Genomic DNA, 282,419 nt, shown 5'->3' on the forward strand with positions numbered 1-282,419 from the left:
ACCGGCTCCAAACCCAAAGCATTCCGACACTTTGGGAGTGAAGAAGGGTGCTTAGCCAGTCTTGGAGAACTCTCAGAGGAGTGTCCATTCCCAGGCACTGCCCTTCCTGACAGGAGACCCTTCCAAACTTTTCCCAAAGAGCAGAACTCTGTCTGTGTGTCACAAAGGCTCCAACTCTTCCACCCGACTGTGCTGCTCTCTTTTGAAATTATTTAATGGATGCACTTAAAAATTCACCCCTTTGTGTCTCCTTCCTCATTAAGTGCGTGAGGCTGAGCTTTTGTCTTGGCTCAGTGTGAATTCTTTGTGTGTGATCCCTGTGAGCTGGAGCCCGGCTGGCCCCGGATTCCTGATCCAATTATCCCACTGAGCTCCCTTCTGCTCCTCATGGGCCTCTTGTCTTTAGATGAGATTAGAAACACCCTTAGAGCCTGGCACAGATCAGTTCATGGACTGATATTGCCTCAGTCTGCCTGAATCCCTGTGCCTGAGGGGCTGGGAGGGCTGGGAATGTTCCCTGGAGAGGAGAAGGCTCCAGGGAGAGCTCAGAGCCCCTGGCAGGGCCTGAAGGGCTCCAGGAGAGCTGCAGAGGGACTGGGGACAAGGCATGGAGGGACAGGAGCCAGGGAATGGCTGCCAGTGCCAGAGGGCAGGGATGGGTGGGAGATTGGGAATTGGGAATTCCTGGCTGGGCTGGGATTGCCAGAGCAGCTGTGGCTGCCCCTGGATCCCTGGCAGTGCCCAAGGCCAGGCTGGGCACTGGGGCACCCTGGGACAGTGGGAGGTGTCCCTGCCATGGCAGGGGTGGCTCTGGGTGGGGTTTAAGGGATTGGGGTTTCCCACCAAACCATTCCAGTGTTCCTCACTCTTTCCCTGCTCCCTTCACACTCTGGGCTTTGATGAGGAGGAAAATAAAGCACAATTACAGCGAAGTGTGGGAACAAAAACTGAGCAGCAGGTTGGTAAGGTTGCTACCAGACATAGAATTCATTCTGGACCTGCAGAAGCAAGAATTGCCTGACTAATTCATTGATTAGAATAGAATTTATTGCAGCTTCCGTGCAATGCCACAATAAATCCCACAGAACAGCAGGAGCCATAAATGAACACCTGTTAATTGGAAATTAACCCCCCCACACCACTGGGGCTGATCCCAAGCTTGCAGGGACCACGGGAAAAAATATTTTTATTTCCTGAGGTAGGACAAGGTATCCATGACCTCAAAAACATCAGGATTTAAATCCAGCATTTCACTGCTCTTTGGAAAGGTTTTGTTCTTTTGGAACTCAGATACCAACAGTGTAAACAATGCTCATTAATCAGAGAAAAAATTATTTGCCAGGACTGCAGGGATTGCAGTGAATTTTAAATTTTCCAAGCCATATATCTTAGTCCCTGAGAATTACAGCAGCAAATCGATTTGCTGTGATTCGGGGATCCATGGATTTGGTTCCTCCTGATCAGAGGAGCTCCAGGTATTTATTTACTGTTCGTTTCCACAGCTTTTCTTACAGGTGTAAACAGACTGAAAGCAAACTCAGGGAAGGCTGTGGTGAGTCCCAGCAGGAATTTGGTGAGGCTGGGGCTCTTCCAGGAGGACAGGGAACCATTCCCTGGTTTTTGCAGGGTCAAAGGACTGGGATAGATAATTTTTAGGTTCCTTTGCAACTTAGGGATGCTGCTGGTAACGTCCATGACTCACTGAAAACTTCCAAAAGCTTTTCAAGGCCAGGTTGGACACTGAGGCTGGGAGCACCCTGGGACAGTGGGAGGTGTCCCTGCCATGGCAGGGGTGGCACTGGGTGGGATTTAAGGTCCCTTCTAATACAATCCAAATCTAAATCCATTCAGAGCCTGAAAAGATTCTTACTTTATAATTTCTGAGCCCTTCTCCCAGAGCCCTGAGCTGCTGAGCCTCAGCCATGCACATTAATCAAAGCTGTTTCTTTATCTCCAATCTGAGGTGCACAAATCAGATCTGCTGATTTATGTGTCAGTTACAGCCAGTCCCAGGACCTCACAGGGCAGAACAACACCAGGAATTGGGGATAAAACAGCTCAGGATGTGAACCTTAGCCTCCTGGGTTCCAGCTCCTTATCTGCACTTCCCTGTGCCTGGCAGGGCTGCCACTGACAGCAGCACTGCTGGTGTTTATCAGATTGAGCACAAATCTCCTCAGGGAGCCCAGAACCCTCTTCTTTCATAGAATTGCAGAATCCTGGAATGGTTTGAGTTGGAAGGGACCTTAAATCCCACCCAATCCCACCCCATTTCCATGGCAGGGACACCTCCCACTGTCCCAGGGTGCCCCAATGTCCAGCCTGGCCTTGGGCACTGCCAGGGATCCAGGGGCAGCCACAGCTGCTCTGGCAATCCCAGCCCAGCCAGGAATTCCCAGTTATCTCCCATCCATCCATCCCTGCCCTCCTCCAGCTCCAAGCCTTTGGTGGTGGCAGCAGACACCGCCTTCTGTCCTTCTGGCTGGGAGCACAGCCGGGAAAACTCTTCTGACCTGAGTGGGGTGGCAAAGGAACCCAACCCTGCTCTGCTCCCTGGACACAGAGCAGAGCACACAAACAGCTTTTACTCCTCCCTTCTGTCTCACAGAGGGGAGATTATTTCATTATTTCAGGCAATGCTGCCCTTAATCTGCACCCAGCCCAGCACATCTGTGTCCTCCTGGGGAGTGGAAAGTCCTGGAAAACCTGGAGGCAGTGGTGGGGTGATCCATTAAAAGCTGCCCGAAAAGAAAGAACCTCAACCAGTGCAGAGCATGAGATGATGAATCATGAGAGCATCTCTGGATCAGCTCTTTCCACATTTTGAAGCAATAAAAACCCCATTCCTAAAATAAGAATGGTTTTCTTATTAACCAAGCAGAGGAGAGAGTGGGGCTGATGGAGAGCAGCACCCAGAGGGGCTCCCCAGGTGCCTGGGATCAGGAGTGGCACTGGGGCTAAACTGGGAGGGAGGCTGGGGTTTGTCCCCAAAGCCCTCCCTGGCTGCAGGGCCAGAGCCTGAGCTCACGGTCCCTCCAGATCAGCGAGACCTGGGCTGGAGCTGCCGCAGCAGCCAGAGCTGCCCAGGGCCCTGCTTGGACACAGAATTCCCCTGGGAAGGTTCCTCAGCACCACAGAAACCTGGATGCAGCCATTCCAGAGCACTGCCCAGCACTGGGCCCCAGCAGGATCAGGCCCCGTCCTTCTCAATGAGTAATGGACCCCTGTCACCATCACATTTTCTAGAAAATCCTCTTTGCCCAGGATTCCCCTCCTGGGAAGCTGAGAAGCCTCAGAGAAGAATGAAAACAATAATTATCTGATTGCTTCTCCTGTGTTTTGCTGCTTTGGAATGTGTTTGGAGATTGTTTACCCACAGGTGATTGTTTGATTGGTTCCATGTGAATTGTTTTGACTTAATGACCAATCACAGTCAGGCTGTGTTGGGACTCTGGAAGCAGTCACGAGTTTTCATGATCATTCTTTGTAACCTTCTGTCTGTATCCTTTCTCTATTCTTTAGTATAGTTTAGTAGAGCATTCTTTAGTACAATATAAGTAAAGTATAGTATTTAGTATTATGTATATAGTATATTTAGTATTATGTATGTAGTATATTTAGTATTGCATTCTTTAATATAAATACAATAAAATAATTAGTATTATAGATAATTTATATACTTATATTTTTATCTATATAATATCTATAATATAATATTTATATATAATATTTAAAATATATAAAACATTATATATTATGTGTTATATTATTAATATTTATATATTTTATATAATATCTTTTATATTATATATTATTTATAATTTAGTGTTGCATTATTATAATTTAGTATTATATATATAGTATATTTATTATTAGTATATATAGTATTTAGTATAGCATTATTTAATATAAGTACAATTAAATAATTAGTATTATATGTATAATTTATATAATATATTTATATGTAGTACATATTTATATATAATATACAATATAATATAATATATTATTGGTATATCATATACATAATACATTATATATAATTATATACTAGATATAATAGTATTAATATATTATATATTGTTATATATTTATATTTTTGTATAATATTATATATATATTTTATAAATTTATAGTATATATTGTTTATAATTTAGTGTTGTATTATTATAATTTAGTATTATATATATAATATATTTAGTATTAGTATATATATATATTACACATATATATTATTTTGTATAGTATTCTTTAATATAATATAAATACAATTAAATAATAAATTAGCCTTCTGAGAACATGGAGTCAGATTCATCAGTTCCTCCTTCGTCCTGGGGACCCAGCAAATATCACAGACCCCCGGGGCCCAAACCCCACTGCTCCCTGAGGTTTGGGAACAAAGGAGTCTGGAGTCCTTCCCCAGCACCTCATTCATTGATTAAACTGCTCTGCCACCCTGCAGACACACCCAGGGACACAGGGACAATCACCCCACCCAGATCAACCTAACCACGGTATCTGTGCCCTGCTCCACTCACCTGCTCCCCTCATCACCTCAGCTGGTGCTTCAAACCCTGCAGGGTGGGAAATTGGAGCTGCTGGAGCCAGGCCAGAGGAGGCCACGGATGCTCCCAGGGCTGGAGCTGCTCTGGAGCCAGCCTGGGAGAGCTGGGAATGTTCCCTGGAGAGGAGACGGCTCCAGGGAGAGCTCAGAGCCCCTGGCAGGACTCTAAATGAGTCCTTTCCACAAGGCAAAATTTTCCTGGCTTTTTCTCAGGCCACTAGTTAAAGATCAGCTCTCCCCAGTTATCCACCAATTTCTATTCTTGGATAATTTAATTTTTCCTTCCTTGTGCTGGAGATTGCTGTAGTAAACCAAGTTTATCCCAGCCTGGACATCTCCCTGACCTCTCCAGCAGGAGGGGGATTAAACATGGAACTGTACTGATGACCTTCAGTGACCAGAAAAAATTCCCCTAATGTGCCCAAAGCACAAAGTGCAGGATTTAAATGCTCATTTTCCCTTCACCACATCCAGTAAAAAGGATTTACCTTGAGTCTGACAATTAGGAAAGTGATTTCTCAGATTTGCTCATGATTTAGTCACCGTTCATCCACTTCTCCCTCACCCCGTTGCCCCAGCAGATGAACCTTTCCTGGCTCAGGCACAGCATCAAAAATATTTGTGGCAGAAAGAGGAAATCCCCCCAAAATGTTTTCTGTGGGAGCTCGAGGGGCTGTTCTGTGCCCCTGTGGCTCTGGAGTTCATCATGGATCTCCCTGCCCTGGGGCTGTGGGACTTTGCAGGGCTGGATTGGGTTTTAATGCAGGCAGTCTCACCCATGGGGATAAATTTATCACCCATGTGGATAAATTCCTGATGGGAGGGAGTGGAGGTGGCAGAGCCAGGCTCCTCTCAGTGCTGCCCACTGCCAGGTCAGAGGCACAAATTAAATTATATAAAATTCAGTGTGAGCACAATAAAACACATTTTTCCTGTGAGAGTGGGGGGAAATGAGCACAGAACGACCAGAGGAGCCCTGGCTGCTCCTGCATCCCTGGAATGTCCGAGGCCAGGTTGGACATTGGAGCTGGGAGCAGCCTGTTCTCTGAATGTTGAACGAACACAATGAAACCTTAGAAATTTACTGTAATGATCTACCCTTGGAGTGTAAAACTTGCTTTGTGTGCAGTCACAGAATTCCAGAGGGACATTAAGGTCATCTCATCCCAGCCCTGGATGGGCAGGGACACCTCCCACTGTCCCAGGCTGCTCCAAGCCCCCATGTCCAACCCGGCCTTGGGCACTGCCAGGGATCCAGGGGCTGTTCTGGGCACCTGTGCCAGGATTTTTTCCATTTACAAGGAAAAGATGGAGCAGGAGTGGGAGAAAGAGACACCAGGAGCTCATGGAGTGGCTGAGTGGAATGTCTCTCCTCCCCAGGCAGAGCTGCCAGCAGGGCTGGGAGCTTTTTGCTCTTTTTGCTTTGAAAATAAACAAACTCCTTTCCCTCTGCCCTCAGGTCACAGATTCCATTAGAATTCTTCTCCTCCTCGATCCAGAGCAGGGAATAATTGCCTTGGAGCGAGTGGATGGACTGCAAAGCACGGAGGGTTGGTAATTTGGAGGTCATTATCTGGCTGCTGAACTCAGGAGCCAGCCAGAGCTGGCACTGGAGAGCGAATTCGGGAGGCAAACGCTTTTTAAAGTGAGCTCTTCAGTGGTGAACTTCCAAACATAAATTTAAGGCACTGATTACAAGAATGCAAAACTTTCAGCTGCTGCACAGAGAGGTCAAAATTGGCCTTCATTGAGTTCCAGAATGGTTTGGGTTAAAGGGACCTTAAACCCCACCCAGTGCCACCCCTGCCATGGCAGGGACACCTCCCACTGTCCCAGGGTGTCCCAGTGCCCAGCCTGGCCTTGGGCACTGCCAGGGACCCAGGGGCAGCCACAGCTGCTCTGGCAATTCCAGCCCAACCAGGAATTCCCAATTCCCAATATCCCTCTTAACCCAGTTCAAAGCCATTCCCACGTCCATGGCCTCTCAAAGCCCCCCAAAGCCTCTCAAAGCCCCCCAAACTCCCCTCAATCCCTTCCCAATCCCCTCTCTCTGGGTGCCTGGATCCCAAACCCTGGGACACAGCACAGTTATTTTAGCCAGACTGCATAAACCCATCCATCCCATCCTGTGATGAGGAAAACAATTATTATTTCTTGAAAATAAGCTGTAATCTACTCACTTATAATTTCTAGTTTGGCTGTCAAGGAGCTAATTTAATTTTAAACAAAGTTTGTAGCTCCTTAATTGAATTTGCTCAAAGGATTTCTCTTATCAGAAACACAAGGACCAGTGTGATTCTGGTTTGGCTTTTGTGGGGCTTTAACAACCTCCTGACAGATAAAGCCAAGCCTGGGAGCTGCACAGCATCACCCTCAGTGCTTCCCCAGTGTCCAGCCCACATCTTCTGCCCCTCCTTTCAGCACCTCTCACCTCATTTCCACCCAGGTTTATAATCTGAAAATATCAAATGTTCCCTCTCATCCTGTCCTGACCCCCCGGCTGTGCCCTCCTGGCAGGAGCTGTGCAGAGCCACAAGGGCCCCTGAGCCTCCTTTGCTCCAGGTGAGCCCCTGCCCAGCTCCTGTGTTGGAAAATACAACAAATTCAACATTTGTAAAAAATATTATTTTCTCTAGTCAAGCTTGGTTTGCCTTTGCCTTGGGGAAAGGAATTTTAAAGGGTTTTTATTTTAAAGGATGTTACAGCACTCAAAGGAGATGAACTGAACATCTCAGCAGACTGGGAATAGATACCCAAAAAATAACAGCCAAGAGATACCCAAAAAATAACAACGAAAAGATACCCAAAAAATAACAACCATCAGCAAAACAACAACGACCATGAGCAAACACCAACCAACAACACCGGACACTGCCCCTGGCACAGCTGGAGACACCGGATGTCTGGGTTTGAACAGCCAGGTGTCTGCTGAGGAAGGCAGGAGCCTCCCCTGAAATGGAAAATGTAAACCCTCTCCCTCTGAATTATTGTAATTTTGAAATTAAGGGGCTCTCAGGCAAAGATATGGGAGTAGGAATGACAGTTCTTTATTAGTAGGGAAAAAATAAGATAAAAATAAAATACAGTAATAGAAAACAAACCCCTGCCAGAGTGAGAGCAGTCCCTGCCCCCTGTGTGTCAGGGGGTGTCCCAGCCCCATGCCAGGGGGGCTCAGCCCTCCTGCAGTGCCAGCTGTGGCTCTGCTGCAGCAGGGATCCTGCACAAGGGGGGAGTTTTCCTCTGCAGCTCCAGGGCTGCTGCAGATGGGCCTGGGCTCCCTCTGGCCATGCAGGGCAGCAGAAAGCTGCTCCTCTGGCAGTGCAGGGGGCAAAGGCTGCCGTGCTGTGCCAGGCTCAGATTGTGCCCAGGTAGGAATGCTTGGCTCCTCCCCTGGGCGGAGCATCTCCCCATGGGATGCTGGCATTGGATCAGCCCTGCAGGGACACTCAGTGGCCATGGACAGCAGAGATCTCCTGCAGGGAGGGTTGGCTGGGGGAGAGACAAAGAAACAACTGCCCCAGGAACAGCAGAGAGCTGCCCCAGCTCTGACAGATGGGGATAGAACTCACACCCCCAGGTAAATCTTCCAACCTGAGACACCAGAAAAGGCTGATAAGGAAATCCAGGAGTGAGGACCTAATTAACACCAGAAGCAAAGAGATCTGTACCCAATACTAAGAATTCCCCAGCTTGAGAAAAAGGGACATTAAACCAACGGGTTCCCATGGGTTTGGAAAAGTTTAGGAAAAATCCAGTAAAACTCCAGTGTCGTGGAATGGTTTTCTCTGCACACCCAGGCTACGTGTGGATGAAATTATTTCTGTTGCACATCCTGGCCAGAATAAAGCAATGCCTTGATTCTCTAACATGAAAAATGCTGCAGAGTGATTTTATCCCACTGTTTTGGTGACTCTTGTGCTGCTTCTCACCCAGACATTGATGCCAAGGAGGATCCTGAGGGTGAGCCCTCAGTTCTCTCAGGATGTATTTCACACAGGAATGGTGTGGCGTTTGTTCTCGGCTCCTGATTAAAATCAAATGACAGCCTGGATTCTTTCTCACAACTTTTCTGTAGACCTTGATCTTCAGCCCCTTAGCAGAGCTCATCACTCATTATTAATTAATGAATTCCAGCTCCCTGTGCCCCTTTATTCGGCTGCTCAGCAGAGCCAGAGCTTCAAAGTCCACTCAAGAATGGAGAAGTGCTGGGTTATTGATACAGCTGTAAAAATCCTGCCATTAATTAGGGTTGAAAGGCAGGAATGTCCACCTGGATGCTTCCTCAGGCATAGCCAGGAGCAGTCCAGACCATGGCAACAGCATCTCTCATTAAGGGAGGAGATTGATGATTAATTAAGCTTATTTTATAAAGACAGAATTCCCACTTTTTGGTGAGCTTGCAGCTCCACCAGTTAGAGGAAGGGTGACATTCCCAGATTTCAGGATGTTCCAGCCCCAAACTCGCCCCAGGAGCAGCTGGGAAGGCAGGGAGTGGTGCCATCAGCCCCCAGGGCTGTCCCCTACCCCAGCAGGGATGGGAGGACCGAGGGGGTGGGAAACCCTTCCCTTGCAACTCCCTTTCCATCCCATCTCACAAAGGTTGAACTCCCAGGAAAACACCAGGACCTCGTGGGGTGGCTGGGGTGGGATGTCCCTGCTCCCCAGGCAGAGCTGCCAGCAGGGCTGGGAGCTTTTGCTTTGAACATTAAACAAACAAACTCCTTTCCATCTGCCCCTCAGATTCCACTGGAATTCTTCTCTTCCTGAGAGCAGATTCCACCATGGCATCCCAGAGGGAGCTGAGGCAGGAGGAGCTGAGGCTCCTCCTGATGTCCATATGTCCGTCTCAGCCACCACCACCCAGTTCCTGGGTCATTCCAAGGCCACCTCTCCCTGGAGCAGGATGCCCCAAGCCCTGTCCTGCTCCACATCTGCTCCACCTGTCCCAGGATCCAGGCCCGGCTCTCCCCACATCCCCAGGATCCCCCAGCAGGGCCCATCCTGACCCAGCCCCACTGCTGGAAAGTTCATTCTGCCCTGCCCCAGGCAGAGACCCGCGGATGCCCTCAAACATCCCAAATGCCACGTTTTTTCCCCTTAATTTCAGCACAACATTCCTGACATTTCAAATCCCTGTCAGCCAGGACTTGCCTTAAATGAGAGGTCACTCAGGGCTGCTCCTGAATCACTGCAAACTTCCCACCTGTTATCCCTACAAACCCCAGGAATGCTGCACAATAAAGGAGCTGCACTCCTGAGAAACCTGGGGCCACTGATCAAATTCCCATCCACCCCCATTCCATGAAAACCCTGAGATATCAACACAGGCTGCAGGTTAATTGCGTTTTGGGAGCAGCTCTGTGTGCTCTGCTCACAAAATGTGGGACTGATTGTGATCAAAACCTCGAGTTTTGCTGGTTTGCTCTAGTTCAGATTCTAAATCCAGCTGGTTTATTAAATGCTTGTTAAATTCACTCCTGCAGCCAGCACCTGACACCTGTTTAGTGTGCTCCAAATGTTGTGTTTTGTAATAAGGTTGTGGGTTTTATTGTGATTCTGGAGAAGGGTAAATCTGCCAGCAAGGAGCAGCAGGTTCACAGTTACAGGAAGGGTAGAACTGGTTGGATATCACTGGAACAGAGCAGAGCAGCTTCCCCCGGAGTACCCACAGGGGTGAGTCCAACATCCCATTTTCCAGCTGCTCCATCAGCTCAATGCCACTGGCCAGGGGCACCTGCACAAGCTGGTTCTGAGGAGTTGGATCAGCCAAAGAGACACCAATTTATTGAATCCAAACAGGGTCAGATTTGGGAAATCTTATTTTCCTTTGCAGCCCTGCTCAGTATTAACAGGATTTCTGTTGGTCTCAGTGACAGGAAGCAAACTGAGCAGGGGGAAAATAATCACAGAATTCCAGACTGGTTTGGGTGGGAAAAAACCTTAAATCCCATCCATTCCAGCCCATTCCATGGGCAGGGACACCTCCCAGTGTCCCAGGCTGCTCCCAGCCCCAATTGGGCACTGCCAGGGATCCAGGGCAGGCACGGCTGCTCTGGGAAACCCAAGGACTGATAAGAGAGAGACAAAACCCTTTGTATCCATGTCCTTGCAGAGACCCACAGGGCTTTTGATTCATTCCTAGATTAATTTCCTGATTCACTCCAAGCCCGACGTATGCAGATTAATTCATTACAGGTTTTGTGTTAATCTTCAAAACCACTGACGAAGAAAAGACTTTGAGGCCAATCCTTAATGTGCCATCCCCAAACCTTCCATTGAACTTCCAGGTTCCCTTTGAAGGTGAAAAGTATTTTTAAAAGTTTCCTAAGGCGACAGGAAACTTTCAGGTTTAGATCCTTTAAATAAGCCCTCTTTTTCTGCTGAACCCACGGCGAGATCTGAAACCATCAAGCAACAAGTCCAGCTGTTAAATCCTGGGGCTTTTGTTGGATATTTCCCTGGCACAAAGTAGGAAATTATGGAGCCTCATTGTCCAGGAGATCAATGTGTTCTGCCTGGAAAACCTTTGGAGATTTGAATAGCAGATTCCGCCTCATAGTTTCTTGCTCCTTTCCAGACACCCAGTGCTGGCAGCTCCTTTGAGGTTCTTTATCTTGTTTCGTCCTTTCTTCTCTAAGAAGCAACTTTTTGTTATTCCTTGCGCTGGGATGAGCGTTTCTGGCAGAAATCTGCAGGCACAAAGGATCAGAGTGTGCACAGCTGAGAGCAGGGGGTGACAGAGACCTCTGTGGGCTTCCCACAGCCCTCAGCCCACGGCTCTGCCTTCCAGGTCTCCCTGGATTGTTGGGAAGTGCAGCTTGGAATGACACCAGGGCTCTCCAAGCCTGCGGAGAGCTGAGGCCTCTCTGTGGGAAGCATCTGGAGCTGCAAATCCACCTGTGGAGCTGCTGGAGATGCTTATGAGGAAAGTAAAACCAGCTCTGTCCCCAAGGGAAGTGGAGAAGTTTTCTCCGGTAGGAAGTGTCCACAGAATCCACCACGCTCCTGCTTTGTGGTGGGAAGATGTGGATCCTGGTCCCTGCACCCTGCAGGAGCAGCAGCACCCACAGGACACGGGTGGCTCCTTCCCAAGCTGGGTTTTCCCCTGGGAGCATCACAGGGACACCATTGATCCACGAGGAGCAAGCCAGGCCACCAGGCCAAGCTCCACAGGGAAAAGGGGAATCCAACCCTTCCCACTTCCAGGAACTTCTCCAGGCACAGAAACCAGGGCACAGCCACAGGCTGGGTGTCGGGATCTCTGCTGCTCACAGTGACCCCCAGATGTGTCAGAAAGTCTCTTTTCCCAGCCTGGCACTCGAAGGATTCAGAGCTCTTCATTTCTTGGTCTCAAGGTTGTTCATTGTTCCTTATCAATAAAATTCTTTCTCCTGTCCTGCCCAGGTCCGTTCAGCAGGACAGACAGAGGCACTCTGCCTGCCCCAGGGTGGTGTTATCTTTTTATACTAAAAACTGCGTGTACAGTATTTACATTTACTTCCCAATACCAATCACCTATGTTAGGCAGTGAGCTTCTACTCTAAACCAATCCAGAAGTGCCACCATCACTGCAGAAGATGGAGGCCAAGAAGAAGAAGGAGAAAGGCTGGACATGCCCAGATTCCTCCATCTTGCCCTCTGAGTCCTCATTCTAAAAACCCCTAAAATCTATTTTTCACCCCATGATAAATTCACTGTCATTCTACTTAAACTTTCATGACTTGCAGATCCTCATACAAGGTTGGTAACTTGCTCCATGAGTCGTAACCAAACCCACAGGGGCATCCTGGGCTCTGTGCCAGGGTCTCTGAGCCCCCTGGCAGGGTCTGGGCAGTCCAGGACAGCCAGAGGGATGTCCTGAATTCCAACAGCTGGGTGGGACAAGATGGGAATTCCCAGGCCTGGGATCTTAGACAGCTTTGGGAAGCTCTCCAGCGACACCAGGCAGCAGCAAAAACCCCAAAGTCACCACCGCACCTCCAGGATGAACATTGCTCCCCACCAGCCCAGAGGGATCAACCCAGCTCCCAGGAGTTTCCCTGGGCATCTCCCACTTCCAAGGGCCATCCAAATCCAGGATTTCCCTGTTCTTCACTCAGGGATAACAGAGAGAGCTCCTCTGCGACACCTGGCTCTCTCCTGGCGCCCAGTGCCAACCACCTGAGGTGATCCAAGGTCCTGCCCAGTGGAATGAACACAGCAAATGGAGATTTCATCCCTGCTTTTCACCAGGAACACTGCACACCCCTCATTATTTGGGAAAAAGCAGAGACTTTGCTGGGTTATGACAATTCAGGGACCTACTTGGATCCTAAAAGATCCCTCCTCACAATCCCTCTCCAGTTTTCCCAGTTTCTCTGTGGGACTGGTTTTCCCCATCCCGTGGGAGCAGGGCTCCAGCACAGGCTGTCAGGAATTCCAGGAGCACAAAGCCCACCTGGGCTGGGGACCTGCTGTGCAACTAATGGAGCATTAAGGGAACAGAACTTCTTTTCCCATAAAATATTTAGGCTGGAACACATCCATATTTATCACTCTAATCAAACAGAATGAGAGAGTTCTTCTTGCTTCAGCTTTGGGAAAGCAAAACAAGCCTGGCCTGACAACTCCTTTTTTGGTTTTTTTTTTTTTTTTCTCAGCAAGAAAATAAAAAGTTTGAGGAAGAAGAAATGTTCAGAGCACTGAGTTTGGGAATCACTACCTGATCCAAGCTTGGAATGGTAGCAGGAATTACAGGCAGCAAATCCAGGCAAAAACTGCCATGGCCCTGGGCTGCCCCTCCAGCCAGGAAAGGGAGACCAGATCATGCCAAGAGCTCCTGACAAACCCCCAGGGATCTTCCATGAAGGATAATGAGGCTTCCCATCCCTGGAAGGGTCCTAGGCCAGGTTGGAAAGGATGTTGTTGGGAAGGATGAAAGTTTGACAAGAAAGTCTCACAGATATGTGTGTGCTTGGCAGAAAGATTTTTGAATGTAGAATCTGAAGAAGGGATAGAGATGGAAGCAAGTTTTGATATAGAAGAAAAGAATTGCTGAGCCAGTCCCACTGGATAACCAAGGAGGCAAAGGCTGTGTGAGTTAGAAGGGGTTTTATGGCTTAGAGCAAAGGATAAACCCACCCCAAACAAGAAGATGTTTTTACCAAGCACAAAGAGGGCACAGGCAAACAAGGCAGCAAATGTGGCGAGTAGAAAAAAGGTCTCAGAATTTTTCACTGCAAGAAAACTGAAAAACAACTTCTAGCTGAAACTGTAATGCACTGACTGTTAGTGACTGGAGAACAGTGACATGAATATGGTGATTACAGCAGTTATGATGGGCTACAGGTAACAGTTAAGGCATAGATTGGTTCTGCTGTATGAAGATGCTCAGCACAGAAAAGTCTATAATGCATTGTAACCTAAACTAAGGGTGTCCAGGGCTGCCTGCAGCTGGAGCTGACAGCTGTGGGCACAGCTCTGTCACCCACGGCCCTGGGCTGCTGTGACACCTTAGGTACAATAAACTGCATTTTGGAGAGCCCCTGGAGTCCCACATCCCTCATTCAGGCTCTTACAGTGGCGCCCAACGTGGGGCACCATTAGTAAGGGCCTGAATGAGAGATGGGGGACTCCAGGCCTGCCTGCAGCTGGAGCTGACAGCTGTGGGCACAGCTCTGTCACCCACAGCCCTGGGCTGCTGTGACACCTTGGGTACAATAAACTGCATTTGGAGAGCCCCTGGAGTGCCACATCCCTCATTCAGGCTCTTACAGGAAAGGGCTGGGAGCAGCCTGGGAGAGTGGAAGGTGCCCATGGGAATGGGTGGGATTTGACGTCCCTCCAAGCCAAACCATTCCAGGATTCTGTGATCCAATGGATGAATTTTACCTGGAGCTGTGGCATCAAAGGTGCTGCTGTGGCCACTGACATGCCTGAGGGACAAACAGAATTTATTCCCACTGGAATCAGGTCCTGCAATTTTATTCCCTGTTAGTAAAAAAAAAATCACTTCTTCTTAAAAAACCCAAAGATAACCCCAGACCTTTCAAATTGTGTGGAAGGCTGGACAGTGGATCCCTGTTCCCAGGGCATCAATCAAAGCCAGGCTCAGTTTCATTTTGTTACTCAGCTTTCCAAATCACTCCAAGAGCTTCTCCTGGAGCTGTTTGATCTCGAGCTTCTTGTTCAAGTCCTCAGCATTATTTTAGAGAGTCTGTAAAGCCTGAGAAGCTCCAGGTCCTGAAGAGGGAAGGAATTACAGCACTAATATTCCTATTTATTGCTTTTTTCCCCCTACTCAAGCCAAGTGGAATGACATGCACAGAGATCTGGGCTGATGAGAGGCACATAAATGCCAGTATTTAATATCTGGATTAGTCACAGAAGAAAGCAAATCATGAGCTTGTCTCTCCGAGCTGCCAAGCTGCTGACAAAGTCTTTCAGAAATAATGAAGCCGAGTTTATGAATGAAGTTTGTGTCAAGGTAAGCCAAGATTCCCTTCAGCATCACAAACAGGGCTTTGATGAAACTTTCATAAACAGTTTAATTTTTCTCTTTTATCTTCTCCTGCACTCCCCTCTCTGTTCTTCAGAGCAGCCTCCACCAGGAGCAGCAGCTTCAGGAGATGGGAGACCCTTCTGGAGGTTTCAGGCTGAGGTTTCTCAGTGCTTTGGTGCAGGGGAGAGCTCAGCTCAAGGGTTTGATGTGGGCAGAGAGACAAACTTGGCCTGGCACAGGGACAAACAGCACCTTGGGGATAGAACAAAGCTGGCAGAAGCTCTGGGTGTGTGCATGCTCCTGCCACCCCTCGGCTCCCTGGGGTCAAACCTCAAGGGAGGAGGAGCAAACCCCCCTCAGAAATGGGAATTATGGCCCTTAATTTCACAGAGAGGATGCTGAGTTCCAGCCCTTCCCCATTAATGTTTGTCCCTCAGAGCCTGCCTGGCCCAGGAAATCCACAGCTCACAGGGGCTCCCAGCAGAGCCTGTCCCTGCTGTCACCTGCTGGGGACCACAGAAACCTCAGCAGCCGGAAAAATTCCTCTTTCCTGCACAGAGCAGCCTCGGAGTGGGTCCCTCTGATCTTCAGCACCACCAATTCCTGCAGCCACAGCTTCTCTGGGCACCTGTGGGGTGCCTCCTCACCCTCCCAGCCAGGAACTCCCAACTCCCAATCTCCCATCCATCCCTGCCCTCTGGCACTGGGAAATCCTCTTTTTCCATCTCTGTCCATCTTTCCTGTAGGCTCAGAGCTGGGAATGTTCCCTGGAGAGGAGAAGGCTCCAGGCAGAGCTCAGAGCCCCTGGCAGGGCCTGAAGGGGCTCCAGGAGAGCTGCAGAGGGACTGGGGACAAGGCATGGAGGGACAGGACACAGGGAATGGCTCCCAGTGCCAGAGGGCAGGGATGGGTGGGAGATTGGGAATTGGGAATTCCTGGCTGGGCTGGAATTGCCAGAGCAGCTGTGGCTGCCCCTGGATCCCTGGCAGTGCCCAAGGCCAGGCTGGGCACTGGGGCACCCTGGGACAGTGGGAGGTGTCCCTGCCATGGCAGGGGTGGCTCTGGGTGGGGTTTTTAATGTCCCTTCCCACCCAAACCAGTCTGGGATTCCATGAAATCAAGAATCCAACAGCTCCTGGAGGAGCAGCAGGCAGAGGGGCACAGAAAGGGCTCTGCTTTGCAGGTTACCTCTGTGCAATGCTCATCCCTGATAAATCCTAGTATGGACTGCAGGAGTGATGGGCGTAGGACGGTGGGGATGGATGGAGAGCAGAGATCTCTGAAGCCAGGGCTGGGAATTTGTGTTTATTGCACAGGGCCTGGGTGCCTGATGGGAGCTGCCAGGCACAGCTGGAGCAGGCCCCAAAGAGGGAGAGAGGGGTAAAGAGGGTGAGAGAGAGAGGATGAGAGGATGAGAGGGTAAGAGAGTAAGAGAGTAAGAGGGCAAAGTTCCCATTACAATACCATAAATCTTCTTCTGTGCTGCATATTCTAATTCTCACTAACCAATCCAGTACAAGATACAAATCCTACAGCATTTCCATACAGCCTATAAGAATCATTACATTACCACACTGTGTTACATTTTAAACCCTAAAACTCCTCTTTGGGCCCTTCTGCCAAGCTGTAGGGTCTGCTCTGACCCTTGGGCCTGTCTGCAAGCAGAGGGTGTTGTTCCATCACAAGGGGATCACCTTCAGCTGGCCACACCATTGTTTTCCAGTTGTTCAGTAACTGAGGGATCTCAGAGCTTGCTTTCATTTCAATCTCGCTTATAGTTTCCATATTCTCAAAATCTTTTGCCAGGCAATCATATTTGTAAGGCTTTCCTGTTTCATCTTCCCCAACAATGGACTGCATAAAAACCACAGAACTGCTTCCTCAGCCATCCTCTCCTCCTTTCCTGGAGTGTTTGAAGGACTCCCCAGCCCTGGCAGGAGCAGCAGGGTCGGCTCTGCAGGGACTGAGCCTTGCAGGGAGCAGCTGCAGAGCCCGGTGTGGAAAATATGAAAATACGAAAATCTGCAAAGCCTGCAAAGCCTCCCCCTCCCCATCACAGCTTCACTTCCTTGCCCAGCTGAGGAGAAGAAGGAAACTGCACTTCAAGAGGAAGATTCCTTTGAAAGGAGGCAGAACACGGGCACAGAGAGATGAAGACGACGGCTCCCGAAAGGGGCACAGCCCGACAGGAGCAGCAGCTCTGGGAACAATGGGAATTTCACAGAAATGAGATCAGAACACCAGCCAGGCTGCTGGAAACTTCAGCACAGCCAGAAGGGTGAAAAGTGCCAGAGTTTGCTGGATTTTTATTTTTTTCTGTCATTTTACTGAGAAGGGGGAGGGGATTTCCACTGAGAGCCAGTGGAAATAATCAAGAATATTCCAGTCAAACAGGGAAACGACAGAAGTACAAAACAACTCTGTCATCCCTGTTTGCTCCCAGTCAGGCTGAACCTTCTGCTGAGCTGATTCTCAACAGGCATTTCACAACCCAGATGTGTTTGGAGGAGCAGGGGGTGACAGGTCATGGAGGATCAAACTGGGATTTTAAGAGGACACATTGGAATACAATGATGACTTTTTTTAGCTGAGATGTCTCTGCTCTGGAGCCAGGCTGGGAGAGCTGGGAATGTTCCCCTGGAGAGGAGAAGGCTCCAGGCAGAGCTCAGAGCCCCTGGCAGGGCCTGAAGGGCTCCAGGAGAGCTGCAGAGGGACTGGGGACAAGGGATGGAGGGACAGGAGCCAGGGAATGGCTTCACATTGGAAAAGAGGAGATTTGGGTGGGAGGTTGGGAAGGAATTCCTGGCTGGGAGGGTGGGGAGGGAGCTGGGATGGAATTCCCAGAGGAGCTGAGGCTGCTCCATCCCTGGGAGTGTCCAAGGCCAGGTTGGAGCCAGCTGGGATGCTGGAAGGTGTCCCTGGGCTGCACAGACAGAACCCAGCTGTGCACTGAGCAGTGCCACAGGCTCTCCAGTCCTTCTCCAGGTGGGAAACAGGGGGAGCAGCTTCCAGAGCAGTTAATTGCAGCCATTAATTAACCTGTTCAGAGGGGTGACTCTCCTGCAGCGGCTCGGATCTCAGTTTCCCTCCCCAGCCCATTCAGAGCTGTTTCAGCCTCTCCTGGAGCTGCAGGATCCCCCAGGGATGAGGATGCAGAGGTCAAGGACAAAGCACGCTCCCATTTCATTGTTTCCATGCTCCAACAACCCCAACCAGGCACCACTGCGAAGGGGAAGAGAGGGAAACCTCAAAATAGAAACAGTTTCTGCTTGGAATCGCTCCCCCTTCGTGCTGCAGGAACAGCATCTCTTTTTTCTTGTTGTTTTTATTGTTCTCCAGACACATTCTGGTCTTATTTAAAGACTCAGCAAAATAGGATAGCATCCATGTGGAAAGCAGGGAGAAAAAGGAGTGAAAACTTTTGGCGCTCTGGAAACTTCTGGATGTCTCTTCAACAATTATTTGGGAAGGTTTGCTGCTGCAGAATCTCCCACCCCACCATCTGAAGTGTAATTAAAATTAATTTCAGATAATTCCATTAGATTTAATTTCAGACAACTGTTCCCTTTCAGAAGAAAATGGCTGGGAAAGTTTGGCTGGACCACCTCCTCCTGCAGGAACTCCACTGGAAGCCAAGGTAGTGATGAAGTTGGTTTTATGGATCAAAAACAGGAATTAATTTACCTGCACATTCATTTTCCATGTTTCTTCAATTCTACCACGAGTTATTAGTACTGGGGCTGGCAGCAGCTCTGTAGGATTACTGTAGGATTTCTTAATTTTGTATCAAAATTCCCATGGAGTAAATTCCATCCTCGCTCTGGATGCTCCAAAGGCAACAGTTATATCCATTTATGCGAAATTAAAACAAACTCATCCCCACATCCATGATTTGTCCCGTGCCCAGAGCAGCTGTGGCTGCCCCTGGATCCCTGGCAGTGCCCAAGGCCAGGCTGGAGCTGGAGCAGCCTGGGACAGTGAGAGGTGTCCCTGTCTGTGGATAATCCCTAAAATCCCTCCCAGCCCAAACCGTTCTGGGCTTCTGTGAATGCTGGAAGGGAACTGAGGGGGCAAAAAGCATTATTTTATTGTTTTCTGGCAGTACAACCATTTCAGTCCATGCAAACTGAGCCCTGGTGACAGAATTCCAGCCTGGAATCCCTTTGCAGGTCGGGGGGGTTAACTCAAAATCGTGGACGCAAAAGAGGGGTTTCAGTAATAAAAGAAGAAAAAAATATCTCTGTTACTATAATACCCCAAAAAAGTGCAATTATGTCTTGATCACAGCTCAGGGATTACATGTTTTTAATGAAGTGAACATTGTCAGTGTGAGAAGCAATAAAAATTAAAAAAAAAAGAAGTTACAGGAGTGAAAATTTAATATATATGATAATACACATAAATCTATTAGGAAAAAAAAGTAAAGGAGAATTAATTATGTTTCGGTACCCAGAGGGGGAACAAAAAGTGTAAAGAATTAAGAAATAAAAAATTCATACTGTAATTAGAATTTTGCCTACTAAAATTAGAGAAGGTGTTTTCTGATAAAATCCAGAACCTTCTCCAACAAAAGCCCAGGATGGGAGCAGGGCATGGTAATTATGCACCAGAGCCTTAAGGTATGAAACCTGTACACAGGCCTGGGAAGAGGATTAAATATCCATTGAGGGTGCAAAACTTTTTAATTTTCCAACTTTTCATAGCCAAATTAACAGGAGAGAAAGGCTGTGGAGCAGCACAGCAGTGCATTATTTATTTAGACATTTAATGAATAACAAAAGAGTTGCTCTGTGGAAGCTGCAGGGGAGGCAGGGATGCAGCCTGAGGGATCCCAGCTTCAGTGACAGACAGGGACTGGAGCAGGGAATGGCTGAGGAGCTCTGGGATAGAAGGAGATGGGCCTGGCCATGGCAAAGGCTTGGAAATGGAAATGGAGGGGCTTTAAAGCCCCTTCCACCCCAAACCACACTGGGATTGTGGGAGGATTCCATGATTCCCCAAGAGTCACCTCTGAGGCAATCCTGGAATGGTTTGGGGTGCGTGGGGGGGGGGGGGTTGAAGGAGTTTTGAATGGGTTAGAGATGGGACCTCTGAGTCTGATGGTTGGTTTTGATAATGTGGTTTATTTTTGGTTTATTTTCTTATCTTCCACACAGGCAGGAAGGGTGAGTTCAGCTCACATCTTCACTGCATGGCTCAGAAGGTCACAGGACCCTCAGTCACAAGACCTTTAAAGGAGTTATTGACCAATAAAACACTGCCAACAAGGATATTTGTTTTTGACCCAATCCTTAAATATTTTGTCTTATGGACCCATGCTACAGTGTGAGCTTTCTTAGCCACTCGTGTTATGGCACACAAACCCACAGTGCTGCATTCTAAACTCCTTGTTTGCCTCTGGAACTTCTTTTATTTCTATATCTTAAACTCTAAACTTTCCTTCACTTAGCTCAACTTGTCTCTGCTTTAAACTATAAATCTGGCACCTCAGTTTGGGAGCCTTTCCCGAGGTCTCAGACCAAATCCTGGGTTTAATTCTTAGCTTTGGCTCACAGGCCTAAAGTTCTGAGAGTTCCCTGCATTTCAGATTCCAGCAGGGTTGGAAGGGACCTTAAATCCCACCCAGTGCCAGCCCTGCCATGGCAGGGACACCTCCCACTGTCCCAGGGTGCTCCAAGCCCCAATGTCCAGTCTGGCCTTGGACACTTCAGTGTTTAATTCTGGGAACAGAGATGTGTCCCATGGATTTCCCAACATCTGGATGATTTTCCCTCACACAGACACAAGGCAGGGCATGAGGGAAGCCAGGAGCCACTTCCAGGAAGCCTTGGAAGCAGCTCCAGTCAGGCTTCCAAAAATAAATCATAAATCTGCAGATTTCAGTGGGAAAGATGAGCCTTTAGCAACCCTTAGGAATCTCAACACCCTCCCATGAGACAGGGCTGTGCATTATTCCCAGGAATAACCCCTGCAGCACCAGGATTTGCAGAGCATTTCCCTCTCCGTGGATTAATGAAGGATTTGTTCAGTGGACAAAACTGGGAGCCTAAAAATAAGAGCAGCTGAAGCAATGATTCCCAAAATCTGCTTTGTTTATTTCACGGCAGTGGAGGTGTGCAGAAAATTAACACAAGATGAAACTTCAGGAGCTTACAGACAATAGAAAAGTGGGGAATGGAAACCAAGGGAGAGCCATCCATGGATCTGATGGAGCTGCTGTGCACAGGAGCCCTCAGTATTGCATTTGCAGGGAATGCCCCGACGAAGGCAGGAATGATGAATCTGACTCCATTGTTGGAGAATTTTGCTCAGAAATGGCTTATAGAGTTTTGTTCAGACACGCCATAATCAAATACAGCTGATGGAAAAGTAAAAGGCAGCTGTAAGGAGGAAATTCTCACAGCCTGTTTCTGTAAACAACAAAAATTCTCAGGCACATTTATGTAAACAGCAGAAGTTCTCAGGTTGTTTTTAATAACAAGTAAATATCTTGTCCTTGGATAAGTTTTGGGAAAGCAAAAGTTGACAAACATGGAGGCCTTGAGAACTTTCATAACAGGGTGAGAAAATAAATCTTGGATTCAATAACAAACCACAGGTATTGAAAACAAAAGGAGGGGTTAATGTGTAATCTGTGACCTATGATGAGCTCGGATTTTGCAATATGCATGAGCTTAATTAACACCACTACAAAAGTGTGTAAGTGAGATCAATAAATTGGAGTTCGATGCTGATCAACAAAGATGGGTCGTCTCCCTTCACTTTCAACACTCCATGTTCTCAGAAGGATAAGTTATTATTTTAGTATACTATGTTATATTAAAGAATACTATACTAAAGAATACAGACAGGATACTTACAGAGAATACAGAAAGGATATTTACAGAAGGCTAAAAAGATAATAATGAAAACTCCTGACTCTTTCCAGAGCCCTGACACAGCTTGGCCCTGATTGGCCATTGAGTGAAAACAACTCCCAGCAGAATCCAATGGAACAATCACCTGTGGGTGAACAATCCCCAAACACATTCCACATGAGCACAGGAGAAGCAAATGAGATAAGAATTGTTTTCCTTTTCTCTGAGGCTTCTCAGCTTCCCAGGAGAAAAATCCTGGGCAAAGAGATTTTTTCAGATAATGTGAATGCCACACCTCAGCACCTCCTGACTCCTGTACAAACCAACTTTGGATGATGCTTTTCCCAGTTCCTGACCCTGTTCCTGAAAAATGAGGTTGGTTGGATTCACTGCACAGCTTTGGCAGGAACTGTGCTCAGTGCAGATCCTGTCTGTATATCCAGGGTTCATTTCCCACCTCTCCATGATGGATGGCTCCTGATCTCACCAAAATCCTCCTGGATGAATCTTTGTATAACAGCTCATTCCCTCTGAAAGCAGATCCAGCCAAGCCATGCTTTGCCAGAGGGGATTCTATCCCACTTCCATATTTCCAGGTAGCCAACAGCAGACTACAGATGAGTACTGGATTCCCAAAAGTTCTTCCAGAAGCTCTCCAGGGCCCTTCACTTAACCATGACAGCAGTGACATCTGGATTTTAACTTCCTAATGAACCCCGAAATACACAGTTCCTGACAGAAAATATTGTAAATCCTTATAAATAGTCTCTGAGCAGAGTGTGCACAGTTTTTCTAGATGCGACTGCTCTCTTCAAAAAGGGAATTTGCTGCTTCAGCTCCATGGAAGGGAGCTCTGCCTGCTGCACCTGCACACTGACAGCAGATCAAACACAATCCCTCAGTCACCCCTGTGGCTGGGAAATGGAAATGTGGGAATGAAATTCCTAATTTAAATAAAACCCAGCCAAAGGTGGGGTGTTCCCACCAGGAATCCCAGAGAGGAGCGCTGTGTCTGTGCTCTGCACGCTCCTGACTTCTCACTTGTTTTTTTCCAAAGCAGCATTTTCAGCCTGTAAAAAAAGGATGTCCCATCAAACTGCTGCTCTGGCATGAAAGCACAGAATCGCAGATTTTCTGAGGTTGGGAAAGCCCTCCAAGATCAGAGTCCCAGCTGTGCCTGATGCCCACTCCTGTATTTGTGGGGTTCCAAGACGGAGGAAGGAGTGATAAATCTGACTCCATGTTCTCAGAAGGCTAATTTATTATTTTATGATACTATATTATATTAAAGAGTACTGTACTAACTATACTAAAGAATACAGAAAGGATACTTACAGAAGGCTAAAAAGATAATAATGAAAACTCCTGACTCTTTCCAGAGCCCAAACACAGCTTGGCCCTGATTGGTCATTGAGTGAAAAAAATTTACATGGAACCAATGGAACAATCACCTGTGGGTAAACAATCCCCAAACACATTCCACATGAGCACAACACAGGAGAAGCAAATGAGATAAGAATTGTTTTCCTTTTCTCTGAGGCTTCTCAGCTCCCCAGGAAAACAATCCTGGACAAGGGGATTTTTCAGAAAATATGACAGTGACAGCCTGCCTGGTCCCTAGCCCAGAGCTCTGAGTGCCACCTCCAGAATTTCCTTGGGCACCACCAGGGATGGGCACTCCAAACCTCCCTGGGCAGCCCCTTCAACAGCAGGACCATCCCAGAGAACCCCAGAATTGTGGAATGGTTTGGGTGGGAAGGGACCTTACAGCCCATCCAGTGCCACCCCTGCCAAGGGCAGGGACACCTCCCACTGTCCCAGGTGCTCCAGCCCAAACTGTTCTGTGATTCCATGATTGATTCCATGATTCTTCCCAGAGTTGGGGTCACCTGCATTTACTATAGGATGGGGCTGGGGTCCCTCACTGGTGCCATCATCCCACCAATGAGGACCTTGTGGCTCTGCACAGCTCCTGCCAGGAGGGCACAGCCGGGGGGTCGGGCTCTGCTCCAGGGAACAGGGACAGGAGCAGAGGGAACGGCCTCAGGCTGGGCCGGGGCAGCTCAGGGTGGGCACAGCAGGAATTTCCCCATGAAACCTGGAATGGTCTGGGAAAGGGCATTAAAGCCCATCTTGTTCCACTCCAGAAGTGTTCAAGTGGCACCTGGATGTGGCTCCTGGGGATGTGGCGCAGGGGTGGCTCTGGTGGTGCTGGTTTAATGGTTGGACCAAATGATCCTGGAGGTCTCTTCCAACCTTGATGATTCTGAGGGGTGAAGGGCTCCTGAACTCACCCTCTGCAAGAAACACGGAATCAGCCCTTGCTGGAGAAGGAAACATCTCAGCAGAAGCTGCAACACCACTGAGCTACTCCAACATCTTCAGCTCCTCAGTGCTCCTGCTGAACAGGAGGAAAACACTGAAACCCCAATTCCAGCAGCTTTGCCTTGACCCAGATGAATCCAAGCTCCCAAAAACAAGAAGTCACCACCCAGAAGGGCTAAGGGGCTCCTGGGCAAGCCAAGAAGGCTGGAATTTGTATCCCCATCCTGGGGAGGGAAGGAACATGGAGCTCACATGAGGGGAACACATCACCTTCACTCTCCAGCCCTCTGAGGAGCAGGATTTATTGCCAGCCATTTCCCAGGATCTCATCTGCTCCCTCCACTCCTCATGGCAGACCAGAAACCAATTAATGCTGAACAGTGTGGGGAAAGTTCTCTGAGGTTCTGCTTTGATGGTGAAGCCCTGAATGCAAGGACTAAAACAATGTGGCCCAGCTCCCTCGCCTCCCCTCGGGAGGGCAGGATGGAAGGGAATTATTAATTCCACCTCCTACTGTTCCCAGCCCTTCAGGAGGTTACTGCCAGCAAGAGAGCACAAGGGTTTGGTTTTGCTTCCAAAAAATCTTAAGCTGTCAGATTCCTCAGAAAAATGTGTGAAGAAGAAAAAACTTCCCAGGAAAGCAAGGGAAACGTTTGAGTGCAGAGACAGAATGTATTTATTTTTCAATTAAAAAGCCCTAAAACAGTGACAAAGCCGCAAGGGTCAGAATAAAGTGTTCCTCCACTAAAGAGAACAATGTTTCCTATTTGATGTCTCTGAAGTCAGGACTGCATCTTCCCAGGCAATCCTTTGCAAGGGATTTTTTTTAATCACTCATTGAAATCACAGGCAGAAGCCACAACTCACTGTTTGCATGTTCTATGACTGGAAAAAGCAAAATTCCAAAGCCACATGTGTCAGCATTAATTCATGTCACAGATCAAAAAAAAAAAAAAGAGTACTAAGTGCAGCAGTGACAGTTCCTCTGGTTTTGTGGAGCTCAAAGGGAAACAAGAGAGGCATTTTCAGGATCAGAGGAGGTTGATTTCTCCCACACAGGTTATTGCCCTCCCTTTAAAGTGTTTCCTTCCAGCAACACAGAGATTCATGGATTTGCTCTTTGGAGTCCAGCTGCTCCTCATCTCAACAGCCAAAGGATGGCCACAAAACCTTAAAAACCTTATAGAGCTAAAGCTGGATCCAAAAATCCCAGAATCCTGGAATGGTTTGGGTTGGAAAGCACCTTAAATCCCACCCAGTGCCACCCCTGCCATGGCAGGGACACCTCCCTCTGTCCCAGGGTGTCCCAATGTCCAGCCTGGCCTTGGGCACTGCCAGGGATCCAGGGGCAGCCACAGCTGCTCTGGCAATCCCAGCCCAGCCCCTTCCCACCCTCCCAGCCAGGAATTCCCAATTATTTGTGCCCAGCTGGAGCCGTGGGGACAATCTCATCACGGAGCTGCCAAGCAGGGAGAGGTTCCCGTGCCATGACTCCAAGGGGGTCCAGAAGCAGAAACCATCATCAAAAACCATCAGCAAAAGCCATCAGCAGCCACCCCAGCACAGGGCAGGGAGGAGGGAACCCTTCCCCTCTCCCAAAACACAAAGATTTATTTCCAAGGCTTTTGGGAGCCCGTGGAAGGAAGAGGAGCCCAGAGCTGTGGGTGCAGCTCTGCCCAGAGTCCCCCACCCTCAGCACCAGCTCTGGCCTCCAGTGGGATTTCGTGAGCATTCCCAGAGCTCTCAGGAGTGTAAAGCTGGTGGAACAAACCAAGCCTTGGCAGGGAATTTGCTGCAGAAGGGAAGTGCAGCCAAAAATGCCAGCAGGAGCTGGGCAGGGCAAAAGAGCTGCCCCAAGGAGGGATGGCACAGAAATGGGGAACAAATGAACTTCCCACCCAGAAATCCCCTAATAAAATAGGGAAACTGTGGCTGGAGAGGGACCTTTCACTGTCACTTGGATTATGGAAATTATTCTTGTGGCTCTGTTTGTGTTTGGGAACATCAAGGCCTGCTGCAGGAGCAGCTGCGGGGCTCAGACACTCAAATCCCACACTTTGATCCATCAGCACCAACAGTCTGGGCTATCAAATGCTTTTGGGGGATTGATTTAAAGGATTTGAAGCTGCTGAAGAGCAGTTGAAAAGTTACTCAGGGTTTGGAAATATTTTTGGACGCCAAAAACCAGATAAAGATGCTGAGCACAACATCTGAGCTCCTGTGCCCTTCCCAGGAATTCCTGGACAAAGGAGAAACCCCCAGAGGAAGGAGAGCCTTGTGCAGGTTTTAGGATATTCCACAACCCTTTGGGATTCCTCCACCCCAAACCCAGCAGACCAAGGAAGCCAGGAGGGCCTTGCAGTTCCAAGGATGTCACAGAAGGTACTTCAGTGTTTTGAGATTTGAATTGAACTAAAGAAAAAGGATTTGAGTTCTATTTAGAGAGGAACACCCCTCACCTGTTGGATGTGAGAAATCAGGAAGCTGAGTCCTCTGACACAGAATTTCTGCAGCAGCACCTGCAAGGATGGACACATCCAGTTCAGTCTGCACTCACAGCAACCCCAAAGAACTCCACATTTCCCAGGCTGGGCCACCACAGAGCAGTTTTATTGCTCACTGTTAGAACAAACCAAAAAGCCAATCACACAAAGTAAATGTTCCACAATCTGCACATCTTCACTTGCCCAAAGCCCACCTGAGGCCAGCCCCTCCCTGAGCTCACCAGCACTCATAAAAGACAGGGAAATATCCTTCAGAGAGACAAAGAGCAATAATGAGGAGTGCTGGCTAAATTAGCTCAATTAGCAACGCAGCCATTACGTGTGGGCTGCAATAACAGGGATGGCCCTGGGGGGACAGGGCACACATCAGAGACCCAGGGCTGCTCCAGGCTCCTTCCTGCTGCAATCTGAAATGCAGGGAACCCTCAGAACTTTGGGCCTATGAGACAAAGCTGAGAATTAAACCCAGGATTTGATCTGACACCTTGGAAAAAGCTCCCTAACTGAGGTGCCAGAAGTGAGAATGTGGATTTATGGTTTAAAGCACAGACACTTTAAACTAAGGAAAGTGTAGAGTTTTAGAGTTTAAGGTGACCAAGGAGTTTAGAATGCAGCACTGTGGGTCTGTGTGCCATAACATGAGTAGCTAAGAAAGCTCACACTGTAGCATGGGTCCATAAGACAAAATATTTAAGGATTAGGTCAAAACCATAAATATCCTTGCTGGCAGTGGTTTATTGGTCAATAACTCCTTAAAATGTCTTGTAACTGAAGGTCTGAGCCATGCAGTGAAGATGTGAGCTGAATTCACCCTTTCTGCCTGTGTAGAAGATAAGAAAATAAACCACATCATCAAAAACAGCTCAGAGGTCCCATCTCAAATTCCTCCAAAATTCCCTACAAGGGAATTACCACACTTCCCACCCTAACTATTCTGTGATTTGGTGAAATTCCAAGTGAGACACACTAAAGTATCTCCTCCAGCAGTGCAGGTAATTTTCTTAAGAAGCTCATAATATCCAACAGAAAAGTATAAATTATTTTCTGGTTTTGTGGAGTTGAACAGGGACAATTCAGAGCTGATGGAGCCATTTTACAACCCCAGACACCAACAGCAATGGATGCTTTGGAAATCCACTTGGATTTCCTCCCCTGAGTGAGGCAATCACGGAGTCCCAGAACGTCCTGAGCTGGAGTGACCCGTAGGGATGATCCCAAACCCCATCCCTGCCCAGATCCCCAACAACCCCACCCTGGGCATCCCTGGCAGCGCTGTCCAAACCCTCCTGGAGCTCTGGCAGGGGTCATTCGCATTCCCTGGGAGCTGTTCCAGTGCTGATTCCACCCTCTGGGGGAAGAACCCTCCCTGATCTCCCATCTCCTGCTCTCCTGCTGCATCCGCATTTATTCCTCGGTGCTCCTTGTCACAGACACATTTTATGAAAAATCCTTTCCTTAGGATTTTTCCTCCTGAGAAGCTGTGAGGCCTCAGGGACAAAATGTAAACAATGATTATCTGCTGCTGTGGGATGCAACAGGTGCATCTGGGATTGGTGTCATGCGGGTGTTTCTAATTAATGGCCAATCACAGCCAGCTGGCTCGGACAGAGAGTCCGAGACAGAAGCTTTTGTTATCATTCCTTCCTATTCTATTCTTAGCCAGCCTTCTGATGAAACCTTTTCTTCTATTATATTTTAGTATCGTTTTAATGTAATATATATCCTAAAATACTAAATCAAGCCTTCTGAAACATGGAGTCGGATCTTTGTCTCTTCCCTCATCCAAGAACCCCTGTGAACCCCAGCACAGCTCCCTGTGCCAGGACAAAGCTTTTTGTGCCCTCAGGAGCTGGGAACCCCCTGAGCTCCGCCTGCAGACAGCTCCAGCTCCGTGAGATGCCCAGGAAGGGCTGGGTGGCTCCAGGGGACATCCCTGCCCGAGGGAGGGCACAGACAGCCCCAGGGGTGCCCATCAGGCTCATCCCCCTGTCCCAGCTAAGCTGGAGGGGTGAATCCGCTGCTGGCAGGATGCTTTACACAAGTGACGGGGTTTGTAATCCTCGCTGATTTGTTATGGCACGGGAAGCATCAGAACAGCTGCCGTGGAGAAGGGGATTATTTCCCAAATCTCTCCTGCCCTTCATTCCAATCTCCTCCTGGACAAAAAAAAAAAAAAAAAAAAAAAAAACTCCAGCAAAATCATTCAGGCTTTTTCCTTAAAGAAACCTCTCAGCTCTCTTGCCCAGGCTGGTGTGGTTGACTCCTGCCTGGTGGGGCAGGAAGGTGACAGGGATCTGGCAGAGCAGCTGGAAAAAGGAAGCAGGCACTGGATGGCCCGTTCCAAAGCCTTGGCATCCCTCATGCCTCAGTTTCCCCAGCTGGAAACACATGGATGAGCTCTCCCAGCACCTGGGGATGATTCCCGACTCCCAGGAAGGAGTTTCCTGCTCTTATCCCAGGTAAATTTTTCCTCATCCATGCCCAGAGCAGCTGCTGATCCCTGGAAGTGTCCAAGGCCAGGCTGGAGCACCCGGGGACAGTGGGACCTGCCCATGGAACACCAGGTTGGTGTTTCTGAAGGAATCAACCTTTGATATTTAAGCCAATTTTAACTAACCTTATCAATTACCACTTCAAATAATAATCTGAGACAGCAAAGTTGATTTTAATGGCAAATCCTGAAGTCTCCTCAGAGCTCTCCAGCAGTATTTACCTGATTAGAAGAATATTGGTAATGATTATGGTAACAAAATCAATCTGTGGTAATTACTTACCTTCCACTGCTCTCCGAATTAGATTTTTATGTTATATTTTCTTCTAAATCAAGCCATTGATCCTGCCATGAATTAGAATTATACCAGCTCGCAAAACACCCAGACTAATTGAATAGTTAACCAAGCACTCAATAAACTTCGCACCTCAGTGTCCCACCCCATAAGTGCTTAATTAGATCCTGCTCCTTGCAAACGAGCTGCAAATGAGGCTCCTTGCTTTCCCTTTTTATTTAACTTTCCCTTCCAATCTGCTGACCGAACCGCGGAAGGGTTTGGCAGATTTCTTTACATTTTTCACAATATGGAGCTGATGGCAACGGCTGAAAGGATGTAAAATATTTTTAAGTGTTTATCAATCAGCTTTAGAGCAGTGAAATTCTGCACAAGGCAGTACCTGTGAGACCCAGCTCAGCAAAGCTTCAGCTGCTCAGCCCGGCTCAAAGTGCTCCAGGAGCTCTGCTGGATCCCGGCTTCCCCCATTTGCGCCCTCAGGAACTGCAGGGGGATTAATCCCAGAATCCCAGGATGGTTTGAGCTGGAAGGGACCTTAAATCCCACCCAGTGCCACCCCTGCTGCAAGAGCCTGAATGAGGGATGTGGGGCTCCAGGGGCTCTCCAAATGCAGTTTATTGTACCCAAGGTGTCACAGCAGCCCAGGGCCGTGGGTGACAGAGCTGTGCCCACAGCTGTCAGCTCCAGCTGCAGGCAGCCCTGGACACCCTTAGTTTAGGTCACAATGCATTATAGACTTTTCTGTGCTGAGCATCTTCATACAGCAGAACCAATCTATGCCTTAACTGTTACCTGTAGCCCATCATAACTGCTGTAACCACCATATTCATGTCACTGTTCTCCAGTCACTAACAGTCAGTGCATTACAGTTTCAGCTAGAAGTTGTTTTTCAGTGTTCTTGCAGTGGAAAATTCTGAGACCTTTTTTCTACTTGCCACATTTGCTGCCTTGTTTGCCTGTGCCCTCTTTGTGCTTGGTAAAAACATCTTCTTGTTTGGGGTGGGTTTGTCCTTTGCTCTAAGCCATAAAACCCCTTCTAACTCACACAGCCTTTGCCTCCTTGGTTATCCAGTGGGACTGGCTCAGCAATTCTTTTCTTCTATATCAAAACTTGCTTCCATCTCTATTTGTTCTTTAGATTCTACATTCAAAAATCTTTCTGCCAAGCACACACATATCTGTGAGACTTTCTTGTCAAACTTTCATCCTTCCCAACACCTCCCACTGTCCCAGGGTGCCCCAGTGCCCAGCCTGGCCTTGGGCACTGCCAGGGATCCAGGGGCAGCCACAGCTGCTCTGGCAATCCCAGCCCAGCCAGGAATTCCCAATTCCCAATCTCCCACCCATCCCTGCCCTCTGGCACTGGGAGCCATTCCCTGGCTCCTGTCCCTCCATCCCTTGGAAATCCCTTGGCTGCCCCAAAAGAGGCCAGAGACACCAACCAGGGCTCCTCACCCCAATTTCCTTATCCCAGGGCTGGGATCCCGGTCAGGGGCTGCTCCTGGAGCTCTGGAGCCCTGCATGGACTCGGCTCCTGCCTCTCCCAGGGGCAGGAGAGCCGGGGAAGGTTTGAGCTCCAAGGTTGGGTGAGTTCCATGATCAGTCACTCCCTGGAACTCTGAAGTGGTGACCAAGCCCAGCCTCAGGCTCCGGACAAAGTGTCTGACCTGGAGAGCGCCCCTGGGCTGGCGAAGTCCTTGTGCCACTCCCAGCTGGGTCACCTGGGCCAGGGCAGCCCTGGGCATGGCAGGGAGGGGGGCACAGCCGGGTGGCACAGGGGAAACGCAGCCTGGTGCTGGATTTGGGACAATTTGGGCTCGAGGGGTTTCTTTGGATCACACTGAGAATTGGAGAATCCCCACCCACGGCAGGAGGCTGGAATGAGATGGGATTTCAGGTCCTTTCCAACCCCAACCAGTCTGGGATCCCATAATGGAGGAGAATAATGCTGGGGATGGGCTGCACCTGGTCCAGGCTCCCCAGAGCCAGGTGTGAGGCTCTGCCGGGCCGGGCTGTCCCCTCCCAGCAGCCTGGGACACCCAAGGTCCAGCACTCTCCTCCTTTTCCCCTTCCCAAGGCAGCCCCAGCAGAACCGAGCAGCCTGTGCCCATTTAAAACAAAAAAGCAGCTGGGAAGGGACCCTAAACCCCCTCCCATCTGCTCCCAGATTCCCACACCAGCACAGCAGGGGGATCATCTCCAGGGAGAGCTTCCAGCACTCGGGACCTGCACCACTTAAAACTTTTCCTTGCAAAAGCGAGGGAGCTGCCAGCTGAAGCAGGAGGTATTTAACAGCATTAAGCACCCATTATCCCCTCCCATTATCCCCCTCCTCACTTCTCAGCTTTTCCTGTCTCCAATTTTATTGTGCTTTTGCTTCCAGCCCCATTAAATGCTGCAGGAATCACTGTCTGAGAGACGATGGAAAATACCAAGCTGCCGAGGCAGAGGCAGAAGGAACCCAGATGATATTTAACTCACTTACAAAAGTGTCATTCCAGCTGCTAAGGCCATTAATTGGGAGCCATGATATGCTCATCATTTTAATTTGGGTTCACTTAAGCTACGTGCACATAAAAGCAGCAATTCCCAGCTTTCCTCTCCTGCTCTCACACAAATCCATGGCAGAGCCAGTGCTGGAGGAGATGGGAGCACACACTCCTCAGCTTTGCTGCAATTTAGCAGGGTGATAATTAAACTCCATCTCGTGGCATTAGGTGGCTCCATGTGACACGGGATAAATCCTGAGAGCAGAATTTCTATTAAAGAAAATAATTGTAAAGGCCTGAGATGGGTTTTGTCAGCGCCACAGCCGCTCTGTGCTGATCCTCAGGTGGCATCCGCAGGGATCCAGCTTCTCTGGGAACCTGGGCCAGGCCTCACCTCCCTCCCAGCCAGGAACCCTTCCCAATATCCAATTTTAACCTCCTTTCTGGTAATGTGAAGCCATTCATGTCCTGTCCCTCCATCCCTTGTCCCCAGTCCCTCTGCAGCTCTCCTGGAGCCCTTCAGGCCCTGCCAGGGGCTCTGAGCTCTCCCTGGAGCCTTCTCCTCTCCAGGGGAACATTCCCAGCTCTCCCAGCCTTTCCTCCTGAATTCCAGGTCATGGAATCCCCCCTGACTTCCCAGCAATTCAGCTCTGGCTCCTGCTGGAGGCATCAATCCCTCCTCAGAGCACGGTGCCAGGAGCTTTTCCTGAAATGAATCCTGTGATCACATTCATAGTTTTTCTCCCTGTGTGGATCCTTTTTTACTTCAGTTTAAGATGCAGTAATTGCCCACTCCAGTTGTTGGGATCCTCCAGGGGCCCTGGCAGTGATAACAGTGATTATCAGCACAGGGACCTGTGTCACAATCCATGGGAGTGGTGATGGTTCATTAACTGATCCCTGAGTGCAAAACACAACACAGAAAGGGGATTGCAGCATCAATCAGAACAAATGCACCTTCATTGAAGGGCCACAGCAAATGTGATAGAGGATGAAAGGAAAGGAAAGGAGAGGAAAGGAGAGGAAAGGAGAGAGGAAAGGAAAGGAAAGGAAAGGAAAGGAAAGGAAAGGAAAGGAAAGGAAAGGAAAAGGAAAGGAAAGGAAAGGAAAGGAAAGGAAAGGAAAGGAAAGGAAAGGAAAGGAAAGGAAAGGAAAGGAAAGGAAAGGAAAGGAAAGGAAAGGAAAGGAAAGGAAAGGAAAGGAAAGGAAAGGAAAGGAAAGGAAAGGAAAGGAAAGGAAAGGAAAGGAAAGGAAAGGAAAGGAAAGGAAAGGAAAGGAAAGGAAAGGAAAGGAAAGGAAAGGAAAGGAAAGGAAAGGAAAGGAAAGAAAGGAAGGAAGGAAGGAAGGAAGGAAGGAAGGAAGGAAGGAAGGAAGGAAGGAAGGAAGGAAGGAAGGAAGGAAGGAAGGAAGGAAGGAAGGAAGGAAGGAAGGAAGGAAGGAAGGAAGGAAGGAAGGAAGGAAGGAAGGAAGGAAGGAAGGAAGGAAGGAAGAAGGAAGGATATAGCTACCAAATGTAGAGACAAAGCTCTCTGTAGTCTGACTGGAGGAATCCACCTGTAACATTGGGGAGATCTCGAAGTCCTGGTTAACTCAAGGTTCTTTACAGTCCATTGCTGAGGAGGGAAACAGATCTTGAAATGATTGAGGGGGAATGTGATGGTGTTCTCAGGGGTCCCAGGATGAGGGAATGGATGAGAATGTTGACTCCATGTTTCAGAAGGCTGGTTTATTATTTTATTATATATACTATATTAAAACTATACTAAAAGAATAGAGGAAAGGATTTCATCAGAAGGCTGGCTAAGGATAGAAAAAGAAGGAATGGTAACAAAGGTTTGTGACTGAGATAGTCCAGACAGCTGGACTGTGATTGACCATTAATCAGAAACAGCCAACATGAGACCAATCACAGATGCACCTGTTGCATTCCACAGCAGCAGATAATCATTGTTTGCATTTTGTTCCTGAGGCCTCTCAGGAGGAAAAATCCTAAGATTTTTTTCATAGAACATGTCTGTGACAGGGGAACAGATCCAGTAAAGAACAGATGTGACAGGCAGTCCGTGTTCTCAGCAGTGGGTGAGAATCATATTGTTCTTGGTCCGTTGTTCATACCTGCAAGCAAACATCTCACTTTGGTCAGGTTGGCTCCCCACGCACCTCCCCTGGGTTTCAGTCTCAGTCCTTGAGAGGGGCTTCGTCCATCTCAGTCCATCCATCACGGTGGCTGAAAAGCAGATGAGGGGTATTCCCTGGGGGCACCACCAAAGGTTACCCCAGAAAGTCCAACCAGGCCAAGAGGTGGGGGAATTCCAGCAGGATCAAGCATTCAGGGCAAAAAGCCCCCCTCCTTTACCAGGCTCAGTGTCCCACAGCAGCAAACACACCTGCAGACAAGAGCTTGGCAAACCAGCAGGTTCTCAGGATCCTGGTGAGCAACCATCTCCAGCAAGGCCAGGTTTCCCACCAGGGTCTTTTTGGTGGTCCCAGGTTCTGTCCTTTCACAACAATCGTGAGAGCAATTTCAGACAGAGCCTTACACCTGCAAAGGCAGAATTCCAGAGTGATCCACAATGGAGCACACTGAACACCGAAATCCGGGCAGAAATCAGCTCTCCTTGGGTGATTTCACACCCTGGAATGTCTCTTTGGGGGGTTCTAAAGGCAGAAGGAGACACATGAGTGTTGTGGCTGGTGAAGGGAAAACTCAGGGAAGTTGGATCACACTCCTGGCCAAGAGAGAGGCCAAGGGGTGACAAAGCCCTCCAAAGTCACCAAGCTCAATCTGTGCCTCCACCCTGTCCCCAGCCCGGAGCTCTCAGTGCCACCTCCAGGGGACACCTGCAGGGATGGGCACTGCAACCCTCCCTGGGCAGTGCCAAGGCCTGAGCCCCCTTTCCGTGGGGAAATTCCTGCTGTGCCCACCCTGAGCTGCCCCGGCCCAGCCTGAGGCCGTTCCCTCTGCTCCTGTCCCTGTTCCCTGGAGCAGAGCCCGACCCCCCGGCTGTGCCCTCCTGGCAGGAGCTGTGCAGAGCCACAAGGGCCCCTGAGCCTCCTTTGCTCCAGGTGAGCCCTGCCCAGCTCCTCAGGGATCCTGCAGCCCCTGCCCAGCTCCTCAGGGATTCTGCAGCCCCTGCCCGGCTCCTCAGGGATTCTGCAGCCCCTGCCCAGCTCCTCAGGGATTCTGCAGCCCCTGCCCAGCTCCTCAGGGATTCTGCAGCCCCTGCCCGGCTCCTCAGGGATTCTGCAGCCCCTGCCCGGCTCCTCAGGGATTCTGCAGCCCCTGCCCAGCTCTGTTCCCTTCCCTGGACACACTCCAGCCCCTCAACGTCTTGGCACTAAGAAATCCTTATTTTTCACAAATATTATCACAGAAATTGAGCCCTCACAGGCAGAAGAGAATCCAAAGGCCACGTGCTGGCTTCCAAAGTGGGAGAGATTCCCTGGAACATGCATCATGGGCACCTCCCCAGGGTTCATCCAGCCAGCATCGAGCTGTGGGGAAAGAACCTCGGAGACACTTAAGGAAGCAATTTCTCCTGCTCCTAATCCTGCCAACAGCAATTCCAGATAAAAACCACAACCCCAGCAGCTTTTATTGGACTGGATTTGGTGATTGGCAGCATGGAGGGAAAAGAAAAGCCCAAACCCCAGCCCTCAGTGGGAGCAGAGGGATCTGTGCTGGGTCTGTGACTCACGGGCTTTTCTGGGAATAAAGGGAATTATCCCTCCACAGCTCTCCAGGTGGGGTTTGATGCAGCAGAGGCTGGCACTGTGTGCAGGGAGAGCAGGAAAAGCTGGGCCTGCTCCAGGGAGCAATTAAACAAGGAGCTCACCCTGATTTACAGCAATGCAGCCAGCAAAGCTCAGGAGGGCTCCACTGCAGAATTCCTGCTCCCAGGAATGGCTGGCTGGCAGGCAGGAGGCTGTTCCTGCATCCCTAAAATCCTGGAGGCAGCAGACAACGGGGTGGAATCAGACCTAACGAGAATAAAGAAGCCAAAGGAGTACAAGGCAATGGAAAGCATGAGAAATAAAGGAATTTTACACCTATTTTGAAGGAATTTTACAGGTATTGTAAAAGAATTTTACCCAACCTTATGCATGGCTTTTGTTTCCAAAATAATTGAACTTTTTTGCTGTGCTTTTAGATTTTCACATTTCTTAAGTTTTCCTTTAGTAATGCCATGTTTGAAAATTAATCCCCCTGCAGCACCTGTGGCACTGCAGAGCCCAGAGCCAGGATTTGTCACCTCGTTCCCCAAAGCCTTCCCTGTCCTCCAGCACCACCCCAAAGCTGCCACAGAATCCCAGGATGGGTCAGGCTGGAAGGTGCCACAGAGGGTCACTGGTCCCTGCCCAGGGCACAGCAGTGTGTCCATGTGAATCACAGAATCACAGAAATATTTAGGTTGGAAAAAACCTCCAAGATCATCAATTCCAAACCATTCTGCCAGCCCTGCCAAGGCCACCACTGACCCATGTCCCCACGTGTCACATTTCTGAAGTCCCTCCAAGGATTTGGTGGTGACTCCAGCACTGTCCTGGGCAGTGCTTGACAAACCCTTCAGTGAATTGATTTTTCCCTGATTCCCAATCCAAACCTCCCCTGGCACAACTTAATCCCAGAATCCCAGAATCCCAGAATCCCAGAATCCCAGAATGATGAGGTTGGAAGAGCCCTCTGAGATCATCGAGTCCAACCTGTGCCCTCACACCTCACCCACACTATAGCACCCAGTGCCATGTCCAGTGTTTATTAAACACACCCAGAGATGGTGATTCCACCACCCCCATGGGAAGAGCGTTCCAGTGCTTTATTATTCTTTGGGTGAAACATTTCTTCCTGATATCCAACCTGTGCCTCCCTGCCGTAGCTGCAGACTGTGCGCTCTGGTTCTGCCAGAGACCGACCCCACCTGTCTGCACCTCCCTGCAGGAAGGTGTGGAGAGCAATGAGGGCACCCCTGAGCCTCCTCCTCTCCAGGCTGAGCACCCCCAGCTCCCTCAGGGCTTCCTCACAGTGTGACAGCATTCACAGGGGTCCCAGGATGAGGGAAGAGATGAGGATCTGACTCCATGTTTCAGAAGGCCGATTTATTATTTTATTATATATATTATATTAAAATTATATTAAAAGAACAGAAGAAAGGATTTCATCAGAAGGCTGGCTAAGAATAGCAAAAGAAGGAATGAATAACAAAGGTTTGTGGCTCGGACTCTCTGTCCGAGGCAGCTGACTGTGATTGGCCATTAATTAGAAACAACCACATGAGACCAATCCCAGATGCACCTGTTGCATCCCACAGCAGCAGATAACCATTGTTTGCATTTTGTCCCTGAGGCCTCACAGCTTCTCAGGAGGGAAAATCCTAAGGAAAGGATTTTTCATGAAAAGATGTCTGTGACACTCACAGGGTTTGTGTTCCCAGCCCCTCTCCAGCCTCGTTGCCTCCTCTGGATGTGCTCAAGCATCCCAACATCCTTCCCAAACTGAGGGGCCAGAACTGTGGCTCTGGAATATCCCAGGGAGGAGACTCCAGCCCCTCTCTGGGCTCTGCTCAGGCTGGGCCCTGCCCAGGGCAGGAGTTCTGCCTCCTGGAATCCCTGGGCTCAGTCCCTGCTCCATCCATTCAGCTTTATTCCTTGGCTTTATCCCATGGAAATCAGAGGCATTGCCAAGCATAGATATGAAATTAAAAGCCTGTGTTTGTCCTGTGAAGCCTGAGCACACAAACTCCTTGTGGCACCTGGAAGCTGAGCTCATCTGGAGATCTCAAGGGAGAGCACTTCCACTGGAGCCAGCATATGGGAAACATTTCATTACAGCAGACACAACACCGTCATTAACATCCAAACCATCAAATGCAAATTCCCTCCTGTGTCTGGAAACTCTGTAATTAAAATAGAAACTGAGAACATGAAGAATAAAAAGATGGCAAAAAAAAAAAAAAAAAAAAAAGTTGTTTTTTCTCCCTTTTGTTCTGCTGCAATCCAGGCAGCAGCTCCTCAAGCAGAGAAATCCTTGCTGTCAGGGGGGTAAAAACACAACCAAGGGAGCAGCAAACGTTACCTGGGAGGAGGAATTTCATTTTCCCAGCTCCAGATGTGCAAGAGGACAAATGCCCCATCCAAACTTAACTATGGGCATGGAAGTTTACCCTGGCAAGGACTTGATTGTTTTGGAATTAATTGTGGTCCCCCAGCACAGGAAGGATGTGGAGCTGCTGAGGAGGAGGCACCAGGATGATCCAAGGGATGGAGCAGCTCTGCTGGCAGAGCTGGGAACGTTCCCCTGGAGAGGAGAAGCTTTGGGTGAGCTCAGTGTGGCCTGAAGGAGCTGCAGGAAAGAGGGAGAGAGAGAATTCCCAAGGGATGGAGGGACAGGAGCCAGGGAATGGCTCCCAGTGCCAGAGGGCAGGGATGGGTGGGAGATTGGGAATTGGGAATTCCTGGCTGGGCTGGGATTGCCAGAGCAGCTGTGGCTGCCCCTGGATCCCTGGCAGTGCCCAGCTTGGAAACTGGGACATCCTGGGACAGTGGGAGGTGTCCCTGCCACGGCAGGGATGGGATGGGATGAGCTCTGAATCCCTTCCCACCCAAACCAGTCTGGATTTTATGACCATTTTTGCCTTCAGAGGCAGGGAAGGAGCAGCTCCCACCTGTGCTGGAGCTCTTTGCCAGGTGTGTCCCTGTCTGCCCAGGCAGACCCAGCTGGTGCTGGCACAGACCCTGCACTCACTTCAGGCCTCTCTTTAAAACTCAATTGGATATAAATCCCATTTCAGTGCTGCTCCTCTTGATTGTTGCTCGCAGAAAACCATAAATAATTAATTGCATTACAGAAATGTCACTCAAGCCCAGTTTTGCCTCACCTGATGTGAAAAACGATCACTTGAGAGACAAAAAATCATCAGGCTCTTCATCTTTACCCTGCCCTGCTGTCTGTTCCCTTGCTTTGTAAAAACCCCATGTCTCCATGTAACCAAGGAATGATGTCTGAGCCATCCTCAGGCTCGGTGATTTATCCATGGGAGAAGAATTTATCCCAGCCTGACCCTGCAGGGGAGGAGGAGGAGGAGGAGGAGGAGGAGGAGGAGGAAGGTCCCAGAGGGTCTTAAGAGCGATGTCAGGTCTCTGAAGATCCACAGAACTTTTGCCAAGATTCACCCAGTCCCAGAACAACTTCAGGACAGTTTTTGCAGGGCACAGAAAAGCTTCAAGCATCAAGAAAGCGCCAAGATGTGATCACAGGAGTTGATTTTTTGGTTAAACACAACCCCATCGCCGTCTCCAGGGGTTCCTTGGGATCATTCCTGGAGCAGCAGTGATGGCATCAAGTGGAGCTGCTTCCAACCCTTCTCAGCACAAGGGTGAAGAGCTCCCAGAATTGGGAGCTGTTTATTTATTTTTATTAGGTTTACCAAGCTATTTCACTATGAAATTCCTATTTTTAAGAGCTTTGGTGTGTCAGCCACCCCTGTGGGGGAACACGCTGGTGGGGTCTCCTACCTGAGAAAATTGAGTTTTACACCCAAAATTTGCAGATTTAAACTCAGAGAAACCCAGAGCTAAAGTGAAAAGCTGGAGATTGCTGTGCTGAGTTCAGCTCTTGTGGCTGTGATGCTCCAAGAGATTCTTGGAGCAGCAGGAGGAGGTTTCTCAGCTCAGGGCTGGACTTGCAGCTGCATTTTTGGGTGGAGGAAGAGCTCAAAAGGGAATAATTCTAATGAGGATGCTGTGCCAAGAGACACCCAAGTGCCAGGGATTTGCAGAGTCTGTAAACACAGCGTGGGCTGAGGCACAGCACATTAATTCCCATCACCCCTCCGTGCTTGTCCTGCAGGGAATTATTATTGATCAGCCAGGATGAAACCCAGCATTAAACTGCAGGAGGAGCTTGATCAGCCTCACAGGTGGAAAAGCAATACACTGCAGAAAGGCACTTGGGGCTGGAGACACTTCCAAACGAGGATCTTTATCCAGCTGTCCATTTCCAAAGGCAGCTCCAAGTTCAGTCCATGGAAAAACCGTTCCCTTCCGAGGGCCTGGGCACAGCAGGGGTGTCCCAGACTGTAAGGCAAGATGTGTTCTATCACCACCTGTATGGCAGCTGTCTTCTGTCAGTGGGCAGTTTGCCTTATCTCTTCCATAATCAGGGAGACATCTGCTGATAACAGCCATTGAATGTCCCTGCATGGCTGATAAGAACTACAGCATCCCATTGGGAGATGTGAGCCCAGAGGGAGGAGCCAAGCATTCCTACCTGGATATAATCTGGAGATTCTGGAACACCAGCACGGCTTCTCCACTGGATTCCCCAGAGGAACAGCAGCTGCCTCTCCTTCCCCTGGATCTTCAGAGGAAGAGACTGCACCCTTCTCCAGGATCCCTGCTCCAGCAGAGCCACCCTGACACTGCAGGAGGGCTGAGCCACAATTGCAATGGGACTGCTGCCACCAGCCTGACCCACAGGGTGTCAGGTTGGGTTCTGACTCTGGCAGTGTTGGTTTGGTTACTGCATTGTTTATTTTATCCTTTGATTTTCTTCCCTAGTAAAGAACTGTTATTTCCTGCTCCCATATTTTTGCCTGAGAGTCCCTTAATTTAAAATTTATGGCAATTGGGAGGGGAGGATTGACAATCTCCATTTCAGGGGAGGCTCCTGCCTTCCTTAGAAGGCACCTGGCTTTCCAAACCAAGACCAGGAGCCAGCAGCAGTTCCCTGGGAGCCACAAGCCCTGAACCAGCTGAGGATGATGCTCCAAGGATCTCCAGTCCAGCCTGGCATCACTTCTGCTGTCTGCCCTGACAAATGGGGCTCCTCGCATCTTCCATCTCCACAGAAATTAAACTCTTCAGACTCTGTGCGCTGCCACGAATAAATTACATGTTTGTTTGACTCGGAAATTTCCCTCTGACAAATTCTGAAGGTATAAATAACCCCTGATGCCTCGCAGGAAGATGAATAGCCCTGCTCTATCCATCATAACTCACTGAGCAAACGGTGCCCGGGTTTAAATCCCAGCCCAGAGGAGTGGGAGAAGCCTTGGCTTGGTGCTGTCCTAAGCAAGCCAGGCTCAGGAGGTGCAGCAGGACTCTGAGAGGTCTGGATCCATTAAAAATTCCCAAAGGAACATCCTCCAGCATGTCAAAGCTTTGTTTGCATCCCAGCTCAAGGGACAGAGCCCCACCAGGGATGGCTCAGCCTGGCAAAACCCAACTTCCCACCAGGATGGACTGAACCATCCCTGTGAATCTGGGGATCTGGGACTGGGAAACTGCTCCTGTCTCCTGGAAACACCCCAAAAATGGTGGTTCAGGATGGTTCAGGAAGGACTGAACCATCCCTGTGAGTCTGGAGTTCTGGGACTGGGAAACTGCTCCTATCTCCTGAAAACACCCCAAAAACAGTGACCAAAGCCTTTGCTCCCCTGCCTACCCTCCAAACAGCAGCTCCAGCCTCCCTTGGCTGTGGAAAAGGACAAATTGCTCTAACGGATTTGGGTTTTCTTGCCCTAGAAGCAAAGCAGGACACCTACTGCAACACTCCTGGGTTTTCTCCCTGTCCAGGATAAAACTCCAGGTTTTATCCCACGGACAAGGAATGAGGGCTGGGACCAGGAGCTGCAGAACTGAAACCTCAATAACCTGCAGGAGTCAGGGGCTGGGGGATCTAAGAGTTGTTTCTGGCAAAAACAGCAATTCCATCATCATTTTTCTTGTCCTGAGCCTCCCACCAGTCTCTTCTCTCCCTTCCATCCCTGAACAACTTGTAAGCAGCCAAAATCAACCTTTGGCTTCAGTGAGAACAGGTCAGTCTTGCTAACAAAGGCAGGCTCACATTCCACAGCAAATAAAAGCATTCATTTTTCAACTGGCAATAAATTCAATTTCCCTGAAGGACTGATTTTCACCAAGTTATGAGATTTGACACTTGTGGTATTAGATAACTCTGTTGCCTTTTATTTCTGGGTTTGAGACATCAAGTGGCAAAAGGGGAAATAAAAATGGCAGGAAAGACAAACTGTTCTGAGGACAGAACGGTCCATTAAGCAAAAATTTAAACCAACTCATCTTTGGCTCTCTCTTGCTCAAATGCAATCCTGCTCCTTCCCTTCAGGCTGCTATTAACACTGTTATAATGAGTAACTAAAATGAAACTCCAGTGAATAAATACGCTCAAAGGCATTTTGTTATTTCTGCAATTAGAGACAAACTCCCAGAGTAGAGCTAAAAGCTTTTGGGAAATCACATCCAAGGAAACTCTGCCAGGACTGCAATCCTTGGGCTGCTCTTAGCACACACAGTGACTGCTGGGAAGGAGCAGGAACCCCAACCCCAAACCAATTTATTCCTTGTGTGTGCTCAGGTGGGAAGTGGTGCTGAAACCCCAAACCTCTTTATTTCCTTGTGTGTGCTCAGGTGGGAAGTGATGCTGGAATCTCAAACCCGAAACTCTTTATTTATTGTGTGTGCTCAGGTGGGAAGTGGTGATGGAACCCCAAACCCAAACCTCTTTATTCCTCTTGATTGTGTGTATAAAGCTCTGTTGTGTGTGCTCAGGTGAAAAGTGGTGCTGGAACCCCAAACGTCTTTATTCCTTGTGTGTGCTCAGTGGAAGTGGAGCTGGAAGGGGAGACCCCAGTGGCCAGGTCACCTGTGTGTCCTGGGAAAATTCCCATTTTCCAGGGAAAGGAAAAGGGCTGGGAAGGGTCTGGAGAGGTTGAGGGAGCTGGGAAGGGTCTGGAGAATCCCTGAGGGACCTGGACAAGGGCTGCAGAATCCCTGAGGAGCCGGGCAGGGGCTGCAGAATCCCTGAGGAGCTGGGCAGGGGCTGCAGAATCCCTGAGGAGCCGGGCAGGGGCTGCAGAATCCCTGAGGAGCCGGGCAGGGGCTGCAGAATCCCTGAGGAGCTGGGCAGGGGCTGCAGAATCCCTGAGGAGCTGGGCAGGGGCTGCAGAATCCCTGAGGAGCTGGGCAGGGGCTCAGCTGGAGCAAAGGAGGCTCAGGGGCCCTTGTGGCTCTGCACAGCTCCTGCCAGGGAGGTTCAGGGTCTGGGAGAGGACAAGGAGAAATGGCCTCAGGCTGTGCCAGGGGAGGTTCAGGTTGGATATCGGGAAAATTCCTTCCTGGAAGGGCTGTCCAGCCCTGGCACAGCTGCCCAGGGAGGTTTGCAGTGCCCATTCCTGCAGGGATTTCAAGACCCTGTGGATGTGGCACTTGGGTACACGGTCAGAGTGGCCTTGGGGAGCAGCTGGGCTCAATCTTGCAGGGCTTTTCCAACCCAAACAATTTCATGATCCTAAGGAGAACAAAGGCTTGTGGAGCTGCCACTGGTGATGAGGACAGGGCTCTGCCTGGCCCTGAGCCCTCAGGGATCCCCTCCAGGACTCCGGGGGTGTCCGGACCCAGGACATCCCTCTGGCTGTCCTGAGCAGCCCAGACCCTGCCGGGGGGCTCAGAGACCCTGGCACACAGCCCAAAATGCCCCTGCGGGTTTGATTATGACCCATGGAGCAAATTACCAACCTTAGATGAAGATCTGCAAGCCACAACAGTTTAACTAGAATATTAGTGAAGTTATCACGGAGTGGAAATGTAGATTTTAGGGTTTTTGGTATGGGGGTTCAGGAGGCAAGATGGAGGGAACTGGGCATGTCCAGCCTTTCTCCTTCTTCTTCTTGGCCTCCATCTTGTGCTGTGATGGTGGCACTTTTGGATTGGTTTAGAGCAGAAGCTCACTGTCTAACATAGGTGATGGGCATTGGAAAGTAACTGTAAATATTGCACACGTAGTTTTTAGTATAAAGACATAACACTGCCCTGGGGGCAGAGTGCCTCTGTCTGTCCTGCTGAACGGACCTCGGCAGGGCAGGAGATAATTCTTTACAGATAAGATAAAACAAACAACCTTGAGACCGAGAAATGAAGAGCCCTGACTCCTTCTTTGAGCGCCGGGCTGGGAACAGAGACTTTCTAACACGTCTTGGGGTCACTGCGACCAGCAGAGACCCCGAAGGGGGAGGCTCCCCGTCCCCAGCAGCGCTGTGCTGCTCCCCCTTGGTGAGGAGGGTTTGTGTCAGAGAGCAGAGCTCACCCTGAGCCAGCAGCCCCTGCCTGCAGGCCCCGTGCCCAGCGCTGCAGACAACAATTACATTGACTTAGCGGTTATTTATCCCAGCAAAACTCAGAGGGGATTTATCCTTGGAAGAGACATGGAAATAAAAGGGAAAGGATCAGGCAGGCAGGGTTTAAAAACCCCTCATTTCCTCCTGTGACTGCCTAACAGGCTTTTGGAAAGCAGGAGACAGTAAATGTCATTTATTTTGACTTTAATAATGCTTCTGAGGCTCTTTGGCGTGACATTTCCGAGCGAGCCAGGGCAACAGGGATAAAACAAAGCAGAGGAAGGGAGCCAGAACATCCCAGGGAGAGAGCAGCTGCCCGTGACCAGGGGACAGCTGAGTGTGCCCCTGCATCTCCCTGGCCCTGGCACTGTCTGGCAAGGAAAAGCACCAGGGGCACAGCCCAGACTGACCCAGGCTGGTCTCTGAGCAGCTGGGGCAAGCCAGGCTGAGGATTCAAAGGGTTTCTGACAAGTGGAAAACAGATGGGGAAAAGTGATTGCAGTTTATAGTGGGAAGAGCCAAGTATTGCACAGAGCAGGACCTGCTGCACAAGCACAGCCTGGGGAGATGGGGGAGGCAAAAAGGGGCTGTGGCTGCCCCTGGATCCCTGGAATGTCCAAGGGCAGGTTGGGCATTGGGGCTTGGAGCAGCCTGGGACAGTGGGAGGTGTCCCTGCCATGGCAGCAGTGGATGGGATTTAAGGTCCTTCCAAAGCAAATCCACCTGGGATTCTGTGATTGAAACTGATGCAAACAGGTCTGAAGGCATCACAGCAGACCAGCAGGAAAAGACACATGGACAGGAATTGAGCTTCTCCTTCCCACTGAGCTTCCACAAATGACCAGAGTGATCCACCCCAGCTGGGAACAGGACAGGGTTAGAGCAGCTGTCATAAAAACATGGAATATTCTGAGCTAGGAGGGACCCACAGGGATCATCCCAGCCCCTGACCCTGCTCAGACCCCCAACAACCCCACCCTGGGCATCCCTGGCAGCTCCTGGAGCTCTGGCAGCCTCAGAGCCATGCCCATTCCCTGGGCAGCCTGGGCAGTGCCAGCATCCTCTGGGGAAAGAACATTTCCCTAATATCCAACCTAAACCTCCCCTGGCCCAGCCCCAGCATTAATTTCATTCTGTGCCATTAATTCCATCAATAAATCCAGGCCATGGTTGCTGGATGGATTTAGTGGCTCCTCTGGACCATGGGTTGGGTGGAACTGGTCCCAGCTTTGCAACCAGGCTGGGTTTGGGCTCTGCTGTGTGTGCCACAGGGACAGATCCATGCTGCTGCGTTCCCAGAGCAGGACAGGCTGCTCCAGGCCCCCTCCTCCCAGCTGGAGCTTGCCAGGAGTCACTGCAAGGTGTCTGTGAGTGCAGCACAGGCGGCTCTGCTCTGATGTGATGTGACACATCAGCTGACACCTCCTGCTTGGTGTGGCCTGCGGAGCCACAAATGAAATCCTGGCTGTCAGGCACCCAAATTAAAAATAAATCACTGCTGTGACCCCCGAACCCCGGCTGACAACTCCTCTCAGCTCAGCTCATCTCCCCCTCGGCACCGTGGGCCTCTCCCTCTCCATCCTCTGCCATCCCTCCTGCTTCAGGGATTGTCCAGGCCTGGCTTGGCAAAGCTCAGCCCAACTTCAACTGCTGGGGGTGGGCTGGGGGAGATTGGATGGATGGATGATGGATGGATGGATGGATGGATGGATGGATGGATGGATGGATGGATGATGGATGGATGGATGGATGGATGGATGGATGGATGGATGGATGGATGGATGATGGATGGATGGATGATGGAGGATGGATGGATGATGGATGGATGGATGGATGATGGATGGATGGATGGATGGATGGATGGATGGATGGATGGATGGATGGATGGATGATGGATGGATGATGGATGGATGGATGGATGGATGGATGGATGGATGGATGGATGATGGATGGATGATGGATGGATGGATGGATGGATGGATGGATGGATGGATGGATGATGGAGGGATGGATGGATGGATGGATGGATGGATGGATGGATGGATGATGGATGGATGATGGATGGATGAGGGATGGATGGATGGATGGATGGATGGATGGATGATGGATGGATGGATGGATGGATGGATGGATGATGGATGGATGATGGATGGATGGATGGATGGATGGATGGATGGTTGGATGGATGGATGGATGGATGGATGGATGGATGGATGGATGGATGATGGAGGATGGATCTGGCCTTGGGCACTGCCAGGGATCCATGGGCACCCAGTCTGGGCATGCTGTGCCAGGCTGGATGCAGGTGATCCAGGGGATCTCCGGGGTGTATAAAATGATTTCTTGCTGCACGTGATTGCTGAAATGAGCAGGGGAGACGCTGTGCTGGAGCTGTACTCAGAGCAGGAAGAAATCTCATGGATGATGCAGCCTTGGATACAGGACCTGGGAAAACGTGGAGTTCAAGACCCTCAGAGCAGAGAGCAAGATAAGCAGTGGAAATACAACTGTGGGCTCCAGAAGGAAATAATTTTAACCTTTTAGTGGGCTTAACTAATGACAATATGTCCCTGGGGGTGAAGGGGCCCAGGAGAGCTGGGAGACGCCAAGGAAGCTCCTGGGGTGCCATGTCCATCTCCAGGCTCTGTGCTCATGAGGCATGAGGATGTCCTTGCCAGCACTGCCCCAAGTTTATTTTCAGTTATCTCACTTTTTCTATGCCTGTCCTGCAGAATAGCGCCGATCTCTCCATAAATCCCGTGGCACAGATCTCCAGGCACAGATCTCTCCATAAATCCCGTGCTCAGATCCCCCCTAAATCAAGGCAGGGCTGTAGCAGAACCCTCTCAGCCCACTGAAGGTGGGATGGTGGCTGCAGCTGGGAGTCTGAATTGTGTTTTCCATTTCAGACACCTCCTCTGAGCAAGAAAAGCAACTCCTTTCTATAGATTAATAATGAAACTCATCAAGAACTCCTGTTTCCAGGTAAATTCTGTTAGGATGTTTGGCAGCATCAAAAGGACCTTCCAACAGACTATTTAGCAAATAGCCTTGTCCATGGGAGCTGAAAGATTTGGCAACGCTCGGTAATTTATGTCCCACTCTTCTTAAGAGGAGGTAATAAATCACAGAGGGTGTTTTACCTGGGAAGAGGGAGAGAGAGAGAGGGTGCTCTCTGCTCTGCACCTTCATTATTTGTCTGCAGCTTCAAAGCCCAGAGCTGGCTGAGAGGGACGGGTAATGATGCCCCGTAATCAGCAGAGTAATCACGAGATGGCTCTGTTACATTCCTCTCCCTGGAATATTAATGCAGTGGGGGCACTGCAGACTGATGTGCAACAGGGCTTTCAAACCCCTCCAAATGGCTCCTCAGGCCATTTCTGCTGCTGCTCTGTGCTCGGGGCTGGCACAGGGAGGTGCGGCACTGAGGAGCTGGGCAGCCTCACCTGTAGGAGCGACAGGGGTAGCATGGCTGGGATGGATGGAGAGCAGAGATCTCTGCAGCCAGGTCAGGAACTTGGGGTTTATTGCAGAGGGCCTGGGTGCAGGGCCCTGCTGGGATTTGGGGTTTATTGCAGAGGGCCTGGGTGCAGGGCCCTGCTGGGATTTGGGGTTTATTGCACAGGGCCTGGGTGCAGGGCCCTGCTGGGATTTGGGGTTTATTGCACAGGGCCTGGGTGCAGGGCCCTGCTGGGATTTGGGGTTTATTGCACAGGGCCTGGGTGCAGGGCCCTGCTGGGATTTGGGGTTTATTGCACAGGGCCTGGGTGCAGGGCCCTGCTGGGATTTGGGGTTTATTGCACAGGGCCTGGGTGCAGGGCCCTGCTGGGATTTGGGGTTCATTGCACAGGGCCTGGGTGCAGGGCCCTGCTGGGATTTGGGGTTTATTGCACAGGGCCTGGGTGCAGGGCCCTGCTGGGATTTGGGGTTCATTGCACAGGGCCTGGGTGCAGGGCCCTGCTGGGAGGTGCAGCCACAGCTCAGAGCAGGCCCGAGAGGAGAGAGGGGGAGAGAGGATGGGAGGGTGAGAGTGTAAAAGTGTGAGAGACTAAAAGGGGTAAGAGCATAAAAGGCAAGAGCTAAGAGACAAGAGCTAAGAGCTAAGCAAGCAAAGTTCCCGTTACAATACAATAAATCCTCTTCTGTGCTGAATATTCTAATTCTCACTAACCAATCCAGTACAAGATACAAATCCTACAGCATTTCCATACAGCCTATAAGAATCATTACATTACCATACTGTGTAACATTTTAAACCCTAAAAACTCCTCTTTGGGCCCTTCTGCCAAGCTGTAGGGTCTGCTCTGACCCTTGGGCCTGTCTGCAAGCAGAGGGTGTTGTTCCATCACAAGGGGATCACCTTCAGCTGGCCACACCATTGTTTTCCAGTTGTTCAGTAACTGAGGGATCTCAGAGCTTGCTTTCATTTCAATCTTGCTTATAGTTCCCATATTCTCCAAATCTTTTGCCAGGCAATCATATTGATAAGGCTTTCCTGTTTCATCTTCCCCAACACTCACCTCCCTTCCCCACGGAGCCACAGCAGGGAGAAGCAGCACTGTGTGCTGGAAACAAGGGGGGTTTAGCTCCAGGACCAATCCGGGCTCACTCAGGCTGCCCTCAGAGATAGCAAGCAGCCAGAAAATGCATTTCACCCAGGCGGAGCTACACCAGCCGTGTGCTCTCAGTGCTCTGCTGCTCTCTGGGCACCCCCTGCCCCCCTCAGCACCCCCAGAGGGTCCCAGAGCAGCAGGGCCGTGGTGTTGTCCCCTTGTCCCAGTGCCTTGTGTGTCACCCCTTTATGGAGCCTCCTTTGCTCCAGGTGAGCCCCTGCCCAGCTCCTCAGGGATTCTGCAGCCCCTGCCCAGCTCCTCAGGGATTCTGCAGCCCCTGCCCGGCTCCTCAGGGATTCTGCAGCCCCTGCCCGGCTCCTCAGGGATTCTGCAGCCCCTGCCCAGCTCCTCAGGGATTCTGCAGCCCCTGCCCGGCTCCTCAGGGATTCTGCAGCCCCTGCCCAGCTCCTCAGGGATTCTGCAGCCCCTGCCCGGCTCCTCAGGGATTCTGCAGCCCCTGCCCGGCTCCTCAGGGATTCTGCAGCCCCTGCCCAGCTCCTCAGGGATTCTGCAGCCCCTGCCCGGCTCCTCAGGGATTCTGCAGCCCCTGCCCAGCTCCCTCAGGAATCCTCCAGGCCCTGCCCAGCTCCCTCAGCTGCTCCTCACAGGATCTGTGCTCAGAGCAGGATGATTCTCTGGACCAAAGTCAGGGCATCTCTGTTTCTCTTGGGAAGCACCAGTGCTCTCCCAGAGGACCTCAGGTGTTTGGTGCATGGAGCAGAGATCTCCAGAGTTCTGCTGGGAGCACAGGGAGCATTCCCAGTGCCGGTCAGGAACAGAATTCCGTGGAAAGGCTCATTCCAGCCCTCCAGGACACATTCCATCATGGATGTCACTCTGGTGTCTTGGCACAGCCACCCAAATTCCTGCCAAGGTCTCCCCTCCTGTGTTCCATCCCCAGCCCACCCCAGTGCCTCTCACAGGAAGGGATCCCATGGAATCCCAACGAGGGGGATGCACAGAACTCCAGGGAGAGAATTCCAACCCAAATCCTGGAGTATCCTGAGGAGGATGCACAGAACACCAGGGAGAGAATTGCAACCCAAATCCTGGAATATCCTGGGTGGGATGCACAGAACACCAGGGAGAGAATTCCAACCCAAATCCTGGAATATCCTGGGTGGGAAGGGACCCCCAGGGATCCCCCAGCCCAGCTCCTGCTCCTGCACAGACACCCCCCAATCGCCCCTGTGCATCCCTGGGAGCATTAGCCAAACATGACCTAATTCCCTGGCAGCACTTCCAGCCTTATCCAAATGTCCCCATTGTTCAGGTTTTCCCAGGAAGTGTTGAGCTCATCCCTTGCCACGTTCTGCAAAAAAATATTTTCAATTTCCCCCCCAAAGTAACCACAGAAAAATACAAGTTATTCCTGCAACTTAATTCAAATTAATTTCTCCAAGAGAGGCTCCTTGTGCTGTGTGTGGTTATTTATCTCAGTTAAAGTGAGTAACTCCAATTTTATCCAGCTTCTTTCTTCCCTGAGGTCAAGGAGGGCTTTGAGCCAGAGACCTGAAGGGACAGTCCCCGACCTCTTTATCTTCCCTGTAGCCACATCTCCTACCTGAGCTAATTTATTCTCCACAGACTGATAAAAAATATGAAAAACAGCAAGTCATATCTTGGAGAGGTTTAATGCAGCTGAAAACTCCAAGGGCTCCCTGGAAATTCATCATTCCAGTGTCTGAAGGGGCCTGCAAAGAACCTGGAGAGGGATTTTGGACAAGGATGGAGGGACAGGACAAGGGGGGGTGGGTTCAAAGTGACAGAGGGGAAATTGAGGTGGGATATGGGGAAGGAATTGTTCCTGGGAGGGTGGGGAGGGCTGGGCTGGGATTGCCAGAGCAGCTGTGGCTGCCCCTGGATCCCTGGCAGTGCCCAAGGCCAGGCTGGACATTGGGGCACCCTGAGACAGGGGGAGGTGTCCCTGCCGTGGCAGGGGTGGCACTGGGGGGGCTCTGAGGTCCCTCCCAACCCAAACTCGTGGATTCTGTGAATTCTGCCCCAGACTTTGGGGCATGAGGTGAAACAGTTGGAGCAGAGCATCCACCGGGACCTCCCCACTCAGCGAGAGCATTCCCTGCCTGTGCTGACTTCAATGGACTTTAATCCCAGTCCTGGCAGGACCAGCTCTGGAATGTTCCCTGCCGAGGTGGGAAAGGCTGGGCAGCCTGTGCAGAGGAAAGATCTGGATGGGGAGCACAGGAGGAGCTGTCCCCTGCGTCCCATCAGACCAGGGACAGACACACCATTCCAATGGGATGCTGCTGCTCCCGGGGAATTCCTGCGGCTGGAGCAGGAACGAAAGCCAGGCTGGGCTCGCCACCTGCTGCTGCTGCTGGCAATGACAGGAGACACGGATGGGATCTGCCTCACCTGGGACCTGCACCTGGAACGGCGCTGCTGGCGCTGCCACAGCACAGCTGCGGGGGGAAAATGGTCCTGAGCCCTGATCCGCACGGGAATGAGGAGGGAATAACCCTGATCCTGGGACAGGACACACAACAGCTGCTCTTGGCTCCTTCGGGAAGGAGGGAATGGCAGGGACACCTCCCACTGTAGCTATGATGTTTTATGAAAAATCTCTTCTTTAGGATTTTTCCTCCTGAGAACCTGAGAGGCCTCAGGAACAAAATGCAAACAATGGTTATCTGCTGCTGTGGAATGCAACAGGTGCATCTGGGATTGGCCCATGTTGGATGTTTCTAATTAATGGCCAATCACAGCCCAGCTTGGGCAGACAGCTGAGCCACAAGCCTTTGTTATCATTCTTTCTTTTTCTAGTCTTAGCCAGCCTTCTGATGAAATCCTTTCTTCTATTCTTTTAGTATAGTTTTAATCTAATATATAGCATAAAATAATAAATCAGCCTTCTGAAACATGGAGTCAGATCCTCATCTCTTCCTTCAACATAAGACCCCTGTGAGCACCATCACATCCCACTGTCCCAGGGTGCCCCAATATCCTGGACGTGGGCACTGCCAGGGATCCAGGGGCAGCCACAGCTGCTCTGGCACTTCCAGCCCAGCCAGGAATTCCCAATTCCCAATCTCCCACCCATCCCTGCCCTCTGTCGCTATGAAGCCATCCCTGTGTCCATGGCCTCTCAAAGTCTCCAGTGCCCACCTCAAGTCCCATGTCCCTTCCCTGTGTCCCTGTCCCCAAGCTGCACTGCCCACAGTGCCCACAAACCCCAGGGATCTGCACGGGGAGCTCTCCACACCAGCCCTGTGTGCACAGGGTGACAGTGACATCCCGAGGAGCTCACCAGGTCCCTGTTTCCAGGAATGTCTTCATGTGCTGGGACTGCACAGCTGGGACACTGTGACCGTGCTCACAGGGGTCTCAGGATGAGGGAAGAGATGAGGATCTGACTCCTGACTGTTTCAGAAGGCTGATTTATTATTTTATGATATATATTACATTAAAACTATACTAAAAGAATAGAAGAAAGGATTTCATCAGAAGGCTGGCTAAGGATAGAATATAAAGGAATGAAAACAAAGGTTTGTGGCTCAGACAGAGAGTCCGAGCCAGCTGACTGTGAATGGCCATTAATTAGAAACAGCCACATGAGACCAATCCCAGATGCACCTGTTGCATTCCACAGCAGCAGATAACCATTGTTTGCATTTTGTTCCTGAGGCCTCCCAGCTTCTCAGGAGGAAAAATCCTAAGGAAAGGATTTTTCATAAAAGATGTCTGCGACAGGACACGGCCCCAGGCTCCTGTCCCTCACATCCCAGAGGGCTGGGAGCTGGGAATGCTGTGCCAGTGTGGCCTCAGGCCCCTCTCTGTCCATGTGGGATCTGCCCTGGATCATTCACCCCGCAGGGAGCAGCCCTGGGCTGGGGCACTGTCCCCTGGTTGGGTTTGACAGGAAGAGAGCAGGTGCCAGCCAGGAGGGCAGGATCAGCATCTGGAGCAATTCAACTTGAAATTAATTACATAAATTATGTAATGAGAAAAGATGAGCTGAATTAGTGTTCCAGCATGAACTGGGAGAGCAAGAGCAGAGCCCAAGCTTCGAGCTGCACATCCCTGCCCAGCTCATGGTGGATTCACTGGTGTCAGAACTCAGTGCATCCCACTGGGTGTCCAGAGTTGCCAGGACCCCGCAGGGGGGCTCAGAGACCCTGGCACACGGCCCAGAGCACCTGGGGATTTGATTGTGACCCTTGGAGCCAATTACCAGCTTTGTATGAGGACCTGAAAGTCACACAGGTTTGAATGGTGTAATAATAAAATATTCACAGGATGAAAATGTAGATTTTAGGATTTTTGGTGTGGGAGTTATGGGGACAAGATGGAGGAACTTGGGCGTGTCCAGCCTTTCTTCTTCTTCTTCTTCTTGGTCTCCATTTTCTGCAGTGATGTTGGCACTTTGGGATTGATTTAGAGTGGAAGTGCACTGTCTAACATGGGTGACAGGTTTTGGGAATTAAGTGTAAATGTGTTATACATAGTTTGTAGTATAAAAGGACAACAAAGAGTGCTCATGGCTGCCCTGCTGAGCAGATCTCGGCTGGGCAGAAAGAAAATTTTATAGATAAGAAACAATAAACAACCTCAAGACCGAAAAGTGAAGAGTCCAAACTCATTCTTCAGTTGTGCAGGCCAAAGCAGAGACACCCTGCACATCTCAGGGCACTGGGAAATACCTCAGCTTCCAGAGAGGGAACTGGTGTGTGCAGCACTGCTGGGGTCCCTCTGGCACTGGGGTGACCCCAGCATGGCAGTGCCAGCCCCAGCAGGGCTCTGGCTCAGCTGGGTCAGGGCTGACCTTGGGCTCTGCCCGCAGGGCAGCCGAGTGGAAAGCTGGAACCATCCTTTTCCAAAGAGACTGCAGGTAAAAGAGCCTCAGGGACAATCTTCTGTCAGCTCCTGAGACTTGATTAACTGCCTTAATTCCACATGATTAATGGCTCTCAGATCTCGGGAGGCCGAGTCTCCCTGCACATGCTGGGACTGGAGAGGCTCCTTCCCAAAGCTCCTGCGGCTGCTCCAGAGACAATTCCCTGTTTCTGTCATGGTCCTTCCTTCTGCCCCAGAGCCACATTCTCTGTCACTGCCATTCCCCTTCCTTCTGCTCCAGAGCCACATTCCCTGTCTCTGTCATTGTCCTCCTGCTCCAGGGCCACATTCCCTCTCTGTCCTTCCCATTCCTTCTGCTCCAGAGCCAATTCCCTGTCCACCACTGTCCTTCCTTCTGCTCCAGAGCCACATTCCCTATCTCTGTCATTGTCCTCCTGCTCCAGAGCCACATTCCCTGTCTGTCATTGTCCTTCCTTCTGCTCCCGAGCCAATTCCCTGTCCACCACTGTCCTTCCTTCTGTTCCAGAGCCACATTCCCTGTCTCTGTCATTGTCCTCCTGCTCCAGAGCCACATTCCCTGTCTGTCATTGTCCTTCCTTCTGCTCCAGAGCCAATTCCTTGTCTGCCATTCCTTCTGCTCCAGAGCCACACTCCCTGTCTCTGCCATTCTCATTCCTCCTGCTCTCCCGTGGGAATGAGTGCAGGCTGTGAGCACGGTGCTCAGAGCATGGCTGTGCTTCCATGTCCCTGTGTCCCTCAGCAGTGCTGGCAGGGCACTGTCCCTGCTCTGCTGCCACCCTGCCCCTGGTGCTCCTCAGAGCCACAAAGGAGCCTTGGGTGCCCCTGAGCTGGCACTGCTGGGGCACCTCGAGTTCCTGTCAGTTCTGGGCTCCTCACGGCAAAGAGAGACCTGGAGGGGCTGCAGAATCCCTGAGGAGCTGGGCAGGGGCTGCAGAATCCCTGAGGAGCTGGGCAGGGGCTGCAGAATCCCTGAGGAGCCGGGCAGGGGCTGCAGAATCCCTGAGGAGCTGGGCAGGGGGCTGCAGAATCCCTGAGGAGCTGGGCAGGGGCTGCAGAATCCCTGAGGAGCCGGGCAGGGGCTGCAGAATCCCTGAGGAGCCGGGCAGGGGCTGCAGAATCCCTGAGGAGCTGGGCAGGGGCTGCAGAATCCCTGAGGAGCCGGGCAGGGGCTGCAGAATCCCTGAGGAGCTGGGCAGGGGCTGCAGAATCCCTGAGGAGCTGGGCAGGGCTCACCTGGAGCAAAGGAGGCTCAGGGGCCCTTGTGGCTCTGCACAGCTCCTGCCAGGAGGGCACAGCCGGGGGGTCGGGCTCTGCTCCAGGGAACAGGGACAGGAGCAGAGGGAACGGCCTCAGGCTGGGCCGGGGCAGCTCAGGGTGGGCACAGCAGGAATTTCCCCACGGAAAGGGGGCTCAGGCCTTGGCACTGCCCAGGGAGGGTTGCAGTGCCCATCCCTGCAGGTGGCACTGAGAGCTCTGGGCTGGGGACAGGGTGGGCATTGGGCACAGCTGGGACTCTGATCTTGGAGCTCATTTCCAACCCCACGGATCCTGGGATTCTGTGACACTTGAGAGATCTGTGACACAGCAGAACTCAGCAGAACCCTGCTGCCCGCTGGGGCAAGAATCAAACCCATCCCACTGTCCAGGGATCATCACTCAGGGATGCTCCTGAGGGAAGCCCAGGCAGATCCTCCCAGCCCTGCAATGTAAAACTGTGCCCAAACCAGAGAGGGGAGGAGCACAGGAGAGGAAGGAAGCCTTGGCCTCGTGCCTCGCAGGACCGGCTGCTGCGGACATGGTCTCCAGATGAACAAGGCTGGTTCCACAGCTCTTGGCAAATGTGGGCATGCTGAACGTTTGAGCCAATTATCACAAACAAGGCTAAATTAATGTACTGGAGGAGCAGGAGGTGGTGGAGCACACGTGTTCCACACAGGCCCCACTGACAGCGATTGAGAGATGGGATTCCTGGTGCAAGCAAGAAGCCAATTTGTGATTTCCACAGCTCACCTTATATCCTCTCACAGCTTATGTTTCTCAGCAACATTGCTTAACCACAATCTTGAATGATCGCCTTAAAACAAAGCAAAAAGTCCCTTTCCTTTCCTTTCCTTTCCTTTCCTTTCCTTTCCTTTCCTTTCCTTTCCTTTCCTTTCCTTTCCTTTCCTTTCCTTTCCTTTCCTTTCCTTTCCTTTCCTTTCCTTTCCTTTCCTTTCCTTTCCTTTCCTTTCCTTTCCTTTCCTTTCCTTTCCTTTCCTTCCCTTCCCTTCCCTCCCCTCCCCTCCCCTCCCCTCCCCTTCCTTTTCCCGAAATTTCCTGAAATTTCCTGAAATTTCCTTTCCTTTTCTCTTCCTTTCTCTGTTTCTCCCAGGGCTTTTGGCCCACTAAGGTCAAGATGTCCAAATCATTCATTACCTCTGCAGAATTTTTTGCTGCCCCCCCCCCCCCCCCCCGATACCCTACAGCAGCCCTCAGAGACCCTCTGGTAGCTGAACCATTCATACTTAATCATTAATCATTTTAATCATTAATCATTAATATCACCTGGCACAGGTTAAACCAGTGGAGACTCCAGCAGAAACCCACAGCATTTTTCCCAGCACTGGACCAAGGATTCACCCCATTCCTGCCCTGCTTAATGGAATGCAAGATGCTGTGCATCTCCAGGATCTATAAATAAACTGCCAGGGCTGATTTGCTGCTCCTGTGCTCAATGGTGGGGAATTGCATCCTGGATTTTCTGGGGCAGGCAGTTGTGACGGTGTTCACAGGGGTCTGAGGGTGAGGGAAGAGACGAGGATCTGACTCCGTGTTTCAGAAGGCTGATTTATTATTTTGTGATATACATTAGATTAAAACTATACTAAAAGAATAGACAAAAGGATTTCATCAGAAGGCCACCTAAGAATAGAAAAGAAAGAATGATAACAAAGGCTTGTGGCTTGAACAGAGAGTCCGAGCCAGCTGAGTGTTATTGGCCATTAATTAGAAACATCCAACATGGGCCAATCCCAGATGCACCTGTTGCATTCCACAGCAGCAGATAACCATTGTTTACATTTTGTTCTTGAGGCCTCTCAGCTTCTCAGGAGGAAAAAATCCTAAAGAAAGGATTTTCATGAAAAGATGCCTGTGACAGGCAGCAACCTGGAGGGTGTGTAGGGAATACCCAGGGGTGGTTGTGCTGCCCTGGGGTGGAATAAGAGAGGTCAGACCCCAGCCCAGCTGAACCCTGAGGTGGGCTCTGGGAAGGCAGAAGGGAGCTGAGTTTCACACAAATCATTGTTTATATTTCTTTTTATATAAAATTAAAGTGCTGCTGGATCGATGGGGTTTGGATTCTGAGGGTGAAGCACAAAACCAGGCCCTGTGCAAACAACAACTGAACTGCACTGGGCACCCACTCCCACATCAGCTTCCACCATTTTCCATTCCATGTCTCCCAGGTTTTCCTGTGGGATGGATTCCTGCTGAGGCCAGGAGCCGCTGGGTCTGGGGCACACCAGGCTCATCTCTGGGCTGCTCCAGTGCTGTCCCTACACCCCGGGCTCAGGGCTGGATCCTGGGATGGAGTTTGGATTGGAATTTGGGATCCCTGCCTGGGCATTCCCACACAGCCTGCCCCTGCTTTCTGGCAGGGAGAATGACTGAAAAAAGGAGGATACTATTGCTGGCCAGGGGCTATTTACAGTCATGAATGGGGCAGAGCTGCTGTGGAACACGCTTTGAGCTGTTTGATTTTCCAGCATCAGCCCCATTCCATGGCTATGGCAATGGGAAGATGCCAGCAGCTCACATCGCAGCAGCAGACACAGAACTCAATGTCACAGCTCACTTTATGAGTTTTGTGACCAATCACACAAAGCAAAAGCACATTGACAGCAGTTCCATCCAACCACTGTAAGCACAGGTACCTTTGGTTAAACAATGCTTGCTTATTTCAAATACAACACCTGCTTGTGAGCCTTCAAACACAATGCACACAGCTCCATTGTTAAGCTTTAACCTTCCTAATATCTCACTGGATAAACTTTTCTGTAGCTTAGGGAGTTATTCTAGACAAGCGTTAATACACAGACCATTGTTCTATTTGTCCTTGCTTTCCTACAGTTTAATTCATTTTTCTGCTGACCAATCTCATGGCTGCTGCTGAGCTCTAATCACAGTTCTGCTGTCTCTGGGGCCTGCCTTTTGCAGCCTTCCCAAAACCCTCTGATTTTGTAGCTTCCCACAGATACTACCAGATTTAGGGAAGTTACCTGGTGCTCCTCACTGTAGGACCTTTTCAGTGCTATAAATTGGACAAGGTTTACATTTTCTGAGCCAGGTCAGTCCCAAGTTGATCCTTCTGGAACACTTTCCCCACAATAAGCAGGTTACTGCAGGATTCCCATTCCTGGCAGTGCCCAAGGCCAGGCTGGACAGGGCTGGGAGCAGCCTGGGACAGTGGGAGGTGTCCCTGCCATGGCAGGGGTGGCACTGGGTGGGATTTGAGATCCTTCCAACCCAAACCAGTCTGGGATTCTATTTCTAAAAACAATTGCAGAGAATAAATCCAGGGAAGGTGAAGGCAGGGTGGGTGTGGGAGCTGCAGGTGCTGGGTGCTGCCCACACTCAGGGTTTGCATCCAGGGCTCTTCCAGCAATAAACTGAGCATTACCTTGTGCCATTCCCAAACGCCCTCCTGTTTTCCAGGCAACGTGGAGCTCACAGAGACGCCTGGGAATGTCCATTCACAGCCTGGAGTGCTCACAGGCTTTTTATGATCCTTGTTTCATCATGGATTTTAGTGCCAGCCCAAATTAAATTCATGTTACAATATGTATTTATTTCTCAGCTTCTTAACAGAACAATTTGGAAACATCCCAGGGCCTTTAAACAACAAAAGTGTTTTTCCTTTATGGCAAAAAAATGGCTTTTTGCTTTCATTTTCCCAGGGAGAGCAGCCAGCAAGGGCCCCCCTCCAGCTTGCACAAGGATGGATTTTTCCAGACAAAACTTCAGCAGTTTAGCACTCCCAAGCTGTCATTGTCACACCACAGTCAGTTAATTACATTTATAATTCCAGAAACATGGGTGGTAGGAATTGAATCTCAAGCAAAAGACTCTGTCTCCCAGACAGTGGGCAAATAAAACTTTGCTTATCTCACTGTAATTTCATGATACACAGCATGGGGTGGTGAAAAATCCCTCAATAATGGAACTGATCACTAACAGCGAGTGCTGCACTTTTTCTTCCTTTCGTTTTTATCATATTTTCACAAGGTTGTGAAAGGCTCCAGCTGAGGGAAGCTCCCCATTCCCTCTCCCCACACCACAAACCAACCTGTGCCTCCTGTCACCATCACATTTCCTGAAAATTCCATTTGCCCAGGATTTTCTCCTGGGAAGCTGAGAAGCCTCAGAGCAAAAGGAAAACAATAATTATCTCGTTTGCTTCTCCTGTGTTTTGCTGCTTTGGAATGTGGTTTGGAGATTGTTCATCCAGCATGTGAATGTTTGATTGGTTTCATGTGAATTGTTTTTACTTAATGACCAATCACAGCCAGCTGTGTCAGACTCTGGAGAGTCACAAGTTTTTATTTAGTATCTTGTTAAGCCTTCCGTAAGTATCCTTTCTCTATTCTTTAGTATAGTTTTAGTACAGTAATAAAAAATAAAATACTTTAAAAATATAAAATATAATATAATATATGAAATATAAAATAATATAAAATAAAAAATAAAAATTAAATAAAATAAAAAATAAAATAAAATAAAAACTAAATAAAAAACAATAAAAAATAAAAAAATAAATATAAAAAATAAAATAAAAATAAAAATTAAATAAAAATTAAATTAAAAAAGAAATAAAATATAAATTAAAAAATAAAAATAAAAACAACATAAAAAATAAAATAAAAACAAAATAAAAATAAATTATAAAATAAAAATATAAAATAAAAATATAAAAATTAAAAATAAAAAATAAAATAGAAATAAAAATAAAATAAAAAATAAAATTAAAAAAAATTAAATAATGTAATGTAATATATAACAATAAATTAGTATTCTAAGAACATGGAGTCAGATTCATCATTCCCTTCCTGCCAGGTGTCACCCTGACAATGTCACAGCCTCCCCTTTCCTGAGCCCTCTTTTCCAGCTGCTTCCCAGTGCTGTGTGCTAAACCCAACTGGTGACACTCCAACGATCTCCTCCAGACATCCCGAATGATTTTGGAAGGGAAAATCCCCTGAGATGAGGGGAACACGAGGATGAACCGAGCTCCTTATCCTGCCAGGTGTCACCCTGAATGACGAGCTTGGAAGCGCCATTAACGCAGCCCAGGCGGGCACAGGTGTGCCAGGAGTGCCCCACGGGAAGGTTGGTTTTCCTTGCTGCTGGAAGGACCGGCAGGAGATCCTGTGGGAATTCCCACCCTCTTTGGTGTGGGAAAGGCTCAGTTCCCTCAGGAGCAGTGCGGGGCTGGCCTGGCTCTGACAGGTCACAACCCCAGAGCCCAAGTGGAGCCACAAAAGGCAGGGATTTGTCCCAGCATCATCATCCCAGCCCAAGGCACATTTCCTGTCACACAGTGATGGCACGAGCACGCAAACAAAGCCAGGCCCAAAGAATAAAAATAAAAAATGGGATTCTTGGCTTTGCTTTCTCTGTGTCAGAGAGGACTGACACAGAAAGGCAGCAATCATCCCAAAGCCACCTGGGCTCGTGCTCCAGGCTCCTGTCCCTGCCTCACAGGATGCACTGAGCAGATCCCAGCATATGTGCACTCCCACAGGAAGGGGGAATGGGCTCCAAGATCCCACAGCTGCCCTGGGAGCAGTCACAGACCCACAGGGATGGTGTGGATTGGAAGGGAAGTGCCAAGGCCAGGGCTGGGACACCCTGGGACAGTGGAGGTGTCCCTGCCACGGCACGGCTGGCACTGGGTGGCATTTGAGGTCCCTTCCCAGCCCAAACCATTCCAGGACTGTAAGGAGTGGAAGTTATCCATCTCACCCAGTGTCAAGCCCTGCCAGTGCTCTGTGACAGGAAATAAAAATCAAAATTCACCTGGCCAGCCCTGCCCAGCTGAAGCAGTGCCCAGACCCCACATTTTGGGGCTGGCAATGTTAAAAATGGCACATTTCTGCTTGCTCAGCCCTGCTCCTGCTGCTCTTTGTGCTCCAGAGGAACACTGCCAGGCAGGGCTGAGGTAAACACGTTCCAGGGGGTTCCAGAGCAATAATTCCAGCAGAAAGCACAGACCATGAAGCTGTAATGCTCTGAAACCCTTCACAGCTGCGGAGGAAAGGAGCTGTGCGCCCGGTTTCACCCATCAGCCCCGAGCAAAGAGACCTGGCCGGGGCAGCAGAGGGTGGATCTGGCAGAGCTGTGTCCATCAGGGGCTCGTGGCCAGCAGGGTTCACAGGAGGAGCTCAGAGGGCAGCTCCAGGTGAGGGGCAGGGGTCTGTGAGGAGAAAGGGTTTGGCTTTATTGCCCCTGACACCTGGAGAGAGCAAGAGCTCTTAGCAAGGAGCACCATCCATCACCTCCTAACACAGAAACCTCCCCTCTGCCGCTCCGGAAGGCCCAAATGCCACAGTGGCTTTTCAGACCTGTTGCTGATGCTTCAAAAAGGAGACAGAGTATTCCAGTTATTCTCTGCAGTTAGACTATAATCCAGATTCTGTTCCTTCCCTTTTTTTGATTATCTGCTCATTGGTAAAAGCTGATTTTCATCAAATCCCAGAGTGCACAACACACAGTGTAATGGTCAGCAGACCATTCTTTTTTTAAATTATTTTTTATATTAATTATTTTAACACTTGCTAGGAACTTACATTTAATCTCATTTTATGCATTCATTTTCTTTTTATTTTCACTTTTAAATTTTTTTTTGTTAAATAATTAAATTTAATTATTTTGTTAAATGATTAAATTTATTCCTAACATCCCAATATCTAAACTCCTATTTTGTCCAATCACTCCAGCTCCTGGGAGCATCTCTTCCCAAAACCATATCCCCCTAGATTGTCCAAACCATTTATCATTGATCCGTTTTCAATTAATCTTCCTCTATATTTCCTAGAATTAAAAACTAAACAATTAATCATCATCATTCCACAATCACCCCAAAACAAATACAGAACTAACCCTAAAACCAACCTCTTTGTTTTCTTTCCCCCCCCCCAAAAAAAAAAAACCAGACAAAAATATAAGCATGATCACAAATCATCAATCAACCATTCACTTTTGGGTTGGAAAGGATGTTGGTGCTCATCCAGTGCCACCCCTGGATGGACAGGGACATCTTCCCCTGTCCCAGGTGCTCCCAGCCCTGTCCAGCCTGGCCTTGGGCACTGCCAGGGATCCAGGGCAGCCCCAGCTGCTCTGGCAATTCCAGCCCAGCCCCTCATCACCCCCCCAGGCAGGAATTTACTCCTGATATCCCAATATCTACACTCCTATTTTGTCCAATCACCCCAGCTCCTGGGAGCATCTCTTCCCAAACCTCTTAGGATCAGACCCTCGTGGAGGCCCCAGGATTGTCCTCTGGAGCACAGGGATCCCAGCACGACCAGTGCCAGCCCCACTGCCCTCACAGACTGTACAAACCCTGCACAGGAATGCCCCAAGGGAACTTCATTCCCTGCAAACCGAGGTCTCCAGGGTCACTGCTCCTTCCCAGGGCAGTGTGTCGGCAGCCCTGACTCGGGGACCCTTCCCCATCCCACTGAGCTGCTCCTCATCCTCACGAGCGCCTCCAACCCCACCCTGCCCTCCCGCAGCCCCCCTGAGCGTGCCTGGAGCTGGGGGCTCCGTGCCAGCCGTGCCAGCCGTGCCAGCCGTGCCAGCTGTGGAATGGAGCCATCCAAAGGGACGGGGAGCCACAGGCTGGAGTAGCCATGGCCACCAGAGCGGCTCCCTGCTCCCCTTCCCGTTGCATCACTGCTTCTCCAGCCCCCCGGAGAACGCCCAGCCCCAGCTGGGACACCAGTGCTCTTGGAAGATCATTTTATCAACAGGTTTTTCTCTTTTTTTTTTGTCTTGAAAATTTTGTCTTGAGATTTTATCAAAACAGGAGAGAGGGGAAGGAAAAAGATGTCACCGGGGCTGTGGATGGAAAGCTGGGATAACCATAAAAGAGTGGAGTAAAAACCCCACACCTGACACTAAATTTCACCAGAAATGGACTGATGAATGTCAGCCCCACAAAAGAAGGGGCAGATTTGGCTGCCTCACACAGCCTTAATGGCTTATTTATTTGTTAATTACTATTTTTGCTGTATGTGAGGAAGAAAAGCGAGAAATGTGTTTGAAATCTATAACAACATGTACTCCCTGTAACCCTGCACGGAAGTTCTGCCAGGAGAAGACTGAGTTGGGAACGTTGGGATCCCTGAGGATGGAAAAGAGCTCCAAGATCAGAGTCCCAGCTGTGCCCAATGCCCTTCCCAGCTCCTCAGGGATTCTGCAGCCCCTGCCCAGCTCCTCATCTCATCTCCTGAACAGGGTCATGAATTCCCTTTTGTCAAACCTTCCCACTCTTTGTGACTTCAGAGAGGAGAAGCCTGAAATTTCCTTAAATTCTAACAAGAGGGGAAAGGTTCAGCTCTACAGCCCAGGCTGGTGTCCTTGATGGGTTGGAGACTGAAACCTACAGAATTTTAATTCCCTGGGATAATCCGTCACTGAGCTTCTCCTTGCAGTGCCAAGAGCAAACGCCACCCATGTGACTCTGGAACCCCATAAATCCAAAATGCAGACACACTCTGGAGCCCCATAAATCCAAAATGCAGACACATCTGGAACCCCATAAATCCAAAATGCAGACACATCTGGAACCCCATAAATCCAAAATGCAAACACACTCTGGAACCCCATAAATCCAAAATGCAGACACATCTGGAACCCCATAAATCCAAAATGCAAACACGCTCTGGAACCCCATAAATCCAAAATGCAGACACACTCTGGAACCCCATAAATCCAAAATGCAAACACATCCACGTGGCCTCCACGTCCCTGTTCATGCCCAGTACCTCGCCCAAGAATCCATCAATTTAAAACCTTGTTTGCAGGGACTCCTTGCAGGAATCTGAACGTGTTCCCTCTCCCTTCCCTTGGAATTAGTATGCCATTGTGAGGATCAAGGCCATTTTCAGGAATATAAAATATTCAATTAATAAGGCTCTGGAATTTTTAATCACGCCATTGAAATGCTAAGGAGTGCATTAACATTTCTTATTCCCCATAAAGGATGGATCTCCAGCTCTGTGCCTGTTCCAGAGCAGCCCTGTGAGCTCCAGGTGGGGTTTTGGGCTCCTTCCTGAACCAGTGCTAAAAGGCAGCATTAATGCAGATTAGGCTAAATCTCATCACACTGGAGGAACACTCCAGGAGAGAATGAAATTACCAACTGCTCTTGCTTTAAAGAGCTGAGGGAACATTTTTTTCCCCATTTCCAGCTAGCAGGGAGTTACACAGGGAGTCTTTCCAGCAGGGGCTTAGGCCTTGGTGAAGAAAAACAAACCAAGAAAAGCAGAGGGCTTTGCCTTAAGCACTGTCCTATTTTACACCATTTCAGCTCAGGGCTTGCTCAGATGCACAAGTTTGATCTGTTTGTTCTTTCTGAGGTGATTTCTCTTCCATGAATGGGAACACTGCAATTTCACTGCTGGAAAATGACCACCAGAGAAAAATCCTCTTCAAAACAGCCCTAATTATGAGCCACAAGAATTTTTTATTTCCTTTATTACTTCTGCATAACTTCTTGCCAAATCTTGGGGCAGGTCATGGCCCTGGGAGAACACCTCACCTTGCAGGGAGATAATTTCAGCCTCTGGTGGTTTAACCCCAGCTCATTACCCTCATTCTGAATTCAAATCACTCCCAGCTCCTGGGAGGGAACTGAGCTCTATCCCAGCCCAAACCAGGGCACTCCATCATCACAGTGTGCTGTGTATTAATAACAGGCACAACAATCTCTCTTTAAAGAAAATTCAGCCTTGCAACCAACGGAGATTACTCAAAGAGATCACTTAGCAAAAACATTCAAAAGATAAGGGAAGTTACAGAGATGAGTGAAAATAAAACTTTGCCAATAAGGGAAAAGACAACAAGGATGTTTTAAAAGAATTAACAGGTGAAATGATTGTAATAGCTTGGATCTTTTACTGGGAATCAATGCAGTAACTCTTAGAGAATACATAAAACAAATACTTATCTTTTGTGGTCATAAGGGAAATATTCATTTTTGATGATAGCAACTGATTATTTTGTATTCAATCACTGTTTAAATGAGATTATTAACTGACCACAACCTTAGCTTATCACACAGAACTTGTGAGCAGCCCCAAAAGCTCCAGAATGTTTACTGGGACTGACTAGCCAGGCAGCACCAGGCAGGCTGGCAGTGAGGGAGCAGATTAATTACCAGGATGCTGATTGCATTTCAGAAAAACCATACCTGGGTGCTGACAGCAATGGATGGCAGAGATGGGGTCTCCATGGCTGGCACACACCAAGCTGTTCAGAGCTTCCAAAAGCTCTGAGTTCATCCCTTTTCAGTACAGCTAAAAATAGCACTGCCCACAACACCGACGTTCCTTGGTAACATTGCTCCATCACAGCTTTGCACAAACCTGCACAGGTTTTGCATTTTCTGCATGCAAACACGCCTCGGTCCTCCCCAGGGTTCTGCCTGCAGAGCCTTGTGGCCTGCTGGGTTTGTGCTGGTGTTTGCAGGGTCCCAGGATGAGGGAAGAGACGAGGATCTGACTCCAGGCTTCAGAAGGCTGATTTATTATTTTATGATATATATTATATTAAAAGAAAATGATATATTAAAACTATACTAAAAGAACAGAAGAAAGGATTTCATGGGATGGGATAGGATGGGATGGGAAAGGAAAAGGAAAAGGAAAAGGAAAAGGAAAAGGAAAAGGAAAAGGAAAAGGAAAAGGAAGATAAAATCTTGTGACTGCTCACAGCCTCGACACAGGTGGCTGTCATTGGTCATGAAGTAAAACCAATTTCACATGCTGGGTAAACAATTCTCCAAATCACACCCCAAAGCAGCAGAACAGGGAGAAGCTGAAGTTTCCCAGCTTCTCAGGAAAAAAGATCCTAATGAAAGGATTTTTCATAAAATATGTCTGTGACATTTAACTACAAAAGTACATTTAGCACACTATTGAAATGTTCATACAGCACTACTAATCAATACAACAAAATACCTGCAGTAAATATCTGCGCAGAGCCACGCGATGTGCATTTTTCACAGTGTCCTGTAGCGACATCTGCCCACAGCTGCTCCAGCTCTGCCCCCGAGCAGCCCAGGCAGGACGGCACCAGGGACGGACGGACAGACGGACGGACGGAGGGACGGGTGTGGAAGGCGGCTGCTGCCACCTCGTGGGGACAGCGCTCCTCTCCCACCGCACCTCCTTCCCTCTGGATCAGCCTCAGCTTCCCCCGGCACGCAGAAACGTTCCCTCACGTGAAAAATATTTATTTTGTGAATGGCTCTTCGGAAATATTCAAATGAATATTATGTGTGTTATGTCAGAAAGTTATGCTGTGCTAATTTTTTTAGTAGTGTGTTAAATACAGTTTTAGGTTATAACAAAATGTTCAAATAGAAACCATGCTAGGTAAGATACTTTTTTTAAAGAAAGGACTCGCAGTGAGATGGCAGCCACAGGACACCTGAATCTCTCAGAGAAAGAGAATTTATTGCTCCATTATCAGCACAAACGAACTTCTTCCTGCCTGCTCAGCCCTGGAGACGCCGTCAGGATCCAGAGGAAGAAGCTGACACTGCCCAGCCAGAATCCTGTGTTTGAATGGAATTTATGCATCATGGATGGGCTGTATGAACATGCAACAGGCTGCTGCTTTTAAGGGTTAATCCTCTGTTAACGTGGGGCCTTTTTTGGGCTTGTTTTGCCCAGAAAGAGGTACTAGGACTGTCTGTAACTCTTTGTTTTTATTGTCTCATATTGTCCTAATCTCAATTGTCCAAAATTTTTATTACTCTAATTATATTACTATTTTTATAACCATTTTATTACTATTAAACTCTTAAAAGTTTCAAAAACAAGAGATTGGCATTTTTCACTCCTCACAAGGGGAACCCCATCCCGAGCACATCTGCTTGTAATAATTCTTTTTTTTTTATTCATTTTTTAAATTCATTATTTTTCTGCTATCCCTAAAGCACAACCTCCTTTCCCACTCTCTCCTTCCACCCCCTGAGCTGCTGGCTGAGAACATAAATAATCCTAACCCAGAGGAGGAAAAGCAGAAATAAGAATAAAACACTGTAAGCACAGTGTGGGGTGTTCTGTCAGCCTGAGATACAATGAAACCCAGCAGGAAAAGGTGTCCTCAGGTTTAATGAAGATTATTCTGTATTTCTGCATTTTAAAGTCACTAATAAACCTAACCTATACATGTATAAATGTATGAAATAGAAGTATTTTCTTCCAGCTGCCCCAAACAGAAGAAACATTTTGGGTATTGCTTCCAGACATGCAATGAATTGATTTAAGATCCCCAAATGCTGAATATACATTTATTCTTATACCTCTATATTTAATATATATAATTTACAGGATTGATTAATTGACAAGACTTGTCAAAGGAACATGCCAAAAAAACCAGGGAAAAACCTTAAATATTTCCATGCAAAACCACATAAAAACAGCACGCAAGGGGGGTTGGGGGTTTTTCCCCAGTTTTACCCCACACCACAGACCTCACTGAGGTGGCTGGGCTGTACAGTGCACACCACAGACTTTTGGGGTTGAATTTCTGCACCTCCACTGGGAGCTAAAGAGCAGAAGTCTGGAAGGGGGGCTTGGAAAACTCCTTACAATGCAATCGTCCTTGCCCCATAATTAATTCTTTTTTTTTCCATGAAGGTTTTGATTGGCATCAGCCACCTTCCCAAAGAGAAGCAGCAGGACTCACTCCCAGTTTTAGCCCCTTTCTGGGAACTGCTGAGCTCCACGTGGATAAATCCCAGGAAAATTCACTTTTCTCCTTTTAAACCCACAGCACGAGCAGCTGATGAGGCTGAGAAGTCACTCAGAGGCCTTGAGCTGAATTTGCATTTATTGTCTCCAGGTTTGCCTGCTCTGCCCCAGAACCACCACACTCAAAAATCAAATTAACTCTTTTATCCTCATACAGCTTTTCCTGCTTAGTCTGGATCAGTCTTTCTTCTCTGAACAATGGGCCTGATTCTCTTCCTTTGTGGAACAAACAGCAAACAAGCTTAAAAACGATTCAAAAATGCCATTTATGAAAAAAAAATAAAAATTGAGTATTTCTGTCAGAGGGGAAATTTAGATGGGATGTTGGGAATTGGGAATTCCTGGCTGGGCTGGGATTGCCAGAGCAGCTGTGGCTGCCCCTGGATCCCTGGCAGTGCCCGAGGCCAGGCTGGGCACTGGGAGGTGTCCCTGCCATGGCAGGGTGGCACTGGGGAGGGATTTCAGGTCCCTTCCAACCCCAGCAAATCTGGGATTCCATTGGGGAAGCTCCACTGGCATCAGGTAACACAAGCAAGAGGGGACCTGCTCAGCCACGCCGACCAGGCTTAGGAATTCTAACAAAACTTGTAGGAATTTCACAGCTACCCAAATCACCACAGATCTCTCACACCCATTTGTTCCTTGAAAGAAGGAATTTCTCCTCACTTGACTTCCTGCGGATTCTTTTGTTCCTGAAAGGGAGCACAATAATGGCTTCTGCAAGCAGCTGGGGCAAAACGAATTTTCTTTGCTTTTGATCATTTAGGCAAAAGCTGAGTAGGTAAGGAGATAAGAAACTATGGGAGCACTAAGATATCATTAAATATAAGGAGTAAATTAGGGATTGAATGGTGTTTTTTAGGCTTTTTAAGGACAAATGAAGCCATGCCACCTGTATGAAGTCAGTGCATCAGAGACCACAGACATTAACTGATGTAACACCTAAACGCAGCTCGTTATCCCTGCTGTAACTTTTCCATGGTCTCCTTCCCTATCCCACCCACAGATCTGCCAGCCCCATTCTTCCCTGGGAGGCTCCAGCAGGAAGCCAAGGCCACTGACAAACGGCAGGAGAGGAAATCAGAGATCCCTTCTGTGTTTTCATGAAGGGATCCTTATGAAATAGGTGGCACTCAGCTGCCTCTGATCCCAGCACTGCATCCCTGGGGGCTCATTCTCCTCAGCTCCGTGCCTGCTTTATTAACTGCCCCGCTAATTAGCACATGCACCTCCTGTAATGAACCCCAAGCCTTTCATTACTGTAACAAGCTCCGCGGTAGCAAACAGGACCCCAGAATGACACCTTGTTTTTTAACGCAGCTGTTTATTATCAACAGGCACACATTGAAGCAATTTCTTACCCCGAGCTGAGTTTCTCCCCCACCTGCTGGGAATAATTTAGGATCAGACACACCTGATCCCACTGCGGCTGCTTGCTAGCAGGGAGAGCCAGGTGCTGGGTGCACCTGGGATTATGATTTATCCTCTATTTTTTGTACATTACTCAAGTAACTTCCTCTGTGGTCCACTTGAACTACGAACCCCTAATACAGAATCTTCCAGCCGGGACACACCAGAGCGTGCCAGGCCTCCAGCGCGCTAATTAAATCTACTATTTATCAACTAATAGCGTGCACCGATGGGTTTTTTGACAACCCTGCACGCTCACTGGGGCCCGGACACCGCTCCGGCCCCTCACACCTCCCGTTGTTCACCCTGGAGCCCGCCCGGCCGCGCTCGGGGCTGGGGCCGCCGCCCGGCCCCGCTCTGTCCCTCCTGCGGCTCGGCCGGCTCCCGCACGCCGAAAAGGCTCCAGCCAACGCAAGCCACATCCCAGGCCGCTCCCGGAGCTTTTTGTGAGATGCGGCCTCTCCTCACCCCTCCCCGGGCCCGCCTCAGCCCCGCCCCGGCCCCGCCTCAGCCCCGCCCCGGCCTCGCCTCAGCCCGCCCCGGCCCCGCTCGCGTCAGCGCTAACGGCCGCAGAGCCCGCCCACGGGCGGACCGAACCACCGTGCGGAGGAGAGGGGAGCTCAGGCACAGCCCGGGCCTGCTGCCGCCTGCCTCAACGCCGTCCGGCAATGGCTTTATTTCCTAACACCCCCCGCACCCGCGCCACATGGTCTCGGCCCGCGGTTGCTCTCCGTTCCGCCAATCGGCGGGCGCGACGGCTGCGCTCGAATCTGCGCGCGGAGCGCCGTCAGGGGAGCGGGGCCGGCCCGGGAGCGCCGCCGGAACGGCGGGGCCGATCCGCAGCCATGAGGGGACTGCGATCCACCCGGCAGTGCCACGGGCGAGTCTGCGACATCATCGCCACCCCCAGCCGCCGCTCCGCCTGGGGAGAGCCGCCGCTCCGCTCGGTGTCCCTCAACAGCATCCCCGCCGGGACGCTCACCCCGCTGAAGCAGCTCCTGCCGGGCCAGGGCAGCGGCACGGCCGCGGACGGCCGCGCGTCGGGCCCGCAGATCGCGGGGATAGAGCTCCGGGCTGGCCCCGAGTGCCGGCCCGGCCCCGGCCCCGAGGGCAGAACCGGCCCCGGCCCCGAGGGCAGAACCGGCCCCGGCCCCGGCCCCGAGGGCAGAACCGGCCCCGGCCCCGAGTGCCGGCCCGGCCCCGGCCCCGGCCCCGAGCGGCCCCCGAAGCGCCGCGCTCCGGAGCCGCCCGAGCAGGAGTCGCCGGCCAAGATCTTCCAGCGGATGAAGGCGCGGGCGGAGCAGCGGCGCAGGATCGCCCCCGATGTGATCCTGAGCCCCGCGGCCCGGCAGCACTGGCCCGACACGGCCCGGGGGACGGGCAGCGCTCAGCCGGGACCAGGTGAGTTCCAGGAGCCCTCGGTGACTCCGTGAGAACGGCGTGTTTGCCTTCAGAACGCCTGGAATAAACAGCACAAAGGGGTAAACCTGAGTTTAGTTCCTAGAACTTGCAGGCATCTTGTGCTGCAGTAAGTGGCATCCCTGATTTTCACATTCTCCTAAACTTTTTAATTCTTTCTACCAGTCAGCAATCCCAAATGGCAGGAATTATTAATAGTTTTCCCAGACGGTTTTTATTATTTTGGAGCACACTAGAGTCATCTCTTGAAAGGAAAGAGCTCTCAGTGCTGCTGCCCATTGCCTCAATCCTTTCTCCTTGGAAGGCCCATGGAGAGACAAAGCCCCTTGACACCAACACCCATCACACCCGAGCCTGGGCACACTTGGGAAGCAATGATTGTTCCACAGCTTCTCCAGGAGAGCTGTCTCAGGTGTGAACGTTTTCCCTCTGTGTCCCGTTCATGGCTCTTTCAGGATCTGGGAAAAGCAGCCCCAGAGCCCCTTGGGGGGTGTAAAAACCACTGGTGGGTGTAAAAACCACTGGCACCAGCGCTGGTTGCACCCCAGGTGCTGAGATTAAAAAAAGTTGGGTGGTGAGGGGTTTTTAGTGCTGAAAGGTGTCTGTAGCAGCGCTGATGTCTCTTCCCTGCTCTGTACCATAGAGGATTCCCTCCCTTTTGGTTTCCTCCTCCTCTCCCTCACTCTGGCACTAATTGTCCCCTCTGCTGTGTTCATGAGTGAGCTTGACCCGTGCAACACCTTCAAAACCACCTTGTAACTAAAAAAACCAAACCAAATTGCTGTAACTGTTCCTGACAGTTTGTGCAGGGAAGGGAAGGGTTTGAAATCCCACTGGGGCATTCTCCTGGGCTCTCCCTGCTGGCTTTTATCTTTAATATGTTTATCCCTGCCATGGTGAGATCCAGGGCAGCCCCAGCAGGTTTGCAGCTGGCACCAAGCTGGGTGTGACCCTTTGTTACAATGAGGGTGGGCAGGCCCTGGCACAGCTGTGGCTGCCCCTGGATCCCTGGCAGTGCCCAAGGCCAGGTTGGACACTGGGGCTGGAGCCTGGGACAGTGGGAGGTGTCCCTGCCATGGCAGGGCTGGCATGGGATGGGATGGATTCCCATCCAAACCTTTCTGGGATTCTGTGGATTTTTTTTTTTAATAAACAGCATATTAAAAAAATCATATTTCTCCCCCCCATCCCCATGAAAATGTTTTTCTTCCCCCAATGGAAAGAGGGGTTTGGGGTTTGTTTGTGTGGTTATTTTCCAGAGCCAGCTTTGTCTCACACTCCCAGGATGGAGCCCCTGGCAGTGCCCCCAGCAGAGCCTCCTGTGCTGGAAACTCCCCAGAAGTTCTTCCTGCGGGTCAAGTGGCAGCAGCAGCAGCAGCACCAAGGTACTGGGGCTGCTCTGGGGAGCACAAACCCCTCCAGACAGAGAACCTTGGCATTGCTGGGCCTGGGAAACCTCTGAGGCCATCCAGTCCCCCCAGCACTGCCCCCTGTCCCCAAGTGCCACATCCACAGGGCTTTGAATCCCTCCTGGCATGGGTCCCCCCACCCCCTGGGCAGCCTGTTCCCATGCCTAAATATCCCTCATTTCTTTGTTGTTCCTTTATCTAAGCATGTTCTCATGCTTAAATATCCCTAATTTCTTTGGTTTTCCTTTTTTTTTCCCTTTAAATGAGCAGCTACACCACCTTCAACCCAAAGGCAGCAGAATGTTCCTCCTTGCAGAGGTGCAGAGGATCCCTCGGTGCAGGCTGCTTGTGCTGAGCAGGCAGGGAATGGGCCTGCAGGGGAGCTGGACTCTGATAAGGATGATGTGGATGTTTTCCTGGTGGAATCTGTCGAGGTGGATGCTGATGAAGAAATGTCTCAAAGGACAGTGGCTTCTCCTCTGCAAGTGAAATCCCCCCCTTGGGAAGATGGGGATGAGGCAAAAGGAAGGTGGAGAAATGCAGAAGCAAATCGTACAGAGTTTGATGAAGAGAGGAGAGAGCTGCAGCCCAGCAAAAAACCAGCTGCTCCAGCAGGGCAAAAGGCACCAGAGACTAATCCTGCAAACCCCTCGCAGCCCTTGTGTAGCATCTTGCTCTCCTCTCCGCTCCACATTCCAAGGAAGCAGAAGTGGGCAGAAGACCCCAAGGTCCCTTTGGATAAAGCTCCTGCTGACCAACCTGCTGGCAAAGCACACAAAGAGGTGGGAGGAAATAATCCTTGAGGGCAAATGAGCAATCCCTCTGGGCTGACAGCTCAAAGTTAATCTTTTTCTTGTCAAAAGGCAGGAACGCTGAGAGGAGGATAAACTGTTACTCCTTTAGATTTTAGCAGTATGTTTCCCCATGCAAAGGGTTCCTTTTTTCCATACTCCAAGATGACAAATGTTCAGGGTTTGGGGTTTGTTGTGTAAAAGAAGCACTTTTGGCTTAGTGTGTACAAGCCATGGTGTGATGATGGCCCCTGCCAGCTCCAGGGAGGAGAGACCTCTCCCAGCTGGGCATGAATCCATCCAGAATGTGCCCTGCTGATGGACAGGGGAAGGGCTTGGCTTTCCTATGGATCACCCAGGCTCCTGTTCAGTTTAACTGGAGCAAATCTTTTCCTAGGAGTGTGCAGCTTGCAGCCTTCCTTCCTTTCTGAGGATATCCTGGCAAAGTCCTTGGGGTTCCCTAGGAGCCTGGCACAAGCACTCCTGCCCAAGGCTTCCCTTCTTCCCTGGGGAAATCCCCTGGATTGCAGGGGACTTGTTCTGTTCTCCCTCACCACGGCCAAGACTGTTTGATGTTTCTCCTGAATTAAACCAAGTCACCTTCAGGATTGAGCTGAGGATCAGATATCCTCTAATATTCCAGATTTGTAGCTTAGAAAATGTTGAAAGAGTTATTTTTGTTATTGGATCTGATCACTAAGGAGTGCTGGCTAATAAATACTTCTAAATTATTTATATTCTTTTTTTTTCTGGGAAAGAAAAACATCTGCCTGAGCAGCTGGAGGATTAAAGTGCTGGCTGGAAACACGGCAATCTGTGTGGAAGGGAAAAGGAAGTAAGAACCAGTTTTTTATTTAAATGTAAAGTAAACCATGGACACCAAACATGAGGTAATGGTGCAGAGCTTAGACTGCTTTATCAGGGAAGACACAATTCCTTTGTGTGGGCAGGAGAGGGAGAGCACCCAGGGAACTGCTGGGGAGCTCATTCCAGAGTCCTGTGCTGAGGTAATCAGAAAGGTTCAGAGAAATCAATCAAATATCAAATATCTCTGGACAGTTTGGGTTGGGAGGGAGCTCAAAGCCCATGCAGCCCCACCCTGCCAAGGGCAGGGACACCTCCCACTGTCCCAGGCTGCTCCAAGCCCCCTCCAGGCTGGGCTGCTGTCCCATGAGTGCCACCTGCAGCAGTGACACGTTCAGACACACACAGTCCCCTGCCCCAGGTCAGAGCTGTGTCAGTTCCAGGCTGAGAGAGGAAACCTGAGCCCAGAGCACATCCTGCAGCGCCTGAATCCCTCAGAAAACAGGGATCCCCACCCCTGCATGGAGTGCCAGCATTCCAGACTGGAATCCTTGCTGGGAGCGATTTCTGTTGTCTCTTGGCAGGGACATGAGGCAGCAGCTGTGGCACAGCAGCGCCATCGTGGAGCGCGTCACTCACAGCCAGGTGCAGACCTCCTCGGGAGCTGTGTACCTGCTGCAGGGCAAGATCGACTCAGCTGCCATGAGGAGGGAAGGTGAGCTGCTGCTTCTGAATGCCTTACAAATTATAAACTGTTCCAGCTTGGCTTGGAGCAAGTGGGTTTGTAAGGAAATGGGGTTTCCATGCAGGTGCAAATACAGGATTTGTGCTCTGTGTGCTCCTCTGGCACACTGGCTGGGAATGAGCTGCTTGTCTGTGACTGTTCACAGGGGCCTCAGGGTAAGGGAAGAGACGAGGATCTGACTCCATGTTTCAGAAGGCTGATTTATTGTTTTATGGTACATATTACATTAAAACTATACTAAAAAATGGAAGAAAGGATTTCATCAGAAGGCTGGCTAAAGATAGAAAAAGAAGGAATGATCACAAAGGTTTGTGGCTCGGCTCTCTGTCTGAGCCAGCTGACTGTGATTGGCCATTAATTAGAAACAGCCACATGAGACCAATCCCAGATGCACCTGTTGCATCCCACAGCAGCAGATAACCATTGTTTGCATTTTGTTCCTGAGGCCTCCCAGCCTCTCAGGAGGAAAAATCCTAAGAAAGGATTTTCATGGAAAGATGTCTGTGACACTTGTGAGTGCTCTTAGGCAGCTCTGAGAACACAGAGGTACCCTGTGGCATGGGTGGAATGAATAGTTGGAGTCATGGGATATCCTGAGCTGGAAGGGACCCCCAAGATCATCATCCCAACCCCCTGTCCCTGCCCAGACCCCCAGCAACCCCAGCCTGGGCATCCCTGGCAGTGCTGCCCAAACCCCCCTGGAGCTCTGGCAGCCTCGGGCTGTGCCCATTCCCTGGGCAGCCTGGGCAGTGCCAGCACCCTCTGGGGAAGAACCTTTCCTGATCTCCAGCCTGACCCCACTCCACTTCCAGCCCCAGCCATTCCCTCAGCATTACTTCCCCTAACACAGGTGTGCCCCAGGTGTGTTGCACCATTTTTTACCCAGCACACCTTCACTGTTGGCTCTTTCAGGCCCAAGGAGGTGTGTGTGACTTCAGTGTTTCCTGCTTACTTGCAGCACTGGGGTCCCTGCTGATAAATACCTGCTCTGGCTGCTCTCTGACTGGAAGATTTTATTGCTTTCTTTGCTAAGAACTTATATTTATTTCTATTTTAATATTCTGAGAAGGAAAAGTAGCAGCAGAAGGCTTGTGAGCAGAGTGGCTCTAGGGCTGCAGAGGTTTCCTAGGGCTAAGAGTGACTGACTGGAGTGTGCTGGGAGGGATTGTGTGGGTCAGCCCCTCTGCTGTTTGGGTTTAGCAGGCTCTGAGGGTCCTTGTGCCCCCTGAGGGGTGCCAGCCCTGCTCTCTGGGCTCCTTGTGTCCCCTGAGGGGTGCCAGCCGTGCTCTCTGGGCTCCTTGTGCCCCCTGAGGGGTGCCAGCCCTGCTCTCTGGGCTCCTTGTGTCCCCTGAGGGGTGCCAGCCCTGCTCTTGGGGGCTCCTTGTGTCCCCTGAGGGGTGCCAGCCCTGCTCTCTGGGCTCCTTGTGTCCCCTGAGGGGTGCCAGCCCTGCTCTCTGGGCTCCTTGTGCCCCCTGAGGGGTGCCAGCCGTGCTCTCTGGGCTCCTTGTGCCCCCTGAGGGGTGCCAGCCCTGCTCTCTGGGCTCCTTGTGTCCCCTGAGGGGTGCCAGCCCTGCTCTTGGGGGCTCCTTGTGTCCCCTGAGGGGTGCCAGCCCTGCTCCCTGGGCTCCTTGTGTCCCCTGAGGGGTGCCAGCCCTGCTCCCTGGGCTCCTTGTGTCCCCTGAGGGGTGCCAGCCCTGCTCTTGGGGGCTCCTTGTGCCCCCTGAGGGGTGCCAGCCCTGCTCCCTGGGCTCCTTGTGTCCCCTGAGGGGTGCCAGCCCTGCTCTCTGGGCTCCTTGTGCCCCCTGAGGGGTGCCAGCCCTGCTGAGCTGCTTTCCTGTGCCCTGTGCTCCCCCAGGGTTCCCCTACCGCTTTATCAAGAAATTCACGTTTGGCTTCTCCAGAAGGTGGAAGGAGTACGTGGAGGAGTTCCTGGAGGAAAGGAGGAGGTAAGTTCATTGGAGATTCTCTATCCCTGCAATGTTCTAAGTGTTCATTGAGACTTTTTTGAGGGTATTACACCAGAGGGGTGTGAAATGTTTTAGATGTGGGCATGAAGCCACTCTGCTGTGCTGGCCCACCAGGGCCCAGATGTTGTTAAAGAGCAGCTTCCTCAGTGGCTGTTATTTCTTGTCTCAAACTCCAAACCCTCAGGAAAGAAGGAGCTCAAGAGAGTGGTGGGGAGGAGAATGAGGAGAATGACTCCGTGGGGGGAACTGATGTGTTGGAACCTGCAGGAGGCTCAGTGAGCAAAGCCAGGAAACCTGCACTGAGGAACTCCACCTATGAGGTATCACCAGAGAACCACGAGAACATCTGTGAGTATTTAACCATCCTTTCCTTTGGAAAAGACACCTGGGGGTGGCTGGAGTGGGCTGTGGAAAGGTTCTTTGTGCTGGCTGTTTGCAGGAATTGGCTGTAGAGCTGTAAAAGCCCCTGGTTTGGCTCAGCCTTCGAGTGCAGTCCCTGCCTTGCCACAGGCACTGACAGCTCTGGGGTTTAACTCAGATTTAACTTTTAACTTTTTCTGGGGTCTTCGTCCAATGGGCCTTTCCCTAACCCCACTGTGCTGTTTGTTACTGCTGCAATCAGGTTTTCTTGCTAGCACTGCAAAAGCTTTTATGCTTTTCTCTCATCACTCCCATTCATTTTTCACTCTCATTTGTCTCAGTGAGCAGCTGTTCCATGTGACAACTTTCCCTCCTCAAACAACTTTCACAGTATTTATAACCTTCTAAACAAAGTAAAAGTAAAAAGTTCACCACAGTAAAGTTCATAATTTGGGAAGCTTCTTACTTCAGTCCTGTCATTTATATCACAATGCTTTGAAAAGAACAACTTTGGGTACATTTTACATTTCCCTTGTAGTCCAGTTTAAACACAACATCGTTCCTCTGCTAAGCTGAATTTTCCATGCAATATTTGAGAATAAACTCTTCTTTCTTTGGGCATTTTTGCCTGCAGTTGTTACACCGAGTCACAGCTCCAGGAGCGACTCCAGCGCGGTCTACACCCGCAGCGGGCGCCTCGTCAAACCCCCCCTGAACTACTGGTGTGGCCAGAGGGAGTTTGTGGATCAGGGCCTCAATGTCACCATACAGAATGGATGGGTGGATTATCTGAACCTGGTAAGAGCCTCTTTAGTGTGACTTAAATAGAATTATTAAACTTGGCCAGGTGGGGAACAGAACAGGGGCAGCTCTTAGACACACCTGAAGGGAAAGGAAATCTTGGAAACATGATCAAAATATTAGAAAACACACCAAAAAATAGTCTTATGTCCATATTATGAGGTAATTGTGGTCTCTAAATCTGGCATAATGGGGAATTCTTTCTGGGGGAAAAAGTTGGGGGTGTTTTGAAAGATGATTGTATCAGACAGGAATTTGGTGAGGTCCCAGCTCAAGTCCTGGGGTCAGTTCTGGGCCTTTCACTGCAAGAGAGACTCTGAGGGTTTGGAGCATTTCCAGGGAAGGGAACAGAGCTGGGAAAGGGGCTCAGCCTGGAGAAAAGGAGATGAAATTAATTTTAGAGTCAATTGTTTTATTTTGAAGATCCCTAGTAGTGAAAAACCCAAAAGAAAGACCAGGTTCATCTCCAAGAATAAACAAAAGGAAGACATGAAGACAACAGAGGAAATGCCAAAAAGCCAAAGTAAAGGTAAAAACTAATTTTTTTTTCTATTTTCAAGTTATTGATGGAATCAGTCGACTTGTGAGTGGATGCTGGAGAAGTAGGGTTGGGTCTGTTAATGCAAAGAAATTATTCAAATATTTTAATGATCAACTGCTTTTTCTCTGAAGAATCAGCAGAGTAGCATTCATGTGGAGTTTCACAGCTCCAAACAAGAACTATGTGTGTAAATCACTTTTTTAATTACATAATAGGGACACAGAGATTTCATTCTGGAAATTGAAATGAAGGGATTTGGACTTTTTGGAGTTCACCAATCCAGTGACCTGGAGGCCTGGCTTTGCTTTTTAACGTGGATGGAAAAAATGAAATGTTGGCAAAAAAATCCATTAACAGAGTTTTTAATAAAAATTTGGTTTTAGTAGAATCTGGGTGGTGATAGAAGCCTGAGAAGAATGTGAATATAAAGCAGAAGTTTCTCTCTTAAGCAGCTGCAATGTTTCCTGCAGAAAAGCTCTCTGGAGCAGAGCAGAGCTTTGGGGATGTGCCTGCTCAGTCAGTAGAGTTTCGGAGAGCCCTTGAGAGCAGCTCTGAGTTTGTAGTGTGGCAGGTAAAGCTCTGGAGGGGGTGCAGATGCCTGTGCTGCCAGCACAGCAGGACCCACCCTCAGCCCTGACGGGCTCTGCCTCCCTCCCCTCTCTTGCAGGGAAAGGCAGCGAGAGAGGAGCCGCTCCCCGAGGGGAGCCCCGGCCTGCCAGCAGCAGGAAGGGCAGGCAGGTCCTGTCGGATGAGGAGGAGAATGATCCTGGAGTCAGGGGCACAAAAACCAAACCATCCCAGCTCCCTGCCAGGGGGGCTTCCTCAAAGCCCAAGGAGCTGAACAAACACGGCGGCAGAGCCCCGGGGGCAGCACAGAGAGCAGCAGCGTCTGCAGGGCCGAGCATGTACGAGCAGGGCTACAGGAACTCCCTCAGGTCAGCCAAGGAGAGGATTCTCCTCGCCCAGCAGCCCTCACAGGATGAGGAGGAGCAGTCCAGTGAGGACACCCCACTGCTGATCAGGAGGAAGAAGAAATCTATATTTAAACCAGAGTCTCAAAAGCGGAATCCTTGCCCTGGCTCCAGAGGCTCCCGGGATGATGCAAACAAGGCCTGTGGCCAAAGGACAGCAAAGCCCTCCCAGCATGTGCTGGTGAGGCTGAGTGGGCCCTGGTCCAGTGAGGAGTCTGAGCCCCCTTCTGAAGGGAGAACATCCTCTGAGTCCAGTGCTTCCCTCCTGCCGGCCCGGGCCAGGAGGGCACGGGGCAGTGCCAGCCCCGCCAGGTACAGGCTCCGTTCCGACACCGAGCCCGAGGAGACGCCCAGCGAGGACGCCGACACCAGAGCGCCCCCCGTAAAAACAAACCACGGCGGCCCCAGCACTGCCAGGCCTGCAGCAGCAAAGGCCAGAGACACGAGGGGGCAGAAATCTCTGGAACTCTTTGCGAGGGCGGGTGATGGCTGGTCCGAGAAGGAATTACAGAAGCTTCACAAGTAAGGGCTCATTCTGTGCTCAGAGGAAAAGTTTCCCTCAGGCATCAGGAGGGGTTGGATGGTCTGGATTGGGGGGTTTCAGATTCATGATTTCCCAGGTTTCCTTTGTGTTTTAATTCCCTATTAGAAATATTCCCATTCAATTCCCTTTTTTTTAATTCCCTAATAATAATTAGAATTATTATTCCCTATTACTTTTCTTCACAAGTGAAACATCAGTATAATATGGTGAGGGCCACAGGTGAGAGGAGCAGGTTCCCTCCCCAGACTGCAGTAAGAGGTTAAACATGATGTGGTTTGTGAGCAGGTTAACTGCAAGGGTGTTCAATTAATCCATCATCCAATTGCTTAAGCCACTGGGCAATATTTCATAGACACTGAGTGTAAAATGGCCAGGTTTGGGTTTAGCTCTTTTAGATGAGCAGGAGCTCAGGTCTGAGGGGACCTGCACAAGTGAGCAGGAAATTTATCTTGTGACACATCTGTCAGTTGAAGGTGTTTAAATAAATTTGCCTGTTGTGAATAAAAGACAGCACAGGATCACAGACTGGTATGGGTGGAGGAGCCTTAAATCCCACCCAGTGCCACCCCTGCCATGGCAGGGACACCTCCCACTGTCCCAGGGTGCCCCAGTGCCCAGCCTGGCCTTGGGCACTGCCAGGGATCCAGGGGGGGCAGCAAGAGGCAGGGCCTCAGTGCATGGCCTGGGTGGTTCCCAGGGCTGTGCCCAGGGCTGTGCCCTGCCTGGTGACACCGTGTCCCTGCTGTCCCCCCAGGGCTGTGCCCTGCCTGGTGACACCGTGTCCCTGCTGTCCCCCCAGGGCTGTGCCCTGCCTGGTGACACCGTGTCCCTGCTGTCCCCCCAGGGCCATCGCGGCGTTCCCCAAGCACAGGAGCGGCTTCTGGCAGGAGGTGGCCATGGCCGTGGGGTCCCGCTCTGCCCAGGAGTGCCAGGGGAAGTACCTGGAGGAGCAGCAGGAGAGAGCCAACAAACAGCAGCCCAGGAAAACCACAGTGGGAAAAGCTGAGAGGAAAGGTACCAGCACCTTCTGTCTGGGGGTTGGGTGGGGGGTAAATGATTCTCGTTCAGACACTGAGGGCTGGAGCGTGGCCAGGGAAGGGAACAGAGCTGGGCAGGGGCTGCAGAATCCCTGAGGAGCTGGGCAGGGGCTGCAGAATCCCTGAGGAGCTGGGCAGGGGCTGCAGAATCCCTGAGGAGCTGGGCAGGGCTCACCTGGAGCAAAGGAGGCTCAGGGGCCCTTGTGGCTCTGCACAGCTCCTGCCAGGAGGGCACAGCCGGGGGGTCGGGCTCTGCTCCAGGGAACAGGAACAGGAGCAGAGGGAACGGCCTCAGGCTGGGCCGGGGCAGCTCAGGGTGGGCACAGCAGGAATTTCCCCACGGAAAGGGGGCTCAGGCCTTGGCACTGCCCAGGGAGGGTTGCAGTGCCCATCCCTGAGGGATTTCAAGCCCTGTGCATGGGGCACTTGGGGACATGGGGCAGTGCTGAGGAAGGGTTGGACTGGATGGGCTGGGAGGGCTTTTCCAGCCTCACCAATTCTGCTCCCATGGGATAAATCCACAAGAGCACATCAGGATGTGGCAGCGAGCCAGGTCACCTTTTGCTGTGGAGGTTGGAGGATGTCATGAATGACTGAGGTGACAAGAAGAGAAAGGTTCTTTCCTTTCTCTTCTTGTAGAGTTTTCCAGTTGTTGGCATGAGGGGAAGACTCTCTGGCCTTCACCCCTCCGGGGAAGAGCTCTTGACATCCTGAGAGGCTCCTGGAGGCCCAGCAGGTCACGAGCTCCTTGCAGAGCTCTGTCCAGGTGGGGTTTGGGTCCCTGGATGCCCAAGGGCAGTCTGGTCCCTTTCTCTGGTGTTTGCCATCCCCACACTGCAGCTTCACTTGGGGCTGGGTTGGATTAAGGTTTGCCGTGGACACAGGGTGAGCTGAGCCCTCCTGAGCCTGGCTTCAGTGCAAGTGTCCCTGAGCAGCAGAGCTTTGGGCCCTGCTGCCTCCTGGCACGGGGACACTGCTGTGGGTTTGCTCTCTGCAAGGCACTCGTGAGCTCACTTCTGTCACAGTCACAATGAACCCTGTGGGTGACCCTGCAGTGGCTCCGGGGGGCTCTGCAGTGACCCTCCTCTGGAGATGGAGTGGGGAAACTGCTTTGAAAAGCAGAAACTGTGTGAGAACTCAAAGGGATCCTAAAGAAGCTGTAAGAGATTTCACCAGAGGACAGACTGGGCTGTGGGACTGCCTGTGGCAGTGAATTTTAACCCCATGGCTGCTGTCTGAGACAATTCCTGGTCAGATCCTGGAGATAAGAAGCAGCCAGTGATCACTGCCAAGGTGGGCACCCTCAAACGGAAGCAGCAGATGAGGGAGTTCCTGGAGCACCTGCCCAAGGACAACCACGACGACATCTTCAGTGCAACTCCCCTCCAGAAGAGGAGGGTCCAGGTAAGCCTGGGACAGCAGCTCCTGTGGGACTGCTCTCCTGCTGGGTGTGCCAGGGGGCTGCTCCAGTTCCACCAGCACAATCCTGGGGATCTGTGGGAAGGGGCTTCTTTCCTTCACGTGCTGTAGCAGCCCTTGGCTGGTGGCAGTGAGAAGGTTGGACAGGCTGGGAGGAGCCTCTGCATGGTGACAGCACCAACTGAGCAATCGTCCTTCTGAGCAGTCCTGGGCAGCCTGGAGCTTGGCACTGTAACCAGAAATGACTTTTTGAGGGTGTGGCAGCACCAAAAGCCCTCAGCCACGTGCTGGGCAGGATCTGCAGGGGCACTCAGACCAAGGTGGAGGTGCAGGGTCGTGTCCAGTTCTGGGCACGGGGCTGGGGCTGTGCCTCAGCAGGGACAGGGGACTCAGAGCCAGGGCAGGGAGGAGTGGAGGGAGTGCTGGGAGGGGGGAAAGGCACTCCAGGCTCAGGTGACCGACTGACAGCTCTGAGGTGGCCCTACAGCTGCCAGCACTGCGAGGGAGCCGCGACGGGGACACCGAGGATTTGGCCCTCTCGGAGCTCCCGCTCAGCCCCTCCTCGGGCCTCTTTCCCCCTGTGAAAACTCCACAGTGTGAGCACATCAGCCCGGGAATGCTGGTCCCCATCAACAGGTAGGAGCTCTTCCAGCAGCTCTCTGTGAGCCTTGGCATTGCCCAGGATCCCTTTTTGTCTCTGAGGAAGGTGGCTTTGGAGCTGGGACAGCAGCTCGCTTCCACCACTCCTGCAGCCTCGCTTAGCCTGGGAAAAGCTGTTCCTGCAGCCCGTGTGCTGCTGGAGCTGCTCAGCTCCCTGTGGGCAGCTCCTGCTCCCAGCCCTGGCAATGGCCCTGGCTTGGCCTTCAGCCTCAGCAGAGCCTTCAGTCCTGCCCTGTTCAGCCAGGGCTTCAGGCTCTGCTCAGATAACCAGAACCATCTGGGAGCCTGGAGCCAGTGGGGTTGTGTCACATGGGCTGGGCCTGGGAAGGGGATGGGGCTGGCTGTGATCCCTGCACTGGGATGGGGATGAGGCTCAGTGTGATCCCTGCACTGGGAAGGGGATGGGGCTGGCTGTGATCCCTGCACTGGGATGGGGATGGGGCTCAGTGTGATCCCTGCACTGGGATGGGGATGGGGCTCAGTGTGATCCCTGCACTGGGATGAGGCTCAGTGTGATCCCTGCACTGGGAAGGGGATGGGGCTGGCTGTGATCCCTGCACTGGGATGGGGATGGGGCTCAGTGTGATCCCTGCACTGGGATGGGGATGGGGCTCAGTGTGATCCCTGCACTGGGATGAGGCTCAGTGTGATCCCTGCACTGGGATGGGGATGGGGCTGGCTGTGATCCCTGCACTGGGAAGGGGATGGGGCTCAGTGTGATCCCTGCACTGGGATGGGGATGAGGCTCAGTGTGATCCCTGCACTGGGATGGGGATGGGGCTCAGTGTGATCCCTGCACTGGGATGGGGCTGGCTGTGATCCCTGCACTGGGATGGGGCTCAGTGTGATCCCTGCACTGGGATGTGCAGCCCATGGCCCAGCCCTGCTCGTTCCCTGTGGGAGCTGGAGCTCTGGGGCTCCCTGGCTGCCTGCAGAGGGTTCCAGGGAAGGGTCCCAGCCCTGCTGAGCCCTGCTGAGCCCTGCTGAGCCCTGCTCCCTTGTGCCCAGGAGTGACTACGACCGGCACGTGTTCCGCATGCAGAAGAACACCCGGGGCAGCAGAGGCACCTGGGACAAGGTCAAGAAGAAGTCGGTAATGCTGCTTTCCTTGGCTCTGCCACTGCCACCTGAGCCAGGCACAGCTTGGCCACAGGAGACAGTCCTGGGATCACAGCCCCCTGTGTGCTCTGGATGGAAAATGGGAACCCTCCCTGAGTTTGGTATCTGCTGCTGTGGAGAGAAGTTCCTTTCTGAGAGAGGAGCTCTTCGTTGTCAGGATTAACTCCATTGCTTTTAGTTAGGATCTGGAATTGCTTTGGAATTCCATGGTCTTTAGGTTCTTGTTAAATTCCTCTGAACAGGGGGAAAAGGAACAATAGCCATAGGATATCCTGAGGTACAATAAGGGCCCCACAAGGATCACCCAGCCCAGCTCCTAACAGTGACCATAAGTCAGCCTTGTATCCTTGAATTTAGGTATCAGTTCTTCCACTCTCCCAGGCTCTGCAGCTCCTTTGGCTTTTCCATAAAACCCTGTGCTCCTGGGAGCAGCTTGTGCCTGTGGCTCAGGGAAAGCAGTTGTGGAATTCTGGGAAGTGGGGACCCCGAGCTGGTGCCAGCCCTGGCTGAGCCTCTTCCTTTCCCTCCCTCCCTCCCTCAGGCCGGAGCTGTGCACGAGACACCGGCTTCCTGCAGAACCAAGAGTGAGTATTCCTGGCTCCTCATTGCCAGCTCCTTCCCTTCCTGCTCCATCACCGTGAGCTGTGTCCCATCAGCCTTTTGCTGCCCCGTTTCCCTTGGGACACCCCCTGATGATCCCTGGTTTTATTGCAGGGGTGACCCCGGCCCCCGTGGTGGGGAAGCTCTTCACGGCTGAGACTCCAAACTCGTCCTGCTCCAGTGAGGAGAAGGATTCCTACTTTTCCATGTGATGGACTCTGTGGATGTCTTCTTCAGCACCTCCTACTTTTCTATCTGATGGGATGTCTTGTTCAGCACTTGCTGTTCAGAGCACGAGGGTTCTGCTGCCCCTCTGGGAGGGAATACTGGAATGATTTCAGTTTGGAAAAGCTGTCCTGCTATGGTTTTATGTGTTTTAACTCCATTCCCACCCTGCTGCCAATGCTTGGCTTTTCCATGTGTACAAAGTGTCATTTCCTTGTCCAGGCTCCTCCCCTCTGTGTCCTGCTTCTCCTGGGAAGGAGAAATGTACATAGATACCAATGACTGCCAAGTTTTGATTCTTTTTAAGCTAAAATATCTTCTGGGGTATGCCTGTATAATAAATTTAGCAGCACTCCAGAAGGAACTGAAATTGCTTTTTAATTTACTCTAGGGACAGCTTGAATTTTTACATTTCCTTAATGTAATAAAGAGAAGCTTTTTTTACTCAGAGATTACTCCTAGTTGTTGTGGGGCAGCTGAATCCAGGAGCTGTCCAGCTTGGAATGGTGCCTGCAAGGCTTCATCCTCTTGGTTTGGAATCACGGAGTGCTTTGGGTGGGAACCTTTAAGTCCCACCCATCCCACCCCTGCCATGGCAGGGACACCTCCCACTGTCCCAGGGTGTCCCAGTGTCCAGCCTGGCCTTGGGCACTGCCAGGGATCCAGGGGCAGCCACAGCTGCTCTGGCAATCCCAGCCCAGCCAGGAATTCCCAATTCCCAATCTCCCACCCATCCCTGCCCTCTGGCACTGGGAGCCATTCCCTGGCTCCTGTCCCTCCATGCCTTGTCCCCAGTCCCTCTGCAGCTCTCCTGGAGCCCCTTCAGGCCCTGCCAGGGGCTCTGAGCTCTCCCTGGAGCCTTCTCCTCTCCAGGGGAACATTCCCAGCTCTCCCAGCCTGGCTCCAGAGGGGCTCCAGCCCTGGGGCAGCTCCATGGGTTCCTCTGGATCTCTCCAGGGCTGGCAGCTCTGCAGGCGGGGTCTCGGCTGCCCAGGACAGCTCCCGCTCCAGGGATGGATTTCTCCCCGTTCAGGAGCACCGATGGATCCCGCGCTGTTCCAGCCGGTGGCAGCAGAGGCTGCGGCGCCGGGGCTGGGGCAGGACCGGGCAGAGGCTCCAAGGGACGGGGGCGGCGCTCCCCGGGGCCCCCAAAGCCCAGCCCTGTCCCTGAACACGGAACAGCGGCAATTCCCGTTTTAACCTGGAAACGCGGGGCTCAGTGACGGCAGGAGCTGCTGCTGCGCTCCTAAATCTCTACTGAAGTACTCGAGCCATTATTGTGGTTTGTACAGGAATTGGGGATGGCCAATTCCTGTACAGAGCTGTGCGCTCCCCGGCCCAGGGACCCTGGGGACACACGGGGCGGTGCCAGCGCAGCTCCCACGCCCTGAGGTTTGACAAGTGTTTATTTACATCATTTACATCCAATCCCGAGGGGGTAAAGTGCAGTGCAGGGCCCGGAGCGCCGAGCTCAGCCCTTCCCCTTGGCGGGCAGGGGCTGCGGCAGCAGCTGCAGATCGAACTCGTGGCGCAGGAAGCGATGGAGCTCCTCGGCCTGGGGCCGGCTCAGCCGCGCCCCCGCCGCCAGCGCCGGCACCGAGCTGCAAGAGAGGGAACGGAACGGGAGGAGCCCCGGAGCCGGGATGGGGCCGCACCGAGAGCCGGGCATGCAGGGCCCGGGATGCGGCGGCACCGAGCGCCGGGCATGCAGGGCCCGGGATGGGGCCGCACCGAGAGCCGGGCATGCAGTGCCCGGGATGGGGCCGCACCGAGAGCCGGGCATGCAGTGCCCGGGATGGGGCCGCACCCGGAGCTGCTGCTGTCACCTCTGCACGGGTGCCCGAGGGTGAGCAGCACACCTGAGCAGTGAAAACAGGGAATGCCAGAGGAAAAGAGAGCGAGGGGCAGCAGGAGGGAGGGGGGAAGCAGAGCCCGTGTCAGGGCCCTGGGCTGCTCAGCGGGAGAGACAGGAATGTGTGAAGAGCTGAGATGGGACAGGAAAGCTCCTGGGAGAGGGTGGGAAAGGCTCTTCCTGAGCAGCTATCCCGGCAGGAAAGGAGCCAGAAAGCTCTCCCTGAGCAGTGATCCCAGCAGGAAGGGATGCCCTGAGCAGCTATCCCGGCAGGAAAGGTGCAGGAAGGGATGCCCTGAGCAATGATCCCGGCAGGAAAGGTGCAGGAAGGGATGCCCTGAGCAGTGATCCCGGCAGGAAAGGTGCAGGAAGGGATGCCCTGAGCAGTGATCCCGGCAGGAAAGGTGCAGGAAGGGATGCCCTGAGCAATGATCCTGGCAGGAAAGGTGCAGGAAGGGATGCCCTGAGCAATGATCCTGGCAGGAAAGGTGCAGGAAGGGATGCCCTGAGCAGCTATCCCGGCAGGAAAGGTGCAGGAAGGCTCTCCCTGCCTCCAGGGGAGGAGAAGGAGTGCAAGGCTGGGCCCGGGAGCCCCTGCCAGGCCCTGTGCTGCCCTTACCTGTTGGCCACGGCTGTGATGGAGCCGAAGGAGTGGCAGAGGTTGAGGGCAGCTCCGTAGCTGAGGTTGGGAATGCTCAGGTAGAAGTTGAGGAGGTCCCGGCCGTGCCCCTCCGGCTCCGTTGGCACCTGGATGGCAGCGTCCTTCCTGTGCTCCAGCAGAGCCAGCTCCTTCAGCAAAGCTGCAGTTTGCTCCTGGCAGGAGCTGAAGAGGATCCTTATTCCAGCCTGCACCAAGGCTGAGAGCGCTCCATCGTAGTGCTGAGTCCTCTGGAAACACCGGGACGTCTCTCCTGAGGAGTGGAAGCACAGGAAAGCAAGACCTGTTATTGTCCAGTGGAATCATTTCATTGCAGGGTTTGGATTTTTGGATTAAAACAAATGTCTGTGCATGGATAAAATTGTGCTTGCTCCTGACATGGAATCCCAGGATGGTTTGGGTTGGGGGGCACATTAAATCCCATCCCATCCCATCCCATCCCAGCACTGTCATGGCAGGGACACCTCCCACTGTCCCAGGCTGCTCCAATGTCCAACCTAGCCAGGGTTCCCGGGGCAGCCACAGCTTCCCTGGGAATTCCAGCCCAGCCCCTCCCCAGCCTCCCAGCCAGGAATTCCCAATTCCCAATCTCCCACTCATCCCTGCCCTCTGGCACTGGCAGCCATTCCCCGTGTCCCTCGGGGCAGGGCGTTCCGGCAGCACCCACCTGGCCTGACCCTGTCTGTCTCCACAATCACACAGATCCTCTCGAAGATGCCCTGCAGGCGCTGCAGCCTCTGGCTCAGTTTGTTCCTGTTCCCGGGGCTCTGCAGCTCCGACTGCAGCACCCTGTCCACGGCCAGGCGGTTGCTGACGATGTAATCGCTGCTGCCCAGGGAGCAAACCTGCACCCGGAGCCCGTGCCCGGCCCGCAGGCACGACAGCACCTCCGGCCCCGAGCACATCTCGCGGCTGTCGGCCAGGATGCACAGCGAGGGGCTGTGCTCCCCTGGAACACGGGGGATCCCGGCCAGCGAGGGGCTGTGCTCCCCTGGAACACGGGGGATCCCAGCCGGGGAGGGGCTGTGCTCCCCTGGAACACGGGGGATCCCGGCCAGCGAGGGGCTGTGCTCCCCTGGAACACGGGGGATCCCAGCCGGGGAGGGGCTGTGCTCCCCTGGAACACGGGATATCCCAGCCAGGGAGGGGCTGTGCTCACAGGGAACACGGGATATCCCAGCCAGGGAGGGGCTGTGCTCCCCTGGAACACGGGATATCCCGGCCGGGGAGGGGCTGTGCTCCCCTGGAACACGGGATATCCCAGCCAGGGAGGGGCTGTGCTCCCCTGGAACACGGGGGATCCCAGCCGGGGAGGGGCTGTGCTCCCCTGGAACACGGGATATCCCGGCCGGGGAGGGGCTGTGCTCACAGGGAACACGGGATATCCCGGCCGGGGAGGGGCTGTGCCCCGAGGGAACGCTGGAAATCCGAGCCCTGGCTGAGGAAGGGTTTGGGACAGCAGGACACGCCGAGCCTGAGCTGCTCCCGTTGGTCTTCAAAGAGCTGGACACCTGTGAGTGTTGAAAATCACAGATTGTGAGGGTTTTACATCAAATCAATGAAAGGATGTTTTGCAGTATCAACACTTTCAGATTATTGACACTTTAATCCCTGTATCTGTCTCCCCACTGAGCTGAGCTGATTATCCCAGAGTTTGGACGACAAAAGCAGCAGCTTTCACTGAGAAGTTCAACAAAACCTGGATCCTGTAAATCAGACATCAGGCTGGGAAGTGTGAGAGATCAGGAACTCAACCTCAGGGAGGTGCTGAAAGCCCTGAGTTCAGACAGTGAACCAGGATTTTCTATACAAACCCAAAGAATCAGTGCACACTGCTGTTCCACCATCCTCCATGACCAAGGGAGAATCTAAGCCCAGTTTTAATTTATTCACTCCTGAAATACTCCAGGTTACCCTGGGAGTACAAAGCTTCTAGCAGCAAGGAAAGGGAGATGGTGCTGGAAATGTGCAAGGCCAGGCTGGAACAACCTGCTCTATGGAAGGTGTCCCTGCCATGGCAGGGGTGCAATGGGAAGGGTTTTAGGTCCCTCCCAACCCAAACCATTCCATGATTCCTGAGTCCTGCTGCTGCGCAGGAATTCTCTCCCACAAGGAAGCTCCCTGCTTTCCTGGGCACTGACCTCAGCAGCAGCCTGCAGATCCGTGTTCCTGCAGCCAGAGCCAGCTGGGGGGATGGATGTGCTCCTGCCTGGCCGCTCTGGGGGTGGATCCAGCACCCCAGGCACGGAACCTTCCGGGCCCAGCAGCCTCTCAGTGTCCTGCCCCCCAGCCCCACTCCTGTGCTGCGCAGAGGGGGCTTTGGGCAGAGCCTTGGGGAGCTGCCCTGCTTCCAGGGGCCTCTCCCTGCTGGCTCCCGTCTCCTCCTCGCTGGAGTCACTCAGGACAATGATTCTGGAAGGTTTCTTCTTCTGCCCTGGGGCAGGAGCGTCCCCTGCCCGCCGGGCCTGGCTCAGCCTCCTCCTGCGGGTCAGGTACTGCTGCCTGCTGCTGCTGCTGCCCTCCCTGGTGAGCAGAGCAAAATCCACACACTCTTCCTCCTCACTGCAGCCGCTGGGAGCCTCCTCCTCCTCATCCCCCACGCAGAAACTGTCCTCAGCATAGGTCACGTCTTGCTCAGGGATCTGGGGGAAACAGAGCCAGGAAAGCTGCAGTGGTTCTGCTGCTCCTCAGCAGGAGGGCCCTTGGCTTATCCAGCCCTCCCCACACAAATACTGGGGCTGAGGGGCTTCAATCACATCCCATCCCACCCCTGCCATGGCAGGGACACCTCCCACTGTCCCAGGGTGCCCCAGTGCCCAGCCTGGCCTCGGGCACTGCCAGGGATCCAGGGGCAGCCACAGCTGCTCTGGCAATCCCAGCCCAGCCAGGAATTCCCAATTCCCAATCTCCCACCCATCCCTGCCCTCTGGCACTGGGAGCCATTCCCTGGCTCCTGTCCCTCCATGCCTTGTCCCCAGTCCCTCTGCAGCTCTCCTGGAGCCCCTTCAGGCCCTGCCAGGGGCTCTGAGGTTTTCTTGGATCCTTCCTTTCTCCAGCCTGAGTTCTGTGTAGGAACTTGTAATTTACCAAGAAAAGGCTGCAACTGCTCTGCAGAGCAGGCCAAGAACCTCCCTGTGGGTCCCACAAGGAGGTCCCCAAGGAGAGGAGCCCCTGACTTCCTGTAGGGGGACACAGTATGGGCAATGTAGAATGTGATCTTATCCCCCAACGAGCTGCAGCTGGGCCCTATTACTAAAGATTAGAAGCCAGCTGGATGATAACAAGCAACACCTGTAACCAATAAGAACAGTGATATAAAAGAGTGGACCGATGGAAACTGGACTCAGAGAAGTCAGAGGGCTGCTGCAAGAACCGTCAGTGCTTAGAGGAGCTGCCTATGAGAAAGCATCGAGGAGGTATGAAACTCTGAGGCTGTGGAATCCTTGCACTACAATGATAAGAGAACTCTTGATATATAGGACAACATATAATGAAAATAGAGCTGTTGTGATATAGAAGACAACAGCTCCCCACCTGGGAGAAGATGGCCGAGGGGTTGAAGGGCCTGTGCACCATCTTGTAGCGGCTGCCGAGGGCGGGGCTGCGCACGGAGCTCAGGTACACTGCCCTCATCTCGCTGTCTGCAGCGCACAGGGGACACAGGAACGCAGGGTTAGTGCTGAGACAATGCTCACTTCACACTGTGACACTGTGCTCTCCGTGTTCCTTCATGGTTTCCCAAAAGCCTGCATTTCCCAAAGCAACAATCTCCAGCCTTCTCTAGAAATCCCAAAGCCCAGGATTACGGATGAAGGAGGGCAGGGATTGGGAAGGAATTCCCAGATACTGGGATGGACTTCCCAGAGCAGCTGTGGCTGCCCCTGGGTCCCTGGCAGTGCCCAAGGCCAGGCTGGGCATTGGGGCACCCTGGGACAGTGGGAGGTGTCCCTGCCATGGCAGGGTGGCACTGGAAGGTTTTCAGTGTCCCTTCCCACCCAAACCATTATTGAATTCCAAGTGTACCCAGCCTGTGTCATGAAAGCTGCCATTCCATCCCAAAATATCCTGAGCTGGAGGGGCCCACAGGGATCATCCCAGCCCCATCCCTGCCCAGACCCCCAACAACCCCAGCCTGGGCATCCCTGGCAGCGCTGTCCAAACCCCCCTGGAGCTCTGGCAGCCTCAGGCTGTGCCCATTCCCTGGGCAGCCTGGGCAGTGCCAGCACCCTCTGGGGGAGAACCTTTCCCTGAAATCCATCCCAAACCTCCCCTGGCCCAGCCCAGCTGCTCCCTCAGGATGCAGGAGGTTTCCAGGCTGGCAGAGCCCCGGATGCTGTGGCAGCAGCAGCTCCTGAGCCCGGGTGAGGAGGTCACAGCTCCTGTGTCCCACGCCAGGGATGCTCTGGGAGCTCCCCACTCACCGTTGAGGGCCTGTGTGGGTTCCCCTTCATCATCGAGGAACTGGGCCAGGGACGGGCTGAGCTCCTCCGCGGCGCCGTCGCTCTCGTCCGAGGAGATCCCCTCAGCATCCAGCAGGGACAGCTCGGCCTCCTCCTCCAGGAACTGCCTGCCTGCAGCCTGCACACGCCAGCAGGGCAATGACAGCTGCCCCATCAGCCAGCACTGCCCCGGGAGCTCTGCCCGAGCCACCCCAGGGCTCCACCTCGGGAAGGGGACGCTGCTGGGGCAGGGAATGGCACGGGCACAGCGCCCAGCTCAGAGTGCCCAGCACACACAGTGGGTCACTCTGCAACTTAGAAATCCAGTTTTACTCATTTCCTGTGCTTTCAAAAATCCAGTTGGATTTGGGATTCCTCCAAACTCAAGTGCAGCAGGAATTTCAGACACAGACCCCACCCTGGTTTGCCCTTTTCTGCTCAGGATTTAGGACTCAACAAACAATGAATCCCTCAGATGGTGCAGCTCAGTCCAGGGAAGATGCGACACTTCCCTTGTGAGTGCAGTCCAGGAGACTTGATCCTAAATTCCATCAAAACCAGGCAACAAAACACTCCCAAGGTCGTACACAGAAACCAAAATTAATTCAGGAAGGTGTTTTGCCCGAGATATTTTACATTAAGTTCATTTTTCTCCTGTAATTTCAGCTATAAAGTACTAAAGTAAAACATCAAATTAGCCTCAAAAATATTATGTATCTCCATGGCTCCAAGAGCATGGTTTGTTTGCCATGTAACAGATACCATAAGAGAAGTCTTAATAATGAAGATTATTGTTAAAAAATTTTAAAGTGTCCAACATATTGTGCCCTGGAGCCCTGATTATGGCAATTTCTGCCCAGTGAAACCACAGTCATAAATATTTGAGAGCTTTTTAGTTTCAGTAAGTCTGGTGCTGCCTCCCCTCCTGCCTCCATTCCTGCTGAAGTGTTAAACATTGAGCTGAGATTTAACACTTGGGATTGAGGGACCATTGCTGCCTTAAACGTCCAGGGCTGAGGCCATTAGTGGGGATCATTCATGTGAGCAAGCAGCCCAATCCTGATGATGATGATAGCAACAAAATTTTATTGTAGTTATCGCTGTTATAAAATTATTATTATTATCATTATCATTATCATCAATAATAATTTGTTATTTTATTTTGTTAAAAATATTTAAATATTATATATTATTATAGTATAACATACAATCCCAGAATACCCTGATCTGGAAGGGGTTCACAGGGAATATAATAAAATATAATGAATACAATATAATAAAATATAAGAAATATAATATATATAATGAATATACCATAATAAATATACTATACTATACTAAATATACTATACTATAATATACTATAACAAATACACAAAATATAATATAATATAATATAATATAATATAATATAATATAATATAATATAATATAATATAATATAATATAATATAATATAATATTATATTATATTATATTATATTATATTATATTATATTATATTATATTATATTATTTTTACTGTAATTTGGAATATTATTACTTTTTTTTTTCCTTTCTGGACAGGACCCTGACTCCTCTCAGGGTATCCCTCGAGCTGCCCTCTGAGCTGTTCTCTGGTGTCACAGCTGTCACCCAGCCCTGCAGTCCCCTCTGCCCCCAGGCCCTCTCCCCAGCATTCCCAAATTCCAGCTGCTGCAAAGCTGAGCTCCGTGTCCCTGGGGGGACACAGTGCCACCCACCTTGGCTGTCCCACAGCTCCTGGCACGTTTGGCTCCTCCTGGCCGGGGCCTGGCCCTGGAGCTGCTCCTGCCCCTCTGGAAATCTCCACTGTCCTCACTGGAGGTGTCTGACTGCAAAGGGAACACACAGAGTGAGCAAGGGACCATCCCAGGAGTCACTGAACCCCAGCCTGGCTGGGTGGGAAGGGACATTAAAGCTGCTCCAGAGCCATGGGCAGGGACACCTCCAATAACAGGCCAGGAAAATGGGATTTGGATGAGAAATCAGCTCAAATGTGCCATGAATTTGCTTTTTTTTGGTTCAAAGCTCTGTGGCAGGCAGGTTATTTCACCCTTCCTGGCTGTCAAACAACAACTCCAGAGTCACCAAAGCCCCAATCCTGGCAGTGTCCCAGGCCAGGCTGGACACTGGCACAGTGGGAGGTGTCCCTGCCACGGCAGGGCTGGCACTGGGTGGGCTTTGAGGCCCCTCCGACCCAATCCACTGTGGGATCCTGTGAAGTGTGGAGACCCTGGGAGGGAACAGAAGGGAAGCAGGAGTGGGTTCCCATTATTTCTCCCCATTCTTTGCTGACCACGTTGGGAGGGCGCCGGCGTTTCCTGGTGACCCGAGCTGGAGACTCCAGGTCGCTCTCATCCATCCCCTGTGGGAACAACATCAACATCAGTGCACACAGAGTTTGTGTTTGGCTGCTTACATTGCCATTTTGCTTCTCTTGTCTATTTTTTCCTCTAAAACTCACATCAGGAGACTTCAAAATGTTATTTTTTATCCTTTTTTTCCTCTGGAAAACAATCTCTTCCTCGCTGTCACTGCTGGGTCCTGCAGAAAACAGAATAAACAACATTCACCAGAATTGCACAGTTCCCAACACAATTTTGTTAGAGCTGAGCAATCAAACCCTACCTCTCTCAGAAAAGCACCTCCAAAGGAGATTATTTATTGATCTACAGGGCAAATATTGTTCTCTTCAGCCTTGTTAATCAAAAGAGATAATCTCCAGCTGGGATGGACAATAAATCCTGCTTCCCTGGAGAGCCCTGGGGGGGAAGTGATTTCCCCAGGCAGCAGAGGCAGGAAAAGGGAAGAGAAAGCAGGACACCAAGAGAAGAAGCCATTAAAAGTTGAGCAAGAGCCAGAGTTGTGGCAGCACTTTGTGGCACAAATCCCTGTGACAGCAGTGACTGGGGCTGCAAATGTCCCTGCCACAGAGGGCACAGAGCTGCCCCAGGGCTGGAGCCAGCCTGGGAGAGCTGGGGGTGCTCACCTGGAGAGGAGAAGGCTCCAGGGAGAGCTCAGAGCCCCTGGCAGGGCCTGAAGGGGCTCCAGGAGAGCTGCAGAGGGACTGGGGACAAGGCATGGAGGGACAGGAGCCAGGGAATGTCCCCTCGTTGACCCAACTTCAGCATCTCAGCCATTACTCCTCTTCCTTCCAACCCTCCCACCTCAGCCATAAAACCAAAGTGAGGATCCAAAAGATCCTGGATCCTGTTTCCAAACCACGAAGGTCTGACTCCTGTCCCACCAAATTCCTACCTGCAGCATGGGATCCATGGAGTTTGGTGTTCTCCAGGCTTTCTGTCCTTCCTGGAGGGGAATCCAAGGCTGATCTCCCAAAGTTCTGCCTCCATGGGCTCTCTTTGACTTGATCTACAGGAGGCACCTCTGGAATTTGCTCCCTGGCAGTCGAGAAGACTTCCATAGAAATTCTTTTGACAGCTTTGATATTCACACCCTTCCTGCTCGTTGGGGTCAGAAGTGCTGAAGGCAAAGGTTCAGGGGGTTCCCTTCCCCTCCTGCTGCCTCCTGACTCGAGCACAGCCCCTGCAGCAGGAGCACCCTCGGCCCCTTCCCTGCCATTGCTGCCCCTGCTCTGGTGTGACAACGGTGTGGACATGTCCCTGCTCTCCAGCCTCCTGCAGTCCCACCCTGGGGAGGTTTCCAGCCTGCAGCCATCACTCAGGGGTGTTCTGGCACTCCCCAGGGCTCTGTTCAGTGTGGGGTCACCAGCAATCCTGCTCTCCTCAGGGCTCTCGTCCCCGCTGTCCTCGAGGGAGAAGCCCAGGTCGAAGGTGACAGAGAACAGGTCCTGGGAGCAGTCGTAGGGATCATCCTTCTCCAGGGCCACTGCTGATGTCCCCATGGGTTCCCTGCAGGGCTGGGTGGGGCTCACACGGGCCAATTCCCTGCCTGGCTCCCCCTCTGCCCCAGCTGGACCTGCCCTGGCTGCAGGCTCAGTGCTCACGGGGCTGCGCTCGCCCGTGTCCTCACCAGCCTCATCCTCAAACAAATGCAGACTCTGCTCCTCACCAGGAACTTCAAGGGCAGCCTCTGCTGTGTCCTTGGGAAGGAAAGGCTCCTTTGCAGGGCCGTTTGCCAGGGGCTGGCCCCTGCTGGGAGCGTTGTTTGGGATTTCAGGGATTTCCTCATTGTCAAACAGGCCATCAAAGCTGTCGTTCCAGAGCTGCTCCTCTTCAACAGCAGCAGCCTTGGCAGATGACACAGTTTTGGACGAATGGGGACTTCTTGAGGCACAGAGTTCCCTTGGAACTGTCGCTTTGGGATTCTCCAGGAGCAGCAGGGAAGGATCAGGTTTTGGGGATGTGGGGGAGACTCTGTCCTGCAGTGCCTCTGAGTGAGAATCAGGGAGAACTTCTGGGGAAGGAGATCTTGTTCCCTCCTCTCTCATCAGGCTCTCCAAACCCTCCAGTTCATCCCCAGAGGGAGGGGACTGTGACAAAAGCCTTTGCACCTGGGAAAATGTTTGTTCCAGCCCCGGGGGCTCCTGGGGTGGCCCTGGGAGGGTGAAGGAATCCCTGCAGGATTCAGGGAGATAAAACAGGTCTGAGGCCACAGGGGAGGTCTCGTACCCTGAGTCCCTGTGGAACCTCCCCAGGGCCCCACGGGCCTCACCTGCAGGGCTGTTCTCCTCTGCTGCTGGACTGGCAGGGCCTTCAGAGCTGTCACTGTTGTCACACAGGTCAATAAATGCCTTTAAATCAAATGTCACCTCCATCCCCTCGTCCTTGTCACTGCCGCGGTGAGAGGGGCCAGGCACAGCAAGCCTTGTTCCTGAGGGAGGGGCAGGAGGATCCTGAGGCACCACAGGCACTTCCTCACTGAGCCCAGGGGCTCTTCTGGGAGCCTTGGCTTTGGTTCTTTTAAAGGTGGCAAAGAAGTCACTCCCATCATCACCTGCATCAGGAGGGAATGGTTTGGGTTTGGATTTTGCCAGGTCTTTCCTGGAGCAGCGACCTCTCCTTTTGTTCCCTGGAATGTTCACATCTTCCATCCTGAGGTGAGGCTGGAGCTCCTGCTCATAGCTGCAGTCTCCCTGGGGACACAGGGCACAGGTTACCAGAGGCACACCCAGGGCTGCTCACAGCCTGTTCCCAACAGGGATGAGGGTTTTGTTCTCCTGCAGAACTTCCCACAGACTCTGAATCAACTTTTCATGATATAAATCTGCTGTTCAAAAGGCAACCAGCTCTGTTAAACATGCACAGTGGACCTGGACATGGAGGATCTGAACAATTATTTTTTGGCAGTTCAGGCAGATGAATCCCTGGATTCCTCAATCACTGAAATTACACGAGGTACCTTTAGAGAGGGTGAGAAAAATGACTTTATAATTAGAGATTGGCTTGTCTGAAGATATTTCTGGAAGCAAGATCCAAAGCCACCTTGCAGGAATTTGAAGACTGATCCCTGACAGGGTTGGGGATCCTGCAGCAGGCAAAGCAAACTGTGCACTATTAACAGATTGTGTCATTAATCATCATCATCATCATCATCATCATCATCATCATCATTTCAACACCAATTTCACACAGATGCTGATGCTTAAACCATCCATTCGTAAAGATATCAAAAAAAAAACTCCAAGTCTGGATATTTTAACTAAAGCTGCCTTAGGAGAAGGCTTAATAAAAACAGTGAGGAAAAGAATTGTCACAAGAAGGCTTTAGGATGATTTTGATCTGGCAGGTTGTAAATAATTTGTTTACCTCAAGCCTGGCCAGAACACAGACTCAAAACATGGAATTCTTTGTGTGAAAAGCAAGAGGAACAGCAGCCCTGGTTCCAGTTCAGTGCCCAGGTGTCACCTGAGCAGAGGAGCACTGCAGTGACAATAACGGGGCTGATAAGGGTCTGTTGGGGTTTATCTCAGGAGCAGCTGCCCCCTGCACAAGGGCTCAATTCAAGCATTTCAGTGTTACACAAACAAGACAGAAATTAAATGGATTAAGGATTAATTAGCTGCCAAACCACTGAACATGAGTGAAACAGGAGGAGGTGCTGTCCCTGTTCACCCCACACAGTTGTGAGAGTGCAGCACTGATCAGGCTTGGTCTAATATTGTCCTGCAACCCAAAATCAACCAAAGTACAACCCCAAAACCTACAAAACTCAAACTCAAACAACACCAAAACCTACAAACCCAAAATAAAACTACAACCCCTAAACCCTCCAAACCCAAGCCAAATCAAACTAAAACTCCCAAAACCTACAAACCTAAACACAATCAAACTACAAACTCTAAAACCTACAAACCCCAAACTCAAACTACAAGCCTCAAAACCTCCAAACTCCAACTCCCAAACCCAATCAAAATACAACCCCTAAATGCTAAAAACCCAAACCCAATCAAACTACAACCCCCAAAACCTCCAAACCCCAATGAAACTACAATCCCCAAGCCCAATCCAAGTACAACCCCCTAAACCTACAAATCCCAAACCCAAACTAAACCCCCAAAACCAATCCAAATCCAACCCTCAAAACCTACAAACTCAGAACTACTCTAATACAACCCCTAAAACCTACAAATGCAAACCCACTCAAATACAACCCCGAAAACCTACAAACCCCAAACTCAAACTAAACCCCCAAAACCAATCAAAATACAGCCCCCAAAACCTACAAACCCAAACCCACTCAAATACAAGCCCAAACCCTACAAATTCAAACCTACTCAAATACAACCTCAATACCTACAGATTCAAAACCATTCAAACACAACCCCTAAAACCCACAAATCCCAAACTAATGGAATTGCCAGAGCAGCTGTGGCTGCCCCTGGATCCCTGGCAGTGCCCAAGGCCAGGCTGGACATTGGGGCACCCGGGCACAGCGGGAGGAGTCCCTGCCATGGCAGGGCTGGATGGGATGGGATTTGAGGTCCTTTCCCACCCAACCTTTCTGGGACTGTGGGATCCCAGCACAGGCAGCAGGATCAGCGAGGAATTTCCCAGGAATGTCCCCCCAGACCCCAGAGTGCTGAGAGAGGAGCTCAGCCCTGCTGGAGCCTGGCAGCGCTGCTGGGGCCAGGGACAGCCCAGAGCCAAATTTAGCATCGAGGGCAGAGCTGGGTGACCTGCTTTGGGCTCAGGGCTTGTGTAACTGCCCCACTTCCACCCAAACACTTTCTCCTGCACAAAACACCCTGTCCCAGCCAGGCCACCCCGTGCTGGGACACTGAAAGGGCCCTTCTGGGATTGGCACGGGTTGGCCTGAACGTGCACAAATGGGGAACCTTAAATTACCTGCCCAGCTCCCCTCTAACCCAGAGCTGCAGGGTGTACCAGCTCCTGAGAAAATAGGTCAGGAGCAGGAAAACAGCTCTGGGATTATTGTACTCAATCAATGAGCCTGCCTGCACTCACTGATTCCCTTTAAAAAACAAAATATGCTATAGCAGAGGAAATAGGAAGAGAAAATGAAAATCCTAATACTAAATATTAAAAAAAATTAATAATAATAATAATAATAATAATAATAATAAATTAATATAATAATATTTTATATATTATATACCATATTATATTATTATATATAATATTATGATAATATAATATTATAATATAATACAATATAATATTATATTATAATATAATATAATATAATACTGTTTATAATATATTATATATAATATATATTACATTATATTATTATAACTAATGATAATATTATTATAAGAACTATAACTATAGAGTTATAAAGCTATATATATAGCTATATAACTATAACTATATAGTTATTATAATAACCATAATATCATTTTATATTATAGTTACAATACTATATAAGTTATCAAATTATTTATTTTACTGAATTGTAATAGTATAGATTATAATAACATGTAATTATATTAATATTATATAGTATTATATTAATATATATAATATTAATAGTATAAATTATAATATTATGTGGTTATATCAATATTATATATTTTAAAATTATTTTTTGATATGTAAATAGATGTGTAATTATACTCATTCTGGTTCCCCGTATATAAATTTAATGCATCAAGTACCAAAAATGCAATTACCTTCTCTCTCATCGTGAACTGCTTTGGATGCACATTTTCTAACAAGGTTCCTCTGCCTGATGAAAGCCTGGTTATGCTGCTGATTGAAAACTCAGGATAAACCCATAGACAGCTACAATGTGGATTTCTAACAGGTAAAGCCTGAGTGAAACCCTGCAGAATTCCCCTTTGTGTGCTCTGGCCAAGCAGAAGCTGCTCCTCACCCAAACCCTCGCAGCCCTCCCCATCCCCTCTTGAACAGCTTTAGGCTCCTCTCCAACCCAAACCTCCCTGTGATCCCAGGAGTTTGTTCTGGATGTTTCCATCATTTCCCAGCCCTGCTGCCCTGCTGCACTGACAGTCCCTGCCCACAGTCCTGGTGCCCTGTGCGTGCCCTGCTCCCTCCTGAGCTCTGCCTTCACTCACCAGCCCTTCCAGGAACTGCAATCCATCCCCGCCCCAGCACTGCTCCCTTTCCAGAACACGCTGCAGGGCAAGAAGCACTGTAAAAACTTGGTTTTGGAGGTTTAAGTGTATTACAGGAGATGATCTTTAACAATTTATTTAGTTGGGTCATGGAAGGAGCCTGAGGGACACAGAAACCCCAATTTCCTTCTACCAAACTGAGATAATTCTCTCCCTAATGGCATCACATTACTGATGGATCTGCTCGTTCTCTTGGGTTTTGCTTTCTGCTACCCAATAAAAACAGCCTTAGATCCCTAAAAAGAAAGATGGTTACAAAACTCAGGGTATGAGCCCTGGCAAATATGGGATCAGTAAAGAGGCTGAAGAGTGAATGTTCAAGAACATCAGGAAATAAATGAGGGTGCCCAGAGAAGCTGTGGAAGTGCCCAGGGCCAGGCTGGACAGGGCAGAGCAGCCTGGGACAGTGGGAGGTGTCCCTGCCACGGCACTGGGTGGGATTTAGGGTCCCTCCAACCCAAACCATTCCAGGATTCCATACTAACAATCGATTTAGTGAGAACATGCCCTGCCCCTCTCTCTTTGTGTTTATCACTGGCATGGCAGAGCTGGAAGCTGAGGGCAGGGATCCATGGAGTGGTTGGGGTTGGACCATCCCAAATCACTGTGACTCCTCTGCTCTCACTGGGAACACATCCCCAGTCCCAGGAAAAGCACCCAGCACCTGCAGTTCCTGGTCTAAACAACCCAGCCCTAGTCTCAGTTAATGCTTGAATTTAGAAAATTTGGCAACAAGGTCAGAAGAAGCAACTCAAAGGAACTACCTGAATTGGAGAGCTGAGATTTTGGGGCTCCCTGGCACCTCACCCTCCAAAACCAGTCCAAACCCTTCCACCTTCTCTGGAATCAGAGGTTTTGACACATCTCAGAAGAGGATTTTAATCAGAGAGAATTTATGGGCAATGAGGGCCTAAAAAACCCAGATAAAACCATTCACTGGCCTTATTTGAACCATTTTTAACTTTCCATTCAGGGTCTCCTGAGAAAAAAAGTCCAGCTGGCTGAAAACACTAAATTTTCCCCCAAGACACATCTGATTTAAAACTCCAAAGGCTTGGGAAGCCTTTTCAGGTTCACTGGGATTGCAGAGTGTCCTGGGAATGTTTTCCCTGCTGGCAGAGGATCCCCTGAGGCAGCCCCAGCCAGATGACAAATGATAGCTGAAATTAAATAAAATAAATTTCAATAAAATCTCAGAGCTGAAATTTGAATAAAATTTAATTAAATTTAAATAAAATTCCAGAGCCAGCAACTCCAGGGTCATCCCAGGGTTAGGAGACGTGTCCCTCCCAAGTTATCTGGGGTCAGAGGGTGAAAAACTGAGTCAGTCCCAAAGATTTGGGGATTTATTTTGCTTTCCTTGTGCAAACTCTGAGTTCCCACTGCCAGCTTGGAAATGGGAAAGCTCCAGAGTGACCCTCCCATCTGGACACTAAAATGAAGCATTCCTCCTTCTCTCCTAAGGAAAAACAAAGCACTGGCACTTCCCTCTCCCTGGGAAACCTGGACAAATATCATCCCCCTCCAAGGCTGCCCAGCCTTATTTCCAAATAGCACAATTTAATTTGCAAAAAATGCTTAAAATAGATGGAATAATTTTGCAGAAGGACAACTTGATTTGTTCCCATCCTGCACCAAAGATCCCCCTGGGAGTAAATCCCCCATCTGCCCCACAGGCGTTGCTGTAGCAATAAAGCCCCCAGGGCATTAAAGGCTTTGCTGGATGTGCCTTTTCCAGGGGTCACATCTGGGCCTTCTTTGACTTTTTCATTTTCTTTTGACTGGGCCAACTTCTTCTTTTAAAAGATTTTAAGAGCATGTAAAAACTTTTTTTTGTTTTTGCCAATCATTTTCACTTCATCTATTAAAAAAAAAGCGCCTTTAAATTGACTTTGTTAAGCTATTATACAAAATATAAATAATAATATAAAATACAAATTTTTTGAATCACTGAATGAGTACAAGGAAAGGAAAGCCACACATCAATGAATTTCTTCTCTAACAGAAAATACCCAAAAACCACACAAATGATTCTTATGCTGGCTTGTTTTGTCATGACAAATCTCTGAATGAAATTCTGCCCAAGAAATACTTGAGCAGAAATTTCCAGATTATTTCATTATTCACAGTAAAATAATGATTGGCCTGATTTTACGTTTCATCTCCCAGTAAGAAAATAATCAATAAAACTGTGCTTTGAGGTTGCCTCTCTCGGGTATTTAAGGAAAGAGATGTGACCTGTATTGGTGTTAAACCCTCTGTTAATTAAGCACCGTAAATGAACGTCACAGATCAGCTGGGTGTAATTAGCCGAGCAATATTTATAGCAGGAACCTGATGCACAGCACATCCATGCAAACCCTTCCACCAGAGCATCATGGAAGGGTTGGAAAGGATCTCAGATCCCACCCAGAGCCACCCCTGCCATGGCAGGGACACCTCCCACTGTCCCAGGGTGCCCCAGTGCCCAGCCTGGCCTTGGGCACTGCCAGGGATCCAGGGGCAGCCACAGCTGCTCTGGCAATCCCAGCCCAGCCAGGAATTCCCAGTTCCCAATCTCCCACCCATCCCTGCCCTCTGGCACTGGGAGCCATTCCCTGGCTCCTGTCCCTCCATGCCTTGTCCCCAGTCCCTCTGCAGCTCTCCTGGAGCCCCTTCAGGCCCTGCCAGGGGCTCTGAGGAGTCCCAGGACCTTTCTCTCCTCCAGGTGAACATTCTGAATTCCAGTGGGAACATCCCCAGCCTTGGGAGCACTGTCAGTGCCTCCCAGGAAGGCAAGGATGACTTCAGGGAACGTCACTGAACCTCTCAGACAAGAGCTCAGTGTCAGAGCAGCCTGATCACATCAGATCCCATCAGATCAGGACACTGCTGCCTCTTCCCCTTTTGTGGAACACTTTTGGTGTCCCTGGACTGGCACCAGCTGCTTCAGTGTAAGAAGGAGCCCAGGGAGCTCTGGAGTTAATTTCAAACCCCGGTGTCAGTGCTGACTCCAGCCCTGCCAGTGCTTTATTTCTCCCTGGGAGGCTCCAAAGGGTGAGTGTCACCTTGTGTCACCTCCTGTGCTCTGGGGCACCCTGGGCACACCAGGGACACCCTGGGAGGAAGGTGAGGAACGAGGAAGCTCCACACGTGCACCTCTGCCCGCTGGCACAAATGGAGCAGGCTGGAGGCCAAGCCAGCTGGGGCTCACCCCAGACAAAAGGAGGCTCAGGGGCACCTGCTGATTCTGGAACCATTTCCCTCCTCCTGACATCTCAAGCTGCACCAAGGGAAATACAGGTTGGATATCAGGAAAAGTTTTTCACAGACAGAGTGATGAAGTTCTGGAATGGCTGCGCAGGGAGGTGGTGCAGTCCCCATCCCTGGGTGTGTTTAACAAAGCCTGGATGTGGCACTGGGGGCCAGGGTTCAGTTGAGCTGCTGGGGCTGGGTTGGACTCCATGGTCTTGAAGGTCTCTCCCAACCCAGTGATTATTCTGTGATTCTGGGAGTTTGGGGGAATTCTGGGAATTCCCAGGAACTGGGGAGGTGCTGGAGTCACCATCCCTGGATGTGGCACTGGGTCCCAGGGTTCAGTTGAGCTGCTGGGGCTGGGTTGGATCTTGAAGGTCTCCATGGTCATGAAGGTCTCTCCCAACCTGGGCATTCTGTGAATTCTGTCCCATCCCTGCCCTCTCCCCCTGCAGGGTGTCCTTGGCCCCAGCTGGGGACAGGGACTGTCAGAGTGTGGGAAATGGATTTGTAAAAATTCTCCAAGCCCGACAGAAGGCTCACACAGTGTACATCTGTATATAAACCTTGAAATAAGAAATGCTAGCTTAAAAATACCAGAGAATAAAACAGAAACTGTTGAAAAAAATTAAACTAGAAACAAGTTTCAAAGTATGGCCTTACAAATAAGACTAAATACCTTAGAGAAATAGAACTATGAAAAATGCATTATAGTAAGACCTATAAAGAGTAATTTTAGACAATTAACTTTAAGGCATTTACAATATAGTGTAGCTACAGCTGATAGGCCAAGAAACACTTAGAGTGTATTGTAATTAAGAAATAGTTGACTTATAATTGTGATAGCATGAATTATAACATCTGTATTGTCTCACTCTTCTGATGAGACTGAAAATAAAATAAAAGTTTTTAAAACACCTCAGTTGCCCCATCTCTGGGTCAGAAAAAGGTAAAATCCAACATCAGAGGAGTCAGGAATGTCTCTGGTGGGATGGAGAAGCCTTTCTGAGCTGGCCAGGTCGGATCACAGCCTCCCTCTCACACCCCAGGAGCACAACCACAATGTCTCCATTCTCCTCCTTGATTAGCCCTGGTATTATTCAGCAAACACTGGCAGCTTAGCAACAGCTTCTGATGACCTAAAAAACCTCCACGTGCTGAAAGGCAACATTTGGGGAGCTCAGCTGGAGGGAAACATAAGGAGGTGAACCACTGAAGCCTCCATCCACCTCTGCACCCCCTTCCTTGTGCCTTCCAGAAGGATTTCTGTATCCATCCCTGTCAGAAAACAAAATTCCCGTCTCCCAAACAGTTCCCATCCATGTTTGTTTGGCTTAGCTCCTCTTATCCCTTAATTCTTAGGAACAATTGGCTTTTTAGTTCATAAAAACAAGTTCAAAAAGCCTAAAATAAATCCCCTAAAACAGGCCATGGGCTCCTGCATGACTTTTCTGTCAGCTTTTGATGTACACACAATGCCAAACTCTTCCCAAGTCTGGAATAGCTCTGATATCCCTCGTGGTGGCTTAGCTCCTTGGCATTTGGAGCTCCTGTATTTCATGTCATTCTGTCACAAACTGATACTGGAATCCATTCAGAAAAGACTGATTTAAGGGTGGTTTTTTTATCCTTTTTTTAAACACTTTATGTGGAAAAGATTGGGAATCACAGCACAGCAGTGAGAGACATTTTTAAACAAGATTAAATACACGTAATTAGTTTCACAATTACTGTTTTTTAAAAATTTTCATTATTTTTAAACTATTCTAGCTGTGCATTCAGCCCCTGGGCAGGTTTCTTACCTGCTGGTGCCTCATCAGCTCCATCATCTCCATGGCCCTGATGAAGAGGTGACAACGATCCGAGTGATCCACCAGGGATGTGGGCAGAGGCTGATTCTGCCAAACGCTCCACTCAGACAGGGAGAGCTCCCGAGCTGCCCCCTCCTTCTGCAGGGGAAATCGGGATGGGAAAGGACATTTTCAGCAGGGAATTCTTTGCTAAACCTCGCTGTCAGGGACAATTGTAGCAGACAACTTTTATGAAAGATCCTTTCCTTAAGATTTTTCCTCCTGAGGAGCTGAGAGGCCTCAGGAACAAACTGTAAACAATGGTTATCTGCTGCTGTGGAATGCAACAGGTGCATCTGGGATTGGTCTCATGGGGTTGTTTCTGATTCATGGCCAACCACACTCAGCTGGCTCGGGCTCTCTGTCTGAGCCACAAGCCTTTGTTATCATTCTTTCAGAATCCATGTTTAGCCAGCCTTCTGATGAAACCTTTTCTTCTATTCTTTTAGTATAGTTTTAATGTAATATATATCATAAAACAATAAATCAGCCTTCTGAAACATGGAGTCAGATGCTTGTCTCTTGCCCAAGCAAGAGAAGAACCCCTGTGAACACCCTCACAACAATAAATACAGAAATGCACAGAAGGATTTAAACATCTGGTCTGAAATAAAACCATCAGGAGCAACCTGGGCTAGGGGAAGGTGCCCAGCTGTCCCTGCCCAGGGCAGGGGGTGGAATGAGATGGGTTTAAGATCCCAAAACATCCTGGCACTCTGTGCATACAGCATCCTGCATGGAAATCTTAAAAACAGGAGCAGAACTTAATGGATACCAAGACTAACTAATATATTTTTAATTTATTGACCCAACTCTTAATTTACAGACCTAACTTTTTACTTACAGCCCCAACTTCAAAGACCCATTTCAAACATCCAATTTTTAAATTCTTTACCTCAAAAACCCACATATAAAACTCAAAAAGGCATTTTTATAACAGCCTTCCTTCAAATCCAGAGTTAAGTCTGGTAATTTCAGCATCCTTCAGGCCTCATTGCATGGAACTCACTGGTGTTTCCTCCAGGTTTTCCAAGGTTTCAAACTGAACTCGAGGCAATACTGGTTCCTTGATCCCATCACTTTCCTTAATCCTGTAGAGTCTGTCCCATATTTCAAACTCCTCAGGGGACAAGGACCAGCTCTCATGGGAGTTTGTTTGCTTTTGGCCTGTGGGGGGAAAAACAGCAACAGGAAAATGTTACCTGCTGTAGGAAAAGGGATGCACAGAATGAAAGCACTCGGTGTGGTACCAGACACAAAAAAATATCTTCTCTGAGCCACAACCAAGAGCAGATGCAGAGAATCTGAATCCAGAGACAAGTATCCAAAGAGTGCTAATGTTTTATATGGATAAATATCATTAAACAGCTGGTTTGGGGCAGGGCATCACATAAAAATACAGAGAGATATAAATCACTCTCCCAAATAATGCCAAAGCCCTTCAACAGCCCTGACTGGGAAGCGATTCCAAAGAATCAGAGTTGAGAATGGGATTGTGTTCAGGCCAGATGTGTGAAGCTGGGAGAAAAACAATGAAGGCATTTGCCAGGATCTGGGGTGGATCTGCAGTCCAGGCTCTTTTGGGAATTAATGCCACAGAGGAGGAATCAGGATCTCTCAGTCCTGTCAAGGTCCAGCTGTCAGGGGCTGTGTCTGCACAGAGCAAACCCTGAGTCCTGCCCACATCCTGTTCAGGAGAACCTGGAAAAATGAACCAATTCTGATGTTCCTAAGGCCATCACTAAAACATCCCAGAAGATCAACACTGCTGTGGAGTATTTCTCACTCAAGTGTGGAGCTCACTTTCCTGAAGAGGTAACACCCAGTCCAAGGAGCTGGCAGGGGAGGAAAAAGAGATCTGAAGGAAAAGGAAATAAGAACAATTCTCAGAGCAGGATTTGGAATCAGGGAACGTTGAGTGGGAAGGTGATGCCTCAGGTTCAGCTTTTCTATTTTCACATTCTGTGCTGCTTTAGTGTGAGGGTCTGGGCTCCATATCAGGGGATGGTTCTGATGAGGTGCAGTTCTGAGCTCTGTGCACAGAGCAGGGAGACAAAACAATTCCTGCTCCAGCTGGGCACCAAGGACAAATGACCCAAATCTCAGCCCCAGAGCACAAACCCCGTGGGCTGGAGAGAGAAAAACAAGCAGGGTGGGACTGCAGGGGCTAAAGCTGGAATGGGACAATGAACTGCAAGGTGCAAATGGAGCAGAGCTGATCCCAGGGACAGAGCCCGTGCCCGGCCGTGCATTCTGGGGCCATTTTGGTTGATCTTGGGTGCAGCCCTGGCTGGGCTCTGGTGCTGCCCAAGGTGGATCCATGGAGGAGATGCTTTGAATGAATCCCTGCTTTATTCTGGAGCTCCATCCAGCCTCTGCTCTGGGGCAGCCTCATCAGAGGGACCCACAGGGGTCACAGAATCAGGAATGACCTGAGTGGGAAGGGACCCACAAAGACCACCCAGCCCAAGCCCTGTCCCAGACCCCCAACAATCCCACCCTGGGCATCCCTGGCAGTGCTGGCCACAGGCTCCTGGAGCTCTGGCAGCCTCAGGCTGTGCCCATTCCCTGTTCCTGAGTCCCTGTTCCAGCCAGCCCCACCAGGGCACGTGGGAACAGCAATGACTTCAGTGCTGTTCCAGCTGCCTGGGACAGGGACAAGATGATCCCCTGATACCAGCCCAGGTGAGCCACGCTGCAACCCTGCCAGGCAAGGAGCCTGCAGCAGCTGCCAGGGCCTGGGAACAGAGCATTCCCAGAGCTCTGGGCAGGATTGTGGCTGCCCACAACATTTCCCAAACACAGAGAAAGAACCTGGACAAACATGAGCGCTGCCATCAGAGAATGGAGCACAGGGAGAACATTCCCGTCCTCAGGGAGGCTGATAAGGCTCAGGGATCAGGGCTGGCAATCAGCACGTCCTGCGGTCCCTGGCACAGCCTCTCCCCTCCATGGGAAGCAGCTGCTGCTGTCCCATGGGAGATTATGCTCCAGAACATTCCGAGTTAGGGATGCCAGGCCCTACCAGACACAAACACAGCACTCAAATCATCCACGTTATTTTCCTTGTTCTTCTCCAGAACTAATGCATTTTCACTGTTCTTGAAGTGGGAAGAGAGAAAGAATTAACCACAGGCAACTGGAAAGGCATGAAAACCCCACAGAGCAGGTGTTTAAACCCTAAAGCAGGTGTTGGCAATCTTAAAAAGTGAGTCCAAAACAATTATTATTAGCATAAAACCAGCAATTATAGAAAAAACATGAAATTGTAAAATCAAACAAAATCCACAGTTATTGACGAGTCAAAATTGATCCATCTGAAATGAGGGAGTAGAAGAATTGTGGAGAACCAGCAGAAGAATAAAGAAAATGAGATTTCATCTGGACAAAAGCAAAAAGAAAAAGGAATTACTGGTAGCTTGAAATGAGATTCAGCTCTGAGGAACAACAATATTAAAATGCTCCTCATTTTAGCAAACTCTTAAGAAAAACCCCAAAAAAAACAAAACCCAAAAATCAGAGAGAAAAAAGAATATTAAAATACAAGAAGTTATATAAGAGGCTTATGAAGTAAAGGGATTTTTGGCTGCACTTTTTCAAGGAGAGCTCTGAAAACTGCAGGACACACTTGGTTAATGGTGGGACAGCACAAGATATTGGATCCTTCTGGAGCTGACAGACAAAAGTTATGGAGGAGGTTTTGAAGTGAAAGAGGGGTGTAAAATGAATAGAAATTGGATCAAATTAAGAAGAATAGGAAATGTGTATTTTTTCAGGTAATGAGTACCAGGACAAGAGGAAACAGCCTCAAGCTGTGCCAGGGAAGGTTCAGGCTGGACATGGGGCAGAATTTCCTCATGGAAAGGGTGGTCAGGCCTTGGACCTGCCCAGGGCAGGGCTGGATTGCCCATCCCTGGAGGGATTAAAGCCCTGTGCATGTGGCACTTGGGACATGGGGCACTGGTGGCCTGGGCACTGCTGGGGAATGGTTGCACTCAATGGACTCAGAGTTTTCCAACCTAAATGATTCCATTACTGTATTGATTTTGACAAGAAAATAAGGAGAATGTTTGACATTGCTGTGATAACTCAGCCCATGACAGCTCAGTTTCTGTCATGGAGAAACCTGAGGATGAACTGGACCTCAACAACAAAGTGAGAGCAGAGATAAGAACACACCCAGCTCACCCACTGCTGCCAGCTTCACCCATTTTTATCGTGGAACAGCACTAAAATGAAAAGAAAATGCAAAAGAGTCATCTCCTTTCTCTGTCCTCTTTTGGGTCGCTAAAACCAGGAGCAGCCCCTGGTTCACCCAGTAAGTGGGGGATTCCACACAAGGGTGGTGCTCAGTGACCTGCACAGGGCAGCCCTGGCTGGCAGGAGCGGCACAGAGCCCTGGTCACCTTGGGCACAGAGCCCTGGTCACCTTGGGGACACAGCCCTGGCCACCCTGGGGACTGAGCCCTGGCCACCTTGGGGACTGAGCCCTGGCCACCTTGGGCACTGAGCCCTGGCCACCCTGGGGACTGAGCCCTGGTCACCTTGGGGACAGAGCCCTGGTCACCTTGGGGACACAGCCCTGGCCACTGAGCCCTGGTCACCTTGGGGACAGAGCCCTGGCCACCCTGGGCACTGAGCCCTGGCCACCTTGGGGACTGAGCCCTGGTCACCCTGGGGACACAGCCCTGGCCACCCTGGGGACACAGCCCTGGCCACCCTGGGGACAAAGCCTTGGCCACCTTGGGGACTGAGCCCTGGTCACCTTGGGCACTGAGCCCTGGTCACCCTGGGGACTCAGGCCTGGCCACCCTGGGGACAAAGCCTTGGCCACCTTGGGGACTGAGCCCTGGTCACCTTGGGGACTGAGCCCTGGTCACCTTGGGGACAGAGCTCTGGCCACCCTGGGGACTCAGGCCTGGCCAACTTCAGCAAATCAGCCCTGGTCACTCTGGGGACTCAGCCCTGGTCAATTTGGGGACTCAGCCCTGGTCACCCTCTGGCAACTCAGCCCTGGTCAATTTGGGGACTCCACCTTTGGGGATTCTACCCTGACCCCCTCTGGCTACTGAGCCCTGGTCCCTCTGGGGACCCAGAGCCCCAGCCCTGCCCAGGTAGCTCACACAGAAGGGCAATTCCAGCCCCTGTGCTGCTCCCACAGCAGGAGCATTCCCAGCATTAGCATTTCCTTTATGCCCTCCCTGCTCGTTTCTCTTTTCTAGGACAGACCAATAAATGCTCCAAAATGATTCTTTTCATCCCATGTTGGGCTCTGATTGTTTTCCAGCAGCTGTGTCTGTTTAATCAGAAATAGGAACTTCCCCAAGGCTCCGAGTTTCTTCTTTCAAGAAGCTGCTGTTGGTCCTTACAGAAAGCACTAACAAAGAGACAGAGCAGGAAAATTCCCAAATATTTATAAAATACTTTTTTCCTCTCTTATGATTGTGTTCAGTTTCCTGAGCATTCCCATGCCATTGAACTGCATCAGCTAGAAAGCCTCCAAGAGAATTTTCCTAATTTTCCTCCAAGAGGGTCTGCACAATTCCTAAATATCCTACCCTTGATTTCTCCTTTTCCTCACAGCAAAATCCTTCAGTTTTCAAGCACTTCTGGTTTATTGTCATTTACAAAGTCACAATGCCCAGAGCAGCTGTGGCTGCCCCATCCCTGGGAGCATCCCAGGCCAGGCTGGACAGGGCTGGAGCAGTCTGGGATAGGGAAGGTGTCCCTGCCCTAAATGGGAATTTAAAGTCCCCACAACCCAATCCAGTCTGGGATTCTGGGATTTTGGGATGAACCTTTGCCTCCTGTGTGTGCAGCTGGAGTTTCTGACTTGCAGGGAGTGACTCCATGGAGGAGGAGGATGAAGCAAGGCCTGGCTCAGGATGAGGAGGTGCCCAGGAGCAGCCCTGGCAGTGTCTGAGCTCACAGAGTGACCCCGAGAGCCCCAAGCTCCCGCGAGGGAGGGCTGCAAGTGCTGGAACACCATAATCCTCTTACCAGTGACACAGGCAGAGAGAGCACATTTGTGCTGCAGGGAACTGCATCTCCTCTCTTTGGAAAGCACCCTGGAGGTGCTCTGCTCCTGCTTTTCAGCAGTGATAAACATTTTGTGCACTTTGGGATTGATGCCTTCTGGAACCATCCGTGGGCTGTGCTGGTAGAAACGAAGGGTTTTGTTCCCTGAGATGGCTTTGTGGATGCTCCTTTTGTTACACTGGCTTTGGTTGTAGGTCTGAAAGAGAAGGTAAATAGATAAATCATCTGCTGATTGATTGGCTTTTTCACAGCATTTAATCAAAACTAAAAGAACACCTCAGTGGCTGTGGGGTTTCTCATTTCCTGTTCCCTCAGCAAGGACTTGTTTGGTTTGGGGTTTTCAATGGACCAGAAGCAGGCACAGCACTGGAGAGTGAGAAAGGAGCACAGCCCTTGCCTGGGGGAAGTTACAAGCTGTCACTGATACAGGGATGATGTAAATTAGATTACATCAGAAACAGGGAAAGGAGCTCAAGCAAAAAAAAAAAGCCTAAGATGATTTGTTGATGTCATGAGTGCTCTGAGTCCTTTTAATTACTCCCCATATTATTGTGCAATGGAGAAACCATGGCCAAGCTGGGGAATGTGAGGAGAGAAACTGGGGCCTCCCTCTGGAAGTGCCTCCCCCCAAGGAGTTTTGTGCTCTGCTCCTCCCTGAGCCCCTTGAAACCCTGAGAGTCCCAGGGGGCAGCTGCCACCTGACAGAGAGGATTCCAGGGAGCAAAAATAAAAAAAATAAAATAAATAATAATTTCCCTGAATAAAACTGGAAGAGGCCCACAGCCAGCATTGATGAACCCCTCAGGCATTCCAAAAAATAACTTTTTAATCCTAGAACAGTCAAACCCCAGTGTTCTTATGGCAGAAAAAAGCGGTGTTAACAAAATTAGCAGCATCACAGAGTTGTGACTTCACTGGCTTTTCCTTCCCCTGTGCTGAGCAGCTCCAGGGGACACCCCAGGGTCCATCCCAGCAGCTCCAGGGGACATCCCAAGCCTGGCCCTGGGGCTCACGGCAGCTGCCACGTGGAGAGGCTGCCCTGGGAGCACGTGGGAGCCACGGTATAAACACTGAGCTGACAGAAATTCCTGCAAACGTCACGCTGCCACACCTGCACTGACCCCTTTCTCCCAATAAAACATCTCCAAAAGCTTTGTGATTGATCTGAAGTGGTTTGATTAAAAACGACCTCAAAATTAAAGCAAGCAAAACAAACAACAAAAACCAAAAAAATCCCAAAACTAAAACAAAGGGAAAAAACCACACAAAACCCCTCAAAGAAATTCCCATAAATTAATACATAGACATTAATTATTTAGCTGCAAATTAAGTGATAGGGAAGAACCTCCACATTGAGTCTCTTTCCAGTTCTGCTGAACTTAAAAACCCCAACAACAACCCCAAAAGACACCCTTAAGAAAAACCAAACAAACCCACCAAGACAATACTGGTTTGCAATTAAGCTTATTTCCTGACCTCAAAATAAAAAAAAAAAAATATATACAATGACTGTTCTACCTGAGGGGAGGTTCTGTCTGAGAAAATCTGGACAGCACAGTAATCCAAGTACTTAAGTGAAGCCCCAAGGAATTTAAGGGACTGTTTTATATCCCATTACAGAGCAGAGCTTTCAATAGTAACCAGCCTCCGTAAGCAGCACCAGAAAATATCTATTTACAAGCTCCACTCAGGTTTATCATTTTTAACTCTCATCCCTTCAAAGAGGAAACTTATTTCCCCCCAGGGAGGATTCTCTGCAGTCTCATTCAGAATTAAATCCCTGCCATCCACAAATCCCAGCCAGAGCTACAGCACTGACTGGAATAAATGAAATAATACCAAAATGTGAAACTCTGGGTTTACAATTGATTCACACAGATCTGGAATGTGTTGGTTTGCATCCCCTCTCACTGGTGATGGCAGCAGGGAGCGCCCAGCCTGTCCTGCCCCAATCCTGCCCTGTCCCATCCAAGGTGAGCCTGGCCCTGCTGTGCTGGGATCGCCCAGCTCCCAGCACATCTCCAGGGAACATGGATGTCCCAAGGGACAGTCTGTACCCACAGACTGCCTGAGTGCTGGGCTGCAGGAGCCCAGCCAAAGTGGATTTGCACCTAAGCCGATCTCCTCATCCTCACACGCAAGAGCACGGCCACTAAAGCCAGCTCTGGGCGCCAGTGGCGTCACCAGCCCGGTAAGCACCAGCCTGCACAGCCACTGCCACCAGCAGCACCCCCAGGGTCCCCCCCAGCTCCAGCCCCCACCCCACACCTTCCCCTGCATCCTTGGAAAGCCCTGGAATCTCTGAGCTGCAGTTTAATACTTGGTGACATGGCAGGCTGGGAGGGCTGGGGGTGCTCCCCTGGAGAGGAGAAGGCTCCAGGCAGAGCTCAGAGCCCCTGGCAGGGCCTGAAGGGGCTCCAGGAGAGCTGCAGAGGGACTGGGGACAAGGCATGGAGGGACAGGAGCCAGGGAATGGCTCCCAGTGCCAGAGGGCAGGGATGGGTGGGAGATTGGGAATTGGGAATTCCTGGCTGGGCTGGGATTGCCAGAGCAGCTGTGGCTGCCCCTGGATCCCTGGCAGTGCCCAAGGCCAGGCTGGGCACTGGGGCACCCTGGGACAGTGGGAGGTGTCCCTGCCATGGCAGGAGGCAGAACTGGAGGATCTTTCAGGTCCCATCCAACCCAAACCACTCTGGGGTTCTGTGCTGGAGTTTCCTGTGACAGTGAATGAGGACACTGAACAGAAACTCCCTGGGGGCTGCAGCTTTGTCCCAAGGGACAGCTCTGAACTCTGCTCCCTGGAAGGGACAGGATCCAGGAAGGGGCTGGAGCTGTGTCAGGGCAGGCTCAGGTTGGATATCAGGAAAGGTTCTTCCCCAGAGGGTGCTGGCACTGCCCAGGCTGCCCAGGGAATGGGCACAGCCCGAGGCTGCCAGAGCTCCAGGGGATTTGGGCAGCACTGCCAGGGATGCCCAGGCTGGGGTTGTTGGGGTATTTGTGCTGGGATGCTCCCTGAGTGTGGAATCCTCTGAATCTTCTCCCTCAGGCAAATCCCCAGGGCATTGCCCTGGACAGACCTACCAGAGAGCTTTCCCCATCTGGGCAGACAGAAAGAACTTCCCCATGGAGTCATGCACAACACCATGATCCATCCCAGTTCCTTTCCCCTTATATCCCAAATTCTCATGATTTCTCCTTTCCCTGTTCCCTCATGGGTTGTGGAATCCCTGGTGGCCGGCCCCATCTTCCCCATAGGGCAGTGCCCTTTGCTTGCCCCTTGTGCCATCCTGTCACAGACATCTTTTATGAAAAATCCTTTCCTTAGGATTTTTCCTCTTGAGAAGCTGAGAAGCCTCAGGAACAAAATGTAAACAATGGTTATCTGCTGCTGTGGAATGCAACAGGTGCATCTGTGGTTGGTCTCATGTGGCTGTTTCGAATTAACGGCCAATCACAGTCAGCTGGCTTGGACTCTGTCTAAGCCACAAGCCTTTGTTATCATTCTTTCTTTTGCTATTCTTAGCCAGCCTTCTGATGAAATCCTTTCTTCTATTCTTTTAGTATAGTTTTAATGTAATATATATCATAAAATAATAAATCAGCCTTCTGAAACATGGAGTCAGATCTTCATCTCTTCCCTCATGCCCCCCTGTGAACACGGTCACACCACGCCATGCCCTCCCACCCCTAACCCCGCACACAGCCCGTGGCCAGCCGGGTGTTCTGCCCCTGCCTTCCCCGCTCACCCTCTCCTCACGGCCCTGGGCCAGGATGACGACGATGCGGCCGTGGCGGCGGCGGCCGGTGCGGCCCATGCGCTGCACCAGGCGCACGGGGCTGCGCTGCGCGTCGAAGCACACGATCAGATCCACCTCGCCGATGTCCAGCCCCTCCTCGCCCACGCACGTGGACACCAGCGTGTTGTAGCCGCCCTCCCGGAATCGCCTCACCACCTGCAGGGACAGCGGGAACGGGATTGAGCAGCTCAGCCAGGAAAACTGAGCTGTATCCTTGTCCTGGGCTGCAAGATCTGTGAGAGCCGGTGCAGTTATCTTCTGTTCGTGGGGCAGTTTTATCTCTGTCACAGCCAACCCTCCCTCCAGATCTCTGCTGTCCATGGGCCATTAATTATTAATTATCTTCTGTCCATGGCCACTGAGTGTCCCTGCAGGGCTGATCCAATGCCAGCATCCCATGGGGAGATGCTCCGCCCAGGGGAGGAGCCAAGCATTCCTACCTGGGCACAATCTGAGCCTGGCACAGCACGGCAGCCTTTGCCCCCTGCACTGCCAGAGGAGCAGCTTTCTGCTGCCCTGCATGGCCAGAGGGAGCCCAGGCCCATCTGCAGCAGCCCTGGAGCTGCAGAGGAAAACTCCCCCCTTGTGCAGGATCCCTGCTGCAGCAGAGCCACAGCTGGCACTGCAGGAGGGCTGAGCCCCCATGGCATGGGGCTGGGACACCCCCTGACACACAGGGGACAGGGACTGCTCTCACTCTGGCAGGGGGTTTTTTGTATTATGCTATTTTTTTTTACTCTTTTTTTTCCCTAATAAAGAACTGTTATTCCTACTCCCATATCTTTGCCTGAGAACCCTTTCATTTCAAAATTATAACAATTCAGAGGGAGGGGGTTTGCATTTTCCATTTCAGGGGAGGCTCCTGCCTTCCTTAGCAGACACCTGGCTTTTCAAACCAAGACAATCCTAAAACAACAAATTTTGGCTTTTTAAATTTCCCAGCTGCTGCCTTGCGATCAAACACCACCCCAGTGTGACCAGCATCAGCATTTCAGCTCTTTAACTCTAAAATAAAGGGAAAAAAGCACATCTTATTCTGTCTCCAACCATGTAAAACTGATCCTCCCAATTTAATAATTAAATATTTTAGGGGTTGTCTTTTTTTAGCTTTGCTAGATCAGAATTTAATGCTAGATCTTATCTGTCCTACCTGGAAGAAAAATAAAATTTCCACAGCACGTATTTGCATATTTCCCCAGATTTTTGGCATTTTAATTTAGCAGTCGTTAATATAATGAATATAAATTATAATAATTCTATTTATATATAATATAAATATATAAATTATTGGTCTATTTTGTTCAGTGAGCATAATTTTGGATCCTCTGGAAACCACTGGACTCTATAGGGATTTACCAACGGCACTCACAGCTCAGCCACTGCCACACAGTCCATACTCCTGGGGTTATTCACACAATTAATGTGTATCACTAATTATCACCAATTCCTCATCCCAGCCTCCCCTCTCCTCACCTCCAGCTGCTCCTTCTGGGTGAAGCCCTTGGTGCTCTTGCCCGAGGAGTGTCCCACGAAGGTCATGGCGCGCACGGCCGGGCTGAGCCGCGCCAGCATCTCGGCGATCTCCTGCACGCTGTCCCGGAACGAGGAGAAGATCATCACCCTCGTGTCCCCGGGGGAGCCCTCGCTCCTGTCCTCATCTGCTGCATTAGAAAATGGCAGGTTTTAATAGAATCATCAGTAAAAACAGACAGGGCACCCCCTGCAAGTTACACATTCACAGCTCTCACAGTCCCACTCAATGGGAAGAACAAATAGGCAGAAAATGCTCCATGATCCACCCCCTTAAAATTCCTCTTTGGATCAATGCAGGCTCTAATGCTCATGGAGAATGAGAATGTCTTTATCTGAGGCATCCTCACTAAAGTCACTTTGAAAAGCTGGGGTTGGATGGGACGTGTTTTGGAGTGAAGTTCACGATGCTGGTGTCTCCATTTCGGCGCTCTCAGGACAGCAGAGCCATAACCCCAGAATCCCAGACTGGTTTGGGCTGGAAGGGACCTTAAATCCCATCCCATCCCATCCCACCCCTGCCATGGCAGGGACACCTCCCACTGTCCCAGGCTGCTCCAGCCCCAGTGTCCAACCTGGCCTTGGGCACTGCCAGGGATCCTGGGGAATGGATGGAACAGAAGGGGCCGGTGCTGTTCCAGGTATGGCTGATGACTTTGGGCATGAATTCCCTCCCTTTCCATCTCAAAAGGAGAAGCAAAAGGAGGGAGGCAGGATGACAGAAAGAGCTCTGAATGGGAAGGGGAAAAAAGGAGTGAACTGTATTAAATGCATTGGGGTGTACCCTAAAGTTACAAACACAGAACTGGGAAACAAAGTTCCTAGTAGAAAACATCAGTAATTTCAAAGGTTTGCTGAGAACACTGCATCCAAGAGAGAAAAAAAAACACACAAAAAAAAGAGGGAAGGGCAGGTCAGAAATTATCAGAACTTCACAGAGCACAAAGACCCAAACAGGCAAGATAAACAGTTAACAAGATGCAAAACAAATGTTATTATTACTCATGTAATATTCCAAAGGCTGGAATCAAGAAGCTGAAACATCTCAAAACCAAAGAGATCTGGGTGATGTCTTCATCAGGATGAAAAAGAAGAGAGAGAGAGAGACAGGTGAATGTAACTGAAGGGTTTGAACTTCAAACTGATACCTCAGATTGCTTATCCTCAGGCTGGATACCAGAATTTTCACACTTGAGGCCCTTAAATGAGTTCATGGAACTCTGCAGCAGGAACTGAGGGGGGCTGCCAGGACAAACTGGGACAGGACCAGCAGGAAAGGTGGTAGCCCCAGGAATGAGTTCCCTATCCCTGTTTTATTCAGATGTTAGAGCAGTTTATATCAAATCAATAATGAGAATTTATAGGAAATTTTATCTTATAGAAATCTTGTGGTAAAGTTTTCTAGAGGGGAAGATGCACAAACAACCAAAGCCATAAGGCAGCACAAAGGAGGAAATCAATCAGGAGGATATTCCTTGTTTCCATTCCCAGACTTTCCTGAGCTGTTGGTACTCACCAGAACCTCCCTGTTTCCAGGATCTGAAGTGTTCTATTACAATCTCCTCCAATTTCTTCAATTTTGGATGGCTGTAGACAAATTCCTTTTTCTTTTCCAATGCTGGAAAGGAAATAAAGTAATGAAAGATGTAAATAAACCTGCAACAAGCAGGAAGGTTCAGTGAACTTCATTGCCTCCCACTGTAATTATCTGAGTCAGACCCAAATCCTGATATTGATATTTAGATATCGGTACTAAACAAAACAATAAACTGCTGACAGAAGAACATTTGTTAAACCAAATTTTTGAGAAAGTGCTGTTACTTTTGTTAGAGTCACACTGGGAAAGACGTACAGTGAAACAGTTGTACTTTAACCTTCATTTTAGAGCAAATTAAAAACTTCAAACACAGAAAACTTTCTTCAAAGAAGGTAAAACCACCGAGGGAGGAGTGAGAGGGAGGGAGAGACAGAACATTGGGAATTCAATCTGGAATAAAGAGCAGCAGCCAGGGCAGCACAACTTTTAAACAGGAATATTCTGTCCCTGAGAGGGGAATCCTGACCTGTTGAGCTGTTGCCAGCACTTCCCCTCTCAGGAGTCACAGCAGTGTCTGAGAACATGTCCTGAAGCTGCTGGTAGAGCTCCATGAAGTCCTGGTTGCGCCCCAGCTCGCTCTTGGTGCGGGAAAATCCTTTGGAGAGAGTTGAAACATCTCAGGATTCCATTTCCTTTCCCAAACTCTGCCTTTAGCAAACCTCACTGTGCCCAGCTCTGGCCCCTCAGCTTGGGAAGGACTGAGCACATCCAGAGGGGACAACGGGGCTGGAGAGGGAACACAAACCCTGTGAGGAAGCCCTGAGGGAGCTGGGGGTGCTCAGCCTGCAGAAAAGGAGGCTCGGGGCTGCCCCCATCACTCTGCACAGCTCCTGAAAGGTGCCTGTGCCCAGCTGGGGCTGGGCTCTTTCTCCAGGCACTGACACACCCAGAGCACACAGCCTGAGCTGTGCCAAGGGAAATACAGGTTGGGTATCAGGAAAAGTTTTTACAGAAAGGGTGACAAAGTTCTGGAATGTTCTGCGCAGGGAGGTGGTGCAGTCCCCATCCCTGGGTGTGTTTAACAAAGCCTGGATGTGGCACTGGGGGCCAGGGGTGAGCTAAGCTGTTGGGGCTGGGTTGGACTCCATGATCTTGAAGGTCTCTTCCAACCTGGTCATTCTGTGATTCTGTGAATAAGGGGAACAAAACACCAAATCCATCTGCAGCCCCTCATTGCTCAAGGTGTTTGGTGCCACACCAGCCATACAGCAAGGTAAATGGAAGGAGAAGGGTGGAGCTGACAGGAAGGATGCTCTGAGGAGATTTCACCTTTGGATCCATCCATGATTCCCCACAGGTAGATGAACAAGGAGCGGATTCCCATCTGCAGCAGCAGCTCGTAGCCGTGGTACAGACTGATACAAAGGGCAAAATCTCCTTCAATGATGCCTTGATGGATTCCCTGGGGAAGAAAAGCAGATTTTCACCGAGTTAGGAAGTGGCTGAGGAGCAGGAATCCAACTGCAATTCCTACCCAAAACCAGAGTGACACCTGAGGAGCAGAGCAAACCCCAAAGGGTTGTCCAGGAGCAGTTTGTCCACCAGAGCCCTCAGGGGACAGACTGCACAATGCTCAGTGAAGGCAATCCTCTTCCACCTCCAAAATACCTCCATTATCTCCCAAAATTAGCTCAATAACCCTCAGACTCTGACAGCTGAGCCATCAGCATTTGGGAAAATCTGGCATTTCTGGCACATCCACCCAGGCCATGGAATCAAGTCAGGAAAATTGCCTGCTTACACTGAAGGAGATTTCCCATTGCTCTTTTTGAGGCACACAGTCTTTTTTTAGGCTTTTTTTTTAAAGTTTACAAAATTTGACCATTCCATAAGGATTTACCAAAAACCAGGAATATACATACCTTTGAGGGGAAAATGAAAACTTGGCTGTCAGTGATTACAATGTAAACTCTCAAAGCAATTTCACTTAAATAGAGTGCCTGATCTTTTCCTTAACCCTTCTATACTGGCATCCAGAAATGTGGGACAATTAGGAATATTTTTCATAAATGATTTTAAAATAGATAAATAGATTCCATAAATGAGCTTAAAGATCCCTTCCATCCCAAACCATGCTGTGATTCTATTTTATTCCATGGCTAAAAACAGAAATCTACTTAAAATGTCTCCGGAAATATTGTAATGATGGATTATTCCTATTTATTTACCACTTTAATAGCATGAAATAAATAAAGAACTTACTGCATGTTGTGCAGAGGGGTTCTTCCTGTACTGATCCCTTGCCAGGATGATCTGGTACTTGGTCAGGTTGGGAATATCCCTCCTGGATAAAACTCCCACCTTAATCAGGCGCCCAGCAAATGCTTCCAGCACCTGCAAGCAAAACCCAGCACAGGTGAAGGGGGGTGAGCCCTTTGACCTGATTTTATTTTTGTAGATCCTACACAATGGAACATGAGGAGCTCATTGGTTTTATTTGAGACACAGGGTTTTTCAGAGTGAGCTGTGCTGAAGTCTGAGTGCTGTGTAACTGTACCAGGTGTTCTGCCTCCATAATCAGGGTGTTTTTAGGTTAATTCCCCAAATTCCTGCCAGAGCACTTGGACAAGGCTCTCAGGCACAGGGTGGGATGTTGGGGTGTCCTGTGCGGGGTCAGGATGACTCCATCATCCTTGGGGGTCCCTTCCCACACCCTCCTGCCCCAGGGTAACCCTGATCCACCCAGGAACTGAGGAGGGGAAAATCCCCCTGGGATCTGCGATGGAACAAGGGCTGAGCCAGCAGAGGGGGACAGGAATGGGAGGGACCCCCAGGTGTGGAACAGGGGCTGCAGTCCCTCTCCCTGCTCACACTCCAATGGCACCTTGATCCCAGGAACACCTGGATTCACCTCTGAGAGACCAAACTGGGTGAAGGACTGGGCAGGATCTGTGTGGAAGGGATGGGAGCTGGGAGACAGGAGCAGAGAGGAACGGGCACAGGCACAGCAGCGTGTCCCATTTCCTGCAGAACCCACCCCAAAACACAGCTTGTTTTCCAACATCACATGTACCTGCTTTCCACCTCGCTGCAGCAAGGACAATAACCTGCACTAATGCATCTTAATCCTGTTTTTCCTCTTTGCTTCCCAGCCTTAGGTGGTCAGGATTTTTCCACAGACTTAGTTTGGCCTGAGCACTAACTCTGCCATAATTGCAGTAATCAGATTTGTCCCACAAACCCTGTTTACAACCTGTTGGCCCCCTTGGCCAAGGGCCCCAAAAGTGCACAAGAACAGGCTTCTCCAAAGCTCACAGTTTCCCAGCGCCACTTCATGTGTTTCCCAAGTGTTCAGGCACCCCAGCAGCAGCACAGCTGCCCTGCCCTAAGAGGGCTATGGTGTAACAAGTGCTTAATCCCTTTAGTGTCCCTTCAGCCCACTGAAAAGCATCCAACTAAACCAATAAAGCCAGGCCTAAGTCAGGCTTCCAGCACTGATCCCAGCAGTGGAGTTGGTGGGGAGGAAATGCCCTGACAGCTACAGAGAGCCACGTGTAGAACCCAGTCCGTGTTCATCCATGAGTAACAGCACTCATTTGTTACTCAGGACACTCCTCCATCTGGGTTCCCAGATGCTGTTCTGATGCACATGCTAAATATCCTTAACATGCACATGCTGCTGATGCTCTGGCAGCGTAGAGGCAGCTCTGCTCAACTTCTGTCTGCTTGCTTTGATTATTCTTATGGTTTAGTCTAAAAATTAGTTTATGATATTGTTTATTTACAGGTCTTTTTTATCTTCTTACTCTGTGTGCAGAACCTGTGTGGCATTAAAATGAAAACAGAATCACAGAATGGTTTGGGCTGGAAGGGACCTTAAACCCCACCCAGTGCCACCCCTGCCATGGCAGGGACACCTCCCACTGTCCCAGGGTGCCCCAGTGTCCAGCCTGGCCTTGGGCACTGCCAGGGATCCAGGGGCAGCCACAGCTGCTCTGGCAATCCCAGCCCAGCCCCTCCCAGCCAGGAATTCCTTCCCAATATCTAATTTAAATTAAATCAAATCTAAAATCCTAAGGAGTGGAGTGGGAGTAACTGCCATCACCAATGACAGCAGCATGAATCCCCCAAAGAACCAAAACTGCAAGGGGAGATTTGGAAAGGCCCAGGGAAAGTTGGGCAGCCCCAGCTGAGCCATCTCCACCCTGCCCAGCCAGGGCCCAGGTCCCTCACACTGCAGCAGCAGCAGGGAAAGCAGCTCGTAGCAGATAAGGGAATTCACAGCCATGGAGCCAGGATCCTCAGTGCTTTGGGGCATCTTGGGCTGCTCCTCTTCCCTGCGAGGGTGACAGGGGCTGGGCTGGGATTGCCAGAGCAGCTGTGGCTGCCCCTGGATCCCTGGCAGTGCCCAAGGCCAGGCTGGGCACTGGAGCACCCTGGGACAGTGGGAGGTGTCCCTGCCATGGCAGGGGTGGGATTGAATTCCCTTCCAACCAAACCATTCCCTGACTCTACCCTGGGCCATGGGATGGGAGCCAGGCCTGAGGCAGCCCTCCCTGCTCACTCTGTGTCCCCTGGGACACCTGAGACACCCAAAGGTGTCACCTGGGACGCTCCAAGGCCTTCCCAGCCCTTCCAGGTCTCCTTTGTCCCCAGGGGAGCTGGGTCACAGCCTCACAGCTCCCAGGGAAAGCAAGGCAGGACACTCCATCCCAGGCATTCCTTCTAATTAAGGCTCATGGATTAATTCAGCCAAATAAACCACTAACGCTCTAACACCACCAACAAGCAAACACCAACTGGAGGCTGCAGAAGTGCCAGGAATTTCTGGAGGAAAGGGAGGAAATAAATGAAGAAATCAAATGTTGTTTTCTTAAAATACAGCCAAAACCATTCACCAAGCCACTGAGAAGGCTGAACACACAAGGAGTTCATTTATCATATTAGTGAGAACAAAATTAAAAATGCAATTTAGTTTTAAGGGTTTAAAATTCAGAACTTGGTATTTTATCACAGAGTTTTCTACTGTTCTGTTGTTTTTCAATCCAGGCTGTACCTGATGAGTCCCTTTAAAAGGACAGAGACAGAGATGTCTGTGCCAGCTTATAGGAAAAGGCATTGTCCAAATAAACCAAAATGCTGACCATGAAGGAAGAACCCAGTGCTTTTTATTTGAATGGATACCACTGGAATATCTCATTACCCTCCCCTCAAACCCCAAACAGTTGGACATGGGCACACTTGAAATGCTGAAGATGAAGCTTAAACTATATCCCAAGTAGCAGAAACTGATTCAGGCTTTTCACAAATGTTCCTCTTGAAAAGAAATTAATATTTTCATTAAAAAGTAATGGCCATTAAATCTGATATTTCAGCACTGGTTTATGATTTCCTATAGCTGCTGCAGAGTGTTTTTTTCTAAAAAGCAATTTCCATTACCTGTACTTTTCTGTTTCATCCCTTGACCTAGTTACTAACATATAAGAAAATGATATTGTCCCTGTTTGCTCAATGTACACCCCTGTCTGATTTAATCACCTTCTGCAAAACAAGCTGGTGCTGTTATGAAAGGCAGCAGGATGCAGTCACCTGGAGCTTCAGACTCCCAGGGAACAGTAAACACAACCTACTTAGGAGAGCCTCAGCAGCAGGCACTGCTCCCTGCTTCCATTTATCTTGCCTCCATACCTTCATTTTTAATTAAAAAGATAATACTTGGGGAAAAGTCCCCTCAGCCTTTCCAAAACGCTCCAGTGTCGTGTTACCCAAACACAGCCAGAGAATTAATTCCAATTAATTGCTCAGGAGCACTCGTGGCTTTCTGCAGCTCAGTGATGGAGCTCAGAGCTGACAGATTTACAGCCAGCAGATAAAAGACAATTGGCAGAGTTATCCCACCCTGCCCTGGACCTGCCAAGAGCACAAAGACTTGCTCTGTTCCGAGGTATCTCCCACAGCAAACCACAATGAGTTCTTGGAGCCCATGATGAGCTTAGAACCTGGTTTGCAGCTCTGACAGGAGCTGAGCACTTGTGTGCAGGGCAAAGGCCTTGTGTTCCTGTGCCAGCTACACCTCACTAAAAACTGCTCCTAATCTGTTTTCTGTTGGCACAATAAGAAACAAAGGCTCTAAACTAATGCCCTGACCTAATTATTTTAGTGCAGATTTGCAGGGGTTCTTTACCAAAGAAAAACACCCACAAATAACTGTTAGAGTGCCTTTTCTTTCCCAGGGGAGAAGGAGGGGGGGCAGAAACCTGCTGCCAAGCAGGCAGGACCTCCACAAACAGGGACTCCACAGGTGCATCCCCTCCTCAGGAGCTCCCCAGGGGCTGCCAGCCTCCCCTGGGTTTTACAGAGCCACACTGGGCTGAAGGAGAGCTGCACCTTCCTCCAGACCCCCTGGCTCCAGCACTAACAGAGTCCCAGACTAGTTTGGGTTGGAAAGGACCTAAAATCCCATCCAGTGCCACCCCTGCCACGGCAGGGACACCTTCCCTGTCCCAGGCTGCTCCAAGCCCCAGTGTCCAGCCTGGCTTTGGCTATCCAGGGATCCCTTCCCAACATTCTGGGGCTGAGCTGGTGAAGGAAACGAGCCCAGGTAGTGCCAGGGAGGCAGCAGCACAGCCCAACCTCTGCCCTAAGGGGATCCCCCAAACCAGCAGCAGGGAACAACCAAGAGCTCCAGGAGAAACCCAGATCCGTGCTGGCCCTGAGCTGCTCCAGATCCTCACATCCCCAAAGAACTGAGCCAAGGAAGGCAGGGCAAGGCAAGAGGGGGCTGTGCCCACCAGGCCCTGCTGCTCAGGGGGCACTGGGACCCACGGCAGGGCTGTGCCAGGGCAGAGATCCTTCCCACTGCTCCAGGGAAGGGCAGAGGAGGACCCAGAGCACTCCCTGCTCTGGCCCAGCACTGAAATCAGGAAGGCTGGGGTTCCCCAAGTGTGATAGCCACGGAGCAGCCAATATTCCCCAAATAACTTGCAGGAGCAAACCACATTTAGTGTCTGCCTGCTGGGGAGGCTCTGGAGCTCTGACTGGCACTGAGCTTTAGTTATTATCTTGTAAAACTTCAGAGTTGAGACAAACAAACTCTGAACCAAACAAACTCTGAACCAGGCAGAAAAGTGCATTTTGTGCAATTCCTTCCTGACATTTTCTCACCTGGCCAATAAAGGAAGGAGAACAGCAGGGCACCGCAGGGCAGGGTGGATTTTAGCTGATCCTGTCGCTCTCCAAACCCAATACTGCTCAGCCCAGTAATGATCTTGGCACCAAAGTTCTGTTTAAGTTTATATTAACTCATTCACACCCTTCCCAATCTTCCAGGGACATGAGACACGCTGAAAATCCACTGTTTTCCCTGGAAGCAAAAAAATCCAATACTTTGCCCTTTTCTAACACTCAGTTTTCTCCTGTTACAGCATTTTTCCTTTCATAAAGGTTATAAAACAAGACTTCCAGCTTTTACTTTGTAATTTGACCAAGAACAATTTTACTTTTTATTGAGAGATGTTAAAAAATAAGTGGCTTTTCTACATCAACTCACCACTCAGTAAGTGACTGTCAGACAGAAAGGAGCATCCACTGAGGATGGTTTGGATCTGAAATTTTTAAGGCTGAATATCAGCTTTTCTGTTCTATTCAGAGATAGAACCTGCCAGGAATGCACAGAGAACACAGCACCACCAAAACTGTGTTTTCTCAAAGAGTGGCTCTTTATTAGCCAGCAGTCATACACAAAATGAGCAAGTTTGGGGAAAAAACCACAACAAATACAACAAAAATCAGCTTTTTTTCATCTGCAGTAATAATGAGTTCCTCTGTTATTTATCCAGACACAGCCCATCACATCTTCAGTACTCCATCAAATGCACTAATTACTAAGCTCATCAGGAATCAGAGACAAATTAAATACACACAGAGTAATTTGTACAGATGGATTTTTAAACAGGATTTTAAACTCCTCCCAGCCTCTTTCTCCCAGTCAATATTCTGTGGTATTTGGCTTATATAGAGAAATTTAGCTGTGATTTTAAACTCTCTTTCTGCTGCTTGGTTTTCCTTTGTCTTTTCTCTCATCTCCAGCAAAGACGCTTCATACTTAGAAATCATTTCATTTAAGCAACTATTAATTCTCATAATTAATGTGTAGGCAAAAGAGTTGGGATTGTTTTCCATGAATTATTTTCTGCAGGATGGGCAGAAAAGGACCATCCACATGCTGCCTCAAACAGGAATGCCAGTTCCTGGGAGAAATCTCCAAGGACGCCCCCCCTTGGTACTGACAGCCCAAGAGCCAAAGTTCAGTGGAAAATTCCTCAGCCCAGCCCTGGAGTGTGTGCTGTGGGATGTACCTGGGGCAGGGTGGGCTCCCACTGTGCCTCCCCGTGGGGCTGAGGGTGCAGCCAGGTCTCTGGTTGCTGCCAGAGGATTCCCTGCAGCGAGGGAGCCCGTGGTGCTGCTCTGGGGCAGCTGCCCGTGAAATCAGATCAGCACCCACCCAGACACTAAACAAGCACCAGCTCCAGCCTTGCTCCAGGATTTGCCTTCCCAGTGAATTCCAGAGCCTGTGGGGCTGATGCAGTGCCTGCAGGCAGAGCCCAAAGCCCTTGTGAGCTGTGCTTCACTCCCTGCAGCCCCGGCACCCCAAAATCCCTCTCAGGACATTCCCAGCTGCGCCTCTGGTTATGAATTCCCCAGGAGCACTTCCAAGGCACAGCAGGAATTGGGTCTGCCCTGCCAGAGCACATCAGGACTGGCACATCTCAGCTTCTGGGGCAATTCAGGGTTCATTTTCACAGCCAGCTCAGCCCCTGGGGCTGGGGAGCCCAAGCTGAGCCTGGAGAAAGGGACTGCGCAGAAAAAGGGAAAAAAGAGGGGGCAGATTTAGCATCACAACAGTCACATCCCCAGCCTCCAGCTTTCCCTGGAAGCATCAACAGTGCACAGGAAAGGACTATTTTCCTGTTATTCTAAACCCCTAAATGCTCCAGGATTCTCTTTCCTGCCACAACAGCCATTCTATGTTAAATTTGGAATACAAGACAACAGAGCCCACACAGACTCCTGATTCAAACCCAGATCCTGCTTTAATTGCCATCTCCACCCCATAACGGGCTGCCCATCTCCTCATTCAAAGGCTTGTCTCAGCAACTACAAAATTACACAGCTGAAAACCTCCAAAGCTGGACTTCAGCAACTAAATATCCCAGAGTTTTTGCACTCCTAATATTTTGGCAAGACCTCAAAGCTCTCCAAATAAAATGAAAGGTCTGTCTTTAAAGTGTGGTTTGAAAGAAGCAAAATAAAATCCCAATAAAGAATAACTAATGGGATATGTAGAGCAGTGGGGAAAATACCACAAAGAGAACAGCTGGGAGAGAGGGAATGAGTGGGAAAACAGCCAGAACACAAACTTGTGTAAATTCTGCTCTGCTCAGTCCCTGCAGCACGGGGTGAAGGGACCAGGAGCGGGCATCCATCCTGGATCCCTCCATCCCTGGCTCCATCCATCCATCCATCCCCGGGTGCCCTGCCCAGCGCGGGGCGGGCAGAGGTGGTATCCCGCCCGTCCATCTGTCCATCCATCCCTCCATCCCTAGGTGGCCTCCTGGAGCTGGACAGGAAGAGGCAGTGCCCTTGGTTCCCCATCCATCATCCATCCACCCATCCATCCATGTGCCCTCCCGGCACAGGGTGGGCAGTCAGGTACTCCAACCCTCCGTCCCTGGCTCCATTCCCCCATCCATCCATCCATCCATCCATCCATCCATCCGTCCGTCCGTCCCTGCATGCCCGGGTACCCTGCCCGGCCCAGGGCGGGCAGAGGCGGGTCCCTCATCCCTGGCTCTATCCCTCCCTGCCGGCGCTGGCGGGCAGAGGCGATGCTCGCGGTGCCCATCCCTGGCTCTATCCCTGGCGCTGGGCGGGCAGAGGCGATACCCGCGGTGCCCATCCCTGGCTCTATCCCTGGCGCTGGGCGGGCAGAGGTGATGCCCGCGGTGCCCATCCCTGGCTCTATCCCTCCCTGCGGGCGCTGGGCGGGCAGAGGCGATACCCACGGTGCCCATCCCTGGCTCTATCCCTGGCGCTGGGCGGGCAGAGGCGATACCCACGGTGCCCATCCCTGGCTCTATCCCTGGCGCTGGGCGGGCAGAGGCGATACCCACGGTGCCCATCCCTGGCTCTATCCCTGGCGCTGGGCGGGCAGAGGCGATGCCCACGGTGCCCATCCCTGGCTCTATCCCTGGCGCTGGGCAGGCAGAGGCGATGCCCACGGTGCCCATCCCTGGCTCTATCCCTGGCGCTGGGCGGGCAGAGGCGGTGCCCGCGGTGCCCATCCCTGGCTCTATCCCTCCCTGCGGGCGCTGGGCGGGCAGAGGCGGTGCCGCGGTGCCCCCGCCCCGGTGCCCGTCCCTAGATAAGCCCGGCAGCGGCGGCGCTGGGGGCGCGGAGCGGGGATGGAGACGGGCGGGTGCCGCATGGGCGGTGCGGGGCCCGGCGGCCCCGGCGCGATCACGCTGGAGGAGCTGGACGGGCTGGCCGAGGAGAGCCCCGACTCGGCGTACCACAGCCACGGCAGCAGCCTGGAGGAGGAGGCGGCCGAGCGCATGGACGACGAGGAGCAGGAGCGGCTGCTGAGCTACTGGCAGAGCGTGGGCCGGGGGCACCAGGTGGACGTGCCCCGAGGTAAGGCCGGGATGCGGGCCGGGGCCGGGCTGGGGCCGCGGGGCACGGCAGTGAACGCCCGGCACAGTCCCGAGCCCCCGGAGCCCGGCTCTGAGGCGGCTCCAGCCGTACCCGGGCGGTGCAAAGCTCTCCACAAGGCAGGGAAGCGGCTGCAGCAGCGCCGGGGCGATCTACTCGCACTGAAAACAAACAGCGCGAGTTTTCAGAGCTAATTCAGTGATCCATTCGCACTGAAAACAACCAGCGCGAGTTTTCAGAGCTAATTCAGTGATCTATTCGCACTGAAAACAACCAGCGCGAGTTTTCAGAGCTAATTCAGTGATCCATTCGCACCGAAAACAATCAGTGCGTTTTCAGACCTACTTCAGTGACCGATTAGCACTAAAAACAACCAGTGAGTTTTCAGATCTAATTCAGTGATCTATTCACACTGAAAATAACCACTGCTAGTTTTCAGACCCAAAAACAGCCAGTGCAAGTTTTCAGAGCTAAGTAAATATTAAACTGACCACCTGCAAAAGCGTTCTTCCTAAAAGTATCCCCTCTACCCCTGTATAGTTCTCCAAGGAAAGAGGGCTGTGTTTACAAACGGCCCAGAGTAAACAAGTAAAGGATTGATTTGCTTTCAACAGCTCCCGGGCTCATCTTAGTCAGAGTCGGTTGTTTTCAATTTTAAGAGAGTGGAGAATCTGAAAGAGTGATGAGTCAGAGAAGTCCTAACCAGCAGCAGAGAGCCACCTCAGGCTGAGCTCGGTCAGATTTAACTCTGCCCTGTCCTGGCCAGAGGAGCAGACTGAGATCTGCAGCATCTCTGTCCTGGCCAGAAAACTCACCTTCCCGAGGTGGGGAGAGCCAAACCCTGCCCAGGCTGCACTGGACACTACCAGTATTAAATTACTGTTCTTTAAAAACTCTTTCTATATTCCAACACAGCAAACTGAGTCCATCCTTTTCCAGCCACACTTTGAAGTCTCATCTTAACTCTGCAAAGCTTTAATGACAATTAACGTGCTAAAAGAAGGGTAAGATAGGTCTGAGCAGGGCTCCCTGCCTAGCCTTGCTCTCCCTGCCCCTGGAGGGTCTCTGGATGCCCAGGGCCATCCCAGAGTGTCAGTACTCACTCCAGCAGCCACGGGTTTGTCAGGAATGCTGCAATCTGACAGTTCCAGGATCCCCAGGGCACGGAGGGTCTCTATTTAACACTCCTGAGTGCTCAGGAAACCAGAGCCCTTCCCCAGAATTACCTGTTCTGGTAGCCAGGCACTGGGACTCCTAAATTCCATCAGGAGGGATACAAAGTCCAAGGAATAAGTCAAAAGCAGGGTGTGAGCATGTTTTAGTTACATAGTTTTCCGTATTATTTAGTTACACAGTTATCCATATTATTCAGTTACACGGTACTACAGGTTTGCTCTGCAGCACTCAGCACATGTTACTAAAATCAAGATGGAACAACACAAGGCTTTTAGAGTAATAAAAGGTTTTTAGAGTAATACAGGGTCCTGTCCAGGGCTGAAGGAGGAGGGGATTTCCCAGGAGGAGGAATCCCCCTGTGACAAGGAGCAGCCCATGTCCCTGCTGTCTGGGACAGGGACAGGACCCAAAGAATATTTAGGATGGATTTTAGGAAAGGTTCCTCCCCCAGAGGGTGGAATCAGCACTGGAAAAGCTGCCCAGGGAATGGGCAGCCCTGAGGCTGCCAGAGCTCCAGGAGAGAGCACAACACCCTCAGGGATGGCCAGGGTGGGATTGCTGGGGGTCTGGGATGATCCCTGTGCATCACTGAAACCATCGCTGCAGAAAACACAGCTGTCCTGTCCCTCTGCTGCCTGCCTGGCCCCGCACAGGTGGAGCTCTCCAGACTGGGACAACACAGAGCACAGACTCAGAAACTGAAGGATAAAACTCCCCAAAGGACTTTAATCAATTGTAATCCCTATCCTCTGCATTAATATGGAATGCAAAAAACATAACCCACCCCCACTAATTGATAAAGTAATCTAAAAATAGAGTTAATTCTAGAGTCCTGAAAGCTTTCCTAATTCTTGGAAAATTGAGAGGTGAACTCTACTTTTATTTTTCCCTCAGCCTCCAAAGAGATCCATTTGCATGTCAGTTATTAGTTACATTTTAAATGTTTCCCATGACATACTGCAAAGAAAAAATGTCTACACTTAACTACAATGTAGCTTTTTTACCTTTATTTTTTCCCCCTCCCCTTTGTTTAAGGATCTTTACTATTCCAAACAGCCTTAAGGCTAAACCCCTGGAGTGGATGCCAGGAGATGGAGGTTTGATTCCCAGCTCAGCTACAGATTTACTGAGTGACCTCGGCCAAGTTAATTCTCCTGCATCTTAACTCTCCCCTCCTCTCACACATGGATAATAAATACTCTCCTCCCCCATTATCCTGCCTCTTCCACCTGAGGCACCTCCAGCTCCCCAAAACGGGCTCTGGGAGCTGAAACTCCTCCTTGTCCTGCATGCCCAGCACACACTGTGGGCAGCAGGGCAGGGTTCACATCCAGACTGTCAAACACTGCACATAAAATCGAGTTTCTAATCCTCCAAGTACACAAATGCTTCATCACTCCAGCTCTGGAAGGCAGGGGACAAACTCTTGTGGAAGAGAGGTGTTCCATTCTTTAGACTGACCTTGTGTGACTCACAGTGTGTCTGTGCCTGTCTGGTAGGGATCACATCCTGAGCAGCATTTATTCATGACCTTCCAATTGATCAGAATTGATGTCAGAGCAGCCACAGTTATAGAATTAAACATCCTATGGATGTTTAAAATCCATTCCCACAGCGGTATTTCCTTGAGCCTGCCAACAGGGCAGCCACCCCAATGTCCTTTGTGTGGATACACCTGAACCCAGCAGCACAAGAGGTGCTGAGCTGGGAATGGCCCCTGCACAGGGCCAGGAATGGGGCACAGCCAAAAGCTTTCCTGGACACTGGGGTGGGAAATGTAGGGAATGGGAGAGGGAAACCATTCCTAGCAGCACAGGGGCAGAACCCAGGGAACCTCTGCTGAATTTGCAGGCAACCCTGACATGGGAAGAGATGAGAATCTTGACCCCATGTTTCAGAAGGCTAATTTATTATTTTATTATATATAATATATTAATATATTATATTAATATATAATTGATAAATTAATATTAAGATATTATATTAAAAGAAAATTATATACTAAAACTATACTAGAAGAATAGAAGAAAGGATTTCATCTGAAGGCAAGGAAAGGAAAGGAAAGATAAAATCTTGCGACTGACCAGAGTCTGAGACAGCCAGATTGTGATTGGCCATTAATTAGAGACAACCCCATGAGACCAATCCCAGATGCACCTGTTGCATTCCACAGCAGCAGATAACCATTGTTTACAGTTTGTTCCTGAGGCCTCCCAGCTTCTCAGGAGGAAAGATCCTAACAAAATCCTAATAGGGATTTTTCATAAAAGTTGTCTGTGACAAACCTGTCCTAGGAAAAGCTTTTACCTTGCCTAGAGAAGAGCAAACCAGAGCAGCCACAAAGGTCCCCAAGGGAATGAGGCACATTTCAGTCTCGTTTCTGCAGTCTCACGTGGGAACTGTGGTTCTGTTGCAGACATGGCAGAGCCCATCCAGCAGCTGACCAGGAACAACAACCCCCAGGAGAGGCAGAGCATCCCCTTCACCCTGATCCAGCGCAAGGAGAAGGTACTGCTGCCCCTCCTGCACACAGGGCTGCCGCCCTGGCCCCCAGAAATGGCAATGGGCTCCTCACAAAGGGATTTCAACTCTGTGGGACTCTGAACACGAGTGCAAAACATTGTGACTGTGCCACTGCCTCTCAATTGGAACACCTCATCCCTTGGACATGTGTAATTTTCTTTTTTGCAAGCCAGAAGATGGCCAGGAATTATACCCTTTGAAACATAATTAATTTAACAAAAACCCCTCTTTGCCATTTGAAATAAAATGCCCCTTTTCTTCACTTAAATTGCTGCATTTGCTCCTTTTCAGTCATGTTGATAAAACCTTTCAAAGAGTACTTGAAGAGATGAATAACTGAATTTAAAACTAAAAATGTATTTCTGTATTACGGATCATTATGAAACAAAGCAGCAATTTATAAACCCATATTATCCTCTAATAAAAAACTGAAATTAATGTTCAGCAAATTGCTTGCAGCTCAGGAAATGTGCAAACAAATGTTTAATCTTAAATCAAAACCATGAAAACCTTTACTGACCATCTGTGAGGGCTTTTTGGCCACATTTCTTTTAAATAGATTAAAATAATTCACACTTATAAATATCATCATTTGAGAGTGTTTCATTTAAACACTCGAGTGTGTTTAAATGAAGTGGGGAATGCTGACTGTTTATGCTTAAAGCATTTTTTAATGTTACAGTATTACTGTAACAACTGCAGCTAAAAAATGAGGTTATTCAGTGTTAATTGCAACTAAATGTTTAATAGTGCCAGTCCAAAAGATAACAGATCCTTATTTTAAAGGAGAACTACCTAAAAATCTGCTGAAGTCAGTTTTGATCCAAGATTAGCAGTGTATTCCTTGGTTTATAGGAGGAAGGATTAAAATTCATGTTTCTTTCAAGGTCATGGCACTGAGAGCTGAAAAGACGCAGTTCTTGTGCTTCACTTGTATTTGTTTGCCTGATGTTTTTAGCTGATTAAATGACAATCCCAAATTCTTCCCTGTGTGTCTGCAGCTGGGAGATCTGCTCTATGAGAAAAGGCAGTATGGGAAAGCCAAGTGGGCTTGTATCAAGATGAAAGAGAAGCAGTATGAGCAGAGCATCTGCCTCGGGTTCATGAAGCTCATGAGGTACATCTGTGAGCAGAACTCCTCAGGTAATGACACCCCAACCCCACAGCAGCTAGAAAATTGTGTTTCTGCCCTCTCTGCTGATTAGGGGGATGCTTTGAACAGCTTGTCCCAAATACACACCCTACAGAGATGTTTTTTCAATCATACAGCCTTTCTATAAAAATCACAGAAATCCTGGGATGGCTGGGGTTGGAAGGAGCCTAAATCCCCTCCAGTGCCACCCCTGTCATGGCAGGGACACCTCCCGCTGTCCCAGGCTGCTCCAAGCTCTCTGCTGTAAATCTGCCATTTCCTACAGGATTTGCAGAGTTTCATTTTCACAGCAGCACTGAAATCACCTGGCAGAGTGTGATACCAAAAGGGAGCAGAGTTTTCTGCCTCCTTCCCTTTAGTTCAAGCTATTAAATTGTCCCTGTCCCAATGGACACGGCAAATTTGTGGTTGAAGCATGTTTTCCAGCAAGATAATCCAGTTTTAGCTCAAAATAATGGCAAATCCACCATGTCCTTGAGAGCTTGTGCCTGCCTGTAAAATGCGCACCTGGTGTGCAATCCAATTTAATCTGGTTTTCACTTCCAGACATCAGTTCTCATGTTTTTCATCCTCCAGTTACTATCAAGTTTTGCCATGCTCAGTGCTCTGTGCTGTAATTGACTCAGCCCTTAAGTATCTTTCCAAGAAAATACAAACATTGATCACAAAAGCTTTTCCTTCCCCAGGGTACCTTCCCCATTCTTTTAACACTTTAATGTGGTTTAAAAGTAATTTTAGCTCCAGAACTGCAGGGTTGTTATCAAACTGTAAAGAAAGGAAGTTCCCTCTGCCTCCTGCACTCCAAACACACAACAGTGCAAAAAAAAAAAAAAAATACTGCAACATTTTTAACAGCAGCAAACCCTCAGTGAATTCACAGAGCAGCCCCTTCTCTTGCCTGCAGTTTTGTTCCCAAATATTCAAACCATGACACAAGGTCAGTTTGAAGATAAACACAACTCATTTAGGAGAGGGAAAGACTTCAGGCAAACTCCCTGCCCTGCATGAAGAGGGGAGAGCTCACCAAATGCTGTGTTTTGGACACAAATGCACAAACATCTGCACACACACACAGACTACAAAGCACAGGGAAATCATGGAGTCACAGATGGTTTGGGTGGGAAGGGACCTTAAAGATCTCCCTGTTCCACCCCTGCCATGGCAGGGACACCTCCCACTGTCCCAGGCTGCTCCAAGCCCCAGTGTCCACCTGGTCTGGAACACCTTTAGGGATGCAGGGGCAGCCACAGCTGCTCTGGGCACTCACTGCTCCTCCAGCTTGGAGCACACCCACACTGCCCAAACCACCCCAGTGAAATCCCTTCAAACACTTCGGGTTTGAAGCAGCCTGATACTGACACTTTGTAGACTGTATGATTATTTGTTGTATGATTATTCCTCTACATTTCTATCTACTGATGAGGATCTTACCCTTCCACTATACTAATTACAATCCCCTTCCAATCCTTGGAATCTGGTTTAAACCCAGAGAAGAGTAATAAACATAGTCCTGTTCATACTGGCCCTATCCCTAAGCCTAAGCATCCTCTTAACTGCACTAAACTTTTGACTCACCCAAACAACCCCCCACTCAGAAAAACTATCCCCACACGAATGTGGATTCGACCCCCAAGCCCAGCAGGCAGGCACAGTGTGCAGAGCTTCCCCTGAGTCTCCTGAATGCCCTGACCCCCTGTGTGTGGGCAGGGCTGTACCTGGGCATCACCGTGCCCATCGTGACCATCGTGCACACCAACGAGGCGCAGTCGGCGATGACACAGGCGGTGACAGTGGCCTATTACCTGCCCGAGGTGCTGCAGGACGAGCCCCCACACCCCTTCGACTCTGACATCATCATCGAGGAGTGGCCTGCCACCATTGTCTACAGCAGGTGAGAAATGCTCTGACTGCTCTGATCAACACAGGAAAAACACCCAGCTCTCAGTCCGGCCACGTTAGGATTTTTAGACCTTGTAAAACTTAATTTCAAGAGTTGTAAAAGCTGCCTGGTCAGGGAATAAAGGTTACAAAATTATAACAGGGAAGGGTTTTGGGCACTGCCCAGGCTCCCCATGGAATGGGCAAAGCCCTGAGGCTGCCAGAGCTCCAGGAGGGTTTGGGCACCACTGCCAGGGATGCCCAGGGTGGGATTGTTGAGGGTCTGGGCAAGGACAGAATTGGAATCCACAATCCCTGTGGGTCCCTTCCAGCTCAGGTTATTCTATATTTATATCAATTACTTGGTAAAATGATGCATCTGTAATTGTGTGCTAAAATACCCTCAGACTATTCTGTGTAGTCGGGAACAAAGTGTCTGACATGGCACAGAAAAAATGGTTTGGGATTAATCACAGTCAGTACCATTGGTGAAACACAACCAAGTCATTCAGAAGGCATTTGTGGAAAAATAGTGGGTTTGAAATGAACACAGTGGCTCTGGAAGAACAGTGGGTTTAAAATGAGTCACAGAACGAGCTAGGTTGGAAAAGACCTTTGAGATCACTGAGTCCAACCTATGCCCTCGCACCACCTTGTCACCCAGACCATGGCACTGAGCGCCACTTCCAGGCTTCACTTAAACACCCCCAGGGATGGTGACTCCACCACCTCCCTGGGCAGCCCTTTGCAATGCCCAGTCACTCTTTCCTGAGGAGCTTTTCCCTCAGGTCCAGCCCAAATCTCCCCAGGTGCAGGTTAGGGCTGTCCCCGGGGTGCAGAGCCACCCCAGCAGCATCAGGGAGCTGTGGAAGCAGCCAGAGCTGATCTGAGCTGACCCCTGCAGGAGCTTCCGAGGGATCACCAACGAGGACTCCATCATGAGGGAGATCAACCTGCTGGCAGCCATCCTGGAGAGCCCCGAGCTGTGCCTGCGGGACACGTTCATCATCGCCGGCTACACCAACCCCGCGGCCGCCAACCGCCACAACGAGATCTGGTTCCTGCAGCGGCCCTGAGCTCCTCCTGCTGCTGCTGCTGCTGCCGCCCTCGGAGCCTCCTCCCCTCACGGGTGACCCCAGGTGTCCCCTGTCACAGGTCAGCACTGGGCATCTCAGCTGGGTTAGGGGCAGCCAGCCCAGCTCAGCTCCCCAGGCACACATCCCTATGGTAACTCTCACTGATTTCATGGAGGGTTTTAGCACTTTAAAGTTAGTTCACCTCTTCTATCTTATTGACCAGGTAAGGGAGGCAGAAACCTCTTCCCTTCCACATCCCCAGCCTGCCTGTGGCTCGGGATGGTCCCTGGGGACATCCTGGAGCCCTGGCCTGCTCCAGTGCTGAACAAAGACCCCGCTGGGGCTCTCAGTGTGACACACCAAACCCACCTCACACAGGCACAGCAAGAATGTCCAGGTCTCAGTTCCTGAGGAGAACCACCAGGTTTAGCCCACTGGGATAGAGCATGGAGTAGGAACAGGCCAATGCCGACAGCTGTGGCACAGAGATCCCCAAAGCTTACCTCAGAAAGCTCCCAACCAAAGCACCCGAGTCTGCAGAGAGACCAAAACTCCTATTGCTCACTCAAGTGTTGACAGCAAAATTACAGCTTATCCTCATCAAAATTACAGGTTATCCTCATCACAGCCCCCAGGAACCCCATGGCTGGCTCTGGCACTCCTAAGGAGACACTGGTGATTTGGAACTGCAGTTTTCTGAGCAGTTTATCCTCACAGCTTTGCTGGGTGCTAAAGCACTGCAGCTGGAGTAAACTGTTCAGTACTTCTGGCTGTTAACGGCATAAATGACACAAATAACCACAGAGAACATCTCAGATGGGAGTGACCTGGGGCAGACAGCTCTGCTGAGAGCAGGGCTGCAGCTCCAGGCAGCACAGCTGGGTTTGAGCATCCCAGGGACAGGGAGCCCCCAGCCCCTGTGGGCCCTGTCCCAGTGTCTGACCACCCTCACTGTGAGAGATTTTTCTCCCTAATATCAATTTGTTGTTTGTTCTGCCCTCACCCCTGTGCTAAGCCCTCAGCTGGCAGCCTGGCTCTCTGCAGAGGCTGAGCTCCCACGTTGCAGAGCCCCCAGAAGGTCTGGGAGCAGCATTGCCACCGTTCCCCACAGCCCAGGAGCACCTACTGCACTTTAGAGTCAGGGTAGCAAACAATCCTGCTCTCCAAAATCCCTCCCTAATGTCTCCCCTTACTGATGTGATGGTAGAGTTTATTCTTATAGAAGTAAATATTTTATATAAAATTCACTGAGTACATCACCAGCATTATTCATTGGTTACAGGATTTAGGGTTCCAACAGAGCCTCTGTGCTCTTTAATTCCAACACACAGAGCAGCAACCAGAGCCAGGGGCTGCTAACTCACAGCAGGGTGGGAAAACACCCCCAAACATGGATTTGTGGAGGACTTCTGAAAGAGCCCAAAGGCTCCTGGTCCCACAGGGAGGGAGGGCTCTGTGCTCAGCCCAAAACCTCCTCCTGAGCAGCAGGATCAGAGTGGCCTTGGTTTAAGCAGGACCACGGTGCCCTCTGGTGCCTGCTGGGCACAGAGATTCCCTGGGAAGCAGCAAGGAGAGGGGGAAAAGGAAACAGAAAATAAAGAGACACAAAAGCCTTAGTTTTAGCACAAAAAAACCCAAGAGTTTTTATGGAGAGGGGAGAAAAAGACCAAACAAACTAAAATGCAATACAGTGCCCCAGCCTGAGAGAAGGAAAATTAAAAATGCCAGCCAGTATTAAACTAGAGGCTCTTAATTAAAGAGAAACAGAGAAAGTATTTTTAAAATTGAGTTGACTAGAGGGCCGAGGGAGGCATTAAATAAAAGGTTTTGTTCTCATATCCTCCCCCAGATTTTTGTAAGAGCACATAGAAGTAATTTTCACCTCTGACAAGATTTTATGGCAAATTAAAGAAATTTCTGCCATCAGAATTCTTTTGCCAGTGAGGGAAATTCTCCTTATGCTTCGGCACAACAGATGTTGGATAGCTCCTGGAAGCAGTGAAATCCTCTCTCTCACCACAGAGCACCAGTTTGTACTTAATTCACATTTTAAGCCTCTCCTGCAAAAGCCTCTGCTGTGTCTGATGTCCCTGCCAACCCCTCCTGTGGCTCAGTTCACCGTGGGTGATGTTCTAGAAACATCCTGGAGCACGAGCAGATCTGTCTGAGTGTGCTGACATCCCACCTGCAGCCCAGCTCTCCCTGCTCTTTATGGCAAACTGTGAATCCCCAGGTAGTATTTATTTATTTTCACTTCTGTTAGATGGCTTCTGCTGCTGAGAAAAAACAAAACCCCAAACAAAACCAAACAAAACACCTACTTCAGCTCCAGTTTGGAGATACACTTTATGGCTTGGTACCAACAGCTGCCACTGGCCCTTGGGAGCACAGGGACCAACAGCTCCAGTGTTTAGCTGACACAGAATCCAGTTTATTCAGTTGTTACACCTCTGAATGCCAAGCAAACATCACTGCTACTCAGATCCGACACACCATGTCAGGCGTGACTGCCTAGAACAGGTATTTTGTTATCCACCCGTGGCTCTGCTTTGGAGCCACTTGTGGATTTTCAGTTTTAATGTGCAGTGATTAGCTTTCCACTCATGAAAGGAGATAATACATCAGCATTCACCCCTATTTTTGGAAGATTAAAATATGTAGCCTTAACAGATAAGTGTTGTCCTGCATACTGTGTATTTTCCAAACCAGAGTTAGTGCCTAAAAAGTTGATTCCAGCTATTGTGATACTCAGGGCCTTGCTTATTGTACGTAAAGACATCTCCACAGAGTTGCTCTGGCATTGTTGTGCTGTGCTGTCTGACACTGTCCTTTGCTCACACTGAAATGTTGTCTTGTTTACTGTTTGGCACAATTAAAGAATGGTTTTACTGTGCACAGGACACCTGGCTCTCGTTCTTGCAGCACACACAGCTGCTCTTGCCCTCCTGCCTTGGGACACTGCTCTGATTTTACAAAAGCCAAATGTGAAATGGGCACCTCAAGCCCCAGAAGGTGAGGGCCAGGAGCCCTTTCCCCAAGGGCTGAGGGCTCCAGGAGTGAGGCTTGGCCTTGGCACACACTAAAAACCCTCCCTGCAGCCCTGGCTGTCACTAGAAGTACTAGAAGTTGTGTTCTCCAGGAAAGCAGCAGCACCTGAAATGCAAATGCACAGCAGAGGAAGGAAACAGAAAGCACTGCAGCCACAGGCAGGGCTGGTGGAGCCCAACCAAGGTGCTCACCACAGCTTGAACCCCAAAACAAAGCCCTGCACTAACAGAGCCCTCAGAGGCACCTGCAGCAATGCAAAACTACTGTGAAGTTCCTCATTTAAACACTCTCAGGTCCCTGGGTTGCAAATATCTGATGCGCTCACAAGTTTGCCTTCACACAGCTACACCAAAATCCATCAATTTTAACCAAATTCCCAGCATTACCAGGTTGGGAGAGACCTTCAAGATCATCCAGTCCAACCCCAACAGCTCAACTAAACCCAGCCACACCCAGGCTTTGTTAAACACACGTGCTCTGAGGCCAACAGTCTGATATACAACTCAATCCTAACCTTTTATGCCTCTAAACACAAAAAGAGCAGATATTTTACACTTTCCAGACTGGTGTTTTATGGAACATCATTTGCCAACGGGTATCTTACTGGGAAGGCACAGATCACTAAGTTACAACTGACTGACAGACAAACAGCTCTGGTCCCCAAAAATCTCTCTTATATTTGGGCAGTAAAGATTGGTAAAAAAGAAAAAGATGTCATCATCATAATAGAAATAGGCCAATAAAAAAAAAAAATAGGCCAAATAAACCAATTTAAAAAAAAAAAACCTCCAGGTAAACTAATTACACTTACAAATGACTTAAAGCTTATTCTAAAGAATATTCCTAATCACAGAAAATGTTCCAGCCCACAAACAGATTCCTCAAGGCATTCCCAACATCTTAATACTGAGTTCAGCCAAATGCAGAAACCTCAGTTTAGGTCTGGTGTCAATTTTGCAGACTGCTGAAAGAGGGTGAGGAAAATTCAATTCCAAGTTTTCCACCTGAGCTTTCCAAGTTACTGCAAGGTAAAAGGTGCCACTGGTGCACAATGAAACTGCAGCTGCTGGAGTTGAACCTATGGTGCTTAATTTACCCTATAATTAAAGTTAATTACATAAGAAATTGTTGTCTTTATAAACACTGCAAGTCTAGACAGAGATGATAAAACATTTCCTGTTACTGACCACTGACCAAAAAGGAAATGCAGCCACTCACCTTGATGTAAGTGTTCTGAAATTCTACCAGTTCTTCCCCAAGTGGAACTACAATTTTTTCCACTTGTCTCTCGTGAGAATAAGGCTGAATTTCTGGAGAATCTTCAGCACACACCTCTATCTGAGCAATCAGCAAGTTGGAAATAACTTGTTGCACAGCCTGGTAAAGCCATAAAAACAAAGTAACTATTTCTGTATTTTAGCAAGGGTTACATAAAATAGTTAGGAAAAGACACCCACTACCTATAATGAAAAAAGAAAGGACAGGAAATAGAATTCCAGACTTGGGGATTGGAAAGGAACCTTAAATCCCATCCCACCCCTCCATGGCAGGGTCACCTCCCACTGTCCCAGGGTGTCTGAGCCCCCATGCCCAGCCTGGCCTTGGGCACTGCCAGGGATCCAGGGGCAGCCACAGCTGCTCTGGGCACCCCGTGCCAGGGCCTGCCCACCCTCACAAATCAATAAAATGTGGTTTACAGCATGAGAAACACCAAACCTCACCAAGTAATGGATTGTAAATTGATTCAGCCTTGATGTGGAATGCCTCGGGAGCCTGCAGAGGCTTCAGCAAAAGAACAGAGCTCCCACCCAGCCCTGATTGTTTAAAGCATTCCAGGAGCTGTGGCTCACCTTGGTGTCACTGCCTGGGGTGGCACTCAGGGCCAGGACCCGGAATTGGTTTGTGTATTTGCTCAGCTCCCTCACAACCTGAGAGCAGGAAAGCTTCATTAATGCCCTGAGAGGAGATTATTTCCTTGTGCAAACTACAGCAGTGAAAATACCCACTGAGTAGGAAAGGATTAACAAAACACTCCAAAAATACTGAATCCCAGAATGGTTTGGGTTAAAGGGACCTTAAAGATCATCCTGTTCCATCCCTTGTCATCCACAGGGACACCTCTTATTGTCCCAGGGTGTCCCAATGTCCAGCCTGGCCTTGGGCACTGCCAGGGATCCAGGGGCATCCTGGAAATGTACCAAGAACAACCTGGAAAAATTATGAAATGATTTCTCATTTGATTTAACAAAAGTATTGACAGCCCACTAATTCAGGTGAGCTGCCAAAAAGTGAGTCTGAAGATAAACTGTAAAAAATGTAATTAATGGATGATTAATCCTATGTAATCTGAAATCCACAAATATCCAGTAAATTTCTCCAGTGTACCAAAGTAACTTCTTAAGTCACCTATTGCTCTCAGGAGATTAACCCTTGATAATGCAACAAACTCTTGGCAAATCAACAGAAACAACAAATTTAAAAAGAAATCTTGAACTGAATAAAGAACCTTATAAAAACACTGGTTTTTTTAACATTGCCCAGCCAAAACTGTCTTTAAACCAAAATTACAATTTAATGGAGGCACTGCAAAACATACCTTACGGGTATTATTAATAAACAAGGCAATGATAACACACAGGAATGTTGGAGGGCTTTCAAACAAAGTTAAGGACCTCAAGGACAGCAATCTCCCCCCAGCAATGACACTGATGCTTTATGGAGATGCTGGAAGCAATTTTGGGGAAGGTTTTTGTGCCTGGGAGAGAAGAGTGGGGTGGCTCCAGCCCTACCTGGCAGTAGGCATGATTGCCAAGGGCTTTGTGGGCTTCATCAATAACCAGACATTTGATCTCCACAGCAGGACAGGTCCCACGAGAGAGGTCATTGACCATTATCTGAGGGGTGAGGAAAAAGACTCTCTTGGTGTTCCACAGCTCCCGGCGGCCCAGAGCCTGTGTTCCTCCTGGAAATCAAAGAAACAACATCAGGGAACTCAGATCAAGGTATCTGACAGTGATCTGACAGGGACAGGGCTGGCAGACACATAAAATCATGGGATGCTTTGGGTTGGAAAGGGACTTTAAATCCCACCCAGTGCCACCCCTGCCACGGCAGGGACACCTCCCACTGTCCCAAAGTGCCCCAATGTCCAGCCTGGCCTTGGGCACTGCCAGGGATCCAGGGGCAGCCACAGCTGCTCTGGGCACCTGTGCCCACCCTCACTGAACACAGAATATTGACAGAATATTCACTGAATGACCAGGTTGGAAGAGACCTTCAAGACCATTGAGCCCAACCCAGCCCCAACAGCTCAACTGAACCCTGGCCCCCAGTGCCACATCCAGGCTTTGTTAAACACACCCAGGGATGGGGACTGCACCACCTCCCTGCGCAGCCATTCCAGAACTTCATCACTCTTTTGGAGAAACTCTTTCCTAATATCCAACCTATATTCCCCTTGATGCAATACAATGACCAGGAAGAGTTTTTTGCATTAAAAAATTAAATCCAGAACCATGGAAATCAAGGCTGGGGAGCTCAAGATGCCTTGTAGATGCCCACTGCCCTAAACATCATTTAAAAGACCTCTGGGAAAGGTCTGAGCCTAAAACCAGGTTATGGGTTCAGTCATTAAGGCTGCTACCTCAGAGAGGAATAAACTGCAGCTCAGGGGGGCTGCAAAGACTTCATAAAAAGGTGAATGGAAAGTGACAATGAAAGTGACGAGGAAAGCGACAATAAAAGTGACACAGAAAGCGACAAGGAGAGGAGAAGGAGGGGCAGAAACAGCTCCAATGTGGGTTCGAAGAGCCATTATTCTTTGGCTTCAGCATCCCACAGAGCGCTCTGCGTGTGCAGAGATGTGCACGCTGCGACCCACAGGGCTGCACCGCAGCGCTTCACCCTTTATACAGGCGACCTGTGCTTTTAACTACGGCCAAACCAGCACTCAGCCCTTCCAACACCTCTCACGTTTTATTTTTCCCCTCACACTGTGTGTTTTCACGCCGGGCAGCCCGCGGGCAGCGGCCGTACCTGTCATCTCCGCCATGTCCCGGCACGGGATGCCCATGACGCGGCCGCACGCCTCCATCTGCTGAGCCACCAGCGGCTTGGTGGGGGCCAGGAACAGCACCTTGCCCGAGGGGAACCAGCGGTAGAAGTTGTACATGACCACGGCGGCCACGAAGGTCTTGCCCAGCCCGGTGGGCAGGCACACCAGCGTGTTGGCCAGCAGCGCGGCGCCGGCCATGCGCTCCTGGTAGGGGCGCACGGGCAGGTTGGTGGGGTAGATCCAGATGGAGCCCGCGGCCTCGCTGAAGCCCTGCGGCGGGCCGGGGTCGGCCGCGGCCGCGGCTGCCAGCAGCAGCTCGTCATCGCTGTCCCCGGCCGGCTCCCTCCGCTCCGCTCTGCCCTCAGGCGCCCGCCACACTTGCAGCAAAGTGCGCTGCCGGCCGCCGCTCATCCTGCCGCCATCTTAGCCCTGCCTCACCGCCGCCGCTTGAAACCGCCGCCGAGAGGGACGGGAGCCGCCTCCCGGCCCTCCTCCCTTCTCTGCCGACCCTCCCCTCGCCCTGAGGTGCCCGCCAAGCCCGGGGCAGGTCCCGCTGCTGCCGCCGCTGCCCTCGCTCAGGGCGTGCCCCAACTGCCCCGAGGCGGCGCCATTTTGTCCCTCCCTCGGCGCCCCTCCCCGAATTCCCGCTGGGAGCTCGGCCGGGGCTGAAGGGGACGGTCGGGAAGCGCCTCCGGAGCCTCCCCTTCTCCCCCAGCCTGCTCCCGGCCCGCCCCTCTCCCTGCCGGGCGGCTCCCAGCCCTCCTCCCCGGAGGAGGAGCAGGAGGGAGGCGGGTGGGAAGATGGCGGCGGCCGCGGCTCCGGCGCAGCCCTGGAGCGCCGAGGAGCTGCGGAGCGAGACGCTGGCTAAGAAGGAGATCATCAAATTCCTGCAGGAGAACGCGGCGCAGGCGGTAATGGCGGGGGATAATCCATCATTTGGAGCCGTGCGGGGGATGTTTGGGGTTTTTGTGGCTGTTTTTATTCCCCTCACGCCTGGCGCGCGTGTCCCGCAGTTCCTGGCGGAGCACAAGCTGCTGGGGCAGGTGAAGAACGTGGCGAAGACGGCGAACAAGGAGCAGCTGATCGCGGCTTACACGCAGCTCTTCCACACGCAGGTGAGGCCGCGGGGATGGAGCTGGGCTCGGGCAGGGCAGGGGCCGGGGCCGGGGCCGGGCGTGCGGCTCCTCATCCTTCCCCCCGCAGCGCTTCAAGGGCACGGACGGCGCCGAGAAGGCGGCGGAGAAGGCGAAGCCGGCCAAGGCGGAGGAGGCCAAGGCGAAGGCGGTAAAGGCTGAGGAGGCTGTGGAGGAGGTTGGTATGATGCCCTCGACTCGCGTTTTTCACCTGGAAAATCAAATTATGCGGGTGGCTTGTCTCGGGGTGAGGGTTAGGGGGATATTGGGGGAAGGTTCCACTATTCCTGAGGGTGCTGGCACTGCCCAGGCTGCCCAGGGAATGGGCACGGCCCTGAGGCTGCCAGAGCTCCAGGAGCTGCCAGAGATGCCCAGGGTGGGATTGTTGGGGGTCTGGGCAGGGACAGGATGGTCCTTGTGGGTCCCTTCCAGCTCAGGAGGTTGTGTGATCCTAAGTCTTCAAAAACCTGGTTACAGCAAGAAATCTGGTGTTCATACCCCACCTTAACCTTAAGCTGCATTTTCCCCAAATGTTGCAGCCCTGCAGTAGCATGAACACATCATTCACTAACAGTGTCTTCTTTGGTGCCTTAAACTCAGTGGTTGTCCAGTCTTGGATATCTGAGATTGTTTAACTCACCAGTCATAACTCTCCTTTTATAACCTTAGGGGCCGCCAAAGTACACAAAATCCATTTTAAAGAAGGGAGATAAAACCAACTTCCCGAAGAAGGGAGACACTGTCCACTGCTGGTACACGGGAAAGCTGCAGGATGGGACAGTCTTCGATACCAATATTCAATCAAGTAAGGTTATGGGTACATAGATGTGCAGATAAACTCTTGGGGTTGGTTGCTCCTAGAGGGAATTACCTGGGCTCCTCCAGCAGATGAGGGCAGGGGTTTGCCCCTGGGAGGTGTTTCTGGGAGCATTCCTGACAAACAGCTTCATCATGGTGCTGCTAAGCTGCCCTGCAGCTCCCGGATCCCGATTTTCCATGAGCTAGCAAGGGCAGTATTTTAGGGCAGGCTGGTGTCAAGTGACACGGCTGCATCCTGCCAGCCCTGGCTTCTGGCATTCCAGCCCCGGGAATGTGGAATGCAGGATGTCAATCCCCCGGGGAGATGGTGCCTGGGGAACTCCTGCACCAGCAGTGTCCTGAATTTCTCTAAATAAACACATCCTGGGGCCACTCTGTGGTAAATCTTTACATATGGAGGCACTGGAATGAGGGGGATTTGAGCACTCTGGTGCGCAGTATTCCCTGCTGGAGTTTTGTGACAGATCAGAGGGGTTAGGGGTATGAAATGGTGCAATACTGGAAAGGCTTTCCCAGCAGTGGTGTCCCACACTCAGGAACAGTATTCCAGAGTCACTGGAATACTGTCTGTAATTCCTCATACTTGTATGTTCCCTGTTGGCTTTCCTTGGTTCCTTAATATGTCCATAACTTGTACAGTCAACTTGAGTAATTCAGGAATGAGCTTTTGGGGTTTGAAGGATGCTTTGGTGCAGCTTGAACATTTAATGGTGTTTTTAGTGCACAGCTTTAATATTTTCACCTGAAAATCTGATATTGGGCTAAAAATAATATCAGAAGAGCAGCTATTTATATAAAGCATGATTGCAATGGCAGTTTTCTACAGAGGTGTGCAGTGTGCTGGTGTGATGTTGAGGCAAATGAACACAAAACTCTTTTGCAGGTTCAAAGAAGAAAAAAGCAGCCAAGCCCTTGAGTTTCAAAGTTGGTGTAGGAAAAGTGATCCGAGGGGTAAGTAAAGCACTCGGGGCTCCCTCCAGTCCCGGGGCAGTTCCAGTCTGTGGTTTGGGACTGGGGTGCAGTTTGTGGGCTCTGTTTCTCCTGGGGGCAGATTGAGGGATTGCACTGGGAGGATGGAACATTCATCCTCAGCCGTTCCCTTGTCAGGCAGAGCTTGGAACACGGGCTCTGTTCCCTGGGGTCAGCCCAGGCAGTGTCCTGTTAGTGCCTCACAGCAGCTGAGACCGATGGCATCCCAGGCTCCATCCCTCCATCCCTGTGTGCGTTCCCTGTGCTCCATCCATCCCTGTGTGCGTTCCCTGTGCTCCATCCATCCCTGTGTGCATTCCCTGGGCTCCATCCCTCCATCCCTGTGTGCATTCCCTGGGCTGGACTCTGTGCCTGAGCACCCTTTCCATGGGGAAATTCCTGCTGTGTCCAGCCTGGGGCCATTCCTCTCCCCCTGTTCCCTGGGACCCCCCAGCTGTCCCCTCTGGCAGAGCTGTGCAGAGCCACAAGGGCCCCCTGAGCCTCCTTTGCTCCAGGTGTCCTGGTGTGGGATGTGGCTGGAGCTGGGGAGGGGCTGTGTCCATGGGCAGGGCTGCAGGAGCAGCAGTGGCCCGTGTTTCTCCCTGTGTTTATCCCGGGTTTGTGGGTGCCCCAGGTTTCTCCCTGTGTTTATCCCGGGTTTGTGGGTGCCCCATGTTTCTCCCTGTGTTTCTCCCGGGTTTGTGGGTGCCCCAGGTTTCTCCCTGTGTTTATCCCGGGTTTGTGGGTGCCAGAGCCTTCCCTCAGTGGGCACAGCACCAATCCCTGGGCACTCCCTGGGAAGGGCATCCTGAGGCTGGGAACGCTGATGGGATGTGTTCCCATTGCTCCCCGGTGCCGTCCCAGCACGGGGGCACAGGTTGCTCTGTGGGGACAGGGAACACCCCCTGGAGTGCTGCACAGGGCTGGGGAGGTGCCTGGGGCTCTGTGGGCATTCCTGGAGCCCAGGAAAAGCCGGGAAGTGCGGTGGCCGCTGTCCCGTCCCTGGCTGGAGCTGCTCTGTCGTTGCAGTGGGACGAGGCCCTGCTGACCATGAGCAAAGGAGAGAAGGCCCAGCTGGAGATCGAGCCCGAGTGGGGCTATGGCAAGAAGGGGCAGCCCGATGCCAAGTATCCTTCCATGGCCTGTGACTGCCCAGGGAATGCTGGGGACAAGGAGGTGCTTTATGGGATACAGGAGAGGGGTTCACTTGTTACAGCAGGCTCAGGATATTCCCACTCAGGGAGTTCTGGGTACTTCCTGGGGGTGCAATTGCTCTTCTGGAGAATAACCCATACAGGGGAAGCCTGCTGCTGTTTTCCACCTGCATTTTTATCCCAGCTGCTTGCAAATGCTTCTGCCTGATGGGGATCCTCACCGGTGTAGGGAAACAGGAGCAGGGACAGTTACACTTGCTTCTGGGATACAGCTGAATTAGGGGGTGCAGGAGTGATCCCACAGTGTTTCATGCAGCCCTGTTGCTTTTTCCCAACTCTCCTGGAGGAGGAGAAGGGATTGTTCTCCTGTGCTGGAATCCTGTGATCTGAAGGGCTGCCTGTGTGACCTCCCCAGGCCCTGCCCCACAGCTGCAGACAAGGCTGGGCAGGGCAGGGCAGGGCAGGGAGCAGCAGGGTGTGCCGGTGGTGTGTCCGTGGGGCTGTCCCTGTCTCCCGACAGCTCCTGCTGGGCAGCAGCTGTGCCTGGATTGGGGTGTCCCACCAGGTCAGGGCCATGGCAGGGCCAGGGGAGAGGCTGGGGAGCAGCTGGGCACTCCCTGCCCAGGGAGGGGTCACTGCAGGGGCTGTTTCCTTTCTGTTTCCTTAACGTTTGCCAACAGGATCCCACCAAATGCGAAACTCTTCTTTGAGGTGGAGCTGGTGGATATTGAGTGAAGAATTCCCTGTGCTGCTGGGAATCCATTTCTGCCACAGAGAGCTTCCTGCTGGCCTTGCTGTAACTCCTGGCTCCGGTTACAGCGGTGCCTTTGTGGGGATGAGTGCTGAGTGTTGTCCCTGCCCCGCTGCTGTAGTGACAGCCCCACCACTAAAGCAGAGTTTGTACTTGCCAGTGCCTCCTCCCTTCTTTGTGTCTGTGCTCTGCCGGGCACTGCAGAGCCCCCGGAGCAGCAGGGCCCACGCCCAGCCAGGGCTCCTTCCCTCCTGTGGAGCCCAGTCCCACGGCATTCCCATCCCACAGTCCCACAACAATCCCACTCCACAGTCCCACAGCATTGCCACTCCACAACCTCACAGCATTCCCATCCCACAGCGTTCCCACTCCACACTGCCACAGCATTCCTGCCCCACAGTCCCACGGCATTCCCATCCCACAATCCCACAACAATCCCACTCCAGAGTCCCACAGCATTCCCATCCCACAATCCCACAACAATCCCACTCCACAGTCCCATAGTATTGCTGCTCCACAACCTCACAGCATTCCCATCCCACAGCATTCCAGCTCCACAGTCCCACAGGATTCCCATCCCACAATCTCACAGCATTCCTGCTTCACAATCCCATAGCCCCACACCCAAGCCAGGGCTCCTTTGCCCCTGTGGAGCCCAACCCCACAGCATTCCTGCTCCACAATCCCACAGCATTCTCACTCCATTTATTTGACAGAGATCCAGGTGTTCCACAGCTGTTCCCAGGTGTTCCCTGTGCCACAGCCCCTCCTGTGAACACCACCAGAGCTCAACTCAGGCATTCTGTTCTCTCTCCTGGCTGGAATGAGGCAGTCCAAGAAAGCTCAGAGCACTACTGAATTCCTCGCTTTTATTACAAAAATGGGAATGATCACTTTGATCAAAATGAAAAAAGTTTTGCTCACACCGTGTACATGAAAAACTCTAAATACAAAACTCATCCCGAACACAGTTTGTGCTTTTAAAAAAAATGAAGGTGGTTTAATCCCTGCCCCCTCCAACGCTACAGAACCCGTGTGGCAGCTCTGCCAGGGCCCCAGTCCCAGCACAGCCCGGCCCTGGCACAGCTCCCTGGCATTGGGCTGGCAGTGGGACAAGCCTTGGCTCCAGCCCTGGGCCAGGGCAGGCAACACAGCAGCTCTGGGGCAAAACCAACCCAAACCCCCACAGCTTCACCCACTCAGTTATGGAATCATGAGACTGACGACAATTCTTCTGACACTCCATAAATTAGTGCAGGGAATTAAAAAAATCATTTATGGTAAATGAGAATTGTACAGAGACCATTTATCAGTTACCAGCACACGAATCTTGCTTCACACATACCCCGTGAGCAGCAGCTCGGTTCACATGCAGAGGACCAAAAGCAGGTGGCACAACAGTTCCTTCACAGCCCAAAATTAGAAAAATATAACTTTTTTTATTCCATCTTTGTTGAAACTGTAGCACAGTGAACTCCACTCCCTCGGGGATCAGGTTGTGTGGTAATACTGTCCGTAATTCCAGGCGTTCTGGTAGTTGTACTGGAACCAAACACAGCAGCAGCATCAGGCACCATGTCAGTCCCTGCTGGAGCCCCTGGGGCAGCACAGCCCCCCCAGCCCCTCTGTGCCAGCACAGCACCCCTGGGAATGCCAGAGAGCAGTGCCATTCCCCATGGAACAGCACCCTGGGAATGCCAGAGAGCAGTGCCATTCCCCATGGAACAGCACCCTGGGAATGCCGGAGAGCAGTGCCATTCCCCATGGAACAGCACCCTGGGAATGCCGGAGAGCAGTGCCATTCCCCATGGAACAGCACCCTGGGAATGCCGGAGAGCAGTGCCATTCCCCATGGAACAGCACCCTGGGAATGCCAGAGAGCAGTGCCATTCCCTATGGAACAGCACCCTGGGAATGCCGGAGAGCAGTGCCATTCCCCATGGAACAGCACCCTGGGAATGCCAGAGAGCAGTGCCATTCCCTATGGAATGCAGGACAGCCGTGCCATTCCCTGTGGAACAGCACCCTGGGAATGCAGGACAGCAGTGCCATTCCCTGTGGAATGCAGGACAGCCGTGCCATTCCCTGTGGAACAGCACCCTGGGAATGCAGGACAGCAGTGCCATTCCCTGTGGAACAGCACCCTGGGAATGCCAGAGAGCAGTGCCATTCCCTGTGGAACAGCACCCTGGGAATGCAGGACAGCAGTGCCATTCCCTATGGAATGCAGGACAGCCGTGCCATTCCCTGTGGAATGCAGGACAGCCGTGCCATTCCCTGTGGAACAGCACCCTGGGAATGCAGGACAGCAGTGCCATTCCCTATGGAATGCAGGACAGCAGTGCCATTCCCTGTGGAATGCAGGACAGCCGTGCCATTCCCTGTGGAATGCAGGACAGCCGTGCCATTCCCTGTGGAACAGCACCCTGGGAATGCAGGACAGCAGTGCCATTCCCTATGGAATGCAGGACAGCAGTGCCATTCCCTATGGAATGCAGGACAGCCGTGCCATTCCCTGTGGAATGCAGGACAGCCGTGCCATTCCCTGTGGAACAGCACCCTGGGAATGCAGGACAGCAGTGCCATCCCCTGTGGAACAGCAGCCTGGGAAAGGCAGGGAAGGCAGGCAGGGGTGGAAGTCCCACAGGGTGCTGCCACAGGACACATCCTCAGCACAGCAGAATCAAAATGCCCCGAGCTGGAGGGGACCCACAGGGATCAGCCAGTGCAGCCCCGTCTCTGCACACACCCCAACAGTCCCAGCCTGGCATCCCTGTGCTCCTGGAGCTCTGGCAGCCTCGGGGCAGTGCCCATTCCCTGGGGAGCTGTTCCAGTGCTTGCTCCACCCTCTGGGGGAAGAACCTTTCCCTGATCCCCAGCCTGAGCCCCCCTGGCCCAGCCTCAAGCTGCCAATCCTGCAGTGCTGTGTGTGAAGCTGGGGCATTTTTCCTGCTGGATGAGACTGCTCCCACTGCCTGACCTGGGAAGGAATTCCTGACCTGGCTGCAGACAATCCCAAAGCAGGGCTACCCAGGGCTTGTGCCCCAGCTGTACCGCTGCTCCTCCAGCTCTGGGGGCTCTGCACAATCTGAACAATGCTTTTCATAAAACCACTTCAAAACTTCCATGGATTTAATAAATACATGGATGTGGCAGTAGGGACATGGATCAGTGAAGGCCTTGCCAGTGCTGGATGGTCTTAGAGGGCTTTTCCAACCCCAACAATTCTATTCCAAGCTAAAATGCCCTGGAGGAAGAGCCCCAGAGGACAAGCTGATTTTGTACCAGCAGAACCCATTCCAAGGCACTACAGGAATCACTGCCTGGAGACAGTCACTATCCAGGCACACAGGAACGGGGCACCCCACGGCCAGTCTGGGCAGAACAGTTCCACACACCACCCCCTTTCCCTCCCTGTGTGACAGCCACCAAACTGCTCCTTGCTCCACACAACAACTCTGAGCACTTGTGGAGCACAGCCAGGAGATGCCAGCACCCCAAGAGCTGAGTTCTGTTTGCAGGCAGCCCCATACCTGGTACCAGGCGTTGTAGTTGTAGGCAGCCTGGTTCACCTGCATGTCCCCGTCCATGAGCTGTGCCGACGCCAGCCCCGCCTCCTCCGTCAGCAGCTTCTTCTCATCCGGCTCCTCGGAGCTGCAGGGAACACAGCACACTCAGAGCAGAGCTGGGCAGCCCAAACTCTGCTCAGCTGCTGCCCTGGCCCAGAGGGGTGAGGGAATTGGGGTCAGGGATGGACAGTTCGGGTTGTGCAGAACAGGCTGGGTTTAAAGCTGGTGCCCAAACTGAGACAGCAAAGGCACGTTCCTGCTTAGAGACTGAGTTACTTTACCAGCACTGTTTGGCTCAACTCAACAACTCAACAACCCAAAAACTTATTTTCCAAAATTATTTCCATCCCTGGAAGTGTCCAAGGCCAGCATGGATGGAGCTCTGAGCAGCCTATGGAAGGTGTCCCTGTCCATGGCAGGTTTTAGGGCTTTAAGGTGCCTTCAATGCAAACAATTCTGTGAATATTTAAGGCAGCACAACTCTATTTAGTACAGACTTCAAAGGACTAAAATCAAGTGATTCTATTCTCCCATCAGTGGGTTCAAAGCTGACAAACACCTCCACTGACAGACTAAAGCACCCCCCAGGATGAGGCTGCTCCCTGCCCTGCCCAGGGCAGCTGGGCTCAGTCCGTACCCGTTCTCTGCTCGCCGCTTCAGCGTCTCCTGCTCCTTCAGCAGTGCCTGGTGCTCGTCGTAGGCATCCAGGAGCCTGGGGAGAGCACAGCCAGTCAGGCCCTGTCAGTACCTGAAACACCTGAGCAAAGCCTACAGGGAGCTGTAACAGTACAGCAAACTGCAATGTAACACATTCTAATGAGTAATGAACAGGGGAAAGCCAGCTCCGTTCAGTTCACAACAGCTCCAGTTCCCAACCTGCTCAACTTCCCTCACACTTTACGCAGTTTTTATCAAGCTCCTTTATAAAGAAGTTTTCTAGAAGTGATTTGTGATTCAGCTGCTCCTTCAGAGCCTGCTGGAGATGCCACCCACAGCAGCACAGAGATGAGGGAATCAGCATTTAAACACTGGAAATTATTCCAATGCCAAAGCAGCCTTTGCCCATCGAGCAGGCAACAAGTGTGGTTAATGCAGCACTGGAGAGTCCTGGCTAAAATTCTCACAAATATTGAAACACCCCCTCATCTGCAGCATCTCACAAAACCTGCAGCTTTTGGCAGTGTGCTCTGGGTAAAAAGAGTTCCTCACACTCATTCTGTGTTCTGGGATTATGCAAAAATTCTTTGTGTTGATCTGTCTCAGATCCTAAACTTGCACTGACTGGCTGCCCTGCAGAGGCAGCAGAATTTAAGGACAGCTATTGTTAAAAACATACAAAGCAGAAAAACTGACTTGTCATTAATCCTTCTGGGTTATTTAGCTGCAAAATGTAAATTAAAACAATTAAAACAATAGACAATTAAGAGGAAAAAGATATTGTAGCATTGAATTAAAACTTGCATTCCTGGTGTATCCTCCCACAGAAGTGCAGAGTTGTTGGTAGTGCTGAACACTGAAAAACCTGACCAGTGCAGTTTTGGAAACAAGCAGCAGCTGCCAGGAACAGTCTCAGAGGACACCTGTGTCACAGACTGTCCCATTCCCCTGGGGAGCACCTCCCTTCATAGGGCTTAGCAAGGGGAAAGCAGCCACAGGAAAACCTGGCAGGCAGCAGAGCTCTGCTCAGTGAGGTGATGGGCACTTCAGACAAAAGGGGCAATTATCTGAAAAGAGATTCCTGTATAAAAATCTATTCCTGTTTACAAATCTATTCCTGTTTAACACAGGAGGTTGGTTTAGAAAAGCAGCTGTTCCTTACAAAGAGCTGATAAAGGAAATAATTGTACAGAAGCCACTGACCCCACCCTTTTCCATGCACTCTCACAGTGACCCCAGTTTGGCCACTGCCCACAGGACATCTTACTTGTTCACATCAGACCCAAAATCTTCCAGGAATTCCACTTTTCTCTGTGAGAAGGTGATCCTCATTTTGATGGACAAGGCCCCATGGATGGCCTTGTCAAAGCAGCTCAGGATGTTCTCCTCATTCTGCTTGAGGTCACCACTGTACTCCATCTCCAGCAGGTTCAGGTACAGTTTGGTGTTTTCCTGTGCAGAACAGCCATTAGGAGGTGCACACCTGACCCTCACAGCAGGTTTTTAACTCTGTTACACACCCCAATTCACCCCATGAACACGCACAATGACAGGCAATAAAGGGATCTCCTCCCCCTGGGCTGGTTTGTTGCACGCCAGAAGTGACCAACACCAAAAACCCAGGTGCTGCACTTTGCTGGCAGCATCTGAGTGCCAGATATTCCTGTGCTGACACCAAACCACCAAACACTGCCCCACACCAATAACACTGAACACACTGGGAACGTTTAAGATTCTAAAAATTAAAATAAAGTGTAAAGCACATTGTGCTTCTGGTGGGAAAAGGGTGCAAACTTCCAGATTCCCAAGCTGGGACATGGCAACATCAGTTTAGAGGGACTGTTGTCTCCATGCAGTAATGGGACATTACATCCAGTTACAACACCTGTCATCACTGTTGCCATGTTTTACAAAATGCTTCAGAAAGAGAAAAAGACACCAGGGTGGTTTGAGTTTTGGGTAAGAGAGCTGAGAGGGAACACATACTTTGTCCAGTTCTATGGCTTCTGACAGCACTTTTCTTGCCTTTGGCAGGTTTTTCTGCACTTTGAAGAGGTGCCGTGCCAGTTTGATGGCATAGAAGGAGGCTTCACTGATGGACTTGGCATTCCTGACAGCATCTTCCAGCAGCTGCTCCGCCTCCTCCATGTTGCCGTGCCGGCGCTCCAGGCTCACCCTGCGCAGGCGGATCATGGCCAGCCCCAGGATGCACTCCTCAAACGTCTTCAGGATCCTTCTGGCTTCATCAATGTTGCCTGCAAGAGCAGGGGGATGCTTTAGGACAGGGCAGACTCGCAGACAACTTTTATGAAAAGTCTTTTCTTTAGGATTTTTCTCCTGAGGAGCTGAGAGGCCTCAGGAACACAACGTAAACAATGGTTATCTGCTGCTGTGGAATGCAACAGGTGCATCTGGGATTGGTCTCATGGGGTTGTTTGTAATTAATGGCCAATCACAGTCAGCTGGCTTGGACCCTCTGTCTGAGACAGAAGCCTTTGTTATCATTCTTTCTTTTCTATTCTTAGCCAGCCTTCTGATGAAACCTTTTCTTCTATTCTTTTAGTATAGTTTTAATGTAATATATAACATAAAATAATAAATCAGCCTTCTGAAACATGGAGTCAGATCCTCGTCTCTTCCCTCATCCTAAGACGCCTGTGAACACGGTCACAGAGCTCCCCCAGCAGAGCCCCCCGAGGCAGGGCTGCCCTTACCCTGCTGCTCCTCGAAGGCTGCCCACAGCATGTGCACCATGGGCTTCTTGGGCAGGTGGATGGTGCAGGCCCTGCTGTACACGTGCCTCACGCCCTCGATGCTGTGGTTCTCCATGTATTTGGCATACTAGGGTTGGAAACAGAGCAGAGACCAGGCAGGTTAAAGCTTGTATTTGTCTCCAAGAACATGCCAGAACGATAAAATTCTTTTGTTTAAACCCATTCAGCACCTTTATGGAACCACTAGACTAGTTTCTGTAAGGAAGGACGTAGAGAGGCAACGCAGTTGGCAAATGCAGCAGTCAAATCTGGTTGCAAGCAGACCATCTCCTAATGCAACAGATATAGTTATAGATGAACAACGTTCCACAGGGTACAAGGGTTAGTCACCAGGTCAAGGTGTGCACCAGCAGAGCCGTGAGCTGCCTCCCTTACCTTGATCCAGAAGTCCTCATAGAGGGCACATGAAATGACACATCTCTCAAAGAGGACCACGACTCGCTCGTGAGTGCCATTCTCTATCTCAAACTCTAAGTACTCTTTCCAGTTTTTCAGCTGAATTTTCTCCAGAGGTTTTACATGAAAGTAAGGCCTCTTGATCTGCAAGAGTCACAGGATGCAACTGGTGATTACAAACACACCACCAAGGGGGTCAAACAATCAACAGCCACACAACCAACACTCAATTATTGCCATTTCAGTGACCAGGGCTCCTGGGACACCTCCTCATCTACTCAATCCAGGGTTATCCAGCTATGGATCAGAGGATTTACTGCAGTGACATTCCGGGCTAGAAACCTCCTTTCCCAGAGAGCTTTTGGAGTGCAGGTGTTTAGAGATGCTGGGGGAGGACCCAAGGCAGCCCAGGGTCAGTGACATTATGGACACACTGGACACTGCCCACATCCATCCACACAGGTGAAGTGCTCACTGTGGGACACCCAGCCCACAAATTCAACTCAGAACTCGGCTGAGGATCATGACAAGGAAAGACACAGCACTGAACTGGACTTCCTATCAAATATTTACATCAATCTGGATATAGTGAGAACACTAATTTAGCACCATTGTCTTGTTATTGGTGGCTGCAAGAGGGGCTGGGTGGGACAGAGCTCAGCACAGAAAATTAAACATTGCTCTGTTTAAATTGAAATTGCTTTGTCTGGCATCCTGCCAGAGATCCTCTGCTTTTGCTCATCATCTTTATTGTATCTGATTATCTTTCTCCTGTGCTGCAATTTCCTCTCATATCCAAATCCATACAAATGGATGAAGAACTTACAGTAATTAGGGAGAATCCAGTTCTTCAAAGCCACCTGAAATTTAAAGCCAATCTCCCTTCATGCTCCTCACTGATCTCTGGTGTGGCACCCAACACCCTGTGGCCACTTTGCCCAGCTCACAGTCCCCCTCCTGCTGGAAGCAGCTCTAGGGAATGCCCAGCCCTGGGTGGGATCTGTGCTGTCCTGTATGGACAGGCTGAGCTCTGCACGTGCAGCTCCCCCAGCCCCAGCCCCAGCCCCTGGGGCTGCAGAGCACACACTGCTGGTGACAAGAGCACCCTGTGGCCAGCAAGGACACTCAGCTTCCCACACCTTCCCTGCCCAATGCCCACAGCTCCAGGGCTCTCCCAGGTCCCACAGATTGGCAGCTAAAGGCTTCCCCAGGCAGGAATGTGGGACACTGCTCTGCTCCCTGGTGCCACGGGTCACAGGTACAGAGCTCACTGCCAATGGCTCCCTGCCCTGCCTGAGAGCTCCTGGGCTGTGGAGGCACCTGGCCAGTCCCACCCAGTGCAGGCAATCACCAGTTCTGACACCCACACCACTAAAGAGTCTCTGAAAATCTGTCCCAGCTGGCTAACACAGTGGACTCTTTAGAGTAAGAAGTAAATTTAAAACAAGGACCATGTTTGCCAGGGAGAAAAATATAAAGACTGAGACGAAAACCTCCCATTGTTTTTTCAAATGGAATCCAACCTAACTCTGCTGCAAAAGCTGTATATTTGCAACGATCAAATTATTTGTTTAATTAATTACTTTTAATAATTATACATAGGAGGTCCACAACAAAAGCTACCTGATTAAGTGTGTAATGTTACAATAGAAAACCACAGGAGTTTCATTCTCCTCTGAGACCAGGCTTACCTTTCAAAGGGAGTCCCCTCCATCCCCTCATGCCTTTGCACCACCCCAGGGCATGAGCAGCACTAACTCCCAGGACTCACTGGCTTAGCAAACATTACAGCACCTTGCCTCTCTCCAAGCACTGCTCTGAGATCTTTACATCACCAGGTGCCTCTTCACAAGAAAAACGGCAGAAAAGTGAAACTGCTCCAGCTTTGAGTCTCTGTTCAATCCCCTCCCAGCAGTTTAAGTTAAGGCTGTTTCACACAATTCCCAGCTCCCAGTCCTGCTCCCTGCACCACTGCTGGTGCTGCCTCACACAAACCCCACCCCACTTACCGCTTCCTCAAACGTCCACCTCTTACTGACTTCATGCTCGTTGTGGTTAAATATCTCCTGATGGATCTCAATGATTCTGTGCCTCATGTTCTCTATCTCAGTGATCAGCTAGAACAGAATGTCAGAACATGTAACACAAGCAGACATGGTGCCACCTTTGTAACTGCCTCCTGTGCCAGGGATGTGCATGGATTCTCCCTGAGCAGCCAGGGAAGGGCTGGGACACTGCCTGATGGAGCCCTGGGCCTCGGCACACACAGCTCAACTGGTGTTTATCCTGTGCTAAACCTGGCTGGAGATTAAGGATGGATTTGGATCCAAGTCAGCCCTGGTTTCAGTGTGCTTGCATTTTCCCATCAGCAATTCCTCTGGACAGCTCCAGGCTTTCCTACGCCTGTAACAGTCTGAACCTGCCCAGGCCAGTGCTGGTGAGGAGCTTTCTTAGACCACAGATAGCAATCTGCTGACCTGGAATAATTACTATTTGCTCCTTAGGTTTTGTACACCACTTCTTTCATTTTCTAACACATTTCTTTAACGGTCCTGAACTTCTCAGCACTGGAAGGGGCTGTCCTGTTAGCACATGAACCAAGGGCAGTGACGTACAGGAGCTCTCTGGGCACAGCTCAAGTGGTTGCAGTGGAACCCCTGCCCCAGAGAATGACAGGGTGGCAGTGCAGGTGCCTTGTTAGGGTCGGTGATGCCCTCAGTGCCACAGGGTGGCTGCAGTAAAAGGCCCAGCCAGCCCAGGAAGAGCAGGGTGGTGGTGCTGTGTGCCGTACCTTGGCAGGGTCAGTGATGCCCTCAGTGCCACAGGGTGGCTGCAGTGAAGGCCTGGCCAGCCCAGGAAGAGCAGGGTGGTGGTGCTGTGTGCCGTACCTTGGCAGGGTCAGTGATGCCCTCAGTGCCACAGGGTGGCTGCAGTGAAGGCCTGGCCAGCCCAGGAAGGGCAGGGTGGTCGTGCTGTGTGCCCGTACCTTGGCAGGGTCAGTGATGCCCTCAGTGCCACAGGGTGGCTGCAGTGAAGGCCTGGCCAGCCCAGGAAGGGCAGGGTGGTGCCGTATGCCCGTACCTTGGCGGGTCAGTGATGCCCTCAGTGCCACAGGGTGGCTGCAGTGAAGGCCTGGCCAGCCCAGGAAGGGCAGGGTGGTGCTGTGTGCCGTACCTTGGCGGGTCAGTGATGCCCTGGCCAGCCCAGGAAGGGCAGGCTGGTGCTGTGTGCCGTACCTTGGCGGGGTCGGTGATGTCCTCGGTGCCGCAGGGCAGCTCGTCCCCGTCCTCGCCGCTGTGGCCGCTGGCGGCCGCCAGCTCCCGGCGCAGCTGCACAAACTGCTCTGTGGTCAGGAAGTCTCGGGGCAGGTTGTTCTGGATGTGCTCTTTAAACCTAGCAAAAGCCACAAAGAGGCACTGCAGAGGGGCTGTTTCACGCTGCACTGCTGCCCAACAGGGCACAGCTGTAAATCCCAGGGGGTTCTGCTTTGCTCCATGGCCCCTGAGTGACACTGAGTGCTGCCAGCTCACAGCCACAACTGCCAGCACCCATCGCCCTCACAATGCCATGTGCCAAAGGGACAGAACCCTTGCCATGGAAAAGAGATGGCAAAGGAGAAAATCAGTCATAAAGGAAATAATTTATTTCCCACACCAAGAGATCTGGGGAAGACTGTGTGCAATTTAACTGAGGCTGCTAATCAAGTCTCCCTACCAGTGCAGAATTCTACTATCTAAAACTTAACCAGGATTCCTCTTTAGTCAGTTACATTAGTGCTTCACCACACGTGGGCATTGCCCAAGTATTAAAGTCCAGAACTGCTCATTCTGATTTCTCAAAGACATCCTCTCTTCTTCCCCACACTTCCAAGGTCTGTTCTCATTGCACAACAAAACCTCTGAATTTACCTAAACCCAAATTCCTCAAATGTGCATCAGTACTTTCCAACAATCAGTCCAACTGCCTAAGTATGTGAGTAAATAACTACATAAACCTTTCCAAGCTCTTGTGCTCATGGCATTAACTGCCTGCTTTCCTTTACCTCTGGAAGTGATGGCTGTAGAGCTGCGTTGGGATTCCCAGGATGCGGTCATAGATGGATGTAACTTCCCTCAGGTTTCCCTGGTCATTTTCCCAGTTTATATACATTTCCCAGAGTCTGTCAGAGCGGAAATCTGTCCCAGCAGCCAGCACTGCGTGTTCATAGGCTCTGGAAAAGGAAAGGTTTTACACCGGTTTCTGGATACCAGGACCAGAGCAAGGAAGGAAAGTCCTGGCTCTTATTAAGGGTTATGAGCATCCTCCATTTCCTTGAAACTAGACTTATATTAATTATTGACATACTTCAGAGTGTTTTCCAGATATTTACAGAAAGGTGTCTAGAGATTCTGAAAGCTCACACTCATTTTTTGCCTCCAGTACTTCCACAACAGAACAAATACATGCAACAGCAGAAGCCACTGGCAGGAACACAAGATATTAGGAAAATACACAACCTTTACCACTTCTGTCTTGTACAGACTCCAAACCCACCAGTGCAGCAGCTTAACACCCAAAAGCTGTGCAGCAATTCTGCAGCTTGGTTGAGATTCAATTCCAGTGCAATTAAGCCTTCTGCTCAAACTCTAGCCCAGCCCTTTAACTGGGTCCACTGCCAGCCACAGCAAGCAGGCACATCCTAGCCATACCCTGGAAACACCAAGGAATTAAATTCCAGGATTCCAAATGCTGCACTAAGTATTTCTTAATATGTCTCCAGATATCCAGTGTGAAGCTCTCCAGCTTTTTCCCCTTGTACCACACTGCACACTCTCCCCCTTCTTACAGAATCTGACTCCATCATTTCTTAATTTAAAAATCCTTAGAGTGACGCCAGGTTGTTATGATTTTACCCTTGTCCTAAAACACAATAACCTGACCCCAGCGGTGTGTATGGGTATCAGGCTGCTCCCAACTCACCCCCTGATGGTACTGTTAGTTTCAGGATCAGCAGGGTCCAAAGTCTCCTTTAGGAAGTTTATATAATGTATCCAAAGATCAACACTAAGAGGAATTGCCTGAAGCCCTCGGCGATAGACCTATGAAGAGAACATGAACTGTACTTCAAATCCTTAATGGGGTCCTAAGAGAGAGGCAACACTGTGTTATCCGGTGAACCTTAGAAATACTAATTACTGGAATTTTGTTTAAATAATCTACCATTACCATTCGGGTGGAGGTTGGATAGAACATGGCAATGTTCTGATCTCCACGTGCAGAGTCTTGATCTTCAAAGCGCAGCGGTCCCTGCATTCTGACCAGGTTGTGTGGGCAGGCTTTGGGGTACAGACCATAGGGCACAGACCCATTAGAGCATCATTGACAGCGTCTGACCAAAAATGCAATAAGATGGAGCAATTGTGACCAGCAAACCAACTATTATTGTTTTGAAAATGAGTAATAAATGGAAGTGACAGAAAAGCCCTGCCCTACTTGTTAAGCTGCAGTGTAATACAGAGGCTTGCACTGCAAAGCTTGACAAACTGTAGAGGTTTAACGCACCTGCCAACAAAGAGAGAGAACATTAGCTCCAAATGCCACAGCTGTGACACGTGCAAACACGTCCCTCGAGCCCTGGCCGTGCAGGGCAGGCACTGGCAGCCCAATGACTCGCGGTGGGACAGTCATTGGTGGCTTTGGGACTGGTGGCAGCGCTGGCCCTGGGCCCTACGTACCTCGTCTGACTGCTTGACGTTGTCGTGGCGCTTCTCCAGGTCCGCGTACTTCTTCCAGTACCCATAGCAGTAGGGGTAGTGTGAGAAAAACCTGTCAAAGGCTTTCCTGGCTGCTGGCAAGTGGTTCTGTGGGAAACACAGTGAGCACAATCAGGGCTTCCCTTAGCAACAGCTTCAGGCTATTTTAAATACAATTATTAACAATGTTAGAAATGCCTGGTGCTATTTTGACAACCCAGGCTACTGGAAGGTGTCCCTGAACATGGCCAGGGGGTGGAACCGGACGAGCTTTTTAAGATCACTTCCAACCCAAACCATCCTGGCATTCTATGATTAAATGACAGCAGTGGCAAGGACAGCTGCCTTAAATCAGTGTCTGTGACAGCTTGATATTCATTCTACATTTGCCACTGGAATTCCACAACTTTAGTTGTCTTTGTTTATTTATTTTGGGGAGCCTGAGGAGACAGGGGCAGGTACTGACCTCCTGCTCTACGTACTGCAGTAGATAAACCCATCCTGTGAAATCCTGCGGATTGTCCTCTACTACTTTCCAAAACTTGTCAAAATCCGGAGGGAAGTCAGCCTCGATATCTGTGGTCTGTAAGCTCTCAATGTTTGGGATTTCGCTCTCCTGCGTGTTGTCCTCGTTGAGGTCTGGGGAGCTGTCTGGGGACTGCTCCATCTCGGTGACACTCATGATCTCGGTGCTGAAGTCCATGTGCTGCTCCTCGGCCGCGCTCTCGGCCTCGGGCTCCGCGCTCGCATTGCCCACAGTTGGCTGCTCCTCCTCCGTGCTCTCTGCGTTCTCCATGGCACCGCAGCGACTGGATCCTGGGGGAACAGCTCCCTTCAGCACTCCTGGGGCACAGCTGGGCTCAGATCCCCAGCTCAGAGTGCCCAGGTGCTCCAGGCACCCCTGCGTGTCACCACAGCCCCCATGGCACCTGCCTCACACATCAGCCTGGCTCAGCAATAAAAATATTAACAGCAGAGATCTTCACATCTGCACATGCAAACTGTGGATTTCTAAAAAACTACTGCAGGGAGCTACTGAGGTATAAAAGTGAATCATTACAGTTTTCCAGTAGGAGCCCAGTGGAAGTTTATTCTAAATAAAGAATTATGTTCTGTCACAGACATCTTTTCATGAAAAATCTTTTCCTTAAGATTTTTCCTCCTGAGAAGCTGGGAGGCCTCAGGAACAAAATGCAAACAATGGTTATCTGCTACTGTGGAACGCAACAGGTGCATCTGGGATTGGTCTCATGGGGTTGTTTCTAATTAATGGCCAATCACAGTCAGCTGGCTCGGACTCTCTCTCTGAGCCACAAACCTTTGTTATCATTCTTTTCTATTCTATTCTTAGCCATCCTTCTGATGAAATCTTTTCTTCTATTCCTTTAGTATGGTTTAATGTAATATATATAATAAAATAATAAATCTAGCCTTCTGAAACATGGAGTCTACATTCTCGTCTCTTCCCTCATCCGAAAATCCCCGTGAACATGGTCACAATGTTCAAATTCCATAGAAACATTCAGGCTGGAAAAGCTGTCTGAGACCATCAGGTCCAAGTCACTCCAGCAGTGCTGGGGCCACCATGGACCCACGTCCCTCAATTCATTCCATTTTCCTATTCAGTACAAGTCAGTACATTCTTTGTGAAACAAAGGTATTAAAAGGTGCCCTCAACACCAGGCTAAAGCAAAGACAGGAATTCCTGTCAGCACCAACTCAAGCCCCTTTAGTGATGCCCAAACACACCCAGCAGCACCAGAGAGCCACAGAAATGCTGTGGCTGCCCCTGACCTGCAGCCCCTCAGTGCCACCACTCCCAGTGCCAGGCGCTTCCTCCCGGCCCTTGGGACAGACTCTGCTTCCCCCCACTCCTCCTTTGATGTCCCTGCCAAGAGCCACTGCCTGGCCCTGCCCTGCTGTGCCAGCTCCAGGCCAGCCTGACCTGGCTGGGTGCCACCCAGCCTTGGCTGTGCCCGGCCTTGCCTCCCAGAGCCAGAGCAGGAACACTGAGCTGAGGCTGCTCCGTGCCCCGGGTGGCTCAGGGACCCCAGGGACAGCACCCTGCAGGACACAGCAGCGCCCAGCCCTGAGTGCAGCTGGAAGGGAGCACAGTGCTGGACTGACACCCAGGGACAGCACCCTGCAGGACACAGCAGCGTGCAGCTGGAATGGAGCACAGTGCTGGACTGACACCCAGGGACAGCACCCTGCAGGACACAGCAGCGTGCAGCTGGAATGGAGCACAGTGCTGGACTGACACCCTCACATCCTGCACTGCACTCCTGGTTCCTCCTGTGCTCTCCTCCCAGCAGGTGGCAAACACATTTGGGATTTCCAAAAGAAAGCACAAGTGCCCAGCCCAGAACTCCCCAGAAACCTGAAGAGACAACACCCAGAGCACTGCTTTCACTTCAACAAGGGGATGGAAAAGACACCACTACATCCTGGGTGAAGTTCCTGCCAGAAAGGAAAAATCTCTCTCCCTTATCTTCGGCAGCTTCAGCTCCTGGGATAACAGCTCATGTTTCCCCAGGAGCTCACCAAGCCAAGGAACTTTGGCACAATGTCCAAGAGTCCATGTGGTCTACCCTGCAAGTTTTCTAATAAGTGCTTTTTAAAGCATTTCTGCTCTCCATCATTAGGCAGCCACGGCTTGGAGCAGCCCGGGGTAGTGATGGGTGTCCCTGCTCACGGCAGGGGTGGAACTCGATGGCTTTGAAGTGTCTGCCAGCCCAAACCATTCTGTGCCTCCAGATTTTGAGAAAAACCCTCATCTGCAACATTAAGTTATACATTAAGTATCAAAGAGTATCACTGTGCCTATCCCAGTGCAACAGGCAGAGATGTGAATCACTCAGAGGCTGCTGCACTTCCGAGGGTGCCTCGTGCGGGTTCTAAAACCGAGTGGTAAGAGGAGGGGGTGACACAAACCGCAGCCCCGACACCAGAAAAAACACTTTAAAGGCTCTTTACAGCTCTAAAATGTGGCCTAACAGTGACAGAGGTAACTGGTGATGGGATGAGAGGAAATGGTTTCAAATTGCACCAGGAGAGGTTCATGTTGGATATTGGGGAATTTCTCCATGGCAAGGCTGTCCAGCCCTGGCACAGCTGCCCGGTCCACATCCCTGGGGAGGATTTTTTTGAAATCCCTGGAGGGATTTAAAGCCCTGTGCATGTGGCACTTGGGGACACCGGGTGGCCTTGGCTGCACGGGAGAATGGCTGAACTTAATGATCAGCCTTAACAATTCCACGGATTCTGTCATCATTAGAAATGCAGTAATTAATGATCTAAACTTACTCTGATGTTTAACAGATGTTTTCTCTCTCCAGCTGATTCAGAAGACATATTCCATCTTAAAAATTCAGCTCTCAAAATCCAGCTGTGTTCAGGTAAGGAGGGAAAAAAGGATGAGGGAGAAGCTGTAGGATGGGCATACAAGGGCTGAGATTGTGAAAACTCACAAGGATCGGCACACGTGGCTCCAAACTGAAACCAAGTCTGTCTGACAGCTCTTCCAGCCAAACACCTTCCAGTCTGATCCCAAAATCTGACAGCAATCCATGGCTTAAACCAGCCAATGCAACAGGCCACAAAAGTCCAGGGGTGAGGCACACCAGGGAAACTTAATGCCGGGGTTTCCACCTTAATCTTAATTCCCCCATCTTAATTCCGGGGCTTTTCACGTTAATTCCAAAGCGTTTGACATCACACAGGCTAAACAACTGAATCAGAGTATCAGCTATACACACACAATGGTATTAAATAATTGATGCCAACATGTATTACTCAGCCTGCTACAAGACTGCTGTACACAAAACTGCCGCTCATAAACGTGAATGAACGAATGGGAAACAAAGAGGGAAGCTGCAGAGGAGCAGGAATGCGGAGCCTTATCTGAGCTCTGCCCAGAACGCTCCATTCACAGCCCTGATAAGGCGCTGCTGGATCCACCCGGGCAGGGCCGGCGCTGCAGGGCCCAGCGCGGCTGGGCCGGGATTGCGTTTGAATCACGGAATCATTCGCTGGAGAAGCCCTTCAAGGCCATCGGGTCCCAGCTGTGCCCGATCCCCACCTCGCCACCAGCCCAGAGCTCTGAGTGCCACGTCCAGGAATTCCTCGGACACCCCTAGAGACGGGCACTCCAAACCTCCCTGGGCAGCCCCTGCCAAGGCCCGAGCCCCCTTTCCATGGGGAAATTCCTGCTGGTGTGCACCCAGAGCCTCCCCGGCCCAGCCCGAGGCCGCTCCGTCTCCACCAGGGCCTCTGGGGCCCAGGCTGGGCAATAACGTCACAGCCCGCGCGGCGCGGAGCGGCTCCGCCAGGGCCCGTTACTCGCCCAGCGGCCGTTCAACGCAGAGAACGGGGACACAAGGACACAGCACGGATACCGGGATGCACCCCCACGGCTCAGTTCCCCTCTCGAGCAAACCCGAGGCCTGGCAGCGGCCGCGGGGCCCACACGGCGCTCAGAGCGCCCCGCGCGCGGCCCGGCCTCCCCCGCCTCGGCCTCCCGCCCCGGCTGTCCCTCGGCCCGGGCGCTCCCGGCCGCTGTGGGAGCTCCCCGCTCTCCTCCCCTTGGCCCCGTGCCGCCGCAGCCCCCTCGCCCCTCCCCGGTACCTGCCGGGGCCGCCACAGCCGGGGCCGCCACAGCCGCCGCCGCCTCGCCCGGGCCTCACGCACCGCGCACGCGCACTGCGCCCCGCGCGCGCGCACCGCCCGCGTGCTCGCCTACCCCCGCGCGTGCGCACCTGCCACCCCCAGCACCCGCCCCTTCCCGCCAAATGGCGCCGGGCCCTGAGGGACAGGGCTGCGAGACAGAGCCCAGGACGGGAACGAAATAAATACAGCCCACTAAAGGGAATAGAATAAATACAGCCCCCTATGGAAACACATCCCGGAATCATTAGGATGGGAAGACAGCTCCAAGATCACCCAGTCCCGCTGTCCACGCAGCAGTGTCACTGTAGCCCTTAAACCACTAAGCCAAGTCCCCCACACCACCTCCAGGAATTCCTGGGACACCTGCAGGGATGGGCACTGCAACCCTCCCTGGGCAGTGCCAAGGCCTGAGCCCCCTTTCCGTGGGGAAATTCCTGCTGTGCCCACCCTGAGCTGCCCCGGCCCAGCCTGAGGCCGTTCCCTCTGCTCCTGTCCCTGTTCCCTGGAGCAGAGCCCGACCCCCCGGCTGTGCCCTCCTGGCAGGAGCTGTGCAGAGCCACAAGGGCCCCTGAGCCTCCTTTGCTCCAGGTGAGCCCTGCCCAGCTCCTCAGGGATTCTGCAGCCCCTGCCCAGCTCCTCAGGGATTCTGCAGCCCCTGCCCAGCTCCTCAGGGATTCTGCAGCCCCTGCCCAGCTCCTCAGGGATTCTGCAGCCCCTGCCCGGCTCCTCAGGGATTCTGCAGCCCCTGCCCAGCTCCCTCAGGGATTCTGCAGCCCCTGCCCAGCTCCTCAGGGATTCTGCAGCCCCTGCCCAGCTCCTCAGGGATTCTGCAGCCCCTGCCCGGCTCCTCAGGGATTCTGCAGCCCCTGCCCAGCTCTGTTCCATTCTCTGGACACACTCCAGCCCCTCCATGTCCCTTTTAAAGTGAGGGGCCCAGAGCCAATCCCAGGATTGGAGGTCCCTCAGCAGTGCCAGCACAAGGGACAGCCACTGTCCTGGCCCTGCTGCCACACTATTCGTGGTGCAGGCCAGGTGCCTTTGGCCTCTTGCCCACCTTGGCATGCCTGGGCTTGTGTTCAGCCACTGTCACTGAGTTTCTTTGAGCAGAGCAGCTCTTGAGCCCGTCCTCCCCAGCCCTTTGCAGAAATACATCCCTGTACAGAAATAAATCCCTTTATTTTTCAGTCCAATGTGTCCAGAGCCCGCAGCTGGAGAAGGGTCAGGGTTCATTCTCCCCACTGCCCAGCCCTGAGACAACAAATACTGCACCACTGCCTGTGGGGGTACAAAAATACATGTTTTGCACAAACAGCACTGCATCCCTGTGTCCAGGACTCTCTTCCACTTCTCCATGTACAGCACAGTGCTGATGTGACCGTGTGGTTCTTCACAGGCAATCCAGGGACAGGTCCTGGACTGGAGGCTCTGGAGGGAAGCACAGATGGGCTGGAGCGGCTTCTCCATGGCCATGCTGGTGACAATGAGGGAAGCCAGCCCCACAGTGCCCAGCACAGCTCTCCCAGCATGGCCCAGTTCAGCCCCGCACACTGTCCCACTTCAGGCCCTCAGGCTGGCCCAGCACAGCGCAGTTCAGCTCCCCAGGCTCTCCCAGCACAGCCCAGTTCAGCTGCCAGGCTCTCCCAGCCTGGCTCCGGTGTCTCTCCCGGTGCAGTCCAGCCCAGCCCGGCTCTGGGGCTCTCCCTCAGGCACCGTGCCCAGCTCAGGGCTGCTCCCGCCCGTGTCCCGGCAGCACCGTCCGTCCATGTGCCCGGCTCAGGCGGCGCTGGAGCTTCACCTGGGGCAGCCATTTCACAATTTTACGTTCCCGTCTCCAAAAGCTCCTCCAGGTTCTTCCTGATGTGCGGGGGCTGGGCGGCGGCATGGGCGAGCAGCCCGGGGCCCATCTGTGCCCACAGCGCCTGGGCCAAGGCGGCCGTGGCCGTGCGGGGGCCGGGCACGGAGCCGCCGCCCGCAGAGCTGCCCAGCAGGTGCCACAGCACGGGCAGCACCTTCTGCTCCACGGCACAGGGCTTCCGAGGGTACAGCTCCGGCACCAGCTCTGCAATAAAATATTACATTTAAATTAGAATTTTGATGGGATCCCCAGCTTTGAGAGGGTACAGCTCCAGCACCAGCTGTGCCAGGAGAAAACACTCATTTCAGTGACACTTGTAATGGCATCCCCAGCTACGAGAGGGTACAGCTCTGGCACCAACTCTGCCAGGAGAAAACACTCATTTCAGTGACACTTGTAATGGCATCCCCAGCTACAAGAGGGTACAGCTCTGGCACCAACTCTGCCAGGAGAAAACACCAATTTCAGGTACACTCCTAAAGGGATCCCCAGCTATGAGAGGGTACAGCTCTGGCACCAACTCTGCCAGGAGAAAACACTCATTTTCAGTTACACTTGTAATGGGATCCCACCTTCAACAGGGGTACAGCTCCAGCATCTTGCAACTCTGAAGAAAACATTCATTTAAATTACAATTTCGATGAGATCCCCAGCTTTGAGAGGGGTAGAGCTCCAGCACAAGCTCTGCAAAAAATATTCTTTTAATTTACAATTTAGATGTGACTCCCAGCTTTGAGAGGGGTACAACCCCAGCACAAGCTCTGTCAGGAGAAAATACTGATTTAAATTACAATTGTGATGGGATCCCTGCCTTTGAGAGGGGTACAGCTCTGGCACCAGCTCTGCCACGAGAAAATATTACTTTAAATTATAATTTCAGTGGGATCCCCAGCTTTGAGGGGGGTACAGCTCCAGTACTCGCTCTCCAATAAAATATTCATTAAAATTACAATTTCTATGGGATCCCCGCCTTTGAGAGGGGTTTAAAAGCACTTAAATCATCTCCTCAAACTGCTGCTGTACACAAGTTTGCAGTTGCAACATCATCAGCTCCCATAAAAAATACGAGATTTTCCCACAACCACTCCTTTTATTCCTCCCAGGAGTTCACACAGTAGCAGCAGTGCTGCTGATAATTACACTTTTCCATTAAGCTAAAAAACTCAAAGAAATAAAGGAGATTTTAGGTTGAGTTTTTTTCAGTTAGGATTCTCATAAGGACCTTTATTTTTCACAGTGTAAGGTCTGGTATTTCCAATTTCCCCTCTATCTCACAAATAAGCAGTAGATATTTAAGAAAAAAGCAGCCTTATACTGTAAATATAGAATCATAGAATGATGGAATATCCTGTGGATGGAATATCCACAAGGATCACAAGTCCAGCTCCTGGTCCTGCACACATACATATAAAATATGTATAAAATAAATATATATGTTTATAGGATGAAATATTTTCCTCACGAATGAATTCAGTGTTTCATTAGCAAATGTTTCTCTTTCTGACAGAACAGCCTCTTCTGATATATAATATAAAAATCCCAGCTAGAGAGGGACTGCTTAAAGGCTGTTTAACACCCTCAAATTTAGGGATATTTCCAGAACAGCCTGTTCACTGTGATAGTGAGTTCCATTTCACACAGAACTGCTCTGAAAATGAGCCAAGGAAATGTTTGGTTCAAGCATATTGCTCATAAAGACATTCCTTGTTCATTTCAAGCATGGAAATTCAGCTTTTCTCGAGGAATTCCTGGCTGGGCTGGGATTGCCAGAGCAGCTGTGGCTGCCCCTGGATCCCTGGCAGTGCCCAAGGCCAGGCTGGACATTGGGGCACCCTGGGACAGTGGGAGGTGTCCCTGCCACGGCAGGGGTGGCACTGGCTGGGGTTTGAGGTCCCTTTAACCCAAACCACTCTGATTCCTGGCAAGAGCATGAGGGAATGAGCACTGGGAGAGGGAATACAGTGCCATGTTAAAATTATTATATGCTTAAGGTACTTATAAATGTTCATCCTTAAGGTATTTAAATAGATGAGGTATTTACATTTAAATTAGATCCTTAATATATTTATAAATATTTATAAGTTCCAGGTAGTTATAGATCTTCCTTCTGACTATATAACACTAATGTTGATACTAATCCTTTGTTTTGTCAGCAATAGCTCCGATTTCCATTAAGGAACTGAAATGTGACAACTGCTGCACAACCTCCTGAGACAGAAGGGAAGGTACAGACCCACCTCCACCTTGCAATAATTTTCCTAATTAAGAGAACCCAACCAACCCAAGAAGCAAAGGACAGCAGCACTTTACCAGCCAGCTTTTCTGTCAGGTCCTGCTTTGCTTTTCCACTCAGGAACTGGGCTTTTGTGCAGAACGGCTGCAGGAGCAGGGAGGTGTCTAAAGGCAAAGAGCAAAACACATAAATTCCTAAATGGAAATTAATTTATCTGGAAATAAACATAATATGGGAAAAGGTAAATAAGAAAATGCTATGGAAAAATAACCAAAGCACTACTGAGCAGTATCAAGGTGATTTGTGTGGTGAGAATAAACCCAATGACTTTTACAGTGTAGCAACTCTGACTCTGTGCAACTCTTGGAAAGAGTAAACCTTTCAATTTACAACTTAATCACCACAATTAAAACTGTTTCAAATTAAGAGAAAATAAATTGCTCACCTAAGTGTTGACATAGAGCCTGGATCACGTTTGTGGCAGCTGCATAAATCCCTGGGTTTTTGGAGTTGAGGTTGTTGTCCACTATGGCAGGAATCAACATGTTGATCACAGGTGACAAATTGTCCTTGAGCAGTGGAATCATCCTGTGCATGGCCTCCAAAGCCACCTGGGTCACTTTGCTGTTGGAGTCGTGCAAGCGAGGCTTGAAAGCGTCAAAGATCTGGAAAAGCATCAAAGCAGCAGCCATGGAACTGGGAATCAACAAAGCTCATTACCTGCTTTAGTGCTGCCCTTTAATTGGCCACCTTGATGCTCTGCTAGCTCCAGGGGCTGGAAACAGATGTTCTGTGAGGTCCCTTCTGACCCAAACCACTCTAGATTCTGGAATTCTGGGATATGCAAACACCTGGGATGATTTCTGAGCAAGTGAACCCAGATTTGCTATTTTAACCGCATGCATTAGTCTGATCTGAAGCCCTGCAGTGCAGTGACTCCTGGCACAGTAACTCTCACTGTGACCCAGAGTTCCTGCCAGCCAGTATTTTTAGGGAGACATGGCTCTGTTCAGCACAAGGAATGTCTGAAAGTTTCAAACCCATCCACAGATTGGACACCAGGAGGTTCCAGAGCACAATTCCATCATTCCACACAAAGATATGGCACTGCTGGAGGACAAGCTTGGTTTCCTTTCATTGTATTTGTCTTTAATTTATAGCTGCTGGATGTTTCTTTCTCCTACAGAACCTCCTTTCCTATTGGACAGGACCCTCATCCCGAGCTTTAGCACAGCAAATTTGGCATAACACTTTCCTCACCTTCTCCCACACACAAACTTGTAACACTACTTAGAGACAGTTTTACATTAATCCTTTCTTCTTTTTTCACAGCTATTCCATATTTGGTATTTACCCAAGAGTGGTGTGAAAAACAGCACAAAGATTCCAGAAATCATGGAATCACAGACTGCTTTCCATGGGAAGAGATGTTAAAGCCCATCCCATCCCACCCCCTGCCATCATCAGGGGCATGTTCCACCATCCCAGGCTGCTCCAAGCCTCATCCAACCTGGCCTTGGACACTTCCAGGGATGGGTCAGACAGCTTCTCAGGGCAGTGGTTCAAAAGTGCCCTGAGTGAAAAATTCCACATTTTTCCTCCTGTCCCCTTCCTTTCCTCCCTTAGTGCCTCACACAGACCCCCCCTACCCTCAATGTTCTCTGTCCATCATCCTTATTCCAAGAAGGATCCAAGACTTTTCTCAGAAAACTTGGTGACCCTGATGCCTGGTGCAGGCTGCCCCAGAGCAGAGGCTGGATGGAGCTCCTGAATAAAGCAGGGATTCATTCAAAGCATCTCCTCCATGGATCCACCTTGGGCAGCACCAGAGCCCAGCCAGGGCTGCACCCAAGATCAACCAAAAAGGCCCCAAAATGCACGGCCGGGCACGGGCTCTGTCCCTGGGATCAGCTCTGCTCCATTTGCACCTTGCAGTTCATTGTCCCATTCCAGCTTTAGCCCCTGCAGTCCCACCCTGCTTGTTTTTCTCTCTCCAGCCCACGGGGTTTGTGCTCTGGGGCTGAGATTTGGGTCATTTGTCCTTGGTGCCCAGCTGGAGCAGGAATTGTTTTGTCTCCCTGCTCTGTGCACAGAGCTCAGAACTGCACCTCATCAGAACCATCCCCTGATATGGAGCCCAGACCCTCACACTAAAGCAGCACAGAATGTGAAAATACAAAAGCTGAACCTGAGGCATCTGCCCAGCTCTAAGCCCTCTGAATCCCAGTGTTACCTGTTGTAGTGAGCTTTTTAGTTTTATTAATATGCTTGCTGTTTAATTTGTAATTTTGTAATTTCCTTATGCTGTCCTTTTCTCTGCCTTTAGATGGCACAGGTTGCCCATTTTTTATTTTATGTCTTTAAAACTAGACTTGTTCCTTTATTGTTATTTAGTTGTTAGTTTTTTGTTTGTTACCTACCTATTTTCTGCCAAGTTTTAAACCCCTTCTACCCATACCCCTTCCCCAGAACTTTCTTTACTCCTCCTTCCATGAAATGCCAATCTCTCCCTGAACCTGCTCCTTCACCTAGGAACTTCAGTTTTGTATTCTTTCAAACCCCATTAGTTCACTGAAGCTGTTATCCTCCCTTGAAATCTTTCATTGTTTTATACACCTTATATTCACCTTGTGTTCCACCCCCAGGTCTCTGTAGGGGGATATAGCATGGGTAAATGAAGGTGGTATAGAATGTAATCTTATCCCCGAAAGAGCTGCAGCTAAGTTGATTATTAAAGATTAGGAGCAGGCCTGATTTTAACAGGCCATACCTGTAGCCAATAAGAAGAGTGTTATAAAGGAGTGGATTGGTTGGCTGAGGGGGAACTGGAGTTAGTTGGCTGCTGTGAGGACAAGGACGAGTCAGTGCCTAAAGGAGCTACGTACAAGAAATCTTGAGGAGGTATGAAACTCTAGCAATGTGGAACCCTTGCAATGTACTGACAATAGAATTCTTGCATGATAATGACAGTTATCCTGATTAGTTGAACGCTGTATCCTCCCTTGAGACCTGCCCCCCTTTATAAGCCATTGTTTGCCCCCAGTTTGGGGTCCTGGCACCGTGGGGAGGGGGGAGTTTTGCCATTTATTAAAGTTACCCTGAGTTCTACCCCAGGCCTGTGCTGTGGCCCTTTTGTTCCACTGGTAGCTGGGATTCTGGGAGCCTGAGAGAGGGGACTGTCACCCCCTGTGACCCTCCAGCCAGAGCCTGAGAGAGGACTGTCACCCCCTGTGACCCTCCAGCCAGAGCCTGAGAGAGGACTGTCACCCCCTGTGACCCTCCAGCCGGAGCCTGAGAGAGGGGACTGTCACCCCCTGTGACCCTCCAGCCGGAGCCCCAGAGGGGACTGTCACCCCCTGTGACCCTCCAGCCGGAGCCCCAGAGGGGACTGTCACCCCCTGTGACCCTCCAGCCGGAGCCCCAGAGGGGACTGTCACCCCCTGTGACCCTGCAGCCGGAGCCCCAGAGAGGACTGTCACCCCCTGTGACCCTGCAGCCGGAGCCCCAGAGGGGACAGTCACCCCCTGTGACCCTGCAGCCGGAGCCTGAGAGAGGGGACTGTCACCCCCTGTGACCCTGCAGCCGGAGCCCCAGAGGGGACAGTCACCCCCTGTGACCCTGCAGCCGGAGCCCCAGAGGGGACAGTCACCCCCTGTGACCCTGCAGCCGGAGCCCCAGAGGGGACTGTCACCCCCTGTGACCCTGCAGCCGGAGCCCCAGAGGGGACAGTCACCCCCTGTGACCCTGCAGCCGGAGCCTGAGAGAGGGGACTGTCACCCCCTGTGACCCTGCAGCCGGAGCCCCAGAGGGGACTGTCACCCCCTGTGACCCTGCAGCCGGAGCCCCAGAGAGGACTGTCACCCCCTGTGACCCTGCAGCCGGAGCCCCAGAGGGGACTGTCACCCCCTGTGACCTCCAGCCGGAGCCCCAGAGGGGACAGTCACCCCCTGTGGGCCTCCATCCAGGACAGTGCCGGTTACCCTGACGATGCTGGCGAGCACCAGGCCCGGGCTGCTCTCCGTGTCCAGCAGCAGCTGGCGCACCCCGCGGATGCGCTCGCGGAAATCTCTGGCGCTCAGTGAGCCCACGAGGTCCCTGAGGTACTCCTCACTCTCCAGGGCACTGCGAGGGGCTGCTCTCCGAGGGGCCTCCTGGCTCTCCGTGCAGTCCCTGTGCCAAAGGGAAATGCTGTTCCATGAGCTGGAACGGGAGGCTCATCCCACACATTCTCTTCTCATCTAAGTGCAAGTATCAGAAGTAAACACAAAGTTTCACCTTAAATGTGGTGAATTGAAAAGAAATCACCTGTCGCAGACATCTTTTTATGCAAAATCCTTTCCTTAAGATTTTTTCTTCCTGAGAAGCTGGGAGGCCTCAGGAACAAAATGTAAACAATGGTTATCTGCTGCTGTGGGATGCAACAGGTGCATCTGGGATTGGTCTCATGTGGCTGTTTGTAATTAATGGCCAATCACAGTCAGCTGGCTCGGACTCTCTGTCCAAGCCACAAACCCTTGTTATTCATTGCTTTCTGTTCTTAGCTTAGCTGGCCTTCTGAAAACCTTTTCTTCTATTCTTTTAGTATAGTTTTAATGTAATACATATCATAAAATAATAAATCAGCCTTCTGAAATATAGAGTCAGATCTCCATCTCTTCCTTCAATATAAGACCCCTGTGAACAGTGACACAATCACCCAATAGTAATTTTGTTCCCAAAGTCTCATATCCTCTCTGCTCCAAATGCAGCTGGTTTTGTGACTGGGAACAATTAGGAACTTCCCTTACATCAGTGGGTCACAATCCCCCCAAAACTTACTGCAGTTTAAATCTTTATTCCCAGAGTACTTTCAAGGCTGACCCCAGAGCAGGTGCTACCACAGCATCTCTCCATGCTGAGCTGAAAACCCAGTAGCTCTTCCTAGAATATTTAACAACAAATTTCTTGTGGCACCTGATTTCATTAGGGAGTCATGGAAAGAATTAAAAAACCTGTGGAATCACCTCTCTGTCCAAGTATTTACAGACCGTCCAGGCAGTCATGACCTCACTCCTAACTCCTGAACACAAGGCTTGAATGGGGAATAGAACAAGCAATCAAAATTGATCAGTAAATGTAGAACCAGCTATTATTTTGGACTGTGGAGGGTGTGTTAAAGAAATCTGGTTCTGAAGAGACACTGCAGTCACAGCCCTCTGAACTCTGTGTTCTTGGATGCAGTTTTTGGCTCGCTTTTAATCTGGGGGTGCTTCTTTTTCAGCTCATTCAATCACAACCCATGAAATGGCTGGGGTTGAAAGGAACCTCAAATCCCATCCAGTGCCACCCCTGCCACGGCAGGGGCACCTCCCACTGTCCCAGGGCACCCCAATGTCCAACCTGGCCTTGGGCACTGCCAGGGATCCAGGGGCAGCCAGGCCCCTGAGCAGAGGCAGCCCCAGGGATGGGTTTGTCTTTGCTCGAGGCAGGATTAATCCACACAGCTTCCCACCATCCTGCACCTGTGTGCACCACAGGGCCTCCCCACAGTTATCCTGAGACCCCAGAGCCCAGGGTTTGTCCCACCTGGCCTTGATGGCAGCTCATGTTTCATGGATCCATGCAAGAGCCTGAATGAGGGATGTGGGGCTCCAGGGGCTCTCCAAATGCAGTTTATTGTACCCAAGGTGTCACAGCAGCCCAGGGCCGTGGGTGACAGAGCTGTGCCCACAGCTGTCAGCTCCAGCTGCAGGCAGCCCTGGACACCCTTAGTTTAGGTTACAATGCATTATAGACTTTTCTGTGCTGAGCATCTTCATACAGCAGAACCAATCTATGCCTTAACTGTTACCTGTAGCCCATCATAACTGCTGTAATCACCATATTCATGTCACTGTTCTCCAGTCACTAACAGTTAGATCAAGACTCTGCTTTTCCTTGAGGGATGTGTAACTTTCCCAGCCCTGTGTGGTTTCTGTGCTCCCCCCTTGGCCAGGTTCCTCACAGGGTAATGGAGCTCATTACCTGTCTGGGATGATGGGAGCATCTCTGCAAGTAGAGGACGACCTCAAATGTCCAACACTTCCAGTCTGGGAACGCCTCCCTTTGGCTGAGGGTGTATCCAAGGGCATCTCCCCCAGGCCCTGCACAAAGGCACAGCAGGAACTCATGGACCAGGGGAAGCACAGGGAATCACTGTGGCTGCAGTGCTGCAATTGTCCACACCCAAGAGTCCCCAGGACACCTCCAGCTGCCCAGGTGCTACACAAGAGCTTTCCCACACACCTTCTCTCGTAGGCTGCCAACAGTTTCCTTAATGTAAGGCAAATCCTTGGGGGGCACAAACTTCTCCAGGATTTTATCCAAGTCAGGATGAGCCATCATGCTGAAGAGCATCCTCCTCCCATAGTACCTGCAGGAGAGCACCAGGACATCCAGAACAGGGACTGGCTTTGTCATTCCAGGTGTGTTATTCCAAAATGGAAAGGTGCAGGGAGACTGTGTCCAGGGAAGGGAATGGAGCCCCAGGAGAGGCTGAGGGAGCTGGGAAGGGGCTGCAGAACCCCTGAGGGAGCTGGGAAGCATTTGTGGCTGCCTCTCCTCTGTGCCCAGCACAGCACATCCTGTGAGCCCCTCTCCTCCTCAGCCAGTGTGTGTGGGAGGTAACCAGGTGATTCCTGCCACAGGCACCACCCTGACAGTCCCACCAGTGCTGGGATAGCAGCTGCACTCAAAGGTTTGTTTGGAAGGGACCTTAAATCCCATCCCCTTCCACCTCTGCCAGGGGCAGGGACACCTCCCACTAGCCCAGGGTGCTCCAGGCCCATCCACCCTGACGGCTCCCCCAGTCTTTTCCCTCCTAACCCATCCAGCCCCTAGGGCAAAGCTCCAGAGGCAGCAGGGCTGTGTCCCCAGGGAGTGCTCACCCCATAGCTCCAGGGCTCAGTGACAGTTCCTGTCCCCAGCAGTGCTCACCCCATAGCTCCAGGGCTCAGTGACAGTTCCTGTCCCCAGCAGTGCTCACCCCATAGCTCCAGGGCTCAGTGACAGTTCCTGTCCCCAGCAGTGCTCACCCCACACCCCAGGGCCTCAGTGACAGTTCCTGTCCCCAGGAGTGCTCACCCCACACCCCAGGGCACAGTTCCCTGTCCCCAGGGAGTGCTCACCCCACACCCCAGGGCCTCAGTGGCAGTTCCTGTCCCCAGGGAGTGCTCACCCCACACCCCAGGGCACAGTTCCCTGTCCCCAGGCAGCACTCACCCCACACCCCAGGGCCTCAGTGACAGTTCCTGTCCCCAGCAGTGCTCACCCCACACCCCAGGGCACAGTTCCCTGTCCCCAGGAGTGCTCACCCCACACCCCAGGGCCTCAGTGGCAGTTCCTGTCCCCAGCAGTGCTCACCCCACACCCCAGGGCACAGTTCCCTGTCCCCAGCAGTGCTCACCCCACACCCCAGGGGCTCAGTGACAGTTCCTGTCCCCAGCAGTGCTCACCCCACACCCCAGGGCACAGTTCCCTGTCCCCAGGCAGCACTCACCCCACACCCCAGGGGCTCAGTGGCAGCTCCTGTCCCCAGGCAGCACTCACCCCACACCCCAGGGGCTCAGTGACAGTTCCTGTCCCCAGCAGTGCTCACCCCACACCCCAGGGGCTCAGTGGCAGCTCCTGTCCCCAGCAGTGCTCACCCCACACCCCAGGGCACAGTTCCCTGTCCCCAGCAGTGCTCACCCCACACCCCAGGGGCTCAGTGACAGTTCCTGTCCCCAGCAGTGCTCACCCCACACCCCAGGGCCTCAGTGGCAGTTCCTGTCCCCAGCAGTGCTCACCCCACACCCCAGGGGCTCAGTGGCAGCTCCTGTCCCCAGCAGTGCTCACCGTGTCTGCTGGGAGCTGTCCTGCACAAACCTGGCCATGGCGGGCAGCAGCCGCTCAGCCACGGGCCGGCCCGCGGCCAGCACGCGCTCGGGGCCCAGGCGCTGCACCATGTCCCCCACGTGCTGGGCCGTGCATCTCCTCACTGCCGAGTGCAGGTGGCTGGGGAGGGACGGAGGGAGACAGCCTGAGGGACGGCCCAGCCTGCGGGGCCGCTCCCAGCCACACCAACCCTGCAGCCGGGGATGGGCTGGAAGGGACCTCCGGGCCCATCCCCTGCCAGCCCTGCCATAGCCGGGGACACCTTCCAACAATCCCTGGGCTCGAGCAGGGGGGGTTGGAGTTTCAGTTCTAGCTTTCATTTAGATAATTTCATTTCACAAAGCATATGACTGTTCTCTCGACGAGCTCTATGACAAACCGGCCCCTGTGCTCTGAGACACACCTGGGCACTTGACTAAAACTGACTATAGCAAATTGACTTGATGTCACTTTAAAATTGACTAAAGCAGAGCTCAATCGACTCCTAAAGATCCTGCAGGAGTCTCCTGATCGCTGCTTTGCACAAAATAAACACCTGTGCTGATGCAAGGGAGAGAACAGCCAGAATCAGCTTTCAAACTCGTGCAGCAAATGATCCTTTTATCTAAATCCTGCTGCCCCAGCTGGTCCCACTTGTGCTCAGGAACAAAATCCTGCAAACTCTAACATCTCCAGTTTTATATTTGGATTAAAAATGCTACTTTGAGGACAACTTGTAACTCCTGCTGCACTTTCAAGGGGAAAACAAGAATTGAGAGGCCGAGAGACCTCACTCCATGAAGGAAACAAGCCCCTGGTCATGGAAACGGCTGGAGAACATTTGTGTGCACACAACACCCTAGAGTTAAACACAGTGCATACAGGTAAGAAACAGGATTTTAAAATTCCTGACGTAAAACCACTCTCAGCTCTATCCTGGAATCATGCTCTTGGATCAGGACTCTGCTCACAGAATCCCAGACTGGGTTGGGGAGGAACCTCAAAGCTCATCTTGTTCCAAGCCCTGCCATGGGCTGGGACACCTCCCACTGGAATTATTCTTGTTGGCAAAGTCAAACCCAACTCTGGAGCTGATGAAGAATCAGTATTTCTGTCTAGTCAGGCTGCCAGCACTAGAGCCATGATCACAGAGGGCTGGAAAGGAGCTGAGCAGAAACAGGTGCATTTAAGAGGTCCCATGAATTGTAAGTGACACCATAACTGAAGGATTGTGTTGTGGTGAATTTAAGCAACTCAGCCCAACTTAGAGAGAAGATCCCTTGTGGAATTACAGTTGTGTCAGACAATCCTTCTCACTTCCTACTGAGACACAGGTTTCCCCTCTGAAGGGTCATTCCATATTCCTGTCACAGCCTCTGGAGCTGCAGCTGCCTGTGCTCCAGGAGCTTTCCATGGCCAGAGCTTCCTAAAGCCAGGCCTAGAAAAGCTGCACCTTTAGGCCATGCCCTGATGTGTGATCCATTAAAAACATCCTGTACTCCATGAATTGGGAAAGTGTGAGCTGTGAACAGGTTAATCTGTGCCCAAAGGCAGTATTCAGCTCATTCTGATGCCTCAGATAGCAGAAAACCTGCACAAACTCACCAAGTGGAGGGGACAAATCCCTGCAGAAAAGCCCTGAGCAGGTGAGTTTGGATCTCAGGGAAGGTGGGGAGGTCTGGCAGAGATAGCCCTGCCCAGGAGGGCCAAGGGGCTCTGGGGCCAAGAAGGGAGAACCCAAACAGGGCACTGCCCCTTGGTGTGAATGAAGCCATGGGCAGTTCCTGCCTGCTGCTCCTGAATTCACACAATTATGGAATCAGCCTGCTTTGTGTTGGGAGGTCACAAATCCATGGAAAAGGACACCTTCCCTACCCCAGGCTGCTCCCAGCCCTGTCCAGCCTGGCTTTGGACTATTCCAGGGGTGGGACATCCACCCCAAATCAGTCTGAACCCAAATAATTCATAAAGAATGGAAATCCCAAGGCTGACTTCTGCCTTTCAGTTTACAGAGCAGGAAGTGCAGCAGAGCTGTCAGGAGACAGAATCCATGTATCCCCAGCAAGCAGCTGCCCAGGAAACAAAAGAGAACATTTGCAACTCTGAGGGTTGGAGCTGTGCAGGAAATCTGTGGAGAGATTTTGAATGGAGCACCTGAAAAGTGTCATGAAGGGAAATGGAGCCTGGAAATGTCAGCAAGGGCTGGCAGAGAGGAGAGGAAGCACCAGGGGGTGGCTCAGATGTGGTGAGCAGTGAATGAGGATGGAAAAGGAAAACAGACTGATCAGGGCCAGGGAAAGAAGGGAATTAACTCCACAAAAGAATGGCACTGAGAAGGAAATTAAAATGCAGACACAAAGGCTCAGCCTAGAGAGGAGGAATCAAGCAAGATAGATGCAGCTGGAGAAGTGGAAGTTATAAATCAGTTTTCTAAATAAAGAGAGGTGCTGAGAAGTGGCCAAGGCAGGAACTGACTGCAGAGCAAAGGAGGAAAAGAAAGAACATGATGTCAGCTTTACCAGGCAAAGCAAAACAGCAGCTCCCCAAGAATATACAGTAATAGCAAATAAAATCACTGAAGTGATGCAAAACAGCCAGAAAATACACTAAAATCAACAGCCAACCTCTTACACAATGCACAGAAAGGAACAGAGGGGCTTTAATTCAATTTATGCCAACAAACATTGCCCTGGGTAGAGGTTTAGCACAGCTGATTTACTGGTTTTCACATTTCTGTCTACTGCACTCTGATTTGATGGTAAAAAGCCTACATTTGATAAATTACTCTATTCACAATATTCTTTATAAAGTCTTTATAGGAATTACCTTTGCCCTCCATTTATAAGAGAACAAAGTGCACGTGCTGGAGTCACATTATTAACCATGGCCTTCAGTGCCTTGTCTACCTCTTCCCTTATAAAAGTGTTGGATTCCCCAGCTTTGTGCAAAAGGACTTTTACTGCATTATCTACTTCTTGATCCATGCTCTTTTTCAGGTGGGTGAACAAATCCCCTAAACAGACCACAGCAGCTCGAGAAACACCTGAGCGTAAATTCTTGACCTGCACACAGGAAAAACCCAAAAAACAATGAATAATGTTGATCAGAGAGACTTCAAAATAAATATTCATCTTTGCCCTTTGTCATTTTAAGTAACATTACAAGCAACTGAGAAACACATTTCTAACTTGATTCACAATGGGTGAGAGTTAAAATACACACTCATAAAAATGTTATAAAGTTAAAATCTACATTTTCTCAGCCTCTGAGTTTCAAATCATCCTTGAGACTGCTCAGTTGAGGAAAACTCACCAGAGGTGAGCATAAATCACTTCAGAGAGCTGTAAAATACATATATACACACAGAGGGCCAGTGGAATATTCTGATAGGAAAATTTAACCTCTTGAGCCACAGCCAGAGTTGTTTCATGGAGCTTTGCAGTCAGAATAGGGGCATGGTAGGCAGACAAGCACCTGACAAAGTTCAGACCTTCAATTTTCTTCTCCCTGTGTGAAAAAATAATATTTAATTTCCATTCATTTGAAAAGCCTCATTAAAATATTCAAGTGTGGAGTTCTAAGGAATCAAATAGCAAACAAAGTGGATGGCAAAATAAAGCAATGAGAAATAATCCCAGAATGGTCTGAGTTCAAAAGGACCTCAAACCCCACCCAGAGCCACCCCTGCCATGGCAGGGACACCTCCCACTGTCCCAGGGTGCCCCAGTGCCCAGCCTGGCCTTGGGCACTGCCAGGGATCCAGGGGCAGCCACAGCTGCTCTGGGCACCTGTGCCAGGGCCTGCCCGCCCTGCCAGGCAGGAAATAAAACAGGAAACTCTCCAAGCAAATCTGTATTTTCCTGTGGGACTGTTCCACACCCCAGCTCTGCTCCCAGCTGGCAGCAGTGGCAATTAAAGGATCTGTTTCCTTCCCCACACTGAAGGGAGTAGCTCTGTAAGCACATCCCAAGTCAGGAGGTGCTTTTATTCCACACAAAGCACCAAGGATGAGCTGCTAATTCCACACAGAGCACCTAAAGGAGCTTCTAATCCCAAACAGAGCACCAAGGCTGGGCTGGTAATTCCACAGAGAGCTCCAAGGCTGGGCTGTTGGTTTTACACAGAGCCCCAAGGCTGGGCTGCTGACTGCACACAGAGCCCCAGGAAGGTGTTGCTGGTGCCTCTCCAGCCCTTAGACTGACTCCCCAGGCCTCTGGAGCCCAGTTCCCAGCCCTAATTTACAATGATCCCTTCATCTCAAACTTGACTGAATCCCCCTGTTGGATTTAGTCCTTTTCTGACCCAGAGATGGGGTAACTGAGAGGTGGTTTAAAAACTCCTATTTTTATAAACTTTTATATTTACCCAGTATGTATTTGTTCACATACAAACACATACTATGCAAATCCTCTGTCGAACTATAAAATTCCCTACAAATCCGTTTCCCACCCTGTTTCTCTCCTCTCTCACTCAGTGCCCTGGCTGTCTCTGCCCTGTGCTGTGTACCACACCTGCCCAGCCCCGTGCCCTCCCTGCCCAGTCCCGTGCCAGCCGTGCCCAGTGCCATGCCCAGCCCCGTGCCAGCCGTGCCCAGCCCCATGTTCGCCCTGCCCAGCCCTGTGCCCACCCTGCCCAGCCCCGTGCCCAGCCCCATTCCCTCCCTGCCCAGTGCCATGCCCAGTCCCGTGCCAGCCGTGCCCAGTGCCATGCCCAGTCCCGTGCCAGCCGTGCCCAGCCCCATGTTCACCCTGCCCAGCCCCGTGCCCAGCCCCGTTCCCTCCCTGCCCAAACCCGTGCCCAGCCCCGTGCCAGCCGTGCCCAGCCCTGTGCCCACCCTGCCCAGCGCCGTGCCCAGCCCCGCACGCACCAGTCGTGGTCAGCCAGCAGTGCCAGCGCCTCTGCCAGGGCGGGCTCGGGCCGGGGGAAGGGCAGCAGCTCGGCCGGGTCCAGCACCTCGGGGCTCCGCGTCACCGGCGGCTCCCGGCAGCGACCCCGCCCCGGACACGGCTCCTCTGCGACAAGGACACCGTCAGGGACAAGGACACCGTCAGGGGACACAGCATCAGGGGCAGGGACACCGCCAGGGACAGGGACACCGCCAGGGACGGGGACACCGTTAGGGGACACAGCATCAGGGACAGGGACACCGTCAGGGACAGGGACACCGTCACGGGCAGGGACACCGTCAGGGGACACAGCATCGTGACAGGGACACCCCGTCAGGGACAGGGACACCCCGTCAGGGACAGGGACACCGTCAGGGGACACAGCATCAGGGACAGGGACACCGTCAGGGACAGGGACACCGTTAGGGGCAGGGACACCGTCACGGGCAGGGACACCGTCAGGGGACACAGCATCAGGGACAGGGACACCGTCAGGGGACACAGCATCGTGACAGGGACACCCCGTCAGGGACACAGGACACGCCGTCAGGGACAGGGGACACCCCGTTAGGGACACGGGACACCAGCAGTGACAGGGGACACGCCAAGGGACACAGCATCAGGGACAGGGGACACGCCATAAGTGGCTGTGCCAGCTGCAGGCAGGCACAGAACAACACTGATGCACAGAGTGCTGCTGCAGGAAACAGGGTTTGCCAAGGACGCCAGACCCAGAGTGGTTTGGGTTGGGAGGAGCTGAAATCCCACCCATGGGCAGGGACACCTCCCACTGATGCCTTCAGTTTCAGCTTTTGTGTTTTCCAGACTCTGCACTGCATTGGTTCACAACTCTGCACTCCACACACAGTGCCAGCAGCTCTCCTCACAGCTCAGCCCCACAGAACAATCCTTTCCCTCTCAGTCCCACAGAACAATCCTTTTCTCTCCTCAGCCCCACAGAACAATCCTTTCCTCTCCTCAGCCCCACAGAACAATCCTTTCCCTCTCCTCAGTCCCACAGAACAATCCTTTCCTCTCCTCAGCCCCACAGAACAATCCTTTCCTCTCCTCAGGCACACAGAACAATCCTTTCCCTCTCCTCAGGCACACAGAACAATCCTTTCCCTCTCCTCAGTCACTCTCAATCCTTTCCCTCTCCTCAGGCACTCTCAATCCTTTCCTCTCCTCAGCCCCACAGAACAATCCTTTCCTCTCCTCAGCCCCACAGAACAATCCTTTCCCTCTCCTCAGGCACACAGAACAATCCTTTCCCTCTCAGTCCCACAGAACAATCCTTTCCTCTCCTCAGCCCCACAGAACAATCCTTTCCTCTCCTCAGCCCCACAGAACAATCCTTTCCCTCTCCTCAGGCACACAGAACAATCCTTTCCCTCTCAGTCCCACAGAACAATCCTTTCCTCTCCTCAGCCCCACAGAACAATCCTTTCCTCTCCTCAGCCCCACAGAACAATCCTTTCCCTCTCCTCAGGCACACAGAACAATCCTTTCCCTCTCAGTCCCACAGAACAATCCTTTCCTCTCCTCAGTCCCACAGAACAATCCTTTCCTCTCCTCAGCCCCACAGAACAATCCTTTCCCTCTCCTCAGGCACTCTCAATCCTTTTCCTCTCCTCAGCCCCACAGAACAATCCTTTCCTCTCCTCAGTCACTCTCAATCCTTTTCCAGCCCCAGAAGCAAGGGCACTGCTGCAGCTCCGGCCCCAAAAGTGCAAGCAGGGGATGGAGGAGAGCAGCCTGGGAGGGTGGGACTGCATCACCTGAGCTGGGATTGGACACTGAACCCAACATGGAAATGGGCCAAAGCTGATCAAAGTGGGAGAGCTCCTCACCCTGGCTCCATCTGGAGTGCAGCCCTGCCTGGGCTCCTGCACTGCCCAAGGGGTGTCCTGTGAGGGAATTATTTCCTTTGAACAAATCCCTGCTTTATCCTTTAACTCTGCCCAGCCTCTGTTCTAGGCATCACCACCATGGCAGGCCAAGCCCTGGCCTTGGACACTCCCAGGGATCCAGGGACAGCCCCAATCATTCAGAGTTTCATTCATGTAAATTCAATTTTGCACACAACCTTCACTTTTAAGAGTCACCAACACAAAGGTAGTGGCTGTTTAGTGTAAAAACAGATGCACAGTGTGCTAATAACATCATAAAACTTGAGGAGACACCAGACAAACCCTGGCCACCTTTGAGCACCATCAGTAGGAGGTTCTACTCTTGCCATTTTCCTACTGGTTATTTTAAAGGCAATTCAGTGCCAAAATGTACCCAGAAGGGTTTTGGGGACAGGAGGAGTCAGTGTGCTGTCAATGCATGTATCATTTCAGATCCTGATCAAACTAAAAGCCTCTGATGTTTCATGAACTCCCTCACAGATGAAGAATGATCAATGGAACCCCCACTGAGGAATTAAATCCCCTCCAGCCCCACAGTACTGATCTTCCAGAGCACCTCAGGACTGTCCCCTGCACAAATAAATTGTATTTTGAAACTGTCCCACTCCACCTACCCAAATATTTTAAGAGTTTCCTGCCCCAGCTTACCAGAATCCAGCAAGGATGAACACTTGGACCTCTTCAAACTGGAGGTTCTTTTCAGGGAAGGGTTCAAGGCCACATTTTCTAAGGACAAAGATCCATTTCTTGGTGATGTCAGTAAATCCCCACAGAGACTAAACCCTAGGAAAGAAGGAAATGTCCAAAATACAATAAAACCAATCAGAAGCAAGTTAAAACTGAGTATTACCAGCCCTAATTTCCACTTCAGCAGCACTGAACAGGGAATATTCATTTAAGACAAACCCTCATCCTCACTTTCTGCTGTGAGTTTCTCTGGTTCACTCATACTCAGTCTAATCCTTTCCCAAGGGAATTCTTCCTTCCCTTCCAAGTCTTTGCCTTCCTGATGCTCTTTATGGTTGTGCTCTTTGTCTTCTTTCCTCCTCCTCCTCAGCTTCTCCTGAGCAGATTTTGACAAGGTCACTTTAATCTGCAAAAAAGAAATCAAGCATAAGTTACCCCAGAACTGAACCCCCAGTTCCTGATGCTGGCCAAGGTCAGCATGGAAAATCAGGATTTTCTCTGATCTGACCCTTCTCTCTCCTGTGTTTTTGACACTTTTTGTGCCTCAGGAACACTCAGCAAAAAAATTTAATCCAGCTAAATTTAAGTTCAGTTTTTTAAATTTAATCAATTTACTGATTTGAATCTGATCCTGCCAAGGGTTCATATGTTCAATAGAAATCAGAAAATTAAGACACTGTAAATCATTAAGTTTCAGTATTCTTCAAATGTTACTCTAAAGGCTTGCAGAAAAAGTTCCATTTCAAAGTTTTTTGACTTTCTATCACAGCTCACTCAGATAAATCTTGCTCCATTTACATTTGTAAATAGTTTTTAACAAACAGCACCACTCCTCAGAGACCAGATTACGGCCAAATATTCAGGAAGGCTTTTAAGAAAATCTGATTGGAGCTGGATTTGTTCATCCTGGGGAAAACCAGACTTGATCCCACCCTGCCAACCCCTCCTTCCACATCTGCTTGTGCTGTGGGAGTCAGGGAGGGCATTTCCAGCCCCACTCCTCCCTGCAGCCCCTCTCCAGGGATCTGAGCACGGTGGGAAGCTCCTGGCACACCCAGGTGGCACCAGAAGAGAACCAGGAGCAGCAGCCCCAAGGCTTTGGCTGTTCCAGTGAAACTCCTGCTGGCCCAGCACAGACTGTGAGTGAGCAGGGCTGGCTTCCCCCACACCCACCAGGCTGGGCAGTTCTTACCTCTCCTTCCTTCCCTGCATGGCAACAGGAACGGGAAGGGCTGTTCTGGAAGCTTCTCCCTGGGGCAGCCTCTGCTCCCTCCCTGGCACCCTGGGCATCCCCATTGGCCACACAGGGCACGGGCTGGCTGGCAGCTGGGCCAGGAGGGCTCCCAAAAACACCTGGAGGGCAGAACAGGGGTCACAGGCTGCTGGGGGATGGAAGGGACATCAAAGCATCTCACTCCAGACTGGAATGTCTATGCAGGAACTGTAACCCTTTCAGACATCATTCTTTGTGCTCCCATTGAACTGGGGATTGTGAAGGATCTACAACATTGCACAGATCTTTTTGTTCTTCTCCCACCCTACAAAGGCACATCTGCCCTCATTTCATAACTCAGAGAGACACAGGGGATGATTTTGGGTCTGCAGTACCTGTGCCAACCACAGCGACGTCTCCAGATGAGAAACCCAGATCATCCTTCGGTGCAAAACCAGGCACTGACTCTGCAGGGCCTGAAAGCACAAAGAGCACTCACTGTCCATCATGGTGGTTCTGCTCTGGGATGTGTTTCATCCTCCTAAAATATCACCCCACATCTGGATTGATCCCTTTGCTGAACCAGGGCATTGCCAGGTTACTGAAGCCAGCAGGATCTGTTGAACACCCAGATCAGGAATGTTCAAATCCCACTGAGAGGAGCCTGGAGCCAGGCTGGGAGAGCTGGGAATGTTCCCTGGAGAGGAGAAGGCTCCAGGGAGAGCTGGGAATGTTCCCTGGAGAGGAGAAGGCTCCAGGCAGAGCTCAGAGCCCCTGGCAGGGCCTGAAGGGGCTCCAGGAGAGCTGCAGAGGGACTGGGGACAAGGGATGGAGGGACAGCCTGTGGACACAGCTCCCTCAGCTCCTTTCCTCCATCCAGTAGAAGCAGAATTGATTAAACACAAATAATCCTGATAGTATAGGGATAAAATGTTTCTAAAATCAAGGGATATTCAGGGCAGTTGGCAAAAAAGGCTGGGCCTGGTTGTTCCTGGGAAAATGTTAGGCTTTACTGGATCATGTGAAATTGCACCTGGGTAATCATTTAATGACTATGATAAATGGTATGGTTGTTAAATGTGATGATTGTTTGGTAATTGGATGTAATTATTGTTTAATTGTAACAAGAATAATGAGAAATGATGTTTGGGGGTTTGATGGAAATTACAAAATCCATGCTTGGATGAAATCAATGTATATAATAGAACAATGTAAGTTTAATAATTAATATGTAGTTATAAACAATAAGAGTATAAAAACGTGTTCATCCTGAGCCCATGTCAGAGTCAGCTTTGGGTCTGCACCCCTGACACCCAGAGCTCTCCAATAAAAGCAAGAAAAGTACAGAATCACTCTGTGATTGTGTGTTCCTGAACACCAATAACCCCCCAGAGTTCAGGGACCTGCAGTGAAACCCTGGGAGGGTGAAGCACACCAGGAGCACCTCACCTCAATTCCCACAGGAATGAACTGCACTCCTCACCTGAGCCCCCTGAAATCCCAGTTTGGCCCAGAGCAGTGGAAATTCCCTTTGTTAGAGGGATGTGGGCTCAGTGCCCAGCCCAGGGGCACTGTGTCCCTCAGGTGGGCACTGACAGGAACATACCTGTGTTGGGGGGCTGCTCTGCCCCCTCTGGCTCTCTGGGCCTGGCTGGAGATGCTTCTGCAGGATGGGATTTGCTGCCAAGTGCCGGGAAAGTGTCTGACCTGTGCAGACAAACACATTTTATAGCTGCAATTCTGCACAATGGTCAAAGCCCAGCCATAAACAACAACAGATTTCAGTTTCTCCATGGCAAAACTATTCCCAGTATTCTCAAAATGTTAACCCTGAGCAGGAACAGAATTCAGTGCAATTATTTGATGAGCAGGTCCATTATGAAGAACACCCTAAAGAAAACCCTTGTGAGGAAACCTTACACCAGGACTACATTTAGCATTCACCCATAAGGAAAGGAATTCTTTGCCTTGGGGATTGAGGATGCTGCTTCCAATGAGGCATTTTAAAGGTTATTTTTACAAATGTGACTCAGCACTAATGCACATGGGGAAGGGATGTGAATATAAATTAGCTCTGGGCTGCACAACTGAAATCCTTCTGTTTGTGAATCACTGCAGGCTCCTTCTGCCTATTTGCTTTTTATGTTCCCATTTTGCTTTCTGTTGTGAATGCAGCTCAGTGTCAGTGACATGGGAGGTTCCCTGCTCATGTAGGGCTGGAATTAGGGGATTTTTCAAGTCCCTTCCAACCCAAACCACTCTGGGAGTCTATAAAAGATGCTTTCAGTACACACAAAAATATCTTCAGAGCAGAGCTACAAACAGCTTCATCATGGACTCTGAGAGCAGAGGAGGAGATTTTTGGACTGGAATATTTGCAAAATTCCTCAAAACTCCTTTAATTCCATTAAACAATAGTTTATACTGCTGGGTTATTCCCTTTACAATCAGAGCAGCATTTGTCACCACCCAATTTCTATTTAGAAGAGCTCTGGGAAGGCATTTTAAATTCACAATTATCTCTCAGGAATAAATGGAACCAGCTCTTGATCCACAATAAGAAACATCTGCATTGTTTTCCTCTTCTCAACAAAGCCAATTCAATTTCCAGCCTGTAATAACCCAACCTCACCCTTCCTCTTGTCCTTCTCACTCCCCTGTTCAGCACTGGCCATGTCCCTGCAGTGCCAGGGAATGTCTTTAATCCAATATTTACTGCCCCTGGCACTGCCCCCTGCCCTGGCCTAATGCAGCTTCACGTTGGAAGCCAGAAAAAAATAGAATAATGTCATTAAGAGAGGAACATAATTCATATAGAAAAATCAGAGGGGAACATAATCCACACAGAAAAACCAGGCTATTAAGCAAGGCAGCGCTATATAGAACATGTAGCAGTTAATATCATGATTTCACCAAGGCTGTGTGGGGTTCCCAGGCTGAGGTGACACCAAGTGACACTCACATCACTCTCCTCCTGGGGGCCAGCGTGGCCGCGGGGGAGCCCAGGGACTCCTGGCTGGAAATTCCACTCTCGCCGGTGGAGGTGGTGCCGGGGGAGGAGCCCAGCGAGGGGCAGTCCCCGGGAAATTCCAGTTTCACCGCCGAGTCGGGGCTCTCCAGCTCGGCCAGGCTGCTGCTCAGCTTGGCTCTCTTCCTGGCCGCGCTGCTCCGCAGGGAGCGCAGGGAATTCTGCATCTGCACGGGGGAATCACAGGGGAAATCACTGCACAGGGAAAAGGGTTTTCAGCTAAATGAAAATGATCCCAGGGAATTCTGCATCTGCACGGGGGAATCACAGGGGAAATCACTGCACAGGGAAAAGGGTTTTCAGCTAAATGAAAATGATCCCAGGGAATTCTGCATCTGCACGGGGGAATCACAGGGGAAATCACTGCACAGGGAAAAGGGTTTTCAGCTAAATGAAAATGATCCCAGGGAATTCTGCATCTGCACGGGGGAATCACAGGGACACTCACTGCACAGGGAAAAGGGTTTTCAGCTAAATGAAAATGATCCCAGGGAATTCTGCATCTGCACGGGGGGAATCACAGGGACACTCACTGCACAGGGATAAATCACAGGGGACACTCACTGCACAGGGGGAAATCACAGGGGACACTCACTGCACAGGGGGAAATCACAGGGACACTCACTGCACAGGGATAAAGGGTTTTCAGCTAAATAAAAATGATCCCAGGGAATTCTGCATCTGCACGGGGGAATCACAGGGGAAATCACTGCACAGGGAAAAGGGTTTTCAGCTAAATGAAAATGATCCCAGGGAATTCTGCATCTGCACAGGGGGAATCACAGGGGACACTCACTGCACAGGGATAAATCACAGGGGACACTCACTGCACAGGGATAAATCACAGGGGACACTCACTGCACAGGGATAAATCACAGGGGACACTCACTGCACAGGGATAAATCACAGGGGACACTCACTGCACAGGGGGAAATCACAGGGACACTCACTGCACAGGGATAAATCACAGGGACACTCACTGCACAGGGATAAATCACAGGGGACACTCACTGCACAGGGGGAAATCACAGGGACACTCACTGCACAGGGATAAAGGGTTTTCAGCTAAATGAAAATGATCCCAGGGAATTCTGCATCTGCACAGGGGGAAATCACAGGGGACACTCACTGCACAGGGATAAAGGGTTTTCAGCTAAATAAAAATGACCTCAATTAATTCTGCATCTGCACAGGGGGAATCACAGGGACACTCACTGCACAGGGATAAAGGGTTTTCAGCTAAATAAAAATGATCCCAGGGAATTCTGCATCTGCACAGGGGGAATCACAGGGACACTCACTGCACAGGGAAAAGGGTTTTCAGCTAAATGAAAATGATCCCAGGGAATTCTGCATCTGCACGGGGGGAAATCACAGGGACACTCACTGCACAGGGATAAAGGGTTTTCAGCTAAATAAAAATGACTGCAGGGAATTCTGCATCTGCACAGGGGGAAAAATCACAGGGGGTACTCAGTGCAGAGGGAAAAGGTTTTTTTCAGCTGTATAAAGTATTTTTCTGAGGGTTCAGCCCAGTCCATGGGGTGCTCAAGGCCCTGCTGCGCAGTGTGATCAGCATACACACTTTTTGGGGGGATTTTAATGGGTTTTTAGGGGATTACAATGATCCCTCTCCTGGGTTCACACAGCATCACTGGGATGGAAGAGACCTACAAGATCCTTCAGACCAACCCAATCCTAACACCTCAACTGAACCCTGGCACCCAGTGCCACATCCAAGCTGCTTTTAAATACATCCAGAGATGGTTTAGAACCACCTCCCTGGGCAGCCATTCCAGAACTTTATCACTTTTTCCATAAGGAACTTCTTGCTAAAATCCAACCTCTATTTCCCTGGGTGAAGCTGAAGGCTGTGCCCTCTGGTTCTGGCAGTGCTGCCTGTTTTATTTCCCAAAAACAATTATCCTGTGAGCAAACAGCCTCACAGCAGTGCTGCACCCCAGCTCCCCTCTCCAGAGCACAGGGACAGATTCCTGCTGGAACACAGCAACTGCTCTGTGCTCTTCAGTGGGATAAAGGAGGGGTTTGAGGGCTGCCAGCACACAGTGGGAGCTCAGGCTTCTCCCAGCAAATCTGCATATCCTAAAAACAGAACCATGGAACAGCTTGGAAAGGACCTTAAGGATCATCCCATTCACCCCTGCCACGGCAGGCACACCTCCCACTGTCCCAGGCTGCTCCAGCCTGGCCTTGGGCACTGCCAGGGATCCAGGGGCAGCCACAGCTGCTCTGGGAACTCATCCCAGACCCTCCCAGGCAGGAATTCCTTCCCAATCTCCCATCTAAACCTCCTCTAAATCATGCAATCAGTGCCCAGCAAGCAGAGATCCTACTGAAACAAGCAGGAAAATCTGTAATTATTGGAGTTTAATGCTGCAGCACTCTCCCCTCTGTTTGCTGACTATTTTTCACGTTAGAAATTCCCCCTCTGTTTAACACCTCGGGGTCCTTTCAGTGGGAAGCAGAGGATGGAAGGTACAGACAGAAAAGGAAGGCACAGACAGAAAAGCCAGCAAGTCACAGAACCCCAGAGTGGTTTGGGATGGAAGGAACCTTGAAGCTCACCTTGTCCCACAGGTGGTGACACCCTCCACCACCCCAGGCCGCTGCAGGGATGTGGAGCACAGCTAAAAACCCATTTATCCCATTTCACCCACCTCCTCCTGGTCCACCTGCTCAGGCTGCAGGTGCAGCTCTGCCAGCCCTGCTGCCAGCTCCGTGCCCTCCCTGCTGCCAGGGCGCTCCCGTGGGATGGGGGGCATGGGCCGGGCACCCCTCAGTGCCTGCCCTCTGCCCAGGGCGCTCCTCAGCTGCAGGGGGGGCTTCTCCAGCTGCAGGGAATGCTTCTCCAGCTGCAGGGGGGGCTTCTCCAGCTGCAGGGGGGGCTTCTCCAGCTGCAGGCAATGCTTCTCCAGCTGCAGGCAATGCTTCTCCAGCTGCAGGCAATGCTTCTCCAGCTGGCTGTCCCCTGGAATACAGAGGAACTGTCAGGGATGGCGCCAGGACAAACCTCACCTCTCACTGCTGTGTCTATAAAACTCCTCCTGCCATGGAATGAGTGTTAAATGCACACTCGTGCAGGCTCAGGTATCAGTTTATTCCGCTTTTAGTGTCTCCTTCCTTCAGGAAAATAGAAATGAGTGTTCCATGCATGTGCACACCAAGGGACACACAAGGATCACCAAAGTCCATGCACGTGCCCTGAGTCCCTTTAACATAATTCACATAGAAAAATCAGGCTATTAAGCAAGGCAATCCTATATAAAACACATAGCAGCATTTCCCTTTAAAAAGTAAATAACTTTCTTCATTAAGAGAAAAACACTCATCCCCAAACTTCCATGGAAGGTGCTGTAACAACAAAAGGTTCTTTTTCCAAAGAACCAGAAGAAAATCAAAATGCATATGGAAAACTGCATATGGTAAGTGAAAAAATGCATATGGTAAGTGATAAATACAATAACAAATAATAAATACAATAGTAAAGTAAGTGATAAATACATCTACAAGGCAGAGTCCCATTCCAGGGGCAGGAAATCCCCAAAGCATTCAGTTGGAAGTTTTCTACATATGCACAAAAATATGGGTCTCAGTGAAGATGAAATTTCAAACAGATTTCTTTAATCAGTGCAAAATTTTGTGTGGGAATTGTTTGTTTCAGAAACCTCTTGAGTGATTAGGAAGCAGTTTAAGCTAAACAGAGAATAAAGACATTTTACCCAGGGGGTTGGAACTGGATGAGTTTTAAGGTCTCTTCCAACCCATACCATTCTGGGATTCCATGACTCAACTGAAGAGACAAAAAGGCAAAAAGCACTGAGTAACCCTTTTGTTGCACATGGATTAATCAGGGTTTGAACAGTCCCAGGTATTTATGTGCTGACTTTCCCTAAAGTGCTCCATTTTGGGTTTATTTGAGTTGGAAGACAGACCCTGCCCTGAGACACTACAAAAAGCAGAGCTGTAGATATTTGGCTTTATGACAAATCCAAAGGCTCCACTTTTGAAGAGAAGCCTGCAGGGATGTGAGCAGTGAAGCCATCAGTAAATAAGTAAATAAATCAATAAATCCCTCCCATTCCTAACTGCCCCTGAGGCACTGCCCAATTCCCTCTCACTGCCACTGTGGATTTCCTGACCACTGAAAATCCCTCAAAATACAAGCCCTAAACCCCTTTTTATCACATTGAGACCATTCCCACCTGTGCTGTCTCCTGGCTTTTGGCTGAGCAGCTGCTTCTGGCCACCAGGCTTGGGCAGCCCCTGGAAGCTTTTGAGAGGCCAGGAGCTGGAGAGGCTCCTGGGGTCCTCCTGGCACCTCCCTGCCAGGGCAGCAGGAGCAGAGAGGTGCTTGGGGCTGTTCCTGGGTGATGCCAGGGGGAAGGAGGGCAGGATGAAGGTGCCCTGGCTGGCACTGGGACCCTGGAAGGACACGGTGGGCTCTGCCTGAATGCAAAAACTTCTCTGGGTCTTGCTGGCAAAACTGAGGCTGGAACAAACTGAACAAAGGAAAAGAGAACAGTGCTTGTGGAAATTGGGTCTTGTAGTAAGAATTTATCATGAAATAATACACCATAAGAATGATTTCCAGTGAAATAATGCACCATAAAATGATTTCCAATGAAATCATCTATCATAAGAACAATTTCCAATTAAATAATGCACCACTAGGCAGCCAGAGCCTGAAGGTTTTGCCCAAACAAGCAGACAAACCAACCAACTTCATTCTGCAAATTGCATTCCCCTCCAAAGGTGAGTTTAAGCCTTAAAATGATTTCTCAGGCAGGTTTTGTAGAACTGTATTTACAAAGCAGAGTGATGCAAGCAGATCAAACACTGCTGTGACCCTCCCTTTTCCCTAACACCCTGACACAGTCAGAGATCAAAGGGGGGCTGTGAATTAACAACCACTCATTAACTCACACAGGAAGGAGGAGCCATTGGGACAGGGCCTGAACAAGCTTCCAGTAGCATTTCCCATTTCTTGGGGAAGCACAGGGACAAAGGGACAACTCCAAAATGACATGCCTGGCAGAAGCCACCTACCTTTGTCCTGCTGACAGTTATTGAGCCCCAGAAACTGCAAACCAGAGCCCACACTGCCACTCCTCGCACGGCAGTATCCAAGTGTCCCACACTTCCCTGAAACCTGGGGCTGATGAGAGCCCAGAGCACCTTCCAAGAGAGAACACAAAAACCAAATCAGTGTTCACACATGCTGTCCAACTGAGAATATCCAATAATATTTCACAGGCTCTGAATGTGCAGACTCTGTGTAGCTCGGAGTGGGAAACTCGTACTCCAAGCACTTCATTCCAGAGTCTCTAAGCAACCTCCAAAGGCAGCTCAGAGGGAAAAGGGAAAAGGGAAAAGGACTGGCTGCTCTTCCAGGGCTCTGCTCCAGCTGGGAGCTGCAGGGGGGCAAAGGAACCCCTGAACAATGCCCTCTTTGAGTGTGTGACAAAGAAGGGCAGCAAACACCTCAAAACCCAAGGCAGCAAACTTGGCAAGGGCGGCACTCCCCAGAGGGGACAAGGACAGGGCCCAGGGCCATGGGGACACAATCCCTCAGGTCTGGTCTTGCCCAGGCTTTCCAGATCCTTCTGGCCACTGAAATGTGCAAGGCAACAAGAGGCCAGGCCCTTGGAATCACTCAGAGAGAAGCAAGTCCTGGCTGCACAGGCCCCATGTCCTCTGTGATCTCAGTGATGCTGTCTAGGTCATGCAGCAATCTCTAGGAATCAGAGGCCTCCTTGTGAATGACAAAAACTGGGCAATTCTAGGGAGTCTTTGTAGGTTTAATGCGGCCTTCTTGTAGTTGTTCACTTACTAATTTTTGTAGTTGTTCACTTACTAATTTTTGTAATTGTTCACTTTCTAATTTTTGTAATTGCTCACTTTCTAATTTTTGTAATTGCTCACTTACAATTTTTTGAGAGCATTCAAATTTTTCTGTTCAAGAGGCCATTGACTATCTAAATGGGTTTTCTAAGATAACTTCAGAGTGGCAGGAGTTGTAGTTTCCACCAAAAATCCACCTCTACCTTCCCTCCCCACTGGGACAACACATCTCTCCCCATACTGTGATGGGTTTTTTCTCTACAAATTCATTTCCCACATGAAATCTGTCCTGCCTTGGCAGCTGCAGCCCATCCCTGTGCCCCCACTCACCAGCAGCAAGGGCAGGGTGCTCAGGGACCAGCTCCACACTGGGCTGGAGGGAAGTCCTGCAGGTTCTGCTCCTGCTGAAGAGCAGCTCAGCACTGCCTGGGATCCCCTGGGAGGGCTGGGCCTTCGGGGGCTGCAGGAGATCACTGGCTGCAGCCAACTGCGGGGAAAGCAAAATAAACTGTGTGGGAAGTGAAAGCACAGCCCTGCTCTGGGCAAACAGCACAGCTACAAACATTCCCACACAAGCTTCACTTTCCCACCTACCCAATATCTGAGTATTTTAAGCATTAGAAAGAGTTTTAGCTGGTTTGCAGGTCTTACTAAAATACAGGTTAAAACTACTCACACTGAAAGGGGAATAAAAACCCAACTGGTAGAGAACTGAACTATTTTAAAAATTAAACACTGACCATTTGAACTATGTGCTTTAGATGGGGAAGTGTTTAAATAGACAAGAGAACCCCAAAATCCCAGAACTGAACATGGATCCCATCCCATGGATCCCATCCCACACACTCCAGATTCTTGCCAAACATACACTCCAGTCTAAAACTGTGCCTGCCAACACCAGCAGCTGTTACTGAGGATGGGCTATAGGTAGGGGGAAAATCTCAATAACACCAATATTTAACAAAGAAAAGGTCATGCTTTAAATAAATTTTTGATTTAATCAGTAAAATCAGTGATTTAGGTCATTCCCAGGCCGCTCTTCCTTCTGAGAGATACAGGAGGACAAGAAGCAGGAAAATGCTGAAGTGGTTTATTCCAGGTTATTTGGGATAAAAGATGTGAGACCTTGGCATTCCCACTCCTGCAATCACCAAACACTATTCCATCCACAGATCCTTCAGCCCATAGTGAAATATTCCTTGTGCAAACCACCTCAGCCTGGTTTCAGCTGGGAGAGGGGGAATTTCCTGCTCAGGAGCTGGTACAGGACAAACTTCCATCCCATTCTCCCATACAGATAAAGCAACATATGCAGAAGGAGTAAATTCCAACACTGCCATGACTACACAGCTTTGCTCAGCTGCTCCCAGCCCAGCTCCAGGAGAGAAAACTCTGCTTCTTTGTACCCAAATTATAATTACAGCATTGCAAATTCACTGAACAGCCTTGGAGGCGGGAAATACAGCAATCCCAAAGCTGACAGATGTTTCCCTGGGATAACAGATCCTAGAAAAGGGATTCCTCTAAAGGGTTCAGATTGCTTTAAATTCCACACATGCTGGAAAACACCTGAATCCATCCACCACAGGAATTGGTAACTTGCTTATCAAAGCACAGCCCTTAAGAGTGACCCATGATGGAATCCTGGAATGGTTTGGGTGGAAAGGGACCTTAAATCCCATCCCATCCCATGGATCCCATCCCATTCCATCCCATAGATCTCATCCCATCACATCCCATCCCATAGATCCCATCCCATGCCATGGATCCCATGGACCCCATCCCATCCTATGCCATGGATTCTATCCCATGGATCCCATCCCATCCCATCTCATGGATCCCATCTCATCCCATGGATCCCATCTCATCCCATGGATCCCATCCCATGGATCCCATCCCATCCCATCCCATCCCATCCCATCCCATCCCATAGATCCCATCCCATGGATTCTATCCCATGGATCCCATCCCATCCCATCCCATCCCATGGATTCTATCCCATGGATCCCATCGATCCCATCCCATGCCATGGATCCCATGGACCCCATCCCATCCCATCCCATGGATTCTATCCCATGGATCCCATCCCATGGATCCCATCGATCCCATCCCATGCCATGGATCCCATGGACCCCATCCCATCCCATCCCATCCCATGGATTCTATCCCATGGATCCCATCCCATCCCATCCCATGGATCCCATCCCATCCCATGGATCCCATCCCACACCTTCCACTGCCCCAGGCTGCTCCAAGCCCAGTGTCCAAGCTGGGATCACAGCAAACATTCCCTCCCTGCATCCCCTCCCTGTGGAGCTGTGCCACTGGGGACACCAAAGGTGCCCCTAATCCAACACCAGCAGCATCACAACGTTCTCCCACAAAGAGACCAACACCACACAAAGACAGAACAACGCCTCCCCAAAATCCTCCCCCAGCTCCAGAAACAGCAGGGCTCAGATCCCAGAGGGACACCCAAGGAAGGGACACCTGCATCCCACACATTGCTCACCCTCTGTGTCCCTCTGACCCTTAGAAATGTTTTTCCACAAATAGGATTTCCCAGGTCATTTGATCACCCCACAAAGCCCAGCTATCAATTTCTCCAGTTATCAGATCAATATGGAAATGAGAAAATTTCCACACAGAGTGAGGGGGATCCCACAGTTCACATGAACTTTGTGGAAGGCCTTACATGTCCAATGAAATGTTCAAATGCTCCTGTTTCCCCCAAAAGGACCCTCTGGGCACCCACGGTACCTTCAGCAGCAGGGAAGGGCCTGCAGGGTCTGTGTGTGCCAGGGGAAACTCTCACCTGCAATATTCCTTATTCCCACCTGCCCCTGAACCCCTGAGCAGCTCCAGGGATGGGGAGCCCACAGCTCTGCAGAGGCTGCCACACAAACCCAGGAGTCCATGTCCCTTATCTGCCTTTTATTTTCAGTACACATTAACTTACACATGTTTTACTCACACCTTATCTGATAAGGAAAGTCTAGACACAGCCTTGGACAACCACCTGTAACATGACCCTAAAAACACTGGCAGGGAAACAGCTTTAAACATTAAGCTACTTCTATGCATCCCTTCAGCCACAGAATGACTCCAAAAGTTAATTTTTAAGCAAATTCATTTCAAAGGAATGTCTGAATTAATAATTAATATTTGACATGTCCAGAAAGCAGCTGACTGCCTGAGATTTATGCATGATAAATGCATTTTCCTTACTGAGGGAGCTAAGGGCAGATGCAGATTCCTGGATGGCCCAGGGACAGGAGCTGGACACACAGCTCCTGGAATGTCCTCGGCCCAGGGAACACAGCCAGGTTTGCATTCCCAGACTGAAAACACAATCCACCTTCCTGCAGCCAAGACAGATCCATGGAATGTCCTGAGCTGGAGGGACCCCCAAGATCATCATCCCAACCCCCTGTCCCTGCCCAGACCCCCAGCAACCCCAGCCTGGGCATCCCTGGCAGCGCTGCCCAAACCCCCCTGGAGCTCTGGCAGCCTCGGGCTGTGCCCATTCCCTGGGCAGCCTGGGCAGTGCCAGCACCCTCTGGAGAAGAAGCTTTTCCTAATATCCAACCTAAACCTCCCCTGGCCCAGCCCCAGCTGCCCCCTCGGGTCACCAGCACCACTGGACAGTGTCCCTGCCCCAGAGAGCTTCAGTCAGATGTGATGGCACAAAGGATCAGGATGTGAAGAAGGAGCAGCAAAGGCATCAACTACAGCAATTAGGTAATTACTCCACTATTAAAGCACCCTGCTGTTTTAAGTTTCCTTTACAGGAACTGGGGTCTGGCCAGCAGGACTCCAATTCATCCTGTGCCCAGTCAGGTTCCCAGAGGGCAGGGATGGGTGGGAGATTGGGAACTGGGAATTCCTGGCTGGGCTGGGATTGCCAGAGCAGCTGTGGCTGCCCCTGGATCCCTGGCAGTGCCCAAGGCCAGGCTGGGCACTGGGGCACCCTGGGACAGTGGGAGGTGTCCCTGCCATGGCAGGGGTGGCACTGGGTGGGATTTAAGGTCCTTTTAACCAAACCATTCAAGGAATTGGTGATTTTCCCCACCTCCAAAGGCACTTTACACACCAACCACACAGAGCCCACAAGCTCCTGGCTTTCTCTCCCTCTGCAGGGCTGGAAACTCCTCCCACGTTAGAGATAAACACAACCACATGTACAAAGGGCTCATTCCTCTCAGAAAAGGACCATTCCCAGAGCCCCTCCCTGACTGCCTTGCAGAGGGGCTGTCCAGGCAGGGAATGTTCCTCCTTTCCAAGCCCCAGCCAGGTGTTGTTGCCTGGATTAACTTGCTTTTTGCTCACAGCTGCAGAAAACCAGCAGGGCCTGGCCCAACCTCCCAGGAGAATACTGGCACTGTTTTTTGTTGCTTTTTTTACAAGCTGTATTAGTTAATACTGAAAAACTGTCCAGAAAGGAAACCCTTCTTGCTGCAGAGGTGTTTCCTACACATCTTGTTGTCCCAACCCCTTGCAGCTATCCCAAGGGAACTGATTCAGCAGCTCAGGAAGGCACAGATGCCTTTAGGAGCCTCAGGAGAGGTAACACAGGCACCAAGGGAAGAGAGGAGCATTCAAGTCTAGGCATGAACCTCAAGGTCTGACAGCACAGAAACACGACCTGGGTTTATTTGGTTAAGGGCCTGCCCCACAGCCAGGCTGCAGAGGAGCACCCACTGTCCATGACCTCATCCAGCCCAGTAACAAGTTACCAAGCAACTGGGAACGAAAATCTGAGTGCGTAAATGTGGCACTGAGCAATCTGCTCTGCACAGCCTCTCATTGCCTCAGGAGCTCTGTTTGCTTCAGCTCCCCCACAGGACATTGAGTTCTGATCAATCAAACGTGTCCACTTAAAAAAAAACCCCAAAACACAACGGAAAAAACACCCCCATGTGTGAGATCCAAAACACAGAACCACTGGCAAAGGAGAAAGAACCTGGACAATTTTCCAGAGGTTCCTCCCCTTTCCAGCTGCCGACGTGGTCAGCAGGTGATTACACCAAACCCAGCCAGAATCCTTATTCCAGCCTGACCTACATTTTTCCTGCTCGGATCAGCCCAAGGAGCAAGAGCCACACAGGCACTTGGCAGCCACCGGGTTTATCCCAAAGAGCCCTGGCTCAGCCCCATCCCGCAGCTCTGCCTTCAGAGCCTGAGCTGAAGGAGTTGCTCTGTTTTCCCCCAAACAGGAAACCCTCTGCAGTCAGTACCACACCTTCAAACACAAACAAACAAATAAAGGCTGTTTTCCCCAGTTTTGTGCTCATTCCCAGCAGTTCACCTGTCACTGTTGACACGTCAGTCATGTCATTACTGTCAGACATAAGGAGTGTCTCATGTCTCAAAAAAAGATTAATGTATTTCTTTGTAAGTAGTCTGGTAAATTGCCTGGTTGAATCTGACATAATTCCCAAATTTCCAAATTTGCCTTCCCAGAGCGATCTGAGTGTAGAGATTCATGAAACAGCAGCCATACCTCCCAAACACCTCTCACTTAACAAGCCCCCGACAACTCTTCATCCTCCCTTTGGAAACGCTTTAAGTATAAAGGCCCCCGGGCAGCTCCATACCTGCTCCACGCCCTTCGCGACGGGCATCCTCACCCCCGAGCCACCTTCCCCGTCCGCAGCCGGCTCGCTCTCCCAGGGCAGCTTGTTTTTGCCTCTGCCGGCGCTCAGGACCCTCCTGGGGCTCGTTCCCCGCTGGGCACAGTGCCCGTGCGCGCTGCGGCTCCGGCTGCCCATCAGCAGCCACTCGGTGTCGGGGCCGGGCGGCGGGCAGGGCCCGCGGCAGCGGCCGGAGCAGGGCAGGGGCACTCCGTACTCCACGAGTCCCTGCTGGCCCAGCCGGGGCGGCGCGTTCCGGGCCAGCCGGGCCCGCACGGCCAGCGCCGCCCCCGCGCCGCCGGCCCGCAGCTCCAGGGCGTCCAGGGCGCGGAGCAGCGCGCCCGCGTTGCCGGGGCCCAGCGCCGAGGCCAGCGCGGCCATCGCCTCCATGGCGGCGTGCCGGACCCTGCGCTTGGCGTCCAGCAGCGCCGGCGCCAGCGCGGCCGCCAGCTGGGGCAGGTCCAGCTCGGCGGCGGGGAAGGCGAGCAGCGCGGCGATGCACGTATGGAGCAGCTCCTCGCGGAGCCGGGCGCTGCGGTGCCGCAGCAGCCGCTCCTGCAGCAGCAGCCGCAGCACGGGCCGCGGCCCGGCCGCCGCCATCAGGCGCAGCAGCAGCCGGGCGCCGTCCCGCCGCATGGCCGGCTGCGCGTCCCCCAGCGCCCGGGCGGCCGCGCACACCAGCGGGGCCAGCACGGCGGGGACGCGGCGGCCGAGGCGCAGCGCCAGCAGCCGGGTCACCTCCAGCGCGCCCCGCGCCACCGCGAAGTTGGGGTCGTGCAGCAGCGCGTCCAGCAGCGCGATCAGCCCCAGCAGCGCGGCGGCGGGAGCGGCGCCCAGCGCGGCCGGGCTGCAGCCCTCCACCGCCCGCCGCAGCTGCTCCACGGCCTGCGCGCGGCCCCGGTAGTCCCGCCGGTCCAGCAGCCGCGCGCGGAGCTCCGGCGGCACCAGCGGCAGCTCCGGCCCCAGCGGGGCGGCCGCGTCCTCGGTGCCCGGCCAGTCCTCAGCGGGGCTGGGGGGCTCCGTGTCTTCCTGCGGGCCGGAGGGCTCCGTGCCCGAACCGTTGTGAGCATAGCCGGGGGGCTCCGTGCCCGGCCCGTCCTCAGCGGGACCGGGGGGCTCCGTGTCCGAACCGTCGTGAATGGGGCCGGGGGCATCCGTGCCCGGACCGTTCAAAGCGGGGCCCGGGGGATCCGCGTCCGAACCGTTGTGAGCGGGGCCGGAGAGCTCCGTGCCCGGACCGTTGTGAGCGGGGCCGGGAGGCTCCGTGCCGTCCTCACGGTGCTGTGCGGAGCCGCCGCGCTCCCAGGCCCGGCCGCGGCCCCGCGGAGCGGCGGCTCCCGGCGGCGGCTCCGCCATGGCCCGAGGCCGCGGCCATGGGCGGCCCTCAGGCCCCGCCCGGCAACGCCGCCGTCGCCAGGGGGCGCCGCGTGCCGCGCCGGCGCGGGGCCGACCACGCCGCGGCGAGCGGGGGGGCACACGCGTACCTCCGCGACTTCTCCTCAGGCCGCTGCGGGCGGGACGGGGCGCGGACGCGGTAGCGGAGAAACCGAGAGCAGCGTCGCTCGAGCGGCGGGGATGGGGTGAAGCAAAACCGGCGGGGAAGCGAAAGCGCGGGGTGCCCCCCGCGCGGTGCGCTCTGTGGTAGCGCCCGGGGGCCGGCGGGTGTGGGTGTGTGCGGCGGCGCGGCCGTTGATTGGCGGGGCGCGCGGGGCGGGGCGGCCGGAAGTGACGGACGGGCGGTGGCGGAGCGGCGGAACGAGGCGGCGGCGGCGCGGCCGGGCCGGGCCTGGGGCACCCCGGCACAGGTGGGAGCGGGGCCGGCGCTGCACGGCCGGGACACGGCGGGGACGCTGCCGCGGGGTGGCCGTGAGGGGGGCCGTGCGTCCCCGGGCGGGGTGCGAGTACGGCGGGAGCGGCTGCGTGGGGGGCCCGCCCGGCACGGGGAGAGTGGCGGAGCCGCGGGGACCGGGAGCGCTGTGGGCTGGGAGGGACCGTGGGCAGGGACACCGAGAGCCCGGAGTGCTCCGGGACCTGGAGCGGTGTGGGCTGGGAGGAGCCTGGGCGTGCTCCGGGACCCTGTGCAGGGACACCGGGAGCCCAGCGCGCTCCGGGACCTGCTGAGAACGGAGCCGGGGCACCGAAGGGACCCTGTGCAGGGACACCGGGACCCAGCTTGCTCCGAGCCCCGGCCGAGAGTGGAGCCGGGGCACCGGGATGAGCACCGGGCAGAGCAGCAGTTCCAGAAGCAGGGAGTCTCTGCTGTGTTTGTCTCTCTTCCCCCGGGTGTTGCAGCCGCGCTCAGCCCGGCTCAGGCTCTCTGACCGTCGCAGATCCAGCCCAGCCCCGTCCCTGGCGGTCCCAAACCTGCGCTCGGGACAGGGCAGGGCACGCAGCTCCTGTGCTGCTCCCCAGCACACCCACAGCCCGGCTCCGGTGTTCCCTGGTTCCTCTCTTTGTGTCCAGTCCCTGTGCACACCCACAGCCCCCCTCAGGTGTTCCCCGTGTTCCTCTCTTTGTGTCCAGCCCCTGTGCACACCCACAGCCCCCCTCAGGTGTTCCCCGTGTTCCTCTCTTTGTGTCCAGTCCCTGTGCACACCCACAGCCCCGGCTCAGGTGTTCCCTGGTTCCCCTCTTTGTGTCCAGCCCCTGTGCACACCCACAGCCCCCCTCAGGTGTTCCCTGGTTCCTCTCTTTGTTTCCAGCCCCAGCACACCCACAGCCCCCCTCAGGTGTTCCCTGGTTCCCCTCTTTGTGTCCAGCCCCTGTGCACACCCACAGCCCCCCTCAGGTGTTCCCTGGTTCCTCTCTTTGTTTCCAGCCCCAGCACACCCACATCCCCCCTCAGGTGTTCCCTGGTTCCCCTCTTTGTGTCCAGCCCCTGCTGCGGTTGAGATAAGCTTTAGCCACGGGCTGGGAGGATCTGAGAGCCCGGAGCCGTTTGGTGTCCTGAGCACGGGTCGCTGGGCTGGGATGCAATTCCAGGGCTGCTTCATGCTCCCGCTGCTGATTTATTGCTAAAAAGTAAAATTAATAACAGCAAATCCATTATATGGGTGAGCCTGGCCATGCAGAGGGGTGAAGGGTTCTACCAGAGTGGTACAGGAAGTTTTATTGGTGCAGCATACCTTAAATGTGGTTATTTATAGGTGTTCTGGCAGGTTTTGCATCTGAACTGGGACCACTCCTTTTTCCATGTGGTGGTGCCTTGTGTTTCCTGATTTTTGTGTGTTTGTATGATCAAACCAGGAACTGAACACAAATGGGAAGTACATTCTTTTAGCTCCTGGACAGGTTTTTTATGATTTTAAATTTTTTAATTTTTCCATGGATAATTTGTGCTGCAAAATTTTGGTAGGGAAAACGTTGTCTTTTGCAGATGCACTTAAATGAGTTTTTTTCAGTTATTTTTCCAGTGAAGAGTGATAATAGGAGAGCTTATTTATCTCTTGGTGGGTAAGAGCTTCTTCAGCCCCTTCCCTGTCACTGCTATTGTATTCTGCATTTAAACGTTGGCAACCCATTTGATTATTTCCAATTAAGCACTTTTAAGTGGGCTCACCTGCAAGTGAGGTGTCATTTAAGGAGCTGTGCAGATGATGAACTTATTATGAAGATAAAAGAAGCGAGATCTTGCAGGGATCATTTAGCAAATCAAAAGCTGCTCTGCTCAGGAGTGGGGGGTTGTTCCCTGCAGAACAATGGGATTGTGGCCCAGGATCCTGACACATCCTTACCCTCCACCTCTCGGCAGAGCAGGGCTGGGGGCTGAACAAAGAGCTGCTGCACCCTGGCAGTGCTCAGGGAGCTGGAATTAGGTGCCTCCAATTAGGGCAGGAACCCGGGGGCTCCGGTGTCACGATGTGCACGGGACGTGTGGGAGTGAGGATTCTGCTCTCCTGCAGCTCCTGGGGAGCGTGGGCAGCTGCCAGGGCTGGGGAGTGCTGAGAGTTCCAGGTGCTCAGCCTGTCCCTGCTCACCTGGGGAGTGCTGAGAGTTCCAGGTGCTCACCTGGGCAGCATGGGGCAGCTGCCAGTGCTGGGAATTGTTGAGAATTCCAGGTGCTCAGCCTGTCCCTGCTCAGCTGGGGAGTGCTGGGAGTTCCAGGTGCTCACCTGGGCAGCATGGGGCAGCTGCCAGGGCTGGGGAGTGCTGAGAGTTCCAGGTGCTCAGCCCATCCCTGCTCACCTGGGGAGTGCTGAGAGTTCCAGGTGCTCAGTCTGGCCCTGCTCACCTGGGGAGTGCTGAGAGTTCCAGGTGCTCAGCCTGGCCCTGCTCACCCGGGGAGTGCTGAGAATTCCAGGTGCTCAGCCTGGCCCTGCTCACCTGGGGAGTGCTGAGAGTTCCAGGTGCTCAGTCTGACCCTGCTCACCTGGGGAGTGCTGAGAATTCCAGGTGCTCAGCCTGGCCCTGCTCACCCGGGGAGTGCTGAGAGTTCCAGGTGCTCAGCCTGGCCCTGCTCACCTGGGGAGTGCTGAGAATTCCAGGTGCTCAGCCTGGCCCTGCTCACCTGGGGAGTGCTGAGAGTTCCAGGTGCTCAGCCTGGCCCTGCTCACCTGGGGAGTGCTGAGAGTTCCAGGTGCTCAGCCTGTCCCTGCTCACCTGGGCAGCTCTGAGCCCTCCAGAGGCCGAGCCCATCCCAGCAGGGATTTCCTGGCACGGTGGGAGCCACAGGGTGAGGTGAGGTGGGGATCTCCCCTTTCTCCTATGCTCCTCTGTGCTTCCACAGCGCAGGAATCTGCTCCAGCCCCACTGGCTCTGTGGGGGTGGCTGGCAGGGGGAATGGGGAGCTGCTCCCTGCCAGAGACAGGCACAGCAGGACTGGGCTGCTCCCCAGGAGCACTGAGCAGGCAGGGAGCTGAACAAAAGGAGTTTAGTGCAGGAATTAAACTGCACAAAAGGAGTTTAAGAACTTCTAAAACTTCATCTCAAATAAGCCAGTTGTTTTCTTTAGTTATCTGCGTTTGTTTCTGTTTCAGCCGCTGTTCAGTTCTCTCAAACCCTTGATGTAGACTCACAGAGTATCCTGAGTGGGAAGGGATCCACAGGGATCTTCAGTCCAGCTCCTGGCCCTGCACAATCAAATCATATTTTACTCCAGAACAAAACAAAGTGATGGTTGTGGGTTTTTTTAATTGAGAGTTGAATCTAGCATAGACTATTAATGAACATTTGAAGTCCTGGATTTAACTTGCATGAAAAAGTGCAGCAAGTAAGGGTTGAAAGGGGAACTGGGGACTTTATTAGACAGCAAAACACCTTTTACCTGTTGTGTGTGCCAAACCGTGAGGTGACAGCTGTGACTGTGTTTGCCCCAGATGGACGGGTCGTCCCCGCCGTTCCTGCTGGCCAAGCTGACCCCGCTGCACTCGGAGCAGCTGCTGCAGGGCCTGAACCTGCTGCGGCAGCACCAGGAGCTCTGTGACGTGGTGCTGCGCGCCGGCGAGGCCAAGATCCACGCGCACAAGGCCGTGCTGGCCAGCATCAGCCCCTACTTCAAGGCCATGTTCACCGGGAACCTGTCGGAGAAGGAGAACGCCGAGGTGGAGTTCCAGTGCGTGGACGAGGCGGCGCTGCAGGCCATCGTGGAGTACGCCTACACCGGCACCGTCTTCATCTCGCAGGACACCGTGGAGTCGCTGCTGCCCGCCGCCAACCTGCTGCAGGTCTGTTGTGCTGCCGTGGAACGGCCTGTCTCAGTGTGCCAGGTCCTTCCCCAGCTGTGCCAACAGCCCGTTCCTTCCCCTCCCTGGCCCCCTTGCTGAGAGCTGTCCGTCAGTCTTGGCATCCCAGCAAGGGCACCGAGTGATTGGCTGTGACGGGGTCACAGGGGTCTGAGGATGAGGGAAGAGACAGAGATCTGACTCCATGTTACAGAAGGCTTGATTTATTATTTAATGATATATATTACCTTAAAACTGTACTAAAAAGAATGGAAGACAAGGTTTCATCTCAGAAGGCTAGCTAAGGTAAGAATAGCAAGGAAAGAGTGATAACAAAGGCATTTGCCTCAGACTCTCTGTCCGAGTCAGCTCTGCTGTGATTGGCCATGAATTAGAAACAACCCCATGAGACCAATCCCAGATGCACCTGTTGCATTCCACAGCAGCAGATAACCATTGTTTACATTTTGTTCCTGAGGTCTCCCAGCTTCTCAGAAGGAAAAATCCTAAGAAAGGATTTTTAATGAAAAGATATCTGCGACAATTGGCAGAGTTCAAAAGATGCCTCTCAACCCTGGGGACATTGGGCCATCCAGGTGTCATTTGTCCCCTGAGACTTCCTCCCCTTACCTGGTTGGTGGGATCCCTACCGCTTCCTTCCCCTCTCCCTGGGGTTAAAAGACACAGCAGCCATGCAGTTTAGTGTTCTGTTGGAGCTGTTGCTGCATTCAGAGGCCTGTGTGCCAGGAATAAAGCTCTGGATCAAACCCTCCAGCAGAACCCGACTCCTTTTTCCTTCACCTCGCCTTAAAGCTTCTCCACCAGAGGTAAAGCTGAGCTCCTGCATGCCTGGCCTTGTCCCAAGCGCCAGCTGCAGCACCCAGCCAGCCAGAGGTGTCTGTGGGTGACACACCACACACCCAGCCAGCCAGAGGTGTCTGTGGGGTGACACACCACACACCCAGCCAGCCAGAGGTGTCTGTGGGGTGAAACCACCCCAGCTGCCACCTTTGGTCCAGCAGCAAGGCCAGACGAGCCCAGGCATGGCACTATTGGTATTTAATTCCAATACAGGTGAAGCTGGTGGTCAAGGAGTGCTGCGCCTTCCTGGAGAGCCAGCTGGACCCCGGCAACTGCATCGGCATCTCGCGCTTCGCCGAGACCTACGGCTGCCGCGAGCTCTACCTGGCCGCCAGCAAGTTCATCTGCCAGAACTTCGAGGACGTGTGCCAGACCGAGGAGTTCCTGGAGCTGACGCACTCGGAGCTGGACGAGATCGTGTCCAACGACTGCCTGAACGTGCTGACGGAGGAGACGGTGTTCTACGCCCTGGAGGCCTGGATCAAGTACGACGTGCAGGAGCGCCAGAAGTACCTGGCGCAGCTGCTGCACTGCGTGCGCCTGCCCCTGCTCAGCGTCAAGTTCCTCACGCGCCTCTACGAGGCCAACCACCTGATCCGGGACGACCACACCTGCAAGCACCTGCTCAACGAGGCCCTCAAGTACCACTTCATGCCCGAGCACAGACTGTCCCACCAGACCGTGCTGCTGACGCGGCCCCGCTGCGCGCCCAAGGTGCTCTGTGCCGTGGGGGGCAAGGCCGGCCTCTTCGCCTGCCTGGAGAGGTGAGGAGCGGCTCTGGGCACTGCCTGGCACCCCTGGCAGGGCACTCTGGGAGCTGGGATCCCCATCTCTGGGGTTGGAAGGGATCTGGGAATGCCACCAGGGTTTGCGGGGTGGGGTTGTTCTTTTCCTCCATAAAAACTCTTCAGCAGGTTTCCTTTTTTCTAACAAGGATGAGCCTCGAGTTCCTCCACAGAAGCTCTTCAGCAGGTTGACTTTCAAGTCTCTCCATAAAAACTCTTCAGAAGGTTTTCTTATTTTTTTAACCACCATGAACCCCAAGTTCTTCCATAAAAATTGTGCAGCAGGTTTTTTTTTTTTTAACAAGGATGAGCCCCAAGTTTCTCCATAAAAACTCTTCAGCAGATTTTATTTAACAAGGATGAGCCCTAATTTTTCCATAGAAACTCCAGCAGGTTTTCTTTTTTTTTTTTCTAACAAGGACGAGCCCCAAGTTGCTCCATTAAAATCTCCAGCAGTTTTTTTTAACAAGGATGAACCCAAAGTTTCTGCACAAAAACTCTTCAGCAGGTCTTTTTAACAGGGATGAGCCCCAGGGTCTTTTTTCTCCATAAAAACTCTTCAGCAGGTTTTCCTTTTTTAACAGGGATGAGCCCCAAGTTCCTCCACAAAAACTCTCCAGCAGGCTTTTTTAACAAGGATGAACCCAAAATTTCTCCATAGAAACTGTGCAGCAGGTTTTCTTTTTTTTTTTTTTAACAGGGATGAGCCCCAAGTTCCTTCATAGAAACTCTTCATCAGGTTTTCTATTTTTAACCAGCATGAGACCCAAATTCGTCCATAAAACTCTCCAGCAGGTTTTTTTTTTTTTTAACAGGGATGAGCCCAAGTTCCTCCATAGAAACTCTCCAGCAGGTTTCTCTTTTTTTAACCAGCACGAGCCCCAAGTTCTTCCATAAAAACTCTTCAGCAGATTTTATTAACAAGGATGAGCCCCAAGTTCTTCCATAAAAATTCTTCAGCGGGTTTTTTCAACCAGCATGAGTCCCAAGTTTCTCCATAAAAACTCTCCAGCATGTTTTCTTTTTTTTTAACAAGGATGAACCCAAAATTTCTCCATAAAGAACTGTTCAGCAGGTTTTCTAACTAGAATGAGCCCCAAGTTTCTCCATTAAAACTCTCCAGCAGGTTTTTTTTTAACCAGCATGAGCCCCAAGTTCTTCCATAAAAACTCTTCAGCAGTTTTTTTTTAGCAAGGATGAGCCCCAAGTTCTTCTGTAAAAACTCCCCAGCAGGCTTCCTGTTTTTTTAACAAGAATGAGACCCAAGTTGCTCCACAAAAACTCTTCAGCAGTTTTTTTTAACAAGGATTATCCCCAACTTCAAAATGCTTTTTTAAATTTCATTAATAATTTGCAGTGTTAGGGGTTTTGTTTGTGCCAGACATTTGTTTGTGCAAACAAAAAAGCTCTGGAATAATTTTCATTCTGTTGATTGAGTTAATAAGGTTAATTAAGTCTGCACAGTTCTTATTTTTCCTTCCAGGTATTTTCATTTTACTTAATTTTCCCTCTGATTTGTTATTATTACAAACAAATCATAAAAATTACCTTGCTGTCTGACAAATGTGCTTCCTGATAATTCAAAATTGGAATTAAAATAGAATTAATCAGAGCAGAGTGAAGGAGCAGAAAGGAGGCTCAGGGAGGCTTTTCCCCACAGCTCCTGCCAGGAGGGCACAGCCGGGGGGTCGGGCTCTGCTCCAGGGAACAGGGACAGGAGCAGAGGGAACGGCCTCAGGCTGGACACAGCAGCAATTTCCCCACGGAAAATTGTACCTGGGAGTTACAGCTTGGGGCTCATTTTGATAAGATTTTGATAAGATTTTTGGGCTGATTTTGATGAAATATCCAATCTAATCTGAACGTATGTCAGTAATGCCAGGGAGGGTTTCACTCCAGGTTTTCCATTGTTGATCCTGGGATGTGATTTAGGACAAAAGTTCCTCTCTGGAAGCAGGAATTGTCTCCCCAGCAGCTGTCCTGTGTTATTTAGTGGCTGCCACGCCTGAATTTTGGGAATGAATGGTTGGATTTCTCCATCTAGAAGAGAGGGACAGATCTGAGCTCTGCCTCTGTCTGTTCTGAGGGATTACAGGATATTTGCAGGAGGAATTGTTTAAAGGAAAAATGGAAGTGGCTGCCCAGGGAGGGTTGGAGTGCCCATCCCTGCAGGTGGCACTGAGAGCTCTGGGCTGGGCACAGGGTGGGCATTGGCACAGCTGGGACTCTGATCTCGGAGCTCTTTTCCAGCCTCGGGACGCTGGGGTTCTGTGAAGGAGTTCTGGATCATGGTGTGACCCTGGCTTTAATCCCAGCTGTGGGCAGGCGTCTGTGCAGGCAGGAACAGTGGCTGCCCCTCCTTCACTGCGTCCCACAATGAACCTCCTCAGTTCCTGGAGAGTCCCTGAGGCTCCTCCTGAGCAGAAGGAACAAAAGAGGGAGAAAAACAACTTTATGTCCCAGGCTGGTGTGGCTGGGTGTGCTCAGAACATGGGATTAGCGTTCCCAGAGCTGCTGGTTGAACTGTGTGTGGGCTGTTCCTATACAAATATCCATTTGTACTTGCACTGACAGAGCTTTGATGTTCAGTGTGCCTGAGCAGCCCCAGGAGTGTTCCTGTGCCCAGGCAGGCTGCCTGGACTGGTTCCACAGCTGGGTTCTGGAGCACTTTCTGGCATCTGCTTTGCTGGGACAGTTCTGTGCTTGCAGGGAGAGGCACTTGTGAAAACCTGGCCAGAGCTGGGTGTGCTTTTCCCTGGGTTCAGAGGTACCAAAGTCATTTCAAGTTGATTTTCCCAGTGATAGTCACTGATATTAAGCCAGATGGGTTTATAGACTTAAAAAATAAAGGGACTTTTGTTCTTCATAAAAAAAAAAATGTTTGAGTGACTAAAGTCATTCTCTGATATTCTTCAGCTCTGCTTCTTTCCCACCTTCTTCAGTGACTATAAAAATGTAGCCTTCCAGTATAATTTGGATTATTTTCAAATTTTTGGTGCTTCATAATAACAAAATCACTTAGAATACATTTAATCTCTGTTCTCTCAGCAGGTCCTGTTTCAGGCTCTTACTGCCTGCCGCCTCTCCAGGGGCCTCACGCTCCTGTATGGTTTTTGAACAGATCATGTTTCCTCTGAACCAGATAACCTCTTAATTATTTAGCTAAATTATTAATTAAACTATTCAGGTAGATTGGCCAGACTTTATATGGGGCAAACTAGACCCTGAGTGTACTCACACTGAGTATAATTAAAAGAAAATGGTATTTTAAGGTTGAGCTTTAAGGTTGAGCTTTAAGGTTTAGCTTGAGGGTTGAGCTTTAAGGTTTAGGGTTTAGCTTTAAGGTATAGGGTTTAGCCTTAGATTTAAGGTTTAAAATGCTGTTTAAAAGAAATAAGCTGTTTTAAAGATGTATTTTTCAGGGTAGTTTGTGCTACGTGGACACTTTGTTTAAATTACAGAGTGCACATAAAATCCACATTTATAAAGTGCTAGCTGTAGTTTCTAAATGTACATTTGTAAATGCAGATGCGTGCTCCCCTCTCTGTAATTTGCTTTTCTCTCTCCCGTTTGTGTGGCTGGTTAGGTTTGTTTTTGGTGTGTTTTCCCCTCCCTTTGGGGCACATTTTCAGCCATTCCAGTTCTCCCTCTGCTGACTGGCTGTGTGTTTGCCCTGCAGCATGGAGATGTATTTCCCCAGCTCTCTCTCTGCTGACTGGCTGTGTGTTTGCCCTGCAGCATGGAGATGTATTTCCCCAGCTCTCTCTCTGCTGACTGGCTGTGTGTTTGCCCTGCAGCATGGAGATGTATTTCCCCAGCTCTCCCTCTGCTGACTGGCTGTGTGTTTGCCCTGCAGCATGGAGATGTATTTCCCCAGCTCTCCCTCTGCTGACTGGCTGTGTGTTTGCCCTGCAGCATGGAGATGCATTTCCCCAGCTCTCTCTGCTGACTGGCTGTGCATTTGCAGCATGGAGATGTATTTCCCCAGCTCTCTCTCTGCTGACTGGCTGTGTGTTTGCCCTGCAGCATGGAGATGTATTTCCCCCAGCTCTCTCTCTGCTGACTGGCTGTGTGTTTGCAGCATGGAGATGTATTTCCCCAGCTCTCTCTCTGCTGACTGGCTGTGTGTTTGCCCTGCAGCATGGAGATGTATTTCCCCAGCTCTCTCTCTGCTGACTGGCTGTGTGTTTGCCCTGCAGCATGGAGATGTATTTCCCCAGCTCTCTCTCTGCTGACTGGCTGTGTGTTTGCAGCATGGAGATGTATTTCCCCAGCTCTCTCTCTGCTGACTGGCTGTGTGTTTGCCCTGCAGCATGGAGATGTATTTCCCCAGCTCTCTCTCTGCTGACTGGCTGTGTGTTTGCCCTGCAGCATGGAGATGTATTTCCCCAGCTCTCTCTCTGCTGACTGGCTGTGTGTTTGCCCTGCAGCATGGAGATGTATTTCCCCCAGAACGACTCGTGGATCGGGCTGGCCCCCCTGAGCATCCCCCGCTACGAGTTCGGGGTGTGCGTGCTGGAGCAGAAGATGTACGTGGTGGGGGGCATCGCCACCCACGTGTGCCAGGGCATCAGCTACAGGAAGCACGAGAGCTCCGTGGAGTGCTGGGACCCCGACACCAACACCTGGAGCTCCCTGGAGAGGATGTTCGAGAGCCGCAGCACGCTGGGCGTGGCCGTGCTGGCCGGCGAGCTCTACGCCCTGGGCGGCTACGACGGCCAGTCCTACCTCAGGAGCGTGGAGAAGTACGTGCCCAAGGGCAAGGAGTGGCAGCTGGTGGCACCCATGAGCAGGACACGGAGCTGCTTCGCTGCCGCCGTGCTGGACGGCATGATCTACGCCATCGGGGGCTACGGGCCTGCCCACATGAACAGGTATGGGCACCTGGGCATCACCAAACCCCACAGGCAGGCTCATTAATCCTTCCCTGCCCACATGAACAGGTATGGGCACCTGGGTACGCCTGGGCATCACCAAACCCCACAGGCAGGCTCATTAATCCTTCCCTGCCCACATGAACAGGTATGGGCACCTGGGCACACCTGGGCATCACCAAACCCCACAGGCAGCCTTTTAAATACTTCCCTGCCCTCACAAACAGGTACGGGCTGGGGCTGACCTGTGCCCACCTGGGCACCAGCAAACCCCACAGGCAGCCTTTTACATCGTTCCCCTGCCCACATGAACAGGTACGTGTTGGGATGACCCTGTGCCCACCTGGGCACCCAATTAAATAATCTCCAATGGATCCTGGGCCTCATTAATCCCTGTTCTGTCATACCAGTCCCATCAGTCAAAAGGGAAATCTTTATTTTTATTCCACTTTGTGTGTTCCACCTTATTTGGGCTCTTTTTTAGATCACCTAAAAGGTGATTTTACCAAAAAGATGAAAACAAAGACATGCCTGCACATTACTGAGCCTTGGAGCTCAAACCAGCAAAATCTGAGGGTGGCTGCTGAGCTTTACCACAAAAGCCCTGATTTGAGGTGAATTGGAGTCATCCCATGCTCAATACAACAAAATAAATACAAAACTCTGATGGGATCTTGAATTAGTGTTACTGCTCATAGCAGGATTGAGGATGGGCAGTTCTGCTCTGACTCCAGGGCTTGTTTCAGATCTTGCATTCCCAAGGAGTTTTCCTGGAACCACCAGCTCATTAACTCCTCTGTTCCCTGAGGATGTCCAGGGACATCCAGGTATCCAAAGGAATCATTGTCCATCATTCAAATGGGGACAAATCAGCTGAATGTCCCTCCAGGAAGCAGAATAATAAACTGCACGTGTAAGAGCTGAATAAAGAATGAAACCCTTGTTCCTAGGGAGGGACACAGGGATTGTTCAGCAGGGTGGCACCAGGTGTTGTGATTATGAATTGCATTGACTTTTTATACTTCAGGCTGAGTCAGGGAGGTTTAGCTTGGATATTAGGAAAAGGTTCTTCTTTTAGGAAAAGATTCTTCTTTCTATTAGAAATGGATCCTTGATCATTCTAACTCAGGGTGTTCCATATCCTGTGAATAATCCTGGTTTTATTTATGATTGGAGGGGTGAGTGCTGAGCCATGCCATGCAGCACCAGGCTCCTCCAAGCTCTGGCATTAAATCAAGCTCACACTGGGTAATGAAGCCCTTTTCCAAACTCTGCTGCTGATCTCCTCTTCCCTTTTTTCCTGCCCCTCTGTGCTTGGGCAGGAGCAGCTCTGAGCCATGAGTGTGTTAATGACTGACCATCTGTACAGTGATCAGAAATATTAATAACGACGAGAATTCATTTCCCTTTGATCCTGAAACCTCTCCTGCCCTCAGTGGTTTGATCAGCAGCCTCTTTTGAGCTTTTCCTGAGGAATATAAATACACTCTCCACATGCTTTTTCTCTCCGAATGTTATTTTCAGGCCAGCCTCCAGGTAATTTTGGATTTGCTTTGTAGCCACAGAAATACACTTCAGCTCTGCATTGTGTTCAGTTCCCCACAGCATTTTTGTTTTAATAGATTATTATATTATTTTAGTAGATAATGATATTATTTTACTAGATTATTATATTTTAATACATTTTTACTAGGTTATATTATTTTAATAGATTATTTTACTAGGTTATGATATTATTTTAATAGATTGTTATTTATGTGATATGCATTTTAAATTCTTATTTTAAAAAATCACACCAGACATGCTGAAGGAGCTCTCAGCTCTGAGGGACCTCTTGGTTTTAGGGTGTGACCTGAAGATCCAGGACAGTGAGGACATGGGAGAGGCTGAACCAGCTGCTGTGCCAGGGGGAAATATCACAGAGCCTTTTGGGATGGAAAAGTCTTTTAAGATGATTGAGCCCAACCTTTGACTGAATATATTATAAAAATAGGTTAAAACTGAATTTTGGCAACACTGTTGGGCTGCTTTGGTTGTGGAAGTGCCCTGGGGTGTGGCTGATGCTTCCCAGGTGATAACACAGTTTCTGGGTGCTGCTGTTGGGTTGTACCAAGCAACTGCAACGCTGAATTTTCCATCAACTCCAACCCTTTCTTCTGTGTTCCATTATTCCATATGTGTAGTAATTCTGGCAGAGCCAGCTGTGCCTGTGCCACTCCAGGACTGAATTCCCCAGATCCTGGGCTCACTGCTGTGCCTGTGCCACTCCAGGGGTGAACTCGTGGCTGTGTCTGTGTCACTCCAGGAATGAATCCCATCCCAGCTCCCTGGCTCACAGCTGTGCCTGTGCCACTCCAGGAGTGAATTCCCCAGATCCTGAGCTCAAAGTTGTGTCTGTGCCACCCCAGGAGGGAATCCCGTTCTCAGATCCTGGGCTCACAGCTGTGCCTGTGCCTGTGACCGTGTTCACAGGGGTGTTAGGATGAGGGAAGAGACGAGGATCTGACTCCATGTTTCAGAAGGCTGATTTATCATTTTATGATACATATTACATTAAAACTATACTAAAAGAATAGAAGAAAGGATTTCATCAGAAGGCTGGCTAAGAATAGAAAAGGAATGATAACAAAGGCTTGGGACTGACTGAGACAGTCTGGACTGTGATTGGCCACTAATTCTAAACACCCACATGAGACCAATCCCAGATGCACCTGTTGCATCCCACAGCAGCAGATAACCATTGTTTGCATTTTGTTCCTGAGGCCTCCCAGCTTCTCAGGAGGAAAGATCCTAAGGAAAGGATTTTCCATAAAATGTGTCTGTGACATGTGCCACTCCAGGAGTGAATTTCCCAGCTCCCAGTCTCACAGCTGTGTTTGCCTTGCAGCATGGAACGCTACGATCCGAGCAAGAACTCCTGGGAGACGGTGGCCTCCATGGCTGACAAACGGATAAACTTTGGGGTGGGGGTCATGCTGGGCTTCATCTTCGTGGTGGGGGGACACAACGGGGTGTCCCACCTGTCCAGCATCGAGAGGTACGACCCCCACCAGAACCAGTGGACGGTGTGCCGGCCCATGAAGGAGCCCAGGACAGGTGGGACATGGCAGGGATGAACCTCTGAGCTGGTAACACCTGCAGGGAGAGTGCCAGGGGCTCCATCTCTGAGTGAGGGTCACTCCAGCACTCTGTGAAAGGACCTGGATTTCTCCAAGTTCAGTTTATTAATGCTGAGCTGTGACAAAAATTATAGGAAGTAGTAATTCTACTCTACCTCCTGTTTTTTCAGGGATTTCAGCAGTGATGGGTAGCAGCAGTTTTGTGCTCACTGTTCTGTTGGGTGTGGAGATTCAGGGGTGCAGGGTTGTGGTGCAGCTCCCTGGGATAGGGACAGGGCTCAGGAAAAGCTGGGGCTGGGCCAGGGAGGGTCAGGCTGGATATCAGGGAAAGGTTCCACTATTCCAGAGGGTGCTGGCACTGCCCAGGCTGCCCAGGGAATGGGCACAGCCCCGAGGCTTCCAGGGATGCCCAGGGTGGGATTGTTGGGGGTCTGGGCAGGGATGGGGTTGGGATGAGCCCTGTGGGTCCCTTCAGCTCAGGACATTCCTGGGTTCTGTCCCACGGTCCCTGATGGGGCACTGGCACAGAGGGAGGTTTCATGGTAGGAAAAGGGATGAGAACAGCACAAAAGGAGTGTCAGACCCAAACAGAGAGAGCTCCTCATTCACAACCCTTTTCTTTAGCCAGAGGGGGCTCTGTGGGTGGCTCCGGGTGGGGACAGAGCCCGGTTCCCGCAGGGTTGGGTGCCGCAGGGTTGGGTGCAGCAGGGTTTGTTCCTGCAGGGTTTGGTGCCGCAGGGTTGGGTGCCGCAGGGTTGGGTGCCGCAGGGTTGGGTGCCGCAGGGTTGGGTGCAGCAGGGTTGGGTGCCGCAGGGTTTGGTGCCGCAGGGTTTGGTGCCGCAGGGTTTGGTGCCGCAGGGTTGGGTGCAGCAGGGTTGGGTGCAGCAGGGTTTGGTGCCGCAGGGTTTGGTGCCGCAGGGTTGGGTGCAGCAGGGTTTGGTGCCGCAGGGTTTGGTGCCGCAGGGTTGGGTGCAGCAGGGTTTGGTGCCGCAGGGTTTGGTGCAGCAGGGTTGGGTGCCGCAGGGTTGGGTGCCGCAGGGTTGGGTGCCGCAGGGTTTGATCCTGCAGGGTTGGGTGCCGCAGGGTTTGATCCTGCAGGGTTTGGTGCAGCAGGGTTTGATCCTGCAGGGTTGGGTGCCACAGGGTTTGATCCTGCAGGGTTTGGTGCAGCAGGGTTGGGTGCCGCAGGGTTTGATCCTGCAGGGTTGGGTGCAGCGGGGTTTGATCCTGCAGGGTTTGATGCGCAAGGTTTGACGCTCTCCTCTCTCCGCAGGCGTGGGCGCAGCAGTGATCGATAACCACCTGTACGTGGTGGGGGGACACTCGGGCTCCTCCTACCTGAACACGGTGCAGAGGTACGAGCCCATCTCGGACTCGTGGCTGGACTCGGCGGGGATGATGTACTGCCGCTGCAACTTCGGCCTCACGGCGCTCTGAGGCCGCTGCCCTCGCACGGGGCGGCCGGAGCTGAGCCCGGGGCCGCCAGGGAGCCGCTCCCGGGGCCCGGGCACCCTCCGGTACTGCGGGAGCACAGGGCCAGAGCTCCGTGTCCCGCTGCCTTTGGCACCCTGCTCGCGGCTGGGGTTCGGGAGAGAGCTGGCGTCCGTTGGGAATGCGCCCGTCCGGTTGGGAATGCGTCCATCCGACCCTTTCTAGAGCTCGTGTCCGTTCCTCCTGTGGAATGCGGAGTTCCCGAGCCGGGGGAGGCTGGGTGAGCGTGGGGGTGAGCGCAGGGGGGCTGAGCCCTGCCTGGCTGCACACCGGGAAAGCTCCAGGGGCTTTTCGTGACCGGTAACTCAAGGGCTGCCTTGTTTCTGTATCTCAAGGTTTGTACATAATAAATGCCATAGGATGTTGCCTGTACTCTCCTTTGTCACCTGCTTCCTGCTAGGAGGGCCGGGATGATCCTTGGAGACGTTTACCAGGCAAATTTATTGCCTCCTCGGGACGTTTTTGGATTTGACGGAGAGAATTTGCATTTTTAACTTTTCCTTTCTGTTTTCTGCTCGTGGAGAAACGAGTGCTAGATGAACTGACTTCATCCTGCTGTGTGCTTTCAGTTGGAATGTGAGGAGAAGTCACAGCAGCAGCATTCCTAGCATGATACCCAATAAATAAAACCTCCATCCCAGCCCATCCCATCCTCGCTCATGTCCGTGTTCCCCTTTTTCCAAGGACTGTGTGATTGCTTCCTCTGAGTGTTCCCATCTCACAATGGTGCTAAATGTAGGGGTACCCCCGAGGCTGTTCCTGATTTCGGTGCATAAAGCATGTTTGGATTGTTCCACTGGTTTGGTTTCTTCTTTGCTCCATCCCCCCGTGCCCCTGCAGCTCTGCAGTCTCACCCTTGTGGAATGAGCTCCTTGAGTATTTAGTGGGGGATTTCTGATTTATTGCTCCCATTCTCACAAACAGGGACACCCCAGCTCGGGTTCTTCAGGCAGTTCTGCCCTCACAGCAGTGCAGGGAGGTCAGACAGGGCTGATCCCAAACGTGTGTCCTGCTGAGGGGCAGCTCCTGGGGTTCACCCCAGTCCCACTGGTTAAGCACAGCCCTGAGCTCACTGAAAACTGGGCCAGAGAGAGAGAAAGTGATGCTGTGGGTTTAACCATCATTTAAAATGGAATTCAACTAATTTAGCGCATTTTGGGTTGTCTTCTGATCTCAGTTACCTTACGTTTCTGTGGTGGCTGCCCATTGCCAGGCATGGTACTAGGGATTTTTTTGCCTCCAGAGTTTCCTTTCCCTTTATTTTAACATGTTCGGTGATTGTTTTCCAAGCCCACACAGTGTTATTTTGAAAGGTGCAATAATATTTGAAGTAGCTGCTTTAAAAGCCATTTCTTTATGATTTTGCTAAATGGGGAGGGTTGAGTGTTCTGGATTTATCCTGAATTCCTGCAGAGCTGGTTGCTGCCAGGCTCCTCCAGTTCCTCCATTCCAATCACTGGGATTTCACCAGTCCAGGAGGGTGTTGTCACCATAAAACATCATTCACATATCCCAGGTGATTGCTCAGACCATAAATCCTGCAGGTCTCCTTCAGATTTGGTGGAACTGAGCAGGGTTTCAAATGTAAATAAGAGAAAATGCATTGAAACCGCTGGAATTGTTAATTTGGCCCACAGGGATTCATTCCAGTGACAGCAATAAAAGCTTGATTTCATTATTCCAGGGCATCTCGTGGCAGGACAGGAGGAGCTCCAAGGCTGAATTTGGATGTTTGTGCATGGAGGAGAGGGAATCATGGAATACCAGGATGGTTTGGGTGGGAAGGGACCTAAAACCCACCCAGTGCCACCCCTGCCATGGCAGGGACAGCTCCCACTGTCCCAGGCTGCTCCAGCCCTAATGTCCAACCTGGCCTTGGGCACTGCCAGGGATGGATCACAACAAAAAAAATCCCAGTTTTCATCCATTTCCAGTTCCTTATCTCTCAAACTGCACTTTACAGAGGGTTGAGTTTATTTGTGTTCATACAGCTCAGAATTTCTGCTTTTTAAAAGATAATAATCTACAAGCTCCTCCCAGCAATGCTTTCCTTCCAGCAACTGATGGAATTTTTGTCCATGTTGTTCACAAATATTGTTTCTGGGAGATAACATTGCTTCAGTGAACTTCCCATCCATAAATCCCCATTCACGGGAGGAAACAATGCAGAACATCCCAAATTGCCTTCAATTCTTTCAATTGACCTGAAACACAGAGAACTGCATGGTAATTCCTATTTTTTCTTCTTTCTTTATTTTGCCTTATGTGGAGTGTTGTTTTAAACCCAAGGAAAACTGAGATTTTTAGTAGGATTTAATAATTGTACAGGGAATTTTGTACTCGGCCTTGGCCAGAGTGCTTTGGTTGGGGGTAAAAACTGATCCCTGTAGATTTGTGGTTTTACCTGTAAATATTTATATATTTTTTTTGCAGCCACGTCCTGGTTTTGTTTTATCTACAAAAGTGGTCTTTGATTTGCCCAGGATGAGAGCTGAGCCACGTGGGCATTCTCTGGCAGCTCCCAGGGTGCTGTTCTTGTGCTCTCCAGGCATTGTTGTGCTGATTCCATTGGATGCAAAGCTGTTTAATGAAATAAACCTGGGAAGTCCTGGTTTGTGTGGTGCTGGAGCCTCTGGAGCTGCTCCCATCCTCATGGAAAGTCCTCATCCCATGGCTGCTGCCCCTTCTCCCCCACTTTTCCAAGTTGTTTAGGATCAAATCCTGATTTTTACCCCCACACTGCTTTAATTTATTGTTCATGCACTAGGACAAGCCCCAGCACACACAGGATCAGAGCACTGGGATTTTAACTCTTATTATTGCTCTGGGAAATGGGATGTGCCCATGGAAAGGCTGCGACAATTGGGATTGTTCTGCCTCGAGAAAAGAATGTTCCAGGAGGACCTCAAAGAGAACCTCCCAGTGTCCAGCCTGGCCTCGGGCACTGCCAGGGATCCAGGGGCAGCCACAGCTGCTCTGGCAATGCCAGCCCAGCCAGGAATTCCCAGTTCCCAATCTCCCACCCATCCCTGCCCTCTGGCACTGGGAGCCATTCCCTGGCTCCTGTCCCTCCATCCCTTGTCCCCAGTCCCTCTGCAGCTCTCCTGGAGCCCCTTCAGGCCCTGCCAGGGGCTCTGAGCTCTGCCTGGAGCCTTCTCCTCTCCAGGGAACATTCCCAGCCCTCCCAGCCTTTCCCATCAGCGAAGGGATTTCAGCTCCTCCATCCCTAGGGAAGTAAACGGGCAGAGGCCGGAGCTGCCCCGGGACAGGGCTGGGAGCCGGGCCCGGGCCGTAGGGAGGGATGCGGGTGGTGCCGGTGCTGGCACCGAGGGTGATCCGGGCGGTACCGGTGTCCCGGCCCCGCAGCACCGGGCTGGGCTGAGGCTGCTCCGAGCCGCCCGTCCGCGCCCTGTCCGCCTCAGCGCCGGGAGCTCGCCAGGAGCGGAGCCGGCGGCAGCGCTCCCGGGGAACCGCTATGCCGGGAAAAGGGAGAGGGGAAGGGAGAGGAAAGGGAAAGGAAGGGAAAAGGGAAAGGGAAAGGAAAGGAAAAGGGAAAGGAAAGGAAAAGGAAAGGAAAGGAAAAGGAAAGGAAAAGGAAAGGAAAAGGAAAGGAAAAGGGAAAGGAAAGGAAAAGGAAAGGAAAAGGGAAAGGAAAGGAAAAGGAAAGGAAAAGGGAAAGGGAAAGGAAAGGAAAAGGAAAGGAAAAGGAAAGGAAAAGGGAAAGGAAAGGAAAAGGGAAAGGAAAGGAAAAGGAAAGGAAAAGGGAAAGGAAAGGAAAAGGAAAGGAAAAGGGAAAGGAAAGGAAAAGGAAAGGAAAAGGGAAAGGAAAGGAAAAGGAAAGGAAAAGGGAAAGGAAAGGAAAAGGAAAGGAAAAGGGAAAGGAAAGGAAAAGGAAAGGGAAAGGAAAAGGGAAAGGAAAGGGAAAGGAAAGGAAAAGGAAAGGGAAAGGAAAAGGAAAAAGAAAAGCCGCTTTTTCCTTGGAATTGCGACCGGGGGCGGAGCGGCGGCGGCGACGTGGCTGCAGTGGGGCCGGGCGGGCGCTGGATGTCACTGTGGGACCGCGCTGGATGTCACTGCTGGATCCCGCTGGATGTCACTGCTGGGTGTCACTGCTGGGTGTCACTGTGGGACCGCGCTGGATGTCACTGCTGGGTGTCACTGCTGGGTGTCACTGTGGGACCGCGCTGGATGTCACTGCTGGGTGTCACTGCTGGGTGTCACTGTGGGACTGCGCTGGATGTCACTGCTGGATCCCGCTGGATGTCACTGCTGGGTGTCACTGCTGGGTGTCACTGCTGGGTGTCACTGCTGGGTGTCACTGTGGGACCGCGCTGGATGTCACTGCTGGGTGTCACTATGGGATCAGGCTGGATGTCACCGTTGGGCTCTGGATGTCACGGTGGAACTGCACAGGGGCAGGCACAGGCTGCTCCAGCCCCCCTGGTGTTATGAGCCCCCAGACCCCTGCCCGAGGGTCACTCACAGAATCCCCGGGTCCCTGGGGCTGGCAAAGCCCTCCCAGCCCATGGAGTGCCAGCTGTGCCCAATGCCCACCCTGTCCCCAGCCCAGAGCTCTCAGTGCCACCTCCAGGGATGGGCACTGCAACCCTCCCTGGGCAGCTGTGCCAGGGCTGGACAGCCCTCCCAGGAAGGAATTTTCCCGATATCCAATCTCAACTCCCCTGGTGCAGCCTGATGCTGTTTTCTCCTGTCCTGCCCCATCCCTCAGCTCCCTGCAGATCACAGGTTGGGAACTGGGGCTCTCCCAGCTGGAATGGGGCTCCTGCCCTCGGCACAGCCCCAGGGAGCCCCTGAGAGCACTGGGAGCTCTTGCACAGATCCCAGTTCCCAGAACAGCTCCACTGGCTGTCCCAGCCCCAGGGGCATTTCTGGCTCATCCTCCCTGCCAGGCCATGGAAATCTTTATGGATGAATGAGGGAGGGTCAGTGAAGGGGCTCCTGGTGTGCGAGAGCCTTTCCTTGGGCAGCCAGAGGTTGGGAATAGGTTGGAATTTGCTTCTCCTGGTTGCATGAAGAAAGGAGAATCTCAAAATTTCACAGAATCCTGGGATGGTTTGGGTGGGAAGGGACCTTAAGTCCCATCTCTTTCCAGGGGCACCTCCCACTGTCCCAGTGTCCATCCTGGCCTTGGGCACTGCCAAAGATCCACGGGCAGCCCCAGCTGCTCTGGGCACCTGTGCCAGGGCTTCTGCTTCCATTGGAGCTGCTGCTCCTTCCCCACACGGCCCTGGAATTCCAAGGGAACACTTGGAGCTGGGCCAGCTCACACACCAAGTGTGTGCTGAGCCTTCTCTGCCCTCCTGTTTATTTTAAATCCTAAATGAAAGAGTGCTTTACTTATTTGGGCGGATTAATTTGGAGAGCTGGAGATGATAATTTATAAATTTCCCCTCTATTTCCTGAGGGGTTTGTGGTGATTCAGATTCAACCAATTCAGCTCAGGCTGGTGCCCAGCTAGGAACCAACAGAGGCAGGATTTTTTTCCTTCCAAGGCTTTTTTCCTTCCAAGGTTTTTTTCCTCACCCAGGGAGAAAGCTGTGGAAATAATGGATGGAGTGAAGGGTGGTGGAATCCTGGGAGAGGGAGGATAGAGTTGGCCAGAGCCAGGGATTGGAGTGGGGTCCTGCTCCCTGGCAGGGTGGAATGGGAGTGGAAATGCGAATAACTGCTGTAATTACCATATTCATGTCACTGTTCTCCAGTCACTAACAGTCAGTGCATTACAGTTTCAGCTAGAAGTTGTTTTTCAGTTTTCTTGCAGTGGAAAATTCTGAGACCTTTTTTCTACTTGCCACATTTGCTGCCTTGTTTGCCTGTGCCCTCTTTGTGCTTGGTAAAAACATCTTCTTGTTTGGGGTGGGTTTATCCTTTGCTCTAAGCCATAAAACCCCTTCTAACTCACACAGCCTTTGCCTCCTTGGTTATCCAGTGGGACTGGCTCAGCAATTCTTTTCTTCTATATCAAAACTTGCTTCCATCTCTATTCCTTCTTCAGATTCTACATTCAAAAATCTTTCTGCCAGGCACACACAACTGTGAGACTTTCTTGTCAAACTTTCATCCTTCCTAACACACACACACACATACATAGAGAATCCATTGGAATATTTGCAAAAAGCCAGTATTTTAATATGTATCTATAACACTTCCCAGGGATATCACATTTTATCTGCATTCCCCTTTGCTGCAGATAAACCCAGCCCTGCTGCTTTAATTCAAAGTGACAGAGCTTATCGCCTCGTGTCATCCCGAATTTCCAGCAGCAGGAAGAGAAGGAGAGGGAGAAAAGGGGGGGAAGAAAAGCATTTCAATAGTGCCTGGAGATGCTGGAGACAAGCAGTGACACCAGGGGAGTTTGGGACACGTGGAGCCAGCGCTGGGCCTGCTCTGTGCCAGCCTCACTGAGACACCCTGGGAGGCTCTGGGGTGCCTCAGGTTGGGAATGGGGGTGTGAATTCTGTCACCACCTGTCAGAGCTGGGCACTTATCTCTTGGGGAAGATGAAACAGGAAAGCCGTATAAATATGATTGCCTGGCAAAAGATTTGGAGAATATGGAAACTATAAGCGAGATTGAAATGAAAGCAAGCTTTGAGATCCCTCAGTCACTGAACAACTGGAAAACAATGGTGTGGCCAGCTGAAGGTGATCCCCTTGTGATGGAACAACACCCTCTGCTTGCAGACAGGCCCAAGGGTCAGAGCAGACCCTACAGCTTGGCAGAAGGGCCCAAAGAGGAGTTTTTAGGGTTTGAAATGTAAAACAGTGTGGTAATGTAATGATTCTTATAGGCTGTATGGAAATGCTGTAGGATTTGTGTATTGTACTGGATTGGTTAGTGAGAATCAGAATATTCAGCACAGAAGAAGATTTATGGTATTGTAAGGGGAACCTTGCCACCTTATCCTCCTTTACTCTCTCTCTCTCCTCCTCTTTACCTCTGTCCCTCCCTGCCTCTTTTGGGCCTGCTCCAGCTGTGGCTGGCAGCTCCCAGCAGAGCCCTGCTTGGAGCCCTTTGCAATAAACCACAAATTCCCAGCCCTGGCTGCAGAGATCTCTCGTCTCCATCCTTCCTGTCCTCCCACCGACGCTCCTACAGTTCTCTGCTGTTAATTGGCCATTAATTATTAATTATCTTCTGTCCATGGCCACTGAGTGTCCCTGCAGGGCTGATCCAATGCCAGCATCCCATGGGGAGATGCTCCGCCCAGGGGAGGAGCCAAGCATTCCTACCTGGGCACAATCTGAGCCTGGCACAGCACAGCAGCCTTTGCCCCCTGCACTGCCAGAGGAGCAGCTTTCTGCTGCCCTGCATGGCCAGAGGGAGCCCAGGCCCATCTGCAGCAGCCCTGGAGCTGCAGAGGAAAACTCCCCCCTTGTGCAGGATCCCTGCTGCAGCAGAGCCACAGCTGGCACTGCAGGAGGGCTGAGCCCCCATGGCATGGGGCTGGGACACCCCCTGACACACAGGGGGCAGGGACTGCTCTCACTCTGGCAGGGGATAAATATAAATATAAATATAAATATAAATATAAATATAAATATAAATATAAATGTAAATATAAGTTATAAAATATAAATATAAATATATATTTTATATATATATATATATATATTAACAGTATTTAAATACTATTGCATTTGTATTTTAATTTCCCTAGTAAAGAACTGTTATTCCTATGCCAATATCTTTGCCTGAGAGCCCTTTAATTTCAAAATTATAATAATTCAGAGGGGCAGGGACACACCGTGGGATTGTATGGGATTTACCACGGGGCATGGACACACTGTGGGATTGCCTGGGATTTATGGTGGGGGAGCATCAGCCTCAGTGAGGATTTGATGATAGAAAAAAAATCTTTTATTTTGCAGCAAGAAAAGAAATAAATAACTCTATTTGAGGAACCTGCATTCAAAATTACTTTTTAATTATTAAATTTAATTAGTTAAGGTCATAGTTTTTAATTACTCAAAAGAAAAGAGCTTCACTCAACAAAGAACCCAATTAAAGGGGGGAGTCTCTGAGAGGAAGATTATGCTTAGAAAATAAGAGATTTTTCCTCTGGCCACAAAAGTCAAAGTCCAAATGAAAACTTCCAACATCTCCAGAGAGGCGATGGAGCTGTTCCAAGGGCTGGGAGGGCTGGGAATGTTCCCTGGAGAGGAGAAGGCTCCAGGCAGAGCTCAGAGCCCCTGGCAGGGCCTGAAGGGGCTCCAGGAGAGCTGCAGAGGGACTGGGGACAAGGGATGGAGGGACAGGAGCCAGGGACTGGCTCCCAGTGCCAGAGGGCAGGGATGGGTGGGAGATTGGGAACTGGGAATTCCTGGCTGGGCTGGGATTGCCAGAGCAGCTGTGGCTGCCCCTGGATCCCTGGCAGTGCCCAAGGCCAGGCTGTGGCTGAGCTGGAATGTAAACGTTGGGATGAGCCGAGAATTCCCAGGTGGGATCTGGGGTGTTTCCCACCAACCCCGGGGAGAATACACAAAATTAAACCTAAAATGTCTGGTGCTGGAAGGAAAAGGGGATTTTCCTTACAGGTAAGGACTCGGTACAAGATGTTTTCCTGCCAGAGGAAGACAAAACAATTCCCTTGGATCTCCCTGGCATTATTGGGTTGCTGGTTTGGAAAGGATGCAGCTGTGGTGAACGGGGAGAGGTCAGAGATGGCATTGACTCATCCTGAGGCAGTGGAGCTGGAGCTGGGATGGGATGGATGATGGATGGATGGATGGATGGATATGTGGATGGATGGATGGATGGATGGATGGATGGATGGATGGATGGATGGATGATGGATGGATGGGTGGATGGTGAATGGATGGATGGATGGATGGATGGATGGATGGATGGATGATGGATGGATGATGGATGGATGGATGGATGGATGGATGGATGGATGATGGATGGATGAGGGATGGATGGATGGATGGATGATGGATGGATGAGGGATGGATGGATGGATGGATGGATGGATGGATGGATGGATGGATGGATGAGGGATGGATGATGGATGGATGGAGGGATGGATGATGGATGGATGAGGGATGGATGGATGGATGGATGGATGGATGGATGGATGGAGGGATGGATGGATGGGTGGATGATGGATGATGGATGGATGGATGGATGGATGGATGAGGGATGGATGGATGGATGGATGGATGGATGGAGGGATGGATGATGGATGGATGAGGGATGGATGGATGGATGAGGGATGGATGGATGGATGGATGGATGGATGGATGGATGGATGGATGGAGGGATGGATGATGGATGGATGGATATGTGGATGGATGGATGGATGGATGGATGGAGGGATGGATGGATGGATGGATGAGGGATGATGGATGGATGGATGGATGGATGGATGGATGGATGATGGATGGATGGATGAGGGATGGATGGATGATGGATGGATGGAGGGATGGATGATGGATGGATGGATATGTGGATGGATGGATGGATGGATGGATGGATGGATGGATGGATATGTGGATGGATGGATGGATGGATGGATGGATGGATGGATGGAGGGATGGATGGATGGATGGATGGATGGATGGATGGATGGATGATGGATGGATGGATGATGGATGGATGATGGATGGATGGATGGATGGATGGATGGATGGATGATGGATGGTGGGATGGATGGATGGATGGATGGATGGATGGATGGATGGATGGGATGAGATGGGATGGGATGGGATGGGCTGGGATGGGATGGGATGGGATAGATGGGGTGGGATGGGATGGGATGGGATGGCATGGGATGGGATGGGATGGATGGGGTGGGATGGCATGGGGCAAAGGAGATGGGATGGGGGAGATGGGAGTAGAGGAGGAGTGAGAATCCTCACCCCCACCTTGGCCCTGCAGGGTCTGTCCCCTCTCCCAGGGTTGTGGTTGGTGGCCTTGCCCCCACGGGGAGGGGATGGAGCAGCTCCGGGATTTGGGCAGCCCTGGGATATGGGCAGCCCTGGGATGTGGGCAGCCCCTGCCCGAGCAGAGGTTTTGGGGCAGGGGAGGGATCCGTGGGGTCCCCCCGCCCCCTCTGCCGCCGCCGTGGGCTCAAAGCCATTCGGACAAGAGGATTTGAGGCTTCGAAGGGATCTTACACACATCCCTGTGACATTTGACATGCTAATCTTATGGAAATAGATTAATTACAAATGCTATTTCTGTAGGCTTAGCGCGCTCTCGTAAGGTCACTGCTGAGGGATGAAAGCCGATGAGATCGTGCTGAATAATAACAACCGAGCCGGGTCTGAGCAGCGGAGAGCCGGGCCCGGGGCAGGGCTGCGGGAAAACCCCGCACAGCGCCCGGAGCTGCCCCAGGGGCCGGAACCTGTCTGCCGGCAGAGCCCAGACCTCGGCAGCGAGCTTGGGAGGGGAAAGGGATGGTGCAGGATGAGTGTGGGATCCAGGATGGGTGCGGGATGGATGAGGGGTGGGTGCGGGATTGGTGAGGGATGGACGTGGGATCCGGGATGGATGCGGGATGTGGGATCCGGGATGGGTGTGGGATGGGTCCGGGATGGGGCGGATCCAGGACGGGTGCGGGATGGATGCAGGATGGGTGCGGGAGGAATGAGGGATGAATGAGGGATGGGTGCACGACGGGTGTCGGACGGATGTGGGATGAGTGTGGGATCCAGGATGGGTATGAGATCCGGGATGGGTGCAGGATGCGGGACGGATGTGGGATCCGGGATCCGGAATGGATGCAGGATCCAGGATGGGTGTGGGATCCGGGATGCAGGATCCGGGATGAATCCAGGATGGGTGCGGGATGCAGTGGAGCGGGAGCGGGCACAGGGATGATGGGAGCGGCGATTCCCAGGCCAGTCCCGTTCCGTATCCTCTCTCGCTCTGTGTCTCCCCCTCCCTCTCCGTTCCCTCTCCGTTCCCGGGGGATAACGCCCGCAGATGGGCGCGGGTGTGGGCTCTGCCGCCGGAATTCTCTTTTAGCCATTCCCATTCCAGCTTGTCCATGTTTGTGCCATGGGAATTGCCTCGTGCGGGCACAGCACAGCAGGGCAGGGCTGCTCCCTGTGGGTCACTCGGGACGGGAGGGAAACCTGGGGTGGGATGCGCTGCTGCCTCGGGAAACCAGGGAACAGAGAGCCCGAGGGATGCGGGCACTCCGGGCACGGCCGAGGCGTGAGACTGGGCTCACCTGGGCATCCCTGCCGTGCCAGGGCTCACCTGGGCATCCCTGCCGTGCCTGGGCTCTCCTGGGCATCCCTATCACACCAGGGCTCACCTGGGCATCCCTGCCACACCAGGTTTGTGGCACTGCCACCTCCTGTCCTTCCCCGTCTCTCCCAAGGGAACTGTGGAATCTCCATCTCCTTGGAGATACTCCTTGCCCCGAGCCGGGGCTGGTGCCAGCTCTGGGACTGCACGGAATCCCTGCTGGAGAATCACAGAATCCCAGAATCTGAGTATCCCAGAACCATGGAGTCACAGAGTCAGAGAATCAGAGAACCACAAAATCACAGGATCAGAGAATCAGAGAATAACAGAATCAGAGAATCAGAGAATCCCAGAGTCACAGAATCCCAGAATGATGAGGTTGGAAGAGCCCTCTGAGATCATCCAGTCCAACCTGTGCCCTCGCACCTCACCCACACTATAGCACCCAGTGCCATGTCCAGTGTTTATTAAACACACCCAGAGATGGTGATTCCACCACCTCCCTGGGAAGAGCGTTCCAGTGCTTTATTATTCTTTAAGTGAAAAATTTCTTCCTAATATGTTGAAAGTGAAGGGAGACGACCCATCCTTGTTGATCAGCATCAACTCCATTTTATTGATCCAAAATGCAGGTTTTTATAACCGTGTTAATTAGGCTCATGCATATTGCAAACCCGAGCTCACCATAGGTCACAGATTACACATTAACCCCTCCTTTTGTTTTCAATACCTGTGGTTTGTTATTGAATCCAAAATTTGTGTTCTCACCCTGATATGAAAAGTTCTCAAAACCTCCATGTCTGTTCCCAGACCAGCCAAGGACAGAATGTTTACCTGTTATGAGGAGACTGTCTGAGAATCCTGCTGTTTATAAAAATGTGCCTGAGAACCTAGTTATTTACAGAAATAGGCTTGGGAACAGCTGCTTTACAGCTGCCTTTTACTTTTCCATCAGCTGTATATTTTCATGGCCTTTTTTCCTTCAAGCCACGTCTGAGCAAAATTCTCCAACACTAATATCCAACCTGTGCCTCCCTGCCGTAGCTGCAGACTGTGCGCTCTGGTTCTGCAGAGACCGACCCCACCTGTCTGCACCTCCCTGCAGGAAGGTGTGGAGAGCAATGAGGGCACCCCTGAGCCTCCTCCTCTCCAGGCTGAGCACCCCCAGCTCCCTCAGGGCTTCCTCACAGGGTTTGTGTTCCTCCTCTTCTCCGGGCTGAACAGGAGCTGGGGGGACCAGGGGAAGGTTTGTTCCATGTCAGGAAAGGTTCCGTGCCAGGGAAGGTTTGTTCCATGCCACTGGCATCCGCTGTTACTTTATTTTGCATAAATAAAACATTTCCTGCCATTCCTGGTGCCTTGTTCAGAGCGGGGCAGGGATGCGGGAGCTGCCCGGAGTGTGCGTGACCCTCCGGGGAAACCTTCGGGAACGAAACCAGGGAGCAGCCAAGGCTCGGCTGCCTTTGGGATGCGGAGCAGGAGCCCTGCAGGTGGTAGCAGAGCTCCACCGCTGCCAGGGCTGCAATTCCAGAGCCCAGAAATGCTTCCCGTGCATCTTCCCTGAAGGGAAAAGGAGCCTTGGCTCGCTCTGGCTCCGGAGAGTGAGCTCAGCCACCCTGCCGTGAGAGGGGACTGGAGATCCCTGGGATGGAGCTGGGAATGGTGCAGGGAAATGGGGAATGAGATCCATGGGATGGAGCTGGGAATGGTGCAGGGAAATGAGGAATGAGATGCATGTGATGGACCTGGGAATGGTGCAGGGAAATGGGGAATGAGATCCATGGGATGGACCTGGGAATGGTGCAGGGAAATGAGGAAATCCATGGGATGGAGCTGGGAATGGTGCAGGGAAATGGGGAATGAGATCCATGGGATGGACCTGGGAATGGTGCAGGGAAATGAGGAAATCCATGGGATGGAGCTGGGAATGGTGCAGGGAAATGAGAAAGGAGATCTGTGGGATGGAGGTGGGAATGGTGGAGGGGAAATGAGGAATGAGATCTGTGTGGGAATGGTGCAGAAAAATGAGGAAGATCCATGGGATGGAGTGGGAATGGTGGAGGGGAAGTGAGGAAGGAAATCCATGGGATGGATGGAGGGAAAATGAGATCTGTGGGATGGACCTGGGATTCACAGAGGGGAAAGGAGGAAGCAGATCCATGGGAAGGAGCTGGAAATGGTACAGGGAAATGGGAAATGAGGTCTGTGGGATGGAGCAGGGAATGGTGCAGGGGAATGAGGAATTAAATCCATGGGAGGGACCTGGGATTGATGGAGGGGAAATTGATGGATTGATGGAGGAAGGAGATTTGTGGGATTATCTGGGAATGACAGAGGGGGGATGAGGAAGGACAACTGTGGGATGAATCTGGGAGTGGTGGAGGTGAAATGAGGAAGGAGATCCATGGGATGGACCTGGGATGGTGGAGGGATATGGGGAAGGAGATCTGTGGGATGGAGCTGGGATTGATGGAGTGGGACCAGGGAAGGAGTTCCATGACCATGGGCCCTGGATTGATGGAGCAGGACTGAGGAAAAAAAGGGTCCATGGGATGGAACCCAGATGGATGGAGCAGAAGCAAAGAAGGAGATCCATGGTCTGTACCTGGTGATGGAGCAGATCGATGGCATGGATCCCAGACTGATGGAGCAGATCCAGAGCCTGTACCCTGCACTGATGGCACGGGCTGCTGAGGAGGAGCCAGGTTTACCTGAGGGCTCTCTCAGGGGTTCAGTACCAATCCCGATCCCCTCAAAGGCAGCCGGGCACTGGGAAGGGATTTCCACAGCCACAAGGGCTGGGAGATGAAAAGGCATTTCCAGCAGCACCTGGCTGTCCCTGTCTGTCCTAAGCAGCTTTAGGGAAGGGGTTATTTGGGATTTGCTGTCCCAGGGCTGGCAGGGAGCTGCAGCAGGGATTGGATTTGCAGTGGCCACCAGCAGGTTCAGCCAGGCAGGGCTCCCTGCAATGCTCCATTGAGGGGGAGCTGCTGGCTCGGGGTCCAGCAGGAATTTCTGCTCTCCTGGAGGAAAACTGTGGGGAAACAATGGGAAAAACCCTGAAAACCATGGGGAAAACCCTGAAATCCCCACCTGGGATGGTGCTGGGTTGTTGGAATTTAGTACATCCCTCTGGCTGTCCTGGATTGCCCAAACCCCTGTCAGGGGGCTCAGAGACCCTGGCACAGAGCCCAAGACCTCTGTGGGTTTGATTATGACCCATGAAAAAACAATTACCAACCTTTATATGAAGAATTACAACTCAAGAGAGTTTAAGTAGAATGATAGTTTATCATGGGGTGAAAAATAGATTTTTTTGGTTTTTAGAATGGGGGTTCAGGAGGCAAGATGGAGGAATCTGGGTGTGTCCAGACTTTCTCCTCCTTCTTCTTGGCCCCCATCTTCTGCTGTGATGGTGGCACTTTTGGATTGGTTTGGAGTAGAAGCTCACTGTCTAACATAGGTGATAAGTATTGGGCAGTAATTGTAAATATTGCACACGTAGTTTTTATTATAAAAAGATAACACCGTCCTGGGGGCAGGCAGAGTGCCTCTGTCTGTCCTGCTGAACGGACCTTGGCTGGACAGGAGAAAGAATTTTATAGATAAGGAACAATGAACAACCTTGAGACCGAGAACTGAAGAGCTCTGACTCCTTCTTCGAGTGCCAGGCTGGGAAAAGAGACTTTAACACATCCTGGGGTCACTGTGAGCAGCAGAAGTCCCACACTGGGTGATTGGGTCCCTCCTCACCGGGGCACCCAGGGCTGGGGGTGCCTGTGCCCCTCAGGAATTTGGGCACCGGGTCCCATTTCAGCTGCAAGGATTTGATTTTCCTCACAGCAAACCCGAAGGCGAGGCAGAGCGTCTCATCTGGCAGGAAGGAGGCTGTTGGTTGTGAGGAAGGCTCTAACAAGAGCAGGAAAAATAACCCCTGCCACTGGTAATAAGTACAGATCCCCGAGCTTCCTCCATTGGAACATTTTAACGGCTTTTAAAGCAGAATCACTTAGTTGGTTGTTTTTTTTTTTCCCTCTTTCCAGAACATCTAAAACCTGAAAAGGTCATTTCCCCCCACTGTTTTGTTTTAGCAGGAAAAAAACCCCAAACAGACAACTGGAAAATGCAAACTGAAATGTAGAAATAATGTTTTTGGTATGGGGCTGGGGAGAAGTGAGGCAGAAATTCAGGTATTTCTCCTAAATCTCCTGGATTGGAAAATGTTTCCATGAGGAATTTCCCCCAATATTCCATATAAACATCCCCTGGGGCAATCTGAGGCTTTTCCCTCCTGTCCTGTCCCTGTTCCATGGGCCCAGAGCTCCATCCCCACCTGGATCCACCCTTCTGTAAGCAGCTGTGGCAATGCTCAGGATGGACTTTTAAAACCAGGGATAACAATGGGAATGGCTCCAGAGGGTGGTGAGGGCTGGCTGGGGCTGTTCCTTACCCCAAAACTCTGGGAGCATCAGCACCCACCCCATAATATTATGATATTGTATTATGATATGATATGATAATACATTATATATGATATGATATGATATTATATTATAATATATATAGTATATATTATATAATATCATATTGTGATATTATGATATTATATTATGTTATTCTCAGGCAGGAATCCCCTCTGCAGGAGGGGGCAGAGCAGCGAGGGAGCTTGGCTGGCTCTGGAATTGGGGTTTGATGGCAAAGAAATTGGGGTGTGATGGCAAACAAACTGGGGTGTGATGACAAACCAATTGGGGTTTTATGGCAAACAAATTGGGGTTTGATGGCAAAGAAATTGGGGTGTGATGGCAAACAAACTGGGGTGTGATGACAAATTGGGGTTTGATGGCAAAGAAATTAGGTTTATGGCAAAGAAATTGGGGTTTGATGGCAAAAAAATGGGGTGTGATGGCAAATAAACTGGGATTTGGTGACAAACTGGCTCCTTGCTGGCCTTTCCTGGACGATGGTGGTGGACAAACTCAGCTCTCTCCAGGTGTGACCTCAGCCCTGGGCTGGGATTCAGCTCCTGCAGGATGGTCTGACCTTCTCCCAGCGCTGCTGAGAGCCGAGCATTGCAGGGATGAGGTTTGATGGGAAACCTCCTGGGAAGGCCCCTCGGCAGCTCAGGTTGATGGAACAGGGCTGAGGGAAAAGGGCCTGACCTTCTCTGTGACTCCGTGTGTCCATCGTTCCCCAGGGAAGTGCGGGGCGCTGAAATTGCCTTTCTGCCCCCAAAGCTTCATGGTTTAATGTGAGTGAGGCTGCATCACCCCCTGCCTGCTGTATCCCAGCATCCCCTGATGGGAGCAGCACAGACAAACTCCCAGCAAAGGCAGAAAATGGATATTTCACTGCCAGGGCCATGGGGATGGGTGTCACAGACATCTTTTCATGAAAAATCCTTTCCTTAGGATTTTTCCTCCTGAGAAGCTGGGAGGCCTCAGGAACAAAATGTAAACAATGGTTATCTGCTGCTGTGGGATGCAACAGGTGCATCTGGGATTGGTCTCATGTGGTTGTTTGTAATTAATGGCCAATCACAGTCAGCTGGCTCGGACAGAGAGCCGAGCCACAAACCTTTGTTATCATTCTTTGCTATTCTATTCTTAGCCAGCCTTCTGATGAAATCTTTTCTTCTATTCTTTTAGTATAGTTTTAATGTAATATATATCATAAAATAATAAATTAAACCTTCTAAAACATGGAGTCAGATCCTCGTCTCTTCCCCAATCCCAAAACCCCAGTGAACACGGTCGCAGATAGGAGTTGGGCTGTCCCTGGAGGTGCTGGAGGACAAATCCCCCAGAGCTGCTGGCAGGTGACCCCAAGCTCTTGGGATCTCTGTAGTCAGGATGGAAAGTTGGAAAGTCTCTTTTTTCCCAGCCCTGAGATTGAAGGAGAAGTCAGGATTCCTCAGCTCTGGTTCTCAAGGTTGTTTATTCTCTGTTATCCATTCCATTCTTTTTCTGACCTGCTGAGATCTGTCCAGCAGGTCGGGTTGTGGCACAGTCCCTGCCCTTGGGGTGGTGTTGGCTTTTTATATTAAAAACTTTGTGTATTTTATTTACAATAATTTTCCAATACCTATCACCTATGTTAGACAGTGAGCTTCTACCTTAAACCAATCCAAAAGTGCCACCATCACAGCAGAAGATGGAGGACAAGAAGAAGAAGGAAAAAGGACAAAGCAAACCCAGATTCCTCCATCTTGGGACCCCGAGCCCCCATTCCAAAAACCCCAAAAATCCATTTTTCACCCCATGACAAACTAACTATTATTTTACTTAAACTCTCTTGACTTGTAATTCTTCATATAAGGTTGGTAATTTGCTCCATGGGTCAAAATCAAAGGCACAGGGGTCTGGGCTCTGTGCCAGGGTCTCTGAGCCCCCTGGCAGGGGCTGGAGCCCTCCAGGGCAGCCAGAGGGATTCCCTGGGCTCTGACCCATGGGGGTGTTCCCAATCCTCCAGCCCCATTCCTTGTGTGTAGGAGCCCAGGGAATTCCTCTGGCTGCCCTGGAGGGCACAGAACCCTGCCAGGGGGCTCAGAGACCTTGGCACAGAGCCCAGGACTTCTTTGCCTTTGATTTAGCCCTTGGAAAAAACAATTACCAACCTTTATATGAAGGATTACAAGCCACAACAAATTAAGTAGAATGACAGTGAATTTATCATGGGGTGAAAAATAGATTTTTTGGGTTTTTAGAATGGGGGTTCGGGGGGCAAGATGGAGGAATCTGGGCATGTCCATTCTTTATCCTCCTTCTTCTTGGCCTCCATCTTCTGCTGTGATGGTGGCACTTCTGGATTGGTTTAGAGCAGAAGCTCACTGTCTAACATAGGTGATGGGTATTGGGAAGTAACTGTAAATAATGTACATTTTAGTTAATTGTAAATAATTGTAGTAAATAATAATATAAATATAATAAAAGTAAAATAATATAAATAATACAATAAATATAAGTATATAAATATTATAAATATGTTAGTATAAAAATATATTTAGTATATAAATATAATAAAAGTATAATGGTATTAATAATAAAAATAATAGTAAATAATGTACATTATCTTTTTTTAGTATAAAAAGATAACACCGCCCTGGGGGCAGGCAGAGTGCCTCTGTCTGTCCTGCTTGGTTGGACAGGAGAAAGAATTTTATAGATGAGGAACCATAAACAACCTTGAGACTGAGAACTGAAGAGCTCTGACTCCTTCTTCGAGTGCCAGGCTGGGAAAAGAGACTTTGTGACACATCTCGGGGTCACTGTGAGCAGCAGAGATCCTGAGACTTGTGCTGCAGAACCAGAAAATCCCAGGCTGGGATGGGCTGGAAGCACCTTAAAGCCCAACTCCCTCCACCACCTGCCCAACTGTCATTATTTCCTGACAAAACTCTTATTTCTTTCCTGAAAACAATGTTCAGGTTGCTCTGAGCAGGTGAAAATGTCACTGAGGTTCACAGGAGGGCAGGAATTCCTGTCAGGAAACGTGGGACCTGCTCAGGTCCAAAAATCCTCTCTGGCTCCTGCAGAGGCTCCCTGCCCATTATAAAGCATTTATTTGAAGTTAAGTTTTGTGCGAGAGCTTATTAAAAAAGTGTGGTTTATGGATTTAATTAAAGTTCTGCATATGAGACCTTGCTAATCCTGTTTGTGCTGCAACTGTATTAACGTGCTAAAAATCAATATATTTGAGTTTAAATATTTTATTATGGCAAACTGTTAAATATTAATGATGTAACAAGTAATCAGTGTCACTGCTTCTGTCTGTTCTGGGGGAAATCTGCAGGAAAGGAGAACAAAAGCAATCTGCCTGCTCTCTCTGATGGCTCTTTGTGGCTCAGAACAGGAATCAAAGCTTCTTGGTGGGCTTGGAGTCATGAAAGCCTCTTGCCATGGCTGGAGAGGGAATTTCTGCGAGGGAAAGCAGAGACTGGGCAGGGGGAGGGGGTTTAAGGTGAAAGAAGGGGGATTTAGATGGACGATGGGGAGTTCCTGGCTGGGCTGGGATTGCCAGAGCAGCTGTGGCTGCCCCTGGATCCCTGGCAGTGCCCGAGGCCAGGCTGGGCACTGGGGCACCCTGGGACAGTGGGAGGTGTCCCTGCCATGGCAGGGGTGGCTCTGGGTGGGATTTGAGGTCCCTGTAACCCAAACCAGGCTGGGGCTGGAAAAGCCCTCTGAGAACCTCTGGCTGCTCTGAGCCCCTGGAGGCTCCTGCCCGAGGCTCAGTCCCAGATTCCAGGGTCCCAAGGCTGGAAAATCCCTGCAGGGTCACCCAGTCCCAGCTGTGCCCGATGCCCACCCTGTCCCCAGCCCCTGTGCTACCTGCAGGCACTCCCTGGATCCAACCCATCCAAACAATTCCTTTGATGCCCAAATGCAGCTCAGGCCAGCCCTGGGTGCTCCAGAGGGCAGCAGGGCCTGGAGCTGTCCCTGCAGATGTCCCTGGAGGTGCTGCATTTGGGAACCTGGCTCTGCATTTGGGAACCTGGCTCTGCATTTGGGGACCTGGCTCTGCATTTGGGGACCTGGCTCTGCATTTGGGGACCTGGCTCTGCATTTGGGAACCTGGCTCTGCATTTGGGAACCTGGCTCTGCATTTGGGGACCTGGCTCTGCATTTGGGGACCTGGCTCTGCATTTGGGAACCTGGCTCTGCATTTGGGAACCTGGCTCTGCATTTGGGGACCTGGCTCTGCATTTGGGAACCTGGCTCTGCATTTGGGGACCTGGCTCTGCATTTGGGGACCTGGCTCTGGGCTGGCTGGCAGGATCCAGAACTGGATTGTGTGAATCCAGAATTGAATTCTGTGAATGCAGAAATGAATTCTGTAAATCCAGAACTGGATTGTGTGAATGCAGAATTGAATTCTGTGGATCCAGAACTGGATTGTGTGAACCCAGAATTGGATTCTGTGAATGCAGAAATGAATTCTGTAAATCCAGAAGTGGATTCTGTGAATGCAGAATTGGATTCTATGGATCCAGAATTGGATTCTGTGAATCCAGAATTGGATTCTATGGATCCAGAATTGGATTGTGTGAACCCAGAATTGGATTGTGTGAATGCAGAAATTAATTCTGTGGATCCAGAGTTGGATTCTGTGAACCCAGAATTGGATTCTGTAAATCCAGAACTGGGTTGTGTGAATGCAGAATTGGATTGTGTGGATCCAGAATGGGATTCTGTGGATGGAGAAATGAATTCTGTGAATCCAGAATTGGATTGTGTGAATGCAGAATTGGATTCTGTGGATCCAGAACTGGATTGTGTGAACCCAGAACTGGATTCTGTGAATGCAGAAATGAATTCTATGGATCCAGAATTGGATTCTGTGGATCCAGAATTGGATTCTGTGGATGCAGAATTGGATTCTGTGGATCCAGAATTCCTGCTCCTCCTCAGCCTCCCTCCTCCCTCCTGCCTGCAGCAAACAGAGCTCTCTGGGAATATTTGTTGCTGCTGCTGATGGGCTTTTTTGTTATTTTGCCTTTGCACTTCTGCAACTTGAAAATGCTGGGGCTAATTTAGGCTCCTGCATTTATTCTGCCCGAGCTCCCGAGTGCCCGGGCTGCTCCTCCAATTACCTGCAGCTCAGGGAGATGTTCTCCTGCCTAATTAAAGGCAACAGCCAAACAGAGCAGCCTCAGGCAGGCTGGGCTGGGGCAGCTGAGGGGACCTGGGGCACCCAGGGCTGGGCTGGTGGCGCTGGGAGATCCCAGCTGGATCGCAGGAAGGGATCCCAGGAAGGGATCCAGGCGATCCTGGGCAGGATCAAAGGAGTTTCCCCCAGCTGTGAGCTCAGCACCGCCCTGTGCCCTCAGATCCAGCCCCAAAACCCTTCCCAAGCACTGGGAGCATCCCTGGGCTGGGCAGGGGGAGGGAGCCCTGTGCCAAACACAGGAGAGAATCCCAGAATTTGGATTAAAGGGACCTCAAACTCCACCCATCCCACCCCTGCCATGGCAGGGACACCTCCCACTGTCCCAGGGTGCCCCAGTGCCCAGCCTGGCCTTGGGCACTGCCAGGGATCCAGGGGCAGCCACAGCTGCTCTGGCAATGCCAGCCCAGCCAGGAATTCCCAGTTCCCAATCTCCCACCCATCCCTGCCCTCTGGCACTGGCAGCCATTCCCTGGCTCCTGTCCCTCCATGCCTTGTCCCCAGTCCCTCTGCAGCTCTCCTGGAGCCCCTTCAGGCCCTGCCAGGGGCTCTGAGCTCTGCCTGGAGCCTTCTCCTCTCCAGGGAACATTCCCAGCCCTCCCAGCCTGGCTCCAGCCCTGGGCAGCTCCATGGGCTCCTCTGGGCTCTCTGCAGCAGCTCCAGGTCCGTTTGCTGCTGGTTTCTCCAGAGCTGGACGCCACATTCCAAGCCGGATCTCACCAAAACACCACGTGGACAAATGGCTTGGGAAGGACAAAGTTGTCTGTTCACAAAAAAATAAAGATTTTAATGAGAAAGAACAGCTGTACAAAATCTCATTTTTGGTCTCGCTGTGGCCAAGAGCATTTTGTGGTTTAATGTGATCACTCATAATCTGAAGGCAGACATCTCAAGCAATTTGATTTACATGAAACCAGTCAGAAATAAATTCTGTGGAGCTGGAAATGTCAAACCCAAATGGATTGTCTGGAGGGGAAAGGGATCTGGGGATCAGGGCTGGGAGCTGCAGGTGCCCCTGGCTGGTGCAGAGGGATCCTCAGGATGGGACTGAACACAACAGGGCACAGATGGAGCTGCAGAACAGAGTATTTGCATTCTTCTTCTCTTTTTCTTTTTCTTTTTCTTTTTCTTTTTCTTTTTCTTTTTCTTTTTCTTTTTCTTTTTCTTTTTCTTTTTCTTTTTCTTTTTCTTTTTCTTTTTCTTTTTCTTTTTCTTTTTCTTTTTCTTTTTCTTTTTCTTTTTCTTTTTCTTTTTCTTCTCCTCCTTCTCCTCCTTCTCCTCCTTCTCCTCCTTCTCCTCCTTCTCGCTCTTGTTGTTGTTGTTGTTAACCCCAACCATTCCATCATTCCATGACATTTTGAGATTCACTCCCCCTCTCCCCACACCAGCAGGAAAAGCAGATTTTGAGCTCTTTAAACTCTTTTGAAATGAAGTGCAGGGCAGAGCACGGGGATTGTGCAGGGAAGGTTTCCCACTCCCATCCCAATTTCCATCCCTCCCAGTCCCAGGATGGAGTTCTGGCTGTCTCCATTTGCCTCCAGGCCAGTCGTGTCTGCCACAGCCACGCTCGGCAGAGAGACGGCTGAAATATGCAAAATAAGTGTTATGAAAGCAACATGATTAAATTTCCTGACAGTGGTTGCCATGATGTTCAGAAATGCATGAAATGAACGAGGCTCGTTCATGGCTTTGTTATCTCTGCCAGCTTGCCAGGGAGGGGAGGAAAAAAATCCTGAAAATTAAAATAATTTTTCAATATGTTAGATAAATATCAGCGCTCTGGAAGAGGTGTGTGAGCAGGCGTGAGAAATACTTCAATTTAAAAAAATGGAAAGCTTCATCAAAGGGCTGCCAAGGGCTGATGTGTGCAGGGAAGGGAGCCTGCTCAGATCCCAGCTCAGGGCTGCTGGGGACAGCCTGGGAGATCCTCAAGGCTGTGGTGATGCCATGGAAGTTCCACCATTCCAGCATTAATCCATGGGGCACTGGGGCTTGGAGCAGCCTGGGACAGTGGGAGGTGTCCCTGCCATGGCAGGGGTGGAGTTAGATGGGATTTTAAGTTTTTTTTAAATTCCTCCCAGTCCAAATAATTCTGGGAAGAACCAGTTCATCTTCTCCATGAAGGAACATCCCAAACTGGCCTGAGCTCCAAAAACCTGCATATTTAAACCAAAAATTCTACTTCTTACTGCACATCCATTGGGATGGGGTTCTTGTACCCCCTGTCCACTCAGGGTCCCCATCACAGAATCATCATCCCAGACTGGTTTGGGTTACAGGGACCTTCAATCCCACCCAGAGCCACCCCTGCCATGGCAGGGACACCTCCCACTGTGCCAGGGTGCCGCAGTGCCCAGCCTGGCCTTGGGCACTGCCAGGGATCCAGGGGCAGCCACAGCTGCTCTGGCAATCCCAGCCCAGCCAGGAATTCCCAATTCCCAATCTCCCACCCATCCCTGCCCTCTGGCACTGGGAGCCATTCCCTGGCTCCTGTCCCTCCATGCCTTGTCCCCAGTCCCTCTGCAGCTCTCCTGGAGCCCCTTCAGGCCCTGCCAGGGGCTCTGAGCTCTGCCTGGAGCCTTCTCCTCTCCAGGGAACATTCCCAGCTCTCCCAGCCTGGCTCCAGCCCTGTGCTCTCCTGTTCTCCATGGCAAACTGAGGGAGCAGGAGCAGCTCCAGGCAGAGCTGTTTGCCCCTCAGGCTCTGCACTGAGCACATCCAAGCTCGGTGCTCAGCTCTATTATATTTCTTTTCCCTGTGAATTGCCAGCTCCAGCTCAAATGCATTCAGATTGAAAGTGAATTTTGAATGCAGCCCAATATTTTATCTGCGCTCCTCCATCGTGCGCAGTTTGCTTGGCCTGGAGCAGTGAAATCGCTCTTGTCGGCTGCATTGACAATGAGGCAGAGATAATGCCAGGAGTTTTTCTTTATTCTGGGTGATGGATGCCGAGCTGGATACAAACTTGTGCTTTCCATGTCCTCAGGAGCCGAGCCAGGGGTACAGACTGGCCCTGGGCAGCCATGGAATTTCCACAGAGTTTGGTTAGAAGTGTGTGATATCACAGGGTGGAAAACCCAGAGTTTAAGGTTTTAGAATACAATGATATATATAAAGCAAGATGGACGTTTTAGGGTGGAGGCTGCTCCTTCTTCACCTTCTTCTTCTTCTCCTTCTTCTTCTTCTCCTTCTTCTTCACTGTCTCCTCCATGGGTTTGGGTGGTTTTGTGTAATCAGATGAAAAAGTCCCCATTGTGGGCATGGGTGGTTGGTTATTGGGTTGAAAGTGACAATAATTTGGGTGTCATTTCTTAATTGGACAGTTTATCCTTAAAAGGCCTTGTAGAGAGAGAGAGAAGGGGCTCCATTTTTACTTTGTTAGAGTGAAGTGTCACCCTCCAATCCACTGACGCTCTTGGAAATCTGAAAATGTTGGGGTAAGAAAATAAACTTCCCTTTTTTCACCTTGAGAACAGCGGCGTGTGCTCGTGTTCTTTCGTGTCCTACAGCGACAGGAGTGTGAGGACATTGCTCAGTGAGGTGTGAGCAGGGAATGAGTGCCCAGGGAAGGGATCTGTGGGAGCCCAGGACATTGCTCTGGCTGCCCTGGGGGACTCCAGACCCTGGCAGGGGCTCAGAGACCTTGGCACGCAGTCACAGACACCTTTGCCTTTGATTTTAGCCCATGGAAACAATTCCCAGCTTTGTGTGAGGAGCTACAAGCCACAAGGGTTTGAGTAGAATGACAGTGAATTTGTCACAGGGTGAAAATGGAGAATTTTGGGGTTTTAGAATGGGGGTTCAGGGGGCAAGATGGAGGAATCTGGGCATGTCCTGTCCTTCTCCTTCTTCTTCTTGTCCTTCATCTTCTACTGTGATGGTGGCACTTCTGGATTGGTTTGGAGACAGACTGTCTAACATAGGTGATAGGTATTGGAAAATTATTGTAAATAAAGTACACGTAGTTTTTAGTATAAAAAGCCAACACCACCCCAAGGGCAGGGACTGTGCCACAACCCGACCTGCTGGGCAGATCTCAGCAGTCAGAGAGAGAATGTAACAGGTAAGAGAAAATAAACAACCTTGGGAACCAGAGCTGAGGAATCTCAACTTGTTCTTCAAGCACAGGGCTGGGAAAAAAGAGACTTTTTAGTACCTTGGGAGCCTTTTCAGCAACACCAAACCTGGGAGAAATCCACCCAGCCCCAGCTCTGGCTGCCTCATTTCTCTTCATTAAACAGTACCCAGCACCTGACAGAGCAGCATTTTCCATCTGCAAGTTTCAGGATTTAATGAAGATTTGTTTGCAAGGACCTGAATAAATCCTGGTGCTTTTTCCCCCTCTCATCTGGGGCAGAGCTCTCCAAAGGCAGCACAGAGCCCCAGCTTGGCTTTGGGAGGATCCAAGGGAGCAAACAGGGATCACAGCAACCTGCGGTGGTTCCCAGCTCCTGCTGCCAGGATCCCTGCTCCAAGTGCAGTCCAGGGGCAGGAGAGGGTGGGCTGGAGCAGCCTGGGACAGGGGAAAGCGTCCCTGCCATGGCAGGGGTGGGATGGATGGGATTTAAGGTCCATTTAACCCAAACCATTCCAGGATTCAGTGTTTCCTCCCACCTGTACTGAGCTCTAATTAGCTTTGTATGCAGTGATTGAGCAGGAGCTGATGGTGCTGGGCCATGGGTCAGGTGCATGGGTCACAGCACAGCAGGGAGAAGTGGAATTTCCAGGGGGAAAGGCTGAATTCCCCCCTCAGCCCTGCCCTCCCCGGAGCAGATCTGTGTGCGCCAGGGCTCTGATGGATCCCCCAGGCTCTGGGCAATGGGCAGAAGTTTGTCTGTGATGGCTCTGGCAGTGCACAACGTTCCTTAATGATCCCCATAAAAGATTTAGGGCAAATGGAGACGAGGGAGGGGAAGATGCAAATCTCAGGCCCTGCAGATCTCTGATGTTGTTTTCCCTTCAGAAGGGAAATCACCGCTAAATGTCCTCCCCAGCTCAATGTGCTTTGCCAGGAGCTGGGCTCTGCTCCTTTCTCTGCCTCCTCATGCACAGTTCCACTTTAAAAACGCTGTAAAATATCATTAACCCCTTCCTTCCCCGCCTTTTGCTCTGAGGTGGGAGGCACTGGGGTGTCACAGACATTTTTTATGAAAAATCCTTTCCTTAGGATTTTTTCCTCCTGAGAAGCTGGGAGGCCTCAGGAACAAAATGTAAACAATGGTTATCTGCTGCTGTGGGATGCAACAAGTAGATCAGTAATTGGTCTCATGTAGATGTTTAGAATTAGTGGCCAATCACAGCCCAACTAGCTCAGCTCTCTGCCCGAGCCACAGACCTTTGTTATTCATTTTTTTTCTATTCTTAGCCAGCCTCCTAATGAGAAATTTTTTTCTATTCTTTTAGTATTCCATAAAATAATAAATCAAACCTTCTGAAACATGGAGTCAGATCTATGTCTCTTCCCTCATCTTAAGACCCCTGTGAACGCTGTCACACTGAGGCTGCACAGGGCTGGAATCCCCCTGAACCCAGTGGGATTCACCCCAAAAAGCTGCATTTAACCCCTGCTTCCCCTGGCCTGGGCTCTGTGCTCCTCTGCCCCCCCTTGGGTGCTCGTTGGGAGATCCTGCTCCCATTGGCGGCCAGGGAATTCATGGAAACAGGTGGAATGTCCCAGGCAGATCCCTAGCTCTGTGCTGGGAAGCAAAAACCTCTGCAGTTTGTGCTGATGACCCACCATGGAATGTTCTGGATAATCCTGGTGTGGTTTTGGGGTTGCTGCTGCTGGGTTCCCCCCCCTGCTCCATCCCCTCCTTTCTGCCTGTTCCAAGAGTAATTATTCATTTTGTTTGAATGGAAATGGAATATCCAGGTAATAAAATACACAAATCTCGAGCCGGTGCCCCCTTTCCAGTGAGACACTTCAGCATTTAGGGAGGAGAGCTCCTCTTGCAGGTACCCTGACATTGCCATTTCTGCACAGCTGATAAACCCTGGTCCCTGCCACTGCAGACGGGGCATTCCCATGGAATGCTGCCCATGGAATGCTGCCCCTGCACTGCTGGGTACAGCTGCTGTTCAATTTAACACATCAGCCTTGGCTCTTGGGGAGAGCCTGCAGGGGATGGAAATGGGTTCCAAACACCTTTTTTTGGGAATTTGCTGCCCTAGCGGGGACAGGGCTGGGAGGAACAGGGGAACAGGAGCTGCGTTTTCCATGGTTTGGCCTGGAATTGTCACAGGAGATGGAGCCCCTGCCTGGGCCAGGGTGTTCCTCCCAGGCCGGAGGAACTGGAGGCCTTTATTCCTCATTTCCAGGGGATTTGAGGGATGTGTCTGGTGGGGAAGGCTGAACCCAGCCCAGAGAGGATTTGGGGGAAAAGTGACAATTAAACAGCCAAGGGCTGATCTCAGCAACCAATTTGGGCTTCCCCCAGTGCTGGGGAAGGTCTGGCTCCTGCCGAGTTTGGAACAAACCCACAACTTTATGGAATCAAGGAATTGTTCAGGCTGGAAATCCCTCTGAGATTCAGTCCCACCATGCCCAGCACTGCCAAGGCCACTCTGGCCGTGTCCCCAAGTGCCACATGCAAAGGGCTTTAAATCCCTCAGGGATGGGCACTGCAACCCTCCCTGGGCAGCTGTGCCAGGGCTGGACAGCCCTCCCAGGAAGGAATTTTCCCAATATCCAATCTAAACTCCCCTGGGGCAGCCTGATGTGACGGTGTTCACAGGGGTCCCAGGATGAGGGAAGAGACGAGGATCTGACTCCGTGTTTCAGAAGGCTGATTTACTGTTTTATGATATATATTACATTAAAACTATATTAAAAGAATCAAAGAAAAGATTTCATCAAAAGGCTGGCTAAGGATAGAATAGCAAAGAATGATCACAAAGGTTTGTGGCTCAGCTCTCTGTCCAAGCCAGCTGAGTGTGATTGGCCATTAATTAGAAACAACCCCATGAGACCAATCCCAGATGCACCTGTTGCATCCCACAGCAGCAGATAACCATTGTTTGCATTTTGTTCCTGAGGCCTCCCAGCTTCTCAGGAGGAAAAATCCTAAGGAAAGGATTTTCATAAAAGATGTTTGCGACAGCCTGATGCTGTTTTCTCCTGTCCTGCCCCATCCCTCAGCTCCCTGCAGATCACAGGTTGGGAACTGGGGCTCTCCCAGCTGGAATGGGGCTCCTGCCCTCGGCACAGCCCCAGGGAGCCCCTGAGAGCACCGGGAGCTCTTGCACAGATCCCAGTTCCCAGAACAGCTCCACTGGCTGTCCCAGCCCCAGGGGCATTTCTGGCTCATCCTCCCTGCCAGGCCATGGAAATCTTTATGGATGAATGAGGGAGGGTCAGTGAAGGGGCTCCTGGTGTGCGAGAGCCTTTTCTTGGGCAGGACAGCCCTTTTTGGGAAGGAATTTTCCCAATGTCCAACCCGAGGTGCAGCCTGAGGCTGTTCCCCCCTGTCCTGTCCCCATTCCCTGAGATCCCCCCCATCCTGTCCCCATTCCCTGGGATCCTCCCTCATGTCAGGGACTGGACACAGCCTCAGGGGCCCCCTGAGCCTCCTCTGCTCCATCCTGACCAAGCTGTCCACGAGCACATCCCAAATTCCCCATCCCTAGTGCCATCCTCAATGGAAGCTGTCGCATTTTCCACCCATCACGACAGAACAATTCCAGTTCTGTCTGCAGCTCATTTGCATATATTTTACTGAACACATTGTGAAATATTCTCTTCTCCTGGAGTGCCTCCAACAGCCTCTGTGGCAAATGCGATTTCCTGGTTATTGCAGAGTTATTGCTGAAAAGTGATGATAAAAAGGGAAGACAAAGCCTTCAGGTTGGATTAGCCCCTGCTCCAGGCTGCTCTGGGTGTTTGGGCACCTCCTCTCCCATGGGGGAACCTGGGGGCTGTGGGGTCCTCTGGCAGCCACCATGGAAAACAGGAGGAAAAGGAGAAATAAGGAGAAAAAGGAGAAAAAGGGAGAAAAAGGAAAAAAAGGAAAAAAAGGAGAAATAAAGATGGGTGTGAAACAGCAGGGAACTGCCCAATGCCAGGGACACCAAACCTGGCACCTTCACAGGGGCTGGGCATGGTCCTGTGCCACCTCCCAAAATCTGGAGAGAGGGGCAGGAGGAGCCAGGGAGGAGCAGCTCCAGGTGGGAATAAGTTCCTTTCTCAGGTGTTGATTTCCCTCCATTTGCTTTAATGAACTGAGGCTGTTTCGTGCCTGTTCCATCAATAAATTCGACTTTCCCTGACAGTGCTGGACTCACCTCCTGGGGAAGGACCACGCTGTGAGCTAGGGGAATGGCCAATAAAAACAGGGAAAAGAATCCCAAAATCCCTGAGGTTGGAAAAGCCCTCCCAGACCAACCTGTGCCCGATGCCCACCTTGAGCTCTGAGTGCCACCTCCAGGAATTCCTTGGGCAAGTCCAGGGACGGGCACTCCAAACCAGAGGACAGATATTCATGGGATCATGAAGGTTGGAAAAGACCTCAAAGTTCATCCAACCATTCCCCAGCCCTGCCAAGGCCACCACTGCCCCGTGTCCCCAGGTGCCACATCCACAGGGATCTGAAATCCCTCCAGGCATGGGGACTCCACCCTGTACCTGTGCCAGGGAACCCTTTTAGGGAAGAAATTTCCCCAAATATCCAATCCAAACCCCACAGAATCCCTGAGGCTGGAAAAGAGCTCCAAGATCAGTCCCAGCTGTGCCCAATGCCCACCCTGTCCCCAGCCCAGAGCTCTCAGTGCCACCTCCAGGGGACACCTGCAGGGATGGGCACTGCAACCCTCCCTGGGCAGTGCCAAGGCCCGAGCCCCCTTTCCGTGGGGAAATTCCTGCTGTGCCCACCCTGAGCTGCCCCGGCCCAGCCTGAGGCCGTTCCCTCTGCTCCTGTCCCTGTGCCCTGGGGAAGGGCAGCACAGGAACAGGACAGTGCACATGGACCCAAATTCAGTTTTTGCCCCCAAACCTTGTCCAGGAGCACCTGTGGCATTCCCAGAATGGATCCCAGCTGCCTCAGGAGTTGTGCTGAGGTGTGGCCCGGGTTAGGGTGGATTAGGGGTGATTACAGCTCCCGCTGTGCCAGGGCTGATCATCTCAAGTGTTTATTTCATGCTCCATTTCTGCCACTAAATGGCTGCAATAGATAATGGGATTGTTGCAGCCTTTGGCAGCTCCAGGCTGATGGCCACAAGGAGCACAGGAAGTGTCATTATTAGGGGGAAAGTGCTGCTCAGGTATTTTGTGGTCATTAAGTGTTCAATCAGAACGTCTATGTGTCGTGGAAACAAATAAACTGAGGAGAATAATAACTGAGGAGTTACTAACACTGTGCACAGTCATCTCAGCAACTCCCAGGAACCTTTTGGGATTAATTAATGGATGTTCTGCCCACTCTTGGAATATATAAAGCCTTGACACACTTTGCTCCTGATTTGGCCGTGACACTCCTTGAGTTTTGTTTTTTTCCTGGGTGGTTCATGGCCATTCCAAGGGAAGTGGCTCTGTGATTCCATGGCCTCCAGCTCCCTGCAGACTCCCAGGATTGCCACAGGTTTGGGTGCTCTGGTTTACTGCTGCTGTCCTTGGCAGGCTTTGTTGGGCACTGAGAATTTCAGATTTTCTGTGCTGGCAGGCACTGAACACTGCAGTGACCTGAGGCTGGGGAGAAGCTTCCAAAATGGAATGGCAGAACTGGGATTGTGGGTGTGGGGTTTTGTGGGGGTACCATTGTGGGTTTCTCTGGGTCTGGATTGAAGGCACTGAGACAGTAGTTCATGTTCAGACTCAGGTATTTATTATTTCTTATCAGTGAAACAGTCTCACTGATGTGAGTTCTGCAGCTTTTCATTAGAAGGCCAATAATCTCTTGTTCCAAGGTCTTTTAAGACTAAACTATCCAATTAAGAACTGACACCTGGATTATTTTCTGTTTTAACCCAATAACTGATCCCACAGAGCTGCAATGGGGACTTTTCTGCCCAATTACAAAATGCCACCCAAACCCATGGAGAAGAAGGAGGAAGAAGCATGAAGAAGAAGCCCAGGATGACACCCTGTGCCCTCCATCTTGCTTCCATCCACAACACACAAAAAAATCCCAAAATCTCAATTTCTCACCAAGTGACACGCTTACACTGCTCTCTATAATCTATTTCACACTTTTGTGGAATCTAGTCTATTTTGGAGTTTAGGAAACTTTCTCCATGGATGAGGGTCAGAGTCAGTGCTCCCCTGGGGATCAGGGCACCCCAGGACTGACACAGAAATATTCCCTGTGCCCTGGGTTTGCCCAGAGTTTGAATAGAATTGTGTGATATCATAGGGTGGAAAACCCAGAGTTTAAGGGTTTAGAATACAATAATATATATAAAGCAAGATGGAGGTTTTAGGGCAGAGGCTGTTCTTTTTTCTTCACCATCTTCTTCTCTTTCTTCTTCACCTTCTTCTCCATGGGTTTTGGTGGTTTTGTGTAATTGGATAAAAAAGTCCCCATTGCAGGCACGGGTGGTAGGTTTTTGGGTTAAAAGTGAAAATAATTTAGGTTAATCTCTTAATTGGACAGTTTTTCCTTAAAAGGCCTTGTAGAGAGAGAGATGGGGCTCCATTTTCAGTGTGTTAGAGTGAAGTGCTGCGGAACTCGGGGTTTGTGAGACTGTGACAGAGATAAGAACTAATAAACATCTGAGTCCCAACAAGAAACACCATCTCACACATTTAATCCCAACCCTGGCAAAAGAGAAGCAAAGACCCCACAGTTTATGGTGACGAGACCCAGGAACTGCACCTCCCACCCTGGTGAGTGGAGATTTCCTCTCCCCAGCTCAGAGTTTAGGCTGGGACAGCTCCTGGAGAGGGGGTTGGTGTCCCAGGCCTGCTGAATGGACATTGGGACAGTCACAGCATCAGGAATGTCCTGACCTGGATGGGACTCACAGGGATGGTCCAGCCCAACTCCTGCCCTGCACAGACACCCCAAAAATCCCCTGGGAGGCCCTGGCAGCCCTGAGGGGATCAGAGATTGGGAGCAGAGGAGCAGTGTGGGATCCCAGAATGGTTTAGGAAGGGAATTTAAATCCCACCCAGTGCCAGCCCTGCCATGGCAGGGACCCTCCCACTGTCCCAGGGTGCCCCAAGCCCTGCCCAGCTGTGGCCAGGGACTTGTAAGTCCCTTCCAACTGAAATATTCTATTAATTATTAAACATATCAAATATAAAATAAATGCATACAAATAAATTAAATATATTAATAGATACACAATATATTATGTATTTTTTGGGCAATTTTTTGGTTTTCCATCCCAGTCTCTGGAAAATGTGCATCCAGCACATCCTTGTTTTACCTACAAAAACTGGGCCTGTGTACAGTTCATCCAATGGTGATCCACATCCAGTATTTCCCATTTTAGAGTAAAGGGAAGCAGTGGGACTGAGGAGAGCACTGCCCTCAGCACTGAGTGAACACAGAAATCCCTCCCAGCCATCCGAGAGGGAAAGGGCCATTATTCCTGGAAATGTTCATTTTGCCTTCAGTCTCCTGGCTGAACCCTCCTGCACCAGCCCTCTGCAGGTCTGTGTGCAACCAGCTGGAAAAACAACCAGAAAAAATAACTTTTTTTCTGCTTTGCTGCTTTTTGCCATCCCTACACGCTCTGCTTTCATTCACAGCAAAACTCCCAGAGAGGTCCTTGTGAGTGGGGAGGCAAATCCCAGCTGGAATGGGAGGTAAATCCCAGTTGGAATGGAGGTAAATCCCAGTTGGAATGGAGGTAAATCCCAGGTGTAAGGGGGGGTAAATCCCAGCTGGGGGTGGGGGGGAGGTAAATCCCAGCTGGAATGGGAGGTAAATCCCAGCTGGAATGGAGGCAAATCCCAACTGGAACTGGGAGGAAAATCCCAGCTGGAATGGGAGGTAAATCCCAGCTGGGAATGGGAGGTAAATCCCGGCTGTAATAGAGGTAAATCCCGGCTGTAATGGAGGTAAATCCCAGCTGGGAATGGAGGTAAATCCCAGCTGGGAATGGAGGTAAATCCCAGCTGGAATGGAGGCAAATCCCAGCTGGAATGGAGGCAAATCCCAGCTGGAATGGGAGGTAAATCCCAACTGGAATTGGGAGGAAAATCCCAGCTGGAATGGGAGGTAAATCCCAGCTGGAATGGGAGGTAAATCCCAACTGGAATTGGGAGGAAAATCCCAGCTGGAATGGGAGGTAAATCCTGGCTGTAATAGAGGTAAATCCCGGCTGTAATGGAGGTAAATCCTGGCTGTAATGGAGGTAAATCCCAGCTGGGAATGGAGGTAAATCCCAGCTGGGAGGGAGGTAAATCCCAGCTGGAATGGAGGCAAATCCCAGCTGGAATGGGAGGCAAATCCCAGCTGGAATGGGAGGTAAATCCCAGCTGGGAATGGGAGGTAAATCCTGGCTGTAATAGAGGTAAATCCCAGTTGGAATGGAGGTAAATCCCAGCTGGGAATGGAGGTAAATCCCAGCTGGGAATGGAGGTAAATCCCAGCTGGAATGGAGGTAAATCCCAACTGGAATTGGGAGGAAAATCCCAGCTGGAATGGGAGGTAAATCCCGGCTGTAATAGAGGTAAATCCCGGCTGTAATGGAGGTAAATCCCGGCTGTAATGGAGGTAAATCCCAGCTGGGAATGGAGGTAAATCCCAGCTGGGAGGGAGGTAAATCCCAGCTGGAATGGGAGGCAAATCCCAGCTGGAATGGGAGGTAAATCCCAACTGGAATTGGGAGGAAAATCCCAGCTGGAATGGGAGGTAAATCCCAGCTGGGAATGGGAGGTAAATCCCGGCTGTAATAGAGGTAAATCCCAGTTGGGAATGGAGGTAAATCCCAGCTGGGAATGGAGGTAAATCCCAGCTGGGAATGGAGGTAAATCCCGGCTGTAATGGAGGTAAATCCCAGCTGGGAGGGAGGTAAATCCCACCTGGAAGTGGAGGTAAATCCCACCTGGAATGGGAAGTAAATCCCAGCTGGAAGTGGAAGTAAATCCCATCTGGGAGGGAGGTAAATCCCAGCTGGAATGGGAGGTAAATCCCAGCTGGAATGGGAGGTAAATCCCAACTGGAATAGAGGTAAATCCCAGCTGGAATTGGGAATAAATCCCAGGTGGGAGGGGAGGTAAATCCCAGTTGGAATGGAGGCAAATCCCAGTTGGAATGGAGGTAAATCCCAGCTGGAATTTGGAATAAATCCCAGGTGGGAGGGGAGGTAAATCCCAGTTGAAATGGAGGTAAATCCCACCTGGAATGGAGGCAAATGCCAGCTGGGTTCCCTGGGTAAATCCCTGGGTTCCCCCAGCTCTGGCTGGGACTGCGGTCCCACACTCCATCCAAGCAGGGCTGGCACAGGCTCCCAGCGTTCCACTGCATCCTGCCTGTGCTGAAAGCCCTCACTTGGGTACAGAGGAGCACTTTTGTCACTGTCATATTTTCTGAAAAATTCCCTTGCCCAGGATTTGCTCCTGGGAAGCTGAGAAGCCTCAGAGAAAAGGAAAACAATTCTTATCTCATTTGCTTCTCCTGTGTTGTGCTCATGTGGAATGTGTTTGGGGATTGTTCACCCACAGGTGATTGTTCCATTGGATTCTGCTGGGAGTTGTTTTCACTCAATGGCCAATCAGGGCCAAGCTGTGTCAGGGCTCTGGAGAGAGTCACGAGTTTTCATTATTATCTTTTTAGCCTTCTGTAAGTATCCTTTCTGTATTCTTTAGTATAGTTTAGTTTAGTAATCTTTTATATAATATAGAATCTTAAAACTATTAATTAGCCTTCTAAGAACATGGAGTCAGATTCATCACTCCTGCCTTTGTCTGGGAACCCCACAAATACAAGACACTTTTATCCCAAGCCGTGCTCAGGGCTCACAGCCCTTCCTGCTTTGTTCCTGATGGAGGAGAGGGGGTTTGAGGCCCTGCTCAGGCAGTTTTGGAGCTGGAAAATGAGGAGAATGTTCCCCATGTCTACCACTATGCTGGGTCGTATCTTTGTGGAGGTTTGGGGTGTTTTATCTCCTGTTTTCTCACTCTGCTGTGAAAGCTCCAGCATTTCTTGCTTGGGAAGAGTTGTCTGTGACTTATTCCAGTGAAAACTGAAGTGATTGTTTACCCAATGCTTTCAAAACCATCCTCTGCTTTCCAGACAGGTGCTGGTGATCCTGCGCTCCTGCGTTTGTGAAATTAAATCACTGATTCTTTACAGTTTGAATGGGATTTTGTTGGAACATTTCTTGCAGTTATAATTTAATCTTTCTTCCCTTTCACAGAATGATTCAATTTTGTCCAAATCAGGCATCAGATTAATCTGAAATAATGTTCAAACAGCTTGACTTGTAAAAAAAAATAACCCTGACAGCTCTTCCAGAGTCCCTCCTGGAGCAGCATTTCCATCACAACTTCCAGAGAGAAGGAAAAATGGTTTGGGGAGTCCTTAGAGTTTCCTGCAGGGAGAGATTTCCCAGTCATTGTGGGCTTTGCACAAAACCATGGAATGGTTTGGGTTGGAAGGGATTTAAATCCCACCCAGTGCCACCCCTGCCATAGCAGGGACACCTCCCACTGTCCCAGGCTGCTCCAAACCCCACTGTCCAACCCGGCCTTGGGATCCAGGGGCAGTGGTGGGATCCCTGATGGGTGAAATTATGTCAAAATAAAATCTCAAAATTATGTCAAAATAACCCCCAGAAATTATATCAAATAAACCCCCAGTTTAAGGGGGTTTTGTTTTAGGAATATGTCCCACACACCAGGAGAGTGAAGGGGATTTTATTTCTGGTGTGTCCAAGCCCAGGTGAGGTCTCAGGGCAGGGCTTAAGGAAGATCAAGAAAATGTGTCTTCCTCTCCCAGCTGATGTTCACTGCAGTAATATTTTAATAAAATAATCAGGGGAAAATGCCAATTTATTTTTCCATATGAATTGTCCAGAACTGATAAAGCTTCTCAGATTTTGGGGCTAGGGGGGTCTGTGCTGTGTCCTCCTGGGTGTGCTTGCAAGAGAAGGTTAAAATCATCTGTCAGGGTGTTCCTTGCCTCGGTGCCATGGGCTGGATTAAACAACTCCTTGATCCTTTTGGAAGATTAATATTTGCAGATTCCAACTTCTCCGAGATGTCTGCGAGCGAGGAAAAAAATTCACAGCAAATGTTTGTTCCCTTTCACCCCTCACTAATCACCACACTCAGAGGAACATGTTGTCAAATAGCAGATGGTGCATTATTCTAGAAATAACTGATCAACATATGTTTACTTCAGACATAAAGGCTGTGCTTGAAACAGCCAGGAATTATTTCATGTATGGATGAAGAAATGCTGCTTTCAAAGGGCTCAGCTCCCAGAGGGCACAATTAGCACATCCCAACATGGAGGTGGAAATCAAAGTTCTGCTTCTCCACCTGATTTCCACTTGTTTGAGCTGGGCCTGGCTTGTCAAAGGGTTTCCTTTTGTACTGAACAATCATTCTGGGTTAGGAAAATTCCCCATTCTTAATGTTATTTGTGCTCCATCTGCTCCTAAAGATTCAGGCACTGCATTCCTTCAGGGGGAGGGAGTGACTTGTCCATCACCAACTGATGTGGATCCCTCAGAACTCGCTGCAATTTGCCTTTGCTCCCACATAATTCCATTTATTAATTGAAAATATGGGCCTGACTGAAGAAAAAAGAAGCTTCCTTAATTTTGGGAGACTCATCAGCACTGGAGGGGCTGCCCAGGGAGGTTTGAAGTGCCCATCCCTGGAGGTGCCCAAGGAATTCCTGGAGGTGGCACTGAGAGCTCTGGGCTGGGGACAGCGTGGGGATCACCCACAGGCTGGGCTCTGTAGCCTTGGGGACCTTTTCCAGCTTTAATGATCCTGTGTTTACATGCTGGAATAATTAATTTAACCTGATTTCTTTTTTTTTTTTGCTTTTGTAGTTTTTTCTCAAAAATCTGCCATTTCTAATGCTGGAAAAAAATAATTTCACTCCAGACTGGAAAGCAAAGTCATCAATAAAGAAAATAATTAATTTTGATTTTTTAAATGGACAGAGGAGGCAGAGGGATCAGTCTGTGTGAGCAGCACCAGAACCAGTCTGTGTTCTCCAGAGGGAACACCATGGCAGTGGTTTCCTGGGATCCTGCAGCTCCTGTGCTGCACAAACCTGATCCCATCCCCGTGTTCCTGGCTGGAATCATCCCCTGGGAGAGTGGAGAGTGATCACAGCAACAGCTCCTGTGAGAAAACAGCCCTTGAGGGGCATTTCCATCAGGGATCCTGCCCAGGCTCTGTTCTCACACAGACAGCAGGGAAAAAATCCAGGAAAATGTGAAGAGGGCAAAAAAATCCGGAGGTTTTTCCTGCAGCATCCCATCCCAGCTGCTTGGAATTTAAAGGCAATTTAAATCATTGAATACCCACCAACAGATCTGCTTTTCCTGCATTTGTTCAGACCTTTGGAAACTCCTCATGGTTTGGTCTCTCCAATGCTCTGTGGAGGAGTGAATTCCACCAGTTAATTAGTACCTTGTGATTAACTCCCCCTTCATCTTTTTTTTCAGCTCAGTGCCTGATGATTCCACAGGATCACCTCTAACCTGAGCAAGGAGGATTTTTTATCTCTCTGTGCATCCCATCCCATCCCATCCCATCCCATCCCATCCCATCCCATCCCATCCCATCCCATCCCATCTCCAGAGGGTTTAATTCCACATAAATTGGAATTGGAACCTCCTCTAACCTGAGCAAGGAGGGATTTTCCCCTCTCTGTGCATCCCTGCCCTGTCCCATCCCATTTCCAGAGGGTTTCTTTTCCAGGCTGGACTTTCCAGGCCTCTTCCAGGCCTTTGCTCCATTTTCCTCCTTTCTGGAGCTCCAGACCAACCCAGCACTGCCCAGGCCATCACTGAAACGTCTCTGGGATGTAAAAATGGGTGAAAATCTAGGGATTTTGTCTTTGAGCAGTGGCTGGGTGGGAACTGATCAAGTCTTGGTGCCTCAATCCCACAGGAAGGGGCCTGGAGGGGCAAAGAGATGTGGGGCTGTTCTCTCTGATCAATATAAATATTGCAATCTTCTTCTGCTCCCACGGAACAGAGGGGGGGCTGATCCTTCTTAATCAGCCTGCAGATCCTCCATGCACAAACCTGACAGCCTTCCCAGATGATTTTACAAAACATGTTCTGCAAAAACCCCAAACCAAACCCATCGAAACAGCCTCAAAAATCCCTGCCCAATCCAGGCAGGTGTGGATTTCCCCTGTGTGAGAGCCCAAGGGGCTGCTTCAAATGTTCAATTTAACTTCCTTGGCAGGGAATTATTGCAATTTGGAGAACTCTTACCCTGGAGTTTTTTTCATAAGGAGAGGAGAAAAACTGATGTTGTGGTTGGCCTGGTTTCCAAGAACAACATTTCAGTGTGATTGATGCGTACTTAAATATATTTATATTTTTAAAGATATTTTTGTATTTCTAGATATAATTTTATATTTTATATTATATTTATTATATATATTAGTATTCTATAAATATATAAATATATATACAAACATTTATATTATATATATTTATATTTTATATATAAATATAATTTTTATATATAAAGTATACATTTATCTTTATATACACAGAAATCTAACTCTAACCTAATGCTGCTGGGGGTTAGAGAATCATAGAATTGTTTAGGTGGGTAAAGCTCTCTAAGGCCACCACTGCCCCATGTCCCCAAGTGCCACATCTGAGTAAACCTGGGTGTTTCTCCCCTGACCTCCTGCATGACCAAATTGCATCTGGAATCTAAAAACTCAGTAAAAATGTCATTTGTTACAAGGAAATTCAAATCCAAAGGGTTTTGTGAGGTCTGGAAGGAAAATGCTGCTGGCAAACCCCACCTTTCCCCTGACAGGGATTTGTTCCTGTGTCCTGGTGGCACCTGGAGAAGTGTCACTGGGGAAATGAACGTGGGAAGAGGGGCTGTCACCTGCTGGGATTCTGAAAACAGAGAATTTGGCTGCTCTCAGTCTGAATTTCAGTGACATTTATGGCTCTGAAGCAAAGTGGTCACAGCTGGATGGAAACAGGGATAGAGGAAGAAACATGGAATTATGGAATGAGTTGGGTGGGAAGGGATCTCAAATCCCACCCAGTGCCACCCCTGCCACGGCAGGGACACCTCCCACTGTCCCAGGGTGCCCCAGTGCCCAGCCTGGCCTTGGGCACTGCCAGGGATCCAGGGGCAGCCACAGCTGCTCTGGCAATCCCAGCCCAGCCAGGAATTCCCAATTCCCAATCTCCCACCCGACCTGCCCCTCTCGTGCTCTAAAGCCATTTTCTGGTTTTGCAGCTCCCTGGGAAGGGTGAGGGCAGAGCAGCCCCTCCTGTGCACGGCCCTGCCATGGCTGCTGCTGGCAATTCCAGGGAATTTCAGCCTAGCCATGCCCCTGGCTCCAGGCAGGGCTCCTGGAGAGCTCCAGCTTCTGTTGGTACAAACCACAGCAGCCCCCAGCTTTCACCTCCATGAGATTTCATTTCCTTCCTTGGGCACTGTTCCTTTCAGCAGCTCCGTGTTCTTGTGCTGTTAATTCCCCAAAAATCTATTTTTACCCAGCAGTTGCATTATCCCTCTATTCATACGAGCTGATTTAGAACCAATAAAACCTTGATTATGTACCATGAACCAGGAGTGGGATTTCGTTTGCGCTCAGATCTGGCTGGAAATTTGTTTCCCCACTTCTTTCATCCAAATGATTTCTTTGTCTCCCCGCTGTAAAAGATGCTCTGTGCTGTCTGAGCAATCATATTTAACTGTGACAGAGCAAATTAAAAAGGGATTTTCGGGCATCCACACAGCACAAATGAGGCTCACAGTTCATCTACGTCTTTGTAGGCAGCCACGGGGTGCTCAATATTTTTATTTGGAATTATGCACGTACGAGTGTGAGATGGTTATTGGCTCAGGAATTACAGTTCCCCCTCAGCTGCAGGCTGGAAGAAGCCAACCCTACGGGAATCCTGGAGAAGAGGTTTTGCTGGAATGAGCTGAGCAAAACAAAGCCGGGCAAAGAGCGAGGTTTTTAAGGGCTAGATTAATTTTGTAATTATGAAATAACCAGAAAAAGGCAGCAGTTTATTAATGGGAATTCTGGGAATGCTGTGTACTGGGAACAGGGAACAGGGAAGGCTGGGGGCAATGGGGGTGGTGCTTTGGGAATGGAACGGGGGCCCTGGGCATGGAGGGCACTGGGGGCATCCAGAAAAACAGTGTGGAGTGAGACTTGGACTGGGAATGAAGAAATATCCCATTCCAGTTCCATTCCATTCCATGCTATCCTATCCCATTCCATTCCATCCTATCCCATTCCATTCCATCCCATCCCAGTTCCATCCCATCCCACCCCATGAATCCCATTCCATTCCATTCCATTCCATTCCATCCCATTCCATTCCATCCCATCCCAGTTCCATTCCATTCCATTCCATTCCATTCCATTCCATTCCATTCCATCCCATTCCATCCCATTCCATTCCATCCCATCCCAGTTCCATCCCATCCCACCCCATGAATCCCATTCCATTCCATTCCATTCCATTCCATTCCATCCCATTCCATTCCATCCCATCCCAGTTCCATCCCATCCCACCCCATGAATTCCATTCCATTCCATTCCATTCCATTCCATTCCATTCCATCCCATTCCATTCCATCCCATCCCAGTTCCATCCCATCCCACCCCATGAATCCCATTCCATTCCATCCCATTCCATTCCATCCCATCCCATCCCATCCCATCCCAGTTCCATCCCATCCCATCCCAGTTCCATTCCATTCCATTCCATTCCATTCCATTCCATTCCATTCCATTCCATCCTATCCCATTCCAGTTCCATCCCATTCCATCCCATCCCATCCCATCCCATCCCATCCCATCCCATCCCATCCCATCCCATCCCAGTTCCATTCCATTCCATTCCATTCCATTCCATTCCATTCCTTCACATCCCATCCTATCCCATTCCATTCCATTCCATTCCATTCCATTCCATTCCATTCCATTCCATTCCATTCCATTCCATCCCATCCCATCCCATCCCATCCCAGTTCCATTCCATTCCATTCCATTCCATTCCATTCCATTCCATTCCATTCCATTCCATTCCATTCCATTCCTTCACATCCCATCCTATCCCATTCCATTCCATTCCATTCCATTCCATTCCATTCCATTCCATTCCATTCCATTCCATTCCATTCCATCCCATCCCATCCCATCCCATTCCATTCCAGTTCCATTCCACCCCATCCCATCCCATCCCATTCCCTCCCATTCCATTCCATTTCCCTCCCACTCCTGCCATGGCAGAGACACCTCCCACTGTCCCAGGCTGCTCCAAGCCCCAGTGTCCAACCTGGCCTTGGTTATCCAGGGATCCAGGGACAGCCTCAGCTGCTCTGGAATTCTGTTCCATGGCCTCCCCATCCTCACTCCCCATCCTCCTTGTATCTGAAATTAACCAATCCTTTATTCCATAAAACAACCTCTCCCTTTCTCTGGTTTCCCCACCTCTCCCAGTGATCCTGCAGGATTTTCTCCTTTCCCAAGGCACCACTTCCCAAATTCCCAAAGTGCTGGAGGAGCTTTCTTACCCTGCACCATCCCCTTCTACAGGTGGCTCTGGATCCAAAGCAAATCCATCACGCTTGAAAACACGAATCCCAAAGATTTACATTCCGGAAAGAAAACAAGAGGTCCCAAGAGCTCCAGCAGGATTTTAGATCCCACGACTTCAAGCCAATTTCAGGAACATTGGCAGCCTTTTGACTTCATTTCAGACACTTAGTTGTGGTTTTATGGCTGATTTATTTCTGAAGGGCTACACAGTGCTTTTGGTTTCTCCCCTTGAACCTGGAGTTTTATGTTTTTATGGATTTTAAAGGAAATTTACAGCAGCACTAAGGCACTGCTTTTTGAAACAGGGGATTCAGGGAGAAGTGAGCATAAAAGTGTGGTTTGTGTTGGAAATCTGCATCCTCCTCTCCAGTGCAAGCCCATTTGATGTTCTGAAGTGCTACAAAAGACAAAGTGTTCGAAACCTGCATCAGGAGATGAAAGCAACCGGGAAGATGTACAAATCTGAAACAGAAAACGCACGATGAAAGACTAAAGGATTCCTTAACGAGGACTCCCAGCTCCCTGGGTCACTGCCAACCCCCAGCTCCACCAGGAGCTCCCCTGCTCCTGCAGCTCCCAGCTGAGCTCTCCCTGTCCAAGGCAATTTGCTCCAGTTCTTGACCAGTTCTTGAGCAGTTATTGACCAGTTATTGACCTGTTCTTGACCAGTTAGTGAGGCTTTGTGGGGCCCAGGTGTTGTTGGGAGCCAGGGCTTCCAAACTTCTCCCCAAAATTCATCTCCTTTTCAAACATTGGCAGTGTCTCAGCAGTCGCTGGGACATTCCTTCCCAAATATTGATGGAAAAGAGCCCTGTGGGATTTCAGCCAGTGCAGAGGGTTGGTGTTTTTCCAAGCAGTTTGCTGCTGGAACTTTTGCCATTTTCCAGCCTTTCCTGCACTCCTGGCCCTTCAGCTGGGGTGGGAAGCACCAACCCCCCTGCACAGACACCACAGGAGATCTGCAGCTCCTCAGCCAAGGCTCTTCCAGCTGCAAAGGTGGAAAAGGGTGAAGGCCCCTGGTTCCAGAGGTTCAGGCTGGATGGCATTTGGAGCAGCCTCATCCATGGAAGGTGTCCCTGCCCATGGCAGGGGTGGAACTGGATAGGATTTAATGTCCCTTCCAACCCAAACCAGGCTGGGATTCTGTGACAAGCCAAGATCTGTACTCACTGGCATTTATCTCTTGATTCTATTTTCCCATTTATTTTTTTCTGTGTGTCTCAAAAACTGTGCAGGGATTTCAGAGGGATGGGACTGCATCTACACACGTGTGTCTGTTTGAAAAGCCAGGTGTGTGCTAAGGAAGGCCAGAGCCTCCCCCTGAAATGGAAAATACAAACCCCCTTCCTCTGAATTGTTATAGTTTTGAAATTAAGGGGCTTTCAGGCAAAGATATGGGAGCAGGAATAACAGTTCTTTATTAGGGAAATTAAAAATACAAATGCAATACTATTTTAATGCTATTAATATATGTATTTGTATATATACATATGTGTATATATATACAGAGAAAATGTATAAATATAAATAAAAATATAAACATAAATATCTATAAATAAAAATATATAAAACTCCTGCCAGAGTGAGAGCAGTCCCTGCCCCCTGTGTGTCAGGGGGTGTCCCAGCCCCATGCCATGGGGGCTCAGCCCTCCTGCAGTGCCAGCTGTGGCTCTGCTGCAGCAGGGATCCTGCACAAGGGGGGAGTTTTCCTCTGCAGCTCCAGGGCTGCTGCAGATGGGCCTGGGCTCCCTCTGGCCATGCAGGGCAGCAGAAAGCTGCTCCTCTGGCAGTGCAGGGGGCAAAGGCTGCCATGCTGTGCCAGGCTCAGATTGTGCCCAGGTAGGAATGCTTGGCTCCTCCCCTGGGCGGAGCATCTCCCCATGGGATGCTGGCATTGGATCAGCCCTGCAGGGACACTCAGTGGCCATGGACAGCAGAGATCTCCTGCAGGGAGGATTTGTCACTGAGATATTTTCTGAAAAATCCTCTTTACCCAGGATTTTCTCCTGGGAAGCTGAGAAGCCTCAGAGAAGAATGAAAACAATAATTATCTGATTGCTTCTCCTGTGTTTTGCTGCTTTGGAATGTGGTTGGAGATTGTTTATCCAACATGTGAATTGTTTTTACTTAATGACCAATCACATTCAGGCTGTGTCAGGACCCTGGAAGCAGTCATGAGTTTTTCATTAGTATCTTGTTAAGCTTTCTGCATCCTTTCTGTATTCTTTAGTATAGTATTCTTTAATATAATATAGTATCATATAACAATAAATTAGCCTTCTAATAACATGGAGTCAGATTCATCTTTCCTCCCCATGATGGGGAACCCCAGAAAATACCACAAGGATGGGTTGTGGGAGAGGTAAAGAAAACTGCCCCACGAACAGCAGAGAACTGCCCCAGATCTAACAGATGGTAAATTTCCAACCTGAGACACCAGGCAGCATTATCCCAGTGCTACCATCTTCCCTTTGTCCCTTGCTCCTTCTGGCTGCCAGGGTGGGGATGTGTCCCTGGCAGCACCTCAGCCCAGCAGCCCCAGGAGTGCTTGGGGAAAACCAGCACTGACTGCATCTCCTGCTGTAGAAATATCAGGAGCACTTGTTTTGGAAATTTAAAGCTGGAGCTCCTCTTTGGAAACAATCTTCTCACATATCCCCTGGAGCCTCACAGATATCAGCATTCTGCTGTCAGATAAGGACCCTGCGTGCCTCCACCTGGCAGGAGGAGGTGACAGATGAGCACACAGCCTACTCACCACTTCCCTGACACTTTTCTTTTGCCTTTTTTTCCTCCCCAAGCCATTGCTGGAGCAGAGGAACCTCAAGGAAAATCAGTGTCCATTGGCCGCACGCTCAAACCACACAAAGCAGCTCCAAGCCAGCTGCTGGGAGTGAGCATTTTGGGAAAATCTCCTGCATTTTCTGTGGGATGAGGTGCTCTGGGATATTTCCTGGTGATTTGCTTCCAAGGCAAGGAATTCCAGCTCAGCCAAGGGAGGGATGGATTCCAGTGCCTGTGGGACCTTTCCTTGGCAGCTGGCACCTGAAGCACATTCCCTGAGATCTGGAGGAGCCTCTCCCAGCTGAGATGTCCCACGGGTTCTCCAGCTGGAGAGATTTAGGATTTGCAGGTGCATCTGAGATTTTGCATTTGGGTTGAGCTCAGAAACAGGAGCAGAAACAAAAACAACATTCCCATCCATTTAGCTGGAAATGGGATGGAAAAGGGAGATGTTTGTAGGGGGAAGGACTGTGGGTTGTGTCAGGATAAAACTCCCAGGATGGTGAATCCCCTCTGCTCCTACAAGAGCCCTCTGGAAACTCCCTGGCTATTCTGAGTTCCCCAAGCCTGTGTACTGATGGAGAAGGAGAGGAGATCCTTCCTGCAGCACATCCCAAACTCCAGTTCCAGCAGGAGAGGAGATCTGTAAGAGCCTGAATGAGGGATGTGGGGCTCCAGGGGCTCTCCAAATGCAGTTTATTGTACCCAAGGTGTCACAGCAGCCCAGGGCTGTGGGTGACAGAGCTGTGCCCACAGCTGTCAGCTCCAGCTGCAGGCAGCCCTGGACACCCTTAGTTTAGGTTACAATGCATTATAGACTTTTCTGTGCTGAGCATCTTCATACAGCAGAACCAGTCTATGCCTTAACTGTTACCTGTAGCCCATCATAACTGCTGTAATCACCATATTCATGTCACTGTTCTCCAATCACTAACAGTCAGTGCATTACAGTTTCAGCTAGAAGTTGTTTTTCAGTTTTCTTGCAGTGGAAAATTCTGAGACCTTTTTTCTACTTGCCACATTTGCTGCCTTGTTTGCCTGTGCCCTCTTTGTGCTTGGTAAAAACATCTTCTTGTTTGGGGTGGGTTTATCCTTTGCTCTAAGCCATAAAACCCCTTCTAACTCACACAGCCTTTGCCTCCTTGGTTATCCAGTGGGACTGGCTCAGCAATTCTTTTCTTCTATATCAAAACTTGCTTCCATCTCTATTCCTTCTTCAGATTCTACATTCAAAACTCTTTCTGCTAAGCACACACATCTGTGAGACTTTCTTGTCAAACTTTCATCCTTCCCAACAGAAATGCTTCCTGCAGCACATCCCAAACTCATGTCCAGCAGGAGAGGAGATGTTCAGGCAGCACATCCCAACCCCGTGACCATCAGGAGCTCTGTGCAGGAGGAATGGCTCGTCCTGCTGAGCCTGAGCTGTTGGTTTGGTGCTGGCCAGGAGCTGAGTGTCCGTGTTGGTGTGGATGAAAATAAATACCTGTGCAGGCTTCAGAGCTGTCCCTCAGCCACCTCTCAGCTGAGAGATGAGGATGGAGTTCAGGTGATTTTAAATGCTTCCAACAATTTGATGTTTTCCCTCTGGAACAGCTTTTAAAAATTATGTTTTTTCCAAAAATGCCCTGAGTACCTAAACCTAGAGGGCCCCTCCTTTTATTAAATCCATCTGCCACAAGGTCAATTTGTTCTAAACAAGGCAAGTGAAAAGCAAATCACCTGTAACGACCAGAGTGGGAATTTTCTGTTCCTTCTGCTTTTGTGTGAGCTCAGGGAGATGTTCCTGGTGAACCCAGTGACAACAGGCAGGATGAGCAGAATGTGGTTACCTGGACACATCTGGATCCAGGGAAAGGGACCTCAGGCTGGGGATAAATCCATGTGCAGGACAGCTCTGGGCTTGGAGAGTTTCACCTGCAGGTGGTGGAGAGGAAGCATCCAGAGAAAGCAGAGTGAGGAATTGTGGAGGGGTGAAATCCTCCTCTCCTCAGGGTCCAGCTGTGGAGATGCCCTGGGTTTTGGAACAGGGCAGGATTGTGGTGTGGAAATGCCCTGTGGGTCAGGGATGAGGAGAAATTGGGGTCCCCGTGGAAAGGGACTGCCCAGGAAGGGTTGTTTCATTCTATGGCTTTGCTATTTGTTTGTGTAAATAATTTCCTGGCCTTAATTCCTGAGGTGCCACCAAGTTAAAGTTGGTGACTTATTGATCTGCTGCAATTATTTAAATTAAACCCAGGAATTCAGCTCTATTTTAGTGAGGCAAACCAGAAAAAAATGAACATTTTCCTTGTTACCTTGGCAGGAAGTTAAAGGGATGACAATGATCTGTCCCTGCTTCCTTGGAAAACACAAAACCACATCAAACCTCTCCAGATCTGCAGCACAATTACAAACTATTTGTTTGCAGAGCAGGGCTTGGGGCTGCTTGTTGTAATTGAGGATGCAGCAGAGAGGCTCTGAGCTTTTGCCAATTTCTCAGGCTCCTGCAGTTTTCTCCTGGGAGCTGATTGCCAGCAGGAGCCGTGGCACCTTCATTAGCTCCCCCCGAACTTCCCAGGGAGCTGGGAAAGCAATCACTGCCCTTGGGAGGGGAGGAAGGAGCTGGCTCTGCTTGTCAGCATTCCAGACAGCGCCCAGCACTGAGGATGGAAATGTTGTTTTTGTTTCTGAGCTCAAGCCGAATGCAAAATCCCAAATGCACCTGCAAATCCTAAATCACCCCTGGGCCTGGAGGAGCACAGGGGGAATGGAACCGCTCCTGTGCCAGGCTGTGCAGGGCCTGGCAGCAGGAGGGACAGGGAAATGGGCCTCTGGAAGGGCTGCAGGAGCCCCTGGATGTGGCACTCAGAGCTCTGTGCTGGAACCCTGGGCACTGAGAATTTCAGATTTTCTGTGCTGCCAGGCTCTGACCCCCAGGAGAGCACTGCACTGACCTGAGACCTTGGAGAAGCTCCCAAAATTGAATTATAGCACTGGGATTGTGGGTGTGGGGTTTGGATAGAAGTGTGTGAGATCACAGGGGGGAAAACTTAGAAAGTAAGCATTTAGAATACAGTAATAGATATAAAGCAAGATGGAGGTTTTAGGATGGAAGCTTCTCCTTCTCCTTCTCCTTCTCCTTCTCCTTCTCCTTCTCCTTCTCCTTCTCCTTCTCCTTCTCCTTCTCCTTCTCCTTCTCCTTCTCCTTCTCCTTCTCCTTCTCCTTCTCCTTCTCCTTCTCCTTCTCCTTCTCCTTCTCCTTCTCCTTCTTTGTTCTTCACCTTCTTCTCCATGGGTTTGGATGGTTTTGTGTAATTGGATAAAAAATCTGCATTGTGGGCACAGGTGATTCGTTATTGGGTTAAGAGTAACTAATTGATTAATTAATAAGTAAAAAAAGTAAAAGTAATTAATTCATTAATAATTTAGGTGTCGTTTCTTAATTGGACAGTTTATCCTTTAGAGGCCTCAGAGAGAGAGAGAGAAGATGGGGCTCCATTTTTAGTTTGTTAGAGTGAAGTGCAGCAGAACTCAGGATTTGTGAGACTGTGACAGAGATAGGAACTGATAAACATCTGAGTCCCAACAAGAAATACCCTCTCACTCATTTAACCCCGACCCTGGCAGAGAAAAGAAGCAAAGACAGCACAGCTCTGGGATGGGGACAATGTGGGCATTGGACACAGTTTGGGCTCCATGGGATGGGAGGGCTTTTCCAACCTCAGGGATCCTGGGATTCTGGGAGGATAGGACCAGGAACCAGGGCAGTTTAACGCAGGCATCACCCAAAGCTCTGCTTTTCCATCACAGCCAGCTTTTCCCAGGCTGCATTCCCTCTCCTGACCCTCTCCTTTCATCTGCTCAGCTCTCCCAGCCTGGATCAGGGAGCCAATTTCCTTCCCAGCCCAAAGGATCCTGTGGTTCCTCATTAGACACTATGGGAAGGCAGCCCAGCCTCTCTGCAGTGCTCTCGAGTGCTTCACTCATCAAGGCTGCTGAATAATATAGGCAGATTTATTTCACTTTTGGGGCTCGTTGTCTTTCCCTCACTTCTCATCTCCCTGCCTTGGTGTCTGGCCATGGAGCAGGCAATTGTTCCTGGAGCCCTGGAGGTGCAGAGAAACACCCCAGGATGCTCCAAGGCTGGGGCTCTCCCAGGCTACTGATACATACCTCTGGAAGGTGTCAGGATTAATTAAATTAAATTAAATTAAATTAAATTAAATTAAATTAAATTAAATTAAAAGCACAGGTTGGGTGCCCAGCCCTCTCTGGCTCCTCCAAAGTCTGGTTTTAATACATGAATTTTCTGTGTTGCCAAAGAAAGCTCCTGCCTCACCCAGGGTGCCCTCAGTGCCCACCCACCCCATTTCTGCCCAGTCCTTGTGTCCCTCTGGGAGCAGGATTGCTGTGGGGGCTGGATCCCCGTGGATGCAGGTCAATGCTCACCCAAAAGGCTCTTCCAGCTGCAAAGGTGGAAAAGGGTGAAGGCCCCAGGTTCCAGAGGTTCAGGTTGGGTGGGATTTAGAGCAGCTTCATGCATGGAAGGTGTCCCTGCCCATGGCAGGGTTGCAAGGGGCACAAGGGGGCTGGGGATGCCCAGCTGGGCCAGAGGTGGCCCTGGCATTGCTGCGGAATTGTGGCATTCACATCCTCTGGAAAATCCCTTTGTCCAGGATTGTTCTCCTGGGAAGCTGAGAAGCCTCAGAGAAAAGGAAAACAATTCTTATCTCATTTGCTTCTCCTGTGCTGTGCTCATGTGGAATGTGTTTGGGGATTGTTCACCCACAGGTGATTGTTCCATTGGATTCTGTTTTCACTCTGTGGCCAATCAGGGCCAAGCTGTGTCAGGACTCTGGTAAGAGTCACAAGTTTGTGTTATTATCTTTTCAGCCTTCTGTAAGTATCCTTTCTGTATTCTTTAGTTAGTTAGTTTAGTATTCTTTAATATAATATAGATCATAAAATAATAAATGAGCCTTCTGAGAACATGGAGTCAGATTCATCATTCCTCCCTTCATTGGGGCACCCCACAAATACAGCAGGTAATGCCTGCACTCCATGGCCTGGCAGGGCTTCTCCAGCCTAAATGTTCCCAGATTGCTGAGCTGGAGCAGGAGCTGTGTCCCAGTGATCCTGGAGCCCCAGAGCAGAGGAGTGAAGGATCCACCCCACAAACACAGCCCTGGTGTGCCCTGTGGGATTTGCTGAGTCCCCAGGATGAGGTGAGAGATGAGACTTTGACTCCATGTTCTCAGAAGGCTATTCTATTCTATTCTATTCTATTCTATTCTATTCTATTCTATTCTATTCTATTCTATTCTATTCTATTCTATTCTATTCTATTCTATTCTATTCTATTCTATCATATCATATCATATCATATCATATCATATCATATCATATCATACTAAAACTATACTAAAGAAAGAGAAAGGATAGAGACAGAAAGCTATAACGAATGAATGATAAAAACTTGTGACTCGCCAGAGTCCTGACACAGCTGGCTGTGATTGGCTATTAAATTAAAACAAGTCACCTGTTGGATGAACAATCTCCACCCACATTCCAAAGCAGCAAAACACAGGAGAAGCAAATCAGATAATTATTGTTTTCCTTTTCCTCTGAGGCTCCTCAGCTTCCCAGGAGAAAATCCTGGGCAAAGAGGATTTTCCAGAAAATGTGACAGTGACAGTGCCTCACTCCTGCCCAGCCACCTCTGCCCTCTGTGGGGGCACAGCTCCCTGGGGCTGCTCCTGCTTTCCTGGGAATCCCAGGGATAACCATCCAGGGATTGGTGTGGGGGATGAGCTGAGCAGGGACTGGGCACAAGGAGCTCTGCAGAGAGTGGGAATAAAAAGGTGTTCTTAAACCAAAAGCTTGTGGCGCTTCAACAGAGCCACACAACAAAGAGATGTTCCACTGAGGAGTCAGCAAAACCTTTTGTTTAAAATCATAAACTCAAGGAATGGTTTGGGTTGAAAGAACCTCAAACCCCACCCAGTGCCACCCCTGCCATGGCAGGGACACCTCCCACTGTCCCAGGGTGCCCCAGTGCCCAGCCTGGCCTTGGGCACTGCCAGGGATCCAGGGGCAGCCACAGCTGCTCTGGCAATCCCAGCCCAGCCAGGAATTCCTTCCCAAACATCTTGTAAGTCTGAATGACCTCATTAAAGTCTTGCAGCTTTAATAAAGTCCTTGCCGACAAGGGATGGCTTTAGGAGGTTTGTGGTGGCTTGGCCACTCTGCCATTGCTGGATTTTTAATAAGATTTATTATTCACACATAATATGAACTGTGTGTTCACCCACATGAACTGAGCCCCAAACGTGGGGCTTGTGCAGGTGCTGGGAATTGGAGACTTCTCAGTCTCCCCCCTCTGTGGCTCCTGAAGTTCAAAGGGAGAATTTGGGATTTTGTTGGCTTGCCTGGGTTATAGCTCACTGTCTCTGTGACCATGCTGCATTATCAACTGATAAATTCCCTTTTAGCTGCTGCAGCCCTGGCAGAGCAGAGATTCCCCTGCAGCCTCCATGGGGAGCTGCCTCAGCCAGACCCTGCCCTGCTCCCCAGCCACCCATGAGGAGCCACCTTTCCCCCAAGCTTTGTTTTATAACAGCAAAAAGAACAAAAGCGTTATTTTCTAACAGCAGAAAGAACAAAAACGCTGGGAGCTTACTGGACAAAGCTATTTTTAGCTCTCCCTTTAACATTTCTGGCCCCAAATTCCCGGGGTTTGAGCATGTGGAGGTGTCCCTGCCCCTTCCAGCTGCCCATTTTCCTCATCCAGCTGTAGCCTGGCCTCCACAACAGCTGGAACGCTGCAGGGGAGAGGGAGCAGAGCGTGCCTGGCATTTGGAATAATGCAAATGAATAATTTCCTCACCCTGCCTCATTTTCTGTGCTGTTCAGACACTGCTGTCTGAGCTGGGATGGATCCTGGCTGTGCCCTGCCAGGGCTGGGGGCTCTGTGCTGCTCTGGCAGGACCTCGGAGCTTTCCCTGCTCCAAATAAAACAGCAGCACCTTTAGATCCCCCCTGATGCTTTGGGCAGCAGTTCTGAGTGAAACCCAGGCAGGTTTTGGCAGCATTCACTGTCACTTTGTGACTGTTTCTGTTTAATAACAGCTTTTCTTCTTCCCCAAATAAAAAATTCTTGTGCTTTTTCCCCCAAAAATTCTTGTGCTTTTTTACCCCAAAAATTCTTGTGCTTTTCCCCCCAAAATTCTTGTGATTTTCCCCCCCAAAATTCTTGTGATTTTTTTCCTCAAAAATTCTCTTGATTTTTGGAGGTTTGCTCCAAGCCCAGACCAGCAGTTTGCTGGGATTCAAGCCCGGGGTTCAACCCCAGCTGCCAAACAATCCTCCCCAGCCTCTTGTCACCCTCCCAGTGGGATGGGGAGAGGTTTGCTAGGGTAGAAATGAGAAAATCCGTGGGTGGAGACAGACAGACAGCTGGGTAGGAAAAGCAAACTGAGGCATTCATTTCCCACTTGCCTGGACAGCAGGGCTTGGGAATGCAAACCCCGTCACCCCAGCGGTGATCCCACCCCTCTGCCCCAGCTCTGAGCAGTGTCCAGTGGGCTGGGACACCCCTTGGGGCTGGGACATCCCCTGGGGCAGTGTCCCCAGCTCTGAGCTCGGTGTTCCATGGGCTGGGACATCCCTCATGGGCTGGGACATCCCCTGGGGCAGTGGGGATCAGCTGTCCCAGCTGTGTCCCCAGCTCTGAGCTCACTGTCCTGTTGGCATCAGCTGTCCCAGCCGTGTCCCCAGCCCTGATCTCAGTGTCCATTGAGGCTCAGCTGTCCCAGCTGTGTCCCCAGCCCTGATCTCAGTGTCCATTGAGGCTCAGCTGTCCCAGCCATGTCCCCAGCCCTGAGCTCAGTGTCCCATGGGCTCAGCTGTCCCAGCCGTGTCCCCAGCCCTGATCTCAGTGTCCATTGAGGCTCAGCTGTCCCAGCTGTGTCCCCAGCCCTGATCTCAGTGTCCCATGGGCTCAGCTGTCCCAGCATGTCCCCAGCCCTGATCTCAGTGTCCCATGGGCTCAGCTGTCCCAGCTGTGTCCCCAGCCCTGAGCTCAGTGTCCCATGGGCTCAGCTGTCCCAGCTGTGTCCCAGCTGTGTCCCAGCCCTGAGCTCAGTGTCCCATGGGCTCAGCTGTCCCAGCTGTGTCCCAGCATGTCCCCAGCCCTGATCTCAGTGTCCCATGGGCTCAGCTGTCCCAGCATGTCCCCAGCCCGGTCTGGCTGAGCAGCAGAGCAGCGCTGGCCCCGTGCAGGTGCAGCCCAGCAGGGACTGGCACATTTGGGGTGCAGACCCCCACCCCAGCCCTGCTGAGCAGGCAGCAATGAGCCCAGGGCAGCCCCATTTCCCAGGCAGTGTTCCCAGCCCAGCTCCCTCGCTGCTGTGTGTGGGCACAGGAGCTGCTCAGCTCCGTGAACACTAAAAATAGAGCTCAGCTAAAGCCCCAGCCGGCTCACGAGCTCGGTTACATTAAATGTTTAATTAACAAATTTTCCCTGCATTACTTATGGCTGTTTATTCATCTATTGCTGTGTTTCATGAATGATCCCCAGCAGCCCGTGCTTGTTTTGTTATGTTTGTCATAAACCTTAAATTAGATTTTTTTGTCGAGCAGGCGACATCAATGACTTATTTTTTTATTATTTATTTTGTAATGGGCTCTGGGAAAGGTTTTTCTTTCTTTCTCATTATAATGGAGCCATCCATTTCTTTTGAGGCATTGCCTGTATAAATCTAAAAGCTCTCAAAATGCCTCATTTCAGCTTTAATAGGCAGCTGGATTGGTTCCTTTGTTTGGGAAATACAAGAGATGTGGGAATGTGATTGCAGTGAGTGAGGGTGAGCAGAGCCACAAGTCCCCTGCAGGGAGCTGCCACCAGCTGGGCTGGGGACACTCGCCCTGTCCCCTGCTTGTCCCACACCAGCACAGGGCCATGGCATCAGGAATTCTGTGCTGGTGTTCGCAGGGGTCCCAGAATGAGGGAAGAGATGAGAATCTTGACTCCAGGCTTCAGAAGGTTGATTTATTATTTTATTATATATATAGTATTAAAAGAAAATGGTATTTTAAAGCTATACTAAAATAATAGAAGAAAGGATTTCATCAGAAGGAAAGGAAAGGAAAAGAAAGGGAAAGGAAAGGAAAGGAAAGGAAAGGAAAGGAAAGGAAAGGAAAGGAAAGGAAAGGAAAGGAAAGGAAAGGAAAGGAAAGGAAAGGAAAGGAAAGGAAAGGAAAGGAAAGGAAAGGAATGATAATAAAATCTTGTGACTGCTCACAGCCTTGACACAGGTGGCTGTCATTGGTCATCAAGTAAAAACAATTTCACATGCTGAGTAAAAAATTCTCCAAATCACATTCCAAAGCAGCAAAACATGGGGAAGCTGAGGCTTCCCATCTTCTCAAAAGAAAAGGTCCTGGCAAAAGGATTTTTCAGAAAATGTGACAGAATTCCTCTGCTGTTTTGGAGTCCAGGGGCTTTGGGTGCCAGCAGGAAAAGGAGCAGAGAGGAAGCTGCACTTTGGTCCTTCTGCAGTGAAATTTGTCCCTCTGCCTGCACCTGAGCCAGGGCTGGGCTGGCTGGAATCAGGGCAGGCTGGGACATGGGAGGTGATCCTGACCATGGCAGGGGTGGCACTGGGGGGGCTTTGAGGTCCCTTCCCACTCCAAAATTATGATTATGTCTTGGGTTTCTGTTGTTGAGATGATCCCTGAGGTATTAGAAAGTCTTTTTTTTTTTCCTAGCCTTGTGACCGAAGGAGTTGAGATTCATCAGCTCTGGTTCTCAAGGTTGTTTATTTTTCTTTATCTGTTACATTCCTTCTCTGACCTGCTGAGATCTGTCCAGCAGGTCGGGTTGTGGCACAGTCCCTGCCCTTGGGGTGGTGTTGGCTTTTTATACTAAAAACTACATGTACTTTATTTACAATAATTTTCCAGTCCTTATCACCTATGTCAGACAGTCTGTCTCCAAACCAATCCAGAAGTGCCACCATCACAGCAGAGGATGGAGGACAAGAAGGAGGACAGACACACCCAGATTCCTCCATCCTGCCCCCTGAACCCCCATTCTAAAACCCCAAAATTCTCCATTTTCACCCTGTGACAAATTCACTGTCATTCTACTCAAACCCTTGTGGCTGGTAACTCCTCACACAAAGCTGGGAATTGTTTCCATGGGCTAAAATCAAAGGCACAGGTGTCTGTGACTGCGTGCCAAGGTCTCTGAGCCCCTGCCAGGGTCTGGAGCCCCCAGGGCAGCCAGAGCAATGTCCTGGGTTCTGACAATTCTGGAGAAGTGCCATCCCTGCAGGTGTCCCCTGGAGGTGGCACTCAGGGCTCTGGGCTGGGCACCAGGTGGGCATTGGGCACAGCTGGGGCTCAGTGACCCTGGCGGGCTTTTCCAGCCTCAGGGATTCTGATGGTCCATGAAATCTTTGCTGGTCCCTGCAGGAGAGGCCCTTGGCTCTCCCAGGGCCCAGCCCCAGGCCTGGCTGTCCCTGCTCTGCCCCTCCAGGGCACTGCCCACATCCCTGAGGCTGCTCCCTTAGCAGGGCTCTCAACTGGAACCTCTCATCCTGGGCTTTGGGAGTACTCAAGCATCAGAACTTGGAGCTGCTGCCCATTCCTCGTTTGGCAGCTTCAGTTTAGCACATTTAGTTTTAGTTTACTCTTCATATTTTATTTTAATTTTTAATTTAATTTATTTATTTAAATTTTTATTTAAATTTATTTATTTTTATTTTTTATATAATTTCATTTATTTAGTTTTCTATTTTATTTTAAATTTCTTTTAAATTTTATTGTTTTTATTTATTTTCAGGTTTGTTTTATTTATTGTTTATAATTTATTGCTTATAATTTATTGCTTATATCTTACTGTTTATTTTGTTTATTTTAACACTTATTTTAAAAGTTATTGTTTATTTTTTATTTTATTGGGTTTTATTTTTTTATTTTACATCTTAGTTTTATTTTAATTTCAAAATTTAATTTTACATTTTTTTGCCTTATTTCATTTCATTTTCCTAATGAATTCCATTTTATATTATATTTAATCTTTAATTTTATTATGTTTTTCCTTATTCTACTTTACATTATTTGCTACTATGTTATTTTATTTTATATATTTTTATTTTTTATTTTAATGATTTTATTTTACCTCATTTCGTTTCTTTTATGTGATTTTACCTCATTTAATTTCTTTTTTTTATTTTATTGCATTTAATTTACCTGATTTTACCTCAGCAGACAATAGCTGGCAGAACAGGAGATGGCCTCGGTGAAGCTGCTGGAATTCTGCTTCCCGTGGGAGCTGGAGCCCAAATGGAGCCCAGCTGCAGGGGGGCTCCCCTTCATCCACAGCAAGCAGGAATTGGGATGGTTTTTCCTGATTCCATCATTCCTGGCTCCCCTCTGGGAGAGGAGGATCTGGGGGAGCTCAGGAGAGAACACCAAACCCTGCTCTGAGGGGTGAACCCAGCTCTAATCTCCATTTTGGGGGGAACTCAGGGATAGAAATTCCAACACCAGACTTGGAAATTCCCATGGGCACACAGTGCAGCATTTTAATGGGATAAATGCAAATGATTTGTATTTTTAAAGCGTTTTTCCTTGTGTCCAAGAGGAATTGCACCTCCTGTGGGGTGCCCCGGGCCAGCAGCATCCTGGCTGTGGCACAGCACGGGTGACAATGCCCGTGACAAACAAACTGCTCCCAGCCTTTCTCGACAGCTGAGAGGATCAAAACCAGCAGGAAATTCAGTGCTGCAGTGCCTGGTGAGGGCTGGCAGGTGACACAGCTCCTGGAATTCCAAGAACATCCTGCCCTGGTGTGAAATATGCCAATCACTCGTTTTTAAAATTTTAAAATTTTAATAGTAATACAATGGTTATAAAAATAGTAATATAATTAGAGTAATAAAAATTTGGACAATTAGGACAATATGAGACAATAGAAAGAAAGAGTTATGGATGGTCTGGGTACCTTTTGTGGGCAAAATAAGCCCAAAAAAGGCCCCACGTTAACAGAGGATTAACCCTTAAAAGCAGCAGCCTGTTGCATGTTCATACAGCCCATCCATGATGCATAAATTCCATTCAAACACAGGATTCTGGCTGGGCAGTGTCAGCTCCTTCCTCTGGATCCTGACGGCGTCTCCAGGGCTGAGGATATATGATATAATATAGAAGAAGTTAGTTTGTTCTGATAATGGAGTAATATAACATAACATAACAGAACATCACATCACATAACATAATATAGAAAGAGTTCCTTTGTTCTGATAACGGAGCAATAAATTCTCTTTCTCTGAAAGATTCGGGTGTCCTGAGGCTGCCATCTCACTGCAAGTCCTTTCTTTAAAAAAGTATCCTACATAGCATTGTTTCTATTTTACCCTTATGTTATAACCTAAAGCTATATTTAACACACTACTTAAGAGAATGAACACAGCATCACTTTCTAACACAACACATATAATACTCATTTGAATATCTGCAAAAAGCAAATATAAATAAAATACACATTTCTCACACCGAGGTTCTGGTGCGTGCCAGGGTAGCCAGGGGAGGTCATTTCATTTCCAGGGATCACACTTCCTCCCAGGGGGTTTTATTCATGGTCTTGCTTCAGTGAAAACCTCTCAGGTTCCTATTTCCAGTGCTCCCAGCCCGGCTCCTGGTGCTGGTTTTGGTTTTTCTCCACGTGTGTTCTGCAGATAAGGCTGGAGCTCAGCTGCTCTCATCAGCAGGGCGAGGAGGGAGCCCCGAGAGGCACAGCCTGAGCTCAGAAATGCAGGGCTGTGGTGGGCACAGGCACCTGGGGCCAGCCATGGGAATTTATGGATTTATTCCCTGTTTGCCGCGTGGGAGGTGGGGCTGGGAGTGTGCTGGGTGCAGAACACATCAAAAAACATTTCCAACTGCACATCCCTGAGCTCCAGGTTTCCCAAATGAATCCTGCTCCTTTCCCAGGGGGGTAAATCAGACACAGGCCACAGAATGAACACCGGTTTCTGGGAGACTGAGCCTCATCTCAAGCAGTAAAACAGCAAAAGGTTTTTCCCTTTCTGCATAAAAGAAGATTTAAAATAAATGAAGATTTTTCAGCAAACAGGGATAGCTGAGATATTTGGAATTGGGAATTCCTGGCTGGGCTGGAATTGCCAGAGCAGCTGTGGCTGCCCCTGGATCCCTGGCAGTGCCCAAGGCCAGGCTGGACATTGGGACAGTGGAATAAATGGGATTTAAGGTGTCACCATGATATTTTCTGAAAAGTCCTCTTTGCCCAGGATTTTCTCCGGGGAAGCTGAGAAGCCTCAGAGAGGAATGAAAACAATAATTATCGGATTGCTGCTCCTGTATTTGCTGCTTTGGAATGTGGTTGGAGATTGTTTACCAACAGGTGATTGTTTGATTGGTTCCATGTGAATTGTTTTTCCTTAATGGCCAATCACCATCAACTGTGTCAGACTCTCTGAGTCAGTCACCTGTTTTTATTATTCACTCTTATTAAACCTTCTGATGTATCCCTTCTCTTTCTTTAGTATAGTTTTAGTATAGCATAATATAATATAATATAATATAATATAATATAATATAATATAATATATCAGCATTCTGAGAACATGGAGTCAAATTCTCATCTCTCACTTCATCCTGGGAACCTCACAAACACCACATTTAACCCAAAACATTCCAGAATTCCATGAAAACTCCATCCCAGCCGTGATGTGTGAGGAGCTCTGGTGCTCAGCAGCTTTGGTGTCGTCCTTGTGCCAAATTCAAGTTAATTCTGCCTAAACCAAACCCAAGCTGAGCTTCTCCCTTGGGGGAGGCTGAAAATTGGGATGGATGGGATGAGCAGGAGCTGGGAGGGGTGGGATTGCCTTGGAAAAACACAGGGCTGGACCAGGGAAGGATTTACCCTGAAGGACAGGATAAATGCCATAAGGACAAGAGGATTTCCGGTGTCCATGGGAAATCTCAGGCTGGGAAGCAGAATAAAGTTTCTCACATTCATTAGAATAAAGAATAAATCCTTTTAAAGGAAAAGAAGGGTGAAAGGATGTATTTGTCTGAAATTTAGCAGTTTATGGCAACAATCCCAGGATGTGATCCCATGGGAATAAATTAAATATTCTGGAAGGATCCTTCTCACAGGGCAGGAACAGTCATGGGGGCCTGGGGAAATTCCAACCCATCTTAATGACCCTCTATGCCCCAATTCAGCAAAATCTTCCAAACCCCAACATCTTAGTGAGTAATTGTTCTTAAAAGTAGCTGGCAGAGCAGTTAAAATAAATTCATCACTCCTCAATATTCCACTTCTTCTTCCTGGGCTTGTTTCTCCATATTTGAACTTTATTCTGGGAATAATAAATAGACTTTGCTGCACACGAGCAGCGAAAATGTCGCATTAAAAGCAGGCTGAATATTTAACTGAAGTTTAAACTTGTCATTCAATGAGCTGATAATAAATGCCATAAGCTATTCAGCTTTCAAATTAAATCCCTGAGCAAATGTTTTGAGAGAAGGGGCTGATTTATCCCTGTGTACGACTTTATTTGCTGGGAAATTTCAATATCTAAGTCACAGCACTTCTGAAAAAAAGCCTTAAATCAAGATTTTCCATTGACAACTTAATCTGGTAACACAGGCTGATGAAGATGGTCTGCTATCTTGAATATTGAGTTATTTCTCAGACTTCTATTTTTCTTGCTTGGAAATTTGCTTTGCCAACTGCCTAAAAAGTAATTTTTATTATGATGGGGTTTTATTTTCCCATAATTTTGTAGGTTATTTGCTGGCAATGAGAGGAGAATGGGGTTTAAGGAGATGTGATGGACACATGATGGATGCCTCTCCTCTCTGCTGGTTTTTCTGTTAGTTATGGGTAATAAATTCCAACTTCTGAGGCAAAGAAAATGATCCAGGGAGGGACAATGCCCAGGGGAATCTTCCCTGAGAGTCCCTCAGTGCTGCAGCTCCCAAGGGTGAGAGGAACATCTGGAGAAATCAGTTCTGGGTTCACATCTGCACTAAAAAAATCTAAATTTGGTCAAATATTTGGGATTCTTCTCAAGTTTCCACTCCATCTGGGCCAGGGGAGCTCAGGGAATTCAGCAGGAATTTCCCCATGGAAAGGGGGCTCAGGGGGTTTGGGGTGCCCATCCCTGGAGGTGCCCAAGGAGCAACTGGGCCTTGGTGTGGGCATCAGGCACAGCTGGGGCTCCGTGGGCTGGGAGGGATTTTCCCACCTCAGGGATTTTGGGATTCTGAGAGGATGGGACCAGAACCCACCACAGCTCTCCACAAACATCACCCACGGCTTTGCTATTCCACCAGAGCTGAGTTCTCCAGGGTTGCATTCCCTGAGTCCTCCCCAGCTCAGCTCTCCCACTCTGGATCAGGAGATTCCCTCCTGTTGAGGATTGCAATGCAAAATGTTTTCAATTACCATCTGTAGGGCAGATTACCTTTGTCAAGTGGGCAGTTTGCCTTATCTCTCTCTTTGAGTGACCACATTCACACCTCCTTCAGGAGGGGACATTGCTGATAACAGCCATTGAATGTCCCCGCATGGCTGATAAGAACTACAGCATCCCATTGGCAGATGTGAGCCCAGAGGGAGGAGCCAAGCATTCCTACCTGGATATAATCTGGAGATTCTGGAACACCAGCACGGCTTCTCCACTGGATTCCCCAGAGGAACAGCAGCTGCCTCTCCTTCCCCTGGATCTTCAGAGGAAGAGACTGCACCCTTCTCCAGGATCCCTGCTCCAGCAGAGCCACCCTGACACTGCAGGAGGGCTGAGCCACAATTGCAATGGGAACGGCTGGGGCTGGTGCTCTCTGAGAGCTTTCCCATCCCCATGATCCATGCCCTGTGATGGAGCAGCAGCTCTGGCTGTGTGCTGGACACCCTGAGAGTCTCAGAGGACGCTCAGAGTCCCAGGGACAGCCAGGGAACAACCAGAAATTTCCAACAGCTCATTTTCCCTCTAATGATCTGAGGCACAAGCCATGACCTGTCTTTCCTAGGCAGGTAAGAGCCATATTTCCATTTCAACGTGCACTCCTCTCTGTTGGGAAGGATGAAAGTTTGACAAGAAAGTCTCCCAGACGTGTGTGCTTGGCAGAAAGATTTTTAAATGTAGAGTCTGAAGAAGGGATAGAGATGGAAGCAAGTTTTGGTAGAGAAGAAAAGAATTGCTGAGCCAGTCCCACTGGATAACCAATGAGGCAAAGGCTGTGTTAGTTAGAAGGGGTTTTATGGCTTAGAGCAAAGGATAAACCCACCCCAAACAAGAAGATGTTTTTACCAAGCACAAAGAGAGCACAGGCAAACAAGGCAGCAAATGTGGCAAGTAGAAAAAAGGTCTCAGAATTTTCCACTGCAAGAAAACTGAAAAACAACTTCTAGCTGAAACTGTAATGCACTGACTGTTAGTGACTGGAGAACAGTGACATGAATATGGTGATTACAGCAGTTATGATGGGCTACAGGTAACAGTTAAGGCATAGAGTGGTTCTGCTGTATGAAGATGCTCAGCACAGAAAAGTCTATAATGCATTGTAACCTAAACTAAGGGTGTCCAGGGCTGCCTGCAGCTGGAGCTGACAGCTGTGGGCACAGCTCTGTCACCCACGGCCCTGGGCTGCTGTGACACCTTGGGTACAATAAACTGCATTTGGAGAGCCCCTGGAGCCCCACATCCCTCATTCAGGCTCTTACACCTCTCCAGGTGCATTAACAGAGCCTTTTTATAGTGACCTAAATAAAACCTCCATTTCTCCTGCCTGCCAGCTCTCAGGGTTTCCCGAATTCACCCAGGTTTGGAACAGGGAAAGCAGCCAAGGCACAGCCCCCACAGCCCCCAGGTGCTGTGTGCTGCTGCACAGGCAGGAGGTGTTTGTTGCCACACAGTGCAATGGAGCAAACTGGAGAAGCAGGAGGATGAGGATTTCCTAAGCAGTCTCCAGGTGCTCGCTGCCATTAGCTAATTTGAGCAGGAGGGTTGCCATGGAGATGTGGGAGCAGCAGGGATGGAGGGAGGGGAGAGCAGGGTGGGATTTATCCCATTCCTGCTGCCAGCCCATGTGGGTGCTATCCATGTGCTGGATAATTCTCTTTTCTGACCCAGAGATGGGGCAACTGGGAGGCCCCAAAGCTTTTATTCTATTAAGAGCTTTTATTCTATTAAGAGCTTTTATTCTATTTTCAGTCTCATGAGAAGGGTGGGACAATACAGATGTTGTAATTCACACCATCACAATCAGAAGCTGACTATTTCCTATCTATAATACATTATAAGTGGTTTTTGGACTATCAGCTTTTGCCGCACCATGCTGTAGATGCCTTAAAGCAAATAATCTAAAATTACCCTTTGTGGGTCCCACCACAATGCATCTTTCACAGTTCTATTTCTCTAAAGTATCCAGTCTTATTTGCAAGGCCATTTTTAAAAACTTGTTTCTAGCTCCATTTTTCTCTCAACAATCTCTGTCCTATTCCATGGCAATTCTAAGTCAGCATTTCTTGTCTCAAAGTTTGCATACAGATCCACACCATGTGAGCTTTGTGTCAGGCTTTGAGAACTCTCTACAAAAATCCATTTCCCACATTTCATATTTGTGTTGCCCTCAGATGAAGGCAGAAATGATGGATCTGACTCCATGTTCTCAGAAGGCGAATTTATTTCTTTATAACACTATGTTATATTAAAGAATGCTATACTAAACTATATGAAAGAATACAGAAAGGACACTTACAGGAGGCTAAAAAGATAATAATGAAAACTCCTGACTCTTTCCAGAGCCCTGACACAGCTTGGCCCTGATTGGCCATTGAGTGAAAACAACTCCCAGCAGAATCCAATGGAACAATCACCTGTGGGTGAACAATCCCCAAACACATTCCACATGAGCACAACACAGGAGAAGTAAACGAGATAAGAGTTGTTTTCCTATTCTCTGAGGCTTTGCAGCCTCCCAGGAAAACAACCCTTGGTGAAGGGATTTTTCCAGAAAATGTGAGTGCCACACCCCCATTTCCCCCTCTCTTGCATAGCCTTCTTTCAAGCCCTAAGAACTCTCTACACACCCATTTCCCACACACACAGACCCCAGTGACAGGGGCTGGGCCTGGCTGTCCCTGTGCTGTCCCTCAGGCCACATCTGCGGTGTCCAGCTGGGAATGGGGCACCCATTCAGCACTGGGCTCTGCTGGAGGCAGAGAACCCACAGCAGGAGTTTTGAGGAGCATTTGAGGGAACTGGGGGTGTTTAGCCTGGAGAAGAGGCTAAGCAGATTGTCAGCTCAGACATTTGTTGCCCAAATGGAAAAACCCTGGAGTGTCAGCGACCCCATTCTGCTGTAGATACATGGAACCAGGATCAGATTATTCCTTAACTCTCTCCTGAACTCACCATCCTTTCAGAAAATCAGAAAATCACAGAATCCTGGAATGGTTTGGGTTAAATTGACCTCAAATCCCACCCAGTGCCACCCCTGCCATGGCAGGGACACCTCCCACTGTCCCAGATGCCTCAGCCCCATTGTCCAACCAGGCCTCGGGCACTGCCAGGGATCCAGGGCCTGCCCACCCTCCCAGGGAGGAATTTCTCCCCAATATCCCATCTATAGTTACCCTCCTTCCCTTCCTAAAGGACATATTCCCACCCCATTCCCTCTGCTGTGAGGCAGGGTTATTTGACATTTGACATTGTATCAGGGTTATTTGAAATTTCATCAGGGTTATTTGATGTTTGATATTTTATCAGGTTTTTTGATATTATATCAGGGTTATTTGATATTTGATGTTTTATCAGGGTTGATATTTCATCAGAGTTCCTCATATTTGGCTCAGTTTTGGACAAATTAGGAGGAAACATCCTGAGATGAACGTGCCCTCTGATGGAAAGCAGGTTTCAGCAGCACCTGAGAGGCACTGCAGGTGCTGAAGTCCCACATCCTTAGCAGGGTTCTGATGGATTGGCCACCGCTGGAAATTGATAAACCCAAGCTTTTTGTGAAGCTCTGTGAGAATTAGTGGCAGGAAGCTGTAAGGTTTGTGCTATCCCTGTTCCTTCAGGGCTGTAATTCCAGTGTTCTCCCCTCATAAATAACTCCTGTGTGTTCCTGGGAGGCTCAGGGTGACACTGGGGTGAGGTGGCACCTGTCCCTGGGACCCCAGAATTGGCACCTGCATTAATTAACTGCATTCATTGCAGGTAATTCCCTGCACTTATCCAGGACAGACTCCAAGTGTCGCCCTGCCTCACACATTCCTGGTGCCAGTCTGGTGGCATTGAGGCAGATCTCAGCTGATGTCAGCCCAGGAAAGCTCTGATATCCATCTTGGAGCAGGGCTGGGATGACACAGGGCCTGCAGACTCAGCACATCTCTCCTCCCAGCTCCCAGATAAATTACAGGGGCTCTCTGCAGGCTCTGTCATCCCTGCTAATTGCCAAAGCTCTCAGACAGCTCCGTGCCCTCTGCAGTTCATCAGCAGCACAAGCAGGCTGCCTGCACACAGCTGAGCAATTTATCCTGAGCATCCCATCCATCTCCTGAGCCCTCCCAAAACTGCTGATCTCCCTGGGTCTGGGCCCCAGCACACAGAGAAACAGAGAGTCAGAGAAGTCACAGAATCACTGAGTCACAGAATCACTGAGCAGAGAATCAGAGAGTCACAGAGTCACAGAGAATCAGTCACAGAGAATCAGTCACAGAGTCACAGAATCACAGAATCCCACAGAGTCACAGAATCACTGAGCATACAGAGAATCCCAGAGCCACTGAGAAACAGAGTCACAGAATCACACAGAATTACAGAGAATCACAGAATCACACAGTCACAGACTCACAGAGAATCACAGAGTCACAGAGTCACAGAGATTGATGCCTTGAGCAGGCTGCCCCAGAGCAGAGGCTGGATGGAG

The 282,419-nt window shown here is 50.6% G+C and overlaps 7 protein-coding genes and 1 non-coding gene across 11 annotated transcripts; 4 read left to right on the plus strand and 4 right to left on the minus strand.

Annotated features, from left to right (window-relative positions):
• Positions 1 to 70,195: 70,195 nt before the first annotated feature.
• MIS18BP1 (MIS18 binding protein 1) lies at positions 70,196 to 84,814 on the plus strand. Its single transcript, XM_058807513.1, has 16 exons — positions 70,196 to 70,423; positions 71,701 to 71,826; positions 72,121 to 72,632; positions 73,400 to 73,476; positions 74,030 to 74,160; positions 76,046 to 76,136; positions 76,342 to 76,505; positions 77,152 to 77,315; positions 77,742 to 77,847; positions 78,527 to 79,352; positions 80,219 to 80,388; positions 81,667 to 81,815; positions 82,318 to 82,466; positions 83,499 to 83,583; positions 84,151 to 84,193; positions 84,324 to 84,814. Exons 1-16 carry the CDS (start codon positions 70,306 to 70,308, stop codon positions 84,419 to 84,421), a joined length of 3,009 nt encoding a protein of 1,002 aa, XP_058663496.1. The 5' UTR covers positions 70,196 to 70,305; the 3' UTR covers positions 84,422 to 84,814.
• Positions 84,815 to 85,826: 1,012 nt separating this feature from the next.
• FANCM (FA complementation group M) lies at positions 85,827 to 143,941 on the minus strand. Its single transcript, XM_058807061.1, has 24 exons — positions 143,512 to 143,941; positions 142,266 to 142,438; positions 141,327 to 141,404; positions 140,695 to 140,853; positions 120,175 to 120,306; positions 119,242 to 119,374; positions 118,439 to 118,567; positions 117,892 to 117,993; positions 116,319 to 116,506; positions 114,795 to 115,001; positions 111,010 to 111,244; positions 106,019 to 106,176; positions 104,962 to 105,108; positions 94,663 to 96,460; positions 93,869 to 93,948; positions 93,701 to 93,769; positions 93,126 to 93,236; positions 91,366 to 91,522; positions 90,479 to 90,585; positions 89,086 to 89,586; positions 88,368 to 88,455; positions 87,612 to 87,947; positions 86,906 to 87,197; positions 85,827 to 86,035 (listed from the first exon to the last, which is right to left on the minus strand). The coding sequence occupies exons 1-24, from the start codon at positions 143,939 to 143,941 to the stop codon at positions 85,906 to 85,908; spliced, it is 5,940 nt and encodes a 1,979-aa protein (XP_058663044.1). The 3' UTR covers positions 85,827 to 85,905.
• On the plus strand, positions 128,376 to 136,428 carry LOC131558936 (heme-binding protein 2-like). The gene is made up of 5 exons (XM_058807063.1): positions 128,376 to 128,604; positions 132,215 to 132,306; positions 133,323 to 133,464; positions 135,182 to 135,365; positions 136,257 to 136,428. The coding sequence occupies exons 1-5, from the start codon at positions 128,376 to 128,378 to the stop codon at positions 136,426 to 136,428; spliced, it is 819 nt and encodes a 272-aa protein (XP_058663046.1).
• Positions 143,942 to 144,169: 228 nt separating the features above from the next.
• FKBP3 (FKBP prolyl isomerase 3) lies at positions 144,170 to 148,513 on the plus strand. The gene is made up of 7 exons (XM_058806291.1): positions 144,170 to 144,441; positions 144,544 to 144,645; positions 144,734 to 144,841; positions 145,333 to 145,468; positions 146,366 to 146,433; positions 147,481 to 147,578; positions 148,286 to 148,513. The coding sequence occupies exons 1-7, from the start codon at positions 144,331 to 144,333 to the stop codon at positions 148,338 to 148,340; spliced, it is 678 nt and encodes a 225-aa protein (XP_058662274.1). The 5' UTR covers positions 144,170 to 144,330; the 3' UTR covers positions 148,341 to 148,513.
• Positions 148,514 to 149,211: 698 nt separating this feature from the next.
• Positions 149,212 to 166,176, minus strand: PRPF39 (pre-mRNA processing factor 39). 4 transcript variants are annotated; one of them, XM_058806287.1, is made up of 14 exons: positions 166,111 to 166,176; positions 161,951 to 162,300; positions 161,467 to 161,592; positions 160,712 to 160,830; positions 159,795 to 159,962; positions 158,989 to 159,145; positions 157,762 to 157,869; positions 155,732 to 155,896; positions 155,297 to 155,423; positions 154,569 to 154,837; positions 153,850 to 154,034; positions 152,563 to 152,637; positions 151,890 to 152,010; positions 149,212 to 149,898 (listed from the first exon to the last, which is right to left on the minus strand). In XM_058806287.1, exons 2-14 carry the CDS (start codon positions 162,278 to 162,280, stop codon positions 149,848 to 149,850), a joined length of 2,001 nt encoding a protein of 666 aa, XP_058662270.1. In that variant the 5' UTR covers positions 162,281 to 162,300; positions 166,111 to 166,176; the 3' UTR covers positions 149,212 to 149,847. The 4 variants fall into 4 exon arrangements, with proteins under 4 accessions (XP_058662270.1, XP_058662272.1, XP_058662273.1 ...); XM_058806289.1 differs by lacking the exons at positions 161,951 to 162,300; positions 166,111 to 166,176 and adding an exon at positions 160,958 to 161,067 and having other exon boundaries at positions 161,467 to 161,545; XM_058806290.1 differs by lacking the exons at positions 161,467 to 161,592; positions 161,951 to 162,300; positions 166,111 to 166,176 and adding exons at positions 160,958 to 161,120; positions 161,225 to 161,251.
• LOC131559579 (small nucleolar RNA SNORD127) lies at positions 154,400 to 154,485 on the minus strand. Its single transcript, XR_009274905.1, has one exon. It is a non-coding gene; the product is annotated as a small nucleolar RNA SNORD127 (small nucleolar RNA).
• A 1,158-nt stretch (positions 166,177 to 167,334) lies between the features above and the next one.
• Positions 167,335 to 202,702, minus strand: TOGARAM1 (TOG array regulator of axonemal microtubules 1). Its single transcript, XM_058807229.1, has 21 exons — positions 201,296 to 202,702; positions 196,029 to 196,149; positions 194,904 to 195,032; positions 194,043 to 194,356; positions 192,515 to 192,724; positions 189,771 to 190,003; positions 188,415 to 188,515; positions 187,204 to 187,284; positions 186,788 to 186,948; positions 185,827 to 186,001; positions 185,557 to 185,691; positions 182,980 to 183,124; positions 181,514 to 181,619; positions 180,939 to 181,174; positions 178,095 to 178,253; positions 176,505 to 176,631; positions 176,244 to 176,362; positions 174,221 to 174,410; positions 170,686 to 170,905; positions 170,318 to 170,404; positions 167,335 to 168,211 (listed from the first exon to the last, which is right to left on the minus strand). The coding sequence occupies exons 1-21, from the start codon at positions 202,685 to 202,687 to the stop codon at positions 167,970 to 167,972; spliced, it is 4,683 nt and encodes a 1,560-aa protein (XP_058663212.1). The 5' UTR covers positions 202,688 to 202,702; the 3' UTR covers positions 167,335 to 167,969.
• Positions 202,703 to 203,064: 362 nt separating this feature from the next.
• Positions 203,065 to 218,816, plus strand: KLHL28 (kelch like family member 28). The gene is made up of 6 exons (XM_058807230.1): positions 203,065 to 203,136; positions 206,647 to 206,994; positions 208,066 to 208,616; positions 213,068 to 213,511; positions 216,399 to 216,607; positions 217,904 to 218,816. Exons 2-6 carry the CDS (start codon positions 206,647 to 206,649, stop codon positions 218,065 to 218,067), a joined length of 1,716 nt encoding a protein of 571 aa, XP_058663213.1. The 5' UTR covers positions 203,065 to 203,136; the 3' UTR covers positions 218,068 to 218,816.
• The last annotated feature ends 63,603 nt before the right edge of the window (positions 218,817 to 282,419 follow it).

This window comes from Ammospiza caudacuta, chromosome 6 (assembly GCF_027887145.1).
Source record: "Ammospiza caudacuta isolate bAmmCau1 chromosome 6, bAmmCau1.pri, whole genome shotgun sequence".
In the NCBI taxonomy this organism is placed as follows: domain Eukaryota; kingdom Metazoa; phylum Chordata; class Aves; order Passeriformes; family Passerellidae; genus Ammospiza; species Ammospiza caudacuta.

What these genes read in the sequence shown, in the direction of transcription:
- MIS18BP1 (XM_058807513.1), top strand. Translation starts at nt 70,306, where the DNA reads ATGAAGGCGCGGGCGGAGCAGCGGCGCAGGATCGCCCCCGATGTGATC. An exon ending in TTCCTGGAGGAAAGGAGGAG is followed by an intron (nt 76,137 to 76,341) that starts GTAAGTTCATTG and finishes CCAAACCCTCAG; the next exon opens with GAAAGAAGGAGCTCAAGAGA. An exon ending in AGAGAACCACGAGAACATCT is followed by an intron (nt 76,506 to 77,151) that starts GTGAGTATTTAA and finishes TTTTGCCTGCAG; the next exon opens with TTGTTACACCGAGTCACAGC.
- LOC131558936 (XM_058807063.1), top strand. Translation starts at nt 128,376, where the DNA reads ATGGAGACGGGCGGGTGCCGCATGGGCGGTGCGGGGCCCGGCGGCCCC. An exon ending in TGATCCAGCGCAAGGAGAAG is followed by an intron (nt 132,307 to 133,322) that starts GTACTGCTGCCC and finishes GTGTGTCTGCAG; the next exon opens with CTGGGAGATCTGCTCTATGA. An exon ending in CTGTGAGCAGAACTCCTCAG is followed by an intron (nt 133,465 to 135,181) that starts GTAATGACACCC and finishes GTGTGTGGGCAG; the next exon opens with GGCTGTACCTGGGCATCACC.
- FANCM (XM_058807061.1), bottom strand. Translation starts at nt 143,941, where the DNA reads ATGAGCGGCGGCCGGCAGCGCACTTTGCTGCAAGTGTGGCGGGCGCCT. An exon ending in ATCTGCAGGCTGCTGCTGAG is followed by an intron (nt 88,456 to 89,085) that starts GTCAGTGCCCAG and finishes CAACACTCACAG; the next exon opens with GTGTCCAGCTCTTTGAAGAC. An exon ending in CTCAGCCAGGGCTCGGATTT is followed by an intron (nt 87,948 to 88,367) that starts CCAGCGTTCCCT and finishes CGGCTGGGATCC; the next exon opens with CCCGTGTTCCAGGGGAGCAC.
- FKBP3 (XM_058806291.1), top strand. Translation starts at nt 144,331, where the DNA reads ATGGCGGCGGCCGCGGCTCCGGCGCAGCCCTGGAGCGCCGAGGAGCTG. An exon ending in TAGGAAAAGTGATCCGAGGG is followed by an intron (nt 146,434 to 147,480) that starts GTAAGTAAAGCA and finishes CTGTCGTTGCAG; the next exon opens with TGGGACGAGGCCCTGCTGAC. An exon ending in AAGGGGCAGCCCGATGCCAA is followed by an intron (nt 147,579 to 148,285) that starts GTATCCTTCCAT and finishes GTTTGCCAACAG; the next exon opens with GATCCCACCAAATGCGAAAC.
- PRPF39 (XM_058806287.1), bottom strand. Translation starts at nt 162,280, where the DNA reads ATGGAGAACGCAGAGAGCACGGAGGAGGAGCAGCCAACTGTGGGCAAT. An exon ending in ACTAACAGTACCATCAGGGG is followed by an intron (nt 159,963 to 160,711) that starts GTGAGTTGGGAG and finishes TTCCTTTTCCAG; the next exon opens with AGCCTATGAACACGCAGTGC. An exon ending in ATGAGGACTTCTGGATCAAG is followed by an intron (nt 155,424 to 155,731) that starts GTAAGGGAGGCA and finishes TTCCAACCCTAG; the next exon opens with TATGCCAAATACATGGAGAA.
- TOGARAM1 (XM_058807229.1), bottom strand. Translation starts at nt 202,687, where the DNA reads ATGGCGGAGCCGCCGCCGGGAGCCGCCGCTCCGCGGGGCCGCGGCCGG. An exon ending in GCACCCTGCCCTTGCTGCTG is followed by an intron (nt 195,033 to 196,028) that starts GTGAGTGGGGGC and finishes CTCTCTTGGAAG; the next exon opens with GTGCTCTGGGCTCTCATCAG. An exon ending in GCTCCCATCATCCCAGACAG is followed by an intron (nt 174,411 to 176,243) that starts GTAATGAGCTCC and finishes CCTTTGGCACAG; the next exon opens with GGACTGCACGGAGAGCCAGG.
- KLHL28 (XM_058807230.1), top strand. Translation starts at nt 206,647, where the DNA reads ATGGACGGGTCGTCCCCGCCGTTCCTGCTGGCCAAGCTGACCCCGCTG. An exon ending in CCGCCGCCAACCTGCTGCAG is followed by an intron (nt 206,995 to 208,065) that starts GTCTGTTGTGCT and finishes ATTCCAATACAG; the next exon opens with GTGAAGCTGGTGGTCAAGGA. An exon ending in CATGAAGGAGCCCAGGACAG is followed by an intron (nt 216,608 to 217,903) that starts GTGGGACATGGC and finishes CTCTCTCCGCAG; the next exon opens with GCGTGGGCGCAGCAGTGATC.